Genomic DNA, 243,793 nt, shown 5'->3' with positions numbered 1-243,793 from the left:
AGCACTTTTGAATCCACTCCTGGAAAATCTATAACCCCAGCATTATTGAATTAAATAGTTCTTCCTAGCTCTATTTTTACTCTAAGGACTCCACACTGACTGGGAATAGCTCTCTCTGAGTCATTGGGGATGAATGGTGCTATCCTTGAATGCACTGTTTCCGATCTCTAAATTTATCTCTTGATAGAAGTATGTGGTGTGTGTATGTTCACCCAGCGACATGACTGTTAATGAATTAAAGAACTGGAGAGAAGCAGGAAGTATATCTGAGTTTAGAAAGAGGAAAGAGGACTAAAATGATACAAGAGAAAGATCAAGAGAAGATAAAGAGACCCTGGCTGGATGGCTCAGAGGATAAAGCATTGACCTGGCATGCCAGAGTTGATGCTTCTCTCTCTCTCTCTCCCTCCCCCACCCCACCTCAAAGCAATGGAAAATCTTTAAAGAGAGAGAGAGAAGATAAAGAGCAGGTCCCGAATTCTCCTGGAATATAGAAGCATAGAATGTTCTTTTATGCTAGTGTTGAGAACAAGGTTTGTGGCACCTGAAGCTTTTAAAAAATATGGAGGGTCCTCTTTAGAAAGAAGAACACACAACAATAAGTACAGAATGAATACAAGGCTTTGGACGAAACTGAAAACCCTGAAGCTTGAGCTTCATTAGCTGCAGGGTAAACAACCTTCTGTCTCTGGTTTGGAATCAAGACCAACATTCTTCTTCCACTTACACGATTAATATCTATTTCTCCTATCTCCCAGTGATGTGGTTCCAGCTAAAGACATTTGAATTATATATATATATGATATATCAAGAATCTAAAATAGATATACTATATAGTGTTATGATTATAGATATATTATATAATTATATAGGTTCCTGTTGAACAATCTGACATCTCTAGGGGAAGACTTTACACATGGATTTTTAAAATTATAAAATAACATTTCTATAAAACTTTATACTTTAGGATGTCTTTTCAAAGACTTTACTTCATTCAATCAGACAAGAGCCCTGTGAAGAAATTTTATATTTTATCCCCCTTTTTATTTATTTATTCATTCATTTTTAGAGAGACAGGAGAGAGAGAGAATGAGAAAGAGAAAGAGAGAGAGAAGGGGGAGGAGCAGAAAGCATCAACTCCCATACGTGTTTTGACCAGGCAAGCCCAGGGTTTCGAACTGGCAACCTCAGCATTTCAGGGTCAAGGCTTTATCCACTGCACCACCACAGGTCAGGCTTTATCCCCCTTTTGCATAAGGGAAACTAACTTTGGAGAGTTGGGAGATTTGCCCAAGTACATAAGGCTTAGGTTAGTACAGGAAGTGGGCTGAACGCAGGGTTTGACACTTGCCGGGGCTGATGGGGCGCAAACACTATTGGCAAACACTTCTTTCCAGGGGTAGGGGAGGGGGAGGGCAGAGGAGGGGGGAGGGTCGAGGAGGGGGAGGGAAGAACAAGACAAGGGAGTTCATCTAAACTGCCTATCTCTCCATTGATCCTTCGAACCTGTCTCTAATCCCTTGGATTTCTCAGCTCCAAGCTTGACAGGCAGAACAGTAAGTAATTTGCTCCAAATAGGGCCTGTCAGCAGAAAAAAGGGACTGTTGACGCTTTGGGGAATGGCTACAGATCCAGAGCTGTCTGTCTCTGCCTGCAGTCACCTGTCCCCAAGCTTACCAATGTCCTCTGAGCCAGACACTCAAGTTCCAACTACAAAATCACAAGGGAAGCAAAGTCTGGATACTAGTCTGGGGCCTTTGGATGTAAGGGGTCCAAAATAAAATTGTTTATAGGCCACATTTTTCTCCCATTCAAAATGAAAATAGTTTTACTAAATTCCAAGGGAGAAAGCAAGTCCCTGCTATAGTGGTGGGACAGACTTGTCTCCCTTTCCCGACAGCTGGACAGCCTGTGGCTTAGCCTCCTATTTCTCCACCTCTGCCTGCTTCCAAGGAGGGCCAGGACTCTCAGGGGAACTAGCCCTAAGATGTCGGATTTCACTGCCGAGGGCTGAAATACAGAAACGAGTCCGGAGGGCAGTTTGGCCAGGAGACGTATGAGAGGACCTATGCTGTATGAGGGCATTGGTGAGAAGGAAAATAAGATTAAAAAAAATAAAGGAAAGAAACTTATATAGAAGGCTTTATAATATTGGGGAAATACACACAAAGAACTTGCATTTTCTCATTTTTAAGTTTTTTTTATTTTTTCATTTCAGAGAGAAGAGATAGAAACGGGGCGGGGGGGTAGGTGGGGAGGAGCAGGAAGCATCAACTCCCTTATGTGCCTTTGACCAGGCAAGCCTGGGGTTTCAAACCGGCAACCTCAGCATTCCAGGTCGCTGTTTTATCCACTGCGCCACCACAGGTCAGGCTCAAATTATTTTTAATTGAATAAAATGGATCTTTTAAAAATTTTATTGCTGTCCATGACCGAACCCTTTGGATTGTAGTTTTTATAAGCATTACCCCCACAACCTAGAACCCCTACTTGATTAAATCATAGAACAGCAGTGAAAAATGATGTGTAATTTGCGGGCAATTTAAATGTTAGTGTCTCACCATATTCAAGAATCAGTAACAGCACACTAGTCTTAAAATTAGAGTGAGGGCCAATTTTTTTTATTGATTTTAAAATTTTTTTTATTTATTTATTTATTTTTTTTTACAGAGACAGAGAGTGAGTCAGAGAGAGAGATAGACAGGGACAGACAGACAGGAACGAAGAGAGATGAGAAGCATCAATCATTAGTTTATCGTTGCGCATTGCAACACCTTAGTTGTCCATTGATTGCTTTTTCATACGTGCCTTGACCGTGGGCCTTCAGCAGACCGAGTAACCCCTTGCTGGAGCCAGCGACCTTGGGTTCAAGCTGGTGAGCTTTGCTCAAACCAGATGAGCCCATGCTCAAGCTGGTGACCTCGGGGTCTCGAACCTGGGTCCTCTGCATCCCAGTCCGGCGCTCTATCCACTGTGCCACTGCCTGGTCAGGCTTTTTTTTTTTTTTTTTTTTACAGAGGCAGAGATAGACAGGGACAGACAGACAGGAACCGAAAGAGATGAGAAGCATCAATGCATCAATCATCAGTTTCTCCTTGTGCATTGCAACTTCTTAGTTGTTCATTGATTGCTTTCTCACATGTGCCTTGACCGCGGGCCTTCAGCAGACCGAGTAACCCCCTGCTGGAGCCAGCGACCTTGGGTCCAAGCTGGTGAGCTCTTTGCTCAAGCCAGATGAGCCCGCGCTCAAGCTGGCGACCTCGGGGTCTCGAACCTGGGTCCTTCCGCATCCCAGTCTGACGCTCTATCCACTGCACCACCACTGGTCAGGCTGGTCAGGCTTTTTTATTAATTTTAATTTATTGTGTTTACATAGATTCTAGTGTCCCCCTGAATGCCCCCCCCATGTTCCCCTCAACATCTCCCTTGTCCCCCTCCCCCCACCGCCCTCCCCCCTTTCCTCCAGGATTTGCTTTTCTGCTCTCTATAACGCTGTGTTATGTGCGTATAATTTCACCAAGCTCTTTCCCTTCTCTGATCCCATCCTCTTACCCCCTTTCCCTCTGTCCGTTTTCTCTCTGGTCCCTTTGATCCCACCTCTGCCTCTATTCTGTTCCTCAGTTCACGTTGTTCAATTGGATTCCTCAAATGATTGAGATCCGATGATATTTTTCTTTCTCTGCCTGGCTTATCAGAGTGAGGGCCAAATTTTTAAAATATAATTGCCACCTTTGCTGCTGGTCTCTGGTTGCCCACCATGGGCCTGGTTAAAAACAGCATCTTGGAGACTGCAAATCACATTCCCTCTTCACTCCCCCACCTAAGTGTCCCCCTCTTTGTTCCCCCAAACACCCTTCCGCCAGCATACCCCCTTCACTGAGCGTCCTCAGGCTCCCTGAAGAATTGCTGTAAAATGGAGAGAATGGATGGACCAGTGTTAGGAAGACCCAAACCCTGTATTTCCTTGAAACTAAGGGCTGCTCTTATGTAACGGCAAAACACTGAGATATTATTTTTCTTTAATCAAGAGAAGAAACAATGGGTTTAAAATCTGGCGATTTTTCCAAGGATGTACTAAGTTTCTATAAGAGCAATTCTGCTTGTTGTTTTCTGGTGCAGTGCAAGGTCATCTTTGAAAAATCTCTAATGTGATTATTTAACAGAAGACATTCTGACCATTGTTATTGATTTGCGATGATACAGACCCCAGAAGGCCATCAGACTGAGAATTACAATTGACAGAGAGGAAGAACAGGCCACAGCCACTCTGTGGTTCAGAAAAGATGCTAAAGGAAAAAAAAACACTCCATTCAAAAGAACATACACTCCAGGAAGATGGCTTATCTAATTAACTGGACCTCACTATGACAGAATTGCAGGTGTTAGGAAATCTCAAAAAATACTAAGCAGTGTATGAAGAATAAAACCAGCTAGGCGCTAGGCCTGCGACTCTTGGCTTGTCAAAGCCAAAGGTTCTAGATCCTTAGGTAATAAGTAACCTAAACATATGTTTTTTGGGTGTGGTGGAAGAATTAATTTTACACACACACACACACACACAGGACTAGTATTTTTTTTTTAAATAAAAACAATCCCGGCCCTGGCCGGTTGGCTCAGTGATAGAGCGTCGGCCTGGCGTGCAGAAGTCCCAGGTTCGATTCCCGGCCAGGGTACACAGGAGAAGCGTCCATCTGCTTCTCCACCCCTCCCCCTCTCCTTCCTCTCTGTCTCTCTGCCTCTCCCGCAGCAGCCGAGGCTTTATTGGAGCAAAGATGGCCCGGGCGCTGGGGATGGCTCCTCGGCCTCTGCCCCAGGCGCTAGAGTGGCTCTGGTCGCAATAGAGCGACACCCCGGAGGGGCAGAGCACCGCCCCCTGGTGGGCAGAGCGTCGCCCCCTGGTGGGCGTGCCGGGTGGATCCCGGTCGGGCGCATGCGGGAGTCTGTCTGACTGTCTCTCCCTGTTTCTAGCTTCAGAAAAATACAAAAAAAAAAAAAAAAAAAAATCCCTCTGCACTGATTATCATCTGGTAGTAACATAAGGGTCATCAAAGTAATTTGAATACATGCATGTCTGAGAACAGACTCCCAGCAAAGGGCACCTAAAAAGCACAACCTGTATTGCCTTCTCGATGATTTCTCACTTCATTAGTCATTTCTGCTTGGAGCCTCACTTTGGAGCAGAGAAATAGTATCTCCTTTTAGCATGATCCAACCCAGTCGTTTTCTTTTATTTTTTTTAATTAAAAAGTATTTACTTATTCATTTTAGGGAGGAGAAAGAGTGAGAGAGAAAAAGAGAGACAGAAAGGAGGAAGGAGCAGAAAACATCAACTCCCATATGTGCCTTGACCAGATAAGTGAGGGTTTCGAACTGGCGACCTCAGTGTCCCAGGTTGATGCTTTATCCACTGCGCCACCACAGGTCAGGATTGTTTTATTGAATTTGTTTTAGAAAGAATCTCTTCTGCGTCAGCTAATACGAGGTTCCCATCTTCATCAAAACCAGTGATACAGCCCTCTGTCCGCGTGTTCACGTGCTCAGAGGGTCACACCTGCTCTGGAGATCTATTCTGAAAGTATCTGAAGGTGAGGTTGATGAGCTGCGCCATCACCCTCTGCATTTTTTGACCTTGGCCACGATACGCCATGGTGGAAACTGACAAAGACCACACTAACTCACACCTTAAATAATTTTTTTAAGCACTAAGAGCACATGGTTATAGGCCCTGTAGGGGTTGCTTGATTGGTTAGGGCATTGTCCTGACATACATAAGTTTGTGGGTTTGATCACTGGTCAGGGCACATACAAGAATCAACCAATGAATGCAATAAATGAGTGGAACAACAAACTGATGTTTCTTTCTCTCTCTTCCTGCCTTTCTCTTTAAAATCAATAAAAATTAAAATAAATAAAAGCACATGGTTATAAAATCAAAGCAGTATATAGGAATAGAAAGTGAAAGGAAAAGTCCTACTCTCCCTGCATTCCTGATCGCTCCTGGAGGCCACATCGCCCCTCCGTGTGCGTTCCTCAGAGGTAAACACACTTTCTTGAGTTTTGTTTCAGAATGTTCTGGGCATATAAAAACATAATCTCTCTCCCCTCCTCCCCTTTTAAAAACGCAAGTAGAATACTTTAAAATACTATTCTGCGGCTTGGATATTTTCTAGTTCATTTTTCTAGCTTGGACAGTTTTTTTTCAAGGTAGCTTATTTAGAACTTTCTAACGTTTTAACTGTCTTGCCTATTTTTTTAAATTGAAAAGTAAGTACATAACAGAAGGGGAGGAGAGGCAGCTGACTTTAGATGAATATGAAATCATCACTGTAAAAGACTAATTATCTCTCTCTGGAAGGAGATTAGATGCAGAAACACATTTTGTTTTTCCTCTCTCTCTCATACATACACATACACACACACACACACACACACACACAAGAATGATTATATCTGTTTTAAATAATAACTTGGGTCCTTGACAATTTTATCAAGCCATACAACAAAATATCCAAGAACTTTTTAACCCCTGAAGTATAGAAATGAAGGAGAGACAGTCTCTCCACTGAAATAAGTTATTTTTCTTAGACCGTTATTGTCTCGTGATGGCCTGGCCCCTTTTTGGTTCTATGGTGCTTCTCTGAAAATATATAATTTTATAAATGCCTAAGTCCGTGATGGCGAAACAATGACACGCGTGTCAGAACTGACACATGTAGCCATTTTTGATGACACGTGGCTGCATGTGGCCGCATACCAGAGAAGTATGGGGCCGCATGCTGAGAAGGACATTTCATCCTCGGCTCCTGCACGGCCAGGTGCAGTAGCCGAGGATAAAACATATGCTGTAGTGTAGACACTCTGTGCTGGAGGTCTGTAGGCCAAAACAACAGAACTCCAGCACAAAGAGTCTAGTTCTGGGACTTCCGGTTAGGCCATTTTTCTCGAAGTGACACACCACCTGAGTTATGCTTGGTTTTTTGGCGAATTTTGACACACCAAGCTCATAAGATTGCCCATCACTGGCCCAAGTGCTCCAAAGTGGTCATTACAATTTCTGCTTGTCCCTGATGAAGTTTTAGGAGGAGGTGGCACAAGTTTACTGGCAGACAAATCCATGAGAAGTTGGCTGATGATTGGTCAAATGTAAAAATATGGCTTGCAAGTGTCTGGGGCCTTTAACTTCCCCAACTGCTGACCTAAGGAATTGCCAGCCTCCTGCAGGCAGAATATGTTTTTGTTTTTTTAATCTTTCCTTTGGGAGATTTTTCATATACAAACAAGACTGAAGAAAATTTTTATAGACAAACAACATACAAGACTGTGGTGAAGTGTCACAGCAGATGATATCAAAGGTCATATTGTCCCAGAGGATATTAGAGTCTAATCAGAACCCCCAAATCTCAGAGACAAATAATAAATCTGACATTGAAGGCCAAATTGACAATCAAAGCTGAGTCACTTACCATCATTATTTGTGTAGGTTTAACTATGTGGACTCATTTTCTCACATTCTTTGATTGCAGGGCTGGAAGGACCCTTAGTGATCGTGTCTTTTAATAAATAAGGAACAGACTAAAAGAGATTAAGTGACTGGGCTGAGATATACAGAACTGGCTAGAACCTAACACCCTAGTGTATCATATATATCATACATATAAAAGAAGATATATAATATGTGTGATGGTCATGGTCATTCATGTTTAAAAAACAGAACAGCATCATAAACTTTCCACTATAACGTGGGTGACACCATTCAAGGGCTGGGTGGCCTTGAGTTAGGAAGCTGGAAGAGAGGGATGAGGATGGGGAGGCCAGCCAAGGAGTAGAGAAGCTTCAAGGTCAGGAACACCTGGCAGGCAAGACCGGGGACATGGTCTCTGTCAATGACAGAATACTTACTCTTTCACTCATTCTGTTCAGCCAGGCCAGGGCTCTACCTACCCCAAAACTGAGCATGCATTTAGAGCGAGGGGCAAAGAGCAGTGTGTATGTAGGTCAAATAGAGTCCTTCCGTTTTTCTCGAAGGACTTTGCACGTTAATTCTAGATTTACAGGTAACCACCCTCCCAAAACGGTATTAGTTAATGCTGGACTGCTGTTTTCTGCTATGCTGCTGTCAGGCAGATTTTTAAATTTAATTTAAAATAGCGGTGCTTAGGGCCTGACCTGTGGTGGCACAGTGGATGGAGCGTCGACCTGGAGCGCTGAGGTTGCCAGTTCGAAACCCTGCACTTGTCTGGTCAAGGCACATATGGGAGTTGATGCTTCCTGCTCCTCTCTCTCTCTGTCTCTCTCTCTCCTCTCTAAAATGAATAAGTTAAAAATAAATTTAAAATAAAATAGTGGTGCTTACTTCTGCTGCATGTTAGAATTATCTGGGGAGCTTTGAAGAAAATACTGATACTAGAGCCCATCACAATTAAATTCTGGTATAAGATTCTGATCTAAGATCCGAACATTGGTAGGTTTGAAAACTCCCTAGCTCCAAGTGATTCTAAAAGGTAGCTAAGGTTGGAACCACTGATTTAAAACATCAAGCAGAGTTTCAATCAACTAGTTAATGGTTTTAAATGAGTTACTATAGTTGCTTGACCAGTGGTGGCACAGTGGTTTGGTTCAAAGCTCCGAGGTTGCAGGTTAGAGTACGGACTCAACATGATCCCAAAGTCACTGGCTTGAGCAAGAAGTCATTGGCTTGGCTCCTCTGGTCAAGGCGCGTAAGAGAAGCAATCAGTCCACAACTAAAGTGAAACAACTATGAGTTGATACTTCTCATCTCTTTCCTCTCCATTTCTCTGGCTACCTGTCTCTCTCTCTAAAAGAAACAAAGATAATCCTGTTGACAATAGCTTGTTTTCTTCACATCTGGCAATGTAATTTATTTTAAAAATAATTTGTAGAACATACTGTCTTCGTAGGACTTTCTCATTATCCATTTTTGCTAAAGAAAGTCATGTATGGCTGAATTCAACAATAGATCTGAAACTGATGGCTCCATTGAAACTTCTTTTTCACCTTTTTTTTTAAAAAAAAGATATTGTTTTTTTATTTTAGAGAGAGGAGAGAAAGAGAAGAAGAAAGGGGGAGAGGAGTGGGAAGCATCAACTCGGTAGTTTCTTCTTGTATTTGCCTTGACCCCGGGGTTTCGAACCAGTGACGTTAGCATTCCAGGTTGAAGCTTTATTCCACTGCACTACCACAGGTCAGGCCCTTTCATCTTATTTCTATTATTTTCTATGTCCAAGTCACAACACAAACATTTGATACAGTAGTAATCATTCCTCCAGACCTTTATGACGGTCTGGGGACCTGATGCTGGGCCTGGTACTGGGGACCTGATGCCAGCTCCTGGACTTTTAAGCTAGCCAGCTCAAAGATACTCAGGGCTTCCTCCTTCCATAAGAGGTTCTCCAGCCATAGGTGACCCTTGTCAGACTAGATCCCTTCCACTCCACTGACTTATTTTATGAAGTCTCTGATCCATTATGCTCAATTCGGGACACAATAGCTACTTAACTTTGTTCCTTCCTCCCCACTATTTAGAGTCTTGTACTACTACTACTTGTATATTTTATATTGTTACGTGCTCCACGTTGATGTATGTGCACTTATTGAATGCCTGCTGTTGACAAACGTCACAAGGTTCTAAAAGGGAATGCCGAAATAAGACAGCCCAGCTCCCTGGCTGGGGCTCGCCTCCGACCCAACCCAGCCCCTAGGCTCGCCCGTCCAAGCGGGAAGCTAATAATGCCTCTGGGAAGGAGGGGGTTTCGAGTAGGATTTAGGAAGTCGGCCTGGGGGCGGAGGAGCAGCCAGGGGGAGAAGCCCGGGAGAAGCTGGAGGAGACTCCGGGCCAACCAGCCCAGCGGAGGGAAGAAGGAGGCGGGGCGGAGGAAGCCAGGCAGGAGGAGGAGCCGGGGCGGGAGGGGGCGGAGCCATATGAGGGGCGGTGCCGGGGGGGAGCGGGCCAGGGGCGGGGCCGGGGGCGTGGGGGAGAGGCCTCTAAGGCCGCTGCTGCTGCTGCCGGTCGCCGCCCGCCGCCGCCTCCGGGGCGCGTTCTCTCGCGGGCCCGGCCGCCGGTGCTCTCCCTCCGTCGCCGCTCCCCGGGGCGGGTTCCGGCGGCCCCGGCTGCCGAGGACACTCCGCGCGGCCCCCGCGGGCCGCCGCCGCCGGGGCCGCGGGGCCGCCGCCGCCTCCCTCCGCGCCCGGCACCGGCATGGAGCTCTTCCAAGCCAAGGACCACTACATCCTGCAGCAGGGCGAGCGCGCGCTGTGGTGCAGCCGCCGCGATGGCGGCCTCCAGCTCCGACCCGGTGAGGCGGCGGCGCGGGGTCACCCTGGGCCCGACCGGGCGGGGTGGGCGGGGGGCGCGCGGAGGGCGCGGCCGGGCCCCTTGGTTTGCGGCCCGGCCGGCGGGCGGGCGGGGCGGGCATGGCGACGGCGACGGCCGCGAGCTGTCACAATTTTCCTGGCGGAGGGCGCGCCAGCCGCGCCCCTGCCCCTCGGCGGGGACAAAGGGCCGGCGACCCTCGTGCCTCCGAGGCCCCTCGGCGTCGAGGGCTGCCTTGCCTCCCGGGGAGGGCGCACCGAGCTCCGGGCCTTCGGGGTCCGGCCGGAGCCCGCCGGAAAGTTCGAGCGCGGTACCCCTGGCCTGCAAGGCCTCCCCACGCTGGGGGGCCGCTGACTCGGCCTTCGCGCGAGTGCTGGGTTCGGATCCCGGGCTCAGGCCGGAGGGGAGCCCAGTGCAGCGGAACGTCCGGTCGGAGCGTCGCTCTCTGGTAACGTGTGTTTCTCGTGGTTTTAAAATTTATTTAAAGGCATGACCCGTTCTGGTTACCCCGTAGGCACCCGTTTGAAAGCACTTTTTCTTTGGTTTTAGTATTACAATTAAACTGTATTGTTTGACTTTAACACTGTGAGACACGGAGTGTGTTGTGGGTCCCTGTTCGGGTGTCAGTGACGCTTAGGCGACACCGCTGGGGAGGCCGGTTCCAGTGAGTTGACCCGCAACACCTGCCCTCAGAGAGGACCAGGGGGACCGGGGAGGGGACACCCCCTCGGAGGTTGTTGTTGGTCCTTTTCTCCTAACCTCCGCAGAGGTCTTTCTCTTCAGAAGAGAGAGAATAGAGTTCTTTAAAGAAATAGAGCATTTCCAATCTATCTGTATTTCTTGTCTATAATCTCGACGAAGGGATTGCGTGGTATGAATGGGAAAAACTATAAAAGGTCCAAGTGGGCTTTTCCTGTGCCAGTAGTTCTCGTGTATAGGGTGGTTGCCAAGGATCTGGGCCTTGATATCTTCTTCCCAGTCCCACAGCCACCTTACAGAGCAGGTGGTGGTATCCTCTCCCCCCCACCCCAGGAGACAGGTGTGCAAGGTTGAGTCACAGAAAGAGCAGAGCGGGCCTCCAGGGCACTCTCGGGCAGGTCCCACCGCTTTCTTTCGAAGGCCTGCTAGTGGATTTGCTAGAGCAGTGAAGGAGAACTTGTTTGTCCCCAGACTCGGGTGTATTTTCTTGCCACTGCGTGCTATTTCCTCTGTTCAGACTGGAGGAGAAACTGCGGCACCCAGAGACAGTTCTTGATGATCTCGGGACGGAAGTTGTAGACGGGCTTTTTTTGGCTAGGCTCCAGTCATTCTCTTCTTTCTGTTTTTCCTGAACTGACTCTGCCTGGCTCTTCCCCAACTCCCACTCCTATCCCCACCCTCTCCCCACCCTCTCCCCACCCCCAGAGTTTGGGTAAGGCTTCCAAACTTGAAGAAAGGTAGATTGCAAAATCCCCCAAGCCGTCACAGAACCAACTCTTTAAATGATCTATTTACAGCTGGATGGAAATTGAGAGATTTCCAACTCAGAGATGCTTTCATCTCTGAACACTTTTCTGTGCCGCATTTCCTCAGCTATAAAGTGAGGGTTGGGCTTTTTAGTCATTGTTCATAATGAAAATATTTTTTAAAACAAGGCCAATTTGTTTTCTGTACCTCCGTCTGGGAGGACAGGAATTGACATTGATGTGTTTCATGAAAAACATTCAGGAAGTCTCGTGGTAGTTGCCTGTGTATTTGGACGGTGAATTGGAGCATGTACACACAGGATGGACTGGGTTGTCTCCATTTCTAGGGCCACTCTTCTTTTTATTAGCCCCTAAGATGGACAGAGATGAACCATGCTGGTGGAATTACATGAATTCATGGAATTACATGAATAAGGTACAGTCACCGGAGTCCTCTGACCAGGAGAGGTTTTAAGTGAATTATTTGTCATCCTGTTTGGTTGTGTTCAGTTCTTATACATAGGATAGGAGGCTCTCCTGTCTTAATGGTTTCTTGGGGGTAAATTACTCTCAAGTGAAGTAAGTCATCTCTTCTAGGATGCTGGCTAGTGTCTTGGTTTTCTGTGGAAGGACGCTTAAACCCATACCTCCGAGCTAAAGAGGCTCAGGTGAGCCACAGGTGTAAACCTTTAAAGCAGCGGTTCTCAACCTGTGGGTCGCGACCCCGGCGTGGGTCCAACGACCAAAACACAGAGGTCGCCTAAAGCCATCGGAAAATACATATTTATAATACAATACATTTTTAAATAAAATATGTATTTTCGATGGCTTTAGGCAACCCCTGTATTTTAGTCGTTCGACCCCCGCCGGGGTCGCGACCCACAGGTTGAGAACTGCTGCTTTAAGGACTATCCATGGAGTAACCTGGGCCTAGATTTTGGATTAAGCCATGTGATTTGAGTTACTATTTATATACCTAAAGTCTTACATCAGAAGGCAAATTAAAACCTTTTTGTACATAAAATGACAGTTGTCTTTGGAATGACACTTATCTCACTTCTTAGGATGTATTCAGCCACAGGCTGAAGTAGACCAAAAATCTAGAGGAAGGAAGAGGCCATTATATTTTCAGAAGTAACAGCTTATTTTGATCTTTAGGTTTTCAAATACAGCCAGTGAATAAAGAATCCCATCCACTTTACCAATAGTTTGTCCCATCCATTACTTAAGATCTTTTTAAAAGAATGGCTGTTAATAATGGTATTTTAATTGGATAAGTGCTTTTCAGATCTTTTTCTATAGAATCACTTAAAATTCTCTTTATTTTATCGGACCTTTCCCCCCTGCTTTTATGGCCAGTTTTGCTCTTGTTTCTTATGAAAGCATTTAAAATCGTTATTTCCAGTTGGTTATTCAGGTGAATAGATTACTAACCAAGTCCTTATCTTTTCTAAAGGGCCATATCATAAGACCAGAAAAAGCCAATGCGCAGTGGTTTTTATGTTTATGGCTATTGAACGGGTCTTTCCTTTTTCTTGGTGACATCAGTATAATCAGCATTGCTGTTTAAGTTTAAAATGTCCATTTTCGGCCCTGGCCAGTTGGCTCAGCGGTAGAGCGTTGGCCTGGCGTGCAGAAGTCCCGGGCTCGATTCCCAGCCAGGGCACACAGGAGAAGCGCCCATCTGCTTCTCCACCCCTCCCCCTCTCCTTCCTCTCTGTCTCTCTCTTCCCCACCCACAGCGAGGCTCCATTGGAGCAAGGATGGCCCGGATGCTGGGGATGGCTCCTTGGCCTCTGCCCCAGGTGCTAGAGTGGCTCTGGTCGCAACAGAGCGACGCCCCAGAGGGGCAGAGCGTCGCCCCCTGGTGGGCGTGCCGGGTGGATCCTGGTCAGGCGCATGCGGGAGTCTGTCTGACTGTCTCTCCCCGTTTCCAGCTTCAGAAAAAAAAAAAAAAAGTCCATTTTCTTATCCTGGAATGTTTGTTACCCTCCACCTCTTTTGGCCTGGCAGACCCAGCTCAGATGTCAACACCCCCAACCCTCTTGCTCACCCTAGCCCCCATTCCTGGGGCAGAGTTATGGTTGCAATAAACACATAATTGTGTTTCCAGATGGTTTATACACTTAGTCTGCACTTTGATTATAGCCCTTACTGCATCATATAATAATTGTTTCCCTACTTTTTCCTCAGGGGACAGTACATTTCCCAAGGCAAGGAACATACTTGACTCATCTTGGTATCTCTGGGCTCTAGAGTGCTTAGGATGCAGAAGGCTTTTTGGTTGAGTTGAGCTGAGTTAACTTTAAGTTCAAGTTTTCTTTCAGTAATATCATTGCCATAAAAATAGGACATTGTGTTATGCTTATTAATCATTATAGGCCCTGTTTTAAATATCTTCTAAGTGGGGCAGAAAAATCTCTGTCCAGCTGGGTGAGGAAATAAATATGAGGAGAAAGGTGTATTTCCACTTGTGTTTTTATTCTATCTGATTTAACATCACCTTTTTCTTTTTTTAATCTTTGTTTTTCTTACTTTCTTCTTTAACGTTAATTTTTTTCTTCTAGTTAAACAGTTGAGACTACTGTTATTTTTTGTGATGTTTTTATTTTTACAAAGGTAGTGAGTAGTCTGTACCACTGTATTTTGGTGGGTGCTTATGTCTATTGCAAGGTGACTCTAGAGAAAAATATATATTTATGTTTTATTTTCTACCAGGCAAAATGATAAAACAATGTATAAACATTCAATAATTTCTGGAGAGTAGAGTTTTACTATCTGAGAGTAAGGATTGTAACTTAAAGATTTTAAAAGGAATATAATATAGTCCACTGTTGGGGAAGAGTGATATGGTCTTCTAATTTCTTTAGTCTTAAATTTGCTTTAACTAGTCTTGTGTCTTTGTTTGATATGATGATGTAATGTAATTTACTTCTGCCTATTGCTTCATACTGTTTGGAGACTGAGTGACCATGAAAGATGGTAAAGCATCTGTCATACACATAACATTCATAAGCTTGTTAACTAGAGAGAGAGAGATGATACTCTGAACCAGGAATACCCGTGAACATTTTTGGGAGGAGATACTAGCTCTCAGAATTCACAAAAACATAAAAAAGTGTTTCTATTTTTCTTAGAGTTATTTTTTTGATAATGAGATTATTTGTAGTATATCATATGAAGTTAACTTTTTTTTTTCTTCTTTTCCAAGTGAGAGAAGGGCAGATAGAGATTCAGACTCCTGCATGTGCCCCAACTGGAATCCACCCAGCAACTCCTGTCTGGGGCCGATGCTCTGCCCATCTGGGGCCATGCTTGCAACTGTGCTATTTTTAGCGCCTGAGATGGAGACTCCACGGAGCCATCATCAATGCCCCAGCAGATGTGCTCAAACCAATGGAGCCCTGGCTGTGGTGGGGAAGAAGAGAGAGACAGAGAGAGGAGGGGGAGGGGTAGAGAAGCAGATGGTTGTTTCTCCTGTGTGTCCTGACTGGGACCCGACCCAGCGTCAGTCACATACCAGGCCGACGCTCTACAACTTTGCCAACTGGCCAGGACTGAAGTTAACTTTGAATGAAAAACTTTAGTTATGGAATTGAAATCCACATAAAACTTTTAATCTCTTTTTAGGATCATATTTTATGAAACTATAGTCACTGTAGAGTTTTGTGTCATTTGGTATTTACTTTGAAAAAAGATTCCGAACTATAAAAAACTCATGTTTCCTAAATAATCACAAATTACCATGATAAAATAAAATAGAGCACTTTAATTTAAAAATTATTGAATATATTATAAAATTTTTTGCTTTCTGTTGTTGTTGAATAACCAGGTTTTTCTAGTTTTTTTTTACCCTTTAGTTTTTTTTAAATGGCTTACCAGTTTTTATATCCTGAACTACTTTTTACCCCATAATTTGTATTTCTAATAGGCTAGTGGTTAGATTGAAAAGGCCCTTATGTTTATTTTTATGAACATTCATTTTTATGCATGCGAGATGGAAAAGACTCATCTTTCCAAAGTTTCTTTTCTCCTTTCTTGGGCTTAAAAAAAAATGGAGCCCTGGCCGGTTGGCTCAGTGGTAGAGCATCGGCCTGGCGTGCGGGAGTCCCAGGTTCGATTCCCGGCCAGGGCACACAGGAGAAGCGCCCATCTGCTTCTCCACCCTTCCCCCTCTCCTTCCTCTCTGTCTCTCTCTGCCCCTCCCGCAGCCAAGGCTCCATTGGAGCAAAGTTGGCCCGGGTGCTGAGGATGGCTCTGTGGCCTCTGCCTCAGGTGCTAGAATGGCTCTTGTTGCTGCAGAGCAATGCCCCAAGATGGGCAGAGCATCGCCCCCTGGTGGGCATGCCGGTGGATCCCAGTCAGGGGCATGCGGGAGTCTGTCTGACTGCCTCCCCGTTTCCAACTTCGGAAAAATACAAAAAAAAAAAAAAAAAAAATGGAGCCCAGAAAACCAAAAGGGGACATTTTCACATGGGGTTTATCAGATGGGCCAACAAAGTTTATGTTTACCTCTATAAAGGTTTTTCTCACTGAAAAAAAAAAAAAAAAGAAAATGGAAAAGAAAGACAAGCTTTTTCTAAAGGGGAAGATAACAATTTTTGGAATCAGGTTTTACCAATTGAGCAAAGTTTTTGAACATACTTTGTTGTCTATATTGTTAACTGAGAATAATAGTAGCTAATAACAACAGCATTTATTTATTGAGCATTTTTCTGAACCAGACACTGTTCTAGCTCTTTATATATACTGTTTCATTTCATACCACAAACCTCAAGAGGAGGGTTTTATTATTTTATTTATTTTACAGATGAGGAGACTGAGGCACAGAGAAGAAATTTGTCCAAGTTCACAGAGTAAGAGGGGGAGAGACGGGCTTCTAACCCAGTATGTGACTCCAAAGCCAGACTTCCCTGAATATTGACAAAAATGTTGTATAAGCCTTTCTACCTTCTTGACTACAAAATTATAGGATTTATATATTTATGGATAACATCTGAAACGTATCTTTAACTCTCATAATCATAGACTGAAATAGCTTCTCATATGTCAAAGCACACCCATTGAGGGAGGTTCTTTATAGAAGGAAAGGTTGATAATGGTACTACTGGTTGGTTCTTTGACCCAACACCTGCCCTTGACTTATTTTTGCAAAATTAGTTTATATAGTTACAAGAAATGTTGTTATGTAATAGATTGACTAGTTGTTTTTCTAGTGATGCTCAGTTTATCAGGTTTCTCTTCTTAAGGTTTTAGAACATCTGCAGTTTGGGAAGTGAATAGATACAGGGTTGATCCTTGTGCAGAAACATCGATATGTTCTGGATGGGAACTGTTTCAGCCAGTGAGGAGCAACCTGAAGCCTTTCTCGGTCTAGCTGTCTTGGTCTAGTTTTGCAAGAATCCTAGATCCAGTTTCACAGGCATCTTTTCAGAGCATAGCAGAGCCCTCTCTGGTTGTAAAAAAGGCTTTAGGGCAACTACTTTCAAAGGGGATGGACGAATCACTGGTTCCTAGATGGCTGTGCTCTGACCAGGCCGTAGCCAGCAGAAGCCAGGTCTTGGCAAATGTTAGCTTCTGAGGATAGGAAGTAGGAAGGCCTTTTAGGGTAGAGCATACAGGTGTCAGAAACTGGGGTGCCTTGAGAGCTTGGTCTTTTTGGGAACTTGCTGCATTGGTGCAGCTCCAGGATGCCCAGCAGCAGGCTTCCTCTTTATTTTTATTTTTAATTTTTTTATACAGAGACAGAGAGAGAGAGAGAGGGATAGACAGGGACAGACAGGAACGGAGAGAGATGAGAAGCATCAATCATTAGTTTTTCATTGCGATACCTTAGTTGTTCATTGATTCCTTTCTCATATGTGCCTTGACCGTGGGCCTTCAGCAGACCGAGTAACCCCTTGCTCGAGCCAGCGACCTTGGGTCCAAGCTGGTGAGCTTTGCTCAAACCAGATGAGCCCACGCTCAAACTGGTGACCTCGGGGTCTCGAACCTGGGTCCTCTGCATCCCAGTCCAACGCTCTATTCACTGTGCCACCGCCTGGTCAGGCAGCAGGCTTCCTCTTGTCCTACCCGCCCAGCCTAATGCATCTCAAGCAAGGAGGAGGAGCTGTAGAGTCATCACCATATCCTGGCACTGGGCTCACAGCAGATCTTCTATAAAAACTGCGTTGAGCCTGACAGGGCGGTGGTGCAGTGGATAGAGCGTTGGACTGGGATGTGGAAGACCCCGGTTCGAGACCCCGAGATCGCCAGCCGAGGTCACCAGCTTGAGCGCGGGCTCATCTGGTTTGAGCAAAGCTCACCAACTTGGGCCCAAGGTCGCTGGCTTGAGCAAGGGGTTACTTGGTCTGCTGTAGCCCCACGGTCAAGGCACATAAGAGAAAGCAATCAATGAACAACTAAGATGTTGCAGCAGAAAACTGATGATTGATGCTTCTCATCTCTCTTTCTGTCTGTCTGTCCCTGTCTTTCCCTCTCTCTGACTCTCACTCTGTCTCTGTAAGGAAAAAAACAAACAAACAAACAAACAAAACTAAAAAAAACTGCGTTGAATGGTTTGAAATAACGCTAGTCTCCCTGGTCAACCCTCTGTATTTTGAGCAGCAAAGAGGTTGTTGGGAGGATTAAATGGAGAATTTAGAATAGAAGGCTAGAACTCTGCCTCTTTTCACAACTAAAAAAAGTGTGCTAATTTCTCATTTTATTCAGTAAAGGGGGAAATTTAACTTTTAAGTTTGAGACTCAATAAATTTGTTCTCTTTTCGAATGAAAATAAATGGGACTCTAAGACATTTTAAAATTTTTTGAACTGGCCCTTATGCAAAACAAAACAAAACTAAACTTTGTTAATGATTTTGGTCTTTGTGATTTATGACAAAATGAGCCATTGTATTTGCAGTTAGATACTAGACTATTGAGAAAATCAAACTAGTTTAGCTGTGCTATTTATTGGTCCAGGGAATTCTTGGGGCCATAGCCTAATCTTGATGTGGTTTCATGGAGATTTAAATATTAGATCTTTATAAACTGTATTACTGTCTGTCTGTGTATCTTTTTAACTGTTCTATTCCTATTCATATATGTTTTAAAATACCACCTTTTAAAATCTAGTCTTGCAAGCACAGTCTGAGAAGTAATAGCAATGTCATAGAACTACTAACATAATTACTTGTTAGCTGGTCTAAGTCATAATCATTGTGTCAACTGACTGCAATTGAACTGAAAAAAACATTTGAATGAGAGTACGTTTAACAAAATAGATATTTTTTTAAATTATCAGTGGTTTTTGATAATCTTAAGTGATAATATACAAATAGTATTTTATTATTTTTAAAAATTTATTAATTGATTTTAGCGAGAGAAAGAGACAGGAACATCGATATGTTCCTGTATATACCCTGACCGGGGATCAAAGCAGCAATTTCTGCACTTTGGGATGATGCTCTAACTAACTGAGCTATACGGCTAAGGCTGTATAAATAGTATTTTAAAAGTGAGGATAAACACTGAACATTAGCATTGTAGTACTATCACAACACATACTGGTAGTGTCTTAATTAAATCCCATGCTCTGTTAGAATGACTCACTCTCTGGTTGCTGTGAGACCCTTAAAGAAACTGCTCATTCAGAAAAAGCATCCACTCTTGCCAGCTCTCTTCAGTAAGGCTGGCTGAATGAAGTACAGGTTGATTTTAGGTCAGCGTTTCTTGGTGTTTTTTCTTTTTTAAGTTACTTCATTTTCATTTCAGGTCCTTCAAATCAACTTTTTATTTACACTGAACTCAAATCCCACAGTTTCTGCAATGGTCAATATATAAAATTTGAAACAATCATAAATATAACTGAAATATTAGGAAATTTTAAATAATCCATATGCTTTAAAAATTTTTTTATTGATTGATTTTAGAGAGGGAGCGAGAGAGACAGAAACATCAATCTTTCTGTATGTGCCCTGACCAGGGTTTGGATTGACAGCCTGTGTGCATCAGGATGATGCTCTTAACCAACCGAGCGAGGGCCAGAAATAAGTTTTTGTTCGCTTAATGCCTTCATTCTAATTGGGCACTCAAAACAACAAAACAAAACGAAAGTTGATGAGAATGAATAGTGCCTAACTGGCCAGACTGAAGTAGGGCAGGCTCTTCCACTTCTCGGTTGTCCTTGTTTGACCTACAAGCAGTTCTTCGTTGGACCTGATGGTGGATTGGAGACAGAGTTTTGTTGGTGAGGACCTATGGTGGCAGAATGACTATGCAAACAATCCTAGATGGAAGAAAGTAAGTTAGTTTTAAACAAAGTTTTCAGGGAAAGCTAGGAAATTATTTAAGCACCAGCTGGGAGAAAGGTTGCATTTAATTAATGAAGGAGGTGCTAATTTTTATGCATCTCAGTTCAAGAGCTCTAAAAGTAGGAAAGGAAGATACCAGTTGTTAGCTCAGCTGTGCTCTGATTTAGCTCTCAGAACCCTACTTCTGAAGGTTATAGCAAAGGACAGTTTTTGGGAGAGCAGAAGATGAGAGACATTTTACAACACTTTACTGTGTTTCTTGGGTGATGCATTTTGAATTTGCATTGGGTTTTTCTTGAAATATGAGTGTTAGAACTTTATGCTTCAGATAGAGAATCAACAATTTTTAGTGTAGACATTATAGAGTTTAAAAACCAATTTCTAATGTCCTTCATGATCACAATCAAAACTTTGACCCATTTGCTGTACTGTAGATGCCTGTTTTAATAGAAAAGGCTAGATATTGTTTTTTGTTTAATATATGTTCATTTATTTTTGTGACAGAGACAGAGAGAGGGATAGGGACAGACAGAGAGATGAGAAGCATAAATTCTTCGCTGCAGCTCCTTAGTTGTTCATTGATTGCTTTCTTTTTTTTTTTTTTTTTTTGTATTTTTCTGAAGCTGGAAACGGGGAGGCAGTCAGACTCCCGCATGCGCCCGACCGGGATCCACCCGGCACGCCCACCAAGGGGCGATGCTCTACCCATCCGGGGCGTTGCTCTGTTGCGACCAGACCCACTCTAGCGCCTGAGGCAGAGGCCATGGAGCCATCCCCAGCGCCCAGGCCATCTTTGCTCCAATGGAGCCTTGGCTGCGGGAGGGGAAGAGAGAGAGACAGAGAGGAAGGAGAGGGGGAGGGGTGGAGAAGCAGATGGGCGCTTCTCCTGTGTGCCCTGGCCGGGAATCAAACCCGGGACTTCCGCACACCAGGCCGACACTCTACCACTGAGCCAACCTGCCAGGGCCTTGATTGCTTTCTTATATGTGCCTTGACATTGGTGCTCCAGCAGACTGAGTGACCCCTTGCTCAAGTTGGTGGGTCTTGCTCAAACCAGATGAGCCTGCACTCAAGTTGGTGACCTCGGGGCTTCGAACTGGGTCCTCTGCGTCCCAGTCCAATGCTCAATCTACTGTGCCATCGCCTGGTTAGGCAAAACTAGATATTCTTAAGATCCCTTCATAGATTGTATTTCTCATCTATCTATCTATCTATATATTTTTTTGTATTTTTCCAAAGTTAGAAGCTGGGATACAGACAGACTTCTGCATGTGCCTGACCAGGATCTACCTGGCATGCCCACCAGGAGGCAATGCTCTACCCCTTTGGGGCGTTGCTCCACTGCAATTGGAGCCATCCTAGGGCCTGAGGCAGAGGCTGTGGAGCCGGCCTCAGCACCCTGGCCAACTTTGCTCCAATGGAGCCTTGGCTACAGGAGGGGAAGAGAGAGATAGAAAGGAAAGGAGGAAGGGTGGAGAAGCATATAGGCACTTCTGTGTGTTTTGACCGAGAATTGAACCCAGGATTTCCACATGCTGGGCTGACACTCTACCACTGAGCCAACCAGCCAGGGCCCTTTTCTCATCTTTTTAAAAAATCTTTTATTTACTTAAAAATTTTTTTTTAATGTTTACTTTATTGATTTTAGAGAGGGAGGTTGGGAGAGAGAGAGATAGGAACATCAGTCTGTTCCTGTATGTGCCCTGACGGGGATTAAACTGGCAACCTCTATGCTTTGGGATGATGCTCTAACCAACTGAGCTATCTGGTAGGGCTAAAATTTTTGATAGATTGATTTTAGAGAAGAAGGGAGAGAGAGGGAAATACCGATCTGTTTCTGTATGTGCTCTGACTGGGGATCAAATCAGCAATCTTTTTTTTTTGTATTTTTCTGAAGCTGGAAACGGGGAGAGACAGACAGACTCCCACATGTGCCCGACTGGGATCCACCCGGCAGGCCCACCAGGGGGCGACGCTCTGCCCCTCCGGGGTGTCACTCTGTTGCAACCAGAGCCACTCCAGCGCCTGAGGCAGAGGCCACAGAGCCATCCCCAGCGCCCGGGCCATCTCTGCTCCAATGGAGCCTTGGCTGTGGGAGGGGAAGAGAGAGACAGAGAGGAAGGAGAGGGGGAGGGGTGGAGAAGCAGATGGGTGCTTCTCCTGTGTGCCCTGGCCGAGAATCGAACCCGGGACTTCTGCACGCCAGGCCGACGCTCTACCACTGAGCCAACCGGCCAGGGCCAAATCAGCAATCTTTAATCAGAATGATGCTCTAACCAGCTAAGCTCTCCGGCCAGGGCATCTTTTAAGTATTTTTAGGGTTGTTTTTTGAAATATATTTCTTTACACTAGCTTAGACCAGCTTTTATGCTAGCTCACTATATTATGAGATCTTTATGTAATTTATGGTACCGTATTCCCCATGTATAAGACGCACCTTAATTTTGGGGCCCGGAATTTGAAAAAAAATGTATTACATAAAGTTTTTGAACTCAGGTTTTATTCATCTATAATAATGATTTAAAAACAAGCACAAAAAGGCGGGAAATGCAAGTAAAAAAAAATCTACAACCACTATATAAGATGCATCCAGTTTTTAGACCCTAAATTTTTCAAAAAAGGTGTGCCTTGTACATGAGGAAATATGGGACTTTATTACATGAAAGAGTTTAAGGTTGTACATGGCACAGGCATTATTTTCCAATCAGACAGATAAGATAAACCTAACCTACTCGTGCAGGTTCCAGCCAGTAACCTAGGATCACTTAGATCAGTGGAGTAGTCTCCCCTGATCCCAGGTTCCCGATCCTCAGTTTCAGTTACACAGTCAACTGAGGTCTGTAAATATTAAATAGAAAATTCCGGAGATAATTAAAAGGTTTTAAATGGTGTGCTGTTCTGAATAGTGTGATGAAATCTCATACTATCCCTATCCATTAGTCACTTAGTAGCCGTTTTGGTTATCAGATCGACTGTCAAGGTATCGCAGTGCTTGTGTTCAAATAATCCTTATTTTACTTACCAATGACCACAAAGTGCAGGAGTAGTGATGCTGGCAATTCAGATATACCAAAGAAGCTGTAAGTTGCTTCCTCTAAGTGAAAAGGGGAAAATTCTCCACTTAATATAAAGGAACGAAAATAATCATATGCTGATATTGCTGAGGTCTATGATCAGAATGAATCTTTTATCTATGAAATTGCCTAATTTGTAAATTAACCTTTGTCATAGGCATATATGTAAAGGAAGAAATTAAATGTAGAATTTAGAACTATCTATGATTTTAGGCAGCCACGGCCCTACTTGACCCCTGAAGATAAAGGGAAACTATTGTAATTCTCAACTTGGCTGTACATTAAAGTCATCTGGAGGAGCTTTACAGAATACCTATGTCACGGCCTCACCCTGACCAGTTGAGTCACTCTGAGGGGTGGGGCCCAGGCATCGGTATTTTACTAAGCTCCCAGATGATGGGCCTGAACAGCCAGAATGAGCAACCATGGAGTTCAGTTCACACGGGGGAAATGACCCGCTGCTAGAACTTCTAAATTAAATTAGCTCTTTAACTTGATAAATGCTGGAAAATCATCACCAAATCATCACCATTAGAGAGTTCAAAGAAATGTGTATCAAATTTTACATTGTTAAGATGGCACCTGAATTAGATTACTGTTTTCCTGGCCCCAGTAAATTCTGAGAGCTGGGGCATGGATGGAGCTAACGTTTGGAACTTTCAGTTCCTTCTATTAGAGCCCCTTCCCTCGTCTGTCTGACTTTAGCGATTGTGTTTTCAGACCAGTTATACCCATTGTTTTTAGCAGGAAATGAACTTTGGATCTGATTATTTATGCATACCCTGACACCTTTTTTTTTTTTTTTTTTAATAAAAAAACAAGTGTAGCTGCCCATAAACTTCAGCGGCTTTGAAAAACCCAGTCTTGTTCTTGGGCGAAGGGAGTGCCTTCACTCTGGGCTCTTGGAGTGAATGACTCATACTCTCTGCAGGCACATAGTATATAACATAATCACTTTCTGTGTACCAGGAAGAAGAGGGCATATGAAAATAGAAGCCATGTACTGCCAAATGAACCTGGAAATGTTGACCTAACCTAATGGGTCGAACAATTGAGTTTCTGACAAAATACGTACGTCTTTTGATGTATGTTGCTTTATTTATTTCACTAATTAAAAATTGTCATTATTTGTAAAATACTGTATTTTTGTAATTTGTAAGCAACTTGACTCTTCACTAAATAACTTTGGTAATTCTAAATTTTAAAACTTATTTGCAAAATTCAAATGTTTCTCTTTTGAATTTGTATGCCACATTGGAATATACTTTTTGAAGGAGCTTGTTGGAGCAGATCAGTTACATGGCTGTTCTTTGTGGAAGGATAGTATAAAGCCCTGGCCATTTTCTTTGTCATTTCAACGCCTTTCACCTCCATAGCAGCCAGTAATATTGGCGACAGAGTGTCCATTACTGAGTGTACTTGCAATATTTGCTTAGACTGTTATTATTTATACATCTCTATACAGACTCTACTAATGCCAACTTGTTCTATTTCCTTAATGAAGAGTAACAGATTAAAAACACACATGCAGCCCTGGCCGGTTGGCTCAGTGGTAGAGCGTTGGCCTGGCGTGCAAGGGGTCCCGGGTTCGATTCCCGGCCAGGGCACACAGGAGAAGCGCCCATCTGTTTCTCCACCCCTCCCCCTCTCCTTCCTCTCTGTCTCTCTCTTCCCCTCCCGCAGCCAAGGCTCCATTGGAGCAAAGATGGCCCGGGCGCTGGGGATGGCTCCTTGGCCTCTGCCCCAGGTGCTAGAGTGGCTCTGGTCGCAACAGAGCGATGCCCCGGAGGGGCAGAGCATCGCCCCCTGGTGGGCGTGCCGGGTGGATCCCGGTAGGGCGCATGCGGGAGTCTGTCTGACTGTCTCTCCCCGTTTCCAGCTTCGGAAAAATACCAAAAAAACCCCCCAAAACCACATGCAAGCCCTGGCCGGTTGGCTCAGTGGTAGAGCGTCGGCCTGGCGTGCAGAAGTCCCGGGTTCGATTCCCAGCCAGGGCACACAGGAGAAGCGCCCATCTGCTTCTCCACCCCTCCCCCTCTCCTTCCTCTCTGTCTCTCTCTTCCCCTCCCGCAGCAGCCGAGGCTCCATTGGAGCAAAGATGGCCCGGGCGCTGGGGATGGCTCCTTGGCCTCTGCCCCAGGCGCTAGAGTGGCTCTGGTCGCGACAGAGTGATGCCCCGGAGGAGCAGAGCATCGCCCCCCGGTGGGCAGAGCGGTCGCCCTCTGGTGGGCCTGCCCGGTGGATCCCGGTCGGGCGCATGCTGGAGTCTGTCTGACTGTCTCTCCCCGTTTCCAGCTTCAGAGAAATACCAAAAAAAAAAAAAAATAATAATAATAAAAAACACACATGCACATATATTTGAAGTGTCTTGTGTGCCAGGCACTGTAAAGTCAGAGCAGTTCAGAAAGATACACTGAACCTCTTCACTTGTGTCAGTTACATTGCCTGCTTCAGACCTTCCTGTGTTGTCTGTCTCTTGTCTCTATGTTGGTATGAGAAACCATGGGCATCAGCTAAAAATTTTAACATTGTTTTCCTGAATTTTTAGGTACGGTATTTTTTGCTCCATAAGACGCACCTGACCGTAAGACATATCTAGGGTTTTAAGGAGGAAAATAAGAAAAAAAATATTCTGAATCAAATGGTGTGTTAAAATATTTAATAAAATACCGTATTTTTTGCTTCATAAGATGCACAGGCATCCACTTCCACTTTGGGGGGGGGGAGAATTGTGTCTTACGTAGTGAAAAATACGGTAAGTCTTTCATGTGAGAAATCACATGCTCACCATTTATTTTATTAAAAGATAAATGCTTTTTTTAAAAGTGCTTATATAGCAAAGACAGGTATTTTAGGGCTTCCTTTAAAGATGGTAACAATTTGTTAGTCCTAGTAAAAGTCAATGAAAATAAGCAATTGGTAGGAGAAATCCATTTTCTGATTTGCTCTTTCATGCTTGTTTTTGCTCATTTATTTATTCATTTGGTTCAGTAACTATTGAATGAATGCCTGCTATGCGTCAAACACTGTGCTAGGCCACAGATATACAGTGGTAAACAAAATGGGCATAGAATTAAATAAACAATAGCAGGGTTGAGACTTTATAGTCTTGTCTTTTAATTGGTTAGTTGAAACTGAACATTTATTATAATTATTAATTTATTAGAAGTTATTTCTACCTTTTATTCTTGTTTCCCATTTATTATGCTTTAAAAATTTTTTTCCTACAACCTTTCCTATCGTCCATTGGGTATCTTGAATTTTTGTCAGGTGCCTTTTTTTTTTTATTATTTTTTATTTTTTATTTTTTTTGTATTTCTCTGAAGCTGGAAACGGGCAGAGACAGTCAGACAGACTCCCGCATGCGCCCGACCGGGATCCACCTGGCACGCCCACCAGGGGGCGATGCTCTGCCCCTCTGGGGTGTCACTCTGTCGCGACCAGAGCCACTCCAGCACCTGGGGCAGAGGCCAAAGAGCCATCCCCAGCGCCCGGGCCATCTTTCCGGGCCATTTTTGCTCCAATGGAGCCTTGGCTGCAGGAGGGGAAGAGAGACAGAAAGGAAGGAGAGCAGGTGCCTTTTTGTTGCTGATTGAAAGTCACACATTCTATTTGTATTCTTCTATGGTTTCTCAAGACTTAAAACCCAGTATTTATTTTCACATATACAACTAAAATTTACCAATATCCATGTCTTTTTCCCAAGCATAATTTTACCTCCCTTTAGCCTGAACTTCTTTAGATTCTCTCCCTCTTGTCCCTCCCCCTCCCTAACTCCTCCCTCCCCTTCCCCCTTCCCCTCCCTCACCCTCGCTCTTCATCTTCCCCTCTCCACTTTTGGGGGATTTAAAGGAGGGGAGAAAGCTGGAAGACATGCACGATTTGCCACTTGGATCTGAACCGGTTGCCGGGACTGAGACTGGATGCCTAGTTCTGAGCTGCATCAGGGCTGCAGATCTGTTTCATGTTATGACAAACAATTTTGGGATCATATCTAGATACTGAGATTTTCATAAAACATTCATTACTCTGAGGAAGTTTTCAGGAATTATGGCCTTACCATAAGATTTAATAAGTAAAAAACATTAAAGTTTATTATTATTATTTATTTTAGCAAGAGAGGAAGAGAGAGAGAGAGAGAGAGAGAGAGAGAGAGAGAGAGAGAGGAACATCTATCTGTTCCTGTCTGTGCCTTGAATGGGGACCAAACCAGAAACCTCTGTATTTTGGGATGATGCTCCAGCCAGCTGAGCTACCTGGCCAGGGTGCTTTCTTTCTTTTTTTTGAAGCCATATGTATCCTTGAAGTAAAAATCTATGGAGAGGTTTACTGAGTGGTAGGAACCTGGAATTTAAATGCATATACATTTCCCAACTTGAGATAAAAGTTGTTGAATATTATGTGCCAGACATTGTGCTGGACACTTCACATAATCTCTCTCTCTTAAAATTTATTAATTTTAGAGAAGAATGGAGAGAGAGGGAGAGAGACATCACTTTGTTGTTCCACTTATTTATTCATTCACTGATTGATTCTTGAACGTACCCTGACCGGAGTTCAAACCCACAACCTTAGCTTATCTGGACCAACTGAACTCCCTGGCCAGGGCATAATTCTCTCATTTAATCCTCATAAAAACCCTATAAGTTAGATGAAATTCCTATTTACAAAAGAGAGAACGGAAGCTGAAAGGGCATTAGAGACAGCAGGAGAGCTAAGACTCTTATTTTTTATTTTTTTGTATTTCTCTGAAGTTGGAGCCACAGAGCCATCCTCAGCGCCCGGGCAAATGCTGCTCCAATGGAGCCTTGGCTGTGGGAGGGGAAGAGAGAGACAGAGAGGAAGGAGAGGGGGAGGGGTGGAGAAGCAGATGGGCGCTTCTCCTGTGTGCCCTGGCCGGGAATTGAACCTGGGACTCCTGCACGCCAGGCCGACGCTCTACCACTGAGCCAACTGGCCAGGGCAAGAGCTAGGACTCTGCCTGACAGAGAACTCAGGCTGTGCCCATGTCATGCCCACACCTCTAGACTGCCCAGGGTTCCAGTTGCAGCGTCAGCTCCAGGCTGCCCTTGGACACGTGCTTATCTGCATCTCTGGCTTTAGGCCTGCCCTCTCATGTCCATCCTCAATACTCTGGCCCTCATATTCAATCTCAAATGCAAGCCTGCCTTGTCTGGTGGAAACAGCTCCTGAATCTAGTGTCTTTCTGAGTTGGTCCCTGTGCAGTTCTTGAGCCTCGTTCTTGTAGCTTGCTTTTTTTTTTTTTTTTTTTTCCGAAGTTGGAAACGGGGAGGCAGTCAGACAGACTCCCGCATGCGCCTGACCGGGATCCACCCGGCACGCCCACCAGGGGGCAATGTTCTGCCCATCCGGGGTGTTGCTCTGTTGCAACCAGAGGCATTCTAGTGCCTGAGGCAGAGGCCACAGAGCCATCCTCAGCGCCCGGGCCAACTTTGCTCCAGTGGAGCCCCGGCTGTGGGAGGGGAAGAGAGAGACAGAGAGGAAGGAGAGGGGGAGGGGTGGAGAAGCAGATGGGCACTTCTCCTGTGTGCCCTGGTCGGGAATCGAACCCGGGACTCCTGCATGCCAGGCCAGTGCTCTACCACTGAGCCAACCGGCCAGGGCCAGCTTGCTGCTTTTTGCCTTAGGGTCCCGCAGAGCCGAACTATCTGGAGTCCTCATTGCATCCAATACATATCTGAGTGCCTGTTATGCATTAAGCAACCTGCTAGATATGGGGCTGACAAGAGCTTTTTAATGATTCAGATGGGGGAGGGCTCAACCTTGGGCAAGGATGGTGAAGCATTCATCGGACACTGAGGGGATAGAATCAGTAGGACTCAGTGAGGAAGAACAGCATTTTGGATGTTGCCCAGGTCCTGTTCATGTAGCTGGAATGATGGTGGTGAGCTGAAAGTCCCATACAAAAATAAAATGGGAGTACTACACCTGAGAACATTTGGTAGGGAAGCTTACAGTGTTAGACGTATGGTAGAAAGAGCCCTGGGCTGGGAGGGGGAAATGGTGTTTTGATTTTGACAGGCTGTGTGGTATTGGACAGTTACTTTACCTCTGGCAGTCCTGGTCCCTTTCTCTGAAATAGACCAGATGACTTGAACTCTGCCACTCTAAATAGTGAGCCTTTCTAATGTGATTCACAGCAAACGATCCGACTTCAGCTTGCCTCCCCATTCTCTGTCATGTGTTCATTTGCCCACTCAGCATTTTGGAGCCTACTGTGTACCATGCACTGGGGATATGAAGCTAAGTGAGACTAGGTCTTAATGAGAGACCTGCTCAGTCAGGGAGATGGGCAAATCCGTAATTAGGTGCACTGAACCAAAAGAAGGTGCTGTGATGGAAACATGAGTAAGGTTCAGGGGAGTCACAAAAGAACCTGGTCGGTTCTGCTGGGTGGGTGGAGTGGGGGATGTGTCAGGGAATGCCAGTGACCCTTGTTCTGAGTCTGGAATGGAGGGCAGGCAGAAGTGGGTGGAGAGGTGCCTTCCGGGCCCAGCCTGTGCAGACTTCTGGATGACTGAGGAAGAGCAGGATGTGGGGGTGGACAGGCAGGAGGAGGGTGGACAGGAGCAGCCTGTGCAGGGCGTCACAAGTCTTTCCAAGGAATATGGACTTTGTTTCTAAAGCTGTGGGGAGTAGGAGAAGTAATAGGATTGGATTAGCACATTTATCCCTTTTTTTATGCATGATGTATTTCCTGCACAATATTAATGGTAGACAAGCCTATCTTTGGGTCAGAGAGCATTATTTGAAATGAAGGCATCCATTACATCCTGCTAAACAGAGCAGGTCACCAGGAAGATAGAATAATCCTGAATTTATTTATATATGATATGCCTGACAACATAGTCTCAAAAATATAAAGCAAAAATTAAGAAGGAAAGATGGAAGAAACACAAAACGTGAGACTAAAAAAAAAAAAAGCCCACTCTCAAAACCTATTAAGCAGTCAAAAAATTAGCTAATACATAGTGGAGTTGAGCAAAATAATAAAAAAAAGTTGATATAATGAGCCCCAGCCCTGAAATTGAATAGTGTGTTCAAATGTTTGAGGTCCATAATAAGAAATACTTTTAAAATCATGACCTGGTACACATATATGTCTGTACCAGAAACAAAAGTTTCATGAAATGTTTCCCTTTACATGGTGCAGTTTTTATTTTTTGTTCTATTCTGTTTCATTGCTGTTAATGGTAATCTCATTATATAAAATTGATTTCGTGATCCACTCATGGATAAATACCTTTTCACTTGAAAACGTACTTTCTTTTGAAGCATACACGGAAGAGTTACAGACTGACTTTCTGGGTCCCCTTCCCCACACCAAGCCTCTGCTGCCCCTCTGGTCCTCCCTGTCCTCCCCCTGCTAAAGCAAAGAGGAGTTTGACTCCTATTTTTAGAGTCAAAACAATCCAATACATTCATCTGCTTCTCTTCTCCATTTCTATGTATATATTTAGCCTTTCATCTGTGCTTCCAGACTTAGAAAAAAGTGGTATCCTTCCTTTCCAAAGGTTAACTTTTGCACCTATACTTTTAATGTCATCATCATCTGTTTTCTTTTATATCTCTGGTTCCTTCTTTAATATCTCTGGTTCCTACATTTACACATTTCTCCTTGATCATCCCACCATGAATTCATTCTTAATGGGTTTAACTGGTTCTTTTTCAGAACATCAAAGATTATCAGTGACTATTATTTTTAGATTTTATACCACAAAATTTGGTTCTCATTTTAGCTTTATTAAGTTAAAATTCTTTTTTTCTGAATGGCTGATGCACTCACATGGTTCAAAATGCTGAAGATGTACCCTGGCCGGGAGGCTCACCTGTAAAATGGGATTCCTAATACTTAACTCACAGAGTTGTCAGGATTAGAGATGATAATATCTATATAACAGCCTTAAAAAATTTAATTCCTTATCTTAGTTCTTGCAGTGTAAACAAAGAGAAATCAACTTGTTTGCCTCCCATTGAATATATCATGAACAACAAAGCTATTCAAAATATAATGGTCAAAATTCAAAAGAATTTGGAAACTAACCTATGTCTGTAATTACCCGTTACAGATTGATTATAAATTTTACTAAAATACATTTTAATTATTACCATTTAAATTTTAGTTTTACTTTTCTTCCATTTAGTTTTATTTTTCATTCAAGAAAATATTTTTATTCTTGCTAATCTTTCATAGCTGTTGAACTACCATTAAAGTTACATTTGTCTCCGTGTATTTAACAGCCTTTTGTAACCTGGGTTCCACAAGAGAATTAAGCCCTAACATCCTCAGGCATCTGTTATGTGTAATGAATTTACTTCTTTCTCCCCTATGCATCTGGAATGACATCAATTACTTACCATTCTGGAGAGAACTGAGAAAATACTCACCCAATCACTGTCTGTTCTGTGGGTGAGATGAGGAACTCTGATTGGGATGCCTGATATATACAGTAGGCACTCAATAAATGGAAGCAGTTTCTATTAGTTTTTTGCCCTACAAATCTCATAAAAGAGCATTGGCTTTTTGGTTTTGGGTTGTTGGTTTTTTTTTTGCTTTCTGTAAGCTTCTTTGGGAAAGGGTATTTTCCAGACTGTGATCCAATAAGGGACATCCTGTGGTGGTTTCGCAGGCCTTGTCTTGGGACTGGCTATGGCTCTAGGACTGTGGACAGCTCCTGTCTTTGCCATCTTGTAATGCACCAGCCTCTTCGCTCCACTGCAGGGTGCCAGAGTACTGCCTCCAATCTGAGCAGAGTTTCAGGATGTCAGTTCTCTCCCCAAATCTGTCCTTATGGCAGAAACTTATTCAGGTGTTGGGGTTAATGCTTTTTCAAAAATCGCTTGATAACAATGTATTCAGTTCTGGGTGTTCATATATTTTTGGACATTGATAATTTTTAAATATACCGTTTTAAATATATTGTTCTAATTTGTTTTCTGATGAATATTTTCTCATGACTGCTTCTTATTTTATTTTAGCTACTGATCTACTTCTTGCCTGGAATCCCATTTGTTTGGGTTTGGTGGAAGGTGTTATTGGGAAAATTCAGCTTCATTCAGGTATGTTTCTATAAATTCCTTAAACTTGTCGAATGTATTGTGGCAGTCTCTGACATTTTCTTCTTTGAGGATAAATGTAAATTCTATTATGGCTTTGATTTCTTTGCCTTAATTTTGGGTCTGCCCAAAGTGAGTATATTTCCATATAGGTTTCATGAAATAAAAATAAAACTTTGAGAAAGGGAGGCATAATATTACAATCCTCTCTTCCTCTTAAAAAAATCAGATGCCTACTATGTGTCAAAAATTGTGCTAATTGGTAGAACACAATAGTGAGCAAAAACTGACCCATTCCCACCCTCATGGAGCTTACAGTTTGAGAGAGAAGACAGACAGCAGTGAATAATCACTGAGTTAATATATAAATTCACATTTACGTATGAAGTAAATATATAATTATTTGCTAATAGTCGTAGGTGCTCTGATGGAAAGATACCCCAACTGTACTGATTTCAAGAGGGAGGATAGAAGGAATAAGGCTGGAGAGGTGGGCAGGTGGCAGACCAGGACTGCGGACTTGGGTCAGCAGTCCATTCCCGATACAATCAGCTCTGGCCAGGGAAGAATATGGGTCTCTTAGCACAGAGTGTGGAGAGTGTGGTCCTTTCTAGAGCCCTATCTAGGGCAGGCGAATTAATGGAAGGTCTAGGTCATTCGCCTCTTTTGGAAGGACAGACCTCTGTGTTCTGGGTTCAGAGGGAATTCTGCCTCTGAGAAAATAGATGTTATATTGGCGGGACCCAAACAATCCTGAAAGAGATGAAATAAAATAGCTTCAGCCTGACCTGTGGTGGCGCAGTGGATAAAGCGTCAACCTGGAAACACTGAGGTTGCCGGTTCAAAACCCTGGGCTTGCCTGGTCAAGGCGCATATGGGAGTTGATGCTTCCTGCTCCTCCCCCCTTCTCTCTCTCTCTCTCTCTCTCTCTCCTCTCTATAATGAATAAATAAAATCTAAAAAAAAAAAATAAAAAATAAAAAAAAAATAGCTTCAGCATTATATTTAAATATCTATTTTTTCTTTGGTATCAATTTTAATATGATTTATCAGCTGTTGGAGGTTTTACCATATTGTATATAATTGGGAGTAAAAAAGTATGCCTCTTATTATTGTAAAATAAAGTTATTGAACCTTTGGGAGCTAGGTTGGCCTGTGGGTATTATAAAGTACATATTACTGCAGACAATTTAATTTTCCTTTCTTAGACTTTTTTGGTTATTTTTAAAAATCTGTTTTCATTATGAAATATATTTTAGATACAAAAGCTGTTTATCACAGATATATGGTATAGGTTATTATAAAACAAACACATATCTACCACTTAAGAAATGAAATATGACCAGTGTTTTTATTTATTTATTTATTTATTTATTTATTTCTATTTTTCTGAAGTTGGAAACGGGGAGGCAGTCAGACAGACTCCCGCATGCGCCCGACCGGGATCCACCCGGCACGCCCACCAGGGGTGATGCTCTGCCCATCTGGGGCACTGCCCTGTTGCAACCAGAGCCATTCTAGTGCCTGAGGCAGAGGCCATAGAGCCATCCTCAGCGCCGGGGCCAACTTTGCTCCAATGGAGCCCTGGCTGCGGGAGCGGCAGAGAGAGATAGAGAGGAAGGAGAGGGGGAGGGGTGGAGAAGCAGATGGGCGCTTCTCCTGTGTGTCCTGGCCGGGAATTGAACCCGGGACTCCTGCACACCAGGCCTGCGCTCTACCACTGAACCAACCAGCCAGGGTGACCCGTGTTTTTGGAGCCCTCACTGTATCTTTCTCTAACTATATCCTGCTTCTTTACCTTTAAGAGAACCTGATGTTCTGAATTTTGTATTTACTTTCTTGATTTTCATAATTGCTTTTATTATATATGTATCCCTAAACAATATGTTGCTAAGGATCGTATTTTGGAGATTTTTTTTTATAAATGGTATCAGTTCTGTGTGTTCTTTTACTTTTCCCCCTACTCAACTTCATATGTTTTAGATTTATCCATGTTGATGATGAAACTTTAGTTCCTTGTTTATGATATTGTATGACTATATCATAATTTGACCTTTCACCTATCACCAGGTAATTATGTATTTATTTTGTCACTATTACAAATAATACTGCTACAAGTGTTGTTGTATATTCTGCCTTTGGTAGTTTTTAAAGTTCTTTCAGCCTGACCAGGTGGTGGCGCAGTGGATAGAGCGTAGGACTGGGATGCGGAAGGACCCAGTTTCAAGACCTCGAGGTCACCAGCTTGAGCGTGGGCTCATCTGGTTTAAGCAAAAAAGCTCACCAGCTTGGACCCAAGCTCGCTGGCTCGAGCAAGGGGTTACTTGGTCTGCTGAAGGCCCACGGTCAAGGCACATATGAGAAAGCAATCAATGAACAACTAAGCTGTCACAACGCGCAACAAAAAACTGATGATTGATGCTTCTCATCTCTCTCTGTTCCTATCTGTCTGTCCTTGACTATCCCTCTCTCTGACTCTCTCTCTGTCTCTGTAAAAAAAATAAAAATAAAAATAAAATAAAATAAAATTCTTTCAATACAGAGGAGAAAAGCGTTTAGACATTGTGTAACCATGCTAAGTATTTTAGTAACTCTCCTACCTGTGCACATTTACATATATATATTTCTAATTCAGTTGTATGCTGACAAGATCATTTCACAGCTGAGTGTTCTGAACTAAACTTCATTTTCTATTGTTTAAATGAAGTGTGAGAAACTTTTGAGTTATTTTTCTTCAATTTGAGTCACATCTTGAAGCACTGAGTAAATCACTGAAATCAATCAGAAGACCTTTATTTATTAGCTTTGAGATAAAAGGGAAATTTCTTAAAACTCCTTTTCATTTATCTGTTGCTGTGTAACAAGCCACCCCAAAAGTTAGTGACTTAAAATAATAGCATATAATATTTCACGAGTCTATGGATTGACCAAGAGGCTCTCTGCTCTTGCATGTGTTGGCTGGAGTTGTTACTGTGGCAGCCTTGAGCTGGGAGCTTGCCTGGGGTGCCTCAGTTTACCTTCATGTGGCATCTCCTTCCACATATCTCATCTCACACAGCCTCTCCTTGCGTCTCCTCTCTCCTGGATACCTGTCCTTTCAGGGCGGTGGCCAGAAGACAAGTCCCAATGTGCAAGGGCTTCTCAAGCATCTGCTTGTGTCACTGAGTTTGCTAATTTCAGGGTGGTGACCAGAAGACAAGTCCCAATGTGCAAGGGCTTCTCAAGCATCTGCTTGTGTCACTGAGTTTGCTAATGTCCCATTGGCCAAAGGAGGTCACATAGCTAAGCCCAGAGTCAACCTGGGAGGGTATGTCACAAAAGCATACTTTCCTGAAGGCTGGTTCATTGGGGCCAATGTCCCTGAGCCTTCTACTTTGTAAGCAGTAAATAGTAAAAATAACTGCTCCCTTTTTTCCCTAGAGTATTATCAGTCTCCAGTGAGAGTATATCTGAAGGTGCTTAGTAAATTATAAATGACTATTTTATCAAGACTTTTGGTTGCAAATATAAACCTATTAGCTTATGAAAAAATTTTTTTTAAATAAGGAACCTAAGGGACCAAACCCACTGTAACATCTCAAGTGGACATCATATTGTAACATCTCAAGTGGACATCATGTTGTAACATCTCAAGTGGACGTCATGTAGGAGCTGAGGTTACTTTTTCTGGGCCAGGTGTTCACTGACCACCACTCCTTTTTATACTCCTCCTTCCTTTTTCTCTTCTTTTGGCTTTCTTTGTTTCTGTGGATGCAGGACAAAGTATTTGCCCTTATAGGGTACTCAAACCAACCAATGTCTGATGTCTCCCACAAACTCTGGAGATAGACGAGCTCTCAAGGACTAAGGAGTGAGTCTGGATCAGACCCCCGGGGCAGAGACTCTTTGGCCCACTGAGCCAAGGCCCTTCCCTGGTCACAAAGGTCAGACATTTCCCAGAGGGGCACTCCTCTAGGTAGGAGGGGCAGTCAGAGCAGAACAGCCGGAAGTTCTCTCCTGCAAGCGGCGTACAGATTGCTACTTGTTGACGAGGCTGTGGTGCTGTGAAAGTGTGGTCATTAGGAGGTGGCAGGTGACCGGGTATGGTCACCTCCTGTGATTAGCCCCCGTTCACATGGACTTCCCCTTCTTGCACCATTTGCCTTTCTTTGGACCAAACCTGTTACATAGGATATTTTGGAAGAGGGAGAGGAAGGGAATAGAGTGAACTAGGAAAAGAAAATATTTTTAAAATGGAAAGATGCACATTGGACTTTGGGCGATGGGAATGCACCATAATCAAATGTCAAAATAACCTAGAGATGTTTTCTCTGAACATATGTACCCTGATTTACCAATGTCACCCCATTAAAATTAATCAAAAAAATGGAAAGATGCACAAGAAAAGTGTCTTCATTTTTCACTTTCTTAATCTCTACCTTTTTTTTCTTGTCACTTCACTTTTAAGGTTTGACTGTTAACAAAGAGAGTGGGGAGGAAACAAAGGAAAATCTTTGCTGGGCCCCCTGCTGCTCCTCCCCCACAGAGAGACTTTCAGCCCCACCTTGTGTTTGTCATTCCACCCCCTTCTCTGGTGTTCACATGCATTCCTCTCACTCTTCCTGCCTTCTCTGTTTTCATTCTCTGTCGGGGGGGGGGGGGGGATGCCTCTGCCCTTCCCTGCACCCCTGTGAGTCTCAGCCTGACCGATGGCAGGTGTGCTGTGATATGCATTGGGACTAGATAATCACTGCGGGCATGTTTTCCCATGGGAGCATCTCACCTTCTGTGGGCAGAGGATGAGCAGAACAAAACATATGTATTCAAACACTTTCACACCCCTCCTTACTCTACATATTAATGCATGACTTTTTGTTCTTGTCTGGTGAGGTGGGAACATATTTTTACTTGAACAGATGTCACTGACTGTTAGAATGATATGGGTGAGCCATGCTGCTCTCTGTGACTGTCACTGAACCCCGAGCTCTTGTGATGTGAGCAGGCATGACTCAGGCCTGTGTCAGTGTGCTCAGCTGCCACAGGGAAGTTCTGCCGACTGTGGACCTTCCACGACAGAAATTTATTTTCTCACAATTCTGGAGCTTGAAGTCTGAGACAAGATGTCATCAGTTGATTCTTCTGAGGCCTCTCCTTGGCTTGTATAAATACCCATCTTCTCCCTGTGTCTTCAGAGTATCTTCTCTGTGTCTGTGTCCAGATTTCCTTTGAAAAGGACACCAGTCACATTGGATTAGGGCAGGCATCCCCAAATTACAGCCCGCGGGCCGCATGCAGCCCCCTGAGGCCATTTATCCGCCCCTCCGCACTTCCGGAAGGGGCACCTCTTTCATTGGTGGTCAGTGAGAGGAGCACTGTATGTGGTGGCCCTCCAGCGGTCTGAGGGACAGTGAACTGGCCCCCTGTGTAAAAAGTTTGGGGACCCCTGGATTAGGACTTACCCGAATGATCTCGATAAACTTAATTACCTCCTTAAAGACCTTGTTTCTTTAAAATAGGGTCACATTCTGAGGTACTGGGGATTAGGATTCCAACATATGAATTTTGAGGGGACATAGTTCAGCCTATAACAGGAACCTAAGGTCACTGGAGTGCTTGTTATAAAAGCATGTCAAGGAGAAATCCTACGATTGCTTGTTGCCCTTGTTTCCCAGTGAGAGAGGCCATTCCCCAAGTATCATTGACTAGGCAATTGGCCCAGAGGTGGGCCGACCCGAAAGACCACCCAGTTGCCTTGGTTTGGGCTATTCATCTAAGCCTCTGTTGCTGATTGTAAGACAAAGATGACAACACTTCCTTGATACAGTTATTGTAACATTTAATAAAACTCACATAAAGTGCTTAGCTTTAAGTTCCTTATAATAAAGTTCCTGATGATAGTAAGCATTCACTAGGCTAAAATTTTCCCCTTAGTTTTTTTTTTGTTTTTTTGTGTTTTTTTTTTTTTTCTTTCTGAAGCTGGAAACGGGGAGAGACAGTCAGACAGACTCCCGCATGCACCTGACCGGGATCTACCCGGCACGCCCACCAGGGGGCGACGCTCTGCCCACCAGGGGGCGATGCTCTGCCCCTCCGGGGTGTCGCTCTGCCACAACCAGAGCCACTCCAGCGCCTGGGGCAGAGGCCAAGGAGCCATCCCCAGCGCCCGGGCCATCCCTGCTCCAGTGGAGCCCCAGCTGCGGGAGGGGAAGAGAGAGACAGAGAGGAAGGAGGGGGTGGGGGTGGAGAAGCAAATGGGCGCCTCTCCTATGTGCCCTGGCCGGGAATCGAACCTGGCTCCACCGCTGAGCCAACCGGCCAGGGCCCCCTTAGTTTTAAAGGTAACTTAGAGGTGTTTTTCTACCAGAGAACAACTCAAGTTCTAGCTGTACAGTTTTGAACAGATTGTAAACTTGCACTGTTTTTTCCAGTAATGTTAATATTTGCTGAAACTATAATATTAATGTCACTAAAAGACTACATAGTAGAGATGATAAAAAGTAATGTTTTTAGTAGTAAAGAGTTAGTGAAGGTTATATTTCATAATCCATATGCCTTTTTCAAATAATGTGTGGTGAAAGAATGTTAAAATATTATTTGGTTGTGGTATTCTTTGCTGAGAAGTGCCTTTCCTTTCAGCAAGCTCTGCCAAAAAAATTCTGTTAACCTTGATGTCTAGAGAGACTATTTAAAAACACTAAACTTTCTTTATTTTAGAAGGTCTTTTCCCCAGACATTTGCAGGCAGGTAAACTTTCAGCCAGGGCTTAATGTAGTTTAGCTCTGACAGCTTGAATGGGTCTGACTTTGGTTTAGTCAGTTAGGGTTTATTAATAGAAGGGACAGAAAGTAGAAGGGACATGTATTGTGCTAAATACATAGATGAAAGAAAAGTAAAGTTTCATGAAAAATTAGTGTTTTATTCCTGTGTCCAGGAGGAAGTAAGAATGATAGTCAAATTCTTATCTCAGTTGTAATTACACATTTATTTTTTGTTTTCTCCTTTGTCTGTCCCCCTTCATAAGCTTCAAGACAGGGGCTGTATCTGTTTTTGCTTACTGCTGTCTTCCCCCTGTACAGAGGCTAATCAAAAATATTCAGCAAATGTTTATTTTACAAGTATTTATGGAGTGCCTACTGTGTGCCAAGGCCTGCACTCAGTGCTGGGGTCTGCAGGAGACAAGACTCAAAGCTTTCAGAGCAGATTTGAATCCGAGTGATTTTTATCTAACATTAATTTTATCTACAGTTAAAAGTTCGTCTACAGACTACACAGTTTTATCATTGGATGTAAGTTTCTGAAGAAAAATGTGGGTTATTGTGAAGCACATGACCGAGGGACCTGACTGGTGATGCTGGAGGTCCCACAGGGAAGGCATCCCTGAGGAAGTGATTCTGAGCTGAGGCCCGAAAAGTAAGATCATCTGGGCATGGCCAGGGTGAGGGCAGGGATGGGAGGAGACGTGGTTTCTGGCAGAGGAAGTAGCTGCGCAGAAGGCCCAAGTGATTGATGTGTCTCCTCTGTTTCCGTGTGATGTCGGGGAGACGGCTGTATCTGTACACAGCTGTCCCTGGGGAGATTGCTGTAGGCTGGAGACTTTAAATGGATCCCCAGAATTGTAAATTGAAATCTATTTTGAAGATTGAGACAAGAATAAGCTCTGTTGGGTAAAAAATATCTGAATATAAAAAGCAAAAGTAGCCTGACCTGTGGTGGCGCAGTGGATAAAACATCGACCTGGAATGCTGAGGTCGCCAGTTTGAAACCCTGGGTTTGCCTGGTCAAGGCACATACAAGAAACAACTATGAAATGATGTTTCCCGCTCCCTCCCCCCCCTCTCTCTGTCCTCTCTCTAAAATCAATACATAAAATCTTTTTTAAAAGATAAGTATATATTCCATGATATATTCAGAAATAGTTTGAAGAGAGAATTGTCAAGAATCTTGATTAATTCGGCAATAGAAGCTCGTGACTTAGTAATTAAGGGAATTACTATACATAGTATTGAACAGCCACACACACAATTTACTCAAGATAGCTCTCATTCATTAAAATAGTACTCACCATCTGCTGTTTCTCCACTTTTGAGATGGTGAAGATGTCTCAATTGTTAAAATGGTAAAATGTATTATGCAGAGGGTTTTATATTTTAATGATGAATGAATGAATGGAGTGTCGCTAATATTGCTTTATATATCCCTAAAAAGCCATTAGAAAACCTCACCCCTCAAGGGCACTGGAGAAAAGGGAAGAGGAGCCTGGCAGGGTCCCTGGAACTCTCAGCCTCTGCTGGAGACCTGATTCTTGGGACATGCCTTTAGATATTGCTTCTATTTAAATATGAGTTTCATTGTGTATTTTTTTTTATAAATTTTTATTAATTTTAATGGGGTGACATCAATAAATCAGGGTACGTATATTCAAAGAAAACATGTCCAGGTTATCTTGTCATTCAATTATGTTGCATACCCATCACCCAAAGTCAGATTGTCCTCCCTCACCTTCTGTCTAGTTTTCTTTGTGCCTCCCCCCCTCTCCCCCTCCCCCTCTTCCCCCCCCCCCCACTCTTGTCCATGTCTCTTAGTCTCGTTTTTATGTTCCACCAATGTATGGAATCATGCAGTTCTTGTTTTTTTCTGATTTACTTATTTCACTCCATATAATGTTATCAAGATCCCACCATTTTGTTGTAAATGATCCGATGTCATCATTTCTTATGGCTGAGTAGTATACCATAGTGTATATGTGCCACATCTTCTTTATCCAGTCTTCTATTTTTTTTTTTACAGTGATTAAAGCCTTTAAGCAAACTCTTGGCCAATACAGCAAGAATCCATAAAAGTCATTGTGTACATTTTGATTGTGGGAGCGATAGATTGTTTTATTGTCTACTGACAACTCACGTTATTAAAAACGTAAGGATTGTGGTGATGGTTGCACAACTCTCTAAACTGACTGAAATCATTGAGTTGTATATTTCCAATGGGTGATATATTTCCAATGGGTGAATTTTATGGTATGTGATGCCATTATGATATAAGGTATATGAAGCCATTAAAAACCTTTAAGTCAGCCTGACCAGGCCGTGGCGCAGTGGATAGAGCATCGGATTGGGATGTGGAGGACCTAGGTTTGAGACCCCGAGGTCGCCAGCTTGAGTGCGGGCTCATCTGGTTTGAGCAAAGCTCACCAGCTTGGACCCAAGGTCGCTGGATCAAGCAAGGGGTTACTTGGTGTGCTGAAGCCCCATGGTCAAGGCACAGATGAGAGGGCGATCAATGAACAACTAAGGAACTGCAGGAAAAACTGATGATTGATGCTTCTCATATCTCTCTCTGTTCCTGTCTGTCTGTCCCTCTCTTTGACACTCTCTCTGTCTCTGTAAAAAAACACACCTTTAAGTCAGGCCTGACCAGAGGGAAAGCGGACAGAGGGAAAGGGGATGATAGGGTGGGATGAGAGCAGAAAAGCAAAACCGGGGGAGGGCGTTGCTGGGAGGAGGGCAAGGGGGATGTGGTGGGGAACACGGGGGAGGGGAGGTATATAGACACTAGAATCTATGTACACCCAATAAAGTAAAATAAAATAAAATTTAAAAACACACACACACAAAACCTTTAAGTCAGAGTATAGACTTTGTTGTAGTAGCCTGTTGTCATTATTTCTGATTTTATCTTAGTTAAAAAAAATTAAATACATTTGTTAACTGATAGGCGATTTTTTTTTTATGTACTAAAGTTACTTTGAAGGAAGTATTCTAAAGAAATAGAATTATTCGTGATATAACATGTCTACCAAAATAGGAGTGATTTAAAATGTAATTCAGATATAGTCATTTTGTCATCCATGAGAATCCCAGAATTGGTTTTTTGGGTTTTTTTTGGAGGTAAGGTTTTCATTGGTGACTAGGTTCATGGTTAACCCTTAAAAAGATCGTTTAACGGTAGTTTAGCTGATCTACTACATGAATGGCTTTTGGTCTTGGGAGCAGCAGCCGAGTGGTGTGGGAGGCTCCTTTCTCTGGCATCTTCTCATCACGTTTTGCTTCCCTCCTCTTCCTTTCACTCTCTTCCCAGTGCCTACATTCTAAACGGCCCTTCCCTCTTTTCTTTGCTCTTCTCAACCTGTGCCATCACTTTCTGCTTCAAAATTTTCTGTCATTTTATGTCCCTAATCTGAGCTCCTTGGTGCAGATGGTTCCACCTCCTTGGTAGGAGCAATGCTTGAACTAGACACATGAATGTGATGCACAATTCTGAGCTCTCCCAAGGGTCATCAGACAAGCATGCTTCTTATGTCTGAGCAAATCTTTAACTGGCAGATTTTATGTTTTCAGGCAGAGAGTTACTTTAGAGGCAAGCCAGCTTGAGCTCAACTCTTCTGCTGCTATCCCACTATGATTCTATTCTCTACTTATAAACCCATTTATTCTTAAGCTCCAGTTGTTTTCTCAGGGATTCCTATGGCAGTGATATTTAACGTTTTTAGCTTCAGAAAAGGAAGAGGGTTGTCATGGTAAGAGGGTATGTACTGGTCATCTGTAAAAGTGCTTTCTATATTTCTTTCTATATTTTAAAAAACTTTTATCTTATTGAACATTTTGATGTGATTACAATCAAATTATTACCAGGTCTAATTGTGTTTATGAAAGCAGTTTCTTGATAAATATAGGAAGTTCTCACGTAGAGATGGCCAGTGTCAGCCACTCAGAGCAGAAAATGAAGGTTGTTTATTTAATTGACTTGATTATCAGTTTGTTTACAGTGGGCTTGGATCACCTTATGGAGGGGCCAGTTGCCTTCAGCCTTGAAGCACACTGTATCACTTCTCAAAGCAATAATTTATCTTCATGATTACAAATCTGCAACCTGAATAAAAATCCCAAATATACTTCGTATACTTAACATATTTAATTATACTTTATAAGTAGGGAAGAATGTAATATATTAAAGTTGTCAATGAATTTATAAGAAAACATCTTAGCATTTTAAAAAGATAAGCTATAGTTATCTAGAAAATGTACTTTTATAAATTCATTTTGTCCAGCAACACTTTGACTTCCTAGTTTTCTAAGACTACTATAGATATAAAAGACTATATTTTTATGGAGTGTAAGGTTATTTAATTTTGTGGCAGGTCATTATTAGAGATTTAAATTCATCCTAAGTGTCATAGGCTAAACTGAATATACTTCTTACACCACTATTTGGTAATTTGAAATGGAGGCTATTAAAAGTATCCCTTGCCCTAGATGCTGCCCTTATGAGTCATTGTCAGTTTTCTATAAACCCAGACTTAGGAAACTCTAGTAGGCTACAGAGCATCCAGTCAAGAAATGTTGAGTAGCTACTATGTTTGGAAAATTGAAACATTAATAATTAATAATGAAATAGGTTTTATGCACACATTGAACTGAATTTAAATTTGTACTGAAGATTTGTAAGAAAAAACCACAATCCTTTAAATTGGAATATAATTTATCTTGAGATATCCCAATTATTAGATTCTCTTAGAAACGTTAAGTATTCTTATTGTCAGCTTGACACAGAAGAAAGGGAAGGTGAACCGACTACAATCCTTTTTCCTGATTCTTTTATTTCCCCCTGATTCTTTTTCCTTTACCAACATATCTTCATCTTCTGACGTAGCTGGTGCAAGTGCAGGCACCGCTGTGGCTCTTTTGAGGCAGCAATCTGTAGAAGCCCTTCAAGAATTTAAATATTTACATTTGAATATTATGTTACAAATGACTTGGGAGTAAATCACCCCCCTAGGTTAGTATTTATTGGTGTGTGGATGTAATTATAAATTCTGTGCTGGCTCCTCCATTCACAGTCGACTTTGAGTGTTAGAGCAGCAGCTGTGCTCCACTCCACCACTGCCAGCTTCTCCTCCACGGGGCTCCAGGAGTGGACCGAGGAGAGTTCAAGGGGGTGCTTTGTCATCGGCATATGGTCTCGAATTGGGGCAAGCTGAAGGAGGTAAACTTATAAGCGTCATTAGCAGATCCACCTTCTCTTTTTATTTTTTATTTTTTTATTTTTTATTTTTTTTTTGCTATTTTCTGAAGCTGGAAACGGGGAGAGACAGTCAGACAGACTCCCGCATGCGCCCGACCGGGATCCACCCGGCACGCCCACCAGGGGCGATGCTCTGCCCACCATGGGGCGATGCTCTGCCCATCCTGGGCGTCGCCATGTTGCGACCAGAGCCACTCTAGCGCCTGGGGCAGAGGCCAAGGAGCCATCCCCAGCGCCCGGGCCATCTTTGCTCCAATGGAGCCTTGGCTGCGGGAGGGGAAGAGAGAGACAGAGAGGAAGGTGCGGCGGAGGGGTGGAGAAGCAAATGGGCGCTTCTCCCGTGTGCCCTGGCCGGGAATCGAACCCGAGTCCTCCGCACGCTAGGCCGACGCTCTACCGCTGAGCCAACCAGCCAGGGCAACCTTCTCTTTTTAGTTTTACTTTTAGTCAGAACATGAATGCTTATAGAGAGACACGGAGAAACTGCAAAGTGTCCAAAAGAGCAGTAAAGACAGTTATGGTTTTATGCTGCAAAATCAGTCTTTTTTTTTTTCTCTCCTTAAAAATAAGAAGTCTTAAAAAGAAAAGTATGCTGAACGAGTTCAAATTAGAACCAGTCTTTGGAAAAGAAAAACCAGAAGTAAGAATCATTTCCACACAAACATGTCATTCCCTTCAAGTGTCTGGCACATAAGGATATGTGCTGCATGCATATTTCTGTCAGTAGGAGCTCTTTTAACTGAATCTCACAACCTGGTTCCCAGATTAACCAACATGCCCACTTCCTCTGCAGAGCCTACTGGTGGAGGCGATGTGCTGTGAGGGCTGGCCGCTGGTGGGGACTGCATAGGACGCCTTCTCTCTTCCAGTGGGTTGTGGATTGGGGGTTGGATTGTGTTTATTCCCAAACCTGTCTACGCACTATTGTAATTACAAAATGAATTCAATATAATTCAGCCCATCAACTACAAGTGCAGAAAGGAAGACTTCTTGTTTCAGTGAAAGCTAAGTTGAATGCTTTGGAAAGACTGAATAAAGCTGTGTTGCATTTAAAAAAAAGACTAGATAACACTGAATACCCATCAAGTGGCTCATTCTCAAAGAAAAAGTTCCAAGTAAATCGATGTATATTTGAATGTTCCATATGAAAAGTAAAATTAAATTGTATTTTAAAAAGATTTTGTTTTTGCCATGTTCAGATAGCTAAGTTAGTTAGAGCATCATCCCGATATGCAAAGGTTGTGGGTTCAATCCTCAGTCAGGGCACAGGTTGATGTTTGTGTCCGTCTGTCTTTCTTTCCCTCTCCTCTTTCTTCTCTCTCTTTCCTCTCTTGCTACCATAAAGAAATTTAAAAAAATTTTTAATGTGTTTTGAAGCTCTCAAGTAAGATTAAATGAATATATGCCAAGTCTGACCTGTGGTGCACAGTAGAGAAAGCATTGACCTAGAACGCTGAGGTTGCCAGTTCAAAACCTTGAGCTTGCCTGGTCAAGACACATATGGGAGTTGATGTTTCCTGCTCCTCCCCATGTCCTTCTCTTTTCTCCCCCCCGCCCCTCTTTCTTCCCTGCCCCACTCTCTTACCCCCTTTGCCTCTCTAAAATGAATTAAAAAAATGAATGGACGCCAAGAATGGGAACCAATTGCTTTTCATCTTTGTTAGTCTCCTTACAGGAGAAAACCACAAAGTGTGGTTGGATTATATATAAAGAGTTTCCGTGGAGTAGGAAATAATGTTCAAAGGGAACTTTAGTTTTATCTGTAATGTTCACATTTTTAAACAAATGGAATGTATTCATATATTCTCTATATAATTAACATCTTTTCTGTATGTCAGTAGGATGAATAGCTATGTCAAGAAATATGTAGCTTCAGCCTGACCAGGTGGTGGCGCAGTGGATAGAGCATTGGACAGGGATGCAGAGGACCCAGGTTAGAGACCCCGAGGTCGCCAGCTTGAGCGTGGGCTCATCTGATTTGAGCAAAGCTCACCAGCTTGGACCCAAGGTCGCTGGCTCGAGCAAGGGGTTCCTCGGTCTGCTGAAGGCCCACGGTCAAGGCACATATGAGAAAACAATCAGTGAACAACTAAGGTGTTGCAACGAAAAACTGATGATTGATGCTTCTCATCTCTCTGTTTCTGTCTGTCTGTCCCTGTCTATCCCTCTCTCTGACTCTCTCTCTGTCCCTGTAAAAAAAAAAAAAAAAAAAGAAAAGAAAGAAATATGTAGCTTCAATACTTCCTAGGGGTAAGGTCATGAATAGAGAGAAAAAACACTTTTTTTTTCTAAAATTAGATGAAAATATTTATTATTATTATTTTTTAAAGAATCTTTATCCCACAATTGCTTATCTCCTTGAAAATGAGTCAGTTATTGATATTTATAGGGCAAGCAATTGAATCTTTTCCAGGACTATTGTTTTAGTTGGTTATACTTTTCAAAATACCTGTCATCACTTCCTAGTCAGTCGGAGCACATGCAAGAGTCAACCGACGATTGCGTGGATGGGTAGAACAGCGATTGATATTCCCCCCTCCTTTCCACTCCTCTAAAATGAATCAATAAATACCAATTAAAAAAAATGAATTCAAAGTCAGCAGCAAGAAGACATGAACTTGGAAGAGGGGTTCCTAATGCTGGCTTGTTTGTTCAGTTGCCAACACTCTAAATTGTTCAGTGTGAAATAGAAATTACTTCTGTGAGGTTAAGAAACCTGTGGTAGTGCCCGGCTGGGTAGCTCAGTTGGTTGGGGCTGTGTCCCAATGCAGCAAGCTTGTGGTTTGGGCCCTGATCAGGGCACATGCAGGAATTGATCAGTGAATGCATGGATAAGTGGAACAACAAGTTGATGTCTCTCTCTCTCTCTCTCTCTCTCTCTCTCTCTTCCTCTCTCTCTCAAATCAACAAACAAAAATAAAAATTTTAAAAAAGAAATCTGTGGTAAGGCTTTCTTTACATTCAACAAAATGTATTGACATTCAACAGTATGTTATCTTTTATGTGCTTTGTTTATTGTGTGTTAGGTGTTTGGTAACCTTGATTCATGCCTTCCCAGCACTTGGTAGGTCCTCGGTTAATGTTTAATGATAATGAATAATGAAATGGCCTGGAAAAGCCATGAAACTTTGGAGTAAATTTCCACCCTACTGTATAAAGAATTATGAAACACTTCCAAACTCTTGCATTTATGAAATGCCTAAAGCACATCTTCAAAATACTATTCCTAAAATAGTATTTGGAGGAAAAAGTGGAGGAAATTTGAATACTTTGTATCTCTTTAAATTTTTTTTTCATATTTAAAATACATGTCATGTTATTTTTCTAAAATGAGAAATTCCTGAAACACTATTTTAATTATTTTTGGTGCTAATTAGGTAGTACAGTATTTTTCTTAAGGGTGTAACCTCATAAATTGAAAAATTGCTTTTGAGTTTGGTCTTGCATAGAATAGTTCTCATTTTATTAAAAATCTCTTGTGAAAAATAAAAACTTGGATTGGAAAAATAACTGTTGAACCTCTGGGTATTTTTTCTTTCTCTTGTACTTATTAAAGATTTGTTTTGGCCCTGGCTGGTTGGCTCAGCGGTAGAGCGTCGGCCTAGCGTGCGGAGGACCCGGGTTCGATTCCCAGCCAGGGCACACAGGAGAAGCGCCCATTTGCTTCTCCACCCCTCCGCCGCACTTTCCTCTCTGTCTCTCTCTTCCCCTCCCGCAGCCAAGGCTCCATTGGAGCAAAGATGGCCCGGGCGCTGGGGATGGCTCTGTGGCCTCTGCCCCAGGCGCTAGAGTGGCTCTGGTCGCAACATGGCGACGCCCAGGATGGGCTGAGCATCGCCCCCTGGTGGGCAGAGCGTCGCCCCATGGTGGGCGTGCTGGGTGGATCCCGGTCCGGCGCATGCGGGAGTCTGTCTGACTGTCTCTCCCCGTTTCCAGCTTCAGAAAAATGAAAAAAAAAAAAAAAAAAAAAAGATTTGTTTTGCTATCTTCTTCCTCTTTTTCCTCAATACATGTATAACTTTGCTTAGTCCTAGTGTACACATAATGTATTTGGAATTGCTAATCCCTACCTTCTAAAAAAAAAAATTCACTGACCAGAATGCAGTATTATGGTTCAGTTGTTTTTGTCTTTATCTCTATAAATTACTCTTTTCCAAAGTTATTTAGATTCATTTTTTTCCTCCCTATTTCCTACAATGTGGTTTCATTTTCCATTTGTAGCTAAGTTGGGGTACTATTTGCATTTTGTTTGGGTTACCCCCACATTCTGGTTTATTTGAACAATTTGTTTTTGAGGAGGCATGAAACATTACCATGGTTCTAACAAAAGGGTATACTCAGAGGGCTGTTATTTCCCATCCATTTCATCATTCCCGTCTCCCTCCTCTTCCGTCCTGTCTCCCTATGCCTTGTAGCTGTCCAATTTCATTAATTTCTAATTTAGCTTACCTCTTGTTTTTTTGGTAAAAATGAGCAGATATATAAATATTTTATTTTCTTTCTTATATAAAGGGTGGCACACTCTAGATAGTCTTTTGAACTTTGATTTAATAATATATCCAGTTTATTCACTTAATATATCCTGGCAGTCATATGTATATCCTTATCAGTCATAGAATGCTTCTAATTCTTTTTCACGCTGCCTCGTACTCCACTGAGTATATGTGCCTTAGTTTATTCAGCTCTTCTCCAGTGTCTGGACATTCAAGTGGTTTCTGGTATTTTGAAGTTATAGACTGGTTATATACTTGTGTGTTCTTGTGTATCTTCAGGGTAAATTCACAGGTGTGGGATTGCGAGGTTAAAAGTTAAGTGCGTATGTTTTATTGTTAGGTAGCACTAAATTTCTCTCCAGAAGAGTTGTATCTGTGTGTAGTCCCCACTAGCACTGTATGAGTGCCTGTTCCCCACAGCCTTGCCAGCAAATATGCTGTCATACTTTTTTATTTTTTTCAACCTGATTATGAGTGAGTTTGAACATCTTTTCACATATTTAAGGTTCATTTTTATATTTTGTTGTGTGCTTTACTTAAAAGGGTTATACCTATTGTACATTTTTTTTGTTGTTGTGGTTGGATTATTCGCCTTCAGCTTCCTAGGACAGTAACACTTTATAGATACTAGACAGTAATATGACTTTTCTCTTTCAGATTTTCCATGGTGGCTTATTTTAATTCGGCAGAAAGCACTGGTGGGCAGACTTCCAGGAGACCATGAGGTCTGTAAAATCACCAAAATTGCTGTGCTGTCACTTTCTGAAATGGAACCTCAGGATCTTGAGTTAGAGGTAAGCTGCCGTCTCAGGAAATTTTATGGAAATTTGATCTAAATATAATTGCAATTATGAGGATTTGGTTAATAGACCAGAATCATACAATTTTAGAGATGGATAATATCTTTAAAGTAAGTTAATTGCATGGTTTTCAAGCTTCATTTTAGTAGTGGAGCCTTTGTTTTAAAATCTGTGAAATGCAGTATATGAGACACATGAGAGCAGAGCTGTTTTGGTTGAGGTGGTGCTGGGGGGTGGGGATCTGCTGTGAACATCAGTGTACTACTTGTTGGTGGGCATTTCTCTTCTTTTCTCTTGGTTATATACCTAGCGATGGAATTACGGGGTCATAATAACTCTATGTTTAACCTTTTGAGGAACTGCCAGACTGTTTTTCAAAGCAGTGTGCTGTTTAAAAAACCAAGAAGAAGATGATCTATAGAAGGGCATGAAGAATCTGTGAGGTTCAGATAAATGAGGACATAGATGTTCTTCCTTTTGGAAAAAATAAAACATCCTTGAAAGCTTGATAGGCTTATGTTCCACGTCTGCATATCGTATTTGCAGTATCGCATTGCTTTCATAGATAACTGCATCATTTTCCATAGTTAGTTTCCCATTAGACATCTGTTTAAAATTTTAGCTCCAGATGGACATAGATAGAAACCAACTTTTAAAGTAAAATCATTTATTTTTATTGTCTGAAACAGCAGCAGCCACATCAGCTCTTAACCGTGGTTGTGAGATGTCAGTTGCTGGAGTGAGAGAAGAACTGCGGGAGCGCGGCGGAGCTTGTGGTTTGCTTTCTGAGATCCTGGGCGTCAGAGTTGTGATAAGGGCCCAAGCGCACACGCACAGAGCTGGCGGGGCCTCTGGAAAGGGAAAGTGATCCCACTGTCAACACAACGTGTTGTATCCCAAGAGCTCTGTTTAAACAAAGCATTTTAGGTCTGGAAGGATCCCCAAAAGTCATCTTCTCTTAATTTAACCTTTTTTTTACAGAGATAGTGGTCTTTACTTTCTTTTCTAAAGGTAACTGGATAGAATATTCTAAATTATTCATTGAAAATGCTTATGTTTGAAGTTATTTTAAATTTTTATTTAGAAAAATCTGTTTGTTTTTGACAGAGTCAGAGAGAGAGGGATAGATAGGGACAGACAGAAAGGGAGAGAGATGAGAAGCATCAATTTGTATTGCAGCACCTTAGTTATTCATTGATTGCTTTCTCATATGTACCTTGACTGGGGGTTACAGCAGAGTGACCCTTTGCTCAAGCCAGCAACCTTGGGCTCACGCAAGGTTGAAGTACAAAGAAACAGTGAGCCTTGCTCAAACCAGATGAGCCTGCGCTCAAGCTGGCAACTTTTGGATTTTTTTTTTCCTGTATTTTTCTGAAGCTGGAAACGGGGAGAGACAGTCAGACAGACTCCCGCATGCGCCCGACCGGGATCCACCCAGCACGCCCACCAGGGGGCGACGCTCTGCCTACCAGAGGGCGATGCTCTGCCCCTCCGGGGCGTCACTCTGTTGCGACCAGAGCCACTGGAGTGCCTGGGGCAGAGGCCGAGGAGCCATCCCCAGCGCCCGGGCCATCTTTGCTCCAGTGGAGCCTCGGCTGCGGGAGGGGAAGAGAGAGACAGAGAGGAAGGAGAGGGGGAGGGGTGGAGAAGCAGATGGGCGCTTCTCCTGTGTGCCCTGGCCGGGAATCGAACCTGGGACTCCTGCATGCCAGGCTGACGCTCTACCACTGAGCCAACCGGCCAGGGCCAACTTCTGGATTTTGAACCTGGGTCCTCCATGTCCCAGTCTGATGCTCTATCCTCTGCTCCACCACCTGGTCAGGCTAGAAAAATCAGTTTTAAAACATAGAGATAGACTTCTGGAGAAGATGGTATGACTTTGTGCTTTGCTATACAGATCACAATGCTTATTGGAAGCTTTGGGGATATATTTGTTTCAGAATTCAGGTTTTTTTTTCGCGATTATTGAGAAAGTTATTCCATGTAGTTTATATATGCCCTGTGAGTCTGGGGCATTACCCTATAATATAACACGTTAATACTTATTAAAGAATCATGTGAGTATTCATAGTAGGGGAGGTAAGTGATGACACCAATAGCCTCATATCAGTTTAGGGTATTTGGTATATTATATATGAGTTGTAACAAAAAATAAACTTTCACACCCTGGCTGGATAGCTCAGTTGGCTAGAGCTTCATCCTGAAGCATAGAAGTTGCCGGTTCAATCCCCAGTCAGGGCACATATAGGAACAGATTGATGTTCCTTTCTCTCCCCACTACTCCACCATTCCTCTCCCTCCTTTCCTCTCTTGCTGAAATCAATCAATAAAAAGTAAATAAATAAACATTCAGGTTTGAGAATTTTTGGGATTTTGGAGTTCATAAGGAAGGAAGTTAAGGGGTATTAGGCCTGTATCAGTTCTGTTTCAAGCCCAGGAAGAGGATAGATTAAAAAAAGAAGAAGAAGACATTGGCCTGACCAGGCAGTGGCGCAGTGGATAGAGTGCCAGACTAGGACGTGGAGGACCCAGGTTCGAGGCCCCGAGGTCGCCAGCTTGAGCGCGGGCTTATCTGGTTTGAGCAAGGCTCACTAGTGTGAGCCCAAGGTTGCTGGCTTGAGCAAGGAGTCACTTGGTTTCCTGCAGTTCCACGGTCAAGGCACATATGAGAAAGCAATCAATGAACAACTAAGGTGCCGCAAGGAAGAATTGATGCTTCTCATCTCTCTCCCTTCCTGTCTGTTCCTATCTGTTTCTCTCTCTGTCTCTGTCACACACAAAAAAAGGAAAGAAAGAAAGAAAGAAAGAAAGAAAAAAAAGAAAGAAAAAGAAGACATTGCTAGGCCTAGAGAAGTAGTAGCTTCACGGACCATAAACAGAACAGTAGTTTGAACTGAGGCCGTAGGCCTCGTGGGCTCTGGATCTGGAAGTGGGCAAGGAAAGATTTGACCCCTACACAATAAAGGAAACTAAAAGGGCGTCATAGGAGATGGGGGCCTGAAGCCATGCTTAGTACTTAAAACCCAGTGCTAGAGTGGGGCTCCCCGGGGGAGGAAAGACTGTCAGGTTATCTGCACCAAGAGGGATAATTGTGTATAAAGAATTATTCTGTCTGTTAAGCCAGTAGCACTTCCTTTGAGAAACACTGGTCTGGGCAAAAGATAAAAATTTGAATAAGTACAATAGCAATTGGCATACAGTGGTTGAGTTTGATAGGAGAGACTTTAGGAAGGAGGATAATGGAAGATGACTCTTAGTTTTCTTGCTTAAGTGCTCTGATGGTGGTGTAATGTTGCCTGAGACTGGTCCAACCAGAGAAGGAACAAGATTTGAGAAGCAGATGTTGCTCAGTTTTGGAGATGCTGAATTTGAGCAGCAGTGGCAGCAATAGGGAGAGTATCCTTTTAACCTCTTCTCTGCTGCCCCAGTGACTCTCTACCAAGAAAGGTAGGGGTAGCATGTTCACAGAAGAAGGGGAGTGAGGCTTTCCCAGGACTACTTATATGCCTCATGGATGAATCTGGAGGTTACCACTTATGTTTGTAGCATCAGAACTCGTTTATTCATTTAGCAAATGCTTACTGAGAGAGACCTCTTATGCCTGATACCGCTAAGACATTAGAGATAAGAGTCAACAGAACAGCTTGACCAGACAATGGCGCACTGGATAGTGTCAGCCTGTGATGCTAAGAACCCAGGTTTGAAACTCTGAGATCGCTGACTTGAGCGCTGGGTCGCTGGCTTGAGCAGGTGGTCACCAACCTGGCTGGAGCCCTCTGGTCAGGGCACATATGAGAAAGCAATCAATGAACAATTAAGGTGCTGCAACTATGAGTTGATGCTTCTCAACTCTCTCCCTTCCTGCCTGCCCCTGTCTGTCTGTTGTCTCTCTTTTGCTAAAAGAAAAGAAAAAAGTCAACAGAACAAAGATTGCTGCAATTATGGAGCTTAAATTATAGTGGGGTAGGGGATCAGACAATAAATATCAATATAATAACTATATTGCATGTTGGGAGGTAATAAATGCTATGGAAAATAGAAGTTGAGTACAGTAAGGGGTGTAGAGATTGTGGTAAGATACTTGGGCAGAGAGAACAGCTAGCAAAGGCCCTGCAGTGGAAGCATTTCTGACACACTGAGGAACAGCCAGGAGGCCAGGGTGGCGAGGGGAGGACAGTAGTAGGAGATAAAGGTGGGGAGGGAAGAGGAGGTCTGGTTTGGGACATGTTGAGTTTGAGATGTCTGGTGGAAATCCGAGTGGAAACAGGGTTTGTGAGGTTAGAATTTTGGGAGAGAGCTGGGCTGGAAATACATTTGAGAGGGAGGGGTTGGCATATGGATTGTATTTGAATCCAAGACTGGATGAAATCACTGAGGGAGTGAATGTAGATAGGAAGGGGTTATGGACTGAACCCTGGGGTGTTGAGACATTAAGAAGCCAAATGGTTGGAAATGAACCAGTAAAAAAAGATAAAGAAAGTGACCAGTGGAAGCCAAGTGAAGACAGAATATCAGCGAGGGTGAGGAAGTGATGAGCTGTCAGAGCTGCTGAGAGGTTAAGACAAGGACCAAAAACTCACTTTGGGCTTAGCCAAGTGGAGGTCACTGGTCACCACGAAGACAGCAGCTTAGGTGCAGTTGTATAGGGCCAAAGCCAAATTGGCGTGGGCTGGAAGAGAATGGGAGAAGAACATTTGGAGGTAGTGAGAAGTACAAAGAAACAGGACACTTGCTGGCAGAGGAAGAGACTTGAAGTAAGGTGTTGGAAGAGATACCAGTATGTTCGCATGTTGATGGGAATCACCAGCAGAAAAGGGGAGAGGAGAGAATTGCTGAAGTTGTGTCCATCTGCTTAGTTCTTCTCTCCTTCCCCATCAACTCAGTTAGTTTTGCTTATTGGAAGGGAAGTTAGGTTAGCTCAGTGTTGGCAGAAGGACTATAAATCTTTTTAGACCTCATCTCTAGTTCCCTGTCTTTAATGGTAGGCAGGAACATTGTCAAGTTATCATGTTGTGAACCCATGTGAATAGAGTTTTTGATAGTTTTAATTTTCAAAATGCATAAAGGTAAGATTCCATTATATCCGAAAACTTGGTCCAGTTATCAGTCTTCACTTATGGGATGGTCCCCCCTTTAAATCATTATTATCATTTATTATCAAAGCTTGAACTATGTAGCTTTTGTTCTCATTACACTTTTTTTTTATTCCTGTGTATCTAGTAACAGTTATTTTGTGAGTAAGACACTATCAATCATTTATAACAATTAGTTCATAATAGGAATCTACCACCTGATGTAGGAATAAAACTAGTGTGTTGAAAAGTGGAATTAGCATATATCTAGTTAGTAGAATTCTTGTGTACCTTTCTGAATATTTGCTTTGTTTGTTGAACCACATGAAATTATATGTAAAACACACTTGACTTTAACCAGGTAGTTGTTTTTATTTTTATTATTTTTTTTTGTATTTTTCCGAAGCCAGAAACGGGGAGGCAGTCAGACAGACTCCTGCATGCACCTGGCCGGGATCCACCCGGCACGCCCACCAGGGGGCGATGCTCTGCCCATCTTGGGGCGTTGCTCTGCCACAATCAGAGCTGTTCCAGCGCCTGAGGCAGAGGCCACAGAGCCATCCTCAGCGCCCGGGCAAACCCTGCTCCAATGGAGCCCTGGCTGCGGGAGGGGAAGAGAGAGACAGACAGAGAGGAAGGACAGGGGGAGGGGTGGAGAAGCAGATGGGCACTTCTCCTGTGTGCCCTGGCCGGGAATCAAACCCGGGACTCCTGCACGCCAGGCCGACGCTCCACCACGAGCCAACCGGCCAGGGCCTAACCAGGTAGTTGTTTTTAGAACCTCTGTGCTCTTTCTGATATTAACATATCTACATCCTTTTCCTCACCTTTGCCAGTTGGTGTGCACGTTTCCTGCAGCCTCTACTGATGGCTTCTTCAAATTAAATCTCTGGATCCAAAGAGTATTTTTGTTGTTGTTGGTTTTGTTGGTGTGTGAGGGCAGGAGGAGGGGAGTGGTTGAAATGTCCAGCTTTTGAGACTCCCAGAAGACCAGACCTTTGCCATCTTCTGAACCAGAACACTCAATTAACCAGCAGGAATGAATATTTAGCACAAATAGCTGTAAAATAATGCCCCTGAAACATAGAAAGTGTATATTTTGCAATATTTTAAATTTTAGACAGCAGTTTTTAAAGCATTAACTGGAGCATTTTATTCTTCAGTTATATTAACTATAGTTATGATCCTAACCTGAATTTTCCACCCTCAAATCCTAAGTATATATCCTGTCCTGTATTCTTTGCTTATGCTTTACTGCAACTTTCTAATCATTGAAAGCACAGCTGTGTTTCCCAGTGTGAGTTGTCTACTTGGTCATTTTTCCAAGCCTCGAGGTTTACTTTTCTTTTTTGGCTTATTTTTTTACCGAGAGAGACAGACAGAAGGAAGGGAGAGAGATGAGAGGCACTGGGTCATAGCTGGGGCACTGTGTTGTTCACTGACTGCTGTTTGAGGGTTACTTTTAACCACAGTGCCTGAGCAGTAGCACCCACTTCTGTGCTCAGCCTTGAACATTCGACACGCGGGTATTAGTAATAATGGATTCTCTCTCTCTTCCTAATTATTTAGCTCTGTAAGAAGCATCATTTTGGAATTAACAAACCAGAGAAGATTATACCATCTCCTGATGACTCGAAGTTTTTACTGAAGACCTTTACGCATATTAAGTCCAATGTGTCTGCTCCTAATAAAAAGAAAGTAAGAGTTTAATTAATATGGGCATGGAATTCATTTTGATTAGTTTTAAATTGAGGGGTAATTTTCCTGCCTGTAAACTTATTTTCAAACCACTTGTTGTATTCCAGCACTGTCTCTGCATGTCCCTGAGTATCCCCACTTCCTTCCTAGGAAAGTGTGTGTTATCCACAAACTGCTTCACATGTAATTCCTGCAGTGACAGTAGATTCATGTTTTACAGGTTAAGGAAAGTAAAGAAAAGGAGAAGTTGGAGAGAAGATTACTGGAGGAGTTGCTGAAGATGTTCATGGACTCGGAATCCTTTTACTACAGCTTGTCCTACGACCTGACCAATTCAGTGCAAAGGCAAAGCGCTGCAGAGAAGGACCCCCGGCCCCTCTGGCAGAAGGTACCTCTCGCGGTTCAGAGCAGGCTCTACCCTCCAGAACAATTATGGACTCATTCTGCTTTATAGCAAAACTGAAACAAGTTTCTCAACTGTCTGTTCTCTACCTGTTCCAGGTTGATGACCGATTTTTTTGGAATAAATACATGATACAAGATCTAACTGAGATTGGTGTGAGTAGTTGTTTCTAAACTATTCTAAGATAATTATAGTTAAGCAAATATTTTTAGTGTTAAAATCAACTTAAAATATCACTGTAATGTTTTCCCCTACAGCATGGGTATCATTCATCCAGATGGGGAAACCAAGACATCTGGTATTTTAAGGAGTTCACAGTTCTGCTGCGTAGCTAAAGGCCTGTCCTTTTAGCAGGTTCCCATGGGATAGTAGTAATTTAAACCTGGGGAACTAATTTCCCCAGAGTTCCTATAGAAGAGGTATTTTGTTTACCCATTGGGAAGGTTGAAGCCCAGTTGTCCTTGAATGATACCAGGCCATTTAACTTTCCTGTTTCCTCATCTGGGAATTAGAGTAGACAATCTCCAAGGATATTCCAGTATTGCCAGTATTTGAATCAGGGAAGGCAGGGAATATGATGAGATTCCTTCTGACTTGTTGACTACTTTCTTCCTTTACTCTGTTACATCTGTTGGAGAATTATGACTGTCCAATGACAATTCATTTATTTACTTAATCAACAAGAATTTGTGTAAGGCCTGCTATGTGGCAGTTACTGTTTATGACACAACGTGGGCAAATAATTGATCAGGATCATCTTTATCTTTTTCTTAACCTTTCAAAAATTTTAAATCTTTTTTCTTCTATTTCTCTCCCATGGTGGGGGTTAGTATAAATGATTCTGACCATGTAGCAGTGCCTACCCACTACGTATCTATCATGTCTGTATTGAGAATAAGGCATAAAAATGGCCTCACCTCTTTTTATGATGCTGAAACTGTTACCACCACAACTCTGTGACGGGATAGCCATAAAAGATGTCTGTAATGAGTGTTTGCTCTGTTTGCTGACATATTGAGTTCTTTATGTTGCAGAGTTTTTTTTGCAGACACTTTGCATTGCCATTTAAAACTGATGGTTTGCAATAAAGGTGGCATTTGGCAACATACATTTCTCTGTTCCTGTCAAAAGTTTTGCATTTATTGTTAGAAGTAAAAAAATACAAAGAATGGGAGTGGTGATAAGAATAAGGAATGCATGTAGACCCGTCACTGTTTTCAGCCAGCGCTCTAGGACCCTGTCTGCAGCTCCATACAGCAGAACTGTGAGATAGCACCTGGAATCTGTGGTAGCAGGGGGTGTGGAGTTGATGCTGAGATCAGGGCTAGATAGAATGATGGAGATAGGAGAGAAAGTGGGACTAAGGACGACTCCCTGGAGAGCTCATTATTTATTATTCCTGCATACAGTCAGTGTGAAATCTCAGTATTCTTAGTCTGAAGACACAAGAGAGGACATCTCTATATTTAATTAATACTCTCCTAATTATGTTAAATGACTTAAAAATAAGATATTTATGGAAAGGAATTTTTATTTTGTTGTTCATTTACTACTTTTAGCTTGGCAAAGCAAGTATTTTTCTGTACTAGAAAATACAGTAGGGCCTGGCCTGTGGTGGTGCAGTGGATAAAGCATCGACCTGGAACGCTGAGGTCGCCGGTTCAAAACCCTGAGTTTGCCCGGTCAAGGCACATACAACAAGCAGCTACTATGAGTTGATGCTTTCTGCTCCTCCCTACCACCCTTTCTCTCTCTCTCTTTTTTTCTCTTTCTCATTTTCCTCTCTCTTAAAAAGAAAAATGGAATAGACCTCTGTTTCATAATAAAGTGATTAGAGTTGGTTGTATTTTATTAAAGGCTTAATACAAGTAGGAATTGAAAATCAATACTTAAGCTTTATTTTTCCTATACCAATAGGAGTGCTCATAATCCCTATATTTGTTAAATAGTTACTATAAGCAGGCACTTTACTAAACACTCTGTATATTTTACTCATTTAATCTTCACAGTAACCTTATGGAGTAGTAGTTTGTGCTGTTTTTCAAAGCAGAACATCCAGGCATTGGTGAGGTGCAGTGATTCAGCTGGTTGAGTTAAGGGTTTAGGGCTTGAATTTGTTCCCTGTTGGCCTACTCCTATGCTGTGGTCCCTCTCAGGCAACTCTTTTTTGAATGAGCCTTATAAAGAAAGGCTCTCTTCTCCACCTGTTCTCCCTCCCTCCATTCCTTTGTGTTCTTCAGTAAGCAGAGACTGTGGGTAAAGAGTAGAAGGTTTCTGCTTCTAATAAACTGACAAATATGTGCTGGCTACTGTTTGTTTAAGTACAGCCTAGAAACAACATGATGTTTCTATATTGTCTTCAGACACGAGATGTGGACTTCTGGATTATCCCCATTATCCAAGGTTTTGTGCAGATTGAAGAACTTGTGGTTAATTATAGTGAATCATCTGACGAAGAGAAAAGCAGCCCAGAGACCCCACCTCAGGAGGCCACCTGTGTGGATGACATTCACCCACGATTTCTGGTGGCTCTCATTTCCCGTCGCAGTCGGCACAGAGCAGGTGAATGGAGGGCTGTCAGAGCATGTAAATCAAATGCGGGTGAGAATGAAAAGCCTGCAGGGGTGCTGAAATGCTGATGACAGCATGGATTTGGAAACAGTTGGTTTCAAAGCGCTCGGTGACTGTGATGTGACTGTGGACCAATTATTGGAGAGAGTCAAATGGGGGGTGGGGTTAACAGAAGGACAAAGAAAGGAGGTATATATAAAAAGAGAGAAGTAGGTCCCTTGGGATAAGCTTCTGAAATAGCGATATTCCTCCTGATGGCTGCCTCATAGTACTAAATCCTTCCCGTGCGCTAGCGCCTCTGGGAAAACCCTTCGCTTTCAGTGCCCAGGAGCGATCTTAGCTTCAAATTGTAATAAAACAATGATGCATACCGTTATGATCTGGGTAAGTTGATACAGTTCTGCCTGGCAATTTCACATGAGATCCCCAAGGCTATTCTGAAAGAGAGAGATTTGGTTAAGAAGCATAATCTAGTCAGACTAAATTTTTAAAAAATATTGCTGTTTTCTGTTTTATTTAGGAATGCGCTATAAACGAAGAGGAGTGGATAAAAATGGAAATGTTGCAAATTATGTGGAGACTGAGCAGCTAATTCATGTTCATAATCATACCTTGTCATTTATTCAAACAAGAGGCTCTGTGCCGGTCTTTTGGAGCCAGGTTGGGTATCGATATAACCCAAGACCCCGGCTAGACAAGAGTAAGCATGTCAGTTATTTAGTTTGCAAATGATTTCAGATAGAGTATTAAAAAATATATATTAGATACTTTATAGCTTTGGATTTGTTTTGCCAGATACTTCATTCAAAACAATAAAATAGCCTGACCAGGCGGTGGCACAGTGGATAGAGTGTTGGACTGGGCCGTGGAGGACCTAGGTTCGAGACCCCGAGGTCACCAGCTTGAGCACGGGGTCATCTGGTTTGAGCAAGGCTCACCAGCTTGGACCCAAGGTCCCTGGCTCGAGCAAGGGGTTACTTAGTCTGTTGTAGCCCCCGGTCAAGGCACATATGAGAAAGCAGTGTGCCTTGAACAACTAAGGTGCCACAACGAAGAATTGATGCTTCTCATCTCTCTCCCTTTCTGTCTATCTGTCCCTCTCTCTGACTCTGTCTCAGTCACCCAAAAATAAATAAATAAATAAATAAATAAATAAATAAATAAATAAAAGAACTCATACAGTGAAATTTAGTAGAAAGTGATATAAACATAAGAATAATGATTGTTGTCAATTTAAGTAATTAAAAAAATTTTTAATTATTAAGTGAGAGTCAGGGAGGCAGAGACAGATTCCTGCATGCACCCCAACCAGGATCCACCCCGCAAGCTCCATACCAGGTTATGCTCTGCCTGTCTGGCTGCTGCTCTGTTGCTCAACAACTGAGCTATTTTAGGGCCTGAAGTAAGGCCATGGAGCCATCCTCAGCCCCTGGGGCCAACTTTGCTCGAACCATTGGAGCCATGGCTGTGGGAGGGGAAGAGAGAGAGAGAAAGAAGGGGGAAGGATGGAGAAGCAAGTAGTTCTTTCAGTACGCCCTGACCAGGAATCGAACCTGGGACTTCCACACGCTGGGCCAACACTCTACTGCTGAGCCAACTGGCCAGGGCCAATTCAAGTAATTTAACAATAAATAATTCCCCAACAATAGAATAAAACAGCTTATTTTAAACTTTAAATTATTGTTTTTTTGAAGAGTATTTTGTTGAATGTTTAATTTCGGAAAAGGTCAAATGAAGTCAATATTTTTAGAACCAGGAAATACCCTAAGATGGCATATAGGCATATACAAGATAAGATGCCTTTACTCCATGCCTCACTGGAAATGTTTGTTGTTGTTATTTTTTAATTATTCAGTATTTAAATTCTTTCAGTATTTTAACTTGAGCGCTGGAATAGCTAAGTCATGTCAAGCTAATGGATTGCTTACTGAATGAGGTTGATTTTTAAAATTGTTTACTGAATATTTTTCTCTCAAAACCTATATATCTGAGAATTTGGTAAAACTTCAGTTTTTAATATACTTGATTTAGAGGGGTTTTTATTCTTTTATAATAAACCACATGAAACCTTTTCTGACAAGTAGGCTAGCTGTACTAATAAATGTTTTTTATAATTTCACAGTTTGTACTTTATGTTTCAATTGGGAAAAAGATCAGAAATCTTTGCCTTAGTATTACATTTAAAAATATTGATTTTAGAAAATCTTAGTTACATTTGGGCTGTCAGTAAATTATTTAAAAGTAAGAGTAAAGATGGAATAGATATTGATTTCTGTCGTAAACATGGAAAGGAAAAGTAAACTTGGTATCACTTCTTTGTAGGTGAAAAGGAAACTGTTGCCTATTTCTGTGCCCATTTTGAAGAACAACTGAAAATTTACAGAAAACAGGTGGGTTTCTTTTTTTGTTTTGTTTTGTTTTTGTATTTTTCTGAAGTTGGAAACGGGGAGACAGTCAGACAGCCTCTGCATGCGCCTGACCGGGATCCACCCGGCATGCCCACCAGGGGGCCATGCTCTGCCCATCTTGGGGCGTCGCTCTGCCGCAATCAGAGCCATTCTAGCACCTGAGGCAGAGGCCACAGAGCCATCCTCAGCGCCCAGGCCAACTTTGCTCCAATGGAGCCTTGGCTGCGAGAGGGGAAGAGAGAGACAGAGAGGAAGGAGAGGGGGAGGGGTTGAGAAGTAGATGGGCACTTCTCCTGTGTGCCCTGACCGGGATTCGAACCAGAGACTCCTGCATGCCAGGCCAATGCTCTACCACTGAGCCAACCGGCCAGGGCCAACAGGTAGGTTTTGATCTGTAGTAGTAAATATTCTTTCATATTTAGAAGTGATTGTGTATTTGTTTCTTTAAATTTCATGAAAATAACAATGTACTATTCATTAAGCGAAATGGCATTTGTCATGAAGTTAAAGAACATATATAAGTTAAGATTATTTTTAATATTCTTTACAAAATATCATTGTCTGTTACTTTAGACCATTTTTAGATAAGAGATTAATCTACTATTAATTATTATGATTTAGGAAAAATGTGAAGAAATGAAAAGCATCTCTCAGTACTACGCATATAGTTCTACCTCAGACAGGGCACATATAGGAACAGATAGGTGTTCCTGTCCCTTTCTTCCTTCCTTTCTCTCTAAAATCAATAAACTAAAATAAATAAATTTTTATGTTGCCACATCTGTTTATCTTTTTCTTTTATTATTTATTGATTGCTTTGAGAGAGATTGAGAGAGAAAAGCATTCATTTGTTATTCCACTTAGTTGTGTATTCGTTGGTCGCTTCCCATTTGTGCCCTGATCAGGTATTGAACTTGAAACTCTGGTGTTTTGGGATGATGCTCTTGGCTGAGCTAACTGGCCATGGCTTATCTATTTCTTTATGCCCTCTTGTTTTTTATGTTATGCCAAGAAAGTCATGTTCCATTTTACATTATCCCAAAGTTTATTACAGCTTTTCTATAACTTGAAGAAAAAATACTTAGATTAATGCATCGAAAATTTCTTTTGTGTATGAGATGTAGGGAGCTAAAGTTTTTTTCTTCCTATATAGATAGATAATTATCTCAGTACCATTTATAGAATAGTCTGTATTTTTCCCAGAATCATATTGTTACCATATCTTAGATTTTTTAGTATACATAGGCCTGTTTCTAGGTCACCTGTTCTATTGAGTCACTCATTTCTACACTAGTACCACAGTTTTAATTGCCATAGATTTACAGTATGTTTTGCTCTTCAGTGGGATAAAGCCCTCTATCATTAGCTTTCAAAATTTTCCCACATATTTGCTCTTCTAGTGAACTTCAGAATTAAATTATCAAGTCCATAGAAAGATCCTGATCAATTTTGATTGGGATTATTGAGTATATAGATTAATCTGGGGAGACCTGACTTCTTCACAATATTGCCATCTAGCATGGTATGTCTCTTCATTTATTCAAGTGTTGTTTTATGTATTTCAGCAAAGTTATATAGAGTTTAACATGTAGATCTTGCATGTTTCCTTTAAAAGTATTCTAGATAGTTTAAAGTTTTGCAAACAAAAAAAAAGGTTTGCTATTATAAAGGACCTTGTTTTCATTATGTATTCTAATTGATTATTGCAAAGGTATAATGTATCCTATTAAAAAAAGCTTTTAATGCTATTGATTTAAGCAGTTCTCATAAACCTAAATGTAACAAATAAAAATTTAATTTTATAGGAAAAAATTGATGCTTGAGTGGATTGATTTATAAGCAGAGCTATAAAATATTTCTAAAACATAATTCCAAATAAGTCACTTTATGATTATAACATCTGATTAAACTGAATTTTTTTCCCCTTACTCTCTGCAGGTTATTGTTAACCTGGTTGACCAGACAGGAAGAGAGAAAATTATTGGGGATGCTTACCTAAAGCAGGTGTTGCTCTTTAACAACTCACTCCTCACTTATGTTTCATTTGACTTCCATGAGCACTGGTAAGAAGGCTTCCGGAGATGAGTTTTGATCAGTTCCAATGGTTGTGGTTGATGCTACCACAGGGACCTACGTTTCTCTTTATTGGGAAAAAAATCGTCGTCTTCTCTTCATTGGTGGAAAGAGGAGGAGTATGATTTGTTTATTTTAATTTTCATTTGGAAATTTTTTGGCTAAAAATTTAACTCAATTTTCCCTGAATTACTTATAGTCATTATGTTCCAAAACAACTCGGAGACTTAGAGATCCATTTTTCCTTTTATCATCCAACTACAGAATTTCTGGAGATTTCCCTTTCTGATTGAGCCTGAGCCTGGCAGAAGAAATAAGACCTCCTTAATAAAAGTCCTCCTGCTGGCTCATTTCATACCTATTAGTAGCACTCTTTTTCCCAATGGATAAACTTCTCTAGAATTTGTTCTGGAAAATCAATAGTTAGTGAACTATTTTGATGATAACTTTAACTTGTGTGTATTCTGAGAGCCAGGTTTATTGTCATGATTCTGTTCAAATGTGGGTTAATTTACCTAACTATTGAAAATCTGGTGGGGAGAGAAGCTTTTGAGCTTTGGCTACCTATACATTTATATACATTTTTTTTTGTATTTTTCTGAAGTGAGAAGTGGGGAGGCAAGAGAGACAGACTCCTGCATGCACCCGACCAGGATCCATATGGCATGCCCATTACGGGGTGATGCTCTGCCCATCTGGGGCGTCGCTCCATTGCAACTGGAGCCATTCTAGCGCCTGAGGCAGAGGCCATGGAGCCATCCTAAGCACTCAGGCCAACTTTGCTCCAATGGAACCCTGGCTGTGGGAGGGGAAAAGAGAGATAGAGAGAAAGGAGAGGGGGGAGGGTGGAGAAGCAGATGGGTACTTCTCCTGTGTGCCCTGGCCAGGAATCGAACCCGGGACTTCCACACACTGGGCTGACGCTCTACCACTGAGCCAACCAGTCAGGGCCTCATTTCAGTATATTTTTAAGTATCTTTTCTTTCATGCGGATTAGGTATAAGCATTTATATAATTGCCTATATAAAATATAATAGTGTTAATGTCATGAAATTAAAGTAATAATTTAATTTTTCCAAGCTACCTTAAATATTACATCTTAAGTTAAAAAAAAAAACACTATTATTAAAGTTTTTTTTCTTTCTTTTGGCTTGTATTTTAGCCGAGGCATGAAGTTTGAGAATGTTCAAACACTGACTGATGCCATTTATGACATTATTCTTGACATGAAATGGTGCTGGTACGTATTCCTTATTTCATAAGGAGTCAGTTTGATAACACTTGGGCTGTGAAATCATGTGTATTTGTTTAGTGCCATGAAGCATTAAAATAATAGCAGCAAGCTGAGAAAGCATTTGTTTTTCTTATTCCTGTTCTCCTTTTTAAGAGAGTATGAATCGCCAGGGTTAAATCAATTTTTTTTCCTTTTTATTATTTTTCTGAAGCTGGAAATGGGGAGGCAGTCAGACAGACTCCCACATGCGCCCTGACCGGGATCCACCCGGCGTGCCCACCAGAGGGTGATGCTCCGCCCATCCGGGGTGTCGCTTTGCCGCAACCAGAGCCATTCTAGCACCTGAAGCAGAGGCCATAGAGCCATCCTCAGCGCCCGGGCCAACCTTGCTCCAATGGAGCCTTGGCTGCGGGAGGGGAAGAGAGAGAGGAAGGAGAGGGGGAGGGATGGAGAAGCAGATGGGCGTTTCTCCTGTGTGCCCAGGCCCTGTCTGGGCCTGATGCTCCAGTTCTGAGCTATTTTTAGCACCTGAGGCTAATTTGCTCCAACAGAGCTATGCTCAGCACCCTGGGCCACGCTTGAACCAGTTGAGCCATGGGCTACAAGAGGGGAAGAGGGAGAGAAGGGGGACGGAGGAGGGAAGAAGCAGATGATCAGTTCTCCTGTGTGCCCTGACCAGAAATTGAACCTGGGACTTCCACACCCCAGGCCAACGCTCTACCACTGAGCCAACCAGCCAGGGCTGTTAAATCAATTTTTAAAAAAAGAGTGTTGCCTGACCAGGTGGTGCCGCAGTGGATAGAGCGTTGGACTGGGATGCAGAGGACCCAGATTTGAGACCCTGAGGTTGCCAGCTTGAGCGTGGGCTCATCTGGTTTGAGCAAAAGCCCACCAGCTTGAACCCAAGATCACTGGCTCAAGCAAGGGGTTACTCGGTCTGCTGTAGCCCTACGGTCAAGGCACATATGAGAAAGCAATCAATGAACAACTAAGGTGTCACAATGCGCAACGAAAAACTAATGATTGATGCTTCTCATCTCTTTGTTCCTGTCTGTCCCTGTCTATCCCTCACTCTGACTCTCTCTCTGTCTCTGTAAAAAAATTAAAAAATTAAAAAAAAAAAAAAAAGAAATTTTGATTGGACTTTCAGGCTACAGGTATCCAGAGAAATTAGATGAGCAAGGCATGCGGCACAACTCCTTACTGCAGAGGTCGGGAACCTTTTTGGCTGAGAGAGCCATGAACACCACATATTTTAAAATGTAATTCCTTGAGAGCCATACAACGACCCGTGTACATTACGCATTATCCAATAAAAATTTGGTGTTGTCCCATAGGACAGCTGTGATTGGCTCCAGCCACCTGCAACCATGAACATGAGTGGTAGGAAATGAACAGATTGTAATACATGAGAATGTTTTATATTTTTAACATTATTTTTTTTATTAAAGATTTGTCTGCGAGCCAGATTCAGCCATCAAAAGAGCCACATCTGGCTCGCGAGCCATAGGTTCCCAACCCCTGCCTTACTGGGTGGTAGAGTGAATGATCTGTTTAGGCTAGTTTCGATGCATTTCTACTTGGAGTCAAAAAGGAGGGACAGGATGGTGTTTTAAAGTGCCTTTTGGTTTTAAATGTGCAGAAAACCGTGTCTTTGGGTTGTGTCAGCTCTGCCTGGTAGTTGTATGGCTTGGGGCAAATGACTCTGCACCTCAATTTTTTTTCTTTTCCAAATGGGGATAGTAATATCTGCCTTGTTAAGTTATTGTATAATTTAAGTGTCTACAGAGGACTCAATAATGCCTGCCACATCATGGTATTCCAAGCAAACTGGCAGTCAGTGCTGCTGTTCTTATTCTTATGGTTCAAAGAATTGGGTTTTTGAAAAACATATTGAAGTATTACATATTGTGAAATAATCCCATACTATTTTTGAAAAGGGTTGACCAAGCTGGTGTAATTTGTAAACAAGAAGGGATTTTCCGAGTTAATTGCATGGACTGCCTGGATCGCACCAACGTGGTCCAAGCTGCTATCGCACGAGTGGTCATGGAACAGCAGGTAATTTGGAGTCTTGTGGATTGTAAATATTTATTAATTTTTCCAACTGTAAACAAACAAATCTTTGTTCTTTGGGACATTTATAGCATACAGACATCGTTGTTGCATTAAAACCTGGAAAGCACAACCTTCACTGGAAATAATTTGAATCAAGTGGCATTTTCTTAAGTACTCATTTAAAAAATATGAGGCCTGCCCTGGCTGGATAGCTCAGTTGGTTAGAACATCACCCTGGAGCACAAAGGGTGCCCATTTGATCCCTGGTCAGGGCACATACAGGAACAGATCAGTATTTCTGTTTCTCTCTCATGCCCTCCCTTCCTCTCTCTAAAATCAATAAAATAAACATTAAATGTGAAGCCCAACATTTTAGAATTTATTGGGTGGCACATCATTTATCTTTCCCCGTCATCTCTAAACCCTCCCTTCTGTATTTGGAGGTGAGATCTGTACATCTCATTCTGTTTGGCAGGCTGGCTCTGTGTCAGACCCTGCCCGATAGCGGGCACTAAAGGAAGGTCGTGAGGCTGGAGGAGGAAGAAGGAACAAGCCTTCTTTGCCTGTGTTCTGTTCCTATCAGCAGTGCCATTGCTGGGGCTGTTGGTTCCTTTGGCACCACAGAACCAGCCTTTTGCCTTTATGCCCCAGTCAGTGGAAACGTTCCTGTAGTCACCATGTCTATTACCCATGTGCCCTTTTAGAGCTTTTGGCCCTCCAACACTTGAGTAACGAATTCTGAAGGTGGAAGTTCCTAGCATGGTTTCTAGAGTTATGCTTTTATGATTTTATTTTATTTATTTATTTTTTTATAAATAAATTTTTATTTTAATGGGGTGACATCAATAAATCAGGGTAATTATACTCAAAGAAAACATTTCCAGGCTATCTTGTCATTTAGTTCTGTTGCATACCCATCACCCAAAGAGAGATCGCCCTCTGTCACCCTCTATCCAGTTCTCTCTGTACCCCTCCCCCTCCCCCCTCCCTCCTTCCCTCCCCCCACCCCCCGTAACCACCACACTCCTGTCCATGTCTCTTAGTCTCGCTTTTATGTCCCACCAATGTATGGAATCCTGCAGTTCTTGTTTTTTTCAGATTCACTTATTTCACTCTGCATAATGTTATCAAGATTCCACCATTCTGCTGTAAGTGATCCGATGTCATCATTTCTTCTAGCTGAATAGTATACCATGGTGTATATGTGTCCCATCTTCTTTATTCAGTCTTCTATTTTTTTTACAGTGATTAAAAGCCTTTAAGCAAACTCTTGGCCAATACAGCAAGAATCCATAAAAGAGTAGTGTCCTTAACATGTTCACCAAGTCCAAGTTGGCCCCATCACCATGCCAAATCCCTGAAAAATGCAACCCAACCACAGTTCAGTCTGTTAGGATATGATTTTTTTTTATAGAACCTAGTGACTATTCTTTGAGGATGTGAGTCAGTTCCTTTTTTTTTCCCTCTAGGTAAGAGGATGGGAGATAGTGAGGCAGACCCTTGCATGAGCCCCAGCTGGGATCCACCTGGCAACCCCTGTCTGGGCCTGATGCTCCAGTTCTGAGCTATTTTTAGCACCTGAGGCTGATTTGCTCCAACAGAGCTATCCTCAGCACCCTGGGCCACACTCGAACCAGTTGAGCCATGGGCTACAAGAGGGGAAGAGGGAGAGAGGGGGGACGGAGGAGGGAAGAAGCAGATGATCAGTTCTCCTGTGTACCCTGACCGGAAATTGAACCTGGGACTTCCACACGCCAAGCCAATGCTCTGTCCACTGAGCCACTGTTCAGGGCCTAAGTCTGTTCCTTTTAATGTGTCATTGAAGCAGTCAGGCGTTTGAGTTCAAGCCCTGGCTCTTACACATACTAGGTGTTGACCACATGCAAAGGACTTAACATCTCCTAATATCTGCCTCCTCATCTTTAAAATGGAGTAATAAGCATATTGATTGCAGAAGGTTGTTATGTGGGGATATTTCAAAATGAATATGAAGCGCTAAAATATCCCTTAATTTTTGTGAGCAGTGTATTGAAAAGTTCTTGGAACCCTAGCCCTAGCACAGTTAATTTTTCTTTTTGTATTTTTCTGAAGTGAGAAGCAGGGAGGTAAAGAGACAGACTCTTGCTTATGCTCAATCGGGATCCACCCAGCATGCCCACCAGGGGGCGATACTCTGCCCATCTGGGCTGTTGCTCCATTGCAACAGGAGCCATTCTAGCACCAGAGGCAGAGGCCATGGAGCCATCCTCAGTGCCCGGGCCAACTTTGCTCCGATGGAGCCTTGGCTGCGGGAGGGGAAGAGAGAGACAGAGAGGAAGGAGAGGAGGAGGGGTGGAGAAGCAGATGGGCACTTCTCCTGTGTGCCCTTGCTGGGAATTGAACCTGGGACTTCCACACGCTGGCTGACGCTGTACCACTGAGCCAACCGGCCAGGGCCAGAGTTAATATTTATTGGACAATTTGTACTCTGTTACTATTTATATTAATATTATTGTTGTTTAAATGTTCTTTTTGATAGTTTTACTTCATAGGCAAATTTAAAACAAAAACAAAATATAAGATGAGCATGCACATTAAAAATTATACCAATGTCTGACCAGGCAGTGGCACAGTGGATAGAGCATCAGACTGGGATGCAGAGGCTCCAGGTTCGACACCCCAGGGTCGCCAGCTTGAGCGCAAGCTCATCTGGCTTGAGCAAAAAGCTCACCAGCTTGGACCCAAGGTCGCTGGCTCAAGCAAGGGGTTACTCGGTCTGCTGAAGGCCCGCGGTCAAGGCACATATGAGAGAGCAATCAATGAACAACTAAAGTGTTACAATGAAAAACTGATGATTGATGCTTCTCATCTCTCTTTGTTCCTGTCTGTCTGTCTCTGTCTATCCCTCTCTCTGACTCTCTGTCTCTGAAAAAAAAAAAAATTATACCAAAACCCCATAAATTTTTCATTCCATTTTTTCATCTTTAGCAATTTATAAAATTATCTCTCAAGTGGTGCTTTAGTTGGAAAAAGTCTGAAAACACTGTTTCTTTTATTTAAGGGTTCCTAAATAATATATGAACATAGTTCCTCTTTCTGCAGCATATATTTTATGTTATGGTATGCTGGTTTACATGTAATTAATCCACCAATTTGTTTATTTTAGCTGAAGAAATTAGGTGTGATGCCCCCAGAGCAGCCACTACCAGTGAAATGCAATCGGATCTATCAGATAATGTGGGCCAACAACGGTGACTCCATCAGCAGGCAGTATGCTGGGACAGCTGCTCTGAAGGTAAATTCCTACAGCAAGCATTTGTGGGTCATTCTGTGGGACACTGAGTGTGGTTTAAGACCACCTTTGTTTCTGGAAGAAAGGTGTGTGGGCTCTAGGTGGTAGCTGACTTCTTTCTGGAATACTTGGTGAAGGCAGGGGTCACACATTCATATTTTTGCTGGGGCCAGGTGATGTGACTCAAGCAGGTCGTCCATTAGATTAAAGGAAGGGTGAGGCTGTGTTGGCCTACGGAAAAGTATATGTTGTCTCAGGAGGGTGCTGTTCTGCTTCTTCCTCTTGGGGACCGAGGCCCAGTGTTGTTAGATCTTCCAGTTTTTCAAAGGAGTTTGGAAATCTGGAATTGTATATGAAATATTTGTTTTTTAAAACTTTATACGGACAAAACAATGTCTGTTGATGGTATCTGATTCCTAGTATGTTAATTTGCCTCCTAAATTTGTATCCCAATCCTGCCTCTTACTAGCTGTGTTACCTTGAGCAAGTCACTTAACCTCTCGCTCGACAGGAGGATACACATTCTTCTGAAGCACACATGGAACATTTTCTAGGATAGATCATGTGTTAGGTCACAAAACAAAGCTCAACAAGTTCAAGAAGATGAAAGTTATACCAGGGTTGTTGTTTTTTTTTGTTGTTTTTTTTTTACATCAGTGGTATGAAATTAGAAATCAATAATAGAAGGAAAGTTGGAAAAGTCACAGATATGTGGAAATTAAAAATACTTCTGAACATTCAGAATAAAAGAAGAATTCAAAAAAGAAATAAAAAATATCTTGAAACAAAAGAAAATGGAAGCACAACATACAAAAACTTATGGGATGCAGCAGAAGCAGTTCTAAGAGGAAAGTTTATAGCTGTAAGTGCCTATATAAAGAAAAAACTCAGACAACCTAACACCTCTAAGAACTAGAAAAAGAAAACACTAAGCCCAAAGTTAGTAGAAGGAAGGACATAATAAAGTTTATAGAAGAAATATGAAATAAAGAATATTAAAGAAGAGATTAACAAAACTAAGAGTTGATTGTTTTTGAAGAAACAAACAAAATTGACAAACTGTTAAAGTAGGCTAATCAAGAAAAAAAATAGAGGACTCAAATAAAATGGACTGAAAGAGACATTACACCTGATAGCACAGAAATACATAGGATCATGAGACTGTACTGAACAATTATATGGCAATAAACTAGACAATTTAGAACAGGGGTCCCCAAACTTTTTACACAGGGGGCCAATTCACTGTCCCTCAGACCATTGGAGGGCTGGACTATAAATAAAACTATGAACAAAATCCCTATGCACACTGCACATATCTTATTTTAAAGTAAAAAAACAAAACAGGAACAAATACAATATTTAAAATAAAGAACAAGTAAGTTTAAATCAACAAACTGACCAGTATTTCAATGGGAACTGTGCTCCTCTCACTGACCACCAATGAAAGAGGTGCCCCTTCCAGAAGTGTGGCGGGGGCCAGATAAATGGCCTCGGGGCTGCATGCGGCCCGTGGGCCGTAGTTTGGGGGACCCCTGATTTAAAAGATAAACAGCGCAACCTATCAAGACTGAACCATGAAGAAACAAAATCTGAGCAGACCAGCGAGTAAGAAGATGGAATCATTAAGTAAAAACCTCTTAACAAAGAAAAGCCCAGGACCAGATGGTTTTACTGGTAAATTCTACCAAACATTTAAAGAATTATTACTTCTCAAATTCTTCGAAAAAACAGAAGAGGAGGGAACACTCTCAAACTCATTTTACGAGGCCCAGATACCAAAGCCAGATGAGAATACTACAAGTAAATAAAACTACAGGCCAATATCTCTGATGAATATGGATGCAAAAATTCTCAACAAAATACTAACAAATCAAAGTTAACAGGGTCACACACCATAATCAAACGGGGTTTATCTCTAGGATGCAAGGATGGTTTAACATATGCAAATCTATAAATATGACATTCTGCATTAATAGAATGAAAGATAAAATCATATAATCATGTTAATAGATGCAGTAAAAACATTTGACAAAATTTAATATTCTTTTATGATAAAAACTCAAGAATTGTGTGTAGAAGAATCTACCTCAACATAATAAAGGCCATATATGACAAACTCACGGCTAACATCATACTCAAGAGTGAAAAATTGAAAGTATTTCCTTTTAGATCAGGAACTAGGCTGGTTGCCCACACTCACTACTCCTATTTGTCATAGCACTAGAAGTTCTAGCCAGAACAATCAGGAAAGGGAAATAGCATCCACATTGGAAAGGAAGAACTGAATTTATCTTTGTTTGTGGATGACATATTATATCTAGAATATCCTGAAAACACTTCACCAGAAAACTGTTAGACCTAATAAATAAATTCAGTAAAGTTGCAGAACAAAATCAACATGCAAAAATCAGTTGTGCCTCTATACACTAACAACAAATTATCTGATTAAAATATAAAGAAAAAAATCCCATTTATAATAGCATCAAAAAAATGAAAATACTTAGGAAGAAAGTTAAAAAAGTGAAATATTTGTATATTGAAAGCCATAAGGCATTGATGAAAGAAATTGAGAAGGCACAAATAAATGGAATATCTTTCCATTTATTTTAAAAATTCCATTTAAAAAATTAATATTCTTAAAATGTTTATACTACCTAAGGTCACCTATAGATTCAGTGAAGTTCTAGTGTCATATTTCACAGAAGTAGAAAAAAAGCAATTCTAATGTTTATATGGAACCATGAGACCCCTAATAGTCAAAGCAATTCTGAGAAAGAAGAATAAAGCTGGAGGCATAACACTTTCTGATTCCAAATAATACTACAAAGCTAAAGTAATCAAAATAGTATGGCATTGGCATAAAAACAGATACATGGACCAATGGAATTGATCTGAGAGCCTAGAAATAAACCTTTACATAAACAGTCAATAACAACTGTTGTACAACTAGTACAATCTGTTATAAGATGAATAAATTCTGGTGATAATATTTGACAAGGGAGTCAGAAGTATTCAATGGAGAAAGGATAGTTTCTTCAATAAATGGTGATGGGAAAATGGGATATTCACATGCAAAAAAATTAGCCTGACCAGGCGGTGGTGCAGTGAATAAAGCATTAGACTGGGATGCTGAGGACCCAGGTTCGAGACCCCGAGCTTGCCAGCTTGAGTGCGGGCTCATCTGGCTTGAGCAAAATAAAAAATGTTCACCAGCTTAGACCCAAGGTCGCTGGCTCAAGCAAGGGGTTACTTGGTCTGCTGAAGGCCCGCGGTCAAGGCACATATGAGAAAGCAATCAATGAACAACTAAGGTGTTGCACGAAAAACTGATGATTGATGCTTTTCATCTCTCTCCGTTCCTGTCTGTCTGTCCCTATCTATCCCTCTCTCTGACTCTCTCTCTCTGTCCCTGTAAAGAAAAAAAAAATTAAATTGAACCCCATTTTATAAAAAATTAACTCAAAATGGATTAAAGACTTCAATGTGTCTGACCAGGTGGTGGCGCAGGGGATAGAGTGTTGACATGGGACACTGAGGATGCAGGTTTGAAACCCTGAGGTTGCCAGCTTGAGGGTAGGCTCATTGACATACTCCCGTGGTCACTGGTTTGAACCCAAGGTTGCTGGCTTAAGCAGGGGCTCACTGGCTGGGCTGGAGCCCCCAGGTCAAGGCACGAATCAGAAGCAATCAAGGAACACCTAAAGTGTCACAACTACGGATGAGGCTTCTTATCTCTCGCCTTCCTTCTCTCTCTCTCTCTCTCTCTCTCTGTCTCTCTCTTGCTAAAAAAAAAAAAAAATAATAAAATAAGTTAAAAAAAGACAAATGTAAGACCTGAAACTTTACAATTTACCTCTTTGAGGAAATAAAGGGAAAATGCTTTGTGACATTGGTCTTGGCGTTGATTTTTTTGGATATGATTCCAAAAACATGAGCAAGACAATTAAAAGTAAATAAATGGGTTCCTGCATCAGACAAAAAAAGCTTCTGTATAGAAAAAAAAGGGAGAAGAAGAAAAGGAAAAGAAAACCTGTGGAATGAGAAGAAGTATTTGCAAGCAGTATGGTTAAGGAGTTAATATTCACAATAAGTAAGGAACTCATACAACTCAATAGCAAAAATAATTTAATTAAAAAAGTGGCTAAAGGACCTAAACAGACGTTTTTCCAAAGCATATCTACTACTGACTAGCATGTACATACAAAGGTATTCAACATCAGTAATCATCAGGGAATTGCAAATCAAAATTTCAGTGTGATGTCACTTCATACCTGTTGGAATGGTTGTTATCAAAGATGTGGAGAAAAGGTACATAACCCTTGTACGTTGTTGGTCGGAACATACATTGACATAGCCGTTATGGAAATAGTATGGAAGTACCTCAAAAAACTACAAACTACCATATGACCCAGCAATCCCATTTATGGGTACCTTTCTGAAGGAAATGAAATCATTCTTTTGAAGAGATACTGACGCTCCCATGTTCATTGCAGCATTATTCACTATAGTGAAGACATGGAAGCAATTCAAGTGTTCAACGACAGATGAATGGTTAATGAAAATGAATGTGTGTGTGTGTGTGTGTGTGTGTGTGTGTGTGTGTAATGAAACATTATTTGACCATGAAAAAGGGAGTCCTGCCATTTGCAGCTACATGAATAAACTTTGAGGGCATAATGTTTAAGTGAAATAAGCCAAATAGAGAAACAAATATTGCATGATCTCATATATGTGTGGAATCTTAAAAAGTCAAACTTATAGAAATGGAGAGTTGATTGGTAGTTACCAGTTGTTCAAAAGGTGCAAACTGAGTAAGTTTTGGGATCTAATGTACAATTAACTATAGTTAACAATATAGTATACTTGAAGTTTGCTAAGAGAGTAGATCTTAAATGTTTTCAGCACACACACACACACGGGAAGTATGTGAGATGATAAATGTGGTAACTAGCCTTAATGTAATCAGTTCACAATATATATGCATATATCAAATGATCACATAGTACACTCTAAATTTACATGGTGCTACTTGTCAGTTATATCTCAATAAATCTGGGGAAAAAAGATAAATATTTTTTCTTTTGATATGAAACTTCTTTGGACTCGGCATTCATGTCTTTCTCTTCTGTAATATATTCTAATTTAATTACTATTTTCTGTGAATGACTTAACTAAATGGTAATATCTTCTTCAGAATTGTTAGTGTTAAGACAAAGTCTGTTACTGAGATTGCCTTGGATAGAAATAGTGGGGTTGAGATGGGGAAAAAAGGGACTTGTGTTAGGTTTAAGTCACTACTTCTCTAGGGACTTGCCCTGACACCTTTGTTTTGAAAAGCAAGAGAAAAGAATTTAAATACTCATTGGCTCTTTCTACAGGGATTGTAATGTACAGTGAGGTACAGAAACCTGTTATCTCTGTAGACACACACACACACACACACACACACACACACACACACACACGTCAGTTCTCATTGTAATAAACTCTAAGGGGTTGTCCGTATTTTTCCACATCAGAAGTTTGTGTTTTTTCAATAGCGTACCAAATTGAGGCTTGAAACACTTCTGTTTTGTTTTTTATTATGTAATAAGTTTTGACCTGTAAATTGTTGAAATTCTGTAGAGTTCCGAGAATGGCTTTACCTAAAGCACCATCTAGCTCAGCGGTTCTCAACCTGTTTGTCGCGACCCCGGCGGGGGTCGAATGACGACCCCTGTGTTTTGGTCGTTCGACCCCTGCCGGGGTCGCAACCCACAGGTTGAGAACCGCTGAGCTAGCTGAAATAGGTATTTTAATTTAAGTACATTACTTGGAAATTATAGAAGCCTGAAGAATTCCATTCTTGAATTGAAAGCCCACATTGACTTTGGAAACATTCTTGTGTTTAAATAAATAATCAAAATGACTTTTTCCTTGACAGGGTGACTTTACAAGGACAGGAGAAAGGAAGTTAGCAGGCGTTATGAAAGATGGTGTTAACTCAGCAAATAGGTATTACCTGAATCGGTTTAAGGATGCTTATAGGCAAGCTGTCATAGGTAAGGAACATAAAAGCCTTGCCTTAAAATTTGTTATTTCTTCTGTGGTTGTTTTACAGAAACCAACTTTATTAACACAGTTCATAAAGTACTTGTTTTATAATATACTTGTGTGTCTATATTGAGCATTTTACCCAATGAATCAAATTCAAATTTCTTAGTCTGGAGCAACACAAGAAACAACTCATTTTCATACGTATTTCTCAGTTTGCTGTCCATGTAACAGAAAGCAGGGCTGAGGCTCCTGGAGAATGGAATAAGGCAGTGGTCCCCAACCCCCGGGCTGCGGACCGGTACCGGTCTGTGGGCCATTTGGTACTGATCCGCAGAGAAAGAATAAATAACTTACATTATTTTCGTTTTATTTATATTTAAGTCTAAACGATGTTTTATTTTTTAAAAATGACCAGATTCCCTCTGTTACATCTGTCTAAGACTCCCTCTTGACGCTTGCCTTGGTCACGTGATACATTTATCCATCCAACCCTAAAGGCCGGTCTGTGAAAATATTTTCTGACATTATACCGGTCCGTGGCCCAGAAAAGGTTGGGGACCACTGGAATAAGGGACCCTAAAACATCATCAACTGAAAAACTGTATCTCTTTATTTTCCCATTACTTAAGTCTGAGAGATGTAACGAGAGGATTTTCTTTCTCTTTATGACATTTATCATGTGTTCTTGCTGTGGACAAATACATCATTTTTTTTTTTCATTGTTGTGATTTAACATGATATTAGGCTATCAGATTTAGAGGTTATCCTAACTACTTTTTCTAAAAAAAATTTATTGATTTTTTTTCCTTTATAGAGAGGGAGAGAGAGACAGAGAGAGAAACATTGATCCTTTTTTCCACCCATTCATGTCATTATTGGTTTATTCTTGTATGTGCCTTGACCAGTGATTGAACCCACAACATTGGCGTGTTGAGACAACATTCCAACCGACTGAACTACCCAGCCAGGGACCCTAACCAATTCTTAATTTTTTTTTGTTTTGTTATTTTTCTTTTCTTTTCTTTTTTGTATTTCTCTGAAGTTGGAAACAGGGAGGCAGTCAGACAGACTCCCGCATGCGCCTGACCGGGTCCACCCGGCACGCCCACCAGGGGGCGATGCTCTGCCCATCTGGGGCGTTGCTCTGTTGCAACCAGAGCCATTCTAGCACCTGAGGCAGAGGCCATAGAGCCATCCTCAGTGCCTGGGCCAACTTTGCTCCAATGGAGCCTTGGCTGCGGGAGGGGAAGAGAGAGACAGGAAGGAGAGGGGGAGGGGTGGAGAAGCAGATGGGCGCTTCTCCTGGGTGCCCTGGCCGGGAATTGAATCTGGGACTCCTGCACACCAGGCTGACGCTCTACCACTGAGCCAACTGGCCAGGGCCTGTTTTGTTATTTTTCTTAAGTGAGAAGTGGGGAGGCCGAGAGACAGACTCCCTCATGCGCCTGACCAGGATCCACCCAGTAAACCCACTAGGGGGTGATGCTCTGCCCTTCTGGGGCCCTTGCTCTGTTGCAGCTGGAGCCATTTTAGCACCTGAGGCGAGGCCATGGTGCCATTCTCAGTGCCCAGGCCAACTTGCTCCAGTAGCGCCATGGCTGCGGGAGGAGGAGAGAAAGAGAGAGAGAGAAAAGGAAGAGAGGGAAGGGTGGAGAAGCAGATGGTTGCTCTCTTGTGTGTCCTGACTAGGAATCGAACCTGGGACATCCACATGCTGTGCTGATGCTCTAGCACTGAGCCAACCAGCCAGGGCACCAATTCTGAATTGTTTTTTAGAAGAGCAAGTGGAGGGTCGATTGCCCAGTGGAATTCATGCCTTTTTTTTTTTTTTTTGACAGAGACAGAGAGACAGAGGGACAGATAGGGACAGACAGACAGGAGGGGAGAGGGATGAGAAGCATCAGTTCTTCGTTGTGGCTCCTTAGTTGTTCATTGATTGCTCTCTCATATGTTCCTTGACCGGGGGACTACAGTGGAGCGAGTGACCCCTTGCTCAAGCCAGTGACCTTAGGCTTAAGCCAGCGACCTTTGGGCTCAAGCCAGTGACCATGGGATCATGCCTATGATCTCATGCTTAAGCCATGACCCTGCACTCAAGCTGGTGAGCCCGTGCTCAAGCCAGATGAGCCCACGTTCATGCTGGCGATCTCAGGGTTTCGAACCTGGGTCCTCTGCATCCCAGTCTGATGCTCTGTCCGCCATCACCTGGTCAGGCTGGAATTCATGCCTTTTCATGTTTTAAATTTAATTTTTATTAAAATATTACTTTATAGGATTAAAATAAATGTAGAGTGTTCTGGGTGAGAATTAAATGTAGCACCTTATTCTGTGGTCTCTAAGAATAATTTTTTTGTGTGTGACAGGGACAGAGAGACAGAGAGGGACAGATAGGGACAGACAGACAGGAAGGGAAAGAGATGAGAAGCATCAATTCTTTGTTGTGCTTCTTAGTTGTTCATTGATTACTTTTTTTTTTAATTTTAATTTTTTAATTTTTTTTCCCATTGATTACTTTTTCATATGTGCCTTGACCGGGGGGCTACAGCAGACCGAGTGACCCCTTGCTCAAGCTAGCAACCTTGGGCCCAAGCTGGTGAGCCTTGCTCAAACCAGATTAGCCTGCACTCAGGCTGGCTACCTCAGTGTTTCAAACCTGGGTCCTTCGTGTCCCAGTCCAATGTTCTATTCACTGCGCCACTGCCTAGTCAGGCTCTAAGAACATTTTTTAAATCTTGTTTTTTATCCTGATATTTGTCATACATGAAATAGTAGGGTCTAGACATGGACTAGTTAGGAATTTGAGAAGTCTGGTATAAAGAAGTTTGGTTCATTTGTCATAGGTAGTGTGTGTGCTGACTAGAAAATGAATTTTAGCAGCTTCTTAAAGGAAAAATAAGAAATGTCCCTTTGGTTGGTTGATCTAGTGAAATGTCCCTTTGGTTGGTTGATCTAGTGACTCAGTTATGTCCTTGAGGACTCAGGTATGCCCCCCCCCCGTTCAGCCATCCATAGCATCAGCTTCATCCTAATCCTCAAGCTGAGCTCTTCAAAGTTGAGACAGAGAGGCCAGTAGCAGCCGGGGCTCTTGCTTCCCATGCAGGCCAGTGGTGGTGGATCTCTCCCAGAAGTCCCCTCGTTGTCCCAGACAGCTACAGGGAATGGGATTGTAATGGTTTGTTAAAGTTTGAGCCATGTGCTGCACACTAGGAAGAAGTTAGTTTGTCTATTCAGATCCTTTGCCCGTTTTAAAATGGGCTTGTCTTTTTATTGAATTGTAGGAATTCTTTATATAATCTGGATACAAGTCCCTGACCAGGTGATTTGTAAATATATCCTTCCCCATTCTAGTGGATTGTCTTTACACTATCACATTACTTCCCATTGAAACACAAATGTTTTACTTTTAATGATGTTCAGTTTATCCATTTTTTCTTTTGTTTGTGATTTTAGTGTCCTATCCAAAAAAAAAAAAAAAAACTAAAGTCTCAAAGATTTATGCCTATGTTTTCTTATAAGAAAGAGTCTTATGTTTTTAGCTTTTCATTTTCTTCTGTTTTTTAAACATGGATTAGTAAACTAAGATGACAGATTATTAACATTCTCTACTCTAGATTTGATGCAAGGCATTCCAGTGACAGAAGATCTTTATTCCATATTTAACAAGGAGAAAGAGCATGAAGCTTTGCATAAGGAAAATCAGAGAAGTCACCAGGAACTCATTAGTCAGCTTTTACAAAGTTACATGAAGTTATTGCTGCCTGATGACGAAAAGTTCCATGGGGGCTGGGCCCTCATTGACTGTGACCCCAGGTGAGTTGAAATGGTGTCCTGGTAACTACTGTGCTTAACTTTCTGATGTCGTTAAGTTTCTTGTAATTAATGTACGACTTGTTCTTAAAGCTGTAGGCATGGATGCATGGTGCATGGCCGTGTTCAGATGCAGGGCTGGTATTAAGGCAAGCTGAAGGGGCACTCACCTTCAGAGTACAATTAAGGGGGCACTAAGAAACTCATGAAAGAGAAATATTTTAATGCAATGTTTGATATAAAAAGAAACAATTGTAAAACTATGGTTTGCAGCTGGCTGCGTGGGTTTCCCCTCTCAGAAGCTACATATGTTCACTGCAGTAATGCACATAACTCAGTGCAGTAAAAGGTGAAATAATGCTAGCTACTTTGTTGGTTGTAAAGTGGTCCTGGCCTTTCATAAAATAAATAGGCCAACTAATGCTTAACTTTTTTAAAAATGAAACTGTCCAATTATAAACTTCATGATTATGAATTAGAAACATTTCAGAAAATTCTAGACCAAGCTCTGAGAATAAAAGGCTCTATTTAGATTTTGTCTTATTTACATTTATTGTAATTTTAATAAAAGGCATAAAGCAAGCTAGAAAGAAAAATGAATGCAAAGTATTATTTACAGATACTAAAATGCATTTTAAAGTTATGGACTGTAGGTTCATAGGGAAACTTTTCCTGACTTTATAATTTCATGGATTATTTTGCTTTGGTAGTCAGTACTACACGTATGAATGCAATTTGCTGGCTCTTAAAAGATGAGGTTTTTTCTTGCACTCAACTTAGCCGAAAATTTCTGTGCTCTTATAAGCCATTTGGTAAATATTTTTTGATTCGTGTACCTTAGCTTTTTGGGGGTTTTTTTTTGAGAGGTTTTTTTCTTTTTTCTTTTTGTTTTACTTTTTTTTTTAATTTATTTTTTTTATTTGAGAGGGTTTTTTTAAATTTTATTTAGACGTTAATTTTAATGAAGTGACATTGATCAATTAGAGTACATAGATTCAAAGAAAACATCTCCAGATCATTTTGACATGATTATGTTGTCTACCCGTCACCCAAAGTCAAATTGTCCTCCGTCACCTTTTATTTGGTTTTCTTTATGCCCCTCCCCTTCCCCACCCCCTTTGCTGTTGGGTTTTTTTTTTTAAATAGCAGTCCAACTTCATCCAGCACCAAGAAAAGGGGGTACTTTTAATTCCCATTCAGAAATAATTGCAGATATCACACCTATATTTTGCTTGAGTTTTAACTTTGCCCTTCAGTTTTTTAAGTGTATCGTGATTATTGTCATCTTCCTTAGAACAAGTCTTTTTATTTCTACTTTGGATATACGTGAAATAGGGAAAGACCAAAAAGGTTTATTTCTAAAGCTGACTACCCTTTTGTAAGGTTACACTGCATCTGATTTCATTTCCAGTTCTGTAAAGTTGGTATACTGGGTTAGGAGTTTTAAAAAATGTCAAGTGTATTTAGCTATGCTTTAGTTTGGGAACAAATTTGAGTATGTACACTTGTTAAAATTCAGTTTCTTGCATTTAAGAATAAGATACATGGAAATACTCAGACTTCTTCTGGCAACAGGCCTCACTGTCACAACATGAATTAATGGTACTGTATTATATGAAAATAATGTTGAAACAGACTAGTCTTCTAGGCTCAGGTCTTTAAGAAATCCTTGTTGGGTAGTTAGATTTCTAAATCTCATAATAGTTCTTAGCTACTGAATGCCAACTTTAGAAATACAATTGTGCTTCAGTTTTCTTCATTAACTTGATGAAACACTTCTTTCTCCCCTATTTTTTTGTTGTTGATGTTTTGACTCCCACCCCTCTCTATTGCCCAGCAATTGCCCTCCTCGTTTTTCTTTAATCCTTCACTATAAAATTCGACTTTCTCGTAACAGGGAGCTAGTGATTGTCTTCTGCTCATCTTCTTTGGTTAAAGCTTCTGATGAAGAATAACTTACATCCATTCACATTAGATGGGAAGTGTCACTGTATCCTTTCCTTTGCTCCTTGGCTCCATTTGAGCTGTACAAGTAAGGAACACTTTCCCAAAGAGCGGAGCCCACTTTTCCTTTAAAGGAAGTTATGCTTTCCATTTCTGGTGCATTTTCAGGTTTTCAATCAGTGGTGCTACTCCCAAAGGTGATCAATGTCTCTTTCCAAATAGTCTCACATTTCATGATGGATGATGAAACCCTTGTGTGCTCCCTTTTCTGTGCATCTGAGTTTGTTTAGTTCTATACTTATTGTTTTGTCTGTAGGTCTTAACTTGGCCCAGGGTTTTTGTGTATCTGGTGGTCATACTGAGGAATGAGTGACCTCTACTTGGTCATTAAACACCAAAATTCTTTGTGCATGTAGCTCTGCCACTATGGGTCTCAGCCTGAGCTTTCTGCTGAGTTTGCCTTTTATTTCCTTTTTTGTTTCTTGTTCTAATTCTTAATTCTTTGTTTTAAGATATTTCTTTGCTCTAACTCTTCAGTTGTGAGCCTCTGGCTAAGTCTCCTAATTTCCAATTTGTTTTTTGAGTCTCTGCTTCTCTATCTTAGATACATTGCAAGAATTTTTGTTTTGCAATTCTTTCTTAGATAATCTATTGCTATGTTTGCTTGTGAGTGCATCTCAGTGCCTATTTTACTTGTCAAAGCACATTCACCGCTGCCGTCCTTATCCTTTTCTTCTTCTTTGTGGTCACTGATGGACAAAATAGACCAATGAGAGTTTGAAGTCAAAGATTCTGCAGATTGTCCCATCAGGCCAGGTCTCACTGGCTGAGATGCTGCCTTCCCTGTCTTCTTGGTGCTAACATGTAAGCCAGTGCCCGATGGAGAATGGTTCTCCATGTCTAAGCTTCAGTACAGACCCTGACTTGGGTCTTTGGAGAGATGGGCAAGGAGCTCCATTGCTTAATAGAATAACAAGATTGTCTGAGGAAATGATGTTTTAAGGCCAGGGAGGCCTTAGACTAGTGGAATTTATCTGTGGTCTTTTCCTCAGTGACAGGGACCGACTGCTCAGGTTTGAAACTCTCCACTCAGGTTTTGAAAGGATCTCCTCTAAGGTTGACCACACCAGAAGGGGTCATGTCTGACAATGGTGTTAGTTGCCTGGGCATTTGGGCTGTTTTCACCTCTGGCTGTTATAATTAGTGATGCTGTGAAAAGGTTTTGTTTGAATACCTGTTTGGTTTGTTTGTTTTTTGGTATACACCTGGGAGTGGCAATTGCCAGGCCATGTGTAATTCTATGTTTAACTTTTGAGAAACCACCAAACTCTTTTCTCTAGTGGCTGTACCGTTTTACATTCCCACTAGCAAGCTATGAGGATTTCAGTTTTTCTGAGGCTTCACCAACACTTATTTTCTATTTTTTAATTGTCATTCTAGTGGGTGTGAAGTGGTAACTATTGTGGTTTTGATTTGCATTTTCCTAGTGGCAGCTGATGTTGAGGATTTTTTCTTGTGCTTTTTGGCATTTATTGTCCTTAGGAAAATGTCTGTTTAAATCCTTTGCCTGTTTAAAAATTGGGTTGTGTGTCTTTGTTGTTGATTTGGGCCATGTTTTTGTAACTAGTTTTACAGGGACCAAGGCTGGAGTTGGGTGAGACAGGGTTGTACAAATATAGGGTCAGATCCTGTGTTTTAAAAAAAGGTTGATGTTTTGTTCATCATGATATTTTTGCATTGATTTTAATCTTTAAGAATACTGCTCTAAAAGTTTTCTTGTTGGCTATGGGTTTTTGTTTTTTTCATCCCCTTAAATATTGCACCAGAGACCAGTGCCTTACTAACCTCACTGCATCACGACCCTGTATAAGTATCTGGCAAAAACAGTTGTGACAAGCAGTTTACAAATAACCCTACACTGGGCAGTAGGAATAGCTGCTGTTACCTTTTCTTAATCTCCTAATAGTCCAAGTGGAACTGTCCAGCACCACTCTGGCTGGTTGCTTGGTTTCTGCCCTCTTTGGAGTATACCTAGCGCCCACTCCACAGGCTTTTGTCCTTTCAAGCCCTGAGCAAAGTTCACTGCAGATAGCCTCTGGCGCATACAGATCAGACCTCCCAGCTTCAGGGTCCTATCCCTACTGCTCCCAGGTGCTCCCAGTAGCTGCAGGAAAAATTCTTACTTGAATGACAGCTAATAAGCGCCTTGGCGGCGCACCGCGGGAGGAAGGAAGAATCTTAAATGGGAAAGGAGATCGGCACACTATCCAAGGTGTCCTCCAGCATCTCCACAAAGCCCACTGTTTATTTTGTCTAATGCATTTTCTACAAAGAGTAGATGACTGTTTCTCCTCTACCAGTTTTAATGGAATAGCGAGGTGGCCATGTTCTTAGGCCTGTAACAGTGCAGGGCATAGATGCTCAATTAAGGCGATGTAGTCCACCTGCCAACGCCCTTCACTCAGGCGCCTGTGAACTCACGCAGGTCTGGCGGTATATCCAGGGCCTGCGGCGACCTTAGATCCCCTCCTCTGCGGGGCTGGGGGAGTCTGTGCTGTTCTAGAGGGTTCCGTGGTGCTGGAGCAGCCGCGCATGCGCACGGGGCGCCTGCCGCAGTGGACGTGGGCGGCCGGAAGCGAGACGTGTTGTGGGCGTGACTTGGCGCGGCAGCTCTGCGGTTGCCGCAGTCGTCGCAGGCTGAGGTTGCGTGCAGGTTGCTGTGGACTGAGCTGTGACTCCTCGACGGACAGACAGACGGACTGACGGACTGAGGACTGCCGCGATGCCGCGCTCCCACAGGCCGCCGCCTACCGCCCAGCGGGCCGCCAACGCGGCGGGCAATGCCGCTGAACCCAAACCTGAAGGCGGCAGCCTGGCGACCACTTTCAAGATTTTTCTCCTTTTTGCAGGACTTATGGTTAAAGTGCCTGTGGGGCTGTATTTTTCTTCTAAATTACTCATTTTCCAGAGTCTGCTGTTTCTGTCCTCTGATGACAGCGGCTTCTACGCGACCATCGTGGCCGTGGTCGGGCTGCATGTGGTGCTGTCTGTGTTCGTGTTCGTGGTGTGGCGGGAGGGCCTGCCGGACTGGCGGGACGACAAGGACGATTAGGCCGCCGGCCGCCGGGCGGGGGGTGGGCAGGGCCGGGGGCTCGTGCTTTTCGTGTCTGCGCTGAAACCAGCCAACACGGGTCTTCTCTGTGTTTCAGGGGCGGGCGGGTGGGGAGGGCCATTCGGTGTTTCTGCTGCTAAAACCGGTTAAAGGCGGGTGGGGGAGGGCTGACATCTTTCTCGACTGCCTGTTACGTGCCAAGTGTTGTGTTTTTTTTTAAGGACATAATGTTTTTGACTGAGGATCACGTCTGACTGATGTAAATAGTAGTGCCAAAATAGGGAAGTAGGATCGTGACTCTAATTAACAGTAGACTATTTTTCATATTAAAATATGTTGTGACGTAATTTTTTGTGACGTGGCTCAAGCACCAGTTTTCAGAGTGCATGTAAGTATTGATGCGCACAACTAAATTGCGTTCTACAGTGCTTTTCTGTATTCTCCGCGATGCTGCTAGGGTCATTGAATTTACGGGATTTTCTTCCTCCACTGATTGATTAGTTAGTGCTCATATTTTAGATCCATTGGTGTATTATTGGGACCTGGCATCATATCTCATTCGTTGTATTTTGGGGTGTATTTCATTAGGTGAAAATTGAGAATGTTATCTTAGATTAAAACTGTTACGACTTACAATGCAGCAAAGTGCACAGATGTAAAATACTGCAGTTTAATCTTTGGGTACTATTTTTCTCTGCAGTACCAGTTAAACAATGACCTCATTGTGACGCAGATTAAATATGTGACTCACATTCTATCTAGAAATGATTTCTTCCCTCTTGTTTTCCATTTTTTTTTCCAGTGGCATTTTGATAAGTCTTGGCAAATAGCTATGCAATTCTAAGGCAGAATTATCTACTCATAGTGCAATTTTGAGACTAATGTAAGAATGCAGATTAATTTTCACCTTTTGTTTGGGTAGGTTGTTATTAATATTAGGTGAATATTTAGATTGAAAGTGTTATTAGACTTCTGATTCTCCCTGTATAATTCGATTATTTTGTAGATTTTATACATTGACCATTGTCTTATTTGTAATCTTAAAAAGATGTCCGTTTTACTGCAGATTTAGTTGTTTGTCAACACTCATCTAGTGTTGAATCTTTTATTTTGATAATTTGATTTTTAGAGTGGAGGTAAATATGCCAAATGGACTTAGAATAAGGAAATGCTTGTTGCTTAAAAGCCAAGTAAATTAATAATAAAAATACAAAGTAGCCTGGGCTTGGTTCCATTTTTGCACGGTATATTTATGTAAAATTCTTTCCGAGGATGCATTCTACATGAGTGTATAAAATACCCTTAATGTGCAGTGTCATTTCAAAGGTTAGATCATGTGAGATAAAATAGACTGTTCTTTAACTCATATTTTTCTTTCTTTCCAAATCCCCCTTTGTCCAAGCCCACACTACCCTCCACACAAGAAACCATTTCTCCAGTTTCCACCCCCCACCTCTGTGAGAAGGGACCTCGCTTCAGCTGCACCCTCCCCAAACTGGATTCCTTTGTCTTTTTTAAAAAATCCAAGATTGTATACATTTTAGAACTAGGACTCATTAGTTATTTGATTTTTCTCCCCCATCTCCAATTTTATCATAAGTGGCTCACCTGTAAAAAATAAGCTTGGCAAAAATGTAGATGAAAATAAAAATATTTAATTGCTTGTCATGTTTGTTTAGCCTCATTGATGCTACTCACAGAGATGTGGATGTGCTGTTACTGCTTTCTAACTCTGCCTACTACGTTGCCTAGTAAGTCGCTTATTGATTTAAAGCTTTTAATTTTAAATCTGAGTAAATGTCCATTTTAGGAAATAAACTGGTTTTGTTATGTATTATAAAACATGTCATTGAACCACTTTACCTTTTATAACTGTTAGCATCACTGAGACTTCCTTTTATCAATTTAAAATGTTAGACTATAATCAGTGTTTATATAATATCCTTTTAGCTTTTAGTATTATTTCCTATATATCTCCCAAGTTTTGATGTATTCTACATATTTTTATTATTGATGCCCATATATCAGTTTTTATCACTAAGCCATAGTTAAATGTTTCCCTATTGTCAGGCAATATATATATATATTTTTTGCAATTGTGAGTGATATAGTTGTCTTTGTACATATAATTTTACATGTGTGTACACATGCACTTCTTAGTTTACAAGGTTATTTTGGTCACAGTGATGAATTATATGACTTTTGTGGTTTATTGTTAAATTGACTTCCAGAAAGACTACCAATTAACAATGCCACTAGCAAAAATACAAGTATTTTCCTCATAGGCTTGCCAGACTTGAGGTTTTTTTTAAAAAAATCATTGGCCCAGGTACCTGTGGCATTGATTATGTGATTTGGATGTGTTTAACTATGTATGTGTTAATCTAATTTCATCTAGTTTTAAAAATATTTGTTTAACTCTGCATTGTGCTATGGGAGATTTTAACTGCATAGTGGTTGCTACTATTATACCTCAGACAAACATGCTTTTGCTTTTAATCCTTTTTTAAAATCCCTTTTCCTTTATCTAGTTATGATGATGAAGTTGATAAAGTCAACCAGTATCAACGACTAAGTCTGGAAGACCTGGAAAAAATAGAAATAGGTAAATGTTAAGATACTAACCAAGTCATAGAAAGCAAATACTGTTTCTTCCAAGAGTGGGTCCATTTATTTATACAGTCAGCATATCTTATTAAAACCAGAAAGGGATATATTTCCAGTAGTCTATTTTTTAGGACTCTTTCTGTTCTTTAGAGATTAATGGATATAATCTAATAACTATTTCTTTTATTGTGAAGATTAACGCAGCAATCAAGAAAGTTAATATTTGAGACTGAGGAAGAGTTTTTATTTATAGCCTTATCCAACCAAATTGTCATGATAAGCTAAAGAAAAATGTGCCTAAATATCTAATTGAAGAATATGTTGGTATTTTGAAGATACAGTATGTGAAGGATTTACACATATTCATTTGGGTCTTTAGGTCCTGAACCCACCCTTTTTGGTAAGGCAAAGTTCTCCTGCATGCGATTGCACTACAGATACAAAGAAGCAAGTGGCTATTTCCACACACTGAGAGCTGTTACACGCAGTCCAGAAGAGGATGGGAAAGGTAAAGAAGAGAGAGGAAGTTATTGAGTAATAATTTTTCATCTGGTCTTATAAGCCCCAGTGGAATTGGGAGCAGTACATATCATTACCAACTAAATGGTCCAAGGAAAGTAGCTTCGCGATTTGAGACCTTGAAATAATAGCGAATTTATTCTCAGCAACACAAGGTATTTATAAACTGATGATCTAGTTTGGGGTAAGGGAATCTATAATGGGAATTGTGTGTGTGGCCATATGGATGCTGGGCTTTTCCCACAACACATGCTTTGTGTGGTTAGTAGTCAGGAACTATGTCTGTCATGTTCACAGCTGTTAATTACCGCAGCATCTAGCACATTAATTCCAATTGATTTGGTTCTTTTGCTCTTTATTTACTCTTCTGTTAAAATTGGTTTTAGTACAGTGAATTAGTAGGGGGAATAATTAGTAAGAAGCAGTTTTCTGTAAATTGAAGCACATAAATTTTTATTTAACTGGAATACTATAAATTTCATTTAGGGTTCTGAGTTAGAACTGCGATTTTAAGGATGTTTTAGAGAAAAGTGGCAAGCAGTTGTGTTTGGGTTTCAGATACCCTTCAGTGCATTGCCGAGATGCTGCAGATCACCAAGCAGGCCATGGGATTAGATGTATCTGTAATTGAGAAAAAACTTGAGAGGTGAGTATACTTCTGATTTTTCTCTCAAGAGTAAAGACATCACTATCTAAAGTCTGTCTTTAAAAGTGTTTGCAAACTGGTGGTGATGGTGGGGGTCACATAGTAATGAGTTGGTATTTAGAAAGGGAAGTATCAAATGTTTTTTAAACACTAGGTTTTTTAATTTTAAAAAAGAAAGCCTGTAAACAGATTATCTGAACAGATTATTGTAGATTTACCATCTAATGAGCAGGTTTTATGGTCGATAGTCCACTAGAGAAGAGAGCCATTTGGTCATCTATAGAGAAAAATTGTACAGTTTTGTTAGTAGAAATATTTCTGTAGTCTGTAATGTTAAAAATTTTATGAAAGTCTCATCACCAAAGATCCTGCATGATCAAGAGAGTCAAATGTTCAAGCCATGTGGTGAATAGCATGACTCTTTTTTTCTTATCCATAGCTGTCGTGAGGGATGCCAAAGGAGAAACAACTAAGTTTAGTTTATGTTACATGTCCCAAATCTTTTATATCTAAATAAATTTAGATAACCCATAGGGAACATAAGGGAATGAAATTCTTCCTCCTCGCACCTCTACCTGCGTTCAGCCAAATTGGAATATATGTAGATAGCTTCAGTTATGGAGCTACCCATTCATAGTCATTGCTGCCGTTCCAGTTAGAGTATGGATGTGGAGCCTTTGAAATGTGATTAGTCTGAATTTTGGGTGTGGGGTTGTTTTGTTTTTGAGAAAAATTTATTCTCAGACAGCCCAAAAACATGGTTTGAGGCAACTATTGGAAGGCTTCCCTCCCTCCTTCCAACTGTCTCCTCCTCCTCTCTGAGTGCCTGGAGAATACAGTTGAAGGAAAGATGCAGTAGCAAACAATCATCAGCTCTGAAGATAAACGATTTGGTCCAAAAGGACTCAACATTACTACTCAAATTACCAGAAAGAGCTTCACTGAGTACTGCAAGTACTGAAGAACTAGTAGTGTTTCCACAGGGTGGCCTTTTGTTGCACCAGCTGGCCTGCTTGAGGAAGATGAGGACAGAGCTCATGTGGGAGATCTCACTGGCCTGCTCGCTGGACTTGAGCTTACTTAAAGTCACGCGGCTGGGGAACAACTCATCAAAAGTACTTTAAAAGGCTTCTGCTGCCCTCTTCTAAAATACTACCCATTGGCTGTTTCAAATACCTCATTAATTACTTTTTAATATTATATGCTGAAATGACAGGGTTAAGTAAAATACTATTAAAATTCATTTTACATTTTTAATGTGGCTGCTAGAAATTTTTCAATTACATTTATAACTCTCATACTCCTATTGGACAGTCCTGTTCTGGTGTCAACTCCAAGGCATTATCTGAGTTTATCAGTTAGCAGTGCACTGTTTTCAAAAAATTGGAGTCAGTGTAAATGACAGCATTTTCACTTTAATAATTGGAACTGGTATGTTGAATTCCATGGTGAATTAACTTTTTTCTCTTCTAATTTGTAGGAAGAACAGTAAACCTCATGAAAACATCATTGGCATCAGATCTCAAAACCAAGGCTCTCTGGCCCAGGGAAAAAACTTTTTAATGAGCAAGTTTTCATCTCTAAATCAAAAAGTGAAACAGACCAAATCCAATGTAAATATTGGCAGTCTACGAAGACTAGGAAACTTTGCAAAACCTGAAGTGAAAGTTAATTTTCTAAAACCAAATTTAAAAGTAAATCTTTGGAAATCAGATAGTAGTCTTGAAACCATGGAAAACACAGGTGTGATGGATAATAAAGTCCAGGCAGAGTCTGATGGGGAAATGTCTTCAGATAATGACTCCTACCACTCTGATGAATTCCTTACAAATTCCAAGTCCGACGAAGAAAGGCAGCTAGCTAATTCTTTAGAAAATGTAGGGCCAACAGATTATGTTCTTCCCAGTTGTGGTATTATTGCTTCAGCACCTCGATTAGGCAGTCGATCCCAATCTATTAGCAGCACTGATATTAGCATTCCTGCTCCTTCAGAGATTAGTACTGCCACTCATGGAAGTGAGCTTGGAAAAGGCTGTGAGTCTCCTTTGAAAAAGAGTCCTTCTGCTGATAATATACACATATTGACTGGCTTTGCCAAGCCTGTGGATATTTACTGCCACAGATTTGTACAAGATGCACAAAACAAAATGACCCAACTATCAGATACCAGATCTGTTTCTAAGGAGGCTAGTGTGGAAGGAAATCAAACGACCAGTCAAGTTTCTAATGAAGAAACCCAATCGGATTCAACGGAACAGATACCTTCTCGACCATCTCAATTAGATGTGTCTTTTTCTGGAACAGGCCCACAGTTTTTGTCTGTTGAAACAGTGCATTCAGTTGTATCTCAGAAGACCCCCGGCTCTGGATCCAGCATGCTTGAACTCGAGACAGGACTTCACATAACTCCTTCTCCTTCAGAGAGCAGCAGCAGCAGAGCAGTCTCTCCCTTCGCAAAGATTAGGAGTTCAATGGTCCAGGTTGCTAATATTACCCAAGCCGGGTTAACCCAAGGGATAAACTTTGCAGTTGCAAAGGTTCAGAAGAGCCCTGCAGAACCTGAAGTGGTTAATGAAGTCCAGCAAAGTGAACTTAAAAATATGTTTACACAATGCCAGACACGAATAATTCAGATTTAGTTTTTAGCCACAAAGAATCCTGTGGCTTTTAGTCCAAAAAAAAAGTTTTCAATAGTAGGCTATTTTAACTTGTACTGACTTTGAATCTAGGGATCAAAAATTCCAATTATGTTTATTGGGAAAGGTTTTAAAAGGAGTGTGAACTTGAGCAGATTTCCAAATTTGAGTTGGGACAACAGGAGAGCATCATTCTAGAAATGTATAGACCCCAAGTAGCTTATACACTACAGAGCAGTTTGTCTCTTCGAATGTAATTCAGCAGATTACTTTGGGACATAATGACCTGAACCTTTTTTTGGAGTGGGTGGGGGGATGGGCAGGTTGAGTGTATGAAGTAGACACACAAAGGATGGTCATGGATACATTTGGGGGTTAGCATTTTTTTATAATTTTTCTCAGATGATTTCTGGTATGATCTCTACAAGATAAATACCTTTACTTTCTAGTGACTTGAAAAGTGTTACTAATGGAGACACATTGACTATATAACACTCGGTTTGGTTTTGATGGCTTCCATTGCCTAGGGTTAAGGGTCATTAGCATATAGTCAAGAAATGTACACCCATTTTATCCTAATTTTCCCCATATTCTAAACAAATTCTAAATTTTCTGCCACCCTGTACACCCCAAAGTCTAGGAGCATTAAGATGTGTCAGTCATAAAACCTGAGACAACAGATGTGAACACCAGCACCTATTAATTTTGCTGTTTTCAGGTAAGAATGTACATTTATTGGATATTGGTAATTCTTGAAAGAAGTCTTCAAGTTTTCATTTTTTGTAGGGGGCATTTCTTAACATCTTGTGTAGCCTATTGGAACTATTAAGACTTAGTCAGAAGCACAATTGTGCTAAAATTGGAAACAGCTTCTTCTATAAGCCCAGACATTAAGAAAGTTGCACACTTTATTCCAAACAAGTACTGGTTTGGTATCTTTAGAGCCTTACTCTGTTGAAGTGATTCTCAGCTGAACATTCATTATGTCTGTTGTAACTTTGATAAATGTTTTCACTTTTGTTATTTATTAGTGGTATCTTTTTGTGTATATGTGTGTTGTCAAATCTTGTGACTATTTAAAATAAAATACCATTGTAATTTAAAGTGACAATGTATGAGAATTCCTTGAATAACATTTTAAAGGGTTTGATTTTTGAATCAGATTGAAAAATTCATAAATCAAGGTAAGTTTTCTATAACTGAACACATGGTCCTAACCTTTCCAGATATTTTACTCTTTTGAAGTATTTTCATGACTTTTAAAAATTATGAAATGGATCACAGATTATCAAATTTTAAAACCTAAACACTAAAAATGCATGTTTTATCCTGTTCTTTACCGCCTTTTCTGAAGATAATAACTGTCCCACAACTTGAGGAAATATAAGCAAAGTCATGTAATGTGTTTTAAGCTCCACAGAAATTGGTTCTGAAGAAATTTTTGAAAAGCAAAATTAAGAAGGCAATGTTTAGTTCCAATTAATGTCTATTCAGTTTACTGATGATTCAGATACAATGAACATGACTTGAGATCGACAACTGTAATGTCCACATGTTGTAGCAAAGGAGAAAGTGTGTCCGAAGCCCGGCATTCTCTCTTCCTGCTTACTCAGGTGGGCCTGGAGCATGAGGATGCCGTGCTCCACTTCTGGGTATGGTTTTCACCAAGAGGTCTCTTCTACACACGTCACATGTTTATTTCTTAGAAAGTTTTCCTTTCAAGGGACATTTCCTGCAAGACCAAGCCACTTAGGTACTTCTCTTTGGTAAATTATAATTCATGTTGTTACAATAAACACACTAACTACTCTGTTGGATTTTATTCCCACAAACCCAGTTTCTAAAAGGGTAAGGTCTAGTCTAGTCTACCTGTTGTAAAACTAAAAACCAGTTAGAATAGTTTATATAAACAAGTTACTTACATTAATTTATAAAAATAGATTTGAGTTTAAGAAAAGTTAAACTAGTAATTTTCAATTCAGTTTGTTAGGCATAAATTCCTTGTTTTCAAGGCTGACCCTGTTACCTTGGTTAGCAGTGTCACTTTAGGCACATTTAAGGAATCATTTAACTGAACTTGTTCTCTTCTAGGTAAGTTACTAAGAGAAATTAATCTTTATATACAACCACTAAGTTATTTTAACCTTTCCAAATACTCTTGATGCCACAATTATACTATACTGTATTATTTTTGCTTTCTAACTATGAATAGTATTTTTGTTTATTTAAAAACTTGGGTTAAAACTAATTGGTCTGGGCAATGGTCTGCAAACTGCGGCTCGCGAGACACATGCGGCTCTTCCACAAAATACCACATGTGGGCGCTACCTCGATAAGGAATGTACCTACCCACTTATATAGTTTAAGTTTAAAAAATTTGGCTCTCAAAAGAAATTTTAATCGTACTGTTGATACTTGGCTCTCTTGACTAATGAGTTTGCCGGCCACTGGTCTGGGGAAACCTACTTACGGTCTTATCATGGCATTCTGGATTAGCAGATCTGATACTTCTGGAATTAACTGATAAACTTCATAAAATAAAGTTCAAAATCTGGCCTGACCTGTGGTGGCGCAGTGGATAAAGTGTCGACCTGGAATGCTGAAGTTGCCGGTTGGAAACCCCGGACTTGCCTGGCCAAGGCACATATAGGAGTTGATGCTTCCTGCTCCTCCCTCCCTTCTCTTTCTCTCTCTCTCAAAAAAAAAAAAAAAAAAAAATCACACAAAAAAAAATCACCAAAGCGACTGAATGATAGATATTAGGGAATAACTTAAAGCCATTTTTTCTAAAGGGATTTTAATAAAGTGTTAACTCTTGCTCTCTTCATATTTGGGAAAAACAACTTTGTAGGGCAGAAATTCCTTAATTGAGTTCCATAAAACAGTGGTTCCCAAATGCACTGGGGTGAAATAAGAAAAGTAAGGACAATAAACATTTTTTCAAAAAGCTATTTATTCCATTTAAAGGACTATCTTGTTCTGAGGTTGTTCTCTTACGAAAAAAAATACTGGTGATAACACAGTGATTTCTTTCAAAAAACTTGGCAAAATAAATTGGCAACCTTGTCCATCCCAAAATTTTGGGAAATGTTCCTGATCCATAAACTCCGAAAGTATGGGAACCACTGCCTCATTAAAGACTAGTTTTGCAGGTTAACTGTTAAATAGAAAAAAGCTTCTGTGGTCAAATGTTTTGGATATCATGTGAAATTCTGTAGTATCATTTCCCAAACATTTGACCACTGAACACATTAAGAGCCACTTGTTAATTGGAAAGATGTAAAAATCTTAAGTGATTAATTCCTGACTTTGGAATTGCAACTCTTGTCTTCAAATGAAGTTGATGCTAGCATTTCAACAGAGTCTGGCCTATGACTTAGCTGAAGCTGAGGAAATGGTATAATCAGTAACATTATCATATCAATATTAAACTTTAATATCAAATACATTTTTACATTGTTACTAATTTATATAATTATAAAACAAACTCCAAAAACTCCATAAAATCAGTAAGGTAAAAGCCCCTACTGAGTATTATATAAACTTCAGATGTTATCAGGCTTGATTTCAGGAAAAGTCATTGGTTTTTGATACAAATTATCTACAAAACAATGTGGTATAAATGACATTTGAATTTTACAATAATGTGGCTACAATTTGCCCATTACTTTTTCTTAAGTATAACATGTTTAAAGTTCGTTTCCATTCACACATTTCTGCTGTTGAAGCCTGGTTCTCCTCAAAGATTCTAGCTGCTTTGCTCTTAGCCATCGTTCTCTTGACAGGGTCGTCTGACCAGCACTGAGAGACAGAAACCTAGTTTGAGATACAGAAACAAATTTAAGTCTAGACCTAGGAGTTACTGGTGTAGGAGACAAGATCTCAAGTAGGGACACAAAGTCAAGAGCCAAGTTTGACAGCTACAAAGGAACCTGAAGTCAAATTTGGAGGGTGACTCAAGTTGCAGAAGCGCGGGGAGAAGCAGCAGCATGTCTGGTTCCACTGATGTGGCCGCCGGCCAAACAGTTCCACTTCAGTGAGCCACTTCACTAGGTGGTTTTGAAAAAGTTCATGTCTATTTTTAAAAGTCTACCTCAGTTATTATTAAATAAATTAGGGGCTTTATTCATAGCTTACTTTAAGCAATTATGGACATGCACTACTCACCGAGCTACAATGAGCAACTGGTGGAGATCATCAGCAGTGATGCTCTGAGGATCATTCTTGCGCATTTCCACAAAGTCATCTTCAACTGCCTTTATCAAGAGTAAATGGACTTTAAAACCATTCCTTAGGAGGAAATGACCTTTGCATTTATTTAATAGGGAAAAGGAAAGTGACATGGTCCCTTGACTGATATAAAAATGAAGAAGTCAGCCCTGCTTCTTAGACATATGAGAACATGAGTGAAGACTATACATACAAGTAATGACGGCGATGAAGGTATGCCAAACAAAATTAAGACATCTGAGAAGACCAGGCAAGCAGATAGAGGTGAGCAATGTGTATAGCAAACAGGATGCCTTTAAACACAGGGAAGAATGAAGTCAGTAAAAATGGCAGTATAAAAGACCTGAAAATTCTTTCCACCACTGAAGGGAAAAAGAACACCCATAAGCCTGACCAGTGGTAGTGCAGTGGATAAAAGTATCCAATCAGAATGCTGGGGTGGCTGGTTCAAAGCCCCAACATCAATGGCTCTGAGTGTGGGCTCATCAGCGCAGGGTCACTGGCTTGAGTGGGGGAATTGTCCACATGAGCCTAAAGCTTGCCAGCTTGAGCCCAAAGGTCGCTGGTTTGAACAAGGGACGCTGGCTTGGCCCTGGTTGAGGCGCATAAGAGAAGCAACCAATACACAACTAAAATGAAAGCAACTAGGAGTTGGTGTTAAGAACATTCAGCTTTGAGAAATTTCAACTATTTCCCACCCTAACCCTACCTCCTAAGCAGCCCTGAAAATGGACAGCCGGGAACCTCAAGAGGGTAGTGGGGCTGCAGCTTTTTCAAAGCATCATTCAAAGAGAATTATCATAATCTGGTGGTACTCTGGAAGAACCCATTTCCAAGGTTGTCCAACCTGACTTGGAGCTTGCCCTGTATGAACAGCCTCTTCCCCCGGCTTATTAATAGAAACAAACAAAAACTCAGAAGCAAGTATAGATCATCTTGGCTGCTTCAGACACTGGATAATATTTGGGGCAAACAGCAGGCTAACTGAAATCCTTAAAAAGGAAAAACAGGAAACGAGATGTGTGTGCGTGTGTGAGAGAGACACATATAAATAAATTCCTATTAGAAGGCCACATGCTCAAATCTGAGCAGGCCCTAGGTTCTCACCTGACTACCTTGATGCTCTCTGGAAGCAGAAATGAAGCAAAATTAGGGCTGAGTGTTGAAGGATTTCCCCAACATGGATAACGGGGCCCTTGTCTTAGATTGGGAGACATACAGTTTCCAGGCATCTAATGAAATTAAATTTCTATCCAATCACTGAGTGACCAGTAAATAGCAGAGACTTCAGTGCTCACATACAACCAAAGAACAAAGTATAGAACTCAAAAGACATTGCATAAAGTGGGGGGAAATCTTTCAGAAGAGTTGCCATACTATTTAAAATGTCTGGGTTTCAACATAAAAATATCAATAGAAATTATTTTAAAAGCAAAGAGAAATTCTAAGGTTAAAAAATATAACTCAGCCTGACCTGTGGTGGCGCAGTGGATAAAACATTGACCTAGAATGCTGAGGTTGCTGGTTTGAAACCATGGGCTTGCCTGGTCAAGGCACATACAAGAAGCAACTACTATGAGTTGATACTTCCTGCTCCTCCCCTGCCTTTCTCTCAAATCAATAAAATAAAATCCTAAGAATAATAAATAGATGAAATTAAGGCTAAACAGATTTGAGCAAGGAGAAGAAAAAATTCAGCAAACTTGCAGTTAAGGCAACTGAGATTATTCAGTCTGGAAGAGAAAGCATCAAGTATGAGGAAATATGAACAGAACCTCAGAGAGTTCTGGGACATCAAGTGTACCATCATACATTTAGGTGAGTGCCAGGGCCAAGGAGAGGAAAGGGGCAGAAAAAGATTTAAACAATAGTCAAAACCAAATTTCTTGAATACATCCCCCCAAATGGGCATTAATCTGTATCCAAGAAGCTCAACCTCAAGCGGGAAAACTCAAAAATCCCCCTACACCCCCCCCCCCCCCCCCCGGTTAAACTGCAAAGAGAACCCGAAAGAACAAAAGAAAAAGGACTCCTGTACAAAGAATCCTCGCATCAGAAACCAGAGGCCAGGAGGTGGAAGATGTTCTTAGTGCAGCATATACTACTACAGAGTGTCGAGAGAAGAAAACTACAAATCAAGAGCTTGACATCCAGCAAACACTAGTCTTCAAAATGAAGGAGAAAGTAAGATGTTTCTGGATAAGCAAAACCTTAAGGCAGAATTTGTCATAAGCTGCTCTGCCCTACAAGAAATACTAGAGAGCTTTTTAAGCTGCTGAAGCAAAAGAATGCTGCAAAGTAACTCGAATCCACATAAAGATCGCTGATTAAAAAAAAACCACTGGTAAAGGTAACTACATAGATAAATATAAAAAGCAGTATATATGTCTCTTCTTTGTAATTTTCCCCCTTTGATTTAAAGATAAAAGCAGTAATTATAAATGTTGATGGGCAGATATATATCTTTATTATATGCGGCTTAAGTGTCTGTTTGTCGCCGATAGCTTATTGGTTGCTTGAGTAACTACTAGCCAATGGGGTGAAGTTGCTATGGCTGAACGCAAATTGAGCAGGTCAGGGGGAAGGTGAACATTTGTTTGCATTGGCAATCATCTGCTTTTGAAACAATTTAAGGCTGAACGCAAATTGAGCATGTCAGGGGGAAGGTGAACATTTGTTTGCGTTGGCAATCATCTGTTTTACATAAAAACTACGTCTTAACGTAATTTCTTTTAAGAATGCCTCCTAGAAAATACAGCACTAAAGAGGAGAGAAAAGGAGCTAAAGCTGCACAAAAACGGCTTTCTCGACAAAAAGAAACCACTGAGCAGAGAAAGACAAGGCTTGCTTCAGTCGCAGAGCAAATGCGTCTTTCTCGGCAAAATGAGACTGATGAGCATAGAGAAACAAGGCTTGCCTCAGATGCAAGACAAAAAAGCCCGTCTCGACAAAATGAGTCCCTTGAACAAAGGCAGGAGAGAAATGCAAAAAAACGACAGAGTAATGCTGACCGAAACGCAAAAAGGATTAAAACAGTTTCAAACGGAGAAACTTTCATTTTTGAGCATTCCTCTGGTAACATGAATATTAAATGTGAACACTGTCAGTCCTTAAACTTCAAGTTAGAAACTAACCGATTTGACCGTGGCAAGAAAGGATTTTCTCAATGTTGCAAGTACGGAAACATTGTAGTTCCACTAATCGAGAATTATCCACCACTCTTGAATAAATTATTGACTAATCAGCATCCAAATAGCAAACAGTACATGGATAGCATTCGATCCATTATTAATAGTTCGTTTTTATTGAGCTAGCGGTGGCTCTTAAGAAATGTACCACCAGTGGTTTCCTTCATTGCACTCTACTTTAAGCAATTAAGCAAGTAGAAGGGGGAAACCCCGTGGGGCACTAAGCAAAGGGGTGTCCTCGCCGCCTGCCCTGGGTAATTCAGTTTGAATTAGCAGATACCTTAGCACAATCATTTTAATTACAATTTATAATATCTAGAACAGAGGTCATTTCGTATGACCGCCGGGCTTTCTAGTATCATATGTATATATATAAAGATGTAACAAATCACAAAGGAAGAAATGAAATTGTAAAGGAGCAAAGTTTTTGTACGGTATTGTGAATAAACTGACATTAATTCCAAATAGATGGTTATAGTTAAGATGTTAATTGTAGCCCCTAGGGCAATTATTGAGAAAAAAAGTGTAAAAGACATGGAAATTAAAATTATATACTAAAAATATCTATTTCAAACAAAAGACAGTAACACAGGAATAGAGCAACAAAAAAGACATTAAGACATAGAAAACAAATGGCAAAGTTACCTTAACAATAATTATAATAAATGTTCAGCTATGAAATACTCCAATGAACATAGGGAAATCTTTACCCCAAACATACCTTGGTTATTTCATCGGATATGCTATAATCCAGGAACCTCAGAAGGGTCAGATAAATGCGGAACTTATTGAGCACCGAAGGCAGCACGGCCGAGAGAAGGCTGTTCATGTACTCCTCCATGTTGGGTGGAATCAGCTGCGGCTGCAAGTGGATCTGGCAGTCTGCCTGAAAAGAGAAACAGTAAAGTATTTTCCAAGTTCCTAAATTGATCTAACATTTCAGAAGGATGGATGGATGGGTCGTCTCTACCAGCGCCCTAAGGAAATTAAAAATAATATTATTGTGGGGAGGTCACTTTTTAACATTAATTTACATACACTACACCTACCTCAGTAATAATTACAAAAGTTCACCTTTTCTTGGTTACTTATGTTTCCTCAACAGTATCAGCAAATGTAAAAAGGTAGCCAACCTCTAAAAAGAAGCTAATTAAAATGTTTTAAGCCCTGGCCGGTTGGCTCAGCGGTAGAGCATCGGCCTAGCGTGCGGAGGACCCGGGTTCGATTCCTGGCCAGGGCACACAGGAGAAGCGCCCATTTGCTTCTCCACCCCTCCGCCGCGCTTTCCTCTCTGTCTCTCTCTTCCCCTCCCGCAGCCGAGGCTCCATTGGAGCAAGGATGGCCCGGGCGCTGGGGATGGCTCTGTGGCCTCTGCCTCAGGCGCTAGAGTGGCTCTGGTCGAGGCAGAGCGACGCCCCCTGGTGGGCAGAGCATCGCCCCTGGTGGGCGTGCCGGGTGGATCCCGGTCGGGCACATGCGGGAGTCTGTCTGACTGTCTCTCCCTGTTTCCAGCTTCAGAAAAATGGAAAAAAAAAAAATAATAAAAATAAAAAATAAAATAAAATGTTTTAGATGTTTCCTCAATCACTGAATATAAATGATATAAAAAAGTATATATATATACTTTTTATATTAAAAGTATATATATATACTTTTTATATAAAAAGTATATATATATATATACTTTTTTGTTGTTGAGAGGGAGGAAGGAGAGGGTTGGGGGGGAGACAAGAAGGGGGAGATGAGAAACATCAACTCGTAGTTGCAATATTTTAGTTGATCATTGATTGCTTCTCATATGTGCCTTCACTGGAGTCTCAGGGGTGGTCCAGCCAAGCCAGTGACCCCTTGCTCAAGCCAGCAACCTTGGTGTTTGGAACCTGAGACCTCAGCATCACAGGTCTATGCTCTCTCCGCAGTGCCACCACTGGTCAGGCTGAATTCTATATCTTAATCACACTTTCCCACAAAAAACTTAGTAATGGGCCATTTCATCCTCGCTCACAGGTGTTTTTCTCAAAAATCACAAGTGAACACTATATTGCCTGACCAGATAGTGGTGCAGTGGATAGTGTTGAACTAGGACACAGAGGACCCAGGACCAAGGTCAGTGGCTTGAGTGCAGGCTCACCGGCTTGAGCCCAAAAGGTCGCTGGCTTGAGCAAGGAGTCACTGGCTCAGTTGCAGCCCCCTGGTCAAGGCACATATGAGAAAGCAATCAATGAAAAAACAGGTGCCACAACGAATTGATGCTTCTCATCTCTCTCTTCTCTCTCTCTCTCTCTTTCACAGCCCCCCCCCAAACAGGTAAACACTATTATACAGAGCCATTCAATGCCTTTTAAATAACTGAGCATATTTCTCATCATTAAGAGCTCTGTTACTTTAATGATTTACCAAGGCATTTCACCATAAAACAAAAATAATCAAATGGATTAGGAACATGTTAAAAGGAATTCTAAAATATTTTTCACATAAGACTGGCGGAAGACGGCAAAAAACAAAGGTCTGGATGTTAATCAGGCAAATTACAGATAGCTTCTACTTCCTATGCCTAGATGTGGGAGGTACTGCTGCCAAAGGCTTGCTTTCTCTTGTCTGGCTCTTTGTAGATTTAAGGTTTTCATCCCAAGCCAGTAATAGAATAATCAATTCCCCTAAGAGTCAGCAGCTACGATCTTGAAACAAGTTTATCTTATTCGTAATAAGCAGTAACTAAGAGACAAAACAAAAACATCTTTTTCCAAGAAAACCTCCTTGCATTTAAAAATGACTCATCATGGCCCTGGCCATGTTGCTCAGTGGATAAAGCATCACCACTGGCACACTGAGGTCACGAGTTCAATCCCTGGTCAGGGTACACTGTGGAACAAATTTCTCTCTCTCTTCCTTTCCACCCCTCCTCAAATCAATGGGAAAATTAAAAAAAATAATAGCTCATCGTACCGGTAGGAGTGATCTCCCCTCCGAAGTAATCAAAACATTAATATTGCAGGGAAATTCCATCTGGTGGTAACTAAAATCATAATCCACCTTCTGCCAAGTTATTAGGTTGCTCAGGGCTGTCACATTATGAACACCTAGAAAAGAAAATTTAGTCATTTGATTTTAATTACCTGAACAAACCAGTTTTCCTGACATTGATTATACTGCTTTAAAAGTTATATGAGGCACTGACCAATTTAGTAAGCTAAGTGTTCATTAGGTAATAGGCTATCCACATAGTATTTGTAAAACCAGAAAAATCTATTTCTGGGATCAAGACCCCACCCTCACACACACACACCAAAAATCTAATACCTAGCATCTGGTATGCAATTAAGTAAAAAATAGAACCCCAATTAAATGATTACTTTCTATGTGGTATGTTCAAAAGGGCTAAAATAATATGGCAGAACTAAAATTATATTTATCCATAGGGATATTGAATTTTACTGCCTAGCTACTTACTTTTGCTATATATGTACTCAATCTGCACTGTTTTTTAATTCTACCTTTTCCTTTTGAAGTTATCACCAGCATAGTGTTCATTCTCATTTGAACAGAAATAAAGCCATCTGTTTTCTTGTAATTTTAAAAAGTTCTGTAACTGAAGTTAGTTCCAACTATCTGATCTACTAACTAAGCTCTTTTTCAAAGATTCTGTGAGAAAATTTTTTTTAAACTTTGGGCCGTAAAAAAATGTTTTATTAGACCTTTCCTACACTTCTTTTTGAGGTAATAATGACCTAAGGCAAAACCTCTCCCCTTTTCAGCTTAAAAAAGCTACTCACTACTTGCTCTATCATTGTACTATTTTCATAAAATTGTGACATAACTGAGGCAATTTATAATATATGCTTTAATTAAACTCACATGGCATACCTTTCAATATTTCTGAAATGTGCATCTTTCTGTTTACAGCTCTTAGGAGGCCCTTACCAGGCCTGGCTTCAATGGAAGGCTAGGAATGGAAGGGAAACAGCCCTGTAAGTACCTGGGGTGTCAAGCTGGCCTTGCTCCAGGAGTGTTTCATCAATCACAAGAGAAGTGTTGCTGGGCAACTGGAGAAGCCCGCTGACCAAGCGGTTGGCAGCATAGTCTTTGTGGGGAATGAACTTCAAACGGTTCATGTTCTCTATAGTCATCTGTAGACGAAAGGACTACAAAGAGAAATATTTTAATGTGCAAAAAATAAATTTCCTGTTTTAAGAAAAACATATTTGGGGTTAAAACACTTTTATATGGAAAGATTTTATCAATTCCTAAAACAGTAATCTCATGATTTCTTGAGCTCTTTTAAACATAAATAATATCTATATCCTAAATGAGAATTTCACTATGAACTGCTTTATTCTCCACTGCCTTGTTCAGTATTCTTGAACACTAATTTTTATTTTACCAGTGAGCTAGGAACAAATATTTAGAAACTAAACTTCTTTAACCAGGGGGCAACAAAACAAAATATTTATTTACTTATCAAGATGGGGAGCCCTGGCCGGTTGGCTCAGCGGTAGAGCGTCGGCCTAGCGTGCGGAGGACCCGGGTTCGATTCCCGGCCAGGGCACACAGGAGAAGCGCCCATTTGCTTCTCCACCCCTCCACTGCGCTTTCCTCTCTGTCTCTCTCTTCCCCTCCCGCAGCCAAGGCTCCATTGGAGCAAAGATGGCCCGGGCGCTGGGGATGGCTCTGTGGCCTCTGCCTCAGGCGCTAGAGTGGCTCTGGTCGCAACATGGTGACGCCCAGGATGGGCAGAGCATTGCCCCCTGGTGGGCAGAGCGTCGCCCCATGGTGGGTGTGCCGGGTGGATCCCGGTCGGGCGCATGCGGGAGGGAGTCTGTCAGACTGTCTCTCCCTGTTTCCAGCTTCAGAAAAATGAAAAAAAAAAGATGGGGAGAGAAAAGCCTAATTTCCTTCTATGCTCCCTGAAATTTAAATCATATTCATTCATAGACTACTGCAGATTCTTGAACAAACAGTTCCAAGAAAGACCAAGGGCAGAGCACCCTGCGCTGTGGCTGGGTGCTGTCGGTCTCAGCCTGCTCCACCAGCTGCATGCCGCCTCCTCAGCCAGCTCTGAGAGTGAAATGTCTGTTAGACCCCTCTGCACCTCCTCGTCCCATCTGCCGGAGCCCACTACTCCCCAAACCCTCTGCGCCTGCTGCGTCCTCCAGTCTGCTTTTCAATTGCTCCAGCCCAAACAGCAGGATTATGGTGGGGGCGGAGACTGGGTGCGGGAGAAGGGTATCAAGGAAGAGATAGAGGACATTTTCAAAATGGACTCTGGCTTTGTTGCAGACAGAGAAAGTGGGGGAGGGAGGTCACATTAGAGATACAAGCAAACCACCCTAAATTTAGCAGCAAAGCCTGTCGAAACAAAAGATGGCCATGAGCAGGGTCCAACACCACAAAGGCTGGTTACTCAGTCAGTCTGTTGTGCAAACTACACAAGAAATTAAAAAGGCAACTGTTCAGATGCACACAAAGGATACTAAATCACACAAGCAAACTGGCATCAACTGAGAGTACAAATTTGAGAGTAAGTGCAATTGGGTTCATTATAGTTACAGAAATTTCTGCTAAAGCAACAAAAGGGAAATGTTTCTGGGCGAGTAGTATTTTTTTTTTTTCTTTCTTTCTGAAGCTGGAAACGGGGAGAGACAGTCAGACAGACTCCTGCATGCGCCCGACCGGGATCCACCCAGCACGCCCACCAGGGGTGAAGCTCTGCCCACCAGGGGGCGATGCTCTGCCCCTCCGGGGGCGTCGCTCTGCTACGACCAGAGCCACTCTAGCGCCTGGGGCAGCGGCCAAGGAGCCATCCCCAGCGCCCGGGCCATCTTTGCTCCAATGGAGCCTTGGCTGCAGGAGGGGAAGAGAGAGACAGAGAGGAAGGAGGGGCAGGGTGGAGAAGCAAATGGGCACTTCTCCTATGTGCCCTGGCCGGGAATCGAACCCAGGTCCCCCACACGCCAGGCCGACGCTCTACCGCTGAGCCAACCGGCCAGGGCGCGAGTAGTATTTTAAATTACAGAGCTTGGCAGGCTTTGTTTCCCCATAAAGACATCTATTAAAATCTCACAGTTAAAATCTGGGTTGAATGAAAGACATTTAGATAGATTTTTAAGGTGTGCTCAGATTTATAATACATATTCATATTGATCTTACAGATGGAACAAGATGTTGAATAATACGATATAAGTGTTCTGTGAAGGTATTATTCCGTGGGCAACCACTCAAGTTAACTGTAAATTTTCCTAGTGGAAGCACGTCTCTTCTTGTATATCTAGAGAAAAAAGATAACAACTAATGAGATACTCAGATCTGAATTCCATCAGAAAGCAAACATAGGAAAATTAGCTTCATAGTGTCACTAAAAACAGATTGCTCTGATCAGTTTTTTTTAAATCAGAGTAACAGCAATAAAAATAATAACAGCTAATACTTATATGAGGGTTGATTATGTGCCAGGGACTGTCCTGAGTGCCTAAATGTTTTCTCATTTAATCCCCAAACACTCTGAGGTAGGTGCTATTATCTTTTTTTTTTTACAAATGAGAAATTGTAGGTAACATGACCAAGTTCACATAGCCAGGAAGTGGGGGAGCTAGGATTTGAACACAGGGAGTTGGCTGCAGTCTGTGCTTGCAACCATTTTGTACTGTGTCAAAGCCTATTCAAAGACAGTACCAAGATGTTTACTGCAGTGTGATTTAGAATAAAATGGACAAAAAGTAGGAAAACCTAACAGGGAAATAGTACAATTGTCTATAATAAAGTATTGTGCAGCCATCAGAAAGTTCATCAAGAAGTAATTAATGGTTGTGAGTGAATACGTAACCTGATGGTAGGGATGTATAAACAGAGAATTCAGAGTGCCAAAAGGATCAAGTAGTTCGTTTTACTTATTGGCCAGGGCCTTTCTGTTATTTGGCTCTTATATTTAAAGAGAGAATCAAAATGTTAAATGTGAAACTGAGAAAAAGTGACAAAAGGAATTTGTCTTTGATTTGGTCTTAGTTACATAGAACAACTAAAAACCACTCAATGAAGAAAACCTCAGAAACCTTCCTGCTCTTTCCCACTTGCCACAGAGCGCCAGTTCCCTTCCTTCCCACCAGGAATACAGCACTTACACTGTAGAGATGAGATGTAATATAAGGTATTCAGCAGCCAAACTATCTCCCAAAAGGGCGTGCGTGAGGAAGCCCAGCAGTTCTGCTCTGACTGGAGACAACTCGGACATGAAGCTTGACACAACTGGAGAAGGAAAGCAGACGAGATCTGAATAGACACACCGGTTTCTCTCAAGTGTCTTAGGTTAAAAAAAGCTCTGGGGAACAAAAAACACTACAAGTCAGTGGATGACTAGTAACGGCTTCTCAAGATTGGTCAAGAATTGGTGCCCATCTTCAAAATAAGACAATTTGTGTACTCCTCTGCACCTCCTTTTAACGAAGAGGATTAACCTAAAAGATAACAGGGCAAAGAAACTGATTATTCTGACAAATGAGGACTGACTGACTCAGTACCACTGTGCACACATCACAGGCAGCTCTGACACACACTAGGGACAACTGTCTCTGGTCATGAGGCTTCTGCACTTACACTTACAGGTTTTGCTCTCTTCTTTGTTAAGGCAAGCCGGCAATAACGGGTTGATGTGCTGCAACTTCTGGGCTAAAACCACATGAATTCTGGGCACTAGCGAAGCAGGGGGACTATGCACTCTCTGTTCCTCGGCTGTGTCTGTGCATTCCATCGGATCCAGGAGTGAAGAGGCATCCCTGTGGAGAGGGAAAGAGCTCCAGTTCATGGATACATCAGATGCAAAGATGTAAAAACAAGCTACACCTCCAAAACACAAAAAAACAAAACAAAGAATTCAAGCCAAGAACAGTTCTGCCTGTACATCTTAAACACAGAAAATGGCTCCTCATTCGTGACCTCTTACAGAGTCAGGCTGGTTGGATCATATTATAGTATAATGTATTTATTCCATTCTTCAAGAAGAGTAATGTTTTTATTCAGTACACTGTCACTGCACTAAATGGGTTATAGTATGTCTACTCATTAGGTTACTTCAAAACAGATACTCTTTCTGGAGCTATCATCAACTGGGACATCAAATGTCTTAAAAACCTGGGTCTTCTTCACAAAAGCCCAGGTATCTATCATCCAGTGTGTATAAAATTCATTCATTTCTATCCTAATTGTTATCCAGAAAAAAAGAACAAAAAAGACTCACCTTTCATCATTATTCAGTATACTTAGCACAGGATCCACAGAGAGTATACCATATAACTCAAGAACATCATTTACTTTGAAACAATCCCAGTCTTCATAGACCTAACAAGAGACCACATGACATCATGTTGTTAGGACTAAATAACACCCCCAAAAGCATAAGATATTAGTCTTGAAGTAAAGTAGAAATAATATTGTACACAGAATGGCCCTTAAAGCAACTCCTTAATGTCATAAATTGGGACCAAGAGAAGGTGCTTGCCTGAAGGCATTCTGCTAGTTAGCAAATAAGTGAACCAAAATGCAGGACCTCTGACTCCTAGACCAATGTCTGTGTTCAAATAGCATACACCTTCAAAGGAAAGGCTTTCACCAAGGATAATGGTCAACCACAACTACAAACACGCATTCTCTCAAAATCTATTAACCATATCGAGAAGGAGAAAAAACCCTAGATTATTAATTTTGGACTTATAAATTATGCAACATTAGGTGATTAACATAAAACTTAGACTGGCCATGAGGTTCTTCATTATAGAAAAATAAACTTTCAAAGTTGTATGTCATGATAGTCCTTTTTTAAAATTTTTTTAGAGAGGCAGGGAGAGAGAAACATTGAGCTTTTCTTTCCTGTTTGTGCCCTGACCAGAAACAGAACTGGCGACCCCTGTGCTTCAGGAATGATGGTTTTTAATAATGTCAAAGCCTCCTATTTGTGAGACCATTAAGTATGGCAGGAAGAATACTGGAATTCTGGTCCTCATGCTACATAAGGAAAGTGTCACTAAAGTAAAAAACACGACAAACAAAAACAGAAACTCTTCATCTTCTGAAACATGTCACGAGGTCAGTTATTAGGACTGAAAGGTGACTTGCTACAACAGCAATAGTAAACAAACACAAATGCTAAGTTTCCCATTTTAATTTCCGAGACACGTAGCACACCTGTGTGGATGTCAGGTCTGCTGAGAGGCTTACCTTCACCAGGCACGCAGGGCCTTTCTCTCCTGGCAGTGGGAAATTCAGGTCAAAAGGAGAAGAGAGGTTCAGGGAGTTCAGCTGCTGTCCCGTAGACGCCTCCGTTTCGAGCCGCTTTGGCTCACCACACCAGTGAAGACCACCAACACGCCCTAAAGTCAAAGGAGAGCAGTGTACTTGGTTATTTCTAAGGCCTTGAGAAGATAAAGAACCCCCCTCAGGAACCTTTCAAGTTTGATATAAATGATGCTTCTAAGTCCAAAAACTTAAACTTGTTTTTAAGGAAATAAACATACTAGCAAATCCCTTTGACCTTTAAAGAAAGAGTATGATGATCGGAAAAATTTAATCATGGTTTCTCCTACAATAAAATGGCAACAAATTCCCTCTCCCCCATCAAATTTCCAGAGTAAGTCTTTTTATTTATTTTTTAAAAAGATTTTATTTATTGATTTTAGGGAGAGGAGAGATGAGGGGCGAGGGGGAAGAGCGGGAAGCATCAACTTGCAGTGGTTGCTTAAGGGACTTAACCGGGCAAGCCCGGGGTTTCAAACTGGCGATCAGCGTTCCGGGCTAATGCTTTCTCCACTGCGCCACCGCAGGTCAGGCAAGGAAGGATGTTTTCAAAATCAAATAAGTAATTTTTAGGATAAACCACTATGTTTCCACAATACTTAAGAGTTGAGGTAAAAATGAACAGAAAGAGAAAAGACCTTTTCAGCTACTTGAGACCCTCAAAGACTGACAGCAGAGCAGCCCTTCCTCACTACATGATTCCTAACTGCCCCGTCTGATCCAAGCGCTGTCACAATTCTCCAAACTATCTCTAGTTCTGATAACCAGGAAAGCAAGGTGTCAGATTACAGCCAGCTCCTAACCCTAGAGCTGTAGCATACAACAGTGCATTCTGAAAACAAACCTAATGAGAGAGCAGAAGGCCAAAGAAAGCCTGTAGCATACACTACCTGTTTGTCTGGCACCTGCATGCTGGTCTTTCTGTTTATTAGGCTGTAGGTCCATATCTTCATCATCTTCATAACTCCTTTTGTGACGACTGGGGGTGTAAGATGTTGAAGGACTCACTCGAGCTTGGTTTGCATTAACATAGGCGTTAAATAAAAGGTTAAGAAAAGACCACCACATGAGAAAGATCCTAAGTTGTGCTAATTATATGACTAATAAGATTACTAATTTGGCAATTTGCTTAAAATACAATTGTATTTTTAAAAGGTTGGACATCCAGTTTTAGTCATGAGAGGTTAATAGCGTAACCTGTATCATCCCCCCCCCCCCCCGCACAGAACTGTAAAACTGTGCAAAGGCCATGAAGCAGCAACCGTCAATTACTGGACAACAGAAACATACGGTTATATAATATGATCCTTGAAAGAGGAGCAATACACCAGGTGAACTCTATTCCAACTCTCTCAGGGGGGCATTTTTCAAATGCAACAAAAGTGGAGGCCCACCTCTTGCTGGGTACAGAAAATAAAGCACATACTTCAGGGCCTCTGAAGTAACTAGAATTTGTACACTGGTCCTAGAGGGGAAGCAGTTCCCCTGTAGAAAACAGAAGATGACCCAGAAATCTGTGCAGGCTCCATCTGGGTCTTTGGCTGAATACAAAGCTGTGGGTGCACACAAGGCCTGGCAGAGAACAGGTGCTGGCTGGCTAGGAGCTAAACAGAAGTTCTGGAATTCATAAAACACTTAGAATTGAACCCTGGTGAACATCCCAGGCACTTAGGTAAGACCCAGAAATAGCATGTAGCATGAGTAAGATCTATGTCCTGTACAGCAAGGGCTACTCCAAACCCACCTTAACAAATTCCAAAACCAAACCTTGAAAAAGTTAAAGTGATCCACTTAAGTTGCCTGTCCGGTAGGAAGAAGCAGGAAAAGATGACCTACCAGGATTAAAAATATTCACCAGAAAAACCAAGCAGACAAGGACATTAAAAGCAATTGTAGCCTGACCAGGCAGTGGCGCAGTAGATAGAGTGTTGGACTGGGATGCGGAAGACCCAGGTTTGAGACCCTGAGGTCTCCAACTTGAGCGCAGGCTCATCTGGTTGGAGCAAAAAGCTCACTGGCTTGAGCCCAAGGTCGCTGGCTCGAGCAAGGGGTTACTCGGTCTGCTGAAGGCCCGCAGTCAAGGCATATATGAGAAAGCAATCAATGAACAGCTAAGGTGTTGCAACACGCAACGAAAAACTAATGATTGATGCTTCTCATCTCTCCATTCCTGTCTGTCTGTCCCTGTCTATCCCTCTCTCTGACTCTCTGTCTCTGTAAAAAAAAAAAAAAAAAAAAAAAAAAAGCCATTGTAAATTTTACAAAAAGATATAAGATAAAGATGAGGACTCTTGCAGAGAAATGAAAACAACGAAAAAAACCAAATGAAAAATCTAGAGTACAACTGAAAAATCTGGAAAAAAACCAGAGTCTCAGTCACCTGGAGGACAATGACAAGTAGTTAATGATCATGTACTAGATAGAGTCCCAGAAAACAAGACAATGTGATAAGAGACTGTGACAGGAAAATATAGGCTGAAATCTTCTAGAAAATGTCAACCCACAGACCCAAAAGCTCAAAAAACCCCAAGCAAGTAGACATAAAAATCCCACACCTAAGAACATCAGAGTCAAACTGTGAAAACCAGAGAAGCAGTAAGAGTAAAATCAAACATTACATACAGGGGGAAAATGACAATATGACGGCTAACTTTTCATCAAAAAACAATGTGCCTGACCTGTGGTGGCGCAGTGGGATAAAGTGTCGACCTGGAACACTGAGGTTGCCGGTTCGAAACCTTGGGCTTGCCTGGTCAAGGCACATATGGGAGTTGATGCTTCCTGCTCCTCCCTTCTCTCTCTCTCTTTCTCTCACTCCTCTCTCTCTAAAAATTAATAAATAAAATATTTTTTAAAATCTTAAAAAAAAAAAAAACCAATGTAATATATTGGTATTATTCCAAAAGACAATGGAATAATACCATTAAAGTGTTAGGGAAAACACCTGTCAATCAACAATTCTATATCCAGTGGAAAAAATCCTTCAAAAGTATAGGTGAACTGAAGAGATTTTTAGTTAAACAGAGAATTCATCACTAACAGATCTGTACTTTAAAAAAATTAGTAGTGATTCTAGAGAATAAAGAGCTGGAAATGGTAAGTATGTTCATAAATGTAAAAACAAATGTATTTTAAAAATAAATAATTTTCTTATTTTTTAATTTATGTAGAAGACAACTGATTGTTCAAAGCAAAATGAACAATATATTGGGGGCTCCCTAACAGGTACAAGTGAATGTGCGCCGGCAGCACAAAGAATGGGGGTGCAAACGGAAGCACAGTGTTGTCGTTGAAAGGGTCAGTGAAAGCACAAGGGAAATTAGAAAATATTTTGAGTTGAATGATAGTGAAAAATCAATTTGTGGAATGCAACTAAAGCAGTGAGTGGAGAGAAAGTTATAGCCTCAACTGCTAATGTTAGGGAAGGAAGATTTGAAATGAAGGATCTGAGCATCCAATTTGAGAAGCTGGAGAAAAGAAAACCAAACTAGCAAGAGCAAAAATCAATGAAACAGAAAAAAATATTAAAGTAAAAAGTGGATTCTTGCCCTGGCTGGTTGGCTCAGCGGTAGAGCGTTGGCCTGGCGTGCAGGGGACTCAGGTTCGATTCCCGGCCAGGGCACATAGGAGAAGCGCCCATTTGCTTCTCCACCCCCCCCCCCCCTTCCTTTCTGTCTCTCTCTTCCCCTCCTGCAGCCAAGGCTCCATTGGAGCAAAGATGGCCCGGGCGCTGGGGATGGCTCCTTGGCCGCTGCCCCAGGCGCTAGAGTGGCTCTGGTCGCAGCAGAGCGATGCCCCGGAGGGGCAGAGCATTGCTCCCTGGTGGGCAGAGCATCTCCCCTGGTGGGCGTGCCGGGTGGTTCCCGGTGGGACGCATGCGGGAGTCTGTCTGACTGTCTCTCCCCGTTTCCAGCTTCAGAAAAAAAAAAAAAGTGGATTCTTTGACAAACCATTATTAGTAACACTTATCAAAAATGTAAGTGAAAAATTAGTTATCATTACTGGAAATAAGAGAATCATTGCTAAGTATTTCCTGGTCAGTAAAAGAAAAATAAGAAAATATTATAAAAAACTTTATGTTCTTTACATAAATTCAAGTGAGATTAAGTGATTTTAAACAATTCCTGGAAAGATACAACTTATCATAGGTGACACAAAAAACTTAAAAAGAAGGAACTACTGATACAGGGATTAATCACAAATGCATAATGCTGAACAAAGACATCAGACACACAAGTCTCCATACTACGTCACTCCATTTGTATGACATTCAAGAACAGGTAAAACAAAGCGATAGTGAAAAATCAGGACAGTGGTTGCGGGGAGGGGACTAGAAAAACGCAAAAGGAAAATTTCTGGAACAAGTTTCTCATGTGGGTGTAAATCACTTAAAATCTCTGCATTTCAGTATATATAAAATATGCCTAAAATATTAAGAAAAAGGAAATGTGTCTATAATCTCTCAGAAGAACCCAACAGACTGTTTTCCCTTAAAAAAAAATAGAATTAGTTGTAATATAAAACTTTTTGTACTTAATTATCATTAAGTTTTCAATATCTTTAAATATACATCAATCTTTTTAATATTTCACTATAGGAATATACCATAACTTTATTTCTCAGTGCTGAATATTTAAATCTTCTTTATAGGACCCTCCCACCCCACCAGCTAGCTTCATTGGGATAAAGACTAAAATTTTTTTTTTTTTTGTATTTTTCTGAAGTTGGAAACGGGGAGGCAGTCAGATAGACTCCCGCATGCGCCCGACCCGGATCCACCCGGCACACCCACCAGGGGGTGATGCTCTGCCCATCTGGGGCATCACTATGTTGCAACCAGAGCCATTCTAGCGCCTGAGGCAGAGGCCACAGAGCCATCCTCAGCACCCAGGCCAACTTTGCTCCAATGGAGCCCTGGCTGCAGGAGGGGAAGAGAGAGACAGAGAGGAAGGAGAGGGGGAGGGGTGGAGAAACAGATGGGCACTTCTCCTGTGTGCCCTGGCCGGGAATCGAACCCGGGACTCCTGCACGCCAGGCCGACGCTCTACCACTGAGCCAACCGGCCAGGGCCTAAAGACTAAATTTTTAAAAACTCAAAATCTAAATTATGGTCTTTTTAATTAAGAAAAATAATCAGGAATTATTTACTACATTAAGGAAGCTCAAATGAAGGATATTTCTTTCACCCACGCAGATTCCCCAGGCACTGGGACACAATAGAAAGTCTGTCTTTCCAAAGTAGTAGTTCGTGGAGAGTTTAAATCAACTTCTTGTTGAGGCTGTAATATACACAGAAGTTTTTGAACAGTTTTATTAAGAAAAGCCAAAAATATTTTAAATTAGCAACATGTTTATGTTATTTATAAAACAGTAGTAAATATTTCATATTAAGAGTTAACTGAATCAACAAGCAGCTACTAACTCCTATCATTTTTCAAAAGAAAACTGACATAAAATTATTTCACATGCAAAAATCACTATCCTACCTTCCCTCCAATCCGTAATACACAGCAGTCTATGTTACAAAATTAAATCCTCTTAATAAATAGGATGCTTTATTTTTTTCAAAAACAAAAGCACATGGTAATCCCGCTCTCTCCCCAGGAAATGTTTCAGAATTAGCCTAGTAAGAAGGAATTAATGAAACACTCATCACAAGGTAGCTCTACGATGAGATCCAAGACTCGGCTATTATTTCCTAGAAAAAGCATACTCTCTATTTCATGTATGCTTAGAAAGTACATACACACATATTAGAAAAAGAAGTAAGTTTTGCTATTTATATTCTACCTTTGAAGAGGTTTTTAGAAGACCAAAGAAAAAAAAGGCAAAATCATTTTAGGTGACCTCTTAGAACTTATTTATACACAAGATAAATTTAAGATCAACCAAATGAAAGTAATATATTCGCTGCTTAGGAAAAATTCTTATTAAAAGTGTTTTATATATCTTAATACATACCCCACATTCTGCTACATCTCTGTATTTTCCAAAATGAAGAACCTATGACCCAAAGGATAACAGTATTAAAGCAGTAAGTATATTTATTTCAAAACTACCAAACTCAAGAACAAAATTAATAGCACTAATTATAAACAGAAAGTCCCATGATAAAAAGCTATACATACACGTGCTTTTGTGTTTTGATTAACCGTTTCATAAACTCCCATGTAGAACTCAGGGTCAAACATGTCCTGAATCATGCAGCGAAACTTCACAAAACTGTTAGGTTTCAAGTAATGAAGGGGGACCTCATTCAGTGATGGCACCTTAAGGGAAATGAACAAGTCAACAAGGTCTCCTGTCTATGAGACAGTAACTTCATCAACACAGACTTTGTATCTAGACCCCAGTAACAACTAGACACAAAACCCAGCCCTATTGGTTAATATTGGTTAATACTGCCAATAATCAACATAACGTAACTGCCGGACAAAAGGAATTCTGAGTTCTCCCAAGTTTGTCTAGTGACATTTGACTATAATGTAATACTGCCACCTAGAGGCACCAAAACGGAAACACTGATTGCTTGCATTTTAAGTTTAGGTTGCAAAAGAGACTTAAATCTTTTAATATATTTATATGCACTTAAAACATTTAAGGCAGCACACATTAATTTATATATTTTTAAATTATAAGTGTCAATGTCACCCCATTAAATATCATTTCTAAAAAAAAAAATTATAAGTGAATTACTACTCTACTGAGAGAAACTAGAAGTCAGCCTAACCCTCTCGCCCCACAAAGAGCAACGAACTTACCCATTTAGGGGCATTATTTTCCTTCAGCTTTTCCTTAAAATACTCAACTACTTTCTTCTCCCAGTCAGGATGAACTCCATTTTGGGCTGAAAGACATACACATTTGAAAGTTAAGCTACAGCCTACTGTAATAGACTACATTCCGCTGAGCGACACACTCCTGAAGCGCACGCGCACAAGGCTGGCAGGCTGGCAGTTCCAGGTCAGGTGCTGCTGGCCCCTGCTTGTTCTCAGAGCCAACAAGGGGCTGAGAACACGCACAGGATGACAGGTCACCCAGACAAAGCAGCACGTCAGCCACCGCACTGCTCTGCAGAAACACTGCTCTACAGACTTTTATCTTTATCACTACCCTGAAATGAAGTTTTTTAAAAATAAATTTTCCAAAAAGTCACATGACTAGTACAAAAAGCACCTGTATCTTTGCTCCATTTGCTTTATCATTTGCTCTCTCTCATATATACTTTTCTGACCCATCTGAGATGAAGTCTAACACATCATATATTTTTAAGTATTTCAATGTTTCCTAACAGATTACCTCACAATTCTGTTACCAACTTTTGAAATTAAAAATTGATGCAATACCTTTTTTTTTTTTTTTTTTTTTTTTTTTACAGAGAAAGAGAGTCAGAGAGAGGGGTAGATAGGGACAGACAGACGGGAACGGAGAGAGATGAGAAGCATCAATCATCAGGTTTTTTTTTTGGTTTTTTTTTAGAGATACAGAGAGAGGGATAGATAGGGACAGACAGACAGGAATGGAGAGAGAAGAGAAGCATCAATCATCATTTTTCGTTGTGACACCTTAGTTGTTCATTGACTGCTTTCTCATATGTGCCTTGACCATGGGCCTTCAGCAGACCGAGTAACCCCTTGCTCAAGCCAGCGACCTTGGGTCCAAGCTGGTGAGCTTTGCTCAAACCAGATGAGCCCACGCTCAAATTGGTGACCTCAGGGTCTCGAACCTGGTTCCTCTGCATCCCAGTCCAAGGCTCTACCCACTGTGCTACCGCCTGGTCAGGCGATACAATACTTTTTAATCAACCACCCATAATCCCAATTTGTCACCTGACCCAAAACTATCCTTTATTGTACCTTCTTTCCTTCAGTACAGAACTCTAAATAGCATCACATAGTACTGCTGTTAGCTATCACGTATCTTTAATCTGGGCCAGTACCTCAATCTTTTTTTTTTTTTTACAGAGACAGAATGTCAGAGAGAGGGATAGACAGGGACAGACAGACAGGAACAAAGAGATGAGAAGCATCAATCATTAGTTTTTCGCTGCGCATTACGACACCTTAGTTGTTCATTGATTGCTTTCTCATACATGCCTTGACCACGGGCCTTCAGCAGACCGAGTAACCCCTTGCTGGAGCCAGCGACCTTGGGCTCAAGCTGGTGAATTTTTGCTCAAACCAGATGAGCCCTCACTCAAGCTGGCAACCTCGGGGGTCTCAAACCTGGGTCTCCCGCATCCCAGTCTGATGCTCTATCCACTGCGCCACTGCCCAGTCAGGCCAGTTCCTCAATCTTTTATGACATTCATATTTAAAAAAGAATACAGGCCCTTAAAAAATAGAAGGCTCATTCTGGGTCCGTCTGATGTTTCCTTATGATTAATTGCAGTTGATAACCAATGCCGTGTCCTTGTAATGGTGTCATTTAGAGACAAGTCCATCTTCCCCTCATGGATGATGTTAAATTTGACAGCCCAGTAATCTGTGGGTGACACTTCAAGACTGTGCAAATAATTTTCATGAAATTCACCCCCCTACATCTAGATTTAGCATCCACGGATGATTCTTGCAATGATGACCCAAATGAGAAAGGTGTTTTTAATGTCATCTTAAAGATAACAACACCAAGGCTTTGAAAAATGAGGAGAATGGGCTAAGACCAGAGTGAATTATCAACAGCATCAGGAATACCTATTTTCGGAAACTGGAACCACCACACCACAAAGCCGGCCCATACCGCCACCATTTACATTTAAATCCTGCTAACACCACGCGTGAGCAGGGCTTCCACTTCACTTAGCCAAGGCTGGCTCTAAAAAAGGAATGAGGGGGAAAACTCTTTATGTGATTTTATGTGCAATGAGGAAGGTTCCCTCTACCAGCAAACTGGTCCTCAAAGCATGGTTCCCTGACCATTAGGCACTAGCATCGCCTGAGTCATTAAAAATGCAAAATGTCCAGCCCATGCCATACCCACCAAATCAGCAACTCCAGAGAGCCACTGCTATGAGTGCCAGTCTATGATGACTGAATTGAGTTTTCAAAAACTGGGTATTTTTATGTCAAAATACCTGGAGATGTTTTCTCTGAACATATGTACCCTGATTTATCAATGTCACCCCATTAAAAAAAAAGCCCCTCAGGGAAAAAAAAACTGGGTATTTTTGCTTCTAGTCAAAGTGGATGTTTACAGAAAAGAATTATATGAAGCCATGACCACCACACAACATATGCCACATAACAGGCAATGAAGTGTCATCCAAGAGTGGCTGATAAGGGTTAGTGCTGTCTAAGTAACTTACATGTACACAAACATGATACTGTTAGTAAAGGCCAGCTGACAAGTATCTGGTACTTCTGGACAATTCAAGGACTGCTTTAGATTTAAAAAACAAAAACAAAAACACAGAAACTGTCCATCATTTATTAAGCCTACTGGGTACCCAGCACTCTGCCAGGTTCTACAAGGACATCTAGAGCTGGAGGAACTTAAGAAAACTACACCATCCCAGAGGAAAACAGCAGAGGCAGGTTCCTGCAGACACAGTGTCACTTTCTGGCTGTAGTGGAGCCTGACACTAGCCCCCTCTTGAATTCTGTTGCTGAGCCATGTATTTGTCTTTCTTGGTTTAAGGAGGACCCAGCTGAATCACTTGCAACCAAGAGTCCTGCTTAGCACACATATACCACTCTAGCGTATTTCCTGAGTTCCTGGCCATCTGAATTTGAGCAGCCTGCACTTAAATCTTACTCTACTCTAAGGGGTTCCGGGAACTGAGGATAGCTCAGTTGGTCTGAGCATCGGCCCCAGATGGGGGTTGATGGGTGGATCCTGGTCGGAGTGCATGCAGGAGTCAGTCTATCTCCCCTCCTCTCACTTAAAAACAAACAAAAAATAAATAAAAATGGGTAAATGTAAAAAGTAAACAAAGGGTAAGTGGTGTTCAAACAACTGGATATCCACTTGAAAAAGAACGAGTTTGGATCCCTACCTCATACCATGTACAAAAATTAATTCAAATGGATCAAAGACCGCCTGATCTGTGTTGGAGAAGTCTAGTGTCAACCAGGAAGCTGAGGCCCCAGTTTGAACCCTTCCCCCGACCGAGGCATGATGGATGATAAGCAATCAATGAACCACTAAAGTGAAGCAACTACAAGTTCATGCTTCTCACTTCTCTCTACCCTCTCTCCCTTCCTCTCTATCAAAAAGAAGAAAAAAATGGACCAAAGACTTAAATGTGAAAGTTAAAACTATAAAACTCTAAGAACACAGGCATAAATCTTTGTAACCTCATGGTAGACAACTGGGCTCTTAAATATGGCACCATGAGCAAACAGAAGAAAAAGAGAGAAACTGGACTTCAAAATAAAAGTTATATCAAAAGACACTATATCAAGAAAGTGAAAAGATAATCCACAAAGTGGGAGAAAATATTTGCAAATCATGTATCTGATAAGGGTCTAGTATGCAGAATATATGAAGAACTCTTATAATTCAACAAAAAGACAAAAGCCCAATTAAAATTTTTGCAAATGATTTGAATAGACATTTCTCCAGAGAAGATATACAAATGGCCAATATGCACATTAAAAGATGCTATTATCATTAATCAGGAAAATGCAAATTAAAAGCACATCTAGATACTACTTCACTCACTAGGATGGCTCTAACTAATACAATAGGATATAACAAGTCTCAGAGAAGATTTTAAAAGTTAGAAACTTCATACATATAGCTGGCAGAAATGTAGAAGGGTACAGTCACTCTGAAAAACAATTTGGCAATTCTTTGAAAAACAAACATGAAATTATTGTATAACTCAGCAATCCTGCTCCTAAGTATATTACTAAGAGGACAAAAAACATATATTCACATAAAAACTTGTTCACAAATGTTTATAGCAGTACTAATCACAATAGCCAAAGAGTAGAAACATGTCCATCCATGGATGAATGGATAAACAAAATGTGGTATATCCATACAATGAATATTACTTTCAGTCATAAAAAGGAATTCGGTGCTGCAGATACATGCTATGACAGATAAACCTTGAAAATATGCTAAGTGTAAGAAGCCGGATGCAAAAGGCCACATCTTGCATGATTCAATTCCATTTATAAAATATCCAGAACAGGTAAATCATAAACAGAAGTACATTAGTAATTACAAGATAAGCAAAAATAGTTCAGGTTGGACACTTTGTAAGGAAGCATACTTTTTACTTTTCATTTAATACCATGTTTTTTGTAACCACATATAAGTTACTATTTAATGAGTTAAAAAAATATATACATATGTATTTAATGCCTTTTGCCACATAGTTGCTCAATCCATTCTTTTCTTAGAACTTTGTCCCCCAGGTGAGGTGTGGGGCTCAACAGTCCCACATGACATGAACTGTGCTCTGCCCATAGCTGACTACATGCTGTGCCCATCAGATTCTCTAACCCTGGAATTTAGGATTCAATGGAAGGTGCTAACTGGTGTGGGTTGAAACTGAGAACGAGTGGATTTGGGAGCTGTGTGGAGTAGAGATCAGGTTGCTTAGGTTCCTGCTATCTTTCCAGTTCCTGGCCCACTCAGTCCCCTCAGGAGACCAAGCCACCCTCCCTGCCTTTGGGTTCTATAGCCTTCTCACCAATTCCTTTTATTTCAGTGGCCAACCTAGGGCGGGGCGGTAGGAGAAATCCGAGGGCACAGACAACTCTGTACAAGGGGGTAATGTAGTGACGTGGTCTGAGGCCTAGAAAGGGGTGGAACCAAGAAAACCCCCATAAACCACTACTTTTCTATCTAGGGGGAAAACTGGTTTAAAACGATTTCCCAACTAAACCAGAAAGTCTAGAAGTTTAACACCTGACCTTCTTCTCACCCAAACATACCCATACGGCTATAATATTAGAAAGGTATTCAAGACATTCAGTGACAGAAAAATAGGGCAAAAAAATATGTACTACACTTCAGAACAGTTTCTACAAAAAACCATGACTATAATAAGACAGTATTAGCTGCTTCTCTGTAAGACACAACCCACAGGGCCTGACCTGCGGTGGTGCAGTGGGTAAAAGTGTCGACCTGGAATGCTGAAGTCGCTGGTTCGGAACTCAGGGCTTGCCTGGTCAAGGCACATATGGGAGCTGATGCTTCCTGCTTCTCCCCCCTTCTCTCTCTCTGTCTCCTCTCTCTAGAAAATGAATAAATAAAATCTAAATAAATAAATAAAAACCACAACCCACAGGGAAACAGGATATTCTAGGGGAGGAAGGAGGGGCATCAACAAGGCCCAGGTCCCCTCAACAATTCACAAAATTTTCAAACTACTGTAAAGCCAGTATTTTATATACAAATTATATACCCTTTCTGTACCATGATGAGATGTGTGCCTCCTATGATCCTGCACTTAGGAGAAAAAATCTGACACGAATACATTCAAATCTCTATCAAATATAAAGTCATCTCATTTATTCAGCACAACAAGGGTATGGGGTATTTCTCACAAATTTTCTAAAGATCAGTAACTGGAATGTCACCATTTAAGCACTAAAAGTTTTTACTTTTGAAGGATTTTCCCTATGAAGTATCTATGAGTCTACACCCTGGTACATCAACTGTGCAGTTTTAATCTTCACTTTTGGGGGCCATAATTTTGCACATCAAAACTATGGGGTCCAGGGCCTGGCCGGTTGGCTTAGTGGTAGAGCGTCGGCCTGGTGTGCAGGAGCCCCAGGTTCGATTCCTGGCCAGGGCACACAGGAGAAGCGCCCATCTGCTTCTCCACACCTCCCCCTCTCCTTCCTCTCTGTCTCTCTCTTCCCTTCCTGCAGCCAAGACTCCACTGGAGCAAAGCTGGCCCAGGCGCTGAGGATGGCTCTGTGGCCTCTGCCTCAGGCGCTAGAATGGCTCTGATTACGGCAGAGCGATGCCCCAAGATGGGCAGAGCATCGCCCCCTGGTGGGCATGCCGGGTGGATCCCGGTCGAGCACATGCGGGAGTCTGTCTGACTGCCTCCCCATTTCCAACTTCAGAAAAATACAACCCCCCCACCAAAAAAAACTACTATGGGTTCCAGCCTGACCAGGCGGTGGCGCACTAGCATCGGACTGGGATGCGGAAGACCCAGGTTCGAGACCCTGAGGTCACCAGCTTGAGCGCGGGTTCATCTGGTTTGAGCAAAAGCTCACCAGCTTGGACCCAAGGTTGCTGGCAACCTTACACTTAGCAAGGGGTTACTCGGTCTGCTGAAGACCTATGGTCAAGGCACATATGAGAAAGCAATCAATGAACAACTAAGGTATTACAATGAAAAATTAATGATTGATGCTTCTCATCTCTCTCCATTCCTGTCTGTCTGTCCCTATCTATCCCTCTCTCTGACACTCTTTGTCTCTGTAAAAAAACAAACAAACAAAACTATGGGTTCCAGTATTCAGTATGAACGTGAATTACTAGGACTTAGTGAAGGAATACATTCCCCTTCCTGAAAGCACTCTTGACAGGTACCTAACGATTTCTTTTTGGCTGGTTTAAAAAATATATATACACAGCTTTTCATCTGTTGTTTATCCGGTTATCAGAGTTCCCTGGCTACCCTGATGCCTACCCAAGATTTCCTCTCATTTGCTGCCTATAGTTTCGGCCTGGGAAACCAGGTAACTAAACTAGTTCAAACTGTAGTGAAGATGAATCGAGTTGCTGAATCCCTTCCTACAAGAAAATACATTTTGCGCCATCAGTTTTGGCTCCTGGGGACAGTTTAGCTTCTTATCGGGCGTTCTCACTAATACCTCACGATGCTTTAAATGAGCTAGGGTACCTCTGCAGTTCTAAGTTACTTCCAGACGAGTCAGGTGCTACGTACAGATCCAACAGTGATTTTTGATTAAGTCTGCCTCCACTTCTAACTGTGGGGGGAGGGAGTGTCAAAATGCCCAGCCAACCGTAAACAACCTTCAATTTTCCTTCCCGTCCTCTTAGCCGAGTAGTAGCACTAACAATAACAATTGCAACTAAAACTGACTAAGCTTGTCTGCAGCCATCGCAGCCCTTTCCAGGTAGGAGGCAGGAGTTCACTGGAGTAGTTCAACAGTTCTGGCTAGCTCGGACACAGGGGAGGTGTGTACTCTAGGCAGGTTTTAAAGCCACTCTTAACAGAAAAATTAAGCTGTCACACTAAATCTTATCTCGAGAAGGGAGGATGAGTGGAACAGTAGTTAGTGCCAACTTCTGCCGCGAGTGAGCCAGCACGCCCCCGGCACACCGGAAGTTTTGAAATATCCTGCGGGCTTCCTAAACGCAGAGCGCCTTCCCTTCGCCCCGTCCCCGCCGGCCGGCCCGCCCGCGGGTCCCAGCGCCCCGCCGGGGCACCGCCGCACGCGGGCTCGGGCCCCTGCGGAGCCGGGCGGGGCAGCGCGGCCGTCAATCACGGCCGGCCCCGCGCCGCGTCACCTCGGCCGCCCGCGGATCCCGACTCCGGCAGGTGGGAGGCACCTGCGGCCCGGCTCGGGAAGGGGCGTCTCAGCGCCGGCGGCGCAGGCCCGGCCGGCCCTCTGGGCCGCGCGACCCCCCGAGGCAGCCCCGCGTGGGGCCCGCCCGCCCCGCCCCCGGGGCCGCCGCTCACCGAAAAAGCCCTGCACGATCCCGAGCGGGTGGCTGAGCCAGTCCTCCCCGCACGGCATCTCGCCTACCGGCGTCCCGCGCCGCGGCTCCTCCTCGGGGGATCGGCAGCTTCTCGCCCGCGGTTTCCCACGCACGGCGACACTCGTGGCGCGGGCGGCCCCGCCTCAGGGGCCCGCGGCAGTGGCGGCGGCAGCTCGGGAGCTGCAGGCGACGCGAAGGCTCCGCGTACCGGCCCCCAGCCTCTACTTTGCACAATGGCGGGAAATAGGCGCCGCCGACCGCGCTGCTTGCGACCTGGGTGGAGCTCGCGCAGGAGCGGCGGCGGGAGCGCGCTGCGCGGCCCCGCGGCGAGGAGGAGGGGCGGGCTGGCGAGCCCGGGGGCGGGGCCGGCCGCGACGCGGTCGCCGCGCGCCGCCATCTTGGAAATGGGCAATGGACGGGCACACCGGTCTCCAGGAACCTGTAGCGCGTGGGATTTGGCGTCTCAGGCCGGGGTTGGCGTGGCGCTCGTTGACACCCTGTGCAGAAGTGAAGAGGGAAACTCCTGAAGTCCAATTTATTAATTCCTGGTGCGAGGACTTGCTCAGGTCGGAGACTACAACAGTTCAAAAGCACAACCCCAAAGAGACCTCAGAGTTATCTCTGGGCAAAATTAATGGGTGCAGTAGCCTTTGGTGACCGCCCCCCTTTTATTTTTCTAGTGGCAACGTTTGTTCTCTAGCACCGTTCTCCAAACCCTATGTAGTGACTTTCGCACAGCTGGATAAAGTCTTGTCTTAGCTCACTGAGAGAGGTCTACATTTAGGTGAGGGAGACTTTGGAAGACCCCAACTTCTTTTTGCCGTCATCTCAGGCATTGTGGTAGGGGCACTAGTTCCTGATTGAGACGCAAGCTCCTAACTGCGAAAACACCCTGGTCTGCGTCTGCCTGGAACCTGGAAGCAGGAGCTTTGGCGAGGTTCCTGCAGCATGTGAGTTTGAGGATACCCTCAGGATGGAGATGGTGGCATCAGCACACTCAAAAGATCAAACCTTTGGTAACCTGTTAATGAGGAACTTTGGGAGATACCCAAGTTCGTTCAGTATGTTTTCACCAGGCCTGGGCTGTGCCTAAGGAAACAACAGTCTCATCAGTTGAAAATAGAGCATGGTTTAACAGCGGGAAGCTGAAAAACAAGAACTGAACTCAGATCTCAAGCCCTCCTTAGCACAAAGGGAGGTAATTAGCATTTCTCATTGTGAACGAATTAATTGGCACACTGGGTTATGCATCTGGCTCTTGTGAGTGTGGGTGAGTTGAGAAAAATGAGTTACAAAATCCAGGGTGTTGGTCAAATAAGTTTTTATGATATATATGTTTGCTCGCATATAGTTTGTATTGGATGTGGGGGACAGGCTTTAAGCAAGCCAAGTCGTTATAGCCTGATTGCATGATGTGGGTGGTGCACTCTCATGGGAAATCCAATTATGCCCCAGATAAGTGACTTTGTATCAGAGACTTCCTTACTTGTATATTGGATTAAAGGTTTTGGTTTCTACACTATAAAGTGGGGCAGACCAGGAGCTTGCTCTCTTGGTTCCTGCTATCACCATTGCAGGGGCCTCCCTGATCCCTTTCCCTTCATGGGAAAAGCTGGTTTTCTGCTTTTCCCTTGTCTTCTCTTGTAGTTTGCCTGTCTTGGTGAGACACCAATAAACAGGATGGCCCACTATCCTCTGACTCCACCATTTCTTTACTGTCTGCCAAATCCAATGGGAACCTGCATGCGAATGGCCATGATGGCGGCTCCTGGCCTTACACAGGGCATTACCACCACTTTTTTCATTCATTCGTTTGTTTAGCAGAGAGGGTTGCCAAGTTCTGGTATTAAATGGAAGAAGCCCCAAATTACAGTTAACCTCTGAACAACATAGGTTTGAACTGCTTGGGTCTATTTGTACTGGGATTTTTTTTTCAATAAATATATAGTCGGCCCTCCGTAACTCCAGGTTTTGCATCCTCAGTTTCAACCAACTGTGGATCGAACTGATTTAGCAGGCAGTTAGATAAACAGGAGCAGAGTAGGAACAATAGGCCAAGTACTGGAGATCACCCGGGCAGATAGACCCAGGTACCTAGCAAAGAACAAAACTAGGCTGGGACCTTGCCCCCAGGGTGACCTTCGCTCCCTTAGCACACCTCGGCTCCTGCAATTTAGATCCCCTGACCATTCATATCCCTGGTCCTGCAGTTTAGCCCCTCCCTAACCTTTCCTCCCCTGGTGTGTTGCTAGTCATGTGGTAGACTGCCACTCAGAGGAACAAGGGGACCTGAGAATAGATAGCCTTATGGGACTCCCATACAAGCCCTTGCATGACTATTCCTTTAAAGCAGTAAGCCTTCAGGGCAGTGAGGTTCTGACCCGTCAAGTAACCTTAAGAACAGAGCCTTGGGGATGCTGACCAGAGAAGCCTTTATGTCACTCTAAACTAGGTAGGTCCTTTGTTGATGGTCTGATTGAATCTGTTATCCCTTCCCAGAGGAGGATTATACCTTCCTCCCTGATGGAAAATTCTACATTATAACTTTCATCACACTTTTGTTAATAAACAAAAATAAAAGTTTAGGAGTCTGTTTTTCTGACAGACAAGACAGTCTCCAAGATGGAAGGGTCCTGTGTCTATCTTTTTTTTTTTTTCTTCATTTTTCTGAAGCTGGAAACAGGGAGAGATAGTCAGACAGACTCCCGCATGCGCCCGACCGGGATCCACCCGGCACGCCCACCAGGGGCGACGCTCTGCCCACCAGGGGGCGGTGCTCTGCCCATCCTGGGCCTCGCCATGTTGCGACCAGAGCCACTCTAGCGCCTGAGGCAGAGGCCACAGAGCCATGCCCAGCGCCCGGGCCATCTTTGCTCCAATGGAGCCTTGGCAGCGGGAGGGGAAGAGAGAGACAGAGAGGAAAGCGCGGCGGAGGGCTGGAGAAGCAAATGGGCGCTTCTCCTGTGTGCCCTGGCCGGGAATTGAACCCGGGTCCTCCGCACGCTAGGCCGACGCTCTACCGCTGAGCCAACTGGCCAGGGCCTGTGTCTATCTTATACACCATGGTACCCCTAGTGTTTCGTATACCACCTTGCCCACCCATAGTAATGACAAGAATTCTCTCCTTGGCTGAACTAGCATGGCTTCTAGCAGCTTAAGGCAAAAGGCCTGGGATGACCCTTGTCCCCTTTATTTTTCTTTTTCTTTATTTTTCTTTTTTTTTGTATTTTTCCGAAGCTGGAAACGGGGAGGCAGTCAGACAGACTCCTGCATGCACCCAACCGGGATCCACCCGGCATGCCCACCATGGGGCGATGCTCTGCCCATCTTGCAGCGTTGCTCTGCTGCAATCAGAGCCATTCTAGCGCCTGAGGCAGAGGCAAACTTTAGCGCCCGGGCAAACTTTGCTGTAATGGAGCCTTGGCTGTGGGAGGGAAAGAGAGAGACAGAGAGGAAGGAGAGGGGGAGGGGTGGAGAAGCAGGTGGGCGCTTCTCCTGTGTACCCTGGCTGGGAATCGAACCCAGGATTCCTGCATGCCAGGCCGACGCTCTACCACTGAGCCAACCGGCCAGGGCGACCCTTGTCCCCTTTAAAATGTCTTCTGGAGAAAGCTCAGCACTGCGAGAATGTACTATTTGTTCTAGCTGAAACTTGGTGACAGGCATATAGGACTTCTAACCTCTTTTTAAAGCAGTTAACTTTAGAAAGCTTTCGATTCTAAATCCTTTCTCTTTCCCTTTTGTTACCGGAAAGGGGACCTGGCTCTTCAGGTCTGCCTAGGAACAGCTGGTAGTGTGTGGGCTATTGACTTCACGCAGAAGAGTTTCACAACATGAGTCCAGGTGACTTGAGAGTAAGTTTATGAAAACTGGGACCAGTGAAACAAGGAAAGACTTAGAATAGAAGCAACAGGGGACTAAGTGAGGCTGCCTTAGCTTTCTAGAAACCTTATGGGAAAGAAAGAGAAAAGGAAGCCTTGAGGTTAGCCTGGGGTGAGCTGCTGCTGCCCATTGCTCCCGAGGTTGCGAGTCTTGTGGGGACCCTTAGAGCTCGGGAGGGACATGCCTATGGGGGAATAAGAGGGAGGGGGGAAAGGAAAGACTTAGGTATGCTTCCAGGAGGAAGAGCACACCTAGGGACCTCTGCTGTGAGGGTTTTAAAGGCTGGGAGTTTAGGGATGGATCCCAATAGAATATTCATCAGTTTTATGCTCCTATTGCCAAGATATGGGTTATTCCCTTATCTTCATCTGTCTTTGGTTGGCACAAATGGTACTAATTGGATTTCTGCTCTCTATCTCCCTGAGTAGGGTGATTTAAGCTATTTACCCTCTGGTTGGAGAGGAGAAGTGTAAACCATTTTACTCTTAAGCGTCCTTGTTACAATAGATAGGATTTTGTGATTTACTAGATGGCTCTAAACTGCGTGGCTATTTAAATATGTTTCCCTATTCCATTTGTCCTGCCTTATTGGCCTGTCTCACTTTGAGATATAAATCTTTGTCACCCAAAACGTATGTCTTCTCCAAGACCTGAAAGTTGTCTCCTCCTAGCTTGGTGGGTACCTTGCACTAACTTGTACCACTGCCTGTTGTAAAGATAAGAGAACTTGGTTGCTCTTCTAGATAAGTGCCCATTAAACCCACGTGGCCTAGTCACACAGACCAACCTGCCTTGGCACCCTTCAGTGCCTTTGTCTTAGCACAGTCTTTAAAGTGTCCAGCCTTTTGCCTGACCTGTGGTGGCGCAGTGGATAAAGCGTCGACCTGGAAATGCTGAGGTCGCCGGTTTGAAACCCTGGGTGGGCTTGCCTGGTCAAGGCACATATAGGAGTTGATGCTTCCAGCTCCTCCCCCCTTCTCTCTCTCTGTCTCTCCCCTCTCTCTCTCTCCGTCTCTCCCTCTCTTCTCTAAAATGAATAAATAAAAAATAACTAAAAAAAAAAAAGAAAAAAAAAAAAGTGTCCAGCCTTTTGTTTTGGGGAAGTTTAGTTCCCCATGTCCCCTCTTCCCCATTTCAGTAGTACTGAATAAAATCTATACTGACTGCTTTTACCAGTGTCTGGTGTTGTTTTGTGTTTGACAGTAAATACACTAAACAGTTGTTGTATTAAGTAACAAACAGGTTCTGTATAGGTGTGAACATCTGGTGTGGGTGTCATAATTGCAAAGCTTCTTTTGAGGTCTCTCTGTCTCCCTATTCCACTCTCCAAGAAGCTGCTTATATCTTATTTGTTCTTTTCTAATCTCGAACTACAGTATATGAAAAATGACAATTAGATCCACAATGTCCACAGTGCATTTTCGGTATGAACTAGTAAGATTATTATAGATACAAAAAGCTATTTAAAAAGTCACACCTCGCCTGACCAGGCGGTGGCGCAGTGGATAGAGCATCGGATTGGGATGCAGAGGACCCAGGTTCAAGACCGCGAGGTCGCCAGCTTGAGCGCGGGCTCATCTGGCTTGAGCAAAAGCTCACCAGCTTGGACCCAAGGTCGCTGGCTCAAGCAAGGGGTTACTCGGTCTGCTTAAGGCCCACGGTCAAGGCACAAATGAGAAAGCAATCAATGAACAACTAAGGTGTCGCAACGAAAAACTAATGATTGATGCTTCTCATCTCCGTTCCTGTCTGTCTGTCCCTATCTATCCCCCCCCCTCTCTCTGTCACTATAAAAAAAAAAAAGTCACACCTCTGAATTTCAATTACCTCGTTTCTCTTTTAAACAGTATTTTTTCCCCTTACCGCTTAAAAACTTCAGAATTTTTACCGTTCCAATTTCTGAGCCAAACACAAGAGCTCATTCAGTTCAGTCCAGAGAAACATGTAGGCGGGTCAGAATGTGGGTGCTAGACGGGTGAGTTTGGCGAGGCCTTGGCTGCAAATGGCTCACACAGCTCTTCCTCTCTGTCTGCGGACAGCACTCGACTACCTGCTCCTGCGGACTATCGCTTTTCCTCCATAATCTTTGCCCGACGTTAAACACTCTGGTCCGTACTCTTAGGCAGCCAGAGCGCCCCCTGCAATCCATCACTTTCAGAGTTAATTTATGTCTTGCTTCAGAACCCGCAGCGGTTCCTCTTCCAAGATCCTGCCCCAGCCTCCGCCTCCAGTCGCGCCTCCCCAGTGGCTGAGGGTGTCACGTGCTAGGGCTCGGGGCGAGAAGCCAACGCCGCCATGTTAATTTCTGGCGGCTCCCCCTAGGGGCAGGAAGGGGGCCCAGGATCAGGCGTCTGGCATTCTGGCAGTTGTGCGCAAGTGCGGAAGTGTGCCGGCCCCGAGTGTGACTGGTTTCCGGCCCGCGCTGCTGCACCGGCTTCCCGGAGACGTGTAACGGGTGGTGGGCCGCAGCCATGGCCGAGAGAAAGCCTAACGGTGGAGGCGGTGCCGCCTCCGCCTCCTCCTCCTCGTCGGGCACTAACTTACTCTTCTCCTCCTCGGCCACGGAGCTCAGCTTCAACGTGCCCTTCATCCCGGTCACCCAAGCCGCCGCTGCCTCGGCCTCCTTGCTCCTGCCTGGAGGTAGTAAAGAGAGGGCGGTTCGGCGGGGCGAGTGTGTGCGGGGCGGTGGGGTGGAGGGAGTAGGGTGACGGGGTTCGGCCTGGAGGTTTTCCTCCTGCCTGGGCCCGACCCCCTGGGGAGCTTGCCGGGGGGCCATCGGCAGCCACGTTTGAGTGGCCGGGGTGCTTTGGGACCTTTGGAGGCGGGGTCAGGCCACAAGGCTTGCTCTTCGTTAAAGGACCCCTGTTCCGAGGGCTAGACCCCCTGCGCTGGCGTTCCTCGGATGTTTGTTGAACACTTACCGGTGTGCCCGGTACTTTCAGGGAGTGCAAACACATTACCGCTCCCTCTCCTAGGCTACCGGGGGAGGGGGGGGGGATATCGCCTACGATCGACGTGTAATATTTGCGAAGTGGAGGTACCCAATACAATCCTTATTTTTCAAGATCGTGCACCATTTCCTCTAGGGCTGCTTCCGGTTCTCTTAAGTTCCCACCCCTCTGTACACCTTAGCTCCTCGTTCATACCTTTATTTTTGTAGAAAGAGAGCTTCTTAACGAGGATGTGTCATAACCCAGAGCCTAGTGTTTAGGAGCACAGACTGTTCCAACCCTGGCCCTGCCTCTGACTGTGTGACCTCGGGCAAGTTACTTTCCCTCTCTGTGCTTCAGTTCCATTTAAGTACAGCCTCACAGCTGTAACGAAAAGTGATTTAATTTTGTGAAGCACTGTGTATATAGTTCCTGGCACATAGTGTTATATAAATGTTTGTGAAACAAACATGGTGTGTCTATTTGAGCTGTGGGCTTCTTGCGGTTTGCCAGCTCAGACATATTACTTACCTTTTTATTTATGGGATCTTCAGTGACTAGCACATAGATCCTGAGTAAGTGCTGAGTATTTTCCCATTGAATAATGGGTTCTTGCTTGGAGCACTCAGGAAAGCTTCCAGGAGAGGTGAGGTGCAAACTGGAGGCAGTCGTCCACGTAGCTTCCTTTTCCCTTGTGTTAGATTTCCTCTTGGTGCTTGTCACCACCTGACGTGTACACATAATTATTTATCTTATCTCCCTAAGAATGTAAGCTTTACAAGAGCAGGAATGTAAACCTGGTATGCTGTAGACCAATTTTTCAATCGATGTTTGTCGAAGGAAGGAAGGATAGGAGTCAGAAATACGTTGGTTTCATTATGACAGTCTGGCTGCAAGGTGAGGCACTGCCGTTTTTGGTGGAAGGACGAGCGTGGCTGTTTGAGGTCGTGGGAATAAGTAAGACCATACGTGGGGCTTTCGTATTATCCTCTGCTTCGCAGATGTTTGGTTCTTGTCCACATTCCTTGGTTTGTGTATGTCACTTCAGTTAATGCTAAACATTTTCTTTGTCAGGCACAGGATGATGATACCTGTTTTGAAAACTCTGGTTTCTTGAAGGTAGCTTATTTTGTAATAGAAAGTTAGTAAGTAGTTTGGTGCTGATAACTGCGGTGAAGATCAAGTTGGGCAAAGGGAAGTGAGGAGCATTTCCTTTGGTTAGAAAATGACTTTTCCTACTGATATGGCGTTCTCTAATGACAGATTATCTGGTGTGACACTCTGATTTTAGGGATGGCAATTCATGGTTGACCTACTTTGCCTGTGAATACAAATACCACATGTTCATTTGCACAATGAGTGTTTTGTAGGTAAGGGCCCTGACACGCCCCTTCTCGTCAACAGAGTTAATATCTGTGCTTTAGTGTCTTGTTATTACTGTAGAAATAAAGTTATGTGTATTTGGGTAGTGGAATTAAAAAAAATTGTCTGTTGATTTAAGATAGAGAGAGGAAGTGAGAGAGAGAGAGAGAAGGAGGGAGGGAGGGGAAGGAAGAGAAGCATCAACTCGCCATTCCACTTAGTTGTTCCGTTAAGTTTGTGCATTTATTGATTGCTTCTCTTATATGCCCTGACTGGGGATCAAACCCACGACCTTGGTGTGCTGGGATGACACTTTTATCCACTGAGACACCCAACTAGGGCCTCTGTTTGAGGTCTTAACAGGAAAAAAGAGCATTCAAAAGCACATGTAAAAATAGTAAGTATAGATTTTTTTTTATTTAAAAAAACTTTTATATACAAATATGTATAATTTCTATATTTTTTTAAAAAGATTTTTTAGTTCATTTTAGAGGCGGGGTGGAGGAGAGGGAAGCTTCCTGTGTGTGCCATGATCAGGCAAGCCCAGGGTTTTGAACCAGCAACCTCAGCGTTCCAGGTTCATGCTTTATCCACTGAGCCACCACAGGTCAGGCAGGTATATATTAGCAAAATAAATAACATATAACTATTTATACTTACTTAAAAAGTATGGGAAGATATGCACCACAATATTGTTAATGGTGATTGTCTCTGGAAGGTGGGCTTATGAATGAATTATATATAATTTTTTTCTCCTTTACTTGTTTCTTATTCTGTATTTTTTAGATTTTCATTTTATGGAGAAGTTTTCAAAGAAAAAGAAAAGTTTCCAGTTTTTTTTCTAGAATGTAGAACTCTTAAGTTTGAACAACAGAATAAGTACAAGAGCTAGAACTACAGAATGATAGCATACCCTTTTAAAAAAAGTTTATTTTATTGATTTTACAGGGAGGAAGAGGGAGAGACAGACAGAGAGACAGGAACATCAGTCTGTTCTGTATGTGCCCTGACCAGGGACTGAACCGGCAACCTCTGCTCTTCGGGATGGTGCTCTTACCAGCTGAGCCATCCGGCCAGAGCGATAGCATACCCTTTACCATTTGCTCTCTCTGTCTTTCAGAGGATTCCACAGATGTTGGCGAGGAGGACAGCTTCCTTGGTCAGACTTCTGCTCACACATCTCCCCCACAGACGTTTAGTTACTTCTCTCAGGTGTCAAGCAGCAGTGATCCGTTTGGGAATATTGGACAGTCACCATTAACAACTGCAGCAGCATCCACTGGACAGTCAGCGTTCTCCAAGCCCCCAGCGGCCCTCCCGTTCACAACCGGATCCCAAGATGTGTTGAATGCATTTCCACCATCTATTTCGAAGGCTCAGTATGTTGCTCCAGCTTCTTCACCGATGGGAACAAGTACTTATTTGCCTTCTCATTCTCAGCCAAGTAGTCTCCCTCCTTCAAATTTTGGGAGCCCACCCCAAGGAACACCCCCACAAGGATACAATCCCTATCGCCATACTCCCATGAGCAGCAGAGCGAATCCTTATATCACACCACCACAGCTGCAGCAGTGCCAAGCACCAGGCCACCCCTCCCAGCCCGCACCCTCTGGAGCCCCTGTTCACATGTACCAGACGCCTCCAGGGTCTTTGCCGCCGGTATGGAGACATGTTTTTGTATCTTATTACTCACTTCAATTTTCAGTGTGTGTGTGTGTGTGTGTCTCTCTCTCTCTCTCTCTCTCTCTCTCTCTCACTTAGCCTATGTTTTTAAAGGCACAGTGCATTTTAGAATCCATATGATGACAAATTAATTTCAGAGGATATTTTTTGTAAGCTGTGTTCTTTGAAGCAAACATACTCTTAAAGGTAGCTCATCAAGTGGTTTAACTTTTAGTTTGTATTATCCGTATTGAAATAGTAATTGATTTTAATGAGTTAATCTGTGCCAATATTTCTACATTTTAGTGTAAGATAACAAAAAATGTAATCTAAGAACTGGTGAGAGTTGAAGCAATTGTTATCTTAATAGACCACCAACTTCTCATTTTTTTTTAACATTTTAATTTTTTTTAATTTTTATTTTTTGGCAGAGACAGAGAGAGGGACAGGAAGGGACAGACAGACAGGAAGGGAGAGAGATGAGAAACATCAATTCTTCGTTGTGGTTCCTTAGTTGTTCATTGATTGCTTTCTCATACGTGCCTTGACCGCGGGTCTTGAGCAGACCGAGTAACCCCTTGCTCGAGCCAGCAACCTTGGGCTCAAGCTGTGAGCCTTGCTCAAACCAGATGAGCCCGCACTCAAGCTGAAGACCTCGGGGTCTCGAACCTGGGTCCTTCCGCATCCCAGTTTGACGCTCTATCCACTGCGCCACCGCCTGGTCAGGCCCAACTTCTCATTTTTTAAGTATACTATCCAGTCAAGATATTTACAAGGACTAAAATTGATTACTCCAGTAATTTCTTTTATTTGCATTTATGGAGTTTGGATCTAGACAGTTAAACTATCTCAGGAGAGTAATGGAATAGCATTTGCATTGGATAAATTTTATGAAATTCCCTTGTGCTTTTTTCCCCGACTGGTATCCTGCTGACGTCCAAAGGGAAGTTAACTATATCCAAAAAATGGAAACAATGAAAAGAAAGAGGCCACCCCAGAGTGACAGAGATAGCAGTATTGTGTAATAGAGTGTAACCTAACTTAATCTTGAGGATAGATACTGGATTGCATTTTATTTAATGTAAATGATACTGATGCACAGGCCCTTGATAATGGGTCTGAAGCATGTACAGAACTGTCCCTTGGAGCAAGCATGACGGCCTTAACCTTTCTGTCACCTCCAGATTCCTCCGTCAGTGCAGTCAGGGCTGTCCTCTCCGGCACAGCAGCAGGCACTCGCGAGAGCTGTGGGTCCCTCTGGGCAAGTGCCACCTCCCTTCGTGCTTCAAAACCAGTACGAGCCTGTGCAGCCCCACTGGTTTCACTGCAGAGAGGTGGAGCACAGACAGCTGTGGATGCCTTTCAGTGTGTTTGACTCTCTGAATCTTGAAGAAGTCTATAATTCAGGTAAGCACTGATTATGATATTAGGGACAGAAGAAATTAAGCTTATTTATCCAGGGCTTACTTTTTGTAAATGTCACATTCCTTAATCCTTGCAGACTGCCCCCCCCCCCCCCACTCTGTACCTTAAGATGGTGATATTGATGTAAGTCTTGAGTTATTTGATCAAGGTATTCGAAGAAGTGTTCTAGTAGTTTTCTTCCCTGTTTAAAGGCATTTTAAATCAGAGAAAGTAGTTCATATATTCCAGTGTCAATTTTCTTTTTCTCCTTTTTTTGGGGGGGGTATCAGGTTTCCCATTTTCCTTATTTATTTGTAACTGTAGGGTGTTTATAAAGCATTTTCTTTCCTTCCTTCCTCCCTTCCTCCCTTTCTCCCTTCTTTTTTAATATTCCAAAGTTGGAAACAGGGAGGCAGTCAGAAAGACTCCCGCATGCACCTGGCCGGGATCCACCCGGCACACCCACCAGGGGGCGATGCTCTGCTTATCTGGGGTATTGCTCTGTTGCAACCAGAGCCATTCTAGCACCTGAGGCAGAGGCCACAGAGCCATCCTCAGCGCCCGGGCCAATTTTTGCTCCAATGGAGCCTTGGCTGCGGGAGGGGAAAGAGAGACAGAGAGGAAGGAGAGGGGGAGCGGTGGAGAAGCAGATGGGCACTTCTCCTGTGTGCCCTGGCCAGGAATCGAACCCGGGACTCCTGCACGCCAGGCTGATGCTCTACCTCTGAGCCAACCTGCCAGGGCCTATAAAGCATTTTCAATGGGAATCTTATTTCTTTTTTTTTTTTTTTAGATTTTATTTATTCATTTTTATTAGAGAAAGAGGGGAGATAGAGAGAGAGCAGGGGGAGGAGCAGGAAGCATCAACTCCCATATGTGCCTTGACCAGGCAAGCCCAGGGTTTTGAACCGGCGACCTCAGCATTCCAGGTCAACGCTTTATCCACTGCGCCACCACAGGTCAGGCCTGGGAATCTTATTTCTTAAGGCACTGTGAAAAAGTGGAACACTTTTTCAGATGTTTTAGAAATGCCATAACTACATCCACTTTTTGAGATAGATAGTACACAGGAGCGTGTTAAAGCTCTGAGAACTTGCAGTATAGAAATATAGTATTTCTTTGTTCTGATATTTTATCATGGGACTTAAAAATGACCTATTAAGCCTGACCAGGCAGTGGCACAGTGGATAGAGCATCAGACTGTGATGTGGAGGACCCAGGTTCGAAACCCCAAGGTTGCTGGCTTGAGCGTGGGCTCATCTTGTTTGAGCAAGGCTCACCAGCTTGAGCCTATGGTCGCTGGCTTGAGCAAGGGGTCACTCGGTCTTATGTAGCCCCTGGTCAAGGTGCATATGAGAAAGCAGTCAATGAACAACTAAGGTGCCGCAAAGAAGAACTGATGCTTCTCATCTCTCTCCCTTCCTGTCTGTCTGTCCCTCTTTCTGTCTCTCTCTGTCTCCGTAACAACAACAACAACAAAATGACCTATTAATAGTCTTTAGAAATATACTTTGTGAGTGTTGCTGCTTTGGTTTAAAAAGAAAATCTACTAGTTATTTGAATTAATTTATGGGCATGTTTTAAAATTTTTCCCTGGCTCTTTCTTCACTTAAAAAGAATCATAATTTTAATCAGCACAGGTTAATCTTAAACTATTTTTAAATTAAATGAGCTTACAGCTTTGTCTCTAAGGATCAGCTAGTCACTGTATTTATTATTTACTAGTTTTAAATATGCCTTGGAAGTACTGGGTTAGAATGTGGACTTTGTGCTGCAGTCCAGCCAGACCCCGAGAGCGTGGTGCTGGGCACGGATGGTGGGCGCTACGATGTCTTCCTGTACGACCGGATGCGGAAGGCTGTGTACTGGGACGAGGAGCCCACCGAAGTGAGACGCTGTACTTGGTTTTACAAAGGGGACACAGATAGCAGGTTTATTCCCTATACAGAGGAATTCAGTGAAGAACTAGAGGTATGTGGGCTTGATTCCTTTATGCTTTTTTTTAAACCTTTTTTTAAATTGATTGATTTTAGAGAAAGAAAGAGGAAGGGAGAGGGGGAGAGAGAACCATTCATCTGTTGCTCGACTTATTTATGCCTTCACTGGTTGCTTCTAGCACGGGGGATTGAACCTACAACCTTGGCCTTTGGGAACAGTGTTCTAACCAACTGAGCAGCCAGGCCAGGACTGCTTTATACTTTTCTTTAAAAAAAGGGTAGGCCCTATGTACATCGGAGCCTCATGTAATACTAGCACAGGGAGCAGACTGTTTAGAAGAGAGTCAGCCTTGATCCTATGCCCAAAGATCTTTGGTATCAGAAGTTGTGGGCAAGAGTGAGCCACAGTTCTGCCTTTGCTGTTTACCAGTGTGTAATCTCTATGATTTACAATGTCTGCTAGAGGTTGAATTGTGTCCCCCAGAATATCTTGAAGACCCAGTCTCCAGTAGCTCAGAATGTCACTTTGTTTGCAAATAAGATCGTTGTACATACAATTATTTAAGATGAGAACATAGTGGAATATGTCTGGTATCTTTTTAAGAAGACAGCCAGGTTAAAACAGACATAGAACACCGTGTGAAAATAGAGGGTTGGAGTGATGCACTTGTAAGTCAGGGGACACAGAATATCGTCAGCCGGCCACCAGGAGCTAAGAAGAGGCAAGGAAGGCATTCCCTAGAGGGTTCAGAGGGAACGTGGCTCTGCTGACACTTGGATCTCAGACTTCAGGCCTCAAGAATTCTGAGAGAATAAATTTCTGCTGTTTTAAGCCACTCAGTTTGTGTGTTTTGGCAGCTCTGGGAAACTAATAAATTTTGCCTTTATGTAATATGGGTAATATTATATAGGAGTGATTTAGAGTAATTAATTCAATAAAGTAATATACATAAAGTGATAAGTATTGTAACCATTTAGTACATGAGAACTGTTTTCCTGTTATTCTTTTTTTTTTTTAACAGAGACAGAGAAAGGGATAGACAGGGATAGACAGACAGGAACGGAGAGATGAGAAGCATCAATCATTAGTTTTTCGTTGAGCGTTGCAACACCTTAATTGTTCATTGATTGCTTTCTCATATGTGCCTTGACCCTGGGCCTTCAGCAGACCAAGTAACCCCTTGCTTGAGCCAGCGACCTTGGGCTCAAGCTGGTGAGCTTTTTGCTCAAACCGGATGAGCTTGCGCTCAAGCTGGAGACCTCGCGGTCTCAAACCTGGGTCTTCCGCATCCCAGTCTGACGCTCTATCCACTGCGCCACTGCCTGGTCAGGCTTCCTGTTATTATTATTACCATCGTAGTTATAATTTTCTTCCACTTTTCTCTTAATGTGATAATAGATTTCTAATAATGGATATGTTGTTTCCATTGTAGGCTGAGTATAAAAAAGCAGTAACCACAAATCAGTGGCACCGCCGATTAGAGTTTCCAAGTGGAGAGACAATTGTTATGCACAATCCAAAGGTAATATTCTTTTAAGCTTTTGAAGTATTTAGATTCATTTAAATAATTATTTTGCCAAATGTATTTGATAAATGTTGATTATTAATATCTGCAGTAGGGTTATATTTATAACAAGTGCATTGCTTTTAAGTTTATTATAGTACAGTGGTTTTCAACCTTTTTTACACTTGGGGACCAGTGAAAATAGGAAAATTATTTTGGGGACCACTAAGGCAGAAATCACCCTGAGTATAAGCAAATTCGACTAGGATTATTGGGTCTATAATCTTCATATAACATCAGGGTGGTGAACTTTTTCACGGACCAGCACAAAATTTCTGGCAGATGGGTCCGTGGACTGGTGGTTGAAAAACACTGCTGTAATTCATATTGATCATAGAAACAAAAATAAAATTTAAATTTGTCTCATAAAGTTTCTCTTTATGGCAACATGTTAGCTGAAGGTGGGTAAATCAGTTAACATGAAAGATGTTAGCTTGGCATTGAAAATTCATTTGTCAGTAGACTTTGTTAATACATGTAACTTGTCCTTAATTTTTTGTGTAAATTTGATATTTACATTAAATTTCTAAATTAAGGTATACTACTGATTTAGTTGTGTTATTTTCCAACATAAGCAATGGAAATTATGGCATTGATTTGCTTACTTTTTTTTTTTTTTTTAATTGTTTTTTTTTTGTATTTTTCTGAGGTTGGAAACGGGGAGGCAGTCAGACAGACTCCCGCATGCGCCCGACCGGGATCCACCCGGCATGCCCACCAGGGGGCGATGCTCTGCCCATCTGGGGCGTTGCTCTGCCTCAATCAGAGCCATTCTAGCACCTGAGGCAGAGGCCACAGAGCCATCCTCAGCGCCTGGGCAAACTTTGCTGTAATGGAGCCTTGGCTGCGGGAGGGGAAGAGAGAGACAGAGAGGAAGGAGAGGGGGAAGGGTGGAGAAGCAGATGGGCTCTTCTCCTGTGTGCCCTGGCTGTGAATCGAACCTGGGACTCCCGCATGCCAGGCCGACGCTCTACCACTGAGCCAACCGGCTAGGGCTGATTTGCTTAGTTTTAATGGCTAATGAACACGAGCAGGACTGTTAGGTTGATTTTGGGGAAACAGTGGTAGTACTTGACATATAAATTATTCATACTATGAAGTAGTTTGTTATGCATTGAAATACATTATTTAGCCTGTAGTGGAAATGAATTTGGGAGTGAGCTCTGTTGTAATCCTTCTGTTGTGTCTTGAAGGTTATCGTACAGTTCCAGCCTTCATCAGTGCCAGATGAATGGGGGACAACCCAAGATGGACAGACAAGGCCCCGGGTTGTGAAGCGTGGAATTGATGATAGCCTTGATGAACTTCCCGATGGTGTGTATAATTTCTAGACATCTCTATTTTAGTATTATTCTTCAGAATAATGACAAAAAGAAAGTTATTAGAATTACCTGTCGTAACATACAGAACTCAGCCAGGCTGGCAAATATCTTTTTAAAAATTTTACTACCTTTTAATGTTTATTTTTACATTTAGAATTCTCTGAAGATAGACAAGCCATGTAATATGAATTCTAAAATACATATTTTTGTGAAGAAACAGTTTGCTGATTGAGACTAGGCTTTTGGCCGTTTGGGGGCTTGTTCTGTCATGTCTTATTTACTTTGTCTTACTCTAGTGCTGGAGTGGCAAATGTGTTCTGTAAAGGACAGATAGTAAATATTACAGGCTTCACAGGCCATATGGACTCTTGCATCTATTCAACTCTGCCCTTGTAGTTTGAATGCATCAGTATGAAAACAAATGGGCATAGCTGTGTTTCAGCAAAACTTTATTTATTTATTTTAAAATTATTTTATTCATTTTAGAGGAGAGAGGGAGAGAGAGAGAGAGAGAGAGAGAGAGAGAGAGAGAAAGGGGAGAGGAGCAGGAAGCATCAATTCCCATCTGTATGTGCCTTGACCGGGCAAGCCCAGGGTTTTCAACTGGCGACCTCAGTGTTCCAGGTTGACACTTGATCCACTGCGCCACCACAGGCCAGGCAGTAAAACTTTATTTATAAAAGCAGCAGTGAGTAGCATTTGGCTTGTGAGCCATGGTTTGCTAAGCACTGCCCCAGTGTTTGTGCTTTGGGGTCTCCTATTCCATTTAAATTATGGATTTTATTTTGACAGTTACATCCTTTACGTTTGTTTCATTGTCCTACAAAATTACAAGATGAATGTGCTCATATTATGAGTCTGAATGAAATTACCAGAGTAAAATAGTAGATTTAACTTGGAGATGTTCTTATATATAGTATGCATGAATGTAACAAATCAAAGAGAAGGATTTGGGGGAAAGATTTTAAAGTCTTTTATTGGCAAATTGATTCTCCATATGGGGTGCAGTGGCCTGTAGGGTTCTGAAGAAATCACAGGGTTCTGTAGCCTCTGTAGGTGCAGAACTGCTGGTCATCATGTGCTGATGACGTCTGGGACCAGAGACAGCCTGCGTCCTCCCCTCCTTGGTCCAGTTCACTGTTATTTGCAAAAACGGAGTTTGTTTTCCTTTTCTTATTTGGTAACGAGGCTTATTAGGTTGGAAGGGTCATGAATTTCTTTGGTAAGTTTGTGATGACAAAGGGGTATCTAGAATATTGCTATTCAGTTAAGAAAATCTGAACAAGTTTCTAGCTTTTATGTATGTGTGTATTTCTTCTGCAGGGGAAATGCCTCAGGTTGACCATTTGGTGTTCATAGTGCATGGCATTGGACCTGTGTGTGACTTGCGCTTTAGAAGCATCATTGAATGTGGTAAGCATTAGTCATTTTATTTCATGGAATGGTTTGAGAACTAATAGAAGGACTTTTGAATGTTCATTTTAAAAATAGCTTTCAGATGAGGGACTATAGGAGGAGATAAAATGATCACTGAGAATTATTAATTTGTACTTGATTTGTTCTTATTGACATGTATAACTCATAAAATTCTGGGTACTGTGAAGAATTAGATAGGAGTTTGGAAATAATTGAGCCTTTTGGACAACCTCTGCCTGAGCACTTCCAGCCACTAGGAACACCTGCAGATTGAATTGATTTATAGTGAATTAGCTGTGAGAAATTGTTTAATAGAAGTATGAATCTGCCTGATTGACAGAAATATTTGAAGTTTTATTTTTGAGTCTGTATAGTAGTTCATGTCTATTGAATACTTGGCATGTACCAAATATCTTGCAAATATCATTTAACCCTCACAATAAAGCCCTGGTGTACAGTGCTGTCACTGTGGTCCCCACTATTAGGTGAGGAACTGAGGCCCAAAGGGCTGAGGAACCTCTCTCCTGTCGTGGTCTGTATTTTCCGGAGCAGGGAGTTGGATTCCAGAGTCTGTGCCCGTGGTGCGCGCTGCCTAATGTGGTAGTTAAACTAAACGAATGTTTTCCAGTCATTTATCCATGCCTCTAAAATAATGAAAAGTTTAAAAGAACTTCTAAACATTACATTTGTTATTTTGGGGGCTAAATCCTTCTTTCTTTAAGGAAAAGTTTGTGTTCTAGGAAATACACGCCTCGTTGAGGTAATTGCTAACTACCTATCAAACTAGGAAATTGTAACTAATTTGTTGTTTTCCCTGATTTTTTTTAAGTGGATGATTTTAGGGTGGTTTCTCTCAAATTGCTGCAGACACATTTCAAGAAATCCCTGGAAGATCGGAAAGTAAGCAGAGTGGAGTTCCTGCCGGTTCACTGGCATAGTTCCTTGGGTGGGGATGCCACCGGTGTTGACAGGTTGGTGGATTTTGATAACTTGTTTTTCAGCTTATTCAAACTTAGATTAAACCATATGAAGTAGTTTATTATGGTTTCAATAAATGTTTTTTTTTTTAATTTTAAGTTTATATTTGCTCTGACATATAAGTAATACTGGCTGTTAAGTGTATACGTATATATGCACATATATGTGTATGTGTGTATGCATATGTTCTTACTATAACTATTTAAGAGAGCCTAGGAAAATTAAAACACTGATGTACAGTGGTTCAGATAGGGGCTGTCCTGTGCACTACAGGGCGCTTGGCAGCATCCCTGGTCTCTGCTCACTAGAGAATAGTAGCATGTTCTTCTCCTGTGTCACAGCCAGAATGTCTCTAGTCACTGCAAATGTCCCTGGGGGTGAAATGCTTGGTTGAGCACTCTGATTTAGATCATGCTTTCTCAGTGGAGGCTCTTTTGGCAGGACAGGTCTTTGTTATGTCAGATTGATGTGTATGTGGGCCATTTATTATCCTCAGTCTAAATGCCACTGAATGTCCCCAGCATTCACCAGGCACTGCAACAACTGAAAATGCTCCCACTCAGTTGTGAATGCTCCTAAATGAGAAGCACAGATTTAGATATTTGTTTAACTTTAGGTAATATTTATGCTAGGACACAGGGCTAATAATATCTGACTTTTGGTGAATGTCATGTTTCAGGCACATAGTTTAATAAAACTCATCCTGCAAACAGCATTCTGTTCATGCTGGGCCCTGTTATAATGGTGTTTTCCTTCTTTTCTTTCTTTCTTTCTTTCTTTCTTTCTTTCTTTCTTTCTTTCTTTCTTTCTTTCTTTCTTTCTTCTTTCTTTCTTTCTTTCTTTCTTCATTTCTTTCTCTCTCTTTCTCTCTCCTTCCTTCCTTCCTTGCTTCCTTCCTTCCTTCCTTCCTTCCTTCCTTCCCCCCCCCCTCTCTCTTTCTCTCTCTTTCTCTTTCTTTCTTTCTCTCTCCCTCCGTCCCTCCCTCTGGATGCTCTTGGTCATTCTCAATCAGGAAAGATTTTTATTCCATTAAGCTCCTTTCCTACTTCTGCTGCTTTCTCTGCTGCCCTTTCCACCCACCATTTTTGTCAGATAGCCTGGTTTCCAGTACATTGGAAAAAAATGAAGAGAAATTATAAACAAAAGTCTTTTCATAAGCCTTTTTTATATAATTCTTTAGAGAATCCCAAAATTCATAGCATAGTTAAAGGCACAAATAGCTACTATTTTGCTGTATCTTGATTTATTTATAATAATGCTGTCCACAAACTTAAGTCATAATTAGTCTGTGGGATTTTTTTATTCAGTGTATTTTCAGGATTCAAAATCTAAACTTAAAAATAATTTATAGATTTAAGGCAGCTACTGACAATATACTTTTTTTCTTTCTAAACAGGAGTATTAAGAAAATCACTTTACCAAGTATTGGTCGATTTCGTCACTTTACCAATGAAACCTTGCTAGATATTTTGTTCTACAATAGTCCTACCTACTGTCAGAAGATTGTGGAAAAAGTGGGAATGGAGCTAAACCGTCTGCATGCACTCTTTATGAGTCGGAACCCAGACTTCAAAGGAGGGGTCTCCGTTGCTGGTCACAGTTTAGGTAAATCTGTCAAGTAGCCACATTGTAAACACACTGTTGAGTTATCACCGCTTTCAGTGTGGATGACAGCACAAGATTTAGAATTACAGGCTTAAAGATTTATAAAGGGTAGAAATGAACGCTTTGAGTTTGCTATTTCTCTTTTATGTTTTATTCTGCTATTTGGTAAAATAAGAATAGTGATTATCAGGTCTTGATTAACATATAAATTTTGTATGATTTCTGAGACTGAGAAAAAGGAGAATATATTTAGTGTTATAGAAAACACCTAGACATTATAAAGCGAAATGCTTCTTTTTTTTTAGGTTCTTTAATATTGTTTGATATCCTGTCTAATCAAAAAGATTTGACTTTATCAAAGTCTCCTGGGCCTTTTGCTGTTGCTAATGGAGTTGTGATGCAGCCACGTTTTCAGGAAAAGCAGGTATGGCTCAAGTGACGCTTAGGTTTGGAGGTGGAGTGAACAGTTTTCCGAGGTCTAAACTGCTTCTGTATGTCAGAGTACACTGAGGGTACAAGGGCAATGAAACCATGCTCTCATTTACTGTACGAAGTGGGGGCGTGAGTAATGTATTACAGCTTACCAAACTGGATGACAAGCTACCAAAAATTATGGTTTGTTTACAGAGCAGAATGGGTTAAGATTTTATGTAGATTGTGAGACATTTTATGGGAAGTTTTCTAAGCTTTATGCTGTTTTCCCTAATTTTTTTTAAAAGTTGCCTGAAGAGCCAAAGCTGACCCTGGATGAGTCTTGTGACCTTGATGTTGAAGATGAAAAAGTCCTAACTTTGCAAGAAACTCTGGGAGCACTTAGCCTCTCTGAGTATGTTAGCACTTTTGAAAAGGAGAAGATCGATATGGAATCTCTGGTACTGATGATAGTTTGATTCATTTCTGTTTAAAATTCCTTTTCCTCTGTGTAAGTTGAAAATTAAGAATGACTTAAATACTTAGATCATAATACATTCCAGATAAGGCAGAGATTTAAATGTTTAAAAAGTTGGAGGACACAGGAGGATTAAAAAAGTTAATAATCTGAGGAAGCTTTTCTAAGTGTGACACAAACCTGGAAGCCGTAAAAGCAAAAGAATTGCACAGCAGGCCCTGGCCGGTTGGCTCAGCGGTAGAGCGTCGGCCTGGCGTGCGGGGGACCCGGGTTCGATATCCGGCTAGGGCACATAGGAGAAGCGCCCATTTGTTTCTCCACCCCCCCCCTTCCTCTCTGTCTCTCTCTTCCCCTCCCACAGCCAAGGCTCCATTGGAGCAAAGATGGCCCGGGCGCTGGGCTGCCCCAGGCGCTAGAGTGGCTCTGGTCGCAGCAGAGCAACGCCCCGGAGGGGCAGAGCATCGCCCCCTGGTGGGCAGAGCGTTGCCCCTGGTGGGCGTGCCGGGTGGATCCCGGTCGGGCGCATGCGGGAGTCTGTCTGACTGTCTCTCCCCGTTTCCAGCTTCAGAAAAATACAAAAAAAAAAAAAAAAAAAAAGAATTGCACAGCAGGAGATGCCATGAACAACAGCTAAAGGTCAACAGGTTAAGAAGAATATTTGGAACACATATTATAGACAAATGGCTCACTCCGCTCTTGTTCAGAGCTTCTACAAGTGGCTTACACAGAGATAACACAATGGGCAAATAGGGAAAGAAGAAGAACAGATGGTAGACAGGAAAGACAGTAACACAGCTTCCTATAAGGAAGCTCCTAAGAGAAATGCAAATGAAAAGTGCAATGATGTTTTTAACTTACCAGTTTGGCAGACAGACTTTGAAATACAGGGTGGTGGGGCAAGAGTATGTTTATAATTGTGAGCACGCAAAAGAGCTTTTTTTTTTGTAAAAAAAAAATTTTTTTTACGTTAATTTTTAAAAAGAGGAGAGAGGCCCTGGCCGGTTGGCTCAGTGGTAGAGCGTCGGCCTGATGTGCGGAAGTCCCGGGTTCGATTCCCGGCCAGGGCACACAGGAGAAGCACCCATCTGCTTCTCCACCCCTCCCCCCCTCCTTCCTCTCTGTCTCTCTCTTCCCCTCCCACAGCAAGGCTCCATTGGAGCAAAGATGGCTCGGGCGCTGGGGATGGCTCCATGGCCTCTGCCTCAGGCGCTAGACTGGCTCTGGTCACAACAGAGCGACACCCTGGATGGGCAGAGCATCGCCCCCTGGTGGGCGTGCTGGGTGGATCCCGGTCAGGTGCATGTAGGAGTCTGTCTGACTGCCTCCCTGTTTCTAGCTTCAGAAAGATACAAAAAAAAAAATAAATAAAATAAAAAATAAAAAGAGGAGAGAAAGGAAGAGAGACAGGAGGGGAGAAGCGGGAAGCATCAACTCATAGGTGCTTCCTGTATGCCTTGCCTAGGCAAGCATGGGGACCAGCAACCTCAGTGTTCCAGGTTGATGCTCTATCCACTGTTGTCACCACAGGCCAGGCTCAGCTTTCTTTTTTAAAAAATTTTACTTAACTGATTTTAGAGAGAGAAGAAGTGGGGGAGAGACAGACAGGTATGTGCCCTGACCAGGGATCGAACACACAGCTTTTGCATATCAGGGTGATGCTCTAACCAACTGAGCTATCCGGCAAGGGCCAGAGTTTATTCTTGTGTTATTATTTATTATTTTCTATACGAATATTGTGTTATTGCTTATTATTTTCTATATGAACAATTGTAAACCTGCTTTTGCTCTACCCTGTATACTATGTGGCTAGGATGAGGGGAGGTAGGCACTGTTACATATTATTGGTAAGTGTGTAAATTGGTACAACCTTTATGGAGGGCAGTTTGGCAGTATCTTAGAACATAAAAAACATACCCTTTGCCCTAGCAAATTCACTGCCAGGATATTTCCTATAGAGAAATATTCACACAAGAATATATTCAAGGATACTGCAACATTGTTTGTACTAGCAAAACCTTAGAAATGCCTCCTGTCCACTGCTAGGGCACTAGTGAAGTCGTTCACGGTGCATCCAGAGAGGCATGCCCTTGTAGCTGGTGGGAGAATAGATTGTCAGAGACACTGGTGTCAGATGATCTCTTATGTACGTCGTGTGAAGAGATCAAAGGTTCAGTCCTGTTTGCATAGTAGGTCCCACACGGAAAAGCATGTAGGTGCTGTGTGTGCATGAGACATCTCTCTTGAAGAAGAGCAGATAGTCACAGCTGCTGCCCAGGGCTGGGCTGGGTGGTTGGGGCAGGGTCGGCTGGCAGAGGCTCAGAGCTTCAGCTTCACTGTAGCTTTGGATTTGTATATGAATTTTCTGTTAAAAAATCGGTAAAATGATTTGGATATGGAGGGCTAAGATTTTACAGCCTAAATTAATCCATGATTTAAAAACAAACAAAAGAACTTCTAAAAAAACTGACTAGATCATAGATTGTTTTAGATGTGTCATTTTTTGTGTAGTTCCCTTCTTTCAGTTTCGTTTCTGTCACTAGACTAATTACTGTGCTTGTTTTCTTTTACAGCTTATGTGTACAGTTGATGATCTGAAGGAGATGGGGATTCCTCTGGGGCCCAGAAAGAAGATAGCTAACTTCGTAAACCATAAAGCAGTCAAACTGGTAAAGTGCATCTCGTCCCCAAAGAAAACAAAACTCATCTGTGACTAGTTTGTTGATATTCTGGAAGTTGTTAATACCGTGTGGTCGGGCCAGCTAGTGAGCCCCCTGCCCCAGGACAGAGGTGTGGAGCTGATGGAAGCTCAGGGTTGGGAGTCAGTCAGGACTGGGTTTCAGTTCCAGTTAGGGGAACTGACCCTCAGTGTGCTTGGGACTGAGGGGATTCCCTGGACAAAGGACTGTCACTTTTAGAATGGGAGTCTCCCGGGGCAGAAACTGGGTCCACCCTGGACAGGTGGGATGAGTGGTGACTCTGAGTCCAGTTAAGCCACGTGTAACTACATAGTCATGAGCAGTTTGCTTACCTTTTCTGTGCCTTGGTCCCTTCAGTTCTCAGGTGGGAATGTTAACACCTGCCTTGTAGGGTTGGAGTGGGATGAAGTAATGCATGTGAAGGTGAACCCACTCAGCGGTGCTCACTTTCTCTCTTCCCCGTCCCTCCCTGTGAAGTGAGAGCACACACAGATCTTATCACTAATAACCAGAAAGTCCTGACGATACAAAACAGCAACAACTAAAAAGCATTGAAAAAGAAAACAACTGGGGAAGCTCACTTATTTATAATTTTTTAAAATTGATTTTAGCAAGAGACAGACAGACAGCAGTATCAGTCTGCTCCTGTATGTGTCTTGGCCGGGATTGAACTGGAAACCTTTGTGTTTGAGATGACACTTTAACCAACCAAGATGTCTGGCCAGGGTACTCACTTGTTTATTTTACTTATTAAGTTAATTTTACAGAGATTTTTTTTCTAAATACTTAATTAGAAAATTCAGCACTTAGGGTGGCTAATTTATTTTTATTGTTATTGACAGTCTTTGTTGATCCATTTTTGAACTTCTGTGCTGCTTTTGTTTGTGTTACTTTGGAATTTAACAAAGGCCACCTTATTTAATGTGACTTTAGTAATAGGACTGATTTATTGTGATTAGCTTAAGTAATTGAGTTAGTCAGCATTCTATGAATCCATCTTTTGAGTCAGGCATGGTGCTCAATTACTGGGATTTGGAGATGAAATGATATTGTGTCCAGTTTGAGGGAGGGATTTGACCACAGCCGATGACACATCAGTCCTATACCAGAGTGCTGTCCATGAGGTCAGACCAGGTGAGGGTGACAGTTCTGGCCTGGGTTGGTTAGAGAAGACTTCCCAAGGGGGTTGGTGCAGGAGCTTAAAGGAGGGGCAGGACCAGGGGAGTGGCCTTCCAGAGGGGGACCTGTGCTGAAGCAGCAGGGGCCTGGGGGCGGGGAGGGCAGAGGGGCCTGAGGGCCCAGTGGTAGCGTGCAAGTTTGAATTTCCTCTTGTAAAGGAGTGGATCTCAAATGTGTTCTCATGGCGGAGAAAGTTGTGATGCTTTTGAAAAGCATCATGAAATGCTGATCTACTTATCAAGTCTATCACCAGTTATGATTTGGCACCAAACCACCTGTTTTAATCTAAATCTTAATTTTAACTTTAGAAATTTAAAAATTTAAAAATGCATGCTGTAAACTACATTATAAAACTTATACCAAGAGCAAATGTTTCTATAAGAAATGGATTTTTAGGCCCTGGCTGGTTGGTTCAGTGGTAGAGTGTCGGCCTGGCGTGCAGGAGTCCTGGATTCAATTCCCGGCCAGGGCATACAGGAGAAGCGCCCATCTGCTTCTCCACCCCTCCCCCTCTCCTTCCTCTTTGTCTCTCTTCCCCTCCCGCAGCCAAGGCTCCATTGGAGCAAAGTCAGCCCCTGTGCTGGGGGTGGCTCTATGGCCTCTGTCTCAGGCGCTAGAGTGGCTCTGGTCTCAACAGAGCGACGCCCCGGATGGGCGGAGCATCGCCCCCTGGTGGGCGTGCCGGGTGAATCCCTGTCGGGGCATGCGGGAGTCTGTCTGACTGCCTCCCTGTTTCTGGCTTCAGAAAAATACAAAAAAAAAAGAAAAAAGAAAGAAATGGATTTTTTTTTTTTATTATTGATTCTGAAGCTGGAAACGGGGAGAGACAGTCAGACTCCCGCATGCGCCCGACCGGGATCCACCCGGCACGCCCACCAGGGGGCGATGCTCTGCCCCTCCGCGACCAGAGCCACTCTAGCGCCTGGAGCAGAGGCCAAGGAGCCATCCCCAGCGCCCGGGCCATCTTTGCTCCAATGGAGCCTTGGCTGCGGGAGGGGAAGAGAGAGACAGAGAGAAAGGAGGGGGTGGGGGTGGAGAAGCAAATGGGCGCTTCTCCTATGTGCCCTGGCCGGGAATCGAACCCGGGTCCCCCGCACGCCAGGCCGACGCTCTACCACTGAGCCAACCGGCCAGGGCCGAAAGAAATGGATTTTTAAATACGTTGACTCCTCCCAAGGTTTTCCCTGAACATTTGTCCCATGTGCACGTCAGTGAAGCATAAGCCTGTCAAAGCAACAAGGAGCTGTGGTCAGGCCCCACGGCATATCCTTGACTTTCCTCTGCCATCAAAGGAAAAGTGGGAGAAAAGTGTCCTGTAGTTCTTAGAAAATTTGTAGAAGGGACCTGGTTTATACACTGTAGTCATTTGGATATATAAATTATGGCATTAAAAGAATATTTTAAAAGAAATAAAAATGTATAAAGTGATCTTATTTTTGCCCTGGCTGGATGGCTCAGTTGGTTGCAGTGGTTGGCAAACTCATTAGTCAACAGAGCCAAACATCAACAGTACAACGATTGAAATTTCTTTTGAGAGCCAAATTTTTTAAACTTAAACTATATAAGTAGGTACATTCCTTATCGAGGTAGCACCGCACGTGGTATTTTGTGGAAGAGCCACATGTGGCTCGCGAGCGGCAGTTTCCCGACCAGGGGTTTGGAGCATCCTCCTGGAGTGCAGAGGCTGTGGGTTCAATGTTCCTGTCTCTCTCTCTCTCTCTTTCCCTTCCTCTCTCACTGAAATCAGTAAGTAAGAATAAAAAGTGATCTTATTTCTTATTCCTATTTTTTAGCTAGAGAGGGTTGGGGAGGACGGGAGAGAGATGAGAACCCTCAATTTGTCATGGGGCACTTTTAGTTGTTCATTGATTACTTCTCATACGTGCCTTGATGGTGGGGGGGAGCTCCAGCTGATTAGTGACCCCTTGCTCAAGCCGGCAACCCTTGGGCTTCAAGCCAGCGACCCTGGATCATGTCATGATCCCATGCTCAAGCTGGTGACCCTGTGCTCAAGCTGGTGAGCCTACACTCAAGCCAGATGAGCTCGCGCTGAAGCTGGTGACCTTCAGGTTTCGAAATTGGGACTTCAGTGTCCCAGTTCAGTGCTCTATCCACTGTGCCACCAATAGTCAAGCATATAAAAGTATGTGTTTTGAAATGATAGAGTACTTCCTGGAATACCTGTCTAAAGTTTAGATCTTAAAGGAAGAAATTTCTATTTTTAAACTTTTTATTAAATCTTTACATAGAAAAGTATTACAAAAGTAAAATGATGACTGTTACTTAGATTTAATTGTAGCTGTTTTGCTGACTTTTCATTGCCTCTTAATGTCTTTTCCCTAAGAATTTTAAAGTAAATTATACCATCATGGATGGCATTTTTTCTATATATTTAGTATGTGTCTCTGAAAGGGATATGTTTCTCTATTGCCACAGTATCATTGTTGTGCCTAAGAAATTGCTAATTGTTCCTTCATGTTGAAATGGCATGTTTTGTGGTGATGAGCTTACAACTGAACTTTTGCCCTCAAGGTCATATTAGGAAATTTTGGTATTTCACAGGAACAGAAGAAAGCAGCTTCAGAAAAGAAGGCGGCGACGGTGGCTTCAACAAAAGGACAAGAGGAAAGTGTTCAGAAAACCACAGAAGCGGCTTCTCTCCCCTCAGAGTCTAGTGATTCCAAGAGGAAGCTGCCAGTTGGTGCTTATGTTTCTTCTGTGCATGTCGATTATGAATCTTTCGAAGTTGGCACTGGACAGGTGAGTTTACACCGTGACTAGTGCTGCATAGTTCGTGTTGGAATCACGTGTCTTTATTAGTATCTTTAAATTCTTTAAATACTCAACATTCATGGGAGGGGTAGAGAAAACTGATTTTAATAAAAATCGTACGCTGCCTGACCTGTGGTGGCGCAGTGGATAAAGCGTCGACCTGGAACGCTGAGGTCACCGGTTCAAAACCCTGGGCTTGCCTGGTCAAGGCACATATGGGAGTTGATGCTTCCTGCTCCTCCCCTCTTCTCTCTCTGTCTGTCTGTCTGTCTCTCTCTCTCTCCTCTCTAAAAATTAAAGAAAAATTAAAAAAAATCGTATGCTTCTTTTATGTTTAAAATGGATTGAATATGTGCTGAATACATCATCTGACTTTTGAAATTGTCTTTATTTCAGTTTTCCACTATTCGATTTCATAGCATTATTTTCTCATAGCCACTGGCAACACACGTGGCAATAGGAAGTAATGCTCAGGAGATACTTCAGTTTCTGTGAGAGAATCTTGCTGTGCTTCATTGTTTTGAAAGATTATGAATTATTCTGACATTTACTTATTGAATGTGTTAGTTTCCTAGGTTTCCGTAGCAAGGTATCACCACTGAGTCTTACAGTTCTTGGGGCTGGAAGTTCAAGATCGAGGTGTCAGCAGGGCATGTAGAGGGGCCCTTCCTTGCCTCCTTCTGGCTTCTGGTGGTTTGCCACGTGTTCCTTGGCTTATAGTTGCATCACTCCAGTTCATTTCCACATGACGTGTCGTCCCTCCCCCCCCTCCGTCCCTGGCCTTCACATCATCTTCCCGCTGGTGTGTTTCTCTGTCCAAATTTCCCCTTTAAAACTAGTTCCATTATAGTGGATCAGGGCCCACCCTGAAGACCTTATTTTAGCTTGAGTACCACTGTTTCCAAATAAGGTCTGAGATACTTTTTCAGGAGGACAACTCAACTCCTAACATTGGATATAGAGGATATTTCCAGTGTTTTAGTTTTTCAAGCGATCCGGTGGTGAACAGTTTTAAACCAGTTTTTCTGTGCACATTCTTTATTCTTTCTTTCAGTTAAATAAGTAGCGGAAGGTTAGCTGGGCCAAAGGCCGTACCGTGAGATGTCGACAGTTACTGCCGCTGGTGCTTGCAAGCCTGTGCCGTTTGCATTCCCACGGGCACAGAGATTGCCTTTCCCCCATCTCCCTCACCAGTACAGACAGCCCCAACTTAAGTTCCACTAAGAGTCTTCAACTTTCTAATGGTGTGGAAGTGATCGCATTTAGTAGAAACTGTGCTTGGGATTTTAAACGGTGGTCTTTGCCTGGCTGGTGGAGTGTGGTCGGACCCTCGTGATGCTGGGCACGGCAGCGAGCGGGGTCAGCAGCCAAGCCTGGGTATTGTGGTTTGTGTTTTCACATAAATTATTGAGATGTTCAGCACTGTATTATAAAATAGGCTTTTTGTGACAGATTTTGCCCAACTGTAGGCTAATGTATGTGTCCTGAGCATGTTTAAGGTAGGCTAGGCTAAGCTATGGTGTTCTCTATTCCATTCATTTTCTTCATTTTCATTTAAGGTGTTTTCAACTTATGATCATTGGTGTGATCGTCTTTTATTGCTCTTTGGTTCTTTGTAGGTTTCTGTTGTTTACAGCCCATTAGACTTTGAACCAGAGATTTTCTTTGCCTTGGGATCTCCAGTTGGTATGTTTCTCACTGTTCGAGGAGTGGATCGGATAGATGAGAACTACAAGCTTCCTACCTGTAAAGGATTCTTCAACATTTACCATCCAGTGAGTAAGCTGAGTTAACTTCCTATTTTGAAGGGGATGAAGAACTTGTGCTGTTTATCCTAATAGTCTCAGGTTCTTCTTTCTGAGGAATTAATACTCATCTGGATTTTGTACAACTCAGCCCTCTTTCCTAATAGATACAGTCCACACTTTCCAACGAACTTTTCTACTGAAAAGCTTTGGTTCAAGGAAAGAATTTCGTTGCTTGGCTTGCAGAGTAATTGTACCCACGGACTTGGAAGTCATCTTATACATTACCATTGTTTGAATAGGTGGGAAAGAAAACAACAGCTGGTTTGCCAGTTTCTTGTTTTCTTTACCCAACCAAGATATGTAACTAAAAATAAAATAGCTTTTTAGCCTGACCTGTGGTGGCGCAGTGGATAAAGCCTCGACCTGGAATGCTGAGGTTGCCGGTTCAAAAGCCTGGGCTTGCCCGGTCAAGGCACATATGGGAGTTGAAGCTTCCTGCTCCTCCCCCCTTCTCTCTCTCTCTCTCTCTCTCTCTCTCTCTCCCCTCTAAAATGAATAAATAAAAAATAATAATAATTAAAAACAAAAAAAAATTTTTTAAAAATAAAATAGCTTTTTATAAAGTTCAACTCTTCTATTACAGCTTGATCCAGTGGCATATAGACTAGAACCTATGATTGTTCCGGATTTGGACCTTAAAGCGGTTCTCATTCCACATCACAAGGGCAGAAAGAGGCTTCATTTAGGTAAAAAGCAAATATTCCAAAACTTGCTTCTTTCCTTTATTTTTTTAATGTCATTTGTAATAATTTAGAAAACTTTTAACACTAAGTCCTTCCTTACAGAATCAATGTTAATGTTAAATGCCTGCCCTGTTCAGAACTTGGTTACTGTTTGGGGGTGCTGTGAAGTTACGAAGTTCCTTCTTTTTGAGTTTATCCTTGGTAACATTCTCGTTGCTGAGATATTTAGGAATGGGGGAGGATGGTAATAAAGTGGCATGATGCATAGGTTTTGATAGAATGTGATTATAATTTTTGGAATTGGGAAGCAGAGTAACATTTGATCTAAGAAACTATCAAAAAATAAGCTTGATGCTCTCCAAGTCAAGTGGGCTTTTATTTCCTTGCTACTTGGACAGACTTTTCCTGTTAAAAATTCATTGAACATATGGATTGATGGTACTTCTAGGGTTTAAGTTTCTCTTATGTCTGTTAATGGTGTATCTTATCCACAGGTTTAAAAGAAGGAAAACTGATCATGCCCTCTTATTTAAAAGTTTTTTTTCCTTTCATCATGCTTTTAAAAAATATTTAACTCTTTTGGAGTCAAAATGAAAAATTTAATGGTTGAATACCTACATCTCCCATAGGAATTATTAGACAAAAGTGGAAAAGGTGAAGGAATAGGAGTGTCTTCATTTTTAAATTAGAAGGTTAAATTGTGCCGCTATCACAGTCTCACATTTTCAAAATCCTTTCAAAAACTGTAGGCCCACTTTTTAACTTAATAAATGCATGTGCTTAATTACATCTTTATGGTATTGTACTCCTTTTATTTTCGGAGAGAGGAAATTTATAGGTTTTGGGTGACTAGTTTAGTTATTACAGAAACGACAAGGATAAGATTCCTCAAAACATTTTAACATATTGCAGGTTTTGCTTGAGATGCCCCAGGTGCTAGATACATAATTGAAGAGAGACAGGCAGGTTTCACCATGCCTGAGAATAATGTTAATTTTTGTTTTAATTTTTTGTGATGCAGAATTTTACCCCTTGACTAATAACTTGATGCGTTGTCTTAATCTCTTTAGAGTTGAAAGAAAGTCTCTCTCGCATGGGATCTGATTTGAAGCAGGGTTTTATTAGCTCTCTGAAAAGTGCTTGGCAGACATTAAATGAGTTTGCCCGTGCTCATACCTCTTCAGCTCAGTTACAAGAAGAATTGGAGAAGGTAGCCAATCAGATCAAAGAAGAAGAGGAAAAGCAAGTAGTTGAAGGTAAGTTTGACATTTGAGGCCTTTTCTAGTTGTTCCAAATATTATTTGGGAACTTAACACTTAAATTATTTAATGATGCTTTTCTGTTCTAATCTTTTTTTTTGTTAAAATGTAGAGACTCTTCCTATATAGGAAAATCTTTTATGATAAAACTATACTTCAAAATGTGTCCTCCTTTTTTTCTAGGGTTCTGCCTGATAGTTGCTGAACTTGTTAGTCTGCAGTGTTAATAGTTTATTGAGATTCCTATGTCCAGAGTGGGATATCAAAGTTGAGAACAAGTTTGTATCCAGTCAGTTGATGACCCACTCTGAGACACGATCTTTTCTGATGTTGTTGTTTAACTGTGTTGTTATGGACTTGACTGCAATGTCAGGTCATTGTGCCATGATGTTTTTGACTTTTTCAGATTCTAATTCTGTTTCCTTTCTTTCTACAATGTTCTCTCACCCCTTTTCTTCAAAACCTCTGTCAGCTCGTTGGCTCCCTGTCCTCTTGCTGGGGAACAGTCCCCCTTCCCTGGCTCTTTGGAGGAATGGGAGGTGAGCCTGCTAGCTCCCAGCTCGCTCCGTGCGTCCAGCAGTGTTCTCACTGAGCCCAGAGAGTCAGCTAAAGTCAAAGGATCATGATTAAGTGATTGACTTTGATATTGAAATGGTTTAAATTCTAGCAGAAAAGATTGTTGAAAGTCCAGATTTTTCCAAGGATGAGGACTACTTAGGAAAGGTCGGAATGCTAAACGGAGGCCGCCGAATTGACTACGTTCTTCAAGAAAAGCCAATAGAGAGTTTTAATGAGTATCTTTTCGCTCTTCAGAGCCATTTATGCTATTGGTAAGTCTTTTCTTCTTTGATAACATTCATGTGGCCTTAGGTGCTAGCACAGAAAGCAGTTTTTGTTTTCGTGAGACTTGCTGATTTATCATTTGTTACGGAGTATTAATTTGAACACCTGTATATTCAAAATCAATCCTTTCCCCCTTGAGTTTAGTTAGCCCACAAGATGGCAGCGTGGGAGCTGCCTTTGAGCACAGGCCTCTGCTGCTTGCACACCGTTTCTGCAGGGCTGCCTTTCCCAGAAGGGGCGGGGGGGGCGCTGGGGAAGCTGCCCTCTACTTGCACACTGTCACACTGTTTCTGCAGGGCTGCCTTTCCCAGAAGGGGGGGGGGGCGCTGGGGAAGCTGCCCTCTACTTGCACACTGTTTCTGCAGGGCTGCCTTTCCCAGACGGGAGGGGGGGTTCTGGGAAAGCTGCCCTCTACTTGCACACTGTTTCTGCAGGGCTGCCTTTCCCGGAGCGAGAGTGGGGGGGGGGGGGGGGCTGGGGAAGCTGCCCTCTACTTGCACACTGTTTCTGCAGGGCTGCCTTTCCCAGACGGGAGGGGGGGGCCTGGGGAAGCTGCCCTTGCACACGACCCCTTTCACCATGGGGAACTGCAGCGTGCTTATTGTAGAGCTGAGTGGTCTCCATCCAGTGTTTAAGGGCAGCTTTGAGGCTACACTCCCTTATTTTCATTTGCCTTCCTTAGGGAGGGTTGACTAGAACAAGAGCTGCATTTTTCCACTTTTATACATAGAGATTAATTTCTACTAATTGTCTCTTAAGCAAATGTGCTTTTCTTTTTGATAGGGAATCTGAAGACACCGCCCTGTTGTTACTTAAAGAAATCTATCGAACAATGAACATTAGCCCAGAACAGCCTCAGCACTGATTGGTCTTCAGTTTCACTGGGTGAGGTTATCTTTGTGTGTATCAATTCTGAATGTTTCATTCTGAAGTCCTTTTTATGAAATTGATGTTGACCATAGTTTTCTTTTTTCTGTTTCCTCAGAGTGCTTTTTTCTTTTAAAATCAGATTAGAGTCAGTAAAGCAAGGGAATTGGTGTACAATTTACATTTCTGACTTGCTAACAATCTTTTAATTCTGCGTAGAATTGAGTTCTTTTCATTTCAATTTCTTTTAATAATAGATTCTCAGGAACATTAGCTAGGACTTTCTTTGGTTGTAGGTAACAGTACCTAAGTCTCAAAATACCTTAAACAAATAGAGGTTTACTTTTCTTTGGTGGCAGGAAGGCGTCATTTGTTGAATAATGCCCACAGATACTCAGATTGTTTGTATCTTTTTTGCCTGCATGTTGGCTCTTGCTACCTCATAGCTATAAGGCGGCTGCCATAGTTCCAGACATTGTATCTATATTCAAGGCATGAATAAGGGTGAAAGGGCAGTATTGGTTATATCTATTTCTTTTAATTAGGAAAGCAAAATCATATCCAAAAGGTTATTCATGCCTATTGACTAAGCCTGTCACAGGTCCTGTGTCTCCCCCAGTGCCAAACTACATGAAAGGTTGTAAAAGTGATGTCTGAAGCATCTCCAGTCTTTATAGAGGGGGGACTAGTGAAGGGGATTAAACATGATGAGTGAACGCACCAGTCGGCCATCTCTACATCCTGACTGCCCTCCTGAGTCATTTGCTTTTCCTTACTGGATTATGCATCACTTGAAAAAAATAGATAATGTGTTTTTTTTAAGAAGTTAGACATTTTAAAGCATTTGAAAGATTAAAACACAAACTGGTGAGCTCTGAAATGAAAAGTAGTTCTGGCACTTCTTGGTTTTCCAATAATAAGTGATAAGTTCAGACTTCAGGTTTTTTTTTTTTTTAATTTTTTAAAATTTTTTTACAGAGACAGAGAGAGAGACAGAGAGAGGGATAGACAGGGACAGACAGACAGGAATGGAAAGAGATGAGAAGCATCAATTATTAGTTTTTTGTTGCGCCTTGCGACACCTTAGTTGTTCATTGATTGTTTTCTCATATGTGCCTTGACTGTGGGGCTACAGCAGACCGAGTAACCCCTTGCTCGAGCTAGCGACCTTGGGTCCAAGCTGGTGAGCTTTTTGCTCAAACCAGATGAGCCCGTGCTCAAGCCGGCGACCTTGGGGTCTCGAACCTGGGTCCTTCCACATCCCAGTTTGACGCTCTATCCACTGCGCCACCACCTGGTCAGGCAGCCTTCAGGTTCTTATTCTGGAGAGGTAACCACCTTTAGTAGAATACGCTTAGAGAAATATTCCTGTGCACAGCTGATCAAATCTGTGTGCACTTTAATACAGGGACCTCGCTGGACGTGTTGTTCTGTCACTTGAAGTTTCCCATCAGCTAGGTTGCTGGCACAGCTTTCCATGTCAGCTGTGTAAGTCTTCTCTGTGCTCCTTAATGGTCATAGTGAACCAATGTGTGGCTGTATCTTCCTTATTAGTCAGCTTCCTGTTAATGGACATTTAGATCGTTTTCTAATATGTATGAAGGAGTTTGAGTCAATAGGGCAGGTAGGAGGTCTAAAAACCATTTTTCCCCTTTACAGAGACAGACAGAGAGTCAGAGAGAGGGACAGACAGGGGCAGACAGACAGGAACGGAGAGATGAGAAGCATCCATTAGTTTTTCATTGTGCGTTGTGACACCTTAGTTGTTCATTTGATTGCTTTCTCATATGTGCCTTGACCACGGGCCTTCAGCAGACCGAGTAACCCCTTGCTCGAGCCAGTGACCTTGGGTCCAAGCTGGTGAGCTTTGCTCAAACCAGATGAGCCCGCGCTCAAGCTGGCGACCTCGGGGTCTTGAACCTGGGTCCTTTGCATCCCAGTCCGGCACTCTCTCCACTGCACCACTGCCTGGTCAAGCTAAAAAACCATTTTTTAATCAGATTCTTGATGGAGTTATATCAGTTCTTACTATTTCTTATAGTTCAGTGTTAAAATAAATGTAATGTTAAAAGCTACTACAGTCTATATTTCCAGTTATGAAATAGTCATTTAGTTGGTCAACAAATATTTCGGTACCTACTGTGTGTGAGGCACCGGTTTTCATGCTGGAGATAAGCCATGAACAAGATTCCATTTTCATCTTCAAGGAAATTATAGCAGGCCTTTGCATGATGTCTTTCTGTTCATCATCGTTTCATTATAGTGTGTTGAGATGCCTAGGAACCTAACCTGTATGCCAATTAGCCGTAATAATGGTTTTGTTATACTTTAGTTATTGCCACAGTCCCAAGAACCTGTCTAAGAACGTTAAGTGAAGAAGACTTCCTGTATCTTCCAGTGGGAGATGCTGACAGTAAGCCTGTGCTCTAACCCAGTGATTTGCAACCTCAGGGTGCACATAAACTAATTACCGAAGTTCTGCGGCACACCCAAATACATTTTCACACCAGATGGCTATTGTTGTGTTGGCTGTTGTCATATTTCACTTGACAATCTAAGGGGAAAGATGTCAGTGCCCTGACTAAATATGCATGTTTTAAAAATTCTTGTGGTGCACCAGTTAAATGTCCCTTTTGTAACCAGTAGGTAAAGTTCAGATATTGATAGCTTCTGTAGAAAAGATACAAGAGGAAGATGCGGAGAGTAGTCAGGGTTGCTCCTGGGAAGGCCTTGTTGACTTGATGACATTTGAGGTGAGATTTGTAGGATGAGAAGGAGGTGGACATCTGAAGATAAGAAGAGCAGCTGCAGAGGTCATGAGATGGGGTTAGATATGTTGTGTCTGGGGGGCAGAGAGCAGGCCAGTACGACCAGAGGACAGTAAATGAAGGGAGAGCCTGACCGGTGGTGGCGCAGTGGATAGAGCGTCGACCTGAGATGCTGAGGTCCCAGGTTCTAAACCTCAAGGTCGTCCGCTTAAGTGCGGGCTCACCAGCTTGAGTGCGGGATCATTAAGATGATCTCAGTGTCGATGGCTTGAAGCCCAAGGTCGCTGGCTTGAGCGAAGGGTCATTAGCTTGGCTGCAGCCCCCGGTCAAGGTACATATGAGAAGCAATCAGTGAACAACTAAGGTGCCGCAACTATGAGTTGATGCTTCTCATTTCTCTCTCCACCCTCTCTTCTCTCTGGCTCTCTGCCTCTCTCTCTCTCTCTCTCTCCCAAAATAATATGTTTCGTAGTTTTCCCACATCAGCTAATAATGTGTATGTGTGAGAGTACTTACCGTTTTTATTGGTTTTCCTGAATGGGTTGTACTTACAGTTGTTTCAGCTTGTGACAGAAGTGAGGGGTCTCCTTCTGTGTCTCTTCCCCGGTTTCCCTTTCCAGAGACAGTCTGCTCTAAGTATGTGTTAACATCCATACCCATATGTGACTTTTTTCCTTTTTAAAAGACAAATGATAGCTAAATAGATAAACTGTTATTACCTTTGTATTTTTGAGATTTTTTTTCCATACCCATCCATTCCTTGACCTACCCTCCCTCCCTCCCACCCACCACGCACCCTCCCTCACCCTCCCTCCCAGCTACCACATGCCCTCCCTCCCGCCCACCACGCACCCTCCCTCCCTCCCGCCCGCCACACACCCTCCGTCCAGTATTTGATGTACACGACTGTACCAGGAACCGGCAGGCAGTGGGCCTCACAGCAGTGGACCACACAAAGTCTCTGCCTTTAGGGATCTTCTTTCCTCTGGGGGAGGAGACATGAATAAACAGTTGGAATGTGTCAGGTGGTTAAAAATAGCAGTAGGGTAAGGGGGAGAGGGAGTGCCTTTGTACGTAAATGGCAAGGGGACGCCCCAACTGATGAAGTATCACCTGAGCAAGTGCCAGGTGGATATCTGTAAGGACAAGATACGAGACATAAGAGCTGCCTCATTCCTTTTAATGAAAGTATAGTTTGTATAGCCTGTGCCTTGCTGGTCAGTATTTAGGTTATTCTCAACTTTTACTAGTATAAATAGTGCTTCAGTAACACATGCTGTTTAATAGTTGCATTGTATTCCATTTTATAGTTTTATTTATTAAAACACATTGTTGGATGTTTAGGTGATTTTTCAGTTTTCACTTTATAAATAATTCTGACACGTAGCTACAATACTTTTGCGTATTTCTGGCTAGGATAAATTAGAGGCAGCATTGTAGAGCTCAGCATATTGCACATTTCACAAGTTTTTTGATGTATACTCGTCACTAAATTACATTTTAGAAAGGTTGGCTCAATTTTCCTCTCCACTACCAATATATATGCTGGTTTTCCTGCACCCTTGCCAACACTGAGTTTAATTGTTTTTTTAAATTTTGCCAACTTGATAGTCACAAATTGTTATATTGTTTTATTTTACATTTTCATTACTAGTAAAATTGAGCTTATTTTGGTGTTTTTATTTGGCTGTTTGTATTTATTCTTTTATCAATTGCTTATTCTTTTTTTTCTGAAGCTGGAAACGGGGAGAGACAGACAGACTCCCGCATGCGCCTGACTGGGATCCACCCGGCACGCCCACCAGGGGGCGATGCTCTGCCCCTCCGGGGCGTCGCTCTGCCGCGACCAGAGCCACTCTAGCGCCTGGGGCAGAGGCCAAGGAGCCATCCCCAGCGCCCGGGCCATCTTTGCTCCAATGGAGCCTTGGCTGTGGGAGGGGAAGAGACAGAGAGGAAGGAGGGGTGGGGTGGGGGGTGGAAAAGCAAATGGGCGCTTCTCCTATGTGCCCTGGCCGGGAATCCAACCCGGGTCCCCCGCACGCCAGGCCGACGCTCTACCGCTGAGCCAACTGGCAGGGCCTCAATTGCTTATTCTTGACCTTTGTTCATTTTTTGGGAGGTGTATGGCAAGGTCTTTTGTTTCTTACTGATTTATAGTTATGATTTAAGGATAGTAACCTTTTGCCATTGAAAATACATTTTAATTTTAGTTTCATAATTGCCATTTATTTTTGCTTGTGCTTTGGGTATTTTTTTGGGGAGTAGGGGTGAAGAGCATGGTTTTAAAATATGTAGGCTGATCTTTTAAGATTATTTTTTTTAAGTTCTTAAGTGTTTTTTTTCATTTGACTTTATAGTTAGAAGAATATGGTTTAGAGAGGGATATAACTTTCTTTTTTTTTTTTTTTAAAGTGAGAGTAGGGGAGATACAGAGATAGACTCTCTCATGTGCCCTGACCGGGATCCACCCGGTGGCGCTGTCTGAGGCTGATGCTCTGACCATCTGGGGCATGCTTGCAACCGAGCTATTTTTAGTGCCTGAGGCAAAGACTCCTCAAAGGCATTTTCAGCACCCGGGGCCAACGTGCTCAAATCAGTGGAGCCATGGCTGTGGGGGAAAGAGAGAGATAGAGAAAAGGAGGAGAAGGGAGAAGCAGATGGTTGCCTCTCCTGTGTCCCCTGACTCGGAATTGAGCCAGGACTTCCACACACCGGGTTGATGCTCTCCCGCTGAGCCAGGTAGCCAGTGCCTCTATTTCTTAAATTTATTTTAATTTTTATGCATTGATTTTAGAGGGAGAGGAAGGGAAAGACGGAGATAGAAATGTGGATCTTTTCCTGTATGTGCTCTGACCAGGGATAAAACTAGCAACCTCTGCATATCTGGATGATGCTCTAACCAACTGAGCTATCCAGCCAGGGTGCTTTTTTCTAAAATAATTATTTTTGCTTGTGCCATATTTTGAATAATGTACCTTTTTTGTCATTTGTTTGATGTTTTTATAATATGCTATAATTGTTTGACATTTTTTATCATATGCCCAATATTTGTTCTCTAGGCTTTCTGCATCTTTTTTTTATTGACTTATTTATCTGTCTACCAAATTTCACTGACTTCAAATTACATATTTTTTAATTTTGGCATCTTTACAGTTGGAATGCATCTTAAAAACGAGCTGTTGCCTGGATGGAAGTTGAGTTCTTCCCAACGTGGTTTGCAGTTTCTTCGGCTGGTTACTGGGGGCACTACAAGCCTGAGTCTGCTTAAGCTGATTTCTCTGAGATTTTCTTGGATTGTGCTGGTATTGTGAATTCAGGCCACAAAATTACAGGCGGGGCGGGGTGGGTGTACCAATTTAAATGCCGAGGACCTGCTCCCGCGCTTCCCATTGTCAGGGAAGAGGTGTGCAGACTTCTTTGCCATCATCCTTTCTGTGGGAAGGGGTATTTTTTTAACCCTTCATTGAGGCAGTAGGCATTTGGCATCCTCACTTTTTAAAGGTCTGTCTCCTTTAGACTTCCTATCCAGGGCATCTTTTCTTCGCATGGTATGAAAAATAGTGGTGTATTAGATTCACTGAAATATGGTGTTTTATTGTAACTTTATAGTTTTTACCATCTGGCAGTGCAAGTTATTAGCATACCATTCTCTTGGCAATTGTTCCAAATGAAATTTGTTTTTTATTTTATTTTTATTTTAGTGAGAGGAGGGGAGATAGAGAGAGATTCCCTCTTACGCTCCAACTGGGATCCACCCAGCAAGCCCACTAGGGGGTGATGCTCTGCCCACCTGGGGCATTGCTCTGTTGCACCCGGAGCCATTCTAGTGCCTGAGGTGGAGGCCATGGAGCCATCCTCAGTGCCCGGGCCAACTTTGCTCCAGTGGAGCCTTGACTGCGGGAGGGGAAGAGAGAGATAGAGAGAAAGGAGAGAGGGAAGGGGTGGAGAAGCAGATGGGTGCTTCTTCTGTGTGCCCTGGCTGGGAATTGAACCCGGGATTTCCACACGCCGGGCCGACACTCTACCACTGAGCCAACTGGCCAGGGCCCAAGTGAATTTTGAAATGATTTAAACTCCCCAGCAGTCTCTCTCCACAAAATGAACAAAACTCAAACATTATAGTCCTAGGATTTTAATATCACTTAATATGAAAAAGTAAGAACCTTTCATTTCATAATTTGTTCATTGTTCATAATTTTTATTTTTTCTACTTTGTTGTAAAATTTATGTAAGAATTTAAGTTCCTAATACTATACTAATACTATGAAGTAATTAAAATACTAGCAATTCTTCCATGTATGGTTCATTCAAACAGTGATCAATTTGACTGAATTCGTGAATGTTTATCTCATTTATTCCTTTCTAGAGTTGTTCTTAAAAAAGCCTCAGCTTAACCTGTCAGAAACTTTCTTTTACTTTCTGTGCTCATTATGTTAGAAAGCTGGTCATGCAGGTGCGCTCCCAGAAAGCTCCTGGCTGCCTGGCGTCCCTGCCCTCCTGGCCTGTCTCAGGGCTCGTGCTGCAGGCCTGTGTTTCGGAGCACTTTCCAGTGTGTGCTCAGTCAAGCTGAGCACCTGACAGGTGTTCTTCTGGTTCAGAAAGGAGCGATAATACGCTATTATTACTGCTAAGTGGATGAAGTTCACCAAGGTTTCTTTTTTTTTTTTTTTTTTTAAAGACTTTCTTGTCTTCCCAGAAAGTCGCACTATAAATTCCATTGCTGAGAACACCCTTGGGATGTTCCCGGCCTGCCCCTGTGGTGGGCACAGAAAACTGAAGCATTGGCAGTTGCTCAGATACAGTTCTCAGATGCAGGCATTCATTTAAAGGAGAACACACGGAGCAAACAGTGCAAGTGTAGACACTGGACAGTGGAGACGAAAACTGTAATTACTGAGATGATGCAGCTAACAGTTCCTCGCATCAGCCAGGCGTGTAGTCGGCACACTCATGTATGATGTCAGTGAGGAGGTATTTGTGGCATGCGGACGGGTTCTGTTTCTTACAGACCTGTTGTCAGTGGGTCTTTTGAACTTGCGTTTTTTAATGTAATATGTTCTTTTATTCAAGTATGGACTTCTTGAGAAACTAGAGTAATGTGAGTTTTTTAAATTTATGTTTTACTTTCAATGTGAATTGTTCTGAGTGGCTTTGATGCGGGGCTGTTTGTATTTGTGAAGAGGCGGTAACCAAGATCCCTTATGTTCTAAGTAGGATCTGAGGTTTCTATGAAGCCTGTCAGGCTGTTGCTGAGAGATCATTCTGGAAGGGAGTGAAGCGCTCCTGACCATATAGAATCCTCTGACGCTGTCCCAGCGTGTCCCTTCCCCGCCCCACTGGGGCGGGGCGGGGAGAGCTGTTCCATGTCGCTGTATGGTGGAGCTGTACGCCCGCCCGCCTGCCTCATTGCTGAAGTTCCAGTTAATGTGAGAACCAGAGGGTTGTGGTTTTTTTGCTTTGTATTAATTCCACTTATACCAAAGTGTTTGAAAGTCTGAAATGTAATGCTTCAAGACCATCAATCTACTTCATGAAAAGACTGTTCTGTAAAATTTTATTTTGTTTTCCTATAGCTTTAAAATATCCTATTTTCCTAATACTATATAGGAACGCTGATTTTCCTTCTTTTGTTATGCAGTAGAGACATTTTACACTGTTTACATAGTTCTCATGGAACACAGAATTTTTTGAAAGCAACGTATGATACACATTTTTGTGTATATATTCTAATTAGTGTGAATAAAACAGTAACATCAGTGCATTTTTTAAGCAGTGAACTTGTGTATTTCTCTTGTCTTCCGTAAAAGTACTCCTTGAGTTTGGCATTATTTCCTTTTTGCTGTGAGGACCTGCGCCATTGACTTACTACAGAGCATTTGCTCCTCGTCCGAGAATGAGGCCAGTCGGACTGTGGCGCTGCCGCGACTGCAGTCACATGTATTCCGAGCGCCTCGCGTGCAGCTGAGGGCAGGCCCTACGCACCTTGCCCAGGCTGCTGGTGGCCGCCGGGCCGGCCGGCCATGCGCCTGCCCTTCCGTGTCCTCTCCGCTCCAACACTAACCCTTTCCCTATCTCTTCCACTTGACTTCCCCAGACTTACAAAATTCAGAAACATGAGGGTTATTTATGTATCTTTTAATAAAACAGTGTGATTTTTCAATTTACAACTGGTTTTGTCTGTGTTATTCAGCCTGTCCCCCGAGTGTTGGGTGGGGAGGAGTACTTGTAGCGGGTCCAGAGAAGGGACGTGTCCCAGCCGAGTTTCATGGACTCTCGTGATTTTATTTGGACACCATGGAAATATAAAGTAGAGTTTTTGTGTGACTCTGCTTTTGATACATTTTAAAAAATTTTTTATTTATTTACTTTTTAAAAAATTTTATTTATTCATTTTTATTAGAGAGGGAGAGATAGAGAGAGAACAGGAGGAGGAGCAGGAAGCTTCAACTCCCATATGTGCCTTGACCAGGCAAGCCAGGGTTTTGAACTGGCGACCTCAGCATTCCAGGTCGACACTTTATCCACTGCGCCACCACAGGTCAGGCTGCTTTTGATATTTATAGCCCTCTTGGTTTCTTACCAAAGCCAAGCAAACAGTAGGTCTCCTGAGGGCGGAATCTCTATTAGCGTGTTGCTCAGTATTGTGACCACCAGGCCTCAGAGTCTCGGCACAGAGTAAGAAACTGTCCAATTATCTGTTGATTTAAAGAATTTTGAAAATGAAAAATATAATTTAACCCTTGGACGAGACCTTGGAAGACCATCTAGATCAGTGGTTTGCAAACTTTTAAAAAGCTGCCGAACCAGAACCCTTTTTTAAACAGAAACTCACCAAATTTCAGTATATAAACTAGATGAGAGTATAGCTGCTGAGTCACGTTAGACCCTGCCTTTTCCCTTTCTCTTTCTCCCGGATAGCTCCTCCCCTTCTGCAAACCAGCCCCTCATCCAGATGGATGCCTTCATTTTCCCCAGATGATAAAAGTCACATCGCGAGTTATTCTGGCTTCATATGCATAGTTTGGGACAAGCATTAAAACTGTCAGTGTCCAGGCCCTGGCCGGTTGGCTCAGTGGTAGAGCGTCGGCCTGACGTGCAGGAGTCCCGGGTTTGATTCCCGGCCAGGGCACACAGGAGAAGCGCCCATCTGCTTCTCCACCCCTCCCCCTCTCCTTCCTCTCTGTCTCTCTCTTCCCCTCCCGCAGCCAAGGCTCCATTGGAGCAAAGTTTGCCCGGGTACTGAGGATGGCTCTGTGGCCTCTGCCTCAGGTGCTAGAGTGGTTCTGGTCGCAACAGAGTGACACCGGATGGGCAGAGCGTCGCCCCCTGGTGGGCGTGCCGGGTGGATCCTGGTCGGGCACATGCGGGAGTCTGTCCGACTGCCTCCCTGTTTCTGGCTTTGGAAAAATACAAAAAAAAAAAAAGAAAAGAAAAAACTGTCAGTGTCCAAAATTGAAGGTCAGAGTCATAAAGCTGATGATGCCTTGGCTGGATAGCTTGGTTGGTTACATCGTCCCAAAGAGGAGAAAGGTTGCTGGTTTGGTCCCTGGTCAGGCACCTATAGAGTTGGATTGATGTTCCTGTCTCTCCCTCTCTCTAAACTCAATTTCATAAACAAAAATAAAGCTGCTGACAGTGACAACCTAAGCTGGGATTGTTAACGTTGCACATAACAAGAGGAAACTACTTTCCAAGTCTGGCAGACCTGTGTGTTTCTTGAATCTCAGAACCAGAGATTCTAATAAATGGAAACCACAAATTATACCGAGTTTTGAGGTAAGTATATTATTGGAAAGGTATGATTTACATAAAGACTTGAAGATGAGCAAGTCAGTAGATACCACTCTCCTGGCGGGGCAATCGGGGTGATCATATATTTACATTAGTAACTTCCAACGTATGTTTTGACTGTGAGTAGAGTACTGGAGATCAACCCTGTCCCAGAAAACCCAGGATAATTGGTCTTTAGATTACAATTGTTTTTTGCTTTTATGACTTGAAGCATCTAACTACCTTAGTGCTGTACTGTAGTATTCACCAAGCAACATGCTGGTGGTTTCCCCTATGGATTCTGCTGCCTGAGAAGAGGGTGAATTGAACTGCAGATGCTGAGTGTTCTTGTTTTCTTTCAAGTTACAGTCCTCATGGTAACTTGGTAAGTTGGCGTCCCAGCTGAGTGTGAGTCAGTTCCCAGGACTGGGTTCTCTGAGGGAAGCTGATGGAACTCAGGTCCTTTATATGCAGAGGTGCTGACTCCGTGTTCCTGCCGTTTCCTGTCTCCCTGCAAAGCGGTGGGTGGACTGTCGGCCAACTTGTGTCCTTGATATTTCTATCCTGTCAGCAGGTCCTCAGTCTGGTCCTATTTCACCTTTGAGTTGAGCCTACCAAAAATTGCTCCCATAACCTGCTTTTATGTGTGTCCACACTCTTAGCAGTGGGTCCTCACAAAGATTTTTTTCCACCCTAACCTCTCGGCCAAGTGTTTTTAGTTCTTGGTCCGTTTCCTCTGTCATGAAATTCCTCAACCTCCTAGAGTTGTTGCGAGACCTAAGCGAGAATATGAGGAAAGTGTACGTAACAGTGCTGGGCTCACAGTGAGGACTCGGAATGTTGGCTGATCATCGTACTGCGGCAGTGGTTTTGCCCTGAGCGCTCAGGTTGATGAGGACCCGGCCTTCAGTGCCAGGTCCCTGTCACTTCCCGTCCTCCCTGGCTTGTACATGGGCCAGGCTCTTTGTAGCTGAGACAGAGAGAGAGGCTGAGTGCCTGCTTCAGAGGCTTGGGTGTGTGGGGTGTGGAAGCTGGGAGGAGTGCGGGTCATTGGGAAGGAAGATGAGCTGTGGAATTGCGGGGTGGGGGAAGGGTTGGGGAGTTGTAACGCTGTTTGCCCGTCTTCGTGCAAGTTTGTGGAAACACCGCCTGACGTGTGGTGGCGCAGTGGATAAAGCTTTGAGCTGGAACGCTGAGGTCGCTGGTTCAAAACCCTGGGCTTGCCCAATCAGGGCACATATGGGAGTTGATGCTTCCTGCTCCTCCCCCCCCACCCCCGCCCCCTCTCCTCTATGATGATCAGCCAACATTCCGAGTCCTCACTGTGAGCCCAGCACTGTTACGTACACTTTCCTCATATTCTCGCTTAGGTCTCACAACAACTCTAGGAGGTTGAGGAATTTCATGACAGAGGAAACGGACCAAAATGAATAAATAAAAATAATTGGAAAAGAAAAAAAAAAAGCACCTCTTAGTAACACATGTCCCGATTCTCTACTGGAAGCTCATTTTAGAATAAGGATCAAGAGAACATGTAACTCCCTCCTGCATTCTGCCCTCTTTTTTTTTCTCATTTTTATTTTCCTGCTTTAAAACATCAACTCTATTGCAGACTTTCCCAAAAGTGTTGGCCGTCACAGAACGCTTTGAAAATAACTTGAGGTTAACACTAGAGGGAGCTCGTGAGACAGTGCAGGCTCTTCATTTACCGTATTCCTCATGTATAAGATGCACCTTAATTTGGGGGCCTGAAATTTGAAAAAAAAATGTATTACATAAAGTTATTTATGATTTATTCATCATAAAATTCATACAACTCCTCATCACTGTCAAAACTCCCATCCATTAGCTTGTCCTCATCTGTGTGATGACGAATCACTGTCTTCAACAATGAGCACAAAAACAAGCGTGAGAAAGCGGGAAATGCAAGTAAAAAAACTACAACCACTGTATAAGATGCAGCCAGTTTTTAGACCCCAAATTTTTTGAGAAAAGGTGCATCTTACACATGGGGAAATACGGTAGTAACTTCCTTTCAGTCTCAGGTCCAGTGAAGTGAGTTTGGGTCACGTACGTGTTTCATATTATAGTAAACTGTCCCGATACATGTTCAGGATATGAAATTGTATTAAGACAATAAGGATGGATATTTTAACTGGTGTAAAATGCAGAGCTTTGAACTTAAATAAGCTTGAGCCAGGTCCACAAGAAGTTGAAGAGCCTCTTTAATAGTTACTGAGTTTTCCTTTTATTGAATCTCGCTTCTCTCTTGGCAGAAGGCTGTCAAGAACGGGATTGTGTTGATCTTTGTGCTGATTAGGGGAAGAAGGCAGGGCGGGAATGGTCATCACCATCTCTATAGATGAGAGAGCCACGGTTCCCGGTGGTGATGTGATATGTCAGAAGTGGCTCAGAGGAGTGAACAGTGAAGCTGGAACTTGATCTTCCCACTCCTAGTCCGGGCCTCTCCTGTGGCACCATTTTGCTTGTGTGTGGAAATATATTGGTTACCAATATAGTATTGGTAACTCTGACAGGCCCTAAAGTCTGTATATATGCAGGAAGTCTCGTCACTGCATTGGATTAGAAAATTTGAAAAATGTAGAAAGACATAAATGGCAAAATCAAAACCACACATATTCCACCTTCACGATTTGGCATTTTGTCTTACAAAATTGATTGCATTATAATGTTGGGAACTTATTTTTTAATTTGTTATTTCTTAAGCTTTTTATATGGTATTAAAAAATCTTTTATATAGGCCCTGGCTGGTTGGCTCAGCAGTAAAGCATTGACCCAGCATGTAGAAGTCCCAGGTTTGATCCCAGGTCAGGGCACACAGGAGAAGCGCCCATCTGCTTCCTCTCTGTCTCTCTCTTCCCCTCCACAGCCAAGGCTCCATTGGAGCAAAGTTGGCCCGGGAGCTGAGGACGGGTCCACGGACTCCACCTCAGGCGCTAGAAGGGCTCTGGTTGCAATGGAGCAACACCCCAGATGGGCAGAGCATCGCCTCCGGTGGACATGCCGGGTAGATCTCAGTTGGACGCATGCAAGAGTCTGTCTCTCTGCCTCCTTGCTTCTCACTTCAGAAAAAAAAAATCTTCTATAGAAATTAATTCAATTTTTATTTAACTAATCATCTATTTTTTGAAATGGATTGTTTCCAATTATCCAAATACTGTATGTGTATATATATGTATGTGTTTATATTTACAAATATAAACAAATGTGTGTGTGTGTGTGTGTATGTGTGTGTAGAAAGATAATGTCAGTGAGCTCAGCCTTTTGATGATCCTTTCCAGAGAAGGCTTTGTGAACAGTTGAATTAGGTTTTAAATTCAATCACTGAACGTCTAGGATTTTTCTGAGGTCAAATGAAACAAGGAGTTGCTAAGGAAATAAGACTCTCTTTACTTAGTTTTATTGGAGCCTTTGTCCACCCTCTCTGAAGGCTCAAAGTCCCCCTCCAGACTCTGTTCACTGAAGGCCGGTGCTGGTTTCTGCCCAAACTGGACTTTAAATGTAGATTTAAACCTCCGCTACTTAGCTAGCTATTAAGGCGGTTTTTCAATTTTTCTGCCCTAAATTAATTCTACTAAAGAACCAAATTTTTTGAAAGTGAAACAGTTATGGGAAATGTGACTTGTACGAGGCATTCCTCTATTAGAATAAACACACCTATTGAGTCTGATTCAATTGGGAAGGGACTGTTAACCCATCGGTGGTACTTCGTGTGTAAGTCCACTAACTGGTTTGACCTGTGGTGGTGTTGAAACGTGACTTGCACATGCGGCCCTGTAAAACCAATGATCCCGTTTCTGAACCTTGTTGAATCTTCTGGGAAGAGTTTTTAGTTCAGCAAGTATTGAGTTATCGCTGCTAGGCTGTGGGTATAATTTGCATTCATTTGCTTTCATTCAGATGTGTTTGTCTTAACTTCAACACTTGGTATGATTCATGTAGCCAGTGATAGCAATATTTTAAATTCCTTTTGCAGCATCTGTGACATTTATTTACTCTTATTTAAAAATGAAATTAGCCCTTGAACATAAAACTTGAATTTCAGAAAACACAGTTATTGGCTAGAGGTATTATTCCCTCCCAAACCTGTTCAGATCCTCTAACTTACCTTCGAAAGGCTCTCACATCCAAATTCCACGAGTGAGAAGGGCAGCAGAGGGAGAGTGGGGAGGCCCATCAGTGTCTTCTCGCCACGCCATCTTGTCCTCCAGACCACACCTGTCCCTTTGTTGGCCTTTCCCCCACCCAGTTCTCAGTACCCATCCCACATTTTTAAACTTTTAAAAAAATTATTTATTTATTTCAGAGACAGTGAGAGTCAGAGAGAGGGATAGATAGAGACAGGAACGGAAAGAGATGAGAAGCATCAATCATCAGTTTTTCGTTGCAACACCTTAGTTGTTCATTGATTGCTTTCTCATATGTGCCTTGACCGCGGGCCTTCAGCAGACCGAGTAACCCCTTGCTCGAGTCAGCGACCTTGGGTCCAAGCTGGTGAGCTTTTTGCTCACATCAGATGAGCCCACGCTCAAGCTGGCAACCTCGGGGTCTTGAACCTGGGTCCTTCCGCATCCCAGTCTGACGCTCTATCCACTGCGCCACCACCTGGTCAGGCCTGATCACATTTTTCAGTGAAGATGCCTTGAGGGCGATTTCCACCGGCTGTGATGGTGAACTCGCTTATTGGACGTCAGCCCTCCCACTAAACACAGAGAAAATACATAGAAAACACTGTTTGAAGGTAGCAGAGACCAGAGAGGCAGGGCCTTGTGGGACCACGATCCCGGAGAGAAAGGAAGTACAGCAAAGTAAGTAAGTCTGACACTCGGTGCCACTTGTCCCCTTGCGGATACTGCTAAAGCTGAAGGCGACAATGACTGCAGTGACACCAGAGCTTCTGTTGTTCTTGTGTGGCTGAGGGGACAGAAGTTAGAGCAGGGGTCCTCAAACTTTTTACACAGGGGGCCAGTTCACTGTCCCTCAGACCGTTGGTGGGCCGGACTATAAAAAAACTATGAACAAATCCCTATGCACACTGCACACATCTTATTTTAAAGTAAAAAAACAAAACGGGAACAAATACAATTTGTTTAAAATTTTTAGAATATTTAAAATAAAGAACAAGTAAATTTAAATCAACAAATTGACCAGTATTTCAATGGGAACTATGCTCCTCTCACTGACCACCAATGAAAGAGGTGCCCCTTCCGGAAGTGTGGCGGGGGCCAGATAAATGGCCTCGGGGCCGCATGCCACCCGCGGGCCGTAGTTTGGGGACCCCTGAATTAGAGTTTAGAGCCCACCAGGAGGAGGAATTCTGAGATGCACCCAGGGCCTCTGGGCGGGGGTGCGCAGGAGCCGAGTGGCTTCCCTGGAGCCCGAAGCCCTGGTTCATGCCAGCGGAATCCCTGGTGGTGTCTGAACTGCTCGCAGGAAGCAAAGCAAATTCTCCGGGGGGAAGGTAACCTCACCCAGCACCTCAGACTTTCTGTGCGACTTCTCGTATACAGCGTCCGATCTTCAGGACGGAAAACTGGAAGAAAAGAACACAACCTCCCACGTTGTCAGGCCTCCCGTGGCACAGACTTTAAAATATCGGCGGCTATTAGATGACAATTTGGAGACTTCTAGTAGTAGAGCAATGGGGACATACAAAGAACTGAATGGAAATTCTAGAAATAAAACGTAGTGACAGAAGGTAAGACTGCAATAGTGGGGTTTCACAGCAGAGAAGACAGTGGAGAGGAGTAGTGAGTTGGAAGGTATGTCAGAAAGAAAGAAACTGAAACGTGGAGAGGAAAAGGGTAGAAAGCATTGGAGAAGGTAAGAGATATACGGGATATGATGAAAGATCTAACGTGCATGTCGTTGGAGTCCTGGAAGGCGAGGAGGACAGAAAATAGGCAGGAGCACCATTTGGACAGGTAATTACAAAGATTTTCTAAAACTGATGAATGGTTTCAAGAAGCACTATAAACCTTACACTGGTTAGATACAGAGAAACCACACACTAAGGCACATCGTGGCAAAATACTGGGAGATTTTAAATCTCTACTTAAGTTTCTACTTGAAAAGAATGATTTCTACTGGATACACCTTCACCTACCTGGGCAAAGCTTCCCCAGCTTTGCCTCTAGAGTTGTTACCAGCCCCATCTCTTTTCGGGGAACTTTTTCCAAGGACCAGCTTTTGCACCTCGTAAGCTCACTGTGTTCAGAGCTGGCATTCTCCACTGGGTGCACCTGTGTCTACGACCCTTGGGAGAAATGCTCGGTGTCTAGCCTGCCTGGCCGCTCACCCACGGGGGTCAGATGGGCTGCAGGGTACCGACCCAGAGCACAGGCTCTGCCAGCCAATCGCCTAGATTAGCTCAAGTCCTTGCTCCACTACTTCCTTCTCATGTATTCTCACCTCTTGAGGCTAAAATGTGCAATAAGTATAATGGTGACACATTTTAGGGTGGTTGTGAGATTTCAGTGGGCTCATGGGCATAAAGAGTTTGTCATATAGGAAACAATGGATGGGTTTACCTTTAAACTGCCTTGACCCGTCCGTCTCTTTAGCCTGGTCAGCAAGCACTCATTTCCTACTTAATCACAGCTGAGGCTTCTAACTTTCTGTGCCTACTTTGCCCCAGTGGGAGCCCAACGTGAAAGCAGAGGAGGTGGTGTACATTTTATGTCAGAGGAGAGAGCTTAAAAATTAATCTCTTTAAGTATGTACTTCACCCTTCAAAGGAAGAAGTGAATATTAAAGTTTGAAAATTTCCCAAAGAGCCAGAGAAGTCAGACCTTGATTGAATGAAATAAACCATCTAGATCGGTGAAATAGTTTTTCTCCTTGTAGTAAAGGTTACTACCTTTATTACCCTCACCCAACTTAAACTTGCTATCTCTGCCTTTAAAAAAACTTGATGTGTTAAATGTACCACTTTATCAGGAAAAATTTTAAAAATTTTCCATTGATTTTACAGAGAGAGGATGGGAGAGAGAGGGAGAGAGAAAGAGAGAGAACTTGTCTCTCCATTTAGTTGTGCACTCATTGTACCTCTCGTACATGTCCTGACTGGGGATCGAACCTGTGACCTCAGTGCACCAGGATGGCACTTCATTCACTGAGCCACCAGCCGGGGCCAGAGAAATATTGATAACAATTTTTATTAACTGAATCTAGAATTCCTGATTCAATTGCCTATTAACCTACTACTGTTAATGTCTTAGTTAATGCATTTAAAAATGTATTCATATGGCCCTGGCCAGATAGCTTGGTTGGTTTGAGCATTATCCCAAAGCAAAGAGGTTGCTGGTTTGGTCCCCAGTCAAGATACATACAGGAACAGATTCATGTTCCTATCTCTCTTGCTATTTCTCTCCCTTCTTCTCTCTAAAATCAATAAAGTAAACATTTAAAAACATATTCAGTCTTGCCTGGTGACTCAGTGGTAGAGCATTGGCCCAGTGTCTGGATGTCCTGGGTTTAATTCCTAGTCAGGGCACATAGGAGAATCTCCCATCTGCTTCTCCACCCTTCCCCCTCTCACTTCTCTCTCTCTCTGTCTCCTTCTCTCTTCCCTTCCTGCAGCCATGGCTCCAATTGCAGCGACTTGGCCCCAGGCACTGAGGATGACTCCATAGCCTCCACCTCAGGTGCTAAGAAGAACTCAGTTGCTGAGCAACAGAGCAACGCCCCAGATGGGCAGAGCATTGCCCCCTAGTGGGCTTGGCAGGTAGATCTTGGTTGGGACGCATGCAGGAGTCTGTCTCTCTGCCTTCCCTCCTCTCACTAATAATAAAATATATATATATATTTATATATATTCATATGAATTAACATGTAATTATTTACATATATACACACTAGGTATTTTATTTCCACTTATTTTACTCACGATGTATTCCTTTTCCTTGAGTATTAACATATTTATACAATTTAAATTGTACCTTTAACTACATGGCAGGAAAACTGGAAAATAAGTTTCACTTAATGTCAAAGACTTCACCCAACCATCACTGAGTCAGCCTGTCTGACACTTTGGTTCTCCCTGGGTTAGCACTGAGGAACATTCAGAAGAAATAAAAGAAGTCCCGGAATCCGAGCACTGGCTATGTGTCAGGCCCTGGCAGATGCTGTTGCCTCGCATACTCTTGTCTAGTCCTCACAGCAACCTGGGGAAGCTTTCACTTATGGGCCAGGGGCATCATTTCTTCTTTCTCACTAGGCAGAAATATGATTTTAATTTTTTTTTTAACAGAGACAGAGAGAGAGTCAGAGAGAGGGACAGACAGGGACAGGCAGACGAACGGAGAGATGAGAAGCATCAATCATTAGTTTTTCGTTGCGCATTGCAACACCTAGGTTGTTCATTGATTGCTTTCTCATACATGCCTTGACCGTGGACCTCAGCAGACCGAGTAACCCCTTGCTCGAGCCAGCGACCTTGGGTCCAAGTTGGTAAGCTTTTGCTCAAACCAGATGAGCCCACGTTTAAGCTGGCGACCTCGGGGTCTCGAACCTGGGTCCTCGGCATCCCAGTCCGACGCTCTATCCACTGCGCCACTGCCTGGTCAGGCCAGAAATATGATTTTAATACAAATATAAATGTGGGTACTGAAATTGGTGCAATCTTCACTTACAAAGTGGGTTTCCACTAGAAGGTAGGTGACCCAGGGTATACCAAGTACCAGGGTAAAAATTATTGTGAGAAATATGTAGATTTATTCCTCTTTCCCAGACTGACACAGAAAACTGCTTTCTCAGTTTTGAAGACCTGGGTTTGAATCTCGGCTCCACCGCTTACTAGCTGTGTGATCTTGGGCAAATTACTTAACATTTCTGAGCATTGGTGTCCTCATGGAAAGTGGGGATACATCTAACAACCTCAGAGGATGGTGTGGAGATTAGTTGAGACAATGTATTTAAATGCCTATTAGCACAGTGCCTGGAACACACTCAGGAATGTTAAACATTATTATCAGTATTACTGTGTAAATGCCGCATTTGGGCAGGTGGTGTCTACCTGTTAGGGTTTCTGTGAGGGCCAGGTAAAGAAAGCAACGTAGGCAAGCGTGCTTCGCAGATGTCATACTTTTATTTATTTTTATTTATTGTGTGTGTGTGTGTGTGTGTGTGTCAGAGACAGAAAGAGGTACAGATAGGGACAGACAGACAGGAAGGGAGAGAGATGAGAAACATCAACTCTTCTTTGGGGCTCCTTAGTTGTTCATCGATTGCTTTCTCATATGTGCCTTGACCGTGGGGCTACAGCAGACCGAGTAACCCGTTGCTCGAGCCAGTGACCTTGGGCTCAACTGGTGAGCTTTTGCTGGCAACCTCGGGGTCTTGAACCTGGGTCCTCCGCATCCCAGTCTGACGCTCTGTCCACTGCGCCACCGCCTGGTCAGGCAGATGTCATACTTTTAGAGAGGCTCAGCTATGTGGGAGGAATTTGCTATATTGAAATGAGTATTCATAAAGGACGTGTGTCTAATGGACGAGACGTCGGGGCGTGTGGAATAGAAAGAGGAACAGTGTAAGGGCTGGGGGGACATACATGAATTTGAGGGCTGGGGGGACATACATGTTTAGTCCATTGCACCAGGTAAAAAGTGGCTTTCTTCTTACTCTATCCCCTCGTCACGGTTTCTGTTTATATATTTTCAGTAGATCTTTACCGTGCTTCCCGAATATTTTGTAGTTTTGGTTGCTGCTGTAAATGGGGAGCTTTTCTAAAGACATTTTAAAATTAGATGCTGCTAGAACCTGAGAAAGCATTATTTCCATTCATCTCTTGTCCATTTGCCTACTCCCTACTCGTATTAGTGCTAATGGTGCTCATTTTTTGTTTTATTTTTGGACTTGCTGAACATCAGTTTTCTCATCTGCAAAACGCAGATAATGTTGGCCTCGCTGAGCTGTAATAAGGATTAAATGCTATGGAGTAGGAAGCCCAGCCCAGAGCCTGGCTCAGTGGGGGCTCCGCCCATACTGACTGCGTTGATGCTACTCTCAGCGCGGCACAGCCTTTTCTTCACTGATTGTGGAGCAGTGGGTCACGGAGAAAAGCGATGTGATCAGAAAAGGCTCTGTTTACGGCTGCTTGTACAGAAAGACTGACATCGATCAACGGGCTGCCAAGAGTTTTGTTTTTTTTTAACTTTAAAAATGTGGTAAAGTACATATAGCATAAAAGTTACCATCTTCACCCTTCTTTTTTTTTTTTTTTTTTTTGTATTTTTCTGAAACTGGAAATGGGGAGGCAGTCAGACAGACTCCCGCATGCGCCCGACCAGGATCCACCTGGCACGCCCACCAGGGGGCGATGCTCTGCCCACCAGGGGCGTTGCTCTGTTGCAACCAGAGCCATTCTAGCATCTGAGGCAGAGGCCATAGAGTCATCCCCAGCGCCCGGGCCAACTTTTGCTCCAATGGAGCCTTGGCTGCGGGAGGGGAAGAGAGAGACAGAGAGGAAGGAGAGGGGGAGGGGTGGAGAAGCAGATGGGTGCTTCTCCTGTGTGCCCTGGCCGGGAATCGAACCCGGGACTCCTGCATGCCAGGCCGATGCTCTACCACTGAGCCAACTGGCCAGGGCCTTCTTCACCCTTCTTAAGTGTACAATCTCGTCTCATTCAGCACACTCACGTTATTGTGCAACCATCACCACCAGAACTCTTCAGCTTGCAAAAGTGAAACTCAGTGCGCATCAAAGAACCACTCCTGCTGCCCTTCCCCAGCCCGGGCAACCACCCTCTGTTCTCTGTGTCCACGGATAGAACGACTCTAGGTGCCTCATGAAAGTGGAGTCACAGAGTATTTGTCCTCTTGTGACTGGCTTGTTTCATTTAACATAATGTCCTCGAGATTCATACCAGAATTTTCATCCCTTTTTAAGGCTGGATAACATTTCGTTGTATTTATAGAGCGCATTTTGTTTACCCATTCCTCTGGTCAGCAAACATTGGGGTTGTTTGCAACCCTTGGCTATTGTGAATAACGCTGCTTGGAACATGGTGGTACCTTCGTCAGTTTTGGAGTCCCTGCTTTCAATTGTTTAAGTTATTTATGCCAATGGATATTTTTGAAAGCTATGGAGCATGGAGGACAAAATTCCCGTGTGCTTTCTGTGCTGTCAGTAGCCCCGGCTAAACTGGCCCGCCTCTCACACTCTGGGCTTCCTAGCCTCCTGTGACAGGAAGGGTGGGGTCCGCCACTATTGCGTCACTGCGCGTTGAGCTTGCAAAGTCCCCACCAAACCTGCTGTCTCAGCACTCAGGGCTGCAGGAGCTGCTACGACGCGAGGTGTGCTGCTCTTGTCGCTACTTTCAGGACTTCCACAAATGTACATTTTTCTATTTTATTGTGTAATTCCAACCACCAAAATGACCCCGCACAATGTGCAATAAAGCATCAACATTTGGCTCCCGGGAAAATAAAAATGCAGCAGGAAGAAAGAGCCGCAGGAGAAAGAAATTGCTGGGAAACACACGGGATGAAATGCTCCGGCAGCTTTTCACGTCAGCCCTGATGGTTTCAAGTCTGTGTGGTATTTGGTGCAGCAGTGCTGATAGGGGCGGGAGACTGCCGACAGCCTGGGTGTCCGCTAGTGGGAGGCGGGTGGAGAGCTCCCAGTCCTCCACGCCACGAGCTACCGGGGGGTGGGGAGGTGGGGGGGGGGGGCTGTGCGGAAGAACCATCGTCCCCTCCGCGGAGAAGGAGCTACCCAACATCCTAAGTAAAATAAAAAAGGCCAAGTGCTGAGTAGATTGGAAAGTATGCCGTCCTTTGAGGAAAAGGGAGCAAATGAGAATGTGTGTGTGTGTTTGTGCGTGCACATATAACACATTCTTATGTCTGCTTGTATCCGTTAAATGAAACTCTGGAGAGATGCACAAGAAACCGCTATCAGTGGTTATTTATAGGGGTGGGAAGGAGACTTTCACAGTATGACTTTATGTATCTATACATATAAAATTTATATATAGTATATAAATTTTTGAGCCATGTGAATGTATCACCTGTTGTAAATAGAAAGAAGGGACTTATCTTTTCTCACCAGCCTGAACAGAGAAGAGGCTTGAAATCTAAATTAAATTGATTTATAGGCAAGAGATAATTGTACAGTTTGTTGTAAGAGAAACAAATCTGATATACCAGGCTATTTAGAACTTATCTGTGGTCAAGGAAGCCAACAACTTGCTCTGATCGCAACCTTGGAGGTGCCTGAGAGGAGAGGGAGGGGACGGTGTTCAAAGCCTTACCCTGCAGCCTAGCCTGAGCCCTCGGAGAAAGGGGAGTGTCGTGTCCAGGGCCAGGAGACTGCGGTTGGGCAGGGCGGGAAGCCAAAGCCAGGGTGGACCGGACAGGCTTTACTCATTTCTCTCCGTCACATGGCCCTGGGGGAGCCAGGTGGTGGCTGGGGGCGCTCCCCAGTGTGACGGCCGACCTTAGCTTGTGCGGCTAGACCAGATTGGGTTGTGCACAACCTCATAGTCCACAGCCACTCACAAACAAGCAGGCAAACGAACACGCTGACCGGTGAGCGCCCACCTCCATGTGACCCGCGCTACTGTCACTGCCACCCAGGGGGTGCCCAGGCAGGAGTGGCTTGACCTTGCAAAGCTTATGTAAGGGCTTTCTGTCCCTGCACCCCAGGTCACCTGGAGAAGCACAAGATAGAGCCCTTTCTCTCTACCAGAGAGCCAGCCCTTGCCGAGGAACAGCCTTCAGGGAACAGCACTGAGCTCGGGGGAACCATTAGGAGACCTCTGAGGAGCAGGCGTCGCAGGAAGGCAGGGTGACTGCCAAGTGTCACAGACTCGGGTGGGCTGAACAAGAGAATCCTGAGGTCCAGCAACAGGCGGGGAAAGGGGAAAGAGAGCAACCCCCAAGGATGCCCACCGTCTTTCCTCGCCCTTGCTCGCTACCTTTCTGTGGGATTGTGTGAGGAAATGATGTTTGGACTGTAGCTATGAAGGAACATCCAAGGGAATTAAGCAACCTTGAGAGCTTTCTTCTTGTTGTAATGTGAAATAATACATCTATCTTATTTAAGTCATTTTAGTTGGTCATTCTGTTACTTATATCCCCAAATATCCTGATTCAATATAACTTATAGATATAAAAAGAAAAATTATGATTATTTCAATATTTCAGTATGTATATTTTTTAAAAAGCACTTGAAAATGGTAGTAACCTCCCTGGCCCACAGTTATCATCATGTGGAATATAATTAGATAGAGGGAGGTGTGGAGAAGGTGCTAAGGGAGTGCTAACAGCAGGTGCTAACGGAGTGAGGTGTGTAGAAGAAGTAAGAGGCCTTGAAAAATATGACAGCATCACTAGGCACCCCCCTGTAGCAGTCCTTCTCTTCTTGTTCTCTAATGGAGTCTTTGGCTTTTTGCTGAGGCTATGGCCACTTGTAGAATAAAGACTACATTTCCCAGTTTTCCTTGCAGGTAGGTACTAGACAGTAGGTTGTAAGTAGAAGTTGTGTGGCAACTTCTGAGATGTTTCTTTTGTTTGTCCTGCAGCAGGGGGCATGAATGTGATGCCAGGAGCAACATCGTGGAACGTGAGGATATGACACATTCGAGGGCTAGTGAGCTGGCTTGGTCCCTGGATGACTGCAGAGCCATCCCACCCGGTCGAAACTTCTGTGTCCCAACTTTTACATGAGAGACAAATTTCTGTCTTCTTTAAGCCACTGTTATTTTTTGTCTCTCTTAGATGAGCTGAACCTAAATCATAACTAATATAGAATTGAAGAGATGAAACTGTCCTTATTTTTAAATGGTATGAGAATTTATGTAGAATAAATAAAGCATCAGAACTAATAAGAGAATTAAAAACCTCATCAAGGTTTTGGGTATAAGATCATTATGAACAGTTCCTCCTACTCTAGAAATAACATAAAATGTAAAAAAACAAAACAAAACCCAAATACGATAGAAAAAATAAAATCCAAACCCCATAAGCCTATAAATTCTTTTTATAGTCTCAAGACCTTTATGAAGAAAAATGTGAAACCTTTTTAAAGGATATAAAATAAGATGTAAATAAATGAAGAGCTATGGCTGGAATGACATTATAAAACTGCTTTCATGTAATTTATAATTTCTTTTTCTTCTTTCTTTTTTTTTTTTTTTTTTACAGAGACAGAGAGAGAATCAGAGAGAGGGATAGATAGGGACAGACAGACAGGAAAGGAGAGAGATGAGAAGCATCAATCATCAGTTTTTCATTGCAACACCTTAGTTGTTCATTGATTGCTTTCTCATATGTGCCTTGACCATGGGCCTTCAGCAGACCGAGCAACCCCTTGCTCGAGCCAGCAACCTTGGGTCCAAGCTGGTGAGCTTTGCTCAAACCAGATGAGCCCACGCTCAAGCTGGCGACCTCGGGGTCTCGAACCTGGGTCCTCTGCATCCCAATTTGACGCTCTATCCACTGTGCCACTGCCTGGACAGGTGTAATTTATAATTTCAATGACACTCCACTTAAGATTCCAAGAGTATTTTTAGGGGACTTATACAGATTAAGTACGTGAATAAATTCTCAGAAATAAGACTTATTTTTTTGGATGGGGGAAGGAGCAAAGAAAGAGGACTACACTATCAGATTTTAACATGTATGATAGAACCAGGCATGAAAACAGGCCCAAATGCAACAGGAGAGCATCTGGAAATAGACATTGTATATGTAGGAACTGGTATTTTATTAATATAAAGCTAGGGAAAAGATGGAATATTTGGTAAATAATCTTAGGAAAATTACATTATTATCTGATACCATACCATATCTCTTCTCATACCATATCCAGAAGTAAATTCCTGATGAATTAAAGACCTAAGTTTAAAATGAAAAGTTTAGCATTATGGAAAAAAAAAATGTAGATTATTCTTTGTGATCTTGGGTAGGGAAGGATTTCTTTGTTTTAAATTCAATTTAATTTTTATTTATTTTTAAAATAGAATTTATTGGGGTGACACTGGTTAACAAAGTATTATAGGTTTCGGGTGCCCAATTCTACAACATGTCATCTGTACACTGTGTGTTCACCACCCCAACTGAGGAAGGATTTCCTGACAGGATCCTGAAAATATATACATTAAAGGAAAAAATAGATTTGAACACACTAAAACTGACTTTTTTGGCTTCTGTTACAAGGTGCATGCCATCATCAAAGTAAATGGGTAAGTACCAGCTGGTAAGTAGATTTGCAACATTTATGACTGAAAAGTTAGTTTCTAGAATGTAGAGAAAAACATCTGAAAACCAGCATGGGAAAACAGGAAACAAATTAGGAAAACAAAGAAAAGGGGAATTACAGGAATAGGCACATTACTGACGGGGAAGCGGGAATGAATGGTAAGTATTGGAAGGGATAGATGCTAACCTCCGTCAGGAGGACACACATGTAGGTGGCACTGAGGTCCTCTCTGTGTCTGGTGGGACAGGAAGGTCTTTCTGGTCGTGTCCCTCCCATGTGTGAAACCCGCTAGAGACTCCCACACGCTGGGCAACACAGCCACCTCTCCACGCTCCTTCGCTTCCTCACACTGGACTTGCGTTTCAGTAAAACTCCGTGCCTGTGGAGATTGGAGGGAGAAGGCCCGAGGCAGCAAGACCACGGAAGAACAGAAGTAGGCGTGCCTACACTGGGCGATGGAGAGGCGGGTCAAAGTGAAGAAATACCGAGAAGGGAGGACGTGCAGACCTACTGTCGGGGGGCAGGGAGTGGCGGTGGGTGATTTCTGAGGTTTGGCTTGAGTAACACGGTGGCATCATTTGCTGAGATTGAAGAGAAAGTATAATTTGAAAGGTGAGGTGATGGGAGCGGTTCTTGCTAAATTCTGTCTGCGGTCGCCGTCCGACCTCCAGGAGGAGCTGTGCGGTCATTGTGGGCTCGGAAGCCTTGGGGTCTCGGAGAGCCCTCTGGCCAGAGGTGTTGATTTGGATGTCATCAATCGGGAGGTGGTGAACACCACTGGGCACAGTGAGGCTGTGGCACAACAGCTTCCCTTTGTTATTAAAGATGCTTTCTAGTTATTGTCATGACCACATTTTTTTTTTTTTTTTTAATATAGGGTGATTTCCCTCCCACCTCTAATTTGACCACCACCTCATTTTTTGGGCACGTGATAAAACTTGCCTCTTGTTTCAGAGTCAGACTTCATATGTTTGAAAAATTGTTGGTTGAAATGAGTGGAACTGGTGTACCTGGATATTCATGGTCACGACCTCGGCCTCTTGAGTGCTATGCTCTAACCAGGTGGCAATCTCATATCCGAATCTCTGTCATGAAAATAAGGGAACCCAAAAGTGAAAGAGCCTCCTAATGTGCCTGATTATTAGATGGCATTTAGATAGAGTTTTAGGTTGAACTGATAGTTGCTGTTACTTTAACTTCCAGGCTATTGATGTTCAAGGATTTGTGCTCTAGGGTCACTTTCTAGTACTAATAAATATACAAGTTCAACTTGCACAGGTTCCGGAATAGTGCCCTGAGCTAACTCGAGGCACTCGATGTATGAACTATTGAGACATAATGAATGGTAAGTATTGGAAGGGATAAGCCACGGGTATGATTTTTTCCCTGTGGGGCCGTTAGTCTTTCAGTGTAGACTATGAAGTAGATGAACAAGGTGGGATTTGGAGTCAGATTCAAGATGTAGCTCTTCCACTAACCAAAGACCTGTACACTTAGGCCATCTGCTCTGGTGCTTCCGAAGGTGCTAAGTTGCAAACATTCAGATGCAGCAAAAGGGAAGTCTTTCTTCCTGCATCCGTGTGAGTTACTAAGAAACCTTTCCCAGAAGGCCAGTGCAACTCTTCCCTTCACGTCTCATCAGCTAGAACTACATGGCCTGGCCAGTCCAAATCAGTCCACGGCCAAGGGGAATGGAATGATTATGTTTGGATAGACCGTGCCTCTCATGTTTCAAAATATCATGAGTCTGTGTCTCCGCGTGGATCCATTTGTAACCACGGCCAGTTAGCCCTTGCCACCTGCCGACTCATTCTTTAAACTCTGGGAAACGTTGACATGTAGGTAAGTTAATTTTCTTCCCCTTGGTTTGTCTGTACTCTCTCCTTCAGGCGTCCTTATTATTTTTGAGGTGTTGAACCCCCTGGACTGGTTACTATTCTTATTTCTGTGATATTTTCCATCCCTTTGTCTTTTCCTAAGTTTTCATTTTGCCTATTAAAAATTTAATTTCCAAGAGTACTTTTTCTTCTTTGTGTTCATTTTTATAGCATCCTATTTATATTTCATGGAGACAGAGTATTCTCTTATTGCTCGGAGAATATTAAATATGACTTAGAAGCTTTTCTTCTCCTCTAGTGTCTGTTTTTCTAAATTGCTTTGTGCTGTTTTGGTGTCTTTCACAACAAGGGTTTTCCTCAAATATCTGGTAAATATTTTGAAGATCGTGGCACTAAAACCCCTGTGTGTGGGATTGGGTTTGTTGAGGGAGGGCTGTTTCACAGGGGAATCCCTCCCACTCACCTTAGTTAGTGTCTTTATGTCTTTTCTCTTGAGTTGGCCAGAGAAGAATTTTAATGTCTCCATCTTGGGGCATAAAAGCCTGGTTTCCCCTCCGTTCCTAATCAGGGAGGATTGCTGAGGGTTTCAACATGAAGATGCAAACTCTTGCTTAATCTTATTTTCAGTATTTCACTCTGCTCTTCAATGATGGCTGGTGCCTGGGTCTGTTGTCCCCACTCCAGCTAATAAAACTCCCATTTTCTACCAGCGTGCGGGGGCAGCTGCTAGAATGCAGAGTTGGGGGAATACCTCGGGGATCTGATTTCTTCTCTGTTACATTTTCTTTATTGAACGCTTTTAGGTTTATAGAAAAACTGAGAGGTAGAGAGGGTTCCCATATCCCCAGCCCTCAGTTTCCACTCTTCTTAGCATCTCCCATTGGCTTAATATCTTTGTTACAATTAATGAACTGACATTGGTGCATTATTATTAACTAAAGCCCACAGTTTAGATTTCTTTAGCTCTTTCTCTAACGTCCTTTTTCATTCCAGGATTGACTCAAGATGCCACATTTCACGTAGCGGTCAAGTCTCTTAAGGCTCCTCTTGGCTGTGGACATTTCTCAGACTTTTCTCGTTTTTGATAAACTCGAGTAAGCACTTGAGGGGCAACTGGTAGGGTCTTTGGTAGGATGCTTCAATATCGAAGCTTGTCTGATGTTTTTCTCGGCATAAGATTGGGGTTGACGGCTCTCGGGGGGGAGATCACAGAGGTGGGGTCACCACGTTGTGTCAGGTGAACGTGGTGTCAACTCGATTTCTGGCTGTCGATGCTGGCCTTGATCACCTAGACAAGGTAGGGCTTGTCAGCTTTCTTCCTTATAAACTCACACTCCCCCCATTTTCATACTGTACATCGGGGAAGGAGGTCACCATGCAAAGCTCAGACCCAAGGGGTAGGGAGCCACGCTAACTACTTCTTAAACAGACTTCCAACCCAACCCTTCACCCCCTTCCAGAGGTACCTGGTGCTGCCCGTTCATGGGACTTTTTGAGGTTCTTTGGTGCAAATTATGTGACTTCATGATCTTTCCCACCATTGGCTTATGATTTCACTTCCTTAGCTCTGTTGTTTGATTTGATTTCCTGATTTCTCAGTTTTGAATTATTGTTTTGCTTTCCCCCTTTGTTTCCCGTGTCCTTCTGGATTTATGCTATTTTTGTTGTTGTTCCCTTTCTGTGACTTTAGTGGGGGCATTTGGAGGGAGTAAGGTGTGGTAGTTTTAGAACACGTTGCAGATTGTTTGATACTTCTTCCTTTGGGAGGTGGAGCTCAGCCCTGTCCCCCTGGGTGTGGGCTGCAGTGGTGTTCTGTCTGTAATGAGTAGAATGTGGCCAATGTGGTGACATGTCACTTCTGAGATGAGGTGATAAGAAGACCGTGGCTTTGGTCTTGGACATGCGCTCTTGTTCTCTGGATCACTTGCTTTGGGGGGAGGTCAGCTGCCATGTCTGTGGGCCGCCCTATAGAGAGACTGGTTGGTGAAGAAATGACTCCACCAGCCACAGTCAGCAAGAAACTGATGCTTAAACACAACCACACGGTGAGCTTGGAATTGGATTACCTAGTCCTAGTTCAGCCTTGCGATGACTGTAGCCTCAGCGTGATTGCACCCTCATGAGAGACCCCGAGACATGGTGGCTCAGCTAAGCCGCTCTCAGAATCTGTGTCAGATAAGAATGTCATTTCAAGCTGCTTAGTTTTGGGTTGACTCGTTATGTAGCAATAGATCACTAATATAGGAGGTAAATCGCGAATGGAGGCTTTTATAAGTGTGAATTATCTCTGTATTTTGATACCATCATGAATGAGCTTTTGAGAATTCAAGTAAAGATATGAGCTATTTTTTAAAATAAGCTTTTTATTTTGGAGTAATTTTAGACTGGCAGAAAAGTTGCAAAAGCAGTAGAGGGTTTCCACATACCAGTCACTCAGTTTTCGTTAACATCTTATATCAACTTAGTAACATTTGTCAAAACTATGAAACTGCCTGACCTGTGGTGGCGCAGTGGGTAAAGCGTCGACCTGGAACCCTGAGGTCGCTGGTCCAAAACTCCGGGCTTACCTGATCAAGGCACATATGGGAGTTGATGCTTCCTGCTCCTCCTCTGTTCTCTCTATCTCTTTCCTCTCTCTCTCTCTAATAATAAAAATGAATAAATAAAAATAAAAAACAAACAAACAAACAAAAAAAACTATGAAACTGACATTGGTACATGGCCATTCACCAAACTCCAGACTTTGTCTGGGTTTACCAGTTTTTCCATTAGTATTCTCTTCTTGTTCCAGGATCCATTCTGGGACACCACATTGAGTTATCAGCTCTCCACAGCCTCCTGGTGTGACGGCTTCTTAGTCTTTTTTGTTTTTCTTCACCTCGGTGAAAAGAGATCTGAACTATATCGAAATTGCTTTTGTTTGTTGGATGGTGTTTCTCTGACGGTGACAATGCTAGGAAATGGATCCACAGTCAACCAAGCTTTACAAGGGCTGCAACACTTATTGCATTTGATAATTGGTCTTATGTTTATTTGTGCCATTATTTGGTTGTCCGCCTTCCCCACAAGCCTGTCATTCTCACGAAGGCAGGGACTATATTCGCTTTTGTAGACCTAGCATGATGTCTGGCACACAGTAGTTGCTTCATAAATATACTTTGAATAAATATATTCATTCGTACATACAGGCGCACATACATAGTTAATGATCCATAAGGACTTTTAATGAGTTAATGAGTCTCAGTATTCTCCTGAGGACTCACAATTGTGTCTTAATTATAGTTAGTCCTAAACAAATAGCGACTATTTCCTAGACACACCGTGTAATACTTTATATGCACTGGCTGGATAAATATGCATGTAGTTCAGTTACGTAAAATGAGGACAGCAAAATTCCAAGAGTAATGCCCTGACCCCTTTAGATGAGAAGCTCCTATTTTTTTTTTTTTTTTGTATTTTTCCGAAGCTGGAAATGGGGAGGCAGTTAGAGAGACTCCCGCATGCGCCCAATGGGATCCACCCGGCATGCCCACCAGGGGGCAATGCCCTGCCCATCCTGGGGCGTTGCTCTGCCGCAATCAGAGCCATTCTAGCGCCTGAGGCAGAGGCCACAGAGCCATCCTCAGCTCCAGGGCAAACCCTGCTCCAGTGAAGCCTTGGCTGCAGGAGGGGAAGAGAGAGACAGAGAGGAAGGAGAGGGGGAGGGGTGGAGAAGCAGATGGATGCTTCTCCTGTGTGCCCTGGCCGGAAATCGAACCCAGGACTCCTGCACGCCAGGCCGATGCTCTACCACTGTGCCAACTGGCCAGGGCCGAGAAGCTCCTATTTAGTGCCTAGGTGCTGTTCCTTCCGGTCAAGCCGAGTGCAGCTGGAGGAAAGCTGAGAATGGGCACAGTGGCTGCTCCTGGGCAAACAGCGCACTGTGCAGGCGCCATGTGTCTGCGTGCCCGGGACAAGGAAAGAGAATTAAACCAGGTTCTCAGGAGCACAACTCGTAGAGAAAAACTCCACCAGGTAGCAACACGAAGGACAGAAGTACAGATTCCCAGCACTCACCTCTGCCTCTTGGAAACTGGAATTGACCACAATTTCATTGGAATTCAGTGCAAAACTTGCATAACGTCTCTTAGCATTTGAATTAAAAAATTTTGCTCTTTAAATGTTACCATTTGTATTCTATAAAACGTTGGTATTTTATATCTGTGTTTATGATACAATATTTTTGTTACGGCAATTATTGGTATTTTAGTTAAAATGCTAAGTGCAAATCATCTGTTGGGCTTTTTATGGTGGGGAAGGTCAAGGGCGGGGGGGGGGGGTGATGGCGCCATCTGAGAAGTTCCGTCCTAATGGAACTTGGGAAATGGGAGAAGCTGAGTTGTGACATCTATGGCTGGAACAATAATGCATTCCACTGGCAGCCTCACTGGCATTATTATTAAAGGCTTTGTGGGCTGCTTTATATATAATTTAGAAATAATAATAAATTGGAGTTGGACTCTTGGCTTCTCTCCCAGATTAATGTTTATCTTACAGAAGACACAGAAAGAATTTCATTTTAGACTGTATATTTATCTAAATGCAGTAAGTGACAATTTTTTTGTTTTGTTTTGTACATGGAAAAAGCAAAAATGTGTATCAGAGTAAAATACAGAAAAAAGTCAAAGTAAAAATTCAGGAGTGGGACTCTAATATAGTGGCAGTATAACCCAATAAATCAGGTTTGTTTGTTAACTTTCTTTATAATTGATTTTTCATATTTTTTGGCAAGCCACAAAAAAGTTTCAGCTTTAAACATGTCTGTTTTTATCTAAGACCTTCTATGGGAAGAAATTACTTGTGTCTATGTTTTAAATTATTTGCCCTCATGAAACTTTCATGACCTTACCTCCAGATTGCTATTCCATATAAAGGCTCATTCATTTATTCATCTATTGTTTGTAAATGCCTTGCATTGGATTCCCAATGATTAGCTCAGTGTCTGACATGTAGTGGCATTTTATGCACATTTATCAAGTGAAGAAATGTTGTCGGCTTGCACATAACATCATTTTGAATGGACTTGCTAAGACACGGTCACTTGGGATGGCTAATTTTTTAAAGTATTTATTATATACCAGACACTATTCTCTGGTGATAGTGACTGCATCCCTTCTGACAGCCAAGTTAAAGGAAGGGATTTGCTCTCTCCTTGCCACCTTTCCCCCTTCTTACTTGTTAGAAGGTAGACAAGATACTTAGCCAGTGTCAGCAGGTAAAGGCAACCCTCTGAGGAGGGCAGAATCACAGATGGAAAGTGCCTGGATCCCTGCATCACAGAGTGGAGCAGATCAACCCGCTAGTTCCCCACACACTAGATTTAAAAAAAAATGAAAGTTGGGATATGTCTCACATCTCAACATTTGTAGTTGCACATTTGTACACGTTCTAAACTTGTACTTATCAGCCTCTCAGAAACTGGAATGATAGCATCTGAATTGGCTTATAACTTGTCTGAAAAGATTTGCATGGGAGAGAAAGATTATCTAATTTCTTCTGGCAACATGTTTGCCAACACTACCCACCTCCTAGGGAAGATGGTGGCGAGTGTTGACACTGGTTTGGCCACTGACAAAAGAATGGTGACTTTCCAGGGGCTCTCTTAGAAATTCTGTCACTGGCAGGGCTTGTTTTCTCTTCTCCCTCTCCTGCCTCTCTCTTTCTCTCTCCGTCTCTTCCTCTCTTCCTGACATGGAGGGTGCGCTCACGGTGTTGCCAGAAATGCATTTTCAGACTGTTTTTGGAAGCTCACAATTTGCTGTGAACTGTTCCAATTTTTAAATGCAGGGAATTAACTCAATTTTCCCAAACTCCATGCAGGTGAAGAAAACCACATCTGTGGGCACATCTGGCATCTGTGGCACTGGAGGTAAGGGCAAAACTCCAACTGCCCATCAGATTACATTGGCTTTTTATCAATTTTTTGATCTATTTCACACCTCAAAGTCTTTATTTGCCCATCATGTGATTTATAGGCAATCAGCAGAATAGTTCTCTTAAACACTCTTTACCTCACCCTCCAACAGGACCGACTTTAAAACAAAAGGTGGTGATTTTTCTGGATGTCCTTTTAACATTAGTAATGCAATTTTGATTTAAGAAATGAGTTCTGTGGTCTTATAAAGGGAGGCTGACTGGGAATGTGACTTATTATGGAACTATCAGTGGTCACATTTATCTTCCTAACATAAATTCAAGCCTAAATTGATTTAAGAGTGTTATGATGTTATCCGTTTGAACAGAGTAAAATGGTAGCATAAATTATAAAACTAAAAGGGTGTGCAGTCTCTTTTCCCATTGTTACAGTCCAAGACTCGTTCTTTTTCAATGCGAAATAAAGATGACAACGCTAGAGAAAATACCAGCTACTCCCTCGATCCCTGCCCGCCCCACCCATACTGGCTTCCTCCTGCCTCTTGAGCACGTTCCACAACTGCCCACCAGGTCAACAGCGACTGTCATGTGCCCTTGTAGTTGTCAGCACTGACCAGTGAGTCCGCCATGGGCTGTTTATCACCCCTTTTTCTTTTGAGAAATAAACGGGCTCTCAGGGCTCTGAGAACCACGAATAAGTGACTATATCAGGATGAAGAGAAAATGAGTGGGTGGAATCTGGCCATAGTTGCTGCTGCCTTCACTTCTTTGTGTTCTTGTCCCTGGGGTGACATGATGATAAAAGCCATTTCTTTGATGGGAATTTCTTTTTTATTTCTTTTTATTTTTTATTTATTTTTTTGTATTTTTCTGAAGCTAGAAACTGGGAGAGACAGTCAGACAGACTCCCGCATGGGCCCGACCGGGATCCACCCGGCACGCCCATCAGGGGGCGACGCTCTGCCCACCAGGGGGCGATGCTCTGCCCCTCCGGGGCGTTGCTCTGTTGCGACCAGAGCCACTCTAGCGCCTGGGGCAGAGGCCAAGGAGCCATCCCCAGCGCCCGGGCCATCTTTGCTCCAATGGAGCCTCGGCTGTGGGAGGGGAAGAGAGAGACAGAGAGGAAGGAGAGGGGGAGGGGTGGAGAAGCAAATGGGCGCTTCTCCTGTGTGCCCTGGCCGGGAATCGAACCTGGGACTTCTACACGCCAGGCCGATGCTCTACCACTGAGCCAACTGGCCAGGGCCTTTTTTTTATTAGTTATTGATTGCAGAGAGAGGGGGAGGAAGAGGGAGAGAGAGAAACATTGATTTGCTGTTTCACTTATTTATGTACTGGTTGGTTGTCTCTTATATGTGCCCTGACCGGGGTCAAACCCTTGGCAATATTGGGAAGACCTTCTAACCACCTGAGCTACCCAGCCAGGGCTGATGGGAATTTCTTTTCACAGGAGTCTGGAAGCTCCACATGTCAAACTAATTTAGTTCCCAGACCAGTGGAGGCTTTAAAACCCTGCCCTCAATGAACAGTAGGAAGTTTGCCTTCTAAAGTCAACTCAAATATCTGGCAATTAGAAAAGGTTGCTAATTTGGGAGTAAAGTAAAAATAGAGCTTAATCAGATCTAATTCTTACACTCAATATGAGAACAAGCCATCCATGGGAGGGCCACAAAAACTGTTCCTTGAGACCACATTTATTTTCTCATAGTTCTTCATGACAATCAATTGGGGTTTAAAATTCACAGATGGTTGGGTTGAACTTGTTCTTGCATTTGTCTCTATTGGTAAAGACATTCTCATAAATACAAGGTCCCTATTGGCTCCCAGTAAAGGCTTTGTTGTTGATCTCTTTTGACATAGTTCTAAAAGCCACAGGTTTTCAACTGCAGTGTGTCCCTACTGCGGTATATATTGCCACTAGTATAATAAGAAATGATCTGAAGGGATACTTGAATGGGTTTTAAATTTAAGTGGCTTTATATTTATTTAAAAGTAAGTTGAAAACTATAACTAGCACATTGAATCAGTTCAGGTAAGGTCTACCGGAAAGTTCTGTCCGTTTTTGGAATAAAACAAAATACAAATTTTTCTTACTGTCAATAAACTTTATTAAATAATATATTTCCAGGCCCTGGCCGGTTGGCTCAATGGTAGAGTGTTGGCCTGGTGTGCAGAAGTCCCGGGTTCGATTCCCGGCCAGAGCACACAGGAGAAGCGCCCATCTGCTTCTCCACCCCTCCCCCTCTCCTTTCTCCTCTCTGTCTCTCTCTTCCCCTCCCGCAGCGAGGCTCCATTGGAGCAAAGATGGCCCGGGCGCTGGGGATGGCTCCTTGGCCTCTGCCCCAGGCGCTGGAGTGGCTCTGGTCGTAACAGAGTGACACCCCGGAGGGGCAGAGCATCGCCCCCTGGTGGGCAGAGCGTCACCCCCTGGTGGGCGTGCCGGGTGGATCCCAGTTGGGCACATGTGGGAGTCTGTCTGACTGTCTCTCCCTGTTTCCAGCTTCAGAAAAAAAAAAAAAAAAAAAAAATATATATATATATATATATATATATTTCCACACCAATCCCATCTTCCGAATATGGTCCGAAATGGTTTGCTGAGCTGAATTAAGCCTTTCTGCGATCTCTGATGTTGTCAGAAAAGGATCTTGCCCAACATGGTCTTAACAACATCGCATCGATCAAAGATGGTTGCCCAGAATGTGGCTTATCAGAAAGGTCGAAATCACCTGTTTTGAATTTTTCGAACCATCTTCTGCATGTCCTATCAGAAACTGTATCTTCACCAAACACTTTCAATAAATTTCTACATGCTTCTGTAGCATTTCTTCCTTGTTGAAATTCGAATACAATACAGTGGCGTAAATGAACTTTATCAGTAGCCATGGGTACACTATCGCTTCACACATAAGACTAACGTGAATCAACTTTGTTTTAGTTAATTTGCTATGTCAGTATGTATACATTAAGTGATAAAAATAGAGAGGCACACATGCACCAAATAAACATGTGCTTACGTGTCGAAACTTGTTGCGATAGAAACGGACAACTTTCCGGTAGACCTTATATATATTCCTTTTGAATAAAGTAGATAACTTAAAGTATTAAGTAAATAATAGTTTGAGTGATATATAATATGGCAAAATTCATATAGATGGTACAGAAATGAGGAAAGTAGGGGAAACTGTAAATTAAAGGAGTCTGACTGGTCTGTCAGGATGCTACTATCTTTTAACTTTAAAATCCCAATCAGATGAGGATTAGATGGACCTCAGAGGTCAGCATAGATAATTCCAATGACTTACTATTTTGAGGAGCCTGAAGAGAACATCAGATCAGCTGTTGACTTGAGTTTTCCCCTTCTCCATCTATTGTCTCAGGGTGTCTGGCTTTCTGCTGTGCTGTGGACTCCGGGCTCCGGACTCCTGACCGCCGCTTTACTGCTGTGTGAATGCAGAATAAGTATTCAGAAGCTTGGAACCGCTTTTTCCTTGAATCTAAAATGGAGAAAAAATAGTGCCTAGTTTGTGGGGTTCTCCTGAAGATTAATAAAACAGAACTCATTGAGGACTTAGGCTGTCAACTCAAGAGGCGCCGAATAAATACTAGCTGTTTTTATTTTGTATTTCTGAAAAGCTGTTCAAAGAGAATGGTTTATGTATAAAACTTCAGTTATGATGCCACAAGAGAGTTAAAGAGAAATGCATGGGGAGTCCCACTGGGAATCAGAATTACCGTGAAATGTACTGCTTTTTAAGATTTGTATTTTTGGATAGAATGGGTTTAAGGTGACGATGTTCTCAGAAACATTTAAATCCCAGAGGTTTGAAAGGTGTTTCATTTCCCTGGTTTCTCACTGTAACTCTGCACAAAGAAAGTTCCTTTGAAAGGTAATATAAATTAGCTCAGGATTCTTGAAGGCAAATATGCCAAACTGTATGTGGAATACTTCAAGATGATGGTTTGTATATCTGGAGAAAGAACTCCGTTTCTCCCGGGAACCTTTCAGCGGCAGTCTCGCGTGAGGACTGGGGGAATGAGTTTTTAGTGTCCACTCTCTGGAATACCACCTGGAAAGGGGGCAGTTTCATTTCTTAAAAAGGTCGGTAAGAGATCAGATCTTTTGCAGTTAAGTATGTCATGTAGTCTTCCTTGGAAGAACGTTTGGGTGGTAGCTATTTAGGTAGGGCTCCGTGGAGAATCAGAGAAGTTTTAGAGTTGGAAGAGAGCCGAAGACCTGCTATTGTCTCCCTCCTGTTCTTTCTCTAGCTGAGCCCTGGAGAAGTTCCCCAACTTGTCCGAGCTTGGCCAGCTCGCTGGCATCAGGCTCAGCTAGGGAAGAGGGCAAATAACTCGGCAGATCCCGGACTGGACCGCAAGCTTCTTGGGGGCCAGAGCTGCATCTTAACCACCTTTGGGTCCCTTGTCTTCAGCCTACTTTCTGGCACACAGCAGGTCCTCACTAAGAGTTGGCGAAATTCTCGTGATCTATATCATGCTTACACAATTTCCACTTTGGAGGAATCTTTGTTTATGATAGCCACCCATACCTTTTATTTATCAAGTGCTTTTTCAGATAGTTCTAGTGAACCATTTCTTAATGTGTTTCAAAAATTATGACCCATGGGCTACTTACACCAGAATCTTCTAGAGTTCTTGTTGGAATGCAGATCCCACCTGGGAATCTTGGAGGTGCCTGAGAATCAGCATTTGGGACCCCCAGGGATTTCAGTGTTTGCTCAAGTTTGAGGACCATCGTGCTAGGAACTCTGTAGAAGGGTATTTCTATAGAACCATATTTCAAGTAATGTAGATTTCTGCAGCCTAAACACAGACTTCAGGAGGCGTTCTTTAATATTTTAAATGCTTTCCAGTAGGAATGGGGGAAATCGGGAAGGAGATTTCCCTTTCATGTTCCAAGCAGGGGCTGTTTTTTAATTAACAATATTTATTTTTCAATTACAGTTTGCAGTCAGTATTATTTGGTATTAATTTCAGGTGTACGGCACGGCAGTGAGACAATCATATACTCTACAAAGTGGTCCCCTGATATTTCTAGTACCCACCCGGCACCGTACACAGTCATTACAATATTGTCGGCTATATTCCCTGTGCTCTACTTGACATCAAGCAGGGGATGTTTTGAACCAAGTTGTCTAGTGCCAGGCTAGACACTGGCAAGTGCCTCTGGGACAGATCAAAGCTCTTGGGACGGGAGGAGTCCCAGCCTTTAAAATGGGTTCTGTTTCCACAAACCAACCACTCCTCCGGAAGTGCTTTGCTATGTGACCTCTCCCACTGGCTGAATTTCCTCTTGTCATTGTAGCCCCTGCCTTTGGATGCCAGGGTCTCAGGACCCCCAACGCTGGCCCCTGCATTCTTTACCTGCAGCACAGACTCCACGGTCATGGCCCCATTATTCCTGTCCTGGGCCTGGAATATGGGGTCCCCTGTTCGTTCACGCCGATGATCGGAAGATCCTAGTTGCACAGACTGTCTGCTGGTGGGGTAACGAGAGCAGCGAACGTTCATGGGTGCTAACGGTTTCACGTGCACGAGTTCAAGTAATCCTCACTAGGGATCTGTGTTTGAAGGACTGGCGCTGTTGCCTCCATTTTGCAGATGAGGAAACTGAGGTTTGGGGAAACTCAAGCTCTCTCAGCTGGGGAGCTGCAGAGCTGAGGTTGGAGGGTAGACAAACCCAGCTCCCAGGCTTGTTTCCATACCCTCCGCGTTAGACTGTTCTGCCTGGCCAGCTTACGCCATCCCTTCCCAGTGGCAGGGGCACCAGACCTGCTCTCCTCTCAGTCACACTGGGTGCCATCCACACGGGAGTGTGTCCTTCTCCTGTTGGGAAGGCTCCCTGTGTTGAGAGCTGCCCTTGGGGGGGGGGGGTAGCCCAGCGTTGGTCAGGCAACTCAAAGTGTGTTCTGCTGCCAAGCCGAGGGGCCCAGTGGGACATCCACCGGGCTGGCAGCCAGGGAGCTGGTGCCAGAACTTCTATAGCAGTTCCCGAAAGGGGGGGTGGGAGAAGAGCCAGGGTCAGTCACCCTGGCTGGCAGTTTCTCAGGAAAGTCCAGTGGTCTGGAGTGAGTGGGTGTCCCCCCCCAACTGCCAAGTCTGGATTCGGTCTGTGAGCAGGCCGGCATGGACCTTCTTGCCTGGGCTGTGGGGGAAGCTGTGCAGGTGGATTCATGTAAGGTGACAAACTGTGCGGACCGTGCAGAGAGCAGGGGCACGTGATCTCTGTGGAGAGGGGCACTAGAGTGGGTGTGGGAGGGGCCCGGGTGTCCCGGCAGAGTGGTCCAGGACTTCAGTTTCCCTCCGAAGTCTGTGAACGCCACATTTCTGCTGATTAAACTGAACACAACAGCGTGAAGTGCACGGGCTCAATGTTTCCGAGCTGCTTGGGGGAATGTTATAACGCTGTGTCACGCATAAGGGCCAGGGAGGCTTGATGCCATGGTCAGTTGCCTAGAGACAGGACCAAGATGGGCAAGGTGTTCAGGAATTTCATTTTCCTGACTCTGGGTGATGGTAGAACACTCCAGTGAGTATCTAGGGACAAATAAGTGTTAGAAAATATTATCCTGGTGCTTCTTTTTATGAAGAAACAGGTTCCAGCATGCTACACACCAAACCCTTGATCTGTAAAGGAGTTGAATTCTGTATTGCTGTTACCGAGAAGAATGTATAAAAATGTTCGTTTTCATTAAATCTCTGCGTATGTGCCTCATTGGCCTCTCGTCTCTTGGTGAATGGTCCCGGCAGCCTTGGGTAGTCATGATGTTCACTTCCTGAATTTATGTTTACCAGCCATCCCTGGTCCCAACTTGTCTGATGCTACATAAATACTGACGAGCTAATCTGCCTCTCTGTCCAACAATGACCAGGAAGAGTAAGGATTCCGGCGTGCTCTCTGGCCCTACGTTTCTCCCCCAAAGGGATCACCAAACAGAGACTTCGGGTTAAACGAAGTCATCCTTTGGACAATTCTAAAAGAGGGAAGTATCAACCACTCAGTTATTCGTTGGAAATACTTAGATTTTTTTCTTCCAACACTGAGTTGAAAGCTACATGATGGAAGAGGTTTATGTACTTATGATGGGGTGGGGGAGAGGACAGGGTCCCGGCCTGTAGGGGCTCTTGTGACAATTCCAAATGAAAGAGAGAGAGAGGATGCTGGTGGCGCTGGGAGGGCGGAGGCCTGGTTAACTCTGGCTCTGCAGTGACTGAGCCCAGAGGAGAAGCTTCTTCAGGTCCAGAGTAACTGCACGGACTGGTTAACTCTGGCTCTGCAGTGACTGAGCCCAGAGGAGAAGCTTCTTCAGTTCCAGAGTAACTGCACGGACTGGTTAACTCTGGCTCTGCAGTGACTGAGCCCAGAGGAGAAGCTTCTTCAGGTCCAGAGTAACTGCATGGACTGGTTAACTCTGGCTCTGCAGTGACTGAGCCCAGAGGAGAAGCTTCTTCAGTTCCAAAGTAACTGCACGGACTGGTTAACTCTGGCTCTGCAGTGATTGAGCCCAGAGGAGAAGCTTCTTCAGGTCCAGAGTAATTGCAGGGACGTTGCCATTCTGCCCCTTGGTAGGTATTCGCTAGAAAGTCATGCTGAGCTAGCCGGTTGGACTGTGGTCCCGCTTTCATTTAGAGAGCCGTCTAGGGGAGCAAAATGAAGCAGAGCAAATGGGGGTTTTTGCTCGGGGAAGCTTCTGCCCGGCCAGCCGTGCAGCCCGCCTCTCACCTGGAGGCTGAGTGCCTGTGAAGCCCAGAAGCTGAAACTAATTAGAAATCAGGAACTTGGAAAGCTCAGTAAACGGAACATTCTGCATGTCTTTAGAAATCTTTTGTTTCCCTCTAAAAGCAAAATTTGCTTACATTCACCTCTTGCTATTATGAAGGAAAGGATGACCTACACGTCCTAATAGGAGTTGGTCTCCAAGATACATTAAGAGGACAGAATACAGTCACGTGCTACAACGAGGGGGATACGTTCTGAGAAATGCGCCCTGAGGTGACGCTGTCCTTGTTGTGCAAACATCGTAGTGCACTTGCACAAACCTAGATGGTGTAGCCTACTACACAGTTAGGCTATGTGGTAGCCTATTGCTCCTAGGCTACACGCCTGTACAGCATGTTTCTGTACAGGCCAACATGAGATTAAACCACACACAAGAGAAAAGGATGTAATCAACAGACGCTGTAAGCACGAGACGGATGAGGCTGCTGTTGGGATCACGCGGCGTACTGTTTTACAGCAAACACTTTTTTTGATAAGTAAAAAGAGTACAGCCTAAAATAACGAAAAAAAGTAAGGTATAGTAAATACATCAACCAGTAACGTAGCCATTTATTATCATTATCATGTATTATGTACTGTACCTAACAGGAGGGGCTATACCTTTATACGACTGGCAGTATAGTGGGTTTGTTTCTTACACCAGCATCACCACAAACACCTGAGTAATGCCTTGAGCTATGATGCTACTATGGCTACGACGTCACGCCCTCTACGATGTCACGCCGGTACGACATTACGCGGGCTGCACGACAGCAATAGGAATTTTTCGGCTGCCTGACAATCTTAAGGAACCACCATAGGATATAGGGTGCGCTGTTGACCAAAACGTCCTTATGTGGCGCATGACTGTAAGTTTCAGGGCTAAGCCTTATGTATGATACATTTTATGTTAAATACACAGGGCTAGAGCTTCTCTACCTGTAAATCTGTGAGTATACATAGGAAAAGTAGCTGTCTCATGAGGCTATGAGGATTAAAAAATATGGGTGTAAAATGCTTAGCACAATGCCTAGAACAGTGTAAATATGTCGCAGATATAGGCTATCACTATGATGTAATGCATTTAGAACAATTTGTACTGCATTTGTAGTCAAACTTGTAACAGTGTGGCAGAGTGGATGAAAGAGTTGGATTTTAGCCTTATCTTTAATATTTAAATACTTTTGCAATAAAGAAGTATGTTCACAACTTACTTGTATAATTAAAAATTAATTTAACAGATTCAAACCCACCCCCCCAAAAAACAAGTAAATATAATCAGACTAAAAAATTAAGAGATATCACAAGCAGAGCTGCCCTTGGACCTAGACAGAAGGGACTCTGTCCTGAGGTCTGTGCTTTCGAGAGTTCTGCCCCTTCCCCAGCCTCTCTCTCTCTCTCTCTCTCTCTCTCTCTCACTCTCTCTCACGTGCGTGCGCGCGCGCACACACACACACACACACATACACACACACACACAAGCAGCTCTGTCACTTAGGAACTAGTTCTCAACAGGGGCATAGTATGATTTAACACTAATTTATACACTAATGTACAACTTAAAAATCTGCTTTTGTAACTCACTCCGCTCAGGCCCCCGGGAATGCCTCTCTGTCCCTGCCCTATGTCCCTGTCCCATGAAGGGGCTCACTGTGCTGTTGCCGGGTTGGAGCGGCTTTGGAGTGTAAGAGCAGAGCGCTCAGGTAAAGACGATTGAATGACTTTCTCTTTAATTAGCTTTCCATAGGTTCTTGCATAAAGAGATATTGTTTCCCAGTAGTGCTGGGCGTTCATTTTCTTGCTCCTCTCTGTGTTCCAATTCTTGGTTTCAGAGGAACTCATAAATTAGCACAGTATTTGCACTAGTTACACATGGCAGCTAAGGAATGTATATGGTTCTTAAACTTGTATGCATGTAGGTTCGGCTTCATGCATTACACATGCATAAAGTGTAGTATCAATTCTTTATATAGGCAACTAGATGAAAATTGACTGCTAGAATTATAAATACTTTATTTATAATTATAAATACTTTATTTTACTTCTATAAGATAAATTTAATAGGCTTTGATTACATTTTCAAAAGTGAAAGGAAACTTCAGTTTCAAGTACTTTTGATTAAAACAGTTTATATTCATTAACTAAAAATGTTATTTTGCTTGTATATAACCCTCACCCCACACATACTTTGGAATATATATATTTTTTCTTAAGTGAGAAGTGGGCAGGCAGACAGACAGACTGCCACACGCTCCCTGAACAGGATCCACCCAGCAAGCCCCCCTATGGGGTGATGCTCTGACCATCTGGGCTGTTGCTCTGTTGCTTGGCAACTGAGCTATTTTGGTACCTGAGGTGAGGCCATGGAGCCATCCTCAGTGCCTAGGGCCAACTTGCTCAAACCATTCGAGCCATGGCTGCGGAGGGGAAGAGAGAGAAGGGGGAGAGGGAGGGATGGAGAAGTAGATGATTGCTTTTCCTGTGTGGCCTGATTAGAAATTGAACCCAGGACATCCACATGCTGGGCCGATGCTCTGCCACTGAGCCAACCAGCCAGGGCCACAATTTGGAATATTTTATAAGGAAAATAACCTATTTTGAAAGCATAAAATAATTTACATTTTTGAATACTGTTTTCTTTGAATTTACGTTTTTAGTGAAAAATTATTGCAATTTTGTACATTTTGACTTTTTACATTTTGATTCTTTAATCATTTAGGTCATTGCTTTGTGAACAATCTTGACTGTACAAATATAATTATGATTTTACTGAAATGAAGTAAAAAACTCCAGAATTTATAAAATAAGAAACTGTTTCTGTATCATTTTACACTCCCATTAACAGTATATGGTAGTTCAAATTGTTCTGCATCTTTGTAAACACTTGTTATTGTCAGTCTTTTTAATTTTAGCCATTCTAGTGCGTGTATAATGGAATCTCACTGTGATTTTGTGTTGTATTTCCCTCATGGGTAATGTGCCTGTTTGCATCCATATATTTCCTTTGGTGAAGCGTTTATTCAGAGCTTTTGCCTGTCTGTCTTCTTTGTTTTGAGCTGCGGGAGTTCTTTATAAGTATATTTTGGGGAGATATAAGTTTTGCAAAATATTTTCCTCCAGAATGTGGCTTTCCTTTTTATTGTCTAATCGATGTTTTTGAACACAAAAAGATTTATTTATTTATTTATTTTTTCACAAAAAGATTTAAATTTTGATGCAGTCTAATTTATCAGTTATAAAAAATAACTTTTGCTTTTTGTGTCTTACTCAAGAAATCTTTGCAGAACCCAAGCCCTAAGATACTCTCCCATGTTTCCTTTCTTTTTGCATACGGATGGCCAATTGTTCCACTACCATTTGTTAAAAAGATTGTTTTTTAAAATCATTGAATTGCCTTGTAGCCTTTGTTAAAACCCAACGGATCATAATGTATGTATGTGTTTATTTCTAGACATTGTTCTAGTTCATTGATATCTATGTTTATTTTTTTTGTAAATGCCACAGTATCTTAAATGAATGGAGTTTGGGAAGACATTGTAGCAGGAGAATAAAAAGCCTCAGAAAAAAACTCTAGGGAAAGAATGAGCAGTGGGTGGTATGTATTTTAGGGCATCCAAGTCACACTGACGATTCCATTTGCAGTGAAGAGACTTTCTAGTCTGGGATTAAACCTTCAGTTAAGGTTTTTTTATCTTTTTTTTTTTTTTTAAATAAAGATGCTCTGTGACAATCTAATTCCGAGGTACCTCTGTATTTAGGGGTACCTAAAATAAACCAGACCTCAGACACTTACCCTGAGCTTGGAGATATGAAATGGCAGCATTATCGCTTGCTACCTCTCAGAGCTGGCATGCGGGGAGTTGAACTGCAGTCGCTCTGCAGAACAAGTTCTTATCAAGTAAAGAAAGATGAGGTGCCCCTCCGCTGATATAAAAAATAAAAATACTTATTGCTCTGTTGACCAGATACCTGGGATCCAATTTTTCTATGTTTGATTGACAGTGTGACCCTCGCCTGCGATGCACCCCAGTTTCAGTGGATAGGACAACATAATTGTGTGTGTCTGTGCCACCTGCCTTCCGTAGAAGCAGGGGGAAGCTAGGGGCCAAGTACAAAGCCGAGTCAGGCCAGAAGGTTGTCTGATTCATTGTCTGATTGTATTTTCAAGACTGTATGGTCTATTTCAGAAGACAAAGACATGATTAACCAAGGTGGCTCTGTGACCCTTTGGAAAACACAAAGCAATGCGAATCTAGACATTGCAGGGCACACAGGAAAGGTGGGAGGGTCACATGCTATGCTGTTTGACAGGGTATCTGAGCCTAGGCCGTCCCCTTCCCCAGCGTCAACATGGAAATCGGAGAGTTCGCAACCCTTCTGTCATACCTATGAAGTTGAGTTGCTCATACATGAGTAAGATTTGCCAAGCCTACATGCTAATAGATATTTGTTGACTTGAATTGTTCTAGACTGTATTCCTTCACTCATCAGTCCATTACTCAGATTCTACTCTCGTCTTCAGCGGTTAACAGGGGCCTTGTTCTCCGGAGCCAGGGACCCCAGTTGCTGCTGCTCCTGTTCCGGCCTGTGACGCTGCCCACGGCACAGTCCGGGAGACGAGGGCTGGTTCCTGAAAACCATCTTGTTAGTTCTGTGGGTTAGTTAATTCTGAAGGCACCCCCCACCCCCATTGTTTGTGTGATTGGTTAAGACTGGCTACAGTAGAATTAGGAAATGTTAAAAATCTAAAAGAATTATGGTAAAAAAAAAAACAAGTTGTAAAATGATCTTAGAGTATTCTTCCAATTAAGTCATATCTCAAGTGAAAAATAATGTGTAGCATGAAGTTTTATTTCCCCCTAAATAAGAACCCTTTGTATAGATATCCACAGTTCTCTGTGTGTGTGTGTTTATGGTCAGGGGGCTCTCCCAAACATTGCTGTTAACTTAAGAATAATAGGCTGGGCCTGACCAGGTGGTGGTACAGTGGATAGAGTGTTGGACTGGGTCACAAAGGACCCAGTTTCAAAACACTGAGGTCACCGGCTTGAGCGTGGGCTCATCCGGCTTGAGTGCGGGCTTACCAGTTTGAGCGCAGGGTTGCTGGCTTGAGCGTGGGATCAGAGACGTGACCCTATGGTCACTGGCTTGAAGCCCAAGGTTGCTGGCTTGAGCCCAAGGTCGCTGGCTTGAACAAGGGGTCCCTTGCTCTGCTGTAGACCCCCGGTCAAGGCACAAATGAGAAAGCAATCAGTGAACAACTAAGATGCTGCAATGAAGAATTGGTGCTTCTTATCTCTCTCCCTTCCTGTCTGTCCCTATCTGTCCCTCTCTCTGTCTCTTTGTGTCTGTCACAAACAAACAAACAAACAAACAAAAAGAATACTAGTTTGGTTATTAGCACTGGAATTGACCTTAAAGACCGCTTTAGTCAAACCTTTAATTTCAGAGGTAGGGAAACCGGCTCAGTGATGGGATGATTCTCTGTGCAGCAGTGTCCAGAGGAAAGTAGGTTCAGTGGTTATCGTCATTTGGGAGGTCACCTTATCTAGCATAGAGCATGTGCAATGCATCAGCTTTGTTTTAAACTGTGTCTTTTCAAAAAGTTGTCTTTCTCTAGTAGAATTTCACAAGCAGGGTGACTAAACATTCCTGGTTTACCAGGGACTCATAGGGACCTTTAGATCTGGAATTTAGTATGAAAGTTGAAAAAGTCCAGATAAACCAGGATAAGCTCATGAGTCACAAGGGTTTGTAGCTGTTCATGATGGTTTTTATCGTGTTTCCTGGTGACTCGTGGGCTCTGGCCCAAGCTACATGACTGTTCTGTGACAAAGACAAGACAAACTGTGACTCTCTCTGGGTGGTGAACAGGAATTAGATCCAATCCTATGTCCTTCCAGGCCCAGTCACCATTTGTCCCACCCTCCCTGGGCACTATGGTGGTCTCAACTCCTAGTTAATTGGTAGGACTGACTCTGAACAAATCATTCCACCATATGCCATCAAGCACCATCAACAGCGATTCCACGTGGAAAGATTTCATCTCATCAAAGCTTGTAAGAGCCTCGAAGGCAGGGAGGGGGTCAGATCTCTGTGTCCAGGCAGGAGAAGACCCTGGGCCCTGGAGCCCATCTCGGTGAGAATCCTGGTGCTCTGTGCTTTGGTAGCTCGGTGATCTGGGCAAGTCTCATAAACTGTTTCTCAACTGACTTCTGTAAAGTGGGGGTAATAGTGCCCACCCCATGTGGGTGTTGTGAGAATTAACTTAGTTGAGGGCCACAGAGCGTGGACAGCAGCACCTGACACATTAGCGATGAAGAGTAAGGTCTCAGCAGAGTCTGTTTGTTGACTGATTTGAATGCGTATTCATGTGGCTAATTCCTAATTCTTTAACTTTTGCTCGTAAACTCTGCGCTTTAAACGTGAATATGGTTGTAGAAGTCATTCTTTGCTACCCAGGCCATTAAAGGATTCCGTCCGTGTGGTTCATTAGAATTCTGACTGCTGTGGGGCTCGCCTTGAAATAGAATATTTAAGTACAAGTCCATCCCAATAGTGTCTGCTTGAAGATTCCTCTGTATAAGTAGCACTTTAACATCTTTGCACTGACCACTTTTTATGAGCGTGTTATCAATTAAAATTAGTTCAAAAGCATGTTAAAATGACAACTAATTTCAATTCACTGGAATAGATCTTTATTGTATTTGATGCATAATTTGGATTTTTATGGCGGAGATAAAGAAGTTAACTCTGATAGGTAATGGGAAAAGAGTATGTACTTCACAGGAACTTAGCTTTTAATTTTTTATAAACCTCGGTGTAATTAATAAAACATTCCTCACAGCTGAATTGCAGAACTGAACGAATCCACAAGCTCCCTGAGTGTCAAAGCAAATCAAGCTACTTCAAATCTTATTTAAAGAATAAAACAGTTCAAACTGTAGTGGCTTCTAAAGTCCTGACTTTGGATGAAGGAAACCGGTTCTGTCTTTGGAGGACGGAATGAACATTTCTGCCATGCAAAACCCAATTCCTTTCTCTTCTGTAAGAAGCCCAGCCATCCGTGACGACAGTGGGTATAATGGTGCCAACAGTGTGGCTGCAGTATTCCCTGCCCAGTGCTCCGTACCCCCTTTCTCTGTTAACAGAGCCCCTCCTTGTTCTTTGGGGCCCAGCAGCCCTCTCCTCCCCTCCAGCCTTCTATTGGGGGCTGTTGTTAGCCCCCCCCCTCCGACCACTGCAGTGGTACCTGACCAACCTGGGTCCTGCTCTCTGTAAGAGTTTTCTAGGGTAGTGGTAACAAAGTGTGACCCACTGGGTGGCTTGCCACAGTGGAAACTTGCTCTCTCATCGTTCTGGAGACCAGAAGTCCAACATCAAGGTGTTGGCAAGGGTGGCTCCTTCCGGAGGCTCTCAGAGACAATCTGTCCCTGCCTCTCACTCGCCTCTGGTGGCTGCTGGCAGTCCTTGGTGTTCCTTGGTGGCTGCATCACTCCAATCTCGGCCTCTGTCCACACGTGGTGTGCCTCTCTGTGTCCAGATAGCCTCATATTCATTGGGTAGAGGCCATCCTGGTCCAGTGCGACCTCCTCTTAACATGATTATACCTGCGAAGACCTTACTTCCAAACAAGGTCACATTCACAGATGTGTGTTAGGACTTGAACATGTCTCTTTTAGGATACACACTTGAACCCACAACACCTTCCTTCCATGGTGATTAGTCCAGCGGTAATCACGTTACCTGAACTGGGCGAGTCAGAGTCCCACTTTGAGTTTCTGATTGGAGCCTGTGGACGGAAAATTCTCGCTTTTCTGTTTGCGAGAATCACGATGGCGATGCTGGCCGTCACGACTGCAGCCTGGGAGAAGCTGGCCTGGGAGAGAGGAGCCGATGTGCAGGGAACAGCAGAGAGAGGAGGCGGTCCTGAGGGTGGTCAGATGCCCCTCTCCCCACTCTTCCCCAATCCCAATGGCCAGGATTGAGTTGCAGGTTCAGGTTTGTGCCAGACACTACAGAGGGAATTGGATTCCCTCTCTGGCTGGCTAATCAGTGTTCACCCCTTGGGGCTGGGGCAACTTGTCACTCAATACCTGAAAAAGACTGGGGGTCTATTAGCAAGAAAGGGGAGGGCAAGCAGCAGGATGTGCCAGAGCACTTGGGGCCTTGGACAGAACTTGCAAAGGTCCTGAGGTCAGCCATACCCAGCAGGCCGCCTCACAGCTCCTTGGGGATATGGTGCACAAGGAGCTGGTAAAATGTAACAGCTCAGCCCTGGCCAGTTGGTTCAGTGGTCGAGCGTTGGCACGGCGTGTGGAAGTCCCGGGTTCGATCCCGGCCAGGGCACACAAGAGAAGCGCCCATTTGCTTCTTCACCCTTCCCCCTCTCCTTCCTCTCTCTCTCTCTCTCTTCCCCTCCCGCAGCCAAGGCTCCACTGGAGCAAAGTTGGCTTGGGTGCTGAGGACAGCTCCATGGCCTCCACCTCAGGCGCTAGAATGGCTCTGGGGGCAACGAAGCAACTCCCCAGATGGGCAGAGCATCGCCCCCTGGTGGGCATGCTGGGTGAATCTGGTTAGGCATATGCAGGAGTCTGTCAGACTGCCTCCCCACTTCTAACTTTGGAAAAAAAAAATTTTTATATAAAAAAAAATATATGTAACAGCTCAGGGGTGTTTCTCAGAAATCGGTCAGTAGTGTTAAATATTTAATAGAATTTAATACAGTACATTAAATATGATTTATAGAATATATTTCTATAATATGTTATATTTACATTTAATATATTATTATTTGATATATTAAAAAAAGAAGGCTCAAAACTCATGAACTAATCATGAAACTTACGTTAGTAGAACAAAAGTGGAATCATAGGAAGATTCATCAATTGATTCACAGGAAGAATCAAAATGATACAAATAGTAGACTAAGAACAGACGTTACAAAATAGGAAATGTTAGAATACTAATACCAATAGAAAAGCATAAAAGTACAATGAAATAATTTCTGGGCTAAGGCAGTTCTCAGCTGTTCAGTTTGCCTTTTCACGGGCTGCCCCCACTAGGCCCCTCCCCAAGCACCGAGAGGGTGGGGCCGTCCCTGGGAAATTCTCGCGAGAGACTTGGGGAGGACTTGAAGCACTCCCTCACTCCGAAAACAACTCTTCATGTACGTTAGGAAAGGGTGAAAGATACCGATTTCTGTAAAGGATGAACACAGCTGAGGAGGAACAAGGACGTTTTCCCCATGTTACACAGCTTGTAGAATTTTGAGTTCTGTCTGAAAATGACAACTGAGGCTGAGAATTTTAGGGGTCAGATAAACAACACTATTCCATCCGGACAGTGTGCATTCGTGTGAATAAACCATATTCTCTCTCTTTCACACCATTTGTATTTTTTTTTTTTCTTTCCTGTATTTTTCTGAAGCTGGAAACGGGGAGAGACAGTCAGACAGACTCCTGCATGCGCTCCACCGGGATCCACCCGGCACGCCCACCATGGGGCGACGCTCTGCCCACCAGGGGGCGATGCTCTGCCCCTCCGGGGCGTTGCTCTGCCGCAACCAGAGCCACTCTAGCGCCTGGGGCAGAGGCCGAGGAGCCATCCCCAGCGCCCGGGCCATCTTTGCTCCAATGGAGCCTCGCTGCGGGAGGGGAAGAGAGAGACAGAGAGGAAGGAGAGGGGGAGGGGTGGAGAAGCAGATGGGCGCTTCTCCTGTGTGCCCTGGCCGGGAATCGAACCAGGGACTTCTGCATGCCAGGCCGACACTCTACCACTGAGCCAACCGGCCAGGGCTGTATTTTCTTTTTTTAATTTATTTTTTAAAATTATTGATTTTAGTAAGAAAGGAAGAGAGAGGGGGGGGGGGGAAACATTGATCTGTTCCTGTCTGTGCCCTGACCGGGGATTGAACTGGCAACCTGTGCGCTTTGGGATGATGCTCTAACCCACTGGGCTATCCGGCCAGGGCCAAAACATTTTCTCTTTGGAATCAGAGTGAGAATACCTCATTTTTATATTTTTAGCTGTGTGCCATTGTTTAGTCCAGGGGTTGGGAACCTATGGCTTGCGAGCCAGATGTGACTCTTTTGATGGCTGCATCTGGCTCACAGACAAATCTTTAATAAAAAAAATAATGTTAAAAATAGAAAACATTCTCATGTATTACAATACATTCATTTCCTATCACTCATGTTCATGGTTGCGGGTGGCTGGAGCCAATCACAGCTGTCCTCCGGGACAACACCAAATTTTTATTGGATAATGCGTAATGTACACGGGTAGTTGTATGGCTCTCACGGAGTTACATTTTAAAATATGTGGCGTTCATGGCTCTCTCAGCCTAAAAGGTTCCCGACCCCTGGTTAAGTCAAATGTAGTGCTGTGTTGTGACTGGAGGGACACATCCCACACAAGGTTTATTAAAAGAAACCAGAAATGATGGAAACAGCAACCCTCTTCTCTGTTCTAAGCTCTGGACTCGTCCAACAATTGCCCCTGAACGCTGCTAGGAGGCGGCTGTTTTAATAGATGCGGTACACAGTATGGCCGGCAGATGGCGCCAGAGCCGGGTTTGAATCCAGACGGTTGGTTCCAACCCTGGAGTGGTCAGGAGACCCTGAAAGGAGCTGACCCTGGTACTGTACTTCACTCTAGTCCCCGCCGTTGCCCACATCATTTCAGAAACGACAAAGCTTCTGGGAGAAACTTCACAGGGGACCTTTGAAGAACCAGGTATTAGAGAGTGGAAACTCTTGTGTTAGGCGTACATGGGCTGTAGTTAATTTTTTCCTTCTCTGTTTCTGGCAGTGACTCTGTCCTGATAAAATGCAAAACTCGGTCCTGTGCCTGCCAATAATGCCGCTCCACATGTGACAGTGCAGAGTTGGGGGGTGTAGGGAGCTGTGGGGTTGGCCCTGCTCATGCCTGGCCCTGGAAGTGTCAGTGCTCCACGCTCCCACCAGGTGGAGCCTGTCCCCTTTGAGGTCCACCTCAGCTGCTCCCCCGGCCTGTGGCTGCCGCTCTGGGCAGTTCTCCAGTAACTGCTCCGGCAGGGTTGGAGGCAGAGAAAAGATGAGGAGCTAATACACCGTGTGGACTGGCAGAGAGGCCGGCAGGAGCGAGGTTGGGACCAATGGTGTAAATGCAGGGAGAGGTTTCTCCCTGTCGCCTCCACTGGAGTCAGAGCCCCAGCGCCCTCTCTGGTCGCGACAGTTGCTGCTTCAGTAGCATTAAAGACGGATGGATACTCCTTCCCCTGGGAAACATATAACAGCTTGGTCCCCAAAGTCACTGTGAAGACACACACATTTTACTTGGAGAGAGAGAAACATTCATTTTGTTCCACCTAGTTGTGCATTCATTGGTAGCTTCCTGTATGTTCCCTGGACGGGGAACCCACAACCTTGGTATTTCGGGATGACGCTCTAATTGAGCTAATGCTCCAGGTTACTGATTTTCTGGTTTATTTTTTGTACATCAAGAAAATAATTTCTGCCTGTGGTGGTGCAGTGGATAGAGTATCAACCTGGAATGTTGAGGTTGCTGGTTTGAAACCTTGGGCTTGCCTGGTCAAGGCACATAAGAGAAGCAATCAATGAACAACTAAGGTGAAGCAACTATGAGTTGATACTTCTCATCCCCCACCCTCTCTGCATATAAAATCAATAAGTAAAATCTTAAAAAAAATTTCCTTTTTCTCAAGGAGATTTCGTCAGAAGCCCTGAATAGTTCAGCGCATATATACTGCAATGTGTCTGTGCCCGCATCTGCTGCAAATGGGTTCCAATGTAAAGTTTTATTTTATTATTATTATTATTTTTATTAAGTGAGAGGCAGGGAGGCCAACAGACAGGCTCCTGCATCTACCTGGTAGGCCCTCTACCGGGCAATGCTTGGGTCATCTGGGGCTGCTGCTCTGTTGCTTGACAACCAGGTTTTTTTTTTTTAGTGCCTGAGGCGAGGCCATGGAACCATCCTCAGCATCCAGGGCCAACTTGCTCAAACCATTTGAGCCATGGCTGCAGGAGGAGAAGAGAGAGAGAGAGAGAGAGAGAGAGAGAGAGAGAGAGAGAAGGGGGAGGGGTGGAGAAGCAGATGATCACTTCTTCTGTGTGCCTTGACTGGGCATCAAACCCAGGACTTCCATATGGTGAACCAATGCTCTACTGCTGAGCCAACCAGCCAGGGCAATGTAAAGTTGTTTTTAGAACAATCAAGTATGTTTTCCTGTTAACCCTGACGAATCAGACTCCCCCCTGTAATGTCTAGGAGTTTCTGAATGAAGATGCTGCACACACGTAGCTTTCAGGTTTGTGTTCAGCTGCCACGTCCATCTCTGCCCCAGTGCTTGTGGGTTACCTTCTGTGAGCACTCAGGTCTGCTTCCCAGCCACCGTCCTGGGCAGATACTCAGCTTGAAAAGAGCGTGTGCAAAAAGTAGCAGTGAGTTCATGCTCCCAAGTCATCACACTTGGAAAGAATTGCACCAGGAAACACACCCACTGTTTCTCTCACCAATTCAGCTTTGAACCTGCTTACGCTAACTTGATGCCCTTTATGGTCAAGGTCAGCAGAGTTCTTTTAAAGTCCCACTAGATCATTTTACAGGCCAAGTAGTTTCAGAGTGTAGGGTATTTCTTTCTGGGGAGGAGAGGGATGGGAGCAAGCACCGGGATGCATAGTTCATATTCCTCTTGCACAGTACCTTTTTTTAGAGCAGGGTTTTGTGCAGGCATGCTGGACAGCTGGTCTCCTGGAGCTTGAAACAGCACCAAGTAAGCTGCTCAGTGTTCTCAGACTCCCTGACTTGTTTAAAACTCAGGCCTTTCTTCCTCCCTCCGTGAGGGGTTAGACCCTGAGCATGGAGGCAGGTTTCTGCCTGCAGATGAGCTGCGAGCACACCAACCTGAGGAGCCGTCCCTCATGGGGGGACAGCTTTGATCTCCCTCCCCCAATGGGCTCAATAAGAGGCAGAAAGAACAAAGCGTGTCTTTAAAGAAAGAACCTTGCGGGTATTGCTATTTGCTTTTTTTTCTTCTTCTTTCTTTTTTTAGCATAGAGGCTGGTGGGTTGACCGTTGTGGCTGGGAGTTTTCCTGCTCAACGAGACCCACAGTTTTTTGATTAAATCTATATTTCCTCAGATTATGACCCATCCAAAGGACTGTATGCTTCACTTCTGAGTGCTGGAGAGGACAGGAGGCCCACTCTCACCATTTTGTTTTTATTAGAAGCATTTATCACACTGCCCTCACACTTACATTTTTATTGAAATTTCCATATGGCATTTTAAAAAAACATAAGGTCTTGTCTTATTGCAAATTTTTATATTGAAGTGAAATTCATAGGAGATCAAATTGACCATTTTAAAGCGAGAAATTCAGTGGCATTTAGTATGTTCACAATGTTGTGCAATCGGCACCTTTATCTAGTTTCAAAACATTTCTTTTGAAAGAAGAAATTAAAAAAAATTTTTTTCCATTGGTTTGAGAGAGAGAGAGAGAGAGAGAGAGAGAGAGAGAGATCAATTCGCTGTTCCACTTAGTTTTTCCACTTAGTTGTGTGCTCATTGATTGCTTCTCCTGTGTGCCCTGACTGGGGATCCAACGCGCAACCTCAGTGTGCCGGATGATGCTCTATCTACTGAGCCACCCAGCCACTTGCATCATCCCACAAGGAAACCCTGTACCCATTAAGCAGTCGCTCTCTATTTCCTCCTCTCTTGCCCCTGGTAACCAGCAGTCTGCATCTGTCTGTATGGGTTTCTCTGTTCTTATATTTCAGATAAATGAAGTCATACAATCTTTGATATCTGGCTTCTTTCACTTAGCATAATGTTTGTGAGGTCCACCCGTACTGTGGCGTGTATCAGAATTTCATTCCGTTCTTTATGGCTGAATATTCCATTGTATGGCTATACCTCATTTTGTTTATCCAGTCATCTGTTGATGGACATTTGGGCTGTTTCCACCTTTGGTTGAATGCTTTATTTTGGAATTAGACACAGAGCATAGGACAATAATGCAGCAAACTTACTAACTTACATGACAACAACATTCTTTTTTATTTTATTTTTTTGAAAAAAATCACTCTGGGCGGGGTACAAAGAGCAGGGGGGTAATGCTAGTTCAGGAGACACAAAGAGAAAGTTCCTGTTAATTGGCAAGTCAGGGGACGGCTGTGCTCAGCTGCTTCTTGAAGCCCCTGCTTCTCAAGTTAATTAGATAAGGCATAATAACACTTCCCCGTCACCAGTTTTCACACATCAGCAGTCGGTCAGTAGAACTTAAACATTTCCTTTTATTTGTGTACTGCCTGCCATGAAACATTTTTGTTCTTTCAATCGATTGTTTTTCAAGCCAGCGTTCCCTGTGCAGCCCACAGTGAAATTCTACAAAGAAACCACCTTTCCTGTCCCTTGTGGGGACAGAAGGTCAGAGACGGAGGAAGCCCCTAGGCTTCAGTTTTATTCCTCGAATGGCGGTATTTTTCAGTGTGTGTCATTTTCCAGGGCCTTCCCACCGAGCCTTCATTTATTTATTTTGTTTTGAGGAAAAATAGGAGCTGACCTATTTTCCCCCATTAAATTTTGATATGTTCTTCACATTCATTTAAAATACCTGGACTCAGCACTTTTAGAACACTTTGCTTTTTCCTGACAGAAAGGAGAAATCTATCCCGATGCAAGCCAGCCAAGGATGGCGCGCTCAGACTCCGAGGTGGCTTCTGGGCCCGTCCATCTCAGTGACTTGGAATGGAATGTTCACCGGCCAGCTGTGAGGGCTGCGCTGTCATTTCCAGGGACATCTCCATCGAAGCCCGGATGGGGTGCCCGAAACGGTGCCTCTGTCTCCTGCATCCAGAGGAGCCCGCAAGTGTCTCTCTCGTCTCCCTCAGTCTTGGTGATGTACAGTTTGTGTACTAGGCTCTGGGAACACAGACCTTGAACCCGACAGGGTTGCTTGCTGCTGGTAATCTAGTTTGCAAATTTATTGCTTTCAAGAGATTCTATATAGGGTCTTCGATATATGGTCTCATGTCAAATTCCAGTGGAGAAGTGAGGACTCATGTTCTCCCCATCACCCCTACCCTCACGTTGCAGTTTCTAGTTTAGGACAGATAACAAGAGAATGACGAGAGAAACAAATATCCTTCGAGCAGTAGACACATCGCGTGGGAACATAATGAAATGCAGACACTTGTTCTTAGTCAATCTCTCACCGTCCCTCCGGGTTCTCCTCACACCGATTCTCAGTTCATCTTTTTCGTAGCCACCCGTAGGTAGGGGCTAAGGGCAGTTTAGAAGCTGACCTGGGTTCTGGGCTCTACCACTTACCATCTGCAACACATTAAACAGTTACTCAACCTCTCTAAATATCAATCCCCTCATCTTTAAAATAGCAATACCTTCTTGGGGTTATGGTGAGGATTAACTCAGAGCATACATGGACTGTGCTTAGCCCAGTCCCAGCTGCTTAAGGAAGGTGCAGAGAAAGCTGCTTGTTATCTTATTTATTTTTTGTGACAGAGACAGAGAATGAGTCAGAGAGGGACAGATAAGGACAGACAGATAGGAAGGAAGAGATGAGAAGTATCAATTCTTTGTTGTAGCACCTTATTTATTTATTGATTACTTTCTCGTATGTGCCTTGACCAGGGGGCTACAGCAGCACGAGTGACCCCTTGCTTAAGCCAGCAACCTTGGGCTCAAGCCAATGACCTCAGGGCTCAAGCCAGTGACCATGGATCCCACGCTCAAGCCAGCGACCCCATGCTCAAGTCAGTTGAGCCTGTGCTCAAACTGATGACCCCATGCTCAAGCTGATGACCCAGCATTCAAGTCAGATGAGCCTGCACTAAAGCTGGTGACCTTGGGGTTTCAGACCTGGGTCTTCTGCGTCCCGGTCTAATGCCCTATTCACTGTGCCACCAACTGGTCAGACTCAAAGTCTAAGTTCTTATACAAGACTTAATGGATGAGAATCTCTAGGACTGGAGGTCCCATGATCTGTGTCCCAATGAACCCTCTGGGTGATTCTGATGCATGTTTAAATATGAAAACCAGTGGCTTAGAATATCCTTCCTCCACCTCCAGCCCTTGAAAAGGATGCTGAACTCTGCTCCTAGGGCTAAGACGAGTGTGGGCCCTGGCTGGTTGGCTCAGCAGTAGAGCATCAGCCTGGTGTGTGGAAGTCCCAGGTTTGATTTCCGGTCGGGGCACACAGGAGAAGCAACCATTTGCTTCTCCCCTCCTCCCTCCTTCCCCTCCTGCAGCCATGGCTCAAATGGTTCGAGCAAGTTGGCCCTGGGTGCTGAGGATGGCTCCAAGGCCTTGCCTCAGATGCTAAAATAGCTTGGTTGCCAAGCAACAGAGCAGTGGCCCCAGATGAACAGAGCATCGCCTGGTAGGGGGCTTGTCAGGTGGATCCCAGTCAGGGCACATGCAGAAGACCGTCTCTTTGCCTCCCTGCCTTGCACTTAAAAAAGAAATAGAAGAGTGCGGATACCTACTTCTGGTACTGTTATTCACAGTGACTTCAATATCTACCTTGGTGGCCCATCCAACTCTCTGACCGTCTGTTTTTTCATTTAATCTTAGCTTCAATCTTTCTTTCCCTCACCACAGCTTCACCACTGGCATCATCACCAATAACAGTGCCACCTCCTCAATGTCAGTGGCAACTGTACAAGTCTTTGACCTCCCCTCCTATCTCTCCTGTCTTCCTCTAGTGAAGACCTCGTACAATCCACTGAGCATTCCTTCACTATGCAGACCCCCATCCTGTCCTTTTGATGGTCTTTCTTGTTTTTCTGTGCTAGTATGGGTTTGTTGTGAAGCAAACAAACAACAAACAGCCTCTCCCACCTGTCAAACTCAGTGGGGATAGAAACAAGAAATAGTTTTTATTTCTTTAACTCATTGCCTCTAGCCACTCACGCTTTTGTCAGTTTCTTCTTTCTTTTCCCTTCCTACAATCTTGGGCAAATTCCTTAACTTGACTTTTGACTTCCTTCCTTCCCACTTTGGCCCCAGTTCGAGCTTTGCAGTGGATTTAAGCGCTTGCCCCTCCTCCGTCCTGTGGCCCCAGGGACCTGTGGTGTCCAGGGGATAGAGGCCTAACCTGCTCACGAAGTACACTCTTCCTGACCTGCATCTGTTTCTTCCTGAGCTGGGAGCAGGCAGGAGGACAGTGGAGACCGATCTGGTGCAGTCGATGGCCTGTGAGCAGAAGCAGACATCCTGACGTTGCTCTGCTTTGGAAAGGTTCTGTCTGGAGAGAGTCTCCTCCTCAAAAGAGGGCGTGGCACTGTAGAAGGGGGTGGTTTTCCTACAGGGCAGTGATTTCCCAAAGAAATCCCTCTCTAGCCCCTCTTGGTGGTCTAGCCGTCTGGCTAAGGGGTAGTGTCATTGTTCCCCATGGCCTTAGAATTGGGACATTCAGTTCCTTCCAGGAAATCTGGGCTGTTCTTAACCCGACCACAGGGAAAAGGAGGGGAAACCAACAGATGTCCAACACACGTGCTTAAAGGCCTCACCTTTTGAACAGTTACACATAGAAGTAGAGAAGGAATTTTTTTTTTCCAAAAGAAAATGGTACGGTCTATATGAAAGTCCTGATTTTTAATCCATCTCATTATATTTTACTTTTTTCTGGAGAACTATGATTAGCCACAAGTTTGGAATTTAAACTTTCAGAAACTGCCGAGTTTTTTCCCTTTAAACTAACAACATCGTTTCTTTTGTAAAGGTGATGGTGAGAAAAATGTTTGAGTTTTGTCATTACAGCTTGAGAGTAATCTCATGTTTGTATTGCGTCTAATCTCTTCCTGGATTCATTGTTCTTTTAAGAGTTGACTTGTAAGTTGCCTTTAACTCTCCGCGGCGCCATCCCTCTCCAGTCTCCATCTGCGAGCTGCCCACGGATACACAACGCAGCTTTCATTCTCTGTCCTTGAATACAACACTGGAGGGCCTCCCGGCCAGGCTCGCAGACTAGGGATGAATTTATTTTCTTTCGGAAAAGAGTTATCATGAAGCTTTACGGATGCTAGAAACAAATTGAATAAAGGAGCTTCTTTAGATGGTTGAAGGTAGATAGTTTTAAATGCAGAACATTTTTTTTTAAATTAAAATTTTAGTAGCACACACAGATTTAAACGGATACTCTGGGGAGTTTACAGATGCGATGCACCAAATGCGCTACCAGGCACCATGGCCGCTAGGTTTTATGGTTTCAGAAATGGCACAGCGACTATCGGAAGGCACCGATGGCAATAGAAGAACAGAATGCACGTGTTGTGCCCCATAGACCCTGTTTCACAAAGACAATTCAAGGCATATGAAACAATCACATACTGTTATAATTTTCATGCCATGACTTGCTAATTACTTTTCGCAGGTCCAACAGCATTTTGAATGATTTTCTTTTGGCATTTCAAATCCTCTAATGAAAATAGCAGAATATAGTGGGAAGAGCAGTGGACTCGGATTTGGAGTCCAGTTTTTAACCTCGTTTCTTATAAGCTTAATGAACATCATCAAGTTGTTCTAACCCTGGGAAACAGTTTCCTTTTCAGTGAATAAGGGAGCTGGACAAGATATGTCCTAAGGTCTCTTGTAGCCACAAAATCCACTGATTCTGTGTGGTATTCAAAAAAAAAAAATCAACAAACTTAAATAAAGGATTCATATTATTCTCTAGATAACTAAATAAAAAGCCTATGGCTTATTAACTCTATTCTTTGGTATTTTATATGTTGTTTATATTTTGGAAGGCATCTACTATCACCTTATATTTTCTAATTTATTACTTTGGAAAAGGAACGCTTTGGTTTTTGTATACATATTTAGTATGTATTCAGTTATGTTACTAAGTTCTTTTTATTTCATTAGGTTTTTCGATGAAGTGCTTGGATTATCTGGGAATAAAATCTAAAAATAATTTTAGAATCTCAAGAACAGTGCTCAAAAATAATGGTGATAGCAGATATTCTTTCTCATTTTTTAAACTTGAGTAGTATGTCCTTGCTTAATATGATGTGACTCTTGCCATAATATGAATACTCTATCAAATTTAGGATTGTTTTCCGTATTTCAACTTAGTGTTTTTTATGTACCGTTTTTCTGGCATTTATCAAAATAAGCATGTGAATTTTTTTCTTCAATCTACTGATATAATGAGCCACATTAATAGATTTCCTGATGTTAAACAATCTTAGCATTCTAAATCACCCTAAAATTCCTATAATAAACCCAGCATGTATCAATGTGCTTTAAAAATACACTTTTACATCCAATTTATTAATATAGTATGCCAAGCTTTTGCCGCTATGTTGTTGGTAATGTAGGTCTACAATTTCTTTTTGCTCTTAAAAGATTGTATTTTGAATCAGGATTATGCTTCTGTGGGGGAAGAAGAAACTTTCCTCTACCCTTCCAAATTCTTTGGGCTGGTCCAGTAATCCAGTTGCCATGAGACAGGTTGACAAAAGAAAATAACCAAATTTAACTATATAATGGTATATACATATGGGAATGCCTCACGCACAAGGGAGCTAGAGACCCCACCTACGTGAGAGGCTCAGGAACACTGAGGGTTAAAAGTTTCTGCATTGCTGTCCAGTTGGAGCGCGGCTCCCCCGGGTCGCGGGGGAGGAGGCCAGGCATGGCTGTGGGGCTGCAGCCCGCGTTAGTGATGGAGAGTGTGCAGCTGTGGGTGCGTCTCCTGCACACATCCCACAAGGAGCTGGCAGAGCGGTGGGACCCAGAAGGGAGCTGGAGGGACCGAAGGCATCAGGAACCTGCCATTTTCCCCCCAACTAACTGCGGTGGAACACACACATGATGCCTGGTTGACACACGGAGAGTAAAATTTTGCTTCTCTCCTCTCTTAAGGAGGAGGTGCTCAGGAAGAGTGGTAGAATACATACCGAGAGAACAGGAATCAGAGCGAGGAGGCCAAGGTTCTCCAAAGGATTTCAAGGACCTCGAGGCCAAGGAAACACATCTCAGGACCTCCCAATGGGGCAACCCGCACTGGCAGTGGGTTTGAAGAGCTGTGGAGAGGGGAGCGGGGTTGGAAGTTTGGAGACCGACGAAAACAGCTTTGACTTTTGAAAATGGAAAGAAAGTTCTCCACCCCCCTCCCCAGGTATATAACATGGTGAACTTGACAATTGCAGACAGAGAAGATTCTAGAATAAACTATTAAAGGAATTGCTTGTGACCACTTAGAACTGAAAGTGATCAATAGAGTTAGTGTGGATTTATTAAGAATAAATAAAACCTGATCTTATTTCCTGTTTTCTAACAGAGTTTGTAGATCAAACTGTCAATTACCTAGTTAGAGTTTAACAAGGCGTCTAGCAGGGACAAGACAATCTCTAGACAGAACAAAGCACTGTGGCCGGGGGGTTAGCGTAATTAGGTGATTCACACAGAATCACTGCCCAAAGGGTATTGATTCATTGACTTGACCTCCCTGTAGAAGGTTTCTAGTAGATAAAGACATTATCCAACATTTAAAACCACTGTACTTGGCATTCTCATTACAAAGCCTCAATGCTAGAATGCACAAATAGCAAAAGGAGGGAACATTTTGAAAAGGTCCCGTGGATTAAGTTAAGGACCAAGACCGAAGTATTTCTTGCTGTGTTTTATGTGTAGAGTAGGCTGAAGAAACAAATAGACCTAGAATGTTATAATGGCTCACACACGATAACGTATTTTGTCTTTACGGAACGGTCTAAAGTGGATGTCCATGGTTGGTTGATGACTTTCTGTGAGGACCCAAGTTCCTTCTATCTTGTGGTTCTTTTCATCCCCAGGTGCTCCCATGTCCAGATGTGAATCTGGAAGGAGAAAAAACACACTTACTCTTCTTTTTTTAGCTTTATTTTTTACTGCAGAATATTTCAGACATCGACAGGGAAGGGCAAAATTACAGTTATTCGTATGGAAAATATTAGAATAATAAATAATACTACAAGAATAAACTGTGTTTTGCATACTCACAGCTGTAAAACTTTTGCCCCACCCTGTATAAGAAGAGAGAGAGAGCCCTGGCCGGTTGGCTCAGCGGTAGAGCGTCGGCCTGGCGTGTGGGGGACCTGGGTTTGATTCCCGGCCAGGGCACATAGGAGAAGTGCCCATTTGCTTCTCCACCCCCACCCCCTCCTTCCTCTCTGTCTCTCTCTTCCCCTCCCGCAGCCAAGGCTCCATTGGAGCAAGGATGGCCCGGGCGCTGGGGATGGCTCCTTGGCCTCTGCCCCAGGCGCTAGAGTGGCTCTGGTCGCGGCAGAGCGACACCCCGGAGGGGCAGAGCATCACCCCCTGGTGGGCAGAGCGTTGCCCCTGGTGGGCGTGCCGGGTGGATCCCGGTCGGGCGCATGCAGGAGTCTGTCTGACTGTCTCTCCCCGTTTCCAGCTTCAGAAAAATACAAAAAAAAAAGAAGAGAGAGAGACACTCCAGTCCATCCCAAATCCTCATCATCCAGGTCCCACAATGTTCTTTTGTGGGGTCACCTTTGTTTTGTCTATATTGCCCCACTTCCTCTTTCCCCTCCCTCGTTAAACTATTTAGTGGACAATACTGCCTTCATATAATTTTTTTTTCTTTCTCCAAAGTTAGGAGTGGAGAGGCAGTCAGACAGACTCCTGCATGCACCTGACCGGGGTCCACCCGACATGCCCCCCAGGGGGTGATGCTCTGCCTATCTGGGGCATTGCTCTGTTGCAACTGGAGCCATTCTAGCACTTGAGGTGGAGGCCATGGAACTGTCCTCAGCACCTGGGCCAGCTTTGCTCCAATGGAGCCTTGGCTGTGGGAGGGGAAGAGAGAGACAGAGAGGAAGGAAAGGGGGAAGGGTGAAGAAGCAGATGGGCGCTTCTCCTGTGTGTCCTGGCTGGGAATCAAACCCAGGACTTCCACACGCTGGGCTGATGCTCTACCGCTGAGCTAACTGGTCAGGGCCTCATATTATTTTATTTAAGTATCTCTGATAGAGATTTTGTTTTTAAGAAGCATAACCATAATACCATTATCATGCCTAAAACACACCAGTCCCTTAATATCATCGAATAGCTAGTCGGTGTTCACAGTTCCCTGATCCATATTCTCTCTCTCTCTGGTTTATTCGAACCGAGAAGGTACACTTTGCAATTAGCTGATATGTCCCTTAGGTCCCTCTTTATCTGGAGGTCTTTCTCTTTTCTCTGTTGTAATTTATTTGTTATTAGTTCATTTCCCTCTAAAATTTCCCACAGTCTGGGTTGTGCTGATTGTGTCTTTCCTGTGTAGTTTAAAATCTTCTTCTGTTTCCTCTAAACTGATCCTTGTATCTAGAGTCTTGTCCAGATTCAGGTGGACCTTTGGGGGGGCAAGTTGACCTCACAGAGGATGGGATGTGTTTTTATATTATATTTCATCAGGGGTTTGTAAAATGGTGATAGTCTAATTCAGGGGTCTGGAACCTATGGCTCGCGAGCCAGATGTGGCTCTTTTGATGGCTGCATCTGGCTCGCAGACAAATCTATAGTAAAAAAAACAATAACGTTAAAAATATAAAACATTCTCATGTATTATAATCCATTCATTTCCTACTTCTCATGTTCATGGTTGTGGGTGGCTGGAGCCAATCACAGCTGTCCTCCGGGACAACACCAAATTTTTATTGGATGATGCGTAACGTACACAGGTCATTGTATGGCTCTCAAAGAATTACATTTTAAAATATGAGGTGTTCATGGCTCTCTCAGCCAAAAAAAGTTCCTGACTCCTGGTCTAATTCATTGTTCTTTCTTCATTGAGTAGACAGAGTTCTTCCTTATGTAAAAGACATTTCTCATGAGTAGTCTGGTTATCCTGAGTGCATACTTTTTTCTTAAGTACCTGGACTTCTGTTCACAATATGTTGGCTAAGACTAAGTGAGTGATGTGGCTGCACTCACCTGCAGGAGAGGCTGGGACTGTGGCCTTATACCTTATTGATAAATTACACAGGAAAAAGTTAGGCTTGCCCAGCAAGGTACAAGAGGTGTATGGCTGTCGGTTGTACAACTGGTGGACTCTACAGCCTCTGGATGTTGCCAAGTTCGCGGGGGCAACTGGTCTGTAGCTTCTTCTCTGTTTTAGGTGTTGGGCGGCCTTCTTAGTGGTGCTGGGGACTTGGGAGAATCATGAACTGTGTTGAAATAAACACACCATGTGACTGCTTCCTTTGGGCCAAGGGTTGCCCCTTTAAGAGGCGGCCAAACTGCAAATCCACCCGTACAGTCTGAAAGCTGTGACTTCTCATCTGGGGCTTGTATTTGAAACCACTGCTTGGTTTCTCTGTGTGGGGACCTTACAGTGTGCAGCAGCTCTCGATGGACTGGCTGCCTCGTGGGCTTCTTGTACAAACCGTGGCTTTGGGAGCTCTGGGGGATGGTTGCTCCCTGAGCCCCTGCAGAGGGGACTTCTGGGATGCTACCTGAATCGCATTTGATGACAGATCATTGCCCCCAAGCTCTCCAAGTTTGGAAATCTGAGAGCCGTATTCATATGATGTACCAAAAAGCAGACAAACTTAATTTTATTTATGCAGACTGCCAGAAGGTCTCAACTTGGCCTTGCTTTCCAGTTCTGGTCCTAGGAGAAAACTCATGTAAACAGGGGGGGCTCTGCCCAACCCCGGGAGTGTCGCTCCCAGGATCCTTTGTGCACTGCCCTTGTGTGACCTTCCGGCCCCTCGCCCTGCAAACCGCGTCCAGGCCCAGCCTGAGCCGGGGTGCACCCTGCTCCTCAGGCTTTGCTGTTTTCACACTCGCCTTGTTTCGCTGGGAACGTCTGGTTAGTCCACTTTCCTCCTTTATCTTCTGGTCTAATTGTCCCTAACTTGCAATTTCTCATATAAGAACTGTCTGTCCTTGGGGCCACAATCTTCCCATCTAAAAAGAGGAACGGCCCAGTTAAAGTCTCTCCAGGGTTTGCAGTTGTGTTTCCAATATTACCTGTTGAGCAGCAGCAAACACACTGTGCTGGAGAAATTCTGCTGTCTGGAAGGGGGAGAAGCGAGGTGACCTGTAAGGGCGTGGCAGGTCGAATAACAGCCACCACAGATCCACCGCGCCTTTTAGACAGATCAGTTTGTAGCTTTATCAAGGTACAGTTCACACCGAATGCAAATCCACGTGGAGTGTGTGATCTAGTGGTTTTTGTTTAGTGCATTCACAGATATGTGCAACATCACCACAGCCAATTTTAGAGTGTTTCCATCAGCCAGAAAAGAAACCTCATGCCCTTAAGCTGTCATCTCGCTAGCTCTCATTCTCTCCAACCCCAAGCAACCACATTCTACTTTCTACCTCTATAGAACGGACTGTTCCGGACTTTTTGTACAGATGGAAACATACAGTGTAATTATGTGGCCTTTTGTGTTTTCTTTCTCTGAGCATAATGCTTTCAAGGTTTGTCCATGTTGTAGCATAATAGTCCGTGGTATGCACCATTTTGTTTATCCATTCATCAATTGATGGACATTTGGGTTGTTTCTATTTTTGGGCTATTATGAATAATGCTGCTACAAACATTCATCTATAAGTCATTCTGTTGACTTATGTTTTCATTCTTTTTTGGGCAGATACTTAGGAGTGGATTGCTGGGTTATATTGGTAACTCTTATGGTTTACACCTATCATTTTCAGTCCCCCTAAGAATCTTGTAAAACTGGAATTATTATTCCCATCTTACTGATGAGAAAACTGAGGCCAGGAGGTTAAGCCTCTTGCCAGTGAGATATAACTAAAAATTGGCTGAGCACAGATTTGAACCCGAGTCTTTTCAAAGTGGGGTCTCTTTCTACTGTGCCCAGCGGCCCGGGGTTAGCTCTGTTTCTGGTCTTGTACACTTGATGTAGGGGGGCTGTCATGAGCTGTGGAATCAGCTTCCTGCCTGTGGCCCTGCCTTTTCTTAAACCACCCAGCCGTTCCCCTAGAAGCCCATGGTGTGAAACCCGACACGAACTGGACTTAAACAGAATGTTTACACTACAGTGACACTGAGATGCTTCCAAGATGACGGAACACCACCACCTCAGCTGGAAATGCTTCCCCAGTTGCGAGTTGCTCCTTGATGATGGTTAATTCCATTTTCCTCCTTTCCTCTGCCATTGACCCCATCATCAGTTCTGGTCCAGCTGCTGGGACGCCCTGACTGGGAACACACTCCTGCTTCCCTGGCTCAGGGGCTGCCGCCAGATTGTTGTTACATAACGCACACCTCTGACGATTCTTGGCGGCTTTGTGTACGTCTTGTTGAGTCATTTTGATTTCAGCCCTGGGAGAGCGCACAGCAGATGGCGAGAATGAGGCCGACTCTGTGACTGTGTGTTCAGGAACCACTGAGTGGACGTTCCAGTCACAGGAGCTCTTGGAGGTGAAAATAATTCACTGGATAGGCTCCCCCCCACCCCCCAAATATTGCTATGTGTAAACAGATGATTTTGCTAAAAGTGCTTCCAAAAGAAACTCGCAGTGACATTTTATGTTTCTATATCATAGTAGCCCTCTCTGAGGCGCTGTCTGCTTTGCTGATGCAGTATTTGGGACCATCAATCCTAGCAGCTGAGGCAAGGAGTCGAGAGGATCATTAGGCAACCTTATTTTCATGTTGAAATTTCTATGAGATAAGGAAACATTAAATAAGCTTATCCTAACACAATTGTTTAAGCATTTTGGTTCATTTCTTTCCAGTCTTTTTTTCTCTCTGCAGAGTTAAAAACAAATCTAGTTCTAGACATGCTGCACACACTGATTTATGACACTCCATTCCTTATTATAGAATATTATACACACCAGGATTTCTTCCCTCGTGTTATTTTTATGAACACTTTCAATGGTGCCAACATTTGATAGGTATAATAATGTATCTTATTTGCCTACACCAGACGTTTAGATCATTCTCGTGCTTCTGGTCTAGTTTCCTTAGGAGAAACTCCTGGCATCGGTGTGGAGAAGGATCTCCAGTGGCTGTTGCCGGGTTGTTTGCCGGAAACAGCGGAGCTGGTGTCACCAGCCTCGCCCGGCTGGTGTGGGAAAGTTCAGTGCAGGCGGTGAAATCATGCGCCAGGAGGAGCGGGAAACCTTCCTCTGTCCCTGGGGTGGGTGTCCCGGGAGGGCAGGGGACACATCCGGGGGGGGGGGATGGGCTATGTCTGTAATGGAAACATTGTGTCCATGATGCTGGAGGAAGGACTGAACTTTTCCCGTGCTCCCTGTGGAGAACGCCGGAAAGCCATCGTCTCGTGGGAAGGTGAACAAAGACCATGCGGCCAGCAATAGCGGGACAAGAATTATGGACGCACGGCAGGCAGTTGACAACAGCACCACCACAAAATGGGGTTATATAACCCGTGGCCGGTTTGTTTCAATGGCTGGAGTCTGCGCATCATTGGGGTGATCTGACCGAGGGCCCCGGAGCTGGAAAGCCTGTAGTCATAAGCCCCACTAATGGTCCTCGTCACCCTCTGAAAATTTCTTGAAATAGAAGAATTTATGGCCTTATCTTGGGAGTGCTTTTTGCAGCCGAAGCCTGAGAACACTGCCTACGTGGTCTGAGTAACACTGAGGGGCTCGTGGGAGGAGTTCCTGAGTTGTGAAGGAGGCGCTGGCTTCGGGTAAGAGGACATTGCAGAGTGGGAGTGCATGTGGGTCGTTATTACACAGAACCCCTTCATTTGAGGAAGAGATGGAAGGGAAGTCCATTAGACGCAGAGTGACCACTCTGGCCACATCTGCTTCAGGAAGATGGGCCACAGACAGTTCTCTGTGTGCGAATGCCTGCTTTGTGCCACGTGGCTCCCGTTTCCCTGGCTACGACTGACCAGACTAAGCCTTTAAGCTCTGGCCAAGCACTCCTAGGGGTCCACAGATGGCTTTTGGCATGCGCACATGCCCTAAAAACGTGTGCAAAAATGTCTACTTCTTTTCATGTATTTTTCGGGTAAGATTATCCATACTTTTATCACATTCATAAAAGAGGTGGGGGCTTGACCCCCTGCGGGAAGAACCAGGTTTTAAGGGAATAGTGAGATATACAGCAAGTCCACAATGGGCTATTGTCAGTGCACACATAGTTACTCATTTTGCAAGCACACAGCAAGAGGCACACCCGGCCCTTGGAGTGGTTGCCTTCGTTGGTGGCAGCGAGTAGCAGTGCGGCATGGAGGGAAGAGGGGAAAAAAGAGCCAATGGTGGCCTTTCAAGTGACCTGGCTTAAGAACTTTGGACAATAGGACATTCCATATTGGAAGATGGCAAGGTGACAAATTGAGTCCTTTCTCCAGGGAAGTTTTTAACGTGAGATGTGGAGAGTGGCGTAAATGGAGACAGTGTGGGATGACAGCTGAGCGTGGGGGCCCCGGGGAGGGACAGCAGACGCCTGCTTCAGCAGAGGTGGCAAGATGCATGGGCTGTCAGCACTGGTGTCGGGGCACCGCAGTGACTCGAGCCGGTGCAGAGGAGACGCTGCCTCCTGACGCCTCCTGCACCGTAGTCTGACTGCACACCTGGGCGTGTGGGAGCCGCTCCAGGGACCGACATCCCAGGTTATTCTGGGACAATGGCAATGCACGTGATACCCGAGCGGTGAGAGGACGGCGAGCCCGTGCATGTAGGTAGCGTCCTGGGGGACAGACCTGGCCAGTTCCTGTGTCCCTAGGCTGCTTCTCCGGGATGGCCAGCCGTTGGCAGGGGGGGGGGGTAGTGGTGGAGGGGGGCGTCTTGTTGAGGCTCCCTGGGCAGACGCAGCTAGCTCACCTCAGGCTGGGTGAGCGCAGAAAGGATGGTCCCTCTCTCAGACGGCTCCCTGTTGGCAGCAGGTGCAGAGAGTTTGTCCAACTCAGGGGCAATGTTGTCAAATGGGCTCTGGGTTGAAACAAAAGTTAGACGTTTCCAGGAATGATATTTCTCTGCGGAGGGGCTGGGGTGTGCGGCTCAGCGGAGATATCCTGATGCCCCCCGCCCCCAACCCGCGCGGAATGCGGTGGTTAGCAGCCGTTTTCGGCTCCCTGGGGCGGGTCCATGTTCCTTAACACACGAGTCCCTACATTTTTTTTTAAGTTCAGAAGTAGTCTGATCCTCTGACATGTTCTTTCTCAAGAGCAGAAACATCATCATGGACCTCGATTCAATCCAGAAAAGGTGTGATTCTTAGCGTTGCTTTACAGCGGTCAGTGAGGTCCCCTTGAGACGTGGGAGGACTTCACCGTGTGCCCCCATCTCCCACCCCGGCAGAAGGATTAAGTGGGGGAACTCATGGCCTTTGGGGTTTGGCAAACTGGCATTCAGCTCACATTTTCTGTTTTTTAGCTTGAACTAAGTTGTAAACACACCCTTCCCAGTATGTGGCACTCACGTAGGGTCAGTACTGGTTGGTCATTGTTATTCATTTGTGAAGCATCAGCACAGTGTCTGGTTCGTAGCGGGCGTTCCGTTGGTGCTCTCACTTTTCCTTTCTTTTGTTTCTGATGGTTGGCTCTGCTTTGCCTAATGTGGGAACCACAGACTGTCTGGGATGGAACAGGTCCTCTTATGTTCATGTCCAACTCTCATGTATTGTACTTTGCCCCCTGAGTCCCAGGACAAAAAGAGGACCCAGGGTGAATTGGCTTCGACTCCCTGGCAATGGGCAATGGCGATATGATGGGAAGATAACTGTAGAAGCGTTTTCAGTGCCACCTGGGTCACGTGGATGTTTGTCAACATTTATTGAATTTAATAAGAAAGTCCTAATGTCTAGGGAACAACAAGCTGGCAGCTTCGTTTCTTATTTTATTTTATTTTTGTATTTTTTTGAAGTGAGAAGTGGGGAGGTAGAGAGACAGACTCCTGCATGTGCCCAACTGGGATCCACCCAGCATGCCCACCAGGGCGCGATGCTCTGCCCATCTGGGGTGTTGCTCCGTTGCAACAGGAGCCATTCTAGTGCCTGAGGTGGAAGCCATGGAGCTGTCCTTGGTGCCCGGGCCAACTTTGCTCCGTTGGAGTCTTGGCTGTGACAGAGGAAGAGAGAGACAGAGAGAAAGGAGAGGGGGAATGGTGGAAAAGCAAATGGATACGTCTCCTATGTGCCCTGGCCGGGAATCAAACCCGGGACTTTCACACACTGGGTCAACGCTCTACTGCTGAGCTACCTAGCCAGGGCTAGCTTCATTTCTTTAGTAGTAAGGTTTTTATTAAAAACAAACAAACAGGAAAAAAGAATAACCCAAACCAAACCAGAAACAAGTGAAAGGATAAAACACCAACGAAGACAATGTAGTGTATTTGGGAGATGATGCACAGTCCAGAAACAATCTAAATAGATTTAAAGACGCCATGGAGATGTTTCATAGTGTTTACAATCACTGTCGCCAACTATTGTAAAATTATAAAACTTAGCAAAAAAGGAATGGGTTTGCCATGTTTAACATATAATAAATCAGGTAACTCCCAAATGGAGCCAATGGCTGACAGAGAGAGAGAGCAAGAAATGGAGAGACACAGGCTCCGGGCACGCATGCAGCAGGGAACAGTTTCCTGCGGGAGCTTCTGTCCTTTGACAAGAGGTCGGGCCAGGTGGCAGCACTGTCTGTCCTGGCTGTGGAGGAGGCACACACAGGTCCCATTACCCATCGCCATGGGTGACAGTGATAACAATGGCCGGCATTCCCCTGCACACTTGTTCTGGGCCCTGCGTTGGCCGAGAGCCCTGATGTGTTGCCTTCCATGGAGTTTGCCGCACTCTCTCTAGTCTTTGACCCCCAGCATCATCGCTCCGTGCCCTGCGGTGGAGTGCCCCACCTTGTTCCCCCGCTCTCGCACCTGCGCCCGGTGTGCTTCCTTGGTGACACTGTGAACGACCTGAAGGGAGAATGTCTTTCTCACGTGGACCATCCTGGCACCCGCATGCTGGATTTGATGGAACAGCCTGCAGACTCTGCATGTTTCGTGATGGTGCCCGACGTGTATGAAGGGCCTTGCGCTCGGGACTCTGTAAGCCTGGCCTCTCTGCATCTTCCCAGCAGTCCCAGGAGGTGGGCAGTTTTGCCTCCACTTTCCACACAGGGGGCAGAGGGTCAAGAGGTATGCTGTGTGTTCAAGGTCACAGTCATAAATTTGTTAAGGGAAAATTTGAACCTGGGTTTGTTGTATCAGAACAGCGAGAAACAGACATCCTGCCACACAATCAAGAAGCCCAATTAAGAAATTAAGGAGTCTTTATTAATGCCAGCTGCGCGAGCACACGGAGACCTAAGTCGTTCAAATCAGTGCGGCGGTGAACGCAGTTTGGGGCTGGTCTTTAAAGACAAAATTACATACTGAGGAATGGGGAGGAGAGGAAGCATAGCAGTAAACCAAAGCAGTGAAACAAGCTTTCTTACAATGTTTATCTATAGGGTTAATTCAGGGAGAAACATTCTGAGAACACCTGCAACCTTGCAAAGCTAGCCCAAGGCCACAGCCTGGGAGACCAGCCTCAAGGCCAGGAGTAGGGAGTCTTTTTAGAAAAAGTAAGTTCTGCTAAAAGTCTCTTTGTTTTAGAGAAAGTAAGTTCTGCCAAAAATTATTTATGCTAAGAGCCTTTCTTTTCTACATTTCAGGTTGACCTGAGTCAGGGTTCTGTTCTTCACCAGCAGGGCCCATGCTTTTGCGTGGGGAAGGCCCTGTGAGGGCGTGGGTTCGGGTGGGGGTGTCGAGAGCTCCTTTGCAGTTCATGAAGGGCTGATGTGCATATGAAGGAACTTTTAGTCAGGCCCTGCAACGTCATCCTGAATGCTCTCCTCTGCTTTTGCTGAGAACTTACTACCTGAGACAGGTTAGGGATAAACTGAGTGGAAATGACACCAGTGTCTGGCCAGGTCAGAGGACATCGCAACGGAGAGACAGAACCGAAATTAAGCAACAGGACCAATGCTGTGCTCTCTTCACTTTAAAACAAACAACCAACCAAGTTGTGCAAAAGCCTTATAAGGACTTCATATACAGCGCGTGCCCATGTGCAAGGGCACACCCATGTTCCCATGTCAGGCAAAGACGACAGGCCTGGGGTTCTAGAATTAATCCACATGATAAATAGTCTCCGTCTACATACATTGTAAGCAACGGCGCCAAATTATCTGGACAAGTTTGCTAACAGATGTGATCTGTTTAGCTAAGCAGATATTAATTTTCCAGCTCTTTGGCCAGCTGATAAATTATATCCTGTTGGAGATGCATCCTGACAAGTCACAGTAAAAGCTGATGTTGCATATGATTGTGGAGACATAACTCACATGAGAGGAAGCCTCCCTGTCACACATGTTTTAGTTAGAAAATAGCCAAAATGCTTTTAATAGTCTAGGGTGGTTTTCTTTTTTTTTAAACCTATTTCGCGAAATGATGTATCAATACCGATGGGGTTTTCAGTATGTAAGCCATTTAGCATACCTGGGACGGGTTTTGGAATTTGTGATTCCTTTCAAAGTGGTGCTTTGTTCTAGCATTTCTATAGCATCTTTTTTCCTTTTCTTTCTTTTTTTTTTTTTATATTAAGTGAGAGGTGGGAGTCAGGGAGGCAGAAAGACAGATTCCTGCATGCACCTCAACCAGAATCCACCTGGCAAGCCCCCTACAGGGTGATGCTCTTGTGTGATGCACAATCGTTATTGGGAGTTCCCAGTGATTGAAAAGTTGCTGTCAGTCTCAGCTGATGTTCTTTTCATCTACAAACAGCAGATTTCTCCACCTTGACACTGTTGACACATGAGACCAGGCCCCCTTTTTTTCCCTTGTGTGTGCCTGTCCTCTGTCTTGTGGGACGTGTGGCATCCTCCTTGACCCTTTACCCACCAGATGCCAGTAGCACTCTCTCAAATGGACAATCAGAATATCCCCAAATGTTGCCAAATATCCCCCGCAGGCAAAATTGCACCCCCCTCTCCCGCCCATTGAGAACCACCAATAATCAAACCTCAGAAAGTCAGACCTCTGTAAACCTCCCTCCGCCCGTTGCCCTGGTTTGACGGATGCCACAGAGCGTGTCACACGCACTTGCTTTTTGCAGCAGCGATTCACATAAATATTCTTATTTGTAATTTTGGCAACAGCCTGGCAGGGGAAGATTAATAGAGGGGAAAAAGAGCAAAAATATCCCCCCGTGATATTGCAGTGTGCCGAATTACATGCTATTGAGGTTGGGCCAATGAAGGAGGCGATAAAAACGGAACAACCTCCGGTTAAATGTTGTGTCCCCCAACGATGTCCACTTCCTGTTTTATTTCGGCATTCTTCCCTGGAGCCGGTCCTTCCGGATCAGTCCATTGTGTGTTTCTTTTTAACCTTCGTCGGCATCAGCCACTGCTGGCTCCCTGGTCTTTCATTTTTTAATTCTTGTAGTCAATAAAGCCCTGCAACCCATTTGTCATTTAAGTGTCAGTTTGGTTTTCATTCCATAGATCTGGCTGGCTTCCCGCTTGGACGGACGGAAAAAATCTATTTGACTTTGATGAAGCCGAGATGCTCCTGCTATTGATCAATGTCTTTTGCATGGCAACTCTTGTTCAAGTAGAATGAGAGAATTGTCTAGCTTATGCAGGTGGGTAATGATGCAAAAGACAAACACAAGAAATGCTCGATTAACAGGCTGAGGATAATCTCTTCAACTAGATCCTAGACCACACCTTCTGGTTTACACGGTAATGTGATTTGGACCGAGAATGTAAGAATTTTCTACTTCTAAAGAGCTACTCCAACACCCCCCTCCACCCACTTTGTAAATTAAGGTTATGTGAGAACAGAAGTAATGCTGTCCACACCATATGGCCAGATAGTTCCAGAACTAAGACTAGACTTCCCCGTGGAAGACTCCTCTAATTCAGGGGTTGGCAACCCATGGCCCTTGGGGCAAATCTGGCTGCTGCCTGTTTTTCCAAATAACGTTTTCTGGGAGCAAAGCCGCACCTATCAGTTTGTTTCTCACTATGGCTGCGTTCATGCTAAATCACAGAGTTGAGTAGCCGTGATAGAAGCAGTATGACCCAAGAAATATTTGCTATGACCATTTATAGAATAAGTTTGCATACACCTGGAGATTCTTGACTGCCTTTCCGCCTCCCCGCTCCCTGGCTCTGGGCTCACTCACATGGCTTGCTTTGGGTCTGCCTGCCCTTGGGCATCTGCTGGTGCAATGAAAAGTGCCCAAGCCAGCCTGCCGGAGGGGGAGAGGCATGCTGCACGAAGCCAGGTCTTCCAGGCTCTCCCAGCCAAGGCCAGCCTAGAGCAGCTGTCCCCTGAGCAGCACCAGGGAGCCAGGGCGGCCACCAAATGCCTATTCATGCAGAGTAATTAGGGTACATAAAATGGGTACAGCGTTCTTATGAATTATGTGGTAGTTAAGGGTAAGTATCTTAGACGTAGATAAACCTGGATTTGGGTCCTGACGTGGCCACTGCTTCACTGCATGACGTCATTACTTCTCAACTCCTGTCACCTCTCAACTCTCTTCTTGTTCACTGGTTGTAGTAGACATGACTGCTTGCTTGACATCTGCTTTTCCTCAGCTCTGGTAACAGGAAGATTGTATTTCTCTGCCTTCTTAAAGATGGGCAGGGCGAGGTGACCTGCTGTAGCCAGCAGACTGTGGGTGGAAGTACTGTGTGTCACTTCTGGGAGGAAGGGTTAATGTTGATGCTGGCTTGCCTGATGGGGGACCCGTGGAGGAATGGGTTGACGTGGAGGTCAATGCTGAGCCACCTCCCGGTGGACAGTTTCCTCGGGGAGTCATCTGGACCCACAGTGGACTTTGCAGGAGGAGCACTTAACTTTTTTTGGGTTAAAGCCACTGGTATTTGGGGTGGGCGGTGCTGGTTATCACAGTCGAACAAATAATTTTTTGAGAATCTAAATTTTTTTTCTGGACGAGAAATGACTTCCATTGTAGTGGAGGGAATGGCATCACTGTGAGTTAATCAATGACCATTTAATGGAGGGACACTTACTGTGAGCCAGGGAATAGTGGGAAAAACAGTGTGTCTCCTGGGGTCAAATCCAGGAATAGTCACCACATAAGCCGCATGATGTGTGGAAGTGACTTCAGCCTTTTGATCCTCAGTTTCTAGTCAGATAAGAATGAACCTACTTATCCTTTTCAGGATGTTGTGAGGGACTAAACGATGATGATGATGATGATGATGATGATGATGATGATGATGAAGTGTCCAGGTTCTCGGATGAACTGGTGGGACTGTTACCCGCAAGGCAGACAGGCAGGACGTTGCAGAACCTGAACCAGGCCGCGGCACGTGACAGCCCAGTGGGCTGTGCAGTCTGAGTTGTTGTCGGGGAGGACCTAGGTTTCTTCCAGGAGAGGCTTGGAAGGTGTGCAAGAACTCTGAAGGGAATGAGGCCCGTGCAGGGCAGTAAGGACAGTTGGGGAGCATTGGCTGGCATGTTGGGAACCATGCGAAGCGACGTTGAGGCCAAGGGCAGGGCCTTGGACTTAAAGAGTCCTACATCTGAACCCCAGAACCACTCTTACTTGCTTTGTGACCATGGGTGACTTGTTTAACATCTCTGGACCTTAAGTCTCTTCACCTATGATAAAAGGATGATAATAATATCAACCTTGTAGGGTTGTTGCAAAGAGAAAAAGAGGGAACATCTGTAAAGTACACTTGGTAAGTTCTTGATCACATGCTATTCTTATTTTATTGTTAGAGTTAATCTGCAAATTTGGGGGATATTCAGGCATGCTCAATTCAGGTGCTATCCACCTAGTACATTATTTATCTAGTCCACAGAGTTGAAGTTTCTTATATTGGGAGGTAGGTGGAGTGGGGTGGGCAACCAGCCTGTTGCTTAGCTAATGTGATGGCGAGGCTTCTTGGCCAGTGTTTAGACCTTTGGGGAATAATATTGTGGAAATAGACTGAACTTGCCGAGTTGTAATAAGTTCCTTGCCTGATGACGCTACACAGAACTGAGCCCTGTGAGGGCCATGAACACAAACAACCTAATTTGATTCTGCCTGAATATCTCTGTAACAAATATTCGAACAGCTACTCATAATCTCCTGTATCTCCTCGCCCAGAGGAGTTCCATGTGAACTTGAAATCTCTTAGAGGCTTTAAAGTTTTAACTTCTTTTAGGGGAGGAGAATAAGAGAATAAAAACTTCTTGATTTATTATCTTCTAGTTGCATAAAGGTAAGAAGCCCGCAGAGATGAAATTAGTTGGCAGTTTCCATTTCTAGCGGGGCAGTGTTAGCAAGATGGAGACCATGAAAAAGAAGAATCAGATTTTATACACGATGTAACGTACCGCTGGTCCCTTCTTTTAATTGTTAAGTGCCTCTAGGGGTTAGCTTATTGGAAGGATCAGGAAGCAATATTCTAAGTGGGCCAAGTTCCAGAACAGGAGAATGAGAGTGAGGAAGTTTATTTTTTCCCTGGGAAGTGCCATACGGAACGCACACAGATGAAACGGCTGACTTAGATCTAAGCAAGGACTAGCGGGTAGCCTGTTGGGGCAGCAGAACGAGGCCTCCACAGAAGACTCAGAAATGGTGCTCAATTCAATAGCTCCCAGGGCCTCTTTCAAATTCACAGTTACATTCTGGTGCAGCAAAGTCATCTACCACCTGATCAAAGATGCTGCAATTAAGCCAGCTGGAACCAAGAATTGGCATGTCATGTCTTTAGGATAACAACCAAACAAATAAACAAAAAACTTTTCACAACAGGAGAAAGACATCCTATGAATCGATTTTCCAAGCCTTCATTCTTGCTTTGGATATTGCCCATGCCCGAGAGCCAAGGTATAACTCTCAAAGCATGGAATGATGATACAAAAACTCTGTGGTTTTTAAGCTAACGTGATGGGATTGTATTCACTCTGGAGGCTATTGAGTCTAGAAGTATTCCTCTCCATTGCTGAGTCGATAATGCGTTCAGAGTAGATTAAATACATTCATGCCTGAAACTTAAAAGAGGAGGTGGCCCTGGTTGTGTTTTGGATTCATAGGCAGGACTCCCACCATGAACCTCAAAAGCACTTGTGGTAGTCGGGAATTCAGATAACTGTTTTAAACAGTACTTCTCCTAAAGTAAGCAGTGTTATCAAATAAAAATGTCTCATATCTGATGATCTGACTTCTAAGGACAACTTTCATTTTTTATTTCTTCTACTTTGCTTCTCTTTTCTCTGTCTCTCTCTCTCTCTCTCTTTTTTTTTTTTTTGTCTTTCTAGTTGTTTTGGGGTATGTGATTCCTTTGAGATATTTTTCTTAGTTTAAATTTTAGATGGAATCAGTTTGCTCCGGGGACCTCAAGATTGGTCTTAGGAGACAACTTTCTTTTGTTTTAGCTTCAGAAAATTCAGAAGGTATTTCAGCAGTTCTGTGAAGCCTAATTAACGCGATTAAACTGCTTTAACGCTCTAAGACAAAAGCAGGTAGGTAAGTCTTGAAGAAGCAAGCCAAGTTCTTGTCTCCGTAACTCAGTGGATGTCGGGCACAGAGTCACTATAAATGAAAACTGCTTGGCTTACTTCCTGCCTGGCTTCAAGTACCTTGCCTGTACCTGCAGCCAAGACCTTAAAGTGTGTGTGTGTGTGTGTGTGTGTGTGTGTGTGTGTGTGAGCGCGTTTAGGTGTGCATGTCCACATGGACGTGTGTGTATTTGCGTATTTTCTTTGAATCTTTTTAATTGGTCCCAAGAAATGCAATTATGATTGTTACAGGCATCGTTTGTGGTTTCCACATTTTATGTAGAAGATGACAGAAAATGAACTCAAAAGTATAAAGAGCCAAAGCAATGTTCAATTCTGTGCTTGATTAATTGGCTTCGGAATTGGAATGTGATCCTAAGGGAAGGGAAGTAGGGTACATACTTTGAGTAGCCTGGAGACCCAGGCTCTGAGCCAGTGCGCAAAAGGGCTTTTAGGCAGAGGCCTGGGGACACCGTGGCTCTTATCGGTCCGGCTCAGGACGCTTTCTGGGACCCCCCGGGGCCAGAGGCAGCGGGCACTTGGAAGAAAACCAATGCACACGTTGCAGAAGTGGGAACATCAGTTCAAAGTCTGTGATTAATACTTTAATTAAGAAGCCCTTAGGTGTAAAACTGTAAATTTAAAAAGCAAATGTGCCAGAGATATTTGGGTTTCTATATGCCGAAAAGTGGCAGATATTGAGCGACGGCTTTCCTTGACACGAATGAATACTGTAATCGCAACATACTTAATCAGCGCCTAGTTCTTCCTTTGGAAGCCACAGCAAAACTCCTTTATGATCCCAAACGCACCAGAGGTGAAGGTTTTCTTTCCCAGGGTGTGGGTTTTGGCCGCCTTTGGAAAGCTGCCCGCCAGCCCCTGTCTCATTGGGGGAAAGGCCATTTGTCACTGAAAGGAGGCAGATTTCCAGTGGTTTCGGACCTGACATCATTGCGGTTGATTTGATTTCTTGGCCGTGTCTTGTTCTGCCTCCTTCCTGAGCCTCTCTGAAAAATTGCCTGATGTGTTCTACTTGTTTTAAACCTTCAAATTAATTGAAATTACATTGGTGTTGCCAGTTTATTCATATTATCCCCCTTTATACGATTTTAAATACTCCAGAGCATCATAAACGTAGGAATAGAATCAATGAATTGTAGAGGAGAATTTTACTTATTTGTCCTTGTGGTAATTTGAAAATTTTTTCCCCCCAGGAATGTATGCGTCTTTTTCTATTTAAAAAAATTTTACCTTTGAGGCTTCTTTATTTGAGACTCATTACAGCACGGACTGTTCTACCCAAATTGGTCTTTAACCTTGTTGAGGGTAGAGATAGCACCTTTAATTTTTCCAGTGAGTAAGGTCAGATGTTCTGTGGTGGGGAATATTTTTCATGTGTACTCTCTTGCACTTGATAAGTCTCTGGGGTCGTGACAGATATTCAGAAAGGAATCTGGAGCGCTAGCTCCCTGACCACGTGTCTGCCTGATGAGTTTGCCTCAGGGCTGGCTTCCTGGCCTCTAGAGGTGTCCTTGGAAGCAGCCAGAGTGGTCTCCCTACAGAGTCTTTAGGGTGCGGATGGGGGGAACTCCAAACTTCTCAGTTGCTTTCTGTGTCTTTCTCCCCCCATTTTCCCCCTTCTGTTTATCCTCTACCTCCAACACCATTATCCTTTCTTGCTTATCCATCTTCTACATGCTGACTAGTACCTCCTTGGATAAAAGCTCCTCCTTGACATGATCTTTTTCTTCTTCTATGTGCCGTACCTTCTGATGGAGCTGTGGTATTGGGCTTGCACTGCTTTTTAATGCTTCGGGTGTGACCCAAGACTGGACGAGCGCTGTTAGCTCTTCGAGTACTCTGGAATGCACTCTCAGAGTGCTGGGTGGTACCCTCGGTGTAGACAGTGCAACAATTATGATAGGATTTCCCAAGGGGTATAGCTAAAGCTCTGGCCCCTCAGGCGCTCTTGGCGATGACTAAAAAACAGTGACTTTGAGAAAACACTGCACACACTCTTAAGTCCTGGCGTTTTACAATGTACATTGCTATTTTAGTGGCTCTGAGAAGTCCTGTAGTGCAGAAACCTGTATAATGCTGCTTTCCCCCATGTTTCAGTGTATTTAAATAAGGGAGTATGTTTACATCTAGTAGGTCTAGCAAGCGTTGCTTTTACCTGGCGTCTGAGTTGCTTCATTGCTTGGTGGGACTTGTTAACACTGGGCCAGAGCTTTTCGGGGGGGGGGGGGGACTCAGCATAAATGAAACAGTTCTCTGCAGCCTAAGCCCTAACCCGTCTTTTGAACATATGCATGTGAGTAGAAGGTATAACTGAAGAGTTGTAGTCATGACTGAAATTGACTAAAATTCAGATGGGGTCTTTGTCATTCTTTATTTTCATGAAAAGTTTTTTTGTTGAGATTTTCTTTCTCCTTTACCTGTAAAACAGCGGTTCTCAACCTATGGGTCATGACCCCGGTGGGGGTCGAACGACCAAAACACAGGGGCGACTCACAGGTTGAGAACCGCTGCTGTAAAACAAGGTGTTTCTTACCAAGAATAAAACTATGTCACCACTTCTAAAAGTCTATAATTCCTGGAAGAGTTCCTATGCTTTATTTTCTTTCAGATTTTTCTCTTTCTTACTCTCTTTTGCACATATACGTGATATATTCGTCAGTTAATAAAGAGTATTATAGAAGTAAGAAAAGTTAGCTTATCAGTGATAAATTCTGCTTAAATCAGAAGAAAATAAATGCCTGACTGATTTGTCAAGCCACACAGCACGATGCTGGAGACTTACTTTTCAGGCACTCTGTGGCACCCACACTGGGTTCGTGTACCTCTGAAAAGCAAATCGGTTATTCCTGGTGACTGGTAGGATTAGACCGGATGTTCTTGAAACCTTAGGGCACTCTAGCTGACTAGATGCTGTTGTTTATAATGTGTGTTTATTGGATCAGTGCTCTATTAACTCCTGAATTTTCAGGCCAAATAGCTCTTGACAGCTGTAAAAATATCCCATTACATATAAGTAATCATTTGTTTGATAAAAGATTTTGAGTGCCTTGTGAAAGTGATTCTTGGGAGAAGAGTAGCATCAGTGAGCAGACTCAGCTGTCCCAGAGACATTGCGTCTTGAGATTGTCGATCTGGCAATGAGCAATGACCTTTTCTGAGAGGCATGCTTTGTGCTTAGCTGAGTGTACCTTTCTTTCTAGGCCATGGGAAAACAACCTAATTATGGCATTCTTGAGCCTCTGGTCTAAAAAAAAAGAGACAATTACTTAAAGAGGAATTTTTTTTCTTCTATTTTGTCCTAATCTCCATGTAACTTAGATCTTTGAGGTTTTATGAACATGGTCTATATAGTGATAATATTAAAACTGTAGTTTATGAAAGTAGTCTTCATTCCTTATTTCTTTTTTCTCCAGCCCATTCTTCAGCTTTAAAGCAGTGACACTTACAACTCAGAATGCAGGGAGGAAAATTCAGAGTCAGTGGGAAGGTGTGAAAAAATGGGACTGAAATGGTGTGGACATCCCACCTGTTGGACCTGATTGATGGGCAGGCCACACAGGGTGAAGGATGGAGAGTTGGTTTGTAGTTCTTCATGCCCTTTCCAAGTCAACCCCGTTACTCCCAAGCACTCAGGGTTCCAGACTACTTCCTTCTCTGGTGTGGATTACTCGGCACGAACTATCAAAAACCTTCATGGCAGAGGTCCAACCATTGAACATGCGATCTTCTGTTTGTGTTTTAAAAGACAAGGGTTAGCCTCCAAAGACTGAACTGAAATAAGATAATTTCAGGCTGTAGAGAAGTCCCCTTTTTGGGGGGACAGGTTATAAGGCTTTTTTTTCCTAATAAGAAAATGCTGATTCCATCTATAAATATGATTCCATTACTACTCCCTAGCACCTTCTTACACTGGATATTGAAGAGCCTATAAGAAGTATGTGTGTTTTAGAGAGAAATCTACTTTCTAAATGGGGTAGAATAGAATTAAAGTCACAAAAAAGAAGAGCCAGAGTTCTACAGTGTGTCCGTAAAATCATGGTGCACTTCTGACTGGTCACAGGAAAGCAACAAAAGACGATAGAAATGTGAAATCTGCACCAAATAAAAGGAAAACCCTCCCAGTTTCTGTAGGATGAGGTGGCAGCATGTGTGCATGCGCAGATGACGACATAACACCGTGTATACAGCAGAGCAGCCCACGGCCATGCCAGTAGAGATGTGGACAGTACAGAGGAAAGTCCAGTGTGTTCTGTGGCTCACTAAATTCGAATCCGTGACCAAAGTGCAATGTGAATATCGGCGCATTTATAACGAAGCACCACCACATAGGAATAACATTACTCGGTGGGATAAGCAGTTGAAGGAAACCGGCAGTTTGGTGGAGAAACCCCGTTCTGGTAGGCCATCAGTCAGTGACGAGTCTGTAGAGGCTATACGGGATAGCTACCTAAGGAGCCCTAAAATATCTGTGCGTGTGTGTGCTCGACAATTACACCTAAGCAAGACTACAATTCATAAGGTGTTAAAGAAACGTCTCTGTTTTATGGGGTACAAATTGCGGCTGTTGCACGCAATCAGACCAGCGGATAGACCCACACAATGTGTGTTTGCTACAGATATGCTTCATGAGATCGACAATGATGCAAGATTTTTGCAGAAGATTGTGTTTAGTGATGAGGTGACCTTCCACATCTGTGGACATGTTCATCACCATAATGTCTGAATATGGGCTGCTGAACATCCTCATGCCTATGTTGAGTACGAACGTAACACCCCTAAAGTGAACGTGTGGTGTGGCCTGATGCATGATAAGGTGATAGGCCCATTTTTTTTCATGGAGCAGTCTGTGATGGCAAAGTCCTATCTTGACATGTTGGAATTGTATGCAGTGCCACAATTTCCAGAAGGTGTCATCTTTCAACAGGACGGTACTCCTCCACACTACGCCACCATTGTTCGTGAGTTTCTGGATAGAACATTCCCCCGGCGGTGGATAGGCAGGGGTTCTGTCAAGCCATGGCTACCACGATCCCCAGATCTGACGCCCTTAGACTTTTACTTTTGGGGTTATGTGAAGCAACATGTGTACATTGAACGTATCAACGACATTAATCACTTAAAACAGAAAATCAAAGACGTTATTCACTCTGTGTAACATCGTTACACCAGACGTCCTTACCCATGTGTGGCAAGAACTTCACTATCGTTTGGATGTGTGTAGGGCAACAAATGGAGCCCACATCGAACTGCACTGAACAGGTATGAAACTGGGAGAGTTTTCCTTTATTTGGTGCAGATTTCACATTTCTATCATCTTTTGTTGCTTTCTTGTGACTGGTCAAAAGTGCACCATGACTTTACGTCCATTGTATTTGCTTTATATTATGTTTGATTTGAGTCTTCCTTGAATTACCATTTTAATTCTCTTTTAATTCTCAGGAGGAGATGTGTCTTAGTGAGATAGGTCCAGTATTTCACTGATAAATGTTCAACAACTGCCTTTCCAAAAAAAAAAAAAAGTGCTTCTGCCAATTTCTGTTGTGTAAATACTTCTTATATGCCTGATTTCAATCTGCCAATGAGAGGCCACTGAATGCCTGAATGCAGAGTACAAGCCCAGTGCTGGTTCTAGCTTACCAACTGATGGAAGGAATGTATGTAAATATTCTAGGAGAGAAATCTTACTAGTATTTTTCTGGAAACTAGAAATGTAGCTTTTCTTGGTAGATGTGCTCTAAACTGCCGAGGGATACTGAAAGTAAAGCACAAAGAGTGATCTCAGTATATAAGATCAGATATTTTCAGTTTTATAATGACCATAAAATATTAAAATAATGAGGCCCAACCCCTTTTCACATGATTTTGCCCTCTGCTCCCTGCTGAAGCCGGACTGTTGGTGTTGCCCACACACGTCTTCCTTCTGTCGTCCATGCCCTGTCCTCAGTGTATCTTGTGTCTAGGATACCATTCCCTGCCCCATTGCCTGGCCACCTGGAAACCTATGGGCATCCTTCAAGACAGCCCCCTGTCCCTCCTCTCACCCTCTGCCCCACAGCAGGCTGGTTCATCCTACTTTCCTCGGTCTTCCCAATACAACTTCGTCTTACTGTGTCAGAATAGCCAGTGAACTTCTGGAGGCCAGAGGCTGTACCCTCCGAGACCCCATGCTTTATCCACTCATCTGGCCCTGTTGCATGCCCCTCTCGTCCACCCTGTCATCACTCCGGCCACTCTGGACTTCTCTCCTCACACGCGGCCTGCGCTCATCTACTCCGGGGCTTTGGCCCGTATGGCGCCTTCACCTGAGATAGGCTTTTCCCTGGCCGTTGCTCAGCTAGCGGTTGCTTATTCATCGGTCTCACCTCCGCAGGAAACCTTCTTCCTCTGCAGACGGAATGAGGTTTCCTTGAGAGACCTGTTCTTTCATCCCCACCTGATGCGTTTGTGATAATTGAACGTTGTCAGTCCTTCCTGTTCGGCTGCAACTGCATGAGAACTAGGACCTGGGCCTTTTTTTTTTTTTTTTAACCATTTTTTTCAAGCCTAACACATATTAGGAGCTCTGATAGTTGCTGCATGATTGATGGCTGGAGAAATATTCAGTTTGGCTATCCGAGAACAGGAAGCTAAGGAGAAATGCCAACATCCAAAGAAGATCCAGGCCTGACCAGGCGGTGGCTCAGTGGATAAAGCGTTGGACTGGAATGCGGAGGACTCAGGTTTGAAACCCTGAGGTCACTGGCTTGAGCGCGGACTCATCTGGTTTGAGCAAAGCTCACCAGCTTGGACTTAAGGTCGCTGGCTTGAGCAAGGGGGTTACTGGGTCTGCTGTAGCCCCCCCCCCCCCCCCCCCCGTCAAGGCACATATGAGAAACCAATCAATGAACAACTAAGGTGCCATAGTGAAGAATTGATGCCTCTCATCTCTCTCCCTGTCTGTCTGTCTGTCCCTATCTGTCCCTCTCTCTGTCTCTCTCTCTCTCTCTGTCTCTCTTTGTCACACACACAAAAAAATAAAATAACAAAGAAGACCTAGGGAAAAAGTCCAGCCTAGGAAGGCAACTGTGTCAGCGGCAGAAAGTCGGCGAGTCATGTCTGTGAGACAGATTCATTTAATTACCTGCTTGGTTTGCAATGATTATTCATTCACTGAGCTGGCTAAATGCAGCCCTTATCAGTCACCACCTCCTGCGCTGCCCCGGAGATCAGAGACTAGATCTCTTGTGTGTGCAGAAGAAGGGATCAAACTGCCTTTCTGACACAATGCGCGCCTTTGTGCACGGAACGCTGGTCAGCCTCCCGCTCCCAGCCTGGAGGCTGACCCGGGAGCAAGAGGGTGGAGGGTGTCTTACCCTCTCACTCCTGATGTATATATTCTCTTTGTATGCTGGAGATGAATGCACGGACTCCCCTCCTTCGCTTCATCTTATTTAAGTTGAGACAAAAAGATTCAAGCCGCTGATTGTATAATTAAACATAACATTTGACATTCTTTTCTCTGAGCGGTGGGCTGGTCTTAGAGCAGGGGTCTGGAACCTATGGCTTGTGAGCCAGATGTGGCTGTTTTGATGGCTGCATCTGGCTCGCAGATAAATCTTTAATAAAAAAAACAAAAACGTTAAAAATATAAAAGATTCTCATGTATTATAATCCATTCATTTCCTACTGCTCATGTTCATGGTTGTGGGTGGCTGGAGCCAATCACAGCTGTCCTCTGGGACAACACCAGATTTTTATTGGATAATGTGTAACGTACACGGGTCGTTGTATGGCTCTCACAGAATTACATTTTAAAATATGTGGTGTTCATGGCTCTAACAGCCAAAAAGTTTCCCAACCCCTGTCTTAGAGGCTGCGAGGCCCCAGGCACCGTACACCGGGGTGGGGGTGGGGTGGGTGGCATTGTCTGAAGTCCTGCCTTGTTCATGCCACTTCCTCTGTACCCACCTAGGAAAACGCCTCTGTGTCGACACAGGCAGAGGTGGTTACACATCTGGAACCTGGCTCCTCCCAGCCTGCAGTGGGAGGGTGGCTTGGTTTCTGTGGGGTGGGAAGTGTCATGTCAGATAGACCAGGAACTAGAGGAAAACTCATCACTCAGCCCACGCTCCCACCCGCAGGAGGAGACCCTGCATTCTTGGCTCCTGACTCTCACCAGGTGGAAGCTAGGTTGACCCGTCGGGCACTACAATCACAATAAGACTTCAGTTGCCCAGTAGCTGATTGAAATTTTCATGTTCTGGTGGCTCTTTGAGAACATACTCATCTTTTCTTTGCTGTTTTCTCTCCAAATCAGCCAGAAGCGGCATTGATTGAGCCCCGTTTGTCCTCCGGGGGCCTCTGAGTAAGGTCTCAGGGAAGCATGTCGCTCTGCTTCCTTCTCCTTCTCTTGAGTTGAACTCCGAATCCCTCCAGAATTTCAATGTGGTTTGGCTCCCAGGGCACATTTGCCAATTTGAGGAGACATCTTGGGTTGTCTGTCACAACTGGGAAGGTGCTACTGGCATCTAGTGGGCGGAGGCCAGGATGCTGCCAAGCGCGCTACACGGTCAGGGCCGCCCCACATTGAGAACTGTCTGCCCCCGGTGTCCAGTGCTGAGGCTGGGAAGCCCTGCTCTAACGCTACGTGATAGACGCATCATGAACCGCCGTTTAGCACCTCCCACCCCCAGGACGCTGTGGATGGAGGACTCAGGTGTGAGCACGGAGAGTCTCAGTCCCAGCACCGAGCTGAGCGCACAGTGGGCCCTCGGGGATGCGAACCCTGGACACGATCACACAGTCACAGGTGCACCTTGATAGGTATTGTTTTTCAATTACAGTTGACATTCAGTATTATTTTATATTAGTTCCAGGAGTTCAGCATAGTGGCCAGACAATTATATGTTTTGTGAAGTGATTCCTCCCCAATAATTCTGGTACCCTCCTGGCACCTATGTAGTTTTTTCAACGTTGTTGACTATATTCCCTATGCTGTGTTTGACATCTCATGATTATTTTGTAACTGCCAATTTGTACTTAATCCTTCACACTTTTTACCCAACCCCTGTCCTCCCAATCTGGCAGCCACCAGTGTGTTCTCTAGTTGTGTGTCTGTTTTGTTTACTTTGTTCTTGATGTTGATCTGTTTGTTTTTTTGTTTTCTTTTTGATCCTACCAAGTGATGGTTTTCCCAACTTTTTCATTGTTAATTACTTTCACTGCCTATGGAAAAAGGATATAAGCTATTTTTTTGTCCTTTCGAAAATAAGGGAAAACAAAATAAGATATATATTATTTTCCTTTTGGTACTAAAGACTGTGAATTTCTGCAAGTCAATCAAGCTGACTATAGAAATCAATATTTCCATTTGCAACCGTGCTCTCTCTGTGGTTCCAAGAAGGCTCCCAGCACTGTAGCTTAATAAGATGTGAATGTGCCACTCTTTGTGCTTTGACCCTAAGATGCTCTCTGCGAGTGCAGGGCACAGGGGACTCTGATCGGGCCTGTCTGGTCCTCTGCAGGGGGCGGGGGGGGGGCGACAGGGGGCGGGCAGCCGTCTAGATCGTGCTGGGGAGTGAGAAAACTGGGAGTTGCAGAGCTGCTATTATGGTTGTTCAGAACTTGAGCCAATATTTTAAAATGTGATTGAAAGGTTGGAGAGTACAGAGAGTAGGACAGCCTACCAAAGGTTTAGGTTTAAGGATCACTCTTCATTGAAACAAAAACAAAAACAAAAAACGGATGCAGTGCTTTTATTTTACCGCTTCTGAAAACTCAGCTGGCAAGGTGACTGCTGATCACATTCCATCACTTGGTCTCCAAGTAGATTAGAAATCAAATTGAACTTTCTGCTTGCTAAAATCATAACTCTTCCTTGGCTTGGAAATTCTAGATTTCCTAGAGTATTAAATCTTACATACTTTATTGTCTTCTGCGACAGTCAGGTACTAAGACATCATCTTTCTATCAGAGAGGTTAGTCCAGCTCCCGCCTGCAATGAGGGAAGAG

The 243,793-nt window shown here is 43.3% G+C and overlaps 3 protein-coding genes, 1 non-coding gene and 1 pseudogene across 8 annotated transcripts; 3 read left to right on the top strand and 2 right to left on the bottom strand.

Moving 5' to 3' along the window:
- Window positions 1-1,924: 1,924 nt before the first annotated feature.
- Window positions 1,925-5,647, bottom strand: LOC136384420 (small nuclear ribonucleoprotein E-like; annotated as a pseudogene).
- Window positions 5,648-9,993: 4,346 nt separating this feature from the next.
- On the top strand, window positions 9,994-92,707 carry INPP5F (inositol polyphosphate-5-phosphatase F). Of its 2 annotated transcripts, XM_066354752.1 has the most exons (20): window positions 9,995-10,313; window positions 32,141-32,221; window positions 49,366-49,502; window positions 56,150-56,278; window positions 56,499-56,666; window positions 56,780-56,836; window positions 59,045-59,243; window positions 59,773-59,952; window positions 61,575-61,642; window positions 63,599-63,723; window positions 64,896-64,973; window positions 66,908-67,028; window positions 70,171-70,299; window positions 76,220-76,337; window positions 79,944-80,142; window positions 86,875-86,946; window positions 87,727-87,800; window positions 88,182-88,310; window positions 88,880-88,967; window positions 90,448-92,707. In XM_066354752.1, the coding sequence occupies exons 1-20, from the start codon at window positions 10,217-10,219 to the stop codon at window positions 91,604-91,606; spliced, it is 3,408 nt and encodes a 1,135-aa protein (XP_066210849.1). In that variant the 5' UTR covers window positions 9,995-10,216; the 3' UTR covers window positions 91,607-92,707. The 2 variants fall into 2 exon arrangements, with proteins under 2 accessions (XP_066210850.1, XP_066210849.1); XM_066354753.1 differs by lacking the exon at window positions 86,875-86,946 and having other exon boundaries at window positions 9,994-10,313.
- A 1,986-nt stretch (window positions 92,708-94,693) lies between these two features.
- MCMBP (minichromosome maintenance complex binding protein) lies at window positions 94,694-123,214 on the bottom strand. Of its 3 annotated transcripts, none has more exons than XM_066355603.1 (16): window positions 122,924-123,214; window positions 115,062-115,147; window positions 114,429-114,569; window positions 114,262-114,303; window positions 113,478-113,579; window positions 109,191-109,335; window positions 108,226-108,377; window positions 107,249-107,349; window positions 106,609-106,787; window positions 106,137-106,260; window positions 105,169-105,286; window positions 102,998-103,163; window positions 101,968-102,101; window positions 99,743-99,907; window positions 95,771-95,859; window positions 94,694-95,419 (listed from the first exon to the last, which is right to left on the bottom strand). In XM_066355603.1, exons 1-16 carry the CDS (start codon window positions 122,979-122,981, stop codon window positions 95,293-95,295), a joined length of 1,929 nt encoding a protein of 642 aa, XP_066211700.1. In that variant the 5' UTR covers window positions 122,982-123,214; the 3' UTR covers window positions 94,694-95,292. The 3 variants fall into 3 exon arrangements, with proteins under 3 accessions (XP_066211700.1, XP_066211701.1, XP_066211702.1); XM_066355604.1 differs by having other exon boundaries at window positions 106,615-106,787; window positions 122,924-123,213; XM_066355605.1 differs by having other exon boundaries at window positions 122,991-123,212.
- Window positions 123,215-129,208: 5,994 nt separating this feature from the next.
- On the top strand, window positions 129,209-164,931 carry SEC23IP (SEC23 interacting protein). Of its 2 annotated transcripts, none has more exons than XM_066354699.1 (19): window positions 129,209-129,465; window positions 132,238-132,776; window positions 133,964-134,186; window positions 135,961-136,154; window positions 137,554-137,643; window positions 138,879-138,999; window positions 140,331-140,420; window positions 141,253-141,394; window positions 142,798-143,006; window positions 143,312-143,430; window positions 143,726-143,878; window positions 146,466-146,561; window positions 150,333-150,530; window positions 152,162-152,317; window positions 152,934-153,036; window positions 154,104-154,289; window positions 154,963-155,122; window positions 155,919-156,020; window positions 161,924-164,931. In XM_066354699.1, exons 1-18 carry the CDS (start codon window positions 129,297-129,299, stop codon window positions 155,998-156,000), a joined length of 3,030 nt encoding a protein of 1,009 aa, XP_066210796.1. In that variant the 5' UTR covers window positions 129,209-129,296; the 3' UTR covers window positions 156,001-156,020; window positions 161,924-164,931. The 2 variants fall into 2 exon arrangements, with proteins under 2 accessions (XP_066210796.1, XP_066210795.1); XM_066354698.1 differs by having other exon boundaries at window positions 129,210-129,465; window positions 154,960-155,122.
- TRNAI-GAU (transfer RNA isoleucine (anticodon GAU)) lies at window positions 144,887-144,962 on the top strand. The gene has a single exon. It is a non-coding gene; the product is annotated as a tRNA-Ile (tRNA).
- Window positions 164,932-243,793: the final 78,862 nt, after the last annotated feature.

The sequence above is a fragment of the Saccopteryx leptura genome, chromosome 13 (genome assembly GCF_036850995.1).
Source record: "Saccopteryx leptura isolate mSacLep1 chromosome 13, mSacLep1_pri_phased_curated, whole genome shotgun sequence".
Lineage (NCBI taxonomy): Eukaryota > Metazoa > Chordata > Mammalia > Chiroptera > Emballonuridae > Saccopteryx > Saccopteryx leptura.
The sequence above is the reverse complement of the archived record's forward strand: the minus strand, read 5'-3'. Positions and strand labels throughout refer to the sequence as shown.

Bases quoted from the DNA above. Each gene is read 5' to 3' on its own strand.
- MCMBP (XM_066355603.1), bottom strand. From the start codon at position 122,981: ATGCCGTGCGGGGAGGACTGGCTCAGCCACCCGCTCGGGATCGTGCAG. The intron at 109,336-113,477 runs ATATCCTTCATT...CTTTTATTTAAC, and splicing joins AATCTGCGTGGGTGAAAGAA to GCCTATGTTAATGCAAACCA. The intron at 102,102-102,997 runs GTACTTACAGGG...TTTCTTTTCTAG, and splicing joins AGGCCAGCTTGACACCCCAG to GTGTTCATAATGTGACAGCC.
- INPP5F (XM_066354752.1), top strand. From the start codon at position 10,217: ATGGAGCTCTTCCAAGCCAAGGACCACTACATCCTGCAGCAGGGCGAG. The intron at 49,503-56,149 runs GTAAGCTGCCGT...CTAATTATTTAG, and splicing joins CTCAGGATCTTGAGTTAGAG to CTCTGTAAGAAGCATCATTT. The intron at 70,300-76,219 runs GTAAATTCCTAC...TTTCCTTGACAG, and splicing joins CTGGGACAGCTGCTCTGAAG to GGTGACTTTACAAGGACAGG.
- SEC23IP (XM_066354698.1), top strand. From the start codon at position 129,297: ATGGCCGAGAGAAAGCCTAACGGTGGAGGCGGTGCCGCCTCCGCCTCC. The intron at 136,155-137,553 runs GTATGTGGGCTT...TTTCCATTGTAG, and splicing joins AATTCAGTGAAGAACTAGAG to GCTGAGTATAAAAAAGCAGT. The intron at 146,562-150,332 runs GTAAAGTGCATC...GGTATTTCACAG, and splicing joins ACCATAAAGCAGTCAAACTG to GAACAGAAGAAAGCAGCTTC.